The 275,634-nt window shown below is 40.3% G+C and overlaps 2 protein-coding genes and 1 long non-coding RNA gene across 13 annotated transcripts; 2 read left to right on the forward strand and 1 right to left on the reverse strand.

The window, feature by feature from the left end:
• Window positions 1-77,119: 77,119 nt before the first annotated feature.
• Window positions 77,120-78,721, forward strand: TPBGL (trophoblast glycoprotein like). The gene has a single exon (XM_074302236.1). It carries the CDS (start codon window positions 77,372-77,374, stop codon window positions 78,719-78,721), a length of 1,350 nt encoding a protein of 449 aa, XP_074158337.1. The 5' UTR covers window positions 77,120-77,371.
• A 32,913-nt stretch (window positions 78,722-111,634) lies between these two features.
• On the reverse strand, window positions 111,635-230,862 carry ARRB1 (arrestin beta 1). 11 transcript variants are annotated; one of them, XM_074304079.1, is made up of 17 exons: window positions 230,706-230,818; window positions 216,599-216,917; window positions 150,513-150,543; window positions 149,522-149,582; window positions 144,950-144,994; window positions 143,486-143,679; window positions 140,631-140,690; window positions 138,387-138,454; window positions 136,189-136,324; window positions 134,072-134,156; window positions 133,611-133,683; window positions 131,847-131,984; window positions 130,678-130,761; window positions 129,236-129,259; window positions 125,910-125,980; window positions 123,647-123,698; window positions 111,635-121,239 (listed from the first exon to the last, which is right to left on the reverse strand). In XM_074304079.1, exons 2-17 carry the CDS (start codon window positions 216,640-216,642, stop codon window positions 121,131-121,133), a joined length of 1,275 nt encoding a protein of 424 aa, XP_074160180.1. In that variant the 5' UTR covers window positions 216,643-216,917; window positions 230,706-230,818; the 3' UTR covers window positions 111,635-121,130. The 11 variants fall into 11 exon arrangements, with proteins under 11 accessions (XP_074160180.1, XP_074160185.1, XP_074160179.1 ...); XM_074304084.1 differs by lacking the exon at window positions 216,599-216,917 and having other exon boundaries at window positions 230,706-230,862; XM_074304078.1 differs by lacking the exons at window positions 216,599-216,917; window positions 230,706-230,818 and adding an exon at window positions 229,839-229,922.
• Window positions 171,790-214,642, forward strand: LOC141563261 (uncharacterized). The gene is made up of 6 exons (XR_012488380.1): window positions 171,790-171,874; window positions 180,675-180,754; window positions 200,386-200,515; window positions 211,587-211,738; window positions 213,378-213,523; window positions 214,350-214,642. It is a non-coding gene; the product is annotated as an uncharacterized LOC141563261 (long non-coding RNA).
• Window positions 230,863-275,634: the final 44,772 nt, after the last annotated feature.

The following is a 275,634-nucleotide window of genomic DNA, read 5'->3' on the forward strand; positions in this document are numbered from 1 at the left end:
AGATTCTGATAGTCACATCAGTTCTGGTGTGCTGTCCCAACTGGTTCTACTTGTTTTCTGACTGTTTTCACAGGGATAATAACCATTCCCATTCCCACCTCCACCTTCATGCTCTGCCAACACACCTGGAGAAACACAGGGGACTGGCACACCTGAAAGTCCACCTTCCCTTTCATGTCAACAACAGGGTTTTTCTATATCTTGATACATGAATCCTCAGCAAAAAGAAAATCCCTTCCAAGTCAAAAATCCCTATCAACTTGGAGTACTCTAAATAGACTGCGCATATCTCAGGAACGGACTCTTGTCCCTTCATGTCTCCCATTGGCCAAGGGAGAAAAGAGGAGAAGAGTTATATTCACAAATGACCAAATGGAAAAAAATATTATTTTTTTCTGTCCTTCATTGTCACTCGTTCCTATCTCCCACCCTTTTCTATGAAATGCCTGGTTTGTAGCATTGTCAGTTCTGCCTCATACCAAGTCCCTGTGTAGTACCTGGTATTGTTGGTCTTATCATGATCCTGAAAGAGCAGATGGAGAACTTCTCTACCAGAGATCTGCTGAGGAACGAACAGATTATTAAGCCAAAATTGGCCTTGAAATATCAGCCATCTGACTCATTAGCTTAGCATATATTGGGGAAAGAGAGTAGAAATGGTGATTTAGGAGACCATTAGGTCAAAGACACTGTGTTGTGGGAAGACAAGATTGAGGGAAAATGAAAAAATATATAGAATAGAACTGAATCTGGGCTCCCTATCCAGCACTCAATCCTGACCCTGAGCTTCTTTCCATTCTATGATGAGGAGTAACCAGTTTCTTTAAGTGGATAAAACCTGAGAAAACAAACAACACAGGACAGGCAGCTGCCTCATGTGATGGGAAGTGCCTTGGTCTGGGATTCAGACCTGTGTCCTTAGCAACTAGATCTCACCATTGACTGGTTTGTGACTACAAAGTCATTTCCCCTTCTGGGTGTTCCCTCTGTAAAATGCTGAGATTGAATCAGTACATGTTGTCAGTTCCAACATTCTTGGATTTTGAGTTGGTGACTTTTCTTGGCTCACTGCTGATTTCTGTTCAGCCACCTGATTTCCTTGAGAACCTGAGGGCAAGGCTTCTTTCCTGGCTGACTGACCCTATCTGTCTGTGTAATAAACCTAGGGCTGAGCCCACTAGAGAGAAAATATTCTTTCCTTCCTTCCTCCCTCTGAAGCTTGTACATCCCTGTCATTCGCTTGGGGGCAAAACTTGGCAGACGTCCTTCTGGATGATTGAGAGAAAAGGAAGAGAGAAAAGTGGGGGTACAAAGAAAAGGGAGGGAGAAGAGGTAGTTACAACAAATCAGCTGGAGCTCCTGGAGAGAGAGAGAGAGAGAGAGAGAGAGAGAGAGAGAGAGAGAGAGAGAGAGAGAGAGAGAGAGAGAGGAACATAATGAATGAGATAGAGTCCATTGACCCCTCTAATGTTTCCTCATGGCCTGAGATATTCCTAGTCTCTAAGACCTTGTTTTTATAGGGTTTCCAAATATTAAAACAAAGCATACTAAAATACAGCATCTCATAAGGTGATAGACTTTGCTTTTGAGAGCCAAAAATGACATATTACAAAGAAGTTCTAGGTTGGTCAAAGCATGCAACATCTCTACTGAGTCAGTAGTCATCCAGTGGTCCTATGATGGCCATCTGCTCATGTTGGGTACAAGAGAGTGGTCTGAAGATACAAAAATAAGTTGGGCAACTTTCCGAAGAATAAAGATATCCAACACATATTGTGGGGTTTGGACACAGAATGTAAGAAAAACATGATGGAGAGACCTTTGTCAGCATTCTTGTAGTTGCATAAATGAGCTTTATAACTTGGTAAACAAGTAGTGTATATTAAATTTTGAGGTCTATTATAAAGGCCTACTATAAGAATCTATCTTATCTAATTATCCCTTTGTGATTTTTATAAAATATCAAATTGATTAATACTAATTAGAATAGAACAGGTGTCCAAATGAGTTTTTTTCTCACATACTAAGCATCTGCTATATTGTAGGCTCTTATGCTACTTCCCCTTGGAAGGGATGAGGGTCTGGAAAACCCATACACAACATGTGTATCAAATAATCAATCTAATTTAAGGCATCTTTATCCACTGAAAGATGAAGCTTACAAGTGCTTACTTTTAGCAGTCAGAGAGCAAAGTTAATTTAAAGCAGTGAAGTGAATAAAGCATATTAAAGACATGAAATAATTTTAAAATACAAAAAAAAATTCTCCCATAAATCTGAATCACACGGTCCTACAAATATACACATGACCAGGAGGAAGATGTATGCACACATGGCTAGGGGAACATATACAGGGAACTTGTAGCATAAGGAAGCATGTGGAAAACATGGTAAAATGCAGCATCTCATAGGTTGATAGACCTTGCTTTTGAGGGCCAAAAATGACATTGAAGTGGAGTCCAGGTTGACAAAGCATGGGACATCCTTATTGATTAAGTGATCATAAGATGGTCATAAGATAGCCGCCTGCTCATGTTGGACCCCAAAAGGTTAGTCTTGTAAACATACCATCACACACTTCTACATTGCCAGTCCCAGATGTTCTTGTGTATCTCATTGTCTTTGGGAATACTGTTTTGTGCTGACCTTTCTTTCAGAGAGAATGATAGAGTAAGCTCTAGATATCATTTCTGGTCCTTGTCGCATAGGACAAGGTTTAAGCTAGAGTTGCTTCTATCTGCTTCCAGCTTCTGGCTTCAGAGTCATGGGCTGAAGTGTTACATCTTCTGCATTAGCAGCACACTGGACTCTCATCTCTCTTAGCTTAAAGTTCAAAGGCTTAAGAAATAGCTTTTAGCAAGACAGGACCCTCACTCAACCAGCCATTATGCTAGGAGGAACAAACCCTAAACTGTTTTTCTCTCTCATAAAGGGAGATTATCAGACCATAGGAAAAGCTGTGGTAGTTTTCCCCTCTCCTATCAATAAATAAGAACTTAATAAGCACCAAGAAGCATTTGGAATACAAAGACAAAAGCAAATAGTAATTGCCGGAAGTCTACAATTTATCCAGGGATGACAGCATCTACACAGGGAAGTACATAAAATATAGATGTAAAAGATTTCTTTCCCGAAGCCAAGTTCTTCTGAGCACAGAACTACCACAAAGTTGTCAGCTTTTAAAAATCTCATCTTCGAAAGGGCAGTGTCTCTGCCTGAAAGCTGTATCTGACATAGGGTTAGAAAGTTCTTATAGCTCTTCAGCTGGACAGCTGGGTGACACTGTGGATAGAGTCCTGGGCTTGGAGTCAGGAAGACTCAGACATTTACTGTGTGACTCTGGGCAACTCATTTAACTTTGGTTTGTCTCCATTTCCTCACCTGTCAAATAAAAAATGACAACCACACCTACCTAACGATTCCAGGCCATTGTGAGGATTAAATGAGATATTTATAAAGTGCTTGCGGGGGTACTTGGCAAATAGTAGGCATTTAATAGTAGGGCAGTTTGTTTCATTTCTTTCAACTTAATGTCCAATTGTCAAACTATCAGTAGAATTTTAGAAGCTACTCTTTCCAATAAATGGTTAAGAGTCTCCTAACAATTTCGAACCCAGTGATCTTTTTGATGTTATTTTCAAACTAATGGGAGAATGAAAAGGAGAGGATGAAAATCCCTAAATTAAATCACTTGCAAACATTTCTCTTTCCCTCAATCCATATTTTCAAATTCCTGGCTTTATGATGTGTATATTGGCTATCCAAATCACAGCATTGATCTAAATCCTACAAACAATTCCATGTATCTGTGCTCTCTTCAATATGGATCAACCTTAGCCTTCCATCTCTTCCTCCTCTGTGACGAGTCATCCATGTTCTTCCATAGGTTCTCTACATGTGCTAGAGACCTTCTGTATCTTTTTTTATTTAAAATTTTTTGAGATTATCAGGATTAAATGATTTGCCCAGCATCACACAATAATAAATTGACTGTGGTTGCATTTGAACTCAGGTTCTCCTAACTCCAGAATCTGTGCTCTATTCAGTATACCTCCTGGTTGCCCCCTTCTATGTCTTTTTAAAAATAATATTTCAAGAGAATCAGTGAAGTTCTCAAACTGTCAATCTAATTCCTCACTCAAGTCATGTTAACTACATTTTCTAATCATACATTTCCATAGAGATTTTCTCATGCCATTTATTGCACATAGGTCATTGGTGGAGATATGCTACAGCTACAACTTATTTGTATAAAACTTGTGTGTCCTTACTGCACTTTGGGCCACCTATTATGGTGCCTCAAGATCTGCAAACATTCCTATTTTCTTGGTAAAACACTTATGTTAAAATTTTAAAAAAATAAAGGAAGGGCAGCTAGTTAGTGTAGTGGATAGAGCACCGGCCCTGAAGTTAGGAAGACCTGAGTTCAAATCGCCATCAGACACTTACATTTCCTAGCTGTGTGACCCTGGGCACCCAATTGTTCAGCAAAAGAAAAAAGAAAAAGAAAGGAGCCTTTGCACAAGAAAGAAATGTTGGGGAGGTTTAAAACCATTCTACAATTCTATTGAAATCCAATCTACTCTCTCCTTTTTTTGGATTTGAGTTCAACTCCTTATCTAGTAGAAATTTTTATCCAGGATATATACACTGATAACTAAGTCAATATCTCGGCCATCCAGCCTTATAATAGATATTATTGTATAAGGTTTTTTTGTTCCTTATTAATTTCTTGGACTGATCTATTTCTTATACGCATTTATCTCATTGAGGAGTTCCTGTAATATGTGGAAGTTTGATTGAATCAACAAAATATTGTTCAGAAATTGAAGCATCTGGAGGACCTCATGTTGATGAGAATCTCTCTCCCATTTGACCTTGTACAAAACATCTTCCATGATAGTAACAAATGCCTTAGGTGAACATAACTATGTTTTATGCCTTGCTTGGTATGTATAGTCATCAAAGAAAGTTTTCTCTGTGGTTTGTTTGTTTTTTTTTTTTGTCAAGAGAGTTTTTATTGTTTTTAAACTATGTATGAGAATCAAATACCTTTTATAATCTACAAACAATAAACATCAATAAGAAAAATTTTCTGCACTTTTTGGGAGTTGTGTGACTAAAAATATGTGATATGCTGTAGAGAATCATTTGTTTAAAACAGGTTTTTTTTTCCTTTTCATAGAAGACTATCTCTATTTGTGTTCTCATAAAGATGAGATGAGAAATGGGCATATGATATCATGCAATGGGGATTCAGAAACAAAAATAAATGACTCTCCACTTGAAAAGCTTTCATTCTGCTTGGGAGAAGTGGTAGATACGAGATAATCACAGATAGGTAAATTGAGGAGAGGGCACCAATAATAAAGGGGATCATGGAATACATCAGATGGTCCCTGAACTGAATCTTAAAGGAAGATGAAAATTCTAAGAGACTGAAGTGGGGGAGGAATACCTTCCAGACATAAAAGGTGGAATGTATGAGTACAAGGAAAAATAAAAGAGAATGACAAATCCAATGTACTGATGGTAGTCCAATTTGGCTAGACTATAAAATGTGTGAAGGGGAATAATGTGAAAAAAAATTAGAAAGATTGTGTGAAGTCAGGCTATGGTGCATTTGTATTTTATCATATAGGCAATGAGGAGTCATTGGAGATTCTAGAGTAGAGGAGCGTCACGACTAGATCATAATGTGCTTTAGAAAGATTATTTTAGCAACTGTGTAGAGTATATTTCAGAGAAATGAAAAACTAGAAGCTGGGAAAAAAAACCTAGAAAACTGTTGCCACAGCCCAGACACAAGAAACTCAATTTAGGATGGTAACAATGAGGATAAAAAGTAGGGGCAAATGTGATAGATGCATCAGTAAGCTAATAAAACCTAGCATGTGATTTAGTGGCAAAGGAGGGTGAAGAGTACTAACAGTGAGTAAGAAGGAGAAGTCCCTAGTTCAAATCTGTCCTCAGACACTTAATATTTCCTAGCTGTGTGACTCTGGGCAAGTCACTTAACTTCAATTGCCTCAGAGAAAGAAAGAAAGAAAGAAAGAAAGAAAGAAAGAAAGAAAGAAAGAAAGAAAGAAAGAAAGAAAGAAAGAAAGAAAGAAAGAAAGAAAGAAAGAAAGAAAGAAAGAAAGAAAGAAAGAAAGAAAGAAAGAAAGAAAGAAAGAAAGAAAGAAAGAAAGAAAGAAAGAAAGGAAGAAAGGAAGGAAGAAAGGAAGGAAGGAAGGAAGGAAGGAAGGAAGGAAGGAAGGAAGGAAGGAAAAGGAAAAGAAAAGAAATTGGAGGAAGACCAAATTTCCTTGGAAATATGATTAGTGATGTTTTGGATGTGATAAGGTTGAGATATTGATGAGACAGTTAAGATATGTTCAGTATAAAGATAAGGATAAGAAATATTATTAGGACTCCAAATATAAATTAGAAAGACAGCAAGATTGAGATGGAGAAAGTGAAAAAGAGAGATAAAGAATAAGATAAAACAGGGAGAATCTTTGCTTTTCTTATATGAATCCCATCTTCCCAGTAAGATTAAGAGTTTGCTAAAGGAAGCAATCCAAATATCCTTCTTTTCTTGTACATTAACATGGCTGAACACACAGAGGAGACACAGGTAAGATTAGCTAATGGAATTATTGCCCTAAGCTTTTCAGGACCCATGTTCAATGCCCAATTATCACTTTTTTGACTTCCAAGGCCAAGCTCCCTTTTAGCCAATCAAGAACTTTCCTGGTTACTTGCCAGCTTCTGGTGCCCCAATTGCTTTATAACTTCAACCATTTAAGAGTGTGATTAATTGATTAACTCAAGTGAATCACTTTACTCCATTTAAAGTAAGAGACAGGATGTCCTGCTTCTAAAGGAGGTGAGAATAAATTTCAAACAATCAATAGACTTTAGACTAAGTGTGAAAAGTACATGGAATTGGGGTAAATTTACTCAGGAAGAATGTTCCCATAGGCTGATGAAACTTGCTCTAGAGGTCATGTTCCAGAGGTTGTCTATAAATACCATGAAGAAGTCTTTTCACTCCCTGTCCCCCACAAAGCATATAATTTAGCTGGAATGGTACACTTGACCAATTTTTAGAATAACTTCAATTTCCAAATGACTTGATATTTAGAGATTACTTTTAGGACCAACAAAGTTTCCTCAGCCTATGAGAATATTCTTCACATACTATTGAGGCAGCTATATAGTTCAGTGAATGGAGAGCTGGACTTGGAGTCAGGAAGACCTGTGTTCAAATCCAGCCAGAGAATCACTAGCAGAGTGATCTTGAATAACTCACTTACCCTCTATTTATCTAATCCATTGCAGAAGGAAATGGCAACCACTTCAGTAACCTGACCAAGAAAACTCCATATTAGGTCATGAAAAGTTGTACATGACTGAATGACAATCACATATTATTAAAGTGTTTCTCATTACTCAAAAAAAGATAATTCAGAAGAAGATGATGATGATGAAAAAGAATAATAGCAACCACAACAAATTTCATCTTGCTAAGCTTAATGACAGAATGTCATGATTATAAGTATTTACAGAGATTACTTGATCCAATCCCTGCTTGAAATTTGAATCACTTGTAAATAATATATATTTCATGCTTTTTTTCCAGCAAGAGATTGGAAAAACATTTTACATTTCTTCAGTTAGGCAGGAGAAAGGAGATAATCTTGTCCCTTGGGGCTTAATTTGTTGTGCCTTTTCCCCTTCTGCTCATTTTCATGGGAGAGGAAAAGAATTTGGAAGTTGAGAAACTGGAAACTTCAAATTTTAAAAGCCCTTGACAATTTTGGAAGAGAGGGTAGCATCTAATATGGATGCTAAATATAGTTTAGCCATCATAAATTAAACAGAATTACACGAACTTTGGGAGTCTGAATCCGAGAGAGAAACCTCAAACCCCTTCCAATCTTTTCCCTCATTGGTAAGCTCTTCAAGAGTCCTTTATTTTGAAGCAATGGCTGAGTCTTTTCAATCTTTAGTCATTTTCTGACTGTGTTTTTGGCTTCAAAACCATGGTTTTGCCCAGGTACTCTCATTCTTCCTTCCTTGACCCTTTCTTGAGCTCCCCTTTGTGTGATGTCTTCAATCATTCCAATGTAAGCCCTTTGAGGGCAAGTACTATCTTCCTTTCTTCTTATATTTCTACCTACATTGCTTAGCACAGGGACTGGCATATAGTAAATGCTTTCAAAATACTTTTTTCTTTGCATTTCCTGCTTTTGGTGAATAGGAAATAGAGATGATAAAATAAATTTAAGCCTGAAGACAGTAATTTGCAAAAGATAGTTCTGTTCTGGAGTCCAGTGAGTTTGCCATCTAGAGAAAGGACTCTTCTGGAAAAGAAGACCCAATCTAGTCAAGATTCTGAGACAGAAAGGGCCCTTCTTATGGGAAAAAGCTAGGAAGGAACTCTTCTATACTATCATAAGTGGATTATAAAGTCCTACTTTTCAATAACTCAAAACCCAAAATCCTTCATAAGAAAATCAATGTATTTTAATAAAAAGTGATGGCAGAGCCCACTCTGTCTTCTGAGAAAGAGAAAGAGATAATATTCTTACCTAATCTATAAGTAAAGAGTAGCTCTCCAGTTTTGTGTCCATGGGATCATGCATAGTAATGGTCATAATTAATGATGGGACTGTGAAAAAATGCTCAGTAGTAGCTAATGAAAGCATTAGTGAGCAATGCCTGACAAAAGCTGCCATTCTACACAAGATCCTCTTGGATGGGAGCAGTGCAATGATCTCACCAGAAAACACATCAGTCCTGCAACACCAGAGGCTTCCCTTCCAAACATTGGCCAACCATATGTTAACTATATGTGTGAACCCCTCCACGAAAATTCCTCAATTCTGTTCATTCTTCTCACTGATGAGATGTGTATTTGTGAGAGTTTGCATTAGGTTAATTGGAAAGATATTTGATTGCTATTTTTCTTCATTTTATTTATTTTTCCTTAAATATCTTTCATATGAATTTGTTGTGAAGGTTGACTAATAAAAGTAAACACACTAATGGAGGCTCAAAATTTATGGCTTTTGAGTAGATATATGCTCACAGCGTGCCTTGAAGTTAGGATAGCTTTATCTAGGGGACTATATGCAAGTGCCACATTATTCTTGTGGGCAAGATGGATAGATGTAGTCTAGACATATCTTTTCATGATTAAATACAAAGAGTAATTATTAATAGATGTCATTATCAGGAAGTCAATTTAGAGAATAATCATTAATGGAGTACTCCGGGAGTTTGACCTTGGCTCTGCACCATTCAATGTGTTTATCAGTAGTGTCGAAGAAGACATAGATTCGCATCTATTTAATTTGCAAATGAAGCAAAATTGAGTTGGATAGCTAAAAAGATGTATAACAGAGTGAGAGTCTCAAAAACTCAACAGAACAATGGGAGGGACAAATTTAGTAGGAAAAATTTTTGATTTTAGATATTTGAGTTTTGATATAGGCATATATCTATTTAGATATATAGATATGGCTACATAGATATTTGAATTTTAAAAGTTTACAAATATAAAATGAGGAAAACATAGTTTGTATTTTAAAAGATCTGGAAGATCTTAATGGACTATAAGTTCAACATGATTGATTGAACAATGTTAAATGGCAGATTAGATGTTTAATATCCAGAGAAGGGAAATGATAATTCTTTCCCTTGATCAGACTACCCAGACATTCTTAACTTTTTGTGGCATAGAGATACTACTGGTTGGTGCAGAAAATAGAATTGGATTCAGGAAGATCAGAGTTGAAATCTGACCTTGACATTGCCTATCTGTATGTCTTTGGGCAAGTCACTTAATCTCTGTCTGCCTCAGTTTCCTCAACTGTAAAATAATAATAGCCCCTAATGTCCCAGAAGTGTTGTGAGGTTCAAATGAGATAATATTTGTAAATCACTTAGCACAGTGTCTGGTATATAATAGGTGCTTGCTTCCTGCTTTCACAGACCCCTTTGGCAGTTGGTTGAAACCCCTCAGAAAAAAAGTTTTTAACAAATAAGAATACATATAATTACAAAGGAAATTAATTATAATCAAAATATTTTTAAAACAAGTTCACAAATCCTAAGAACCTATGAATAATCTTGTGTTCATTTCTGGTCACATTTTAGAAAGGACATTGATAAACTGAAACATTTTCAGAAGAAGGATACCAAAAATGGGGGAAGTCCTGAAGATCATGCTATAAATGAGGGGACCAGTCTAGCCTGTAGAAGAGAAGACTAAAGGGATATGATAGCTGCCTAGTATCTAAATAGCTATCATAAAAAGAGAGAGCAAAATTGTATTTGATTCCAGAAGTCAGCAACAAGAGCAATGGGAAGCAGATTCAGCTCAATGGAAGTATGAGCTTGAAAATATGAATTGCTAGGAATTAAAGGAGCTGCCTTGTACTCATTCCTGAAGATTTTCAAGCAGAGAGATACTGCCACTTGTTGGAGATGTTGAAGATAAAGATTATATTAGATGACTTTTAAAGTTCCTCCCAGTTCTAAGATTCTATAGTTCCCTATTCTCAGGGAATCCTACACACACACACACACACACACACACACACACACACACACACACACACACACACACACACTTGCATGATTGGGGAGAAATGGCCTCTTCTGTTGAGATTCTCGTTCTAGGAGAGGACATAGCATTCCCTTCAAGGAGTCCCTAATATAAAGGAAAAAAGACCCTGATGTTGAGAAACCTCCAGGGAACTCAAATCTTTCCATTTCTCTTCTCATCCTTTTCTCCATTGTTTTCCACTCCTTTCATGTTTCCTTAGTTTCAAGAATGTTTTTTTTTCCTCCCTCTCCCTCATCTTTACCAGCTTCAACTCTATTCCTTACTCTGTCTCAGCCCAGGCTAATCTGAGCCTCTCCTGTCCAGTACTGTCTTATCTTTCTCCACAGCCAGAGCTCATGCTGGGGAAGGATTTAACTGATAAGATTTATATTTTTATTGATTTTCCCTCATTTCCCATCCCCTTTGTCTGCCAGTAAGAAGACCCTGTTTCTCTGAGACAGGCTCAGTCTGTGAAGTTACATCTGGATATGCTATATTTCTTTCACCAGGGTTCACAGTCAGTGACAACTCGAGGACAATCCTCTGACTTAAAAGACAAAATAAATTTAATTTCTTTTGTGTCTGGATCTGTAAAATGGGGACAACAATTTTTGCCCTGTCAATTTTACTGGGATATTGGAAGGAGAAAAAGGAGAAAGCTTTTTATAAACTAAAAAATCCTTTTGTAGATTAAACAATCCACTTTCTGAAATCACAAAATGATAAGTTAGAAAGAAATCTTAGAAATCATTTAGTAAAACTCCTCCATTTAAAGAAAGAAATAAAAACTTAAGAATCAAAGAAAAGAAGTAACTCGCTCAAAATTACACAGATAGTAAATATAGCTAGTACTTGAACCCAGTACTTCTTTTTTTATGTTTATTATATTGACTCCTTTATTAATGAGCCCCTAATATTTTTTCTTTTTTCTTTTTTTTACTTTAATAGTTTTTATTTACCAGATATATGCATGGGTAATTTTACAGCATTGACAATTGCCAAACCTTTTGTTGTAACTTTTCCCCTCCTTTACCCCCCCCCCAGATGGCAGGTTGACCAATACATGTTAAATATGTTAGAGTATAAATTAAATACAATATATGTATACATGTCCAAACAGTTGTTTTGCTGTACAAAAAAAAACTGACTGAAATAGTGTACAATTAGCCTGTCAAGGAAATAAAAAATGCAGGGGGACAAAAATAGAGGGATTGGGAATTCTATGTAGTGAACCCAGTACTTCTAATCCAATGTCTGGAAAACAATCATGTGCTTGGTATATACCAAGCCTTGTGTCAAATGCTGGGGAAGTAGATACAAACATAAAGGAAAGGAAGATAGTGAGCTTGTGGTCAAGGTCATCCACTGTATCCTGGGCCACTGCCAATCATGTTGACTTTTGTCTTGCCACTGGATTTCAATGACTACTAGAAGAGAGCATGAGGCTGACAATTTTGTGTCTCATTTAATCCAATTCATGAGTAAGTCAAAACATCATCCCATTATGTCACTGGTCCTCTTCAAAAATGAAGGACAAACAACAACATACAAAGAAGACAATACATACAAAAAGAGCTGAAAATGGGATGAGGCAGAGGAGGGAAGAATCAGAAAAGCCCAGATATGGAGTTTAAGTCTAGAAAGTCAGAAGCCAAGATAAGAAGGAAATAAAGGCTGATCACCCTGTGCATCTCCCCAGAATGGAGGCTCCTTGAAGACCTCATAAATGAGAAAAGAGGGGTAACATAACAGAAAGAAATTCTGGAATGAGGAGGCCAGAAGTGCTAAACAAAGTCCCAGGATGAGCCAGCAATTGAGGCTTGGTATTAAACAGTCAGAACTGGAATGAAAACTAATAATCCAGGCTCCTTCCCATCACCACAATTCTTCTTGTAAACTACAAAATCCTTTAAAAACAATGAATACCTTTTTTAAATGACAAAATTCTTTATAAACCTAAATAAAATAATTTCATGTACTCTTGTCATAGTGCTGTCTGGAGATGGTCTGAGGTTGGGGGCTGATATGAGGTACATCTGGGGAATTCCCTGTAGTACAGAAAGACATTTTGAGAGCCAGGAAGCAGAAGGATGTGGCAAAGAGGAATTTGCTTGAGGAGGGTCTTGAAGGATCAGGTCAGTTGTACAGAATTACAGAACAATTACCAGAATTGTAGGGTAAGACAGGAGGCAGGGTTCAAGGGAGGAATATGAGTGGGCAGCAAGACCACCAGTACTCAGGTTCAAACATTAAACTATCCACTATAAATACACAAATTAAAAATAAAGTATATGTGATGAAAGATGCTATCTGCATCCAAAGAATAAACTGATGAATAGATGTATGGAATAACTTTATATATATATGTATATATGCCTATTTGTGTCTAATGATAGACATTTCCAGGGTAAAACTGGGGTGGGAAAAAGGAATCAAAAAGAGAAAAAAAGAAAGTTACAGGATAATTTTATTATATATTAATTATAATAATATATCATATATTATTAAATATATGATATATAGTATATAATATTATATATAACATTTATATATTTAAAAGGAAAAACAAGTTGTACACAACAGATTCACAATTCCATGTGCAATCATCTTTCTAATATGCATTATGAAAATGCTTGTTTTGTTCCATAAATTACAAATAAATTTTTAAAAATACCTGTCAACTCAACTACAATTCTTATCACCTTGTGCAACTGACTCATGTATTCACTAGATCACCTTTGAATTGACAGGTAACAAACTACTTAGTTCCATGGTAAAAAGTTATGAACTGGAAGGCAGCAAATCTGGGATTTGTTTTGACAAACCACTAGCATACTAAATGGCCCTCAGTAAGTCCCTTTTTTCTTCTTTGTTCCTCAGATTCTTCCTCTGCAACTGATGTAAGTGGATTAGGTGATGTGCCACCAAGCTCTCATATTCTTGATCCCATGTTTTCAAATTCCTTTCAGCTTTGGCCTACTCTTTATTTGTTGAATTATTCTAGCTCCAAGATGGATGTACCCACTTGCCTAGTGTAATTATGATAACTGTGATTATTATTGCTAGCATTTGTATAGTGCTTTTATGTTTGTGAAGCACTTCTTATACTCTTTTATGCTCTAACTAATCCTGAAAGTGTTATTTCCCCAATTTTACAATTAAGCAAACTGAAGCAGAGAAAAGTTATATGACTTGCCTAGAGTAGCGTAGCTAGCCCACATCTGAGACTGGATTTTAACTCAAGTCCTTATGACTTCAGGCCCAGAAATATATCCACACCTTACCAAGTATCTCCAAATATCAAAAGAACTCTCATGGTATAGGAGAGTTTATTCTTCTTGTTCTTGGAACACAAAACTAATAGCATGAGGAAAAGTCAACTGGAGGTCACTCTAAGTCAACAAAAGGAAGAAAATTTTTAACAATCGATGTGAATCATAAGACTAGATGCACCTCTGAGACCTCTTCCAGCTCAGATTCCAGCTGTGAATCTTTGATTGAAATGAAATCATTCTGTTCAGCTTCTCTCAGTACCCCAGCAGAAAGGAAAGAGAATTGCCTCTAAACCATTAGATTCAATAGCTTCTGGACATATGTCCCACCTTTTCTCCATCCCCTCTTTTTTCAATGTCTTTGTCTATCATTACAGCCCCAATTCTCACCATGTTCCCATTTTCTTCTCCTTCTAATTCTCTTTCACATACACACACATATACATACCTTTGTAAATCTCATGTTTCTTACTAGGGAACCACTCTACCAATTCATTAATTTAGTCAGACATACAAAACACCATTTCTGAGTGCCCACTATGTATTTGGTGGCAGAATTAGTGGAAGGGAGGGGAGTGCAGAAAGATAGCCAATTAGTAACAGAATAGGGACTCAGATAGCCAATAATGTCAGGCATAGGACAGAGATAAATAGGGGATAATTTTTGCTCTTAAGAAGCTCACAGTCTTGCAACACAATCCTCCATTTTATTCATACTACTGAATAAAAATCTCATTTTCTCAAAGAAAACTTGCATGAACAAACTGAATGAATGGAGGCAAAAGTGGGGTACTGTAGAATTTAGAGTCTGAACACCTGGGTTTAAACCCCAACATGTGACTACGGAAAAATTATTCAGTCTTTCTACTTATTCATTTCTTATTTTCCTCACCTTATTTTAAGTGTTGAGACCAGAAGACCTCTATGATACAATGTTACTATATTTCAAGCATTGTGCTAAGTATTGGAGACAGATTCAAAAAGCAATAAATTCTCTGCTCTCAAGGATTTTACATTTTACCAGGGGAACCTAGCACATACAGTAAAATTGTTATCAAAGAGGGGCATTTTGATATAGAAAGTCATACTATGGTGAATGTAGTCCAAGAATGTATTGTTGATTTGATTATTATTCCTGGAATAAAGAGGCAGAGGAGAGGAATGAGTGTATTCTCCAAAATAATAAGATAACCAGACTGCAGTGTGATGGATTTGGGTGCCACTAGATATGATGAGCTCTCACTAATAAGAAATAAAAGTTTCCAGAGTGAGGACTGGAGTGCCAGATCTGAAATCAAGGCTGGAACACAGCAGGAAAATAGCCTGAGTGTGATTTGGATTCATTTCTTAACTCTACCATGAATTACCTGTGTGACCCTCACCAAGTCACCTCTCTTCTCCTGGCTTCCAGTTACCTCATCTGTAGAATAAGGAGTCAGGAAGTAAGGATTGGGTTAGATGATCACTACTAAGATCCCTTACAGCTCTAATGGATTATGACAAGAGCAGGCTGTCAAGATGTTTATAAAGAGGCTATAAATAAATCAGGACCATGGACAGTGACCAAATGAGAGGTTTTTTGTTGTTGTTGTTGGGTTGGTTTTTTTTTTTTTTTGGTTGTTGTTGTTTTGTTTTGTTTTGTTTTTAAGACTCCCTTTACCTGTATAATGAATGCTTCCTTGTTTCCTTCTGATTAAAGCCCTAAACATAGGTTTTAGCCTTATTCCTTTTTCCCCTCTTTGTTGATGTATATCTTGATCTGGGAATGCTCCAAAATCCTTCATCTTAGAAATCTCAGAGATAGAAGGGTAAGAAAGAATAGGAGGCTTTTACTGTCCTGACTGAAGGATAGAGGAAAAGTTGTATACCTAAGAAATATGGAAAAATCAAAAGGTCAGGGAGTTTGTGGGATATGTTGGAACAAGGGGAGGGAATCAGAATCACAGAGATAGTAACATTAGTTCACAAATATTCATATTGTTAAAGTTTTGTCTTTCAAAAACCCTTTGAAGTAAACTGTGAAACATAATTATCCTCATTTCCCAGATGATGAAGATAAGGTTGAAAAAGTTTAAGTGATGTAACCATAGTCACCAGAAAGTATACAAGTATAAAAGCATGGCATGGAACTAGGTTATTGGATTATACATACTAGGACCCTAGATTTAGGAAGATCATCAAATCCAACCCTCTCATTTCAGATGAAAAATATAGAGTTATAGGAATGCTAAATAACCTGGTCAGAGACATCCAGCTAATGAGAATCAGAGGTAGGATTTCAACCCATATCTTCCTAATTTCATCTCCTGATTCTAAGTCTGAAACTATTTTCTACCATTCTACAAAAAGAAAGAGATATATATCATAGGCCACCTAATCTAAAATCTTGACCTGAAGCAAGAATCCTCAGTCATCCTCCAGATTCTGTTTAAACACCATTAGTGACTGGGAATTCACTACTCCAATAATATAATGATAGAATTGGAACCATTGGGCAGCATATTTTAATAACAAGAGACCTTAAATGGCACTTAGAAGGCTTAGATTTTAGTCCTGGTTCTATGTCTAACTCACCATGTGACCTTGGGTAAGTGACTTCCCCCTCTGAGCATAATGTTTGAAATTTGTAATCGACCTCTAAATCCTGTCCATTTGCAATACTCTATGGCTCTAAAGCTAAATGGGGAATTGAGTGGTTTGAGTCCACTATGCAGGTGGATTAAAGCCTGGGAATGCCCATGGGAATCATGGACAGAACAGACTTTTCAACTACATTTTAACAGAAACCTTAAGCCCCAGAGGCCATTAAAGAACTGACTCAGCATCCTACAGGTAAAGAAAAACAAAGTCATCATCATACCATCCATCTGGCTTAATTTCAGATCCCTTTTTACTGCTAGGTGCACCCTCTAGCTACAGAGGATTTAACCTTTTCATGCCTTAACAGAGAATCTTCCCAGTTTCTCTGACCAAATTCTCCTTTCCTTGTGTCCAACCTTCTGTGATAAAGTCTCTACATATTTGGAACAAAAATGGTCCTCAAAAGCAGACATATAGTTATTGTGGAACCCAAAGGCAACAATATTACAACTTGGTAAGACCTTCCAGAGCCTGTGTCCCCTTTGAAAAACCAAGGTCCCTTACTTACAGCCATGATGAATTATTGGTGGAGAATTTTGGGAAAAGAAAGACAGTCTAAACATAGCACAGCTATAGATGGATTGAAAAAAAGAAAAAAATCATGGAATACATGAGAAAGAATCTTAGTACATAGAAAATGGAACCTAATGGAGCTTTGGAGATGATTGATTGCAAACCCTTGGTTTTGCAAATAAATTAAAATTCAAAAGAAGAAAGAGATTTATACAGACTAGAACTCGTGCTCCTGACTGCCAATCCACTTCCCCTTTACCTCTCACCACCTGCCTCTGTGGCTGGGAGAAACAAACAGATGTTGTTATAACAATTATCTTATTAATATCTTTTCAGAAAAAAGTCCCCTTGAGCTGTAGTCATACAAATTGGCTCCTTGTTTCCCCTCATCTTTTGTTGAGAAGTTTTAATTATTGGATTGACTTGGTGTGTGACCTTGGGTGAGTGCCTTCTCTTTTATGGGCCTTGGTTGCCTACACTATAAAAATAAAGGAGTTAGAAATTTTTGTAAGGATGAATGTTGAAAATTATCTTTGCATGTATTTTGAAAAATAAAAAGCTATTGTTAAAAAATAAAGCAATTATTCTTGTATATTAGGTCTCTTCCAGCATAAATGTTAATGTTCTGTGCTCTAAAATCTCCAACTCTAAATAGCTCCCTAGCTCTAATATTCTATATGCTAGACTCTATTATTCTAAATCCTGAAATTCCATTCTATCTGGCCACACTTGAGATGGAGGAAATCAAAAGTTAAAATAGCTATATAGACTAAATATGATTAAGGCAGTAATGGGATTCCTACAGATCTCAGTCTTGATCTAAAATGTGGGAGACCTATTGGAGAAAGAAGAAACTAGCAGGAAGGAGGCTTTTGTAAGAAAATGGAAAACCAAGCAGAAAAGTAGATTTAACTATTTCAATAATAATGTAATTTTGTCTCAACTTTTTATAATTACCATAAGGTTTGCAAAGTACTTTATTTATAACTGCAACAGGAATAGGACAGGGATTAAATTCATTTTATAGATGAGAAGATTAAGGCTCTTGGAAGGGAAGCAATTTGCCTAAAGTCACATAACTAAGAAATGTCAAAATAAAGACCTAAACACAAGTCTTCTGAGTCCAAAAGCTAAGGTCTTTTTATTACACTGCATATGCCTCTCAAATTCTATCTGAGGTTTTCTTCCTTTTCTTTGCCTTTCAGGACTTTGATGCTTGGTCACTCCAAAGACACTAGGGGTAAACTGCATTTGTCTTGCACTCCTGATACCACTAGTCCATGTCTGGCCTCCAAGAATTTCCAGTCTCTAGATCTTCTGGCCTAAATTCAATGGACTTTTCTCATTTCATTTTCCTTTGTAGCTTTTGATACTTATCAAATCGTCTTCTTTTCACTCTTGGCCTCGTTAATATTGTTCTCCCTTAGCTCTCTTTCTTCCTGTAGAAGTGGATCTTTCCTTTGCCAGATTATTTTCTGTCTTCTCTCATCTTAAATTGGACACTTTCAAGACCTGTCCTAGACATTTTTTTTTGTTTTTTTTTTTTTTACTTCACATTCTTTATGTCCATAATATGATGTGTTTATCTTCCCTCAAACATGGCTCTGAATGTCTTGTTCTATTAAGGATGTTACCATCCTTCTAGTCACCCAAGTTCATATCCTCAGTGGCATATTTTACTCTTAATTATCCCTCCTCTTCCCACCCAATTCCATTCAATGGACAAATTTTGTCAAATACATCTTTACAACATTTCTAGGATCTATTTTCTTCTCTTCATTGCCATGACCACCTCCCAAGTTCAGGCCTCATTCCTGGACTATTGCAATTGCCTTCTATATAATTGGTCTTCCTGCTTCTAGTCTCTTCCCTCTTATCTTTGTACAATGGACAAATCAGTTTTTCTAAGGTACTGATCTATCAAATCCTTGCTCTGGTCCAATAGTACCAGATTGAACATTTCCATTGGGATGTCCAGTCAACATCTCAAATTCAATACATCTAATGTCCAATCAAATGTAACCAATTCCTTTCTCTTAAAATAGGTGTGATTCTTAAACTTTTGTATGATGGACCACTTTGACAGTCCAGTTTTTAGAACTTTTTTTCAGAATAAGGCTTATTTTTATAATTAAAGCTTTTTATTTTCAAAACATAGATGCATAGATAATTTTAAACATTCACCCTTGCAAAACTTTTATTCCAGAATTTTTTCCTTTCTTCCCTCCACTCCCTCCCCTAAATCGCAAGTAATTCAATGTGTTAAACATGTGCAGTTCTTCTATTCATATTTCCACAAGTATCATGCTGCACAAGAAAAATCAGATCAAAAAGGAGAAAAAAGTGAGAAAGAAAACAAAATGCAAGCAAACAAAAAAGAGTGAAAATACTATGTTATGATCCACACTCAGTTCCCACAGTCCTCTATCTGGGTGCAGATGGCTCTGTTCATCACAATACCATTGAAACTTGTTTAAATCACCTTGCTGTTGAAGAGAATCAAACTATCAGAATTAATTATTGTATAATCTTATTGTGGCATTGTACAATGATTTCCTGGTTCTACTCTCTTGAGTATCACTTCATGTAAGTCTCTCTAGGTCTTCTGAAACCATCCTGCTGACCATTTCTTATAGAACAATAATATTCCATAACATTCACATACCATAACTTATTCAGCCATTCTCCAATTGATGGGCTTCCACTAAGTTTCCAATTTCTTGCTACTACAAAAAGGGCTGCTGCAAATATTTTTGCATATGTGGATCCCTTTCCCTCCTTATCCCTTTGGGATACAGTAGAGACATTGCTGAATCAAAAGGTATGCACATTTTGATAGCCCTTTGGGCATAATTCCAAATTAGTCCCCAGAATGGTTGAATCAATTCCCAACTCCACCAACAATGTATTGGTGTCCCAGTTTTTCCACATCCCCTCCAATATTCATCATTATCTTTTCCTGTCATCTTAGCCAATCTGAGAAGTACATTGTGATACCTCAGAGTTTTCTTAATTTGTATTTTTCTGATCAATAGTGATTTAATACCTTTTCATATGACTGGAAATAGTTTCAATTTCTTCATCTAAAAATTGTCTGTTCATATCCTTTGACCATTTATCAATTGAAAATGAATCGAATTCTTATAAATTTCAGTCAGTTCTCTATGTATTTTAGAAGCAAAGCCTTTATCAAAATCCTTGAATGTAAACATTTTCCCCAGTTTATTGCTTCCTTTCTAATCTTGCCTACACTAATTTTATTTGTGCAAAAAAGTTTTACTTAATATAATCAAAATTATCCATTTTGCATTCCATAATGTATACCAGTTCCTCTTTGTCTACAACTTCCTTTCTTCTCCACAGATCTGAGAGATATGTTATCCTTTGTTCTTCTAATTTGTTTATAATATCATTCTTTATGTCTAAATCATGAAATCATGACATCTTGGTATAGGGTGTTAGGTGTGAGTCAGTGCCTAGTTTCTGCCATATTAATTACCAATTTTCCCAGCAATTTTTGTCAAATAGTGAGTTCTTATCCCAGAAGCTGGGGTCTTTGGGTTTATCAAACACTAGATTACACTAATCATTGACTATTGTGTCTTGTAAACCTAACATATTCCACTGATCTACTATTCTAGTTCTTAGCTAGTGCCAAATAGTTTTGATGACCACTGCTTTATAATATAGTTTTAGATCTGGTACAGCTAGACTACCTTCATTTGCATTTTTTCATTAATTCCCTTGAAATTCTTGATCTTTTGTTCTTCCAGAAGAACTTTGTTATTATTTTTTCTAGCTCTGTAAAATAATTTCTTGGGAGTTTGATTACTATCACGCTGAATAAGCAGATTAATTTAGGTAGTATTGTCATTTTTATGGTATTAACTCAATCTACCCATGAGTCTTTTTATTTTTCCAATTCATTAGTTTTGACTTTATTTGTGTGGAAAGTGTTTTGTAATTGTGTTCATATAATTCCTGACTTTGTCTTAGCAGGTAGACTCCCAAATATTTTATATTATTTACAGTTATTTTAAATAGAATTTCTTTTTGAATGTCTTGCTACTGGACTTTGTTGGTAATATACAAAAATGCTGATGATTTTTGTGGACTTACTTTGTGTCTTACAACTTTGCTAAAATTGTGAATTGTTTCTAGTAATTTTCAGTTGATTTTCTAGGATTCTGTAAGTATATCATCATATCTGCTATAAAGAATGATAATTTTGTTTCCTCATTACCTATTCTAATTCCTTTAATTTCCCTTTCTTCTCTTATTGCCAAAGCTAACATTTCTAATACAATATTGAATAATATGGTGATAGTGGGAAAACTTGTTTCACCCCTGATCTTATTGGTAATGGTTCTAATTTATTCCCATCACATATAATGCTTGCTGATGGTTTTAAATAGATGCTATTCATCAATTTAAGGAAAACTCCATTTATAGAATAAGGTTTTTAAGTGCACAAAAGAAAGCATAGGATTATAAAGGAAATCAATTACACTGGCAAATCATTATTACATTTTAAAACTATACAACATTCATGAATCTGAGTTCAGAACCTTTCCCCCAAACCCACCCCTTCTCCAATTCTAACCTCTACTATATCTATTGAGGGCACCATTATCCTCCTACTCCATCAGTGTCATAGTAGAGGAGTTATTTTTGATTCTTATATCTCATACTGCCCCCATATGCAATTAGTTATCACATTTTATTGATTCAATATCCATAATATCTCTTAAAGCCACGCTTTTCTCTCTATTCACATGGCCACCATCTTAGATCATGTTCTCACCACATATCATTGATACTACTGTAAGCATTTTATAATTAGTCTTCCTTCTTCCAGTCTCTCCTCTCTCTATTACACATGATCATAGTTTCCTATGACATAGCTCAGTCTGTGCACCTTCTCCGCTCTAAATTATCTACTAATGATGGCTCCCTATTGCCTCTAGAATAAAATGAAAATTCCTTCCTCTGGTATTTTAGAACCTCTAGTCACCTCCACCCATCTTTCCAGCTTTACTTTTCATTATACCACTCCATATGTTCTAAATCCAAGTCAACTTAAACTACTCAATATTTCCAGACTCAACATTTTGTCTTCCATATCTCTTTGAATTACTACAAGCTACACCCCTCCCTTTTCAACCTATCTGGAACTCAGTCCTTTATCATTTTGACTTCTTAGAATCTTTTGTCTTCCTTTAAAACTCAACTTGGTTTCCATCTCCTCCATAAAGACTTCCCTAAATTGAAAAGCTAGAGAATATTTGCTTACCCATGTAAGTGTTAAGAATCTATATCCAGAAGAATACTAGTTTCCTAATGGCAGAAATTATTTTATGCTTGTCCTTATATTTCTAGCATCTGGTACTATTTTACATATGACAGGAACTTGTTGAATGCTTAGGTGGACCTAAATTAGCATTGATGAGGATTCCCTTTCCTAAGAGTGAGACAGCAGACACTCAAACAGCATAATTTTAAAGTAACTACAAATATATGCAAAGTAATTCAATATGCTGTAATTTGGGGAAAAGAATGCCAATACCAGGGAGGGGAGGAAGTACTAGTTAGGAAAGGTTTCATGCAGAAAATACCTGAGCTGCATTTTAATAGAAGAGAGACTTTGTGATCCATGATCTTATCACTATGGACTTTTCTTTCACCAGTGCAGTTCAAACTACACTCTCCCAGGAAAAGCTAGGTGGCTCACTGAATAGAATACTGACCCTGGAGTTCAGCCTCAGACACTTATTAGCTATATAACTCTGGGCAAGACACTTTAACCCTGATGGTACACTCTTCCATAGTCCACTTTGGACAATTTTTCTCAATGTCTTTCTATATCTGCCCCAGTGGAGATTGACCTAATATACTGGTGGCCTTCTCTGCCCTTCTTTTAATATTTCAGGAGCAGCAATGAAGTAGCCCAGGCATCTAGCTATCTCTTTCCCAACTTCTCTTTTGACCATAGATGGACTCCAGAAATCTAGAGTTTCATCAGTCATGGTCATAGATCCCAGATCTTCCTAAGCTTCTGTGAAAAGCATCTAAATCAGACTTGGCAACCCTCTGCTGACAAGTTTTTCTACACTTGACCAGGCTGGTTCTCAGATAGCTAGGTGGACAGAGCTAGGTTAGACCAAGGAAAGGTATCAGAGTAAGATCTTAAAGAGACATTACAAGTGCCTAAAAGTTACTGATATGCAGAAATGGATGAATGAATGAACCAAATGAACCAAACAATATTTGTCAATATTGTGTCAATATTACTTTAAGGTTTACAATAAGGTTATTGTGTCAATATTACTTTAAGGTTTACAATAAGGTTATTGTGTCAATATTACTTTAAGGTTTACAAAGTAAACTTCTCACAACAATCCTATGAAATGGAAATAAGAATTATTAATCCCATTTTGCAAGTGTGTCACCAGGCAGAGGGATGGGAAATGCCTTGCCTTTGGCTATACAGTTAACGAATGTTGGAATTAAGATTAATCCCAGTTTTTCTTACTCCAAAGCCAGTGCTATTGCCAATACTGATTCTTCAGGTCCTTAATAGTAGATTAAGGTATTATTATAGTAGATAATACCAATCCACACTATAATTCAGGGCTTTATAGTGCGACCCATAAATCTCTTGTACTTGGGCAAATTAGAGTAGATAGAGATCTGGGCCTAGAATCAGGAATTCAGATCTGGCCTTTGACACTAGCTATGTGATTGGGCAGATCACTTATCCTCTGCCTCAGTTTCCTCATCTGTAAAATGGGTATTATAATAATAGCACAGTTGTTGTGAGTCTCAAACAAGATATTTGTGAGGCACTTGGCACATATTAAGTACTTAATAAATGCTGTTCTCTTTCTTTTTCCTGTAATCAAGGAAATAATGAATAGAGTGCTCAGCCTAGAATCAATCCTAAATTCAAATCTGAATTTACTAGCTATTTGAACTTGGTCAATACAATTAATGTGTGTTTATTTCACTTTCTTCATCAGTAAAATGGAATTTAAAGTAGTATTTACCTTTCAGGATTGTTATAAGGATCAAATGAGATAATTGTCAGAGTTCTTAGCACAGTACTTGGCACATAGTAAGTGCTATAGAAATGCTTATTCATTTTCCTTTCTTTTCAGTAACCATACACAAATTCAGTTCTGAGCTAGTCAGGAAAATCAGTTTTAACCAGGGTGATTTAGAGTTCAGTTGCAAATATGAAGGAGGGCAGCAGGGAAAAGATTTGGAACAAAGAAACAGCCCATCATCCAAGAATGCAAATCTGCCTGTTGTAATGCTGCTATTTGTAAAATAAAAAGAGTGTCCCTCAAAGCTCCCTTGTCATCCAGAGGCACAAGGAGGCATTTGAGAAGGAGTGGTGAGGAGGGGCCAGCCCCTAGGACTCAGAAGCACAAGCTGGATTTCTTATAATGAATGAGGAACTCAAGTCACCAATGAGCTGGGGCCTGCTCAGCCCTGTCTCCCCAGCTTGGACTTGACTCAGGAGGAGAAGATTAAATTAATTAAGTAGAGGAAAAGGAGGGGGCCTGTCTGACCAGAGCAAGGAGTTAGGGAATAATTCACTTATGTAACCAGGGATTGGGGTTTGTGCTTGGCAGACAAGGCCCTCTCAGGCAATGAAAGCTCCTAGGGAGAAAAGGGAGAAGATGTGCTTGGCTTTGGGAGCCTGTTGTTGATTCCTCCATGTGGGTGAGAAAGACTGGAGGGAGTGAAGGGGGAAATCAACTGGTCATTCAGAAACATTCCCAACAGATCTGTTGTATCACAAAATTCACTTGCACATTTATTAAGCTCCTGATGAATGAAAGAACTATGCTTGGTGCTAGGGATACAATGAACCCAAAAGCATCTCTACCTTCAAGGTGCCATACTATAGTGGATGGGGCACTAAATAGTGTCTCCAGAACTTAGCACAGTGCCTGAAATATAGCTGGTGCTTAATAAACATTGCTTGATTAGTCAAACATTGAGACAGAATGAGCTATGTTCATATTCTGCCCTTGGTCCTTTAAATGATTCTTTTATCATGTCATCTCCTTCCTCTCATCAAAGTCTTCATTGAAGTTTCTTAGAGTCCTCATTTCCAATCTCTGCATAGCAATTCCCATGTCTGAATATAATATAATAAAATGTAAGGTAATATAATATACATATAAGAATACCTAGGCTGAGTCTTGGACGTACTTCCAGATCAAGCCATAACCGTGGTCTCAGTATGAGTCATTACTTTTGTCTAAAATTGAGTGATGATTTTGCCTACACACTGAGACTCGTACCCCAAACTGGGTCTTGCTATGGTCCCAGATGGAGCTATGCAATCCCTTACTGAATTCTACCCTTCCTTGCAGACTGAGCCCTGATTCCATTCCCAGGTTGAGCTTTGAATTCATCCTACACCAACCTCTGATCTTGGTCCCAGAGTGGGCTGTGACCCTGGTCCACTTTTGATTATATAAGCATATCACTAGTTACAAAACTACAGCTCAGAGCATCTCTCTAGTATTTAAGAAGGGGGCTTAGATGGGATGGGAGAGGAAGAGGAAAGAAGAACAGATCAGATTTGCCTCCTGGTTCTCAGGATATGTCATTCTAATCATCCTTTCATCCAGATCAGCATCCAACTGAGGGCAAGAGACAAGCGCAGAGCCATGTGCTCCCTAGCATACCAGCAGACAAAAGGAATCCTAAGCTGCTCCCACCCAAAGTCAGGAGTGGCGAAGCTCTTCCTGGGAGCCTTGGGACAGTATCATTTGCTGCAAATCCTCTGCAATCTGGGGAACAGGCAAGGTGACATCATAATCAAGGCATGAGCCTGTTCTCTAGGGAAACCTTCTTCTGAGCTGACCAAATTCATCCTCAGAAAGGTGGGCTAAGAGGCTTTGGATCTGGTTGCTCCATTACTTCACTCTAATTTCACAAAATGGTGAATGAGCCAAAAATCACTTAAGGGTATTCCTCAAAAGTATCTAATCTTAAGGCTAGGATTTAGGTCACACTTGTGCATGTTAGCACAGGTAATAAAACTGAAAAAAATACCTGTGTATCTTAATAAGCTGAAAAGCAATCAACAGTGGATGTAGCAGTCAAAGTAGTTTCTACTCTCCTAGGCCACATTAAGGAAATTATAGTGTCCAGAATATGAGAGTTGACAGTCTCACTCTCCTCTGCCTGAATCTTTTTTTTCTTTTTTTTAATTTTTTCCTGAGGCTGGGGTTAAGTGACTTGCCCAGGGTCACACAGCTAGGAAGTATTAAGTGTCTGAGACCAGATTTGAACTCTGGAACTCCTGAATTCAGGGCTGGTGCTCTATCCACTGCTCCACCTAGCTGCCCCCTCCTCTGCCTGAATCTGACCTCATCTAGACTGTGGGATTCTGTTCTAGGACTATATTTTGGAAGGAACTTGGGAAAAGTGCATTCAGAAGAGAGAAATTTTGAAGATTATGTCATTTGAGGATTAGGCAAAGGGATCAGGAATGTGAGACTGGAGGAGAAAAGATTTTTTAAAATTAGGATTGGGGTGGGGGAAAGGCACTTAAAATAGTTACTTATAAATATTTAAATGATTGTGATAAAGAATAATAATGAATTATGTTTATTTGGTGAGTTAAGGTTAACTAAAAGCTTTCCTCATAACAGTGTCATGAGATAGACTGTACCCATTTTATAGCTATAGAAACTAAAGCTCAGAAAGAAAAGTATATAGCCACTAGTAAGAGCTGCAATTTCTGACTCTAAATCCAGTGTTATTTCCACTATACCTGACTGCTTCTCAAGGGAGAAGTAATGAATTTGTCCTCTTGGTCCTTGAGGGAGGAACCAAGGAACAATGAATGAATGCAGAGACAGATAACAGCTCCATAGAAGGAAAAATGTCTCACCAGATATGAATGAGTTCCATATTATTGAAAATATGCTGGGAGAGCCCTGATGACCATTTGTTAGGGGTAAGAGAGGAAATTTATGCTTAAATATGGGTTAGGCTTGATGCCCCCAATGTCCCTTCTAGCTTTTCAATTTTTATTCTCTGACTTATTGTAACTGATAATGTCAGCTACTTAGAAATCAATCATCCCCACTTCTGCCATCTCCCATCTACCTGGCCACCATCCTTCCTGATCTTGTTGCCTCTTGTCTTGAATAATTCCACAGTCTACAAACAGTCCTTCCTGTTTCCAATCTCTTCCTGTATCATTCATACTGTCAGTTACATTTTATATTATCTTTTTCTTCTGACCTTAAGGAACAATAAACGCAATAATTTACAAATACAAAGAACAGGAAAGAACTCTGAGAGTGTGTGTGTGTGTGTGTGTGTGTGTGTGTGTGTGTGTTTGTGTGTGTGAATGAGAGAGAGACAGAAACAGTTTTAAGTGTAGTGGCAACAAAATTGCTGTTTCTTTCCCTTTTTGTTTTATTTCTGTGCATTTTTAAAATGTCTTATTTTTGCTCTTTTTTTAATATCTATCACTATCCATTAACCTACCTTATCTCCATCCCAAATCCTATCCCATTTCCAGGAGAAAGCCCTCCCTTGCAACAAATATATATATATAGTCAAGTAAAACAAATCAACACATTGGGCATGTCTGTGAAGGCACATTTCATTCTGTTCCTCTAGTCTATCACCCCTCTGCAAGGAGGGAGAAGGTGTGTTTTTTTGTCAGTCTTCTGAAATTGCTGTTTTAATCAGAGAAATGACTTTCAAAGTCATCTGCGCCCTGTAAATATTATGGTCCTTACACAAATTCTCTTGGTTCTGTTCTATTCAGTCTGCATCAGTTTCTATAAATCTTTCAATATTTCTCTGGCACCTTTATATTTGTCATTTCTTAGGGTGCAATAAAATCTCATGATATATATATATATATATATATATTTATATAATATATGTGTCTATACATACTATAATTTGTTCAAACATTCACTGATTGATATTCTTTGCTTCTCATTATTTTTACTGCAACAAAAAAGTTCTTCTGTAAATAGGGGTCCTTTCCCTCAGTTCTTGAGCTCCTTGGGGTATGACTTATAGTAATATTGTTGGTTTAAAGGGTATATTCATTTTAGTAATTTTTGGCATAGAGTTCCAATTTTTTCTCCAGAATAGTTGAATTAATTCACACTTCTACCAATGGTGCTTCCTGTCTTTCTACAACCTCTCAATTCATTGCTATTATTCTTTTTTAAAATCTTTACTAAACTGATAGGTGTGAAATGGAACCTCCCAACTCTTTTAGCTGCATATTTCTTATTGTTAGAGATCTGGAGCATTTTTCCATAAGGTTGTTCATAGTTTGTATTTTTTCACCTGAGAACTGTCTGCTAGTATCCCTTAACCATTTGGGAAATCACACACATACATCATATTTGTGTGTATACATATAAATATAATATATATATACATATATAACATATTCATTTATATCTTCAATATCATAACTTTATTGGAAAATTTTGCAGTAATTATTCTCCTCCAATTAATTGTTGCCCTTCTGATTATAATTGATTTTTCTTTTGTGCAGACTCTTTTCAATTAGGTAAGAATTCTTTCCCAGTTGAAGCTGTGAAAGGTACTTGTTCATTTTTTAATGATGTTTTATTTTTAAGTGTTCTATTTATTTGAAGTTAATTGTAATACATGGCATAAGATATTGATTTAAACTTAGTTTTTTTGCCAGACTGCTTTCGACTTTTCCTAGCCAAGTAATGTCCCTCTTCTTACGCAGGGTATTCCAAAAGTCTTAGTGAAGTGCAGCAGAGTGTATTGAACAGAGCATTGAGTTATGTTCAAATATCATCTCTTCATCTCCTATACTTACTAATTATATGGTCAAAGGCAAGTCATTTACCCTCATAAATCTATGTTTCTTTTTCTATAAATAGAGGTGGCAATAATAGAACTTATTTCAGGAGATTTTAATAATGATCAGACATGGTAATATACACAAAGTGCTATATAAATGTCAATATGCATTGTTATTCCTAAATCCAAACATGACCACATTTCTTCTCTTTCTCATGGCTTCATATGGACCATAAAACAAAATTTTTATGGACAGAATTAGAACCAATAGAGAAAAGTTACATGGGAGTAGATTTTATAATAAAAAGAAAAGCCTTCTAGTATTCAGATATTGTGAAGGTCCTGAATTGTAAAGGTCCGGTCGTCTCTAAATTGTCTTTGGGGACTGCCGTCTCAACTCAATCCCAGACTCGACTTTTCTTCCTCCAGAGAGCCATCCCACCTCTGTCCTAGAGTAGACTAACTCCTTGCTCAATGTTGTCTTCTTTTATCTTCCCAGAGAATGGGTGTGTGAGAACTCAAGGGCTTGTGGGAAAATTACTTTAACCAATGAACTTGCTTCTTTTAAAGGTTGTGTAAACTCCTTTTCATATGTAAACTCCTCCTCAGAAGTTCAAAGGGGTAAATTCCTCTTAAAGGCCTGAACCAAAGGTTCGAACTAGAGAATTGTTAAGCACCAACTTAGCACTTAGTAAGAACCTAACATCTCCCCCTTTCTTTTGATTTAAAACATAGGGTAATCATGACCTTGAAACATAAATCCATCAATATGGGAGGTATTACACATAATTACATAAATTACATAAATACATAGTAACATAGTAACATAATACATGCTAGAATCATGTAACAAATAACATGATCAAATAATCATAAATTGAGAATTTATAAATCTCCATAAGTCCATTGTCCATTAGTCTCATCTTGTGTTAGGAAATCCAATGATTCCTGCTGGCTTTAAAGTTCTTTAACAGCCTTCTTATTAGCCATGCTCTTTCAGTGTTAGATGTTTCTTAGATTTTCTCCTTTGTTTTGAGGTCTTTCTCTTTTTCTGTCTCTCTCTAGGTGCTTGTTGCCACCCATCTGTTTCCTTCTTCATCTGAAGAAATACAAGCAAACCCTCTCTCCCAGGCAGTTAACCTAGGTTAACTAGCCTTGAGCTGCCTTGGGATGGAATGAGTTTCCTATCATTGGAGTTCTGCAGACAGACCACTTGCTATAAGTGTTAAAAATGAAATTCATATGTTGAATGGTGGTTGCATGCAATGTTTCTGAGATTTCTTCTAATTTGGGAATTCTATGATTCTGTAATATCCCTTGACTAGATTTTTTTTGATAACTTCTGGGTTTTTTTTATAGCTTTTTATTTACAAAATATGTGCATGCTATTGTCTTTCTACCAAGGTTACTTATGCCTTCAGAATCCAATTCTTACCATGCAACAAGAAATTTGGTTTTACACACATATATTGTATCTATGATATACTGTAACATATTTAATATATATGGGATTGCCTGTAATCTAAGGGGGGGAATATAGGGAGGAAGGGGAAATTTGGAAAAGTGAATACAAGGGATAATGTCATAAAAAAAATTACCCATTCATATGTACTATCAAAAAATATATATATATAATTATAAAATTAATAAAAAAAAAAAAAACAAGATATGTGCATGGACAATTTTTCAGCATTGACATTGCAAAACCTTTTGTTCCAACTTTTCCCTCCTTTCCCCCACCTCTTCTCCCACATGGCAGGGTTTCCAATACACATTAAATATGTTAAAGTATAAGTTAAATACAATATATGTATACATGACCAAACAGTTATTTTGCTGTACAAAAAAAATGGACTTTGAAATAGTATACAATTAGCCTGTGAAAGAAATCAAAAATGCAGGCAGACAAAAATAGAGGGATTGGGAATTCTATGTAGTGGTTCATAGTTATCTCCCAGAGTTCTTTCACTGGGTGTAGCTGGTTCAATTCATTACTATATTGGAGCTGATTTGGTTTATCTCATTATTGAAGATGGCCACATCCATCAGAATTGATCATCATATAGTATTGTTGTTGAAGCATATAATGATCTCCTGGTCCTGCTAATTTCACTCAGCATCAGTTCATGTAAGTCTCTCCAGGCCTTTCTGAAATCATCCTGCTGGTCATTTCTTACAGAGCAATAATATTCCATAATATTCATAAACCACAATTTATTCAGCCATTTTCCAATTGATGGGCATCCACTCAGTTTCCAGTTTCTGGCCACTACAAAGAGGGTTGCCACAACATTCTTGCACATACAGGTCCCTTTCCTTTCTTTAAGATCTCTTTGGGATATAAGCCCAGTAGTAACACTGTTGAATCAAAGGGTATGCACAGTTGGATAACTTTTTGAGCATAGTTCCAAATCATTCTTCAGAATGGCTGGATGTATTCACAATTCCACCAACAATGTATCAATGTCCCTGTTTTCCCACATCCCCTCCAACATTCCGCATCATCTTTCCCTGTCATTCTAGTTAATCTGACAGGTGTGTAGTAGTATCTCAGAGTTGTCTTAATTTGCATTTCTCTAATAGTGACTTGGAGCATCTTTTCATATGGATAGAAATAGTTTCAATTTCTTCATCTGAGAATTGAATTCATGTCCTTTGACCATTTATCAGTTGGAGAATGGCTTGATTTCTTATAAATTAGAATCAATTCTCTATATATTTTGGAAATGAGGCCTTTATCAAAATTTTGACTATAAAAATGTTTTCCCAGTTTATTGCTTCCCTTCTAATCTTGTCTGCATTAGTTTTGTTTGTACAAAAACTTTTCAATTTGATATAATCAAAATTTTCCATTTTGTGATAAATAATAATCTCTAGTTCTTCTTTGGTTATAAATTCCTTCTTCTTCCACAGATCTGAGAGGTAAAGTACCCTATGTTCTTGTAATTTATTTATAATCTCATTCTTTATGCCTAGGTCATGAACCCATTTTGACCTTATCTTGGTGTACAGTGTTAAGTGTAGGTCAATGCCTTACTAGATTCTTGCCCCATACTTCATTTACCTTGATTGCCACCTCTTCAGGACTGGTTTTTTTAACCAGCAGAGGAAAATTATAGGTATGCAGATTTCAATTTAATATAAACTTGGCAATTTTATTATTGGCAAGGTAATAAGTTGCTTTTCCTGAGAGACAGGAAGAATGCTACACTGGAGAGATTCTACTTATTCTTTAAAGCTCAATCTAATTGAGTAATTGAGAGAAGCAAATATATCTATACCTTTCATCTGTCCAGAGAACTATCCCTTTTAACCATTTTTAAAAAGAAACTAAAAAAGTAGTTCCTCAAAACTAAACACCAGAAGACTAACAAATTCTGATATTATAAGCAATTTTCCATATCTATTTCTGCAAAGTAGGGAAAAAGGTACTTTTTGTTTCATTTATTCTGTGAGATCAAGTATGATCTTTGTCATTCCACAGCTTTGATTTTCAAATTGTTGCTGTTCTTCCCATTGCCATTTTAGAGTCATTTTGTATATTCTTTTCCTATTTCTGTTTGTTTCACTCTGCATCAGTTCATATAAATCTTTCTATATTTCTCTTCATTATCCATATTCCTCATTTCTAATGGGGCAGCAATGTTCCATTACATTCAGGTACCACAATTTGTTTAGCTCATTATCCAATCAATGGGCACCTCTTTTTTTTTTTTCATTCTTTACTATCACAAAAGTGCTGCTATATGTATTTTGGTATACATTGGACCATTTTTTCTATCCTCAACTCCCTTGAAAGATAAACAAGTGGGATTTCTGGGTCAAATACTATTAATATTTAATTTATTATTAATTTAATATTTAGTTACCTTTTTAGCATTATTCCTACTGATTTTCAGAACTGGTAAATCAACTCACAGTTCTGCCAACAATGTTTTAATGTACTTTTCTTTCCATAATTGAGTATTTTCTTCTTTTTTTTCCATGTTTACCAAGTTGCTGGTTATGATATAAGATCACTAAATTATTCTTATTTGCATTTTTTATTGTTGTGTTGGAGCAATCTAAGGATATAAATGTACCAGCAAATGTTTAACAGATTTCAGGAAAATAATTTTTTTAAGTACATGCAATACACTTTTATATGTAATATGCCATTAGCATTTAGTTTATAGTTTTCTTAAATTTAGGCAATCAATAAAAGAATAAATCAAGTCTTGATTTATAGCATTTTCCAATTTCTTAAGTAAAAATGCTTGTGCTGAAAATTTAACAATCAGTACTTGGGAGGGAGCATGAGCTGGCTGCAGCAAACTTTTGGAACAAGTTTTCATTTTGTGAACAGCATGATATTCTTCTGCTGAGGTCTGTTAGTTCATATTCTTTTGTTAGTTCATCTCCATTGGACCATGCCTCTTAAACCTTAGATATTTTTGTTAGTTTTCTATATCTTTCGGGTATTAAATCCTTATAAAAATACCCAGCGTAAAGATTCTTTCCCAATTTATAATACTACCTTTAGCTCTTGAAGTCTTATTTAACATAGCTGAAAATTTCTTGCTACAACCATGTTCCTGTATCTTCCCCAATTTCATCTCGTCAGAATTTTCCAAAGTCTTCAATGGGATGGGAGTATCACTTGTAGGCCTGCTCTTTTGTGGCAAAGTGAGTACTCTAAAGGTTTTAAAGGAAATTGAGTTTTTCTTTCACATAGAAAACCTGGAAGTACCCAATTTGGGAATATCAGAAAATCACTCTCAGAATGGTAGCATGTCTAGGTGGAAATAGATCTCAAGCAGAAGCTAAATTGGATGGGCTATAGATTGGTAGGATCCTGGCTAAGAAAGGTAAAAATGTGGCTAGACAAGGGTAAGAATAGATAGTGGTACTAAAATGACATAAGCCACAGTTTTGGTGGACTGATAGTAAACTCTCTGATGACCCTGGAAAGTCACCTACCCCATTAAAGATTTAGTTTACACACCTATAAATTGGGTATGTTGTTTGAACTTAATAAGGCTGTTGTGAGGAAAGAGCTGATAAACCATAAAGTTCTGTATAAATAGAGCAGTACCATGCAACATAGGTGTGGTTGAAACTGATGAGGATTAGCAGGGAAGGCTTATCCAGAATTAAAGAAACTCATCTATGAGCTGGGTAAGGTCAGGAAAGCTAAACATACCACATCAGAATCTCAGAATATGAATAGTGGAAAAGAATCCCAAAACCATCTTGTCCAACAAGGACAAGGAATCCCTACCATCATATACCAGACAAGCAGTTATACAGCTTCGTTCCACTCTAAGACATCTCTAATTGTTAGGAAGTTTTCTTAGGCAAATTTTCTTAACATCAAGTCTAAATTTGTCTCCATGGAGCTTTCCAAATATTGCTTCTGGTGCTTTCCTCTGGGACTAGAAGGACAAGTCTAATCACTCTTTCAAATGATAGTCTTCCAAAAACTTGAATAGAATTTTCATTTCCAGCCTTAGTCTTCTCTTCTCCAAACTAAATATCCTAAATTATTTTAACCTCTCCTTTTTTGTTTTGTTTTGTTTTTGTTTTAATTGTATCAACATTTTATTATTTCTGTTAGTATTAAGCATTTAAGTCTTTTTTTTTAAAATTTATTATAGCTTTTTATTGATAGAACACATGGATGGGTAATTTTTCAACATTGTCCCTTGCACTCACTTCTGTTCCAACTTTTCCCTTCCTTCCCTCCACCTCCTCCCCTAGGTGGGCAGTCTCATACATGTTAAACATTTAACCTCTCCTCATGAAATATTTTAAATCAAGCCCCTTTACTATTCCAGTTACCCTCCTCTGGATGCTTTTCAACTAATCAATTTTTCTGGTACCCAGAACCAAACTTAATGCATCAGATTGGGTCTAATGAGGACAGAGAACTAAAGGACTCCCTCTTCTTAACTTCTGGAAGCTGTTCCTTCCCTCGTGCATCTGGAGATTACATTAGCCTTTTTGGCTACTGTATCACACTTCTGATTCATGTTGATTTCACACGCCTCTAAAAACCTTAAATTTTTTTTCAAGCAAAGTGCTGTATAACCATGCTTTTTGTATCTGTACATGCAAAAGTGGTATTTTCTGACCAAGATTTTACATTTATCCCTGTTGAATTTCTTCAGCCCAATTTTTTAGATTGTCAAAATCTGTTTTGGACCTGGTTTCTTATCCATTGAAAACTTAATGCCATCTACAAATCTTATGAATAGTTCATTCATACCTTCAAGCCACACATAGATCCCTGAATGACTCCACTATTGACCTCATCATTTTGACATTGAATTGTGACTACATTTTGAATCTAGCCATTCAACTAGTTCTGAAGCAATTCAATTGCTTTATTATCAAGTGCACATTTCTTCATCTTCTCCACAAGAAGAGTATCAGATATTTTATCAAAAGATTTCTTAAATTCAAAGTAGACTATGTCTTGCACTACACCCTTCTTCATCTGCCAAAGTCACAGAATTTGAGAGCTGGAATGGACTTTGATAGTCATCTAGTTCAATCCACATATGAATGGAATCCCTAGTAAAACTAACTGACAAGTGGTTGTCAAGCTTCTTCTTAAGGCCTCCAGGGTGGAATCGGACCCATAATCTCTCTTTTAAAAAAGCAATCTCCTATCTAACTATGCTGTCTAACCATTTTAGTAGCCCTATCAGAAAAGGAAATAAGGTTAATGTGGCAGTACTTGGTCTTGATGAAGCCATGTTGTCTCTATGATCTCCACTTCCTTTTCTAGAGATTTACCAATCATTTGTTTAAAAATACATCCTAGAATTTTGTCAGAAATTGTTTACACCCACTGGCCCATATTTTACAGACTTTGTTCTTGTCCCCCCCCCCTTTTTTTATTGACACATTTGCCGCTCTCTGATGTTGTAGCACTTCTCCCAATCTCTAAAGTCCAATGTAATCGATAATGACTGAACAATTTGCCAGTTCTTTCTATTCCCAAAGATTATGGGGAGGGTGTTTGAGGGGGGTTTATGTGATCTGATTTTAACAAGGTTAAGAAAGTGTTCTTTTTCACCACCTAAGTGCAGCAGCACCAGAATTCTGGGTGAAGCTAGTGTCTGAAATCATCATGGAGAGTTAGAGGGAGTCAAATTCATGATCAGCACCATGGAGAGCTTCCAGTGAGACTGGTTTGAGATCAGAGCTTTAAAGAACTCCCAAGGAAAACATGAATTGGGCCAGCATGGTGAAGAAAGAGCTCCCAGTGACAGGGCCAAAGGGCCAGAGCCATGGAAAGTTCCTACAGAAGCAAAGAACTGAGATCAGAACTATAGTTTTCAAGGAAGATAGGATGTGATTTAGGCAACAAGTAGTTTCCAGGGAAGACTGAAATAGGAAAAAAATTATTATGGGCAGACCTTAGGGACAGACTTCTGAAACAAATTGAAAAAAAAACTCCTGATATACAAGGCCAATTCTGTCTTAGTGAGATAGATACTACTCGCCATGATCAATTAATGCATATATTCATAAAGTAATAGTATATCAGAGTTGGAAGGGATTTTATATAACATCTAAACTACCATTCCCAACCCCTTTCATCATTAGTGATGACAACATCTGAGAGAAACAGAAAGGTGCAGTGGCTAGAAAACTGGCTTCATAACCCAAAAGAGTTGGGTTCAAGTCCTACCTCCAACAAATACTGACTAAGTAAATTACTTTGCCTCTCAGAGTCCCCATTCTACTCTCTAAGACTATAAATTGCAGAATAATTGCCAATATGTATTGGTGGGAAAAGATATCTCCTTATTAGCCCTGGGCATGATTATCTTCATTATACTGTTGATGAAACTAGATTCAGGCAGCTGTAATTTGTCCATGGTCACACAACTAATAAATATCAGAGGTAAGATTTATCATAGAATTTGGAACTAAAGTGATATTATTAATAATGATAACAGTGGTATTTCTTCAATAATTTAAGAATCTAAAATTTCATCAAGGAGTATTTTCCCTACACTGACACTAATTTCATCTTGGTAAATGGCTTAATGGATTGTGGTGGTCAGGAAAAGTCATACCTTATGGCTATCTGTCTCTGTACTTAATTGTACTTGTTTTTAAAATATAGATACACAATCCTTTAGTAGACCCATTCTCAGAGTCTTAACAGTTTTGGAAGCCCTGTCAGAGCTTGCATTTCATTGGAGCTACCTTTGAAAAATCAGGGTCACTTCCATACAGTGGAAGAAGATTTTAAGAGATGAATGAGGAAAAGAATGGGGGTGGTGATGATGATGATAATGACATCCCACATGTGTATAACACTCTATGGTCTTCAGAATCTCTGCATCTCAATTTGCTTATCTGTAAAATGAGGAGGTTAGACTAAATGATCTCTCATGTCTCTACTTACTCTAACCCTTTGATCTCATGACTCCAAGACTTCATTCCAAAAAACTATTTCCAACTCTTCCTCCTCTGAACCTCTATAACATTACAAACATTTTTCTTTTATAATTTCCTCCTATTCTCTATCCCTTTCTCCCCCATCAAAAGCATTGTTAACTAGCATACACAGATGGCATACAGCAGAGTTTCTTAATGTGGGGTCTAGATTCCAGGGAGTCCATGAAATTGGTTGGGAAAAATTAAATATTTCTTTTCACAAACCATTACCTGAAATTTAGCTTTTCTTTTAATTAAATTTTTTTAAAAGTCATTATCCTGAGAGGGGTCCATAGGCTTCACCAAACTGCCATAGTTGTCTATGACACATAAAAAGTTAAGAACTTCTGGTTTAGAGACACAAGTTACCTCTATGTGTGAGGGAACCTATACCTGAGGTAATTCTTACTCAAAGTCTCATATATCTCTGATGGTAAAACTTTAAAATATCAAGTTAACTGTCTTAACAAAAATAATAACATCTAGAATTCTTTACAAATCATTTACCCCCACAATAGCTTAGTTAAACGAGTACAGAGAGGTGAATGGCTTACCCAAAATCACAGAAAAATATGTATCAGAGCTGGAATTTCAAATAAAATTTCTTGTTTATGAATCCACCAGTCTGACCATTACATTAGAGGAAACAGTCCAAGAAAGAGGAAGTAACCTATCTAGAAGATATCAGTGTCTAGATATGTGGGTAACACCAAGTCTTCTGAGTATATTTGAGACTCTTCTTAGATGTCATGTACTCCTAGTTCTTTGGTGAGGATGATCACTAGAGTCCTTGAATTATTTCATTTAATCTTCACTTTCTAAGGTCCTGCCCCATCACAGGAAGTCTCTAGGGAATCAAAGGAGGGCCTTTGACAATAACTTTTAGGTAAAGAGTGTGGTGGTGATGGTGGTGGTGGTGATGGGTGGGTGATTTAGGTTAAATCAGGAACAAGACGGTGGAGAGTATATTAAATGTATATTAAAATAAGAACATTGTCTCCTTTCACAGAAACTAGTCTTGCCATGGCCCTCCTAGAAATTATGGAGCATTTTGGTGTCACTGCCTGTTGATATATCACTTTCATTTCTATAACATCTAAAGACTTACAAAGAGACTGCCTCATAATAACCCTATGAAAGTAAGTGGTAAAATTATTGCTGTAACACGATGATCCTAGGATCATATTGTTATGAACAATTTTCTTGTTATTGTTGTTCAGTCATATACAACTCTGTGTGACCCCCTCTGGGGTTTTCTTGGCAAAGATACTGGAGTGCTATGCTATTTCCTTCTCCAGGTCATTTTATAGATGAAGAAACTCAGGGCAAACAAAGTTAAGTGACTTGCTTAGGGTCACACAGTTAGTAAGTGTCAGATTGGAACTTATACAGATAAGTCTTCTTAACTCCAGGCCCAATACTTTATGCACTCTGCCATTTAGCTGGTCGAACTGATGTCCAAATTGAGGAAGTGACTTGCCCAAGATCACACAATGAAGCAATGGATTTATACTCATGAATTTTGACTCCAAAATCAGCACTTGCCTCCATACCATACTGTCTCTCAGTTTCCTGCCAAAGATAATATTCAAGGCCCCGGACTCTGAGAAGATCATGTATCTAGGGTTATAAGTGATCTCAGAAGTCATTTAGCTTAATTGTCTTATTGTATTAAGACCTAAGTAAGTTCAGTGCTTTGCCAGAAGCCTCATAGGTGATAGGTAACAGAAGTAGTATTTGAATCCACTTTCTCTAATCCCAAAACTTTTGTACTAGGCACTCCCTCTTTTAAAAGTCCTTCCAAGGGATGTTAACTTCATAATATTTGTCTGCCACATTAAACCAAGAACTCCTTGAGGACAGAAGCCATGCCTTTTCTCTCAGAGCAGGTACTCCCTGGAGGTAGGGGCTGTGTAACTTGCTCCCCACCCTATCAAAGATCCTCTTCCTTAAAGCAGGAGTCATTTCTTCTCTTCAGTCAGTAGGAGTAGGGACCTAACAAGGAACCATAACGATCCAGTACAGAGGTTATAAGAGTACTAACTATAAGACAAGTTACATGTCAACTCAAGTAAAAATTTCATGACAATGAAAAGAATCAGATCCAAGATCAAGCAATAGTCAGAATTACTATTTCCTAAATAACTCATATAAATAATAACTGATGTTTTCTTCACCCTACACCCTATGGAAAATTGGGGACCCAAGACAGGAAGTGACATGCCTAAGTTACATGGGTCGCAAGCAATAATGTCATAGCAACAAGGAATCAGACTTTGTGGCCTATTAGAGTTTAAAGAGCCTATTCATTCTATGGCATTATTACTCCCTAGAGTCCTTTCACATTCACGGATTCCATTCCTGGGAGACAGTACAGAAGTGATTTTTCCCATTTTAGAGGAGGAATTTTTTTTCTAGCAATAATCATGCCTATTAGACTTCATAGGCTATAATATCACTAAGGAATAAATTGGAATTCCAGGACTCATTACCACTTTGGCCTCAGGGTGACTTTTTTTTCAACCGTGGACATTGTTAGAATGACAAATTATAATTATATAACACACACACACACACACACACACACACACACACACACATATATATATATATATATATATATATAAAATTATGAATTACAAGAGAGTTGGGAACTAGATCAATGAAAAGGCACTAACAGTAACATAAGGTGTGAAATTTAATTTGTTTGTGGAGAAAATCTGGAAAACTTGAAATTTACTGACTCCACCATCTTCCCCAAAACCTCTCACAACAATCTCTGCCTTTGCCAAGCCAAACTGAATCTTTGGTTTAATAGTACTGGATCATAGAAAGAGTCTTATCTACACAAACTCTTCATTCCATAGATGAAAAATCTAAGACTTATCTTAGTGACTTGTCCAGGACCATATATTAGTGATAGAGTGAAGAGGAGATATGGGTCTTTTAGCTTCAGAGCTAGTACTTCTCCCTTGGTATGACTATTGGTAGAAACTCTGCAGATTCAAACTCTGGCCTCATTTCATTGATCAGAATGTACTTCCAGACTGTGGTTTGGAAGGGAAGTTACTTTAAGGACAGCCAAGAATCTTGCTTTCAGGGAGCTCCTAATCTGGCCCTTACATTTAGCAAGCCCCTAGAGTGATGAAGAAACCTGTACTCAAGGAGTCCCCAGTCAGAGATAGCAAGAAAGGAAAAAAGTGGGTATCATGGCCCTGGGGTGAGGGATGTCTCTGTTCCCCAAAGCCAGGTCTCTGGCCAGCTGTATTAAAACTCTGGTGATGTGGAGGCAGTACTGACCTCAGCAGAAAGATCCCCCTTGCCCATCCATTCATCCATTCCCTGAGCAGATGCTGACAGTGCTCCTCCTGAGCCAGGGTTCATAGTCCAGCCAAGCCAAGTCCTGCCACCCAAAGGGAGGATTGCTTGTGGTGGAAATTTGGATAGAACTTAGTCATTGGCCTGGCTAGAAGAATCATTGCATCTTTCTGTTTTGTCCTGGTTACCTCGCTCCTTCTGGCCCATTTTGGTCCAAGTCATCATATCTCTCATTGTCTTAAGGATCCTGGGTCAGAGGTCTACTTGGTTTGGGGAATCTGAGGTCAGAGGCAATAAGGGAAGAGCTGAAAAGAAGATGAGGGAGAAAAAGAGAAAGAGAGGGAGATAACCAAGAAGAGAGGAAAGAAGGGAAAGGGAAAGGGAAGAGGAGGATGGGAGATGGGGCCAGGGCTAAGGAGAAAAGGAATACAGATAAAAGGATTGAGGGTATGAAGAAGAGGAGAGGGAGATACAAGGTTGTGGATGAGGAAGAAGGAGGAAAAAGGGAAGGATTTGGAAAGGAGGAAAAAAGAGGAAACGATGAATAGAAAAAAGGAGGTGGGGCAGAGGGAGGCTCCAGGAGTCAGCCTGGAATGAAGCAAGGTGAGAAGAAGAAAGAATAAGGAGAGATGAAGAAGATTCCTACACTGGGAAGAAAAGGTTGGTTTTAAGCAAGAGACCTGAAATTTCACGTAAAATTCATTCTGTTCTACTATGTATGTGCAAATGTCCATTCTATTTGGTGTTTCTTAAATTCAGAATAAAAATTAAAATTAAGTAGAAGAAAGTGAAAATGTCTGACTTAGAGCTAAAAGGAACTTCAGAGACCTATCCCAATTTCCCACCCATTGGGATACTTCCTGACAACATATTCTCCAGCCTGTGCTTATACACCTCCAGAGACAGGTAGTCTCCTCCCTTCCCAGATCTCCCATTCTATTGTGAGACAGCTTTTTAACCATTAGAATTTTGTTCCTTATACTAAGTAGAAATTACTGCTCTGTAACTTTCTGCATCTTTCAAGCCCATTTATTCTACTTCTGCTCTCCAGGGTCACACAAAAGTCTGCCTCCTCTTCTCCAGGATAGCCATTCAGATATTTTATAGCAGTGATTATGTCCCCCCCACCCCTATAAATCTTTCTTCTGCAAGACAAATATTCCTAATTTCTCTAGCCAATACTTGAATGGCATGGTCTCTAACCCTTTCACCATTCTTGTGGCCCAAGCCAGATGTGCTTCTGTTTCTCAATATTCCTGCTTAAATGTGATGTGCAGCATGGGTTATAATACTCCTGGTGTGGCCTGAGCAGGGCAGAGAAACACAGGATTGATCCTTCTTTTGTAGACATTGTGCTTCACACAGCCTAAGATCATGTTTGCTTTATTGTCTTTGATATCACAATGCTGACCCACATAGAGTTTGTTGTCATTCAATTGTTGACCCATGTCCTACTTTTTGTGATCCCATTAGAGTTTTCTTGACAAAGATATTGGAGTGATTTGCCATTTCCTTCTCCAGCTCATTTTACAGATGAGGAAACTGAGGCAAACAGGGTTAAGTGACTTGCCCAGGATCACATAGTCTGACATCAGATTTGAAGCCAGGAAAAGGAGTCTTCCTGATTCCAGCCCTGCATTGTGCCACTTAGCTGCCCCACAGTTTTCAGTTCACTAAATTCTAAGATCTTACTCACATGAATTATTAAGTAGATTTGCCCCCATCCTGTACTTAGACAGTTGGTGGGTTTTTTTTTTTTAACCCAAATACAAGGTTTTAACTTTATCCCTATTTCTTTTCATTTATTTGATTTAGTCCATTGTACTAGCTTGTTAGTTTTTTGGATCTTGGCTCTTTCATCAAGTGTGTTAACTCTCTCTTTCAATTCCATATCATCATCCATAATTTGATGGATGCATCTATCTCCAATAGCCTGGGAATGATTTTCTGCCTTTTTTTGTATCTTCATGGCTTAACATATTGCCTGTCACATAGTAGGTACTAATAAATTGTTGTTTCCTTGCTGACTTGTTTGGTTTTGAGTCCAGTCTTTCAAGCAATTCAAATCCATTTAACTATAATACCATTTAGTTCTTCTTACACCATCTTATTCACCACTTTATCTCGAGAATCTTTTTTCGTATGCCTTCAGGTACACTGTCTGTGACAGCCCCGTAGGATTCTAGTAATCCTGTCAAAAAAAGGAAATTAGGTTAGTTTGGAATGACCTGGTTTTTGATGAACTCATTCTAGTTCCTAGTGATCACAAGGACTGATTTCCAAGAGCTAACAAAAACATGCCTTAAAAATTCATCCAAAAATTCTGCTTGGGACCAACACTCAACTGCTGGGGATAAACAGTCAATTATAAGGAGTTAAGTGGGATATGAGATCACAGAGAAAAGTGAAGAAAAGTAAAGTTAGCCTGTATGATAGGGGAGATATAAGATGAAAACCTGACAGATAATAGGTTTTTAAGGATGAAGAAAATTTGGGAAGGCAGTAGGGAAGGAAATAACTTTTAAGGAGGGGCTGTGACCAAAGAGGCAAGCTGCCTGAAGGAATAGAAGGGGCTGGATCAAGGACACAAGGGGTTGGCTTTGGCAAAGAACTCAAGCAGAAGAGCCACTTAGTTCTCCAAGACTGAATCAGTTGAAGAAAGAATGAGGAATTATGCTGTACTGATTTGAAATATGCAGTTGAGAAGGAAAGTAAATCCCCAACAGAAAGCCTCCAGGTGTTTTTTTTCTTTTCAGTAAGGTATGACACAAAATCCTCTCTTGAGGAGGGGAGAAAGGTGATGGAGGTAGCTTTAAAAGAGAAAAAAGATTAGCAACAGTTCCTGTATGAAATATGATAGTCATTTTTTATATAGCTAACAAGGAAATTTGTTTTGCTTGACTATGCATATAGTCAAGGAATTTGTTTTCTTTTTCTCATTTTTTTTTTCAAGGAGATGAGGAATAGGAAGGAAATAAATTTTTTTTTTTTTTTTAAACACTGAAAAGAGAGAGAGGTTGGGAGATGCTACAGGTATAGAAGGTGTACTTTCAGATGAAGCACTGTAATGTTAATTTTATCTAATTGTCCTTGTTACAAAAGAACTCTCCTGGGTAGAGGTAATCAGCAAATGTTGATAATGTAAAGATAAAGCATATGCATAAGAGAGGGACAGACTGAGAGACCAAGAGACAGAAACAGACAGAGGGGGAGGGGAGGGAGGAGAGAGGGGAGCAAGGAGGGAGAAAGGGAAAGAGGGAAGAAGAGAGAGAAGGAGGAGAGAGAGAGAGGGAGAGAAAGAGAAAGAGAGAGATGGAGAGAGAGAGGGAGAGAAAGAGAAAGAGAGAGATGGAGAGAGAGAGGGAGAGAAAGAGAAAGAGAGAGATGGAGAGAGAGAGGGAGAGAAAGAGAGAGAGATGAAGAGAGAGAGGGAGAGAAAGAGGAAGAGGAGAGACAGAGATGAGGGGAAGATGGAGAGAGGGAAGGAGAGACAGACAGACAAACAGAGAAACAGAGAGAGAGAAGGAGGGAGAGAAAGAGAGAGAAGAAGAAGAGAGAGAGAGAGAGAGAGAGAGAGAGAGAGAGAGAGAGAGAGAGAGAGAGAGAGAGAGAGAGAGAGAGAGAGAGAGAGAGAGAGAAAGGAAAGGAGAGAGAGAATCAGGAAAGAGTAACCGAATTAGTGTGGAACAGTGAGGATCCTGATAAGATTGCATAACATAAATGTGTACTGTCAACATGATTATATGACTTTCTGCAGGGGTATTCAGCCTTACCCAAGCCGGAGCAGAGAAGACAGGGTCAAGGTTTAAAAGGGATGAACAGCAGAAAGACACGAGACAAGGAATCCAAGGGTACAGAGCAGTGTGAGGTTAACTGATTAATGAATAGGTTGAAATTTTGAAAGGAGCAAAAGTGAAGTAAGGGCATAAGCAATAAGCTGCGTAAGTAGAGAGGGGTAAAATGTGAAGAGGTGGCAGTGAGGTAGAAAATTAGACTTTGGAGGGTGAGGCACAGGAAGTGATAGGAGGACAGGAAGCTCCAGAGAGGAATTTCCAAATCATGGATTGCAGAGGTGGAACACTTATGAGTAGTAATGGGGTCAGAAGTATAACTATCCTTATGTGGGGCTGAAATCATGGTGATAGGGGTGGAGGTCCCTTTAAGATTCCTTTCTAATTGCCCAACCCCCATGGCTGACCTTGATTCACAAATCCTGGTCAAATGCACCCTTTGAATATCTGGGCCCAGCCCCACCATCAGCTCAGCTTCCCCCCGCCCTCACCTGATCTGGGCTAACTGAAAAGCCCTCCAAGAACTTGGGGGTACCGCCCACAATCCCCTTCTAGGTATAAAAGAGCCAAGCTGGAACTCCCTCGTTGCAGGAGCCCTCCCCACCAACAAATGGTATCCTTCCAGCCATATAAGGGTTCCTGCCCACTCAGTGGCCACCTCTGGCCCTGGTGTCTTTCTAACTGAACTTTACATCCAAATTTCTACAATAAACCTTTTTATCAATCTAGGTTTTCGGGCCTGTAAATTCATTTACAGGGGACACTGCGCCTCATGGGATCTTTGCGCCAAGAAACAGGGTTCCCCCTTTCCTTTCCCTCATTAATGGGAGCTGAAGAGAATGATGATCTGGAAAGTCAGGGTATTTGAGGGGAGGAACATCCATATGTAAATTGAAATCTCTAAATATTATGATGGGGCAGTGAATAGAAGACCAGATGTGGAGTCAAAAGGACTCATCTTCCTGAGTTCAAATCTGGTCTCCAACACTTAACAGCTGTATGATCCTGGGCTTAACCACTTTAGTATGCTTGCCTCAGTTTCCTCATCTGGAAAATGAATTCGAGAAGGAAACGCAAACTGTTCTAGTATCTTTGCCAAGAAAACCCCAAATGGGGTTGTGAAGAATCCAACCTGACTGAAAACAATTGAACAAAAACTATTATGGCAGAAATTTAGATGGAAAAGATTTCTATAGCCAGGTATTGAATCCCTTGAGAGAAAAAAATTGACTTCCTGAGATAATAATGAACTAAAAATGCAGAATGAGACCCATTTTTTTGGAAATGCCCAAGATGAGAATTTGGTTTCTTGACGATTTAAATTTCTGATGTAATCTTTGTTTTCTTCACTATCACCCACAGTAAGAAGGAGATGGGAAGAGAAAATAAGTGCTTGTTAATTGAAGGATCCACTCATCCAATGTTCACTAACATCCTCAAAATGTCCAGAAAACAGGAAGATGTCCCTGTCCAATTGTGTGGGCCTTGCTGTTTAAAAACCCATGAGCAGACATGAATGAAAAGGTATTCATTAATTGAGACCTGCATTGTTGAAGGGAATACTCATGTTGATGAGTATTCCAGTATAAGCATAGGTGCATATTCAAAGACATGAAGTCTGTTCAGTTATGTACATGTATCAGTGGTGACAGTTAGGTAGAGCAATGGAAAGAATATTTTCTTGGAGCCAGGAGAACCTGCCTCAGACACTAGATGTGTGATCCTGAGCAAGCTCCTGAGCAAATAGGACTCTGGACTTCGGTATTCTCATCTTTAAAAGAAGGTATATCATAGGTCCTTTGTCCCGGGGTTGTTGTAACAATCACCCTTACAATGCTATATAAAATGTTCACTATTATTGTTATTATTGCATAACATTACAACTTCTTAATTTGCAGGTAGCTACTTTTATCTAATTTGCTCCTCTTAATATTCTTGTGAGAGCATTTTTCTTATACAAATAAAAGAAGTGAAACTTATAGATTCAGTCAGGGCCTCCCACCCAGGAAAGGACAGAACTGGGACATGAACCCAGCACAGTGATAGAGTGAAAAGAACACTTGACAATGAAGTCGGAGGATCTGGATTCAAATTTTAGCTCGAAAGCCTATTTAGCTTTGTGCTCTTAAGCAAGTCACTTAACCTAGCTAGGTCTCAGTTTCCTCATCTGTAAAATGAAAATACTAGACTAGATGGTCTCTGAAGTCCCTAATAGCTCTAAGTCTATGATATCATCTCTATGTAATGAAAACAATAATAATCACTAGCTTTCAGATAGCATTTAAAGGTTTGCTAAGTACATTATAAATAATACCCCAATCAATTTCAATTTTTTAAAAATCTCACTTGTGAAGCTAACTATCTATGCAGGTTTGAGTAAATCACCTGACTTGTCATGGTCATAACTTCCTCATCCGTAAGCAAAGGGGATTGGATTATATGGACTTTGAGGTCTCTTCATGGTCTAGTTCTGTGGTCCAATATCTGGAGTCCAGTGTTCTTTCCCTAATATAACTTAATAAAACAAAGCAAATTGGAGGAGGGCATGATCACATCTGGCTGTGGGGATAAGGAAGGCATCCATTCACCTCCTCAAAGGATGTTTGACCTATGCATTTACAAGCCGCAGAGAGGGCCTATTTCTGAGAATAATCCATTCCCCTTCCCTTGAAGTCACATCATCTTATCTCAACTTCCCTCTGCCCAATTTTTCTCATCAATAATGACTCCCCCCCCAACTGGGACCCAGATGGGTGTGGGTTCCCCCCTGCCTGACAGATGGGCTGATGGACACGAAGGCAGCTGGGCTTGCCCTTGATCTGTCCCTGGCTGGAGCAGCTTCATGGCATCTTTCCAGAGGAGGCTAAAGACCTTTGTGTATAATTTACAGCTTAACCATCTGGGGCTGGAGAAAGAAGTCCTGGGAAAGGCAAGGGAGAAGAACAGAACTGGGTAACTGGAACTGAAGCTGGAATTCAGGGAGGGAGTAGAAGGGGAACTGAGCAAATGCATGAGTTATGTGCCATCATTTACCTGACCCCTCCCCAAATATGACCATGAAGACTGATGGCCTTAGATTTAGAATCTAGATCTAAGGTGGAGTCCCAGCTCTAGCTGTGTGACTTTAGATAAATCATTCCTCTCCCACCAAGCTTCAGTTTCCTCCTCTTTAAAATGGGGATGGAAATCCTTGCCCTATTTCTCTTACAGAGTTTTTTAAAAAGTACTTGGTAGCTGTCCAAAGGGCTATGTAAATGTGAATTGTTATAATTATTATTGATAACAATTTAACAAACATTTGCTAAGCATTTATTTAAAGGTACATAGCCCAATGCTCAATGCTGGGGGACAGCCAAAGTCTGGCTAATATAGTCGGTTTTCATATAGCTTAGAAACTAGGTGATATGAATATGCTTAATAAAGTCATATTGGATCATACATACTATCTGTTATAAGGAAGGACTTCTCTGTGCAACTGTTGAGATGGAGGTCATGAAATAGAAATAATAAAATAGGAATAAAAATAATAAGGAAGAAAGAAAAGATCTTCACCGAAGCATTAAAAATTTAAAAATGAGAATTTCCTTAAATTCAGAAAAGGACACTGACAAGCAGGGAAATTTTGTCACTATCACGTTAAATTTAATACTTTAAAACAAACTAAAGTGATAGAATGTCAAAATTTCATATATCATCCTTTTTCTGTTCTTCTTTGTCAGTTGAAATATTCATGTTTACCAATGTTTGTAAAGTTCATAATATAAAAAGAGAATTTAAATTTTAAAATTTTTCCCCAAAGTCTTATAAATTATTGAGGCTTACAACTGCACAAGAAGTTTTGGGACAATTTGTATATACATATGAAGGTATTATTTATGTAGGAAAGCTGTGGGGCATGGTGAAAAGACTGCAAAACTGGAATCAGACATACCTGGGTTCAAATATGGGCTATGTAACAACATATTATTTCCCATTCTAAGTCTCCTTTTCCTCATTTGTTAAATGAGGAGCATAGCACTTGTATTCTTTACCTCATGAGGTTGTTAGAGAAAAAGTTGTAAGGTTTAAGGAGCTAAAGAAAAAGGGGCCATCACTATTGTTATATACACATATATAATTGATCTAGTGTCAGGAGACTTGGATTTAGACTCCAATGGGTCACTTATTAGCTACCATTTACATGCATTTTAAAGTTTGCAAAGCAATTACTTAGGCTCTCTCACTTAATCTACACAACCACCTATAGAGTTAGATAGTATTATTACTCCCATTTCATAGGTCAGAAAAAATGAGGCAAACAGAGGTTAAGTGTCTTGCCCAGGGTCACACTGATAGTAGGTAGGTATCTGACAGGATTTGAACTTGAGTTTTCCTGACTCTAGAGTCTGAGGCTCTATCCAGATACTTCTTAACTAACTAAAATGTCCATTTTTTTACAATGAGGAGATTAGATTGAATTTGTTTCTCACGTCTCTTCAGGTTCTAACAGTCCTATATAATATCCATACCATGTGTAAATACACACACACACACACACACACACACACACACACACACGGGCATCATACACCAAAAGTGTCGCTCATGCATTTGCTCAGTTTCCTCATCTGTAAAATGAGCATAATAACGTCCCTTTGTCTGTGTCCTCTCAGAGCTGCTGTGAGGTCTGGTGAGAGCCTCATTGCAAAGCCTTTTGCCATCACAAAGCTCTAAAGGAATATGAGCTGTAAATGCCAGGCTGCTCCAAGGATGTGCTGACCCCAGGTAGGGCAGCCAGAGCTAAAGACACCCAAGATAGGGTCTGGAAACTGAAGATGGGCATGAAGGCTCAAAGGTTCAGAAAGGGAAGATGTCTTAGATCATTGATTGTTAGAACTAAAAATCACCGTCTAGACCATCACCTTCATATTGACAGAGGAGGAAACTGAGGTCCCAAGAGAGGAAGGAACTTGCCCAAAGTATCAAGATGCTTGTGGTCTGGACCAGAAGAGAAATGGGTTCACTTGAGAACTGGAAGGAAATTAAGAGCAAAGAACACCTGGAAATAAATAGAACTGGTTACAAGGAACAACTTCCATAAAGGTGAACTTAGAAGGATGGGGAGAAAGGCAACAAAGAAAAGGGGGAAGAGTCCTGCATTTGGAGTGAGGAAGCCTGGGTTTCAGCTCCAATTCTGCTGCTCACCGACTGAGCATTTCTAAGTGACTTCATCTCTGTAATCCTCAAGTGCCTCTACTATAAAATGGGGAGAATAATACTTGTTTTCTTGATCTCACAGGACTACTGGGAGAGAGACAGACAGAGACAGACAGAAAGACAGACAGATAGAAAGAAGGGGGAGGGGGAGGAGAGAGAAAGAGAAAGTAAAAAAGAAAAAAGGAGAGTAAAAGGAAGAGGGAGATAAACAGACAAACAGCTTTTATTAACTACTGGTTCAGTTCCAGACACTGTGCTAAATGCTAGGGATAAAAATACAAAGGAGCAAGGCTCCCCTTGCCCTCAGGGAGCTTACTTTCTAAAAGGCAAGAGTACAACTAAAGGAATATTGAAAGGGGAGCTGGATTCACCCTTACCTTCTTGGGAATATTGTGGATTTGACTAGGAAATAGTGTGGAGATCTGAGTCTTGATAAGAGAAGACAAAAGTTCACCTACCAGTGACTGGGAACTTTCCACTGCTGTTGAGTTGTTTCAGTCTTATTCAATCCTTTTTGACCTCATTAGAGGTTTTCTTGGCAAAGATGATGGAATGATTTGCTATTTCCTTCTTAAGTTAATTTTACAGTTGAGGAAACTGAGACACACAGACAGGGTGAAGTGATTTGCCCACGGTCACACAGCTAATCTCAATGTAAAATTTTCACTGTGAGCATTTTACCTCAGAAAATAGTAATCACAACCAATCTAGACCTGGGTTTATTGTTTTGTGAATTGCCAGGACTTAAAAACATGCTGATAATTCAGATTAGACATAAAAGGGTGAGCATACATCCCCTCCTCTAGCCAACTCTTTTGTTAAACGTTTACCGGCACATCCCAGGAGAGAACCCAGAGGTGGAGTCCAGATTTCTGATGGAATGGATTAGATGGCCTAGTAGGGTCTTTCCAAACTCTAAGATTCTGAGGTTTTGTGACATTTCACCTGTGCCAAGTCATCGGAATAACTCTAGACTTTGAATAGGAGTTGCCTCGGTTGAAAATTTTGTTTCTTCTCCGGATGAGATAGCATAGATTTGCTCTTGAACTATCTCTTTATAGACATAATGACAATATATAGTATAATATAATATATTATAATGACAGTAGATAGGAAGGAGGGACTGGATTCCCTCCATGTAGGAGAATAGGAGAAAAGGTCTGGTCCATTAGGGGAAATCCCTCCTCCTTCTTGTTCCTATGGGTGGTAACCACAGAAAGCCTGGAAACCAGTAGGGGGCCCATATTGGGGAGCTTCCCCTTCACTCTTGACCCAGCCTTGAGGCAGCTAGGTAAGGCAGTGCATAGAGAATAGAGCCTGGAGTAAGGAAGACTTAATTTCAAAATCTGGTCTCAGACACTTATTAGCTGTGTGACCGGGGGCAAATCACTTAATCTTTGTCTTAGTTTCCTCATCTGTAAAATGCATATGATAATAGCACTCAGCTTCCCCAGGTTTTTGTAAGGATCAAATGAGATATGTACAAAGTACTTATCGCAATGTCTGGCACATAGGAAGTGCGATATAACTGCTAGCCACAACCACCATCATCATCATCATCTCCTTACCAAAAATTGCCCCTTGCTACAAGACTCAAGTGCAGTGTGTTCCATTTCCTAATGATCCTCTGCTCAGAATAATCATCAGCATTGATGAAAGACCTTATTTCCCTACAAGTTTCTTGCCTATGAGGTTTGACAGGCTCTCCTCTCTGTTGATCTCATAAACTGGGTTTTCCCTTGTCATATGGAGAAAATAAATAACAGCAGTCATGGGGCTGTTTATTTATTCTACTTTTCATGCATGATGTAAGTGTCCACATTAGTGAATCTGACCACAGCAGGTCATATCTCTTCTCTCAGACCAAGGACCTCTTAAGGTCAGGACCATATTTTCTCTCTATAGGACTTTGCTCATAGGACATAAAAAGGGACCGAATAATTCATTTCCCCAAAGGAATACTGGTTTCCTTGAGGTCAATATTGGAGAACTTCCAAGTCATTGATTCATCTGATGTCCTTCCAGTAAGCGGCCATTGCTGAGTTGGTGAGCTCAGTCATTAGAGTGCATTCCTAATGAGGATAAGTTTCCATTTTAGACAAGGTCAAGTAGCCTTAACTCCCAGACCCAGACTGAATCTGGACCCTGACCCTTCTTCCTGATCATAATGAGCACCTGATCCTCCTTTGAGCCCTGACACCAGCCCCAGTTCAGTCAGTCAACAAGTATTTATTAAGCACACCTACTATGTGCCAGGCACTATGCCCCAGAATGAACCCCTACTCTGCTTTCAGATTTAATCCTCAGTCCTACTCCAAGCTCTAACCAATTGGGAAGGTGGACTGGTGACTCCTAAGGTTCCTTTCTGTCTTCAGGTTCTATGATTCTTCAAAGATAATAACAGAGCAGGGAGCCTGGAGCCAGGAAGACTTGCTATGATTCTGGGCAAGTAACAACCCCATTTGTCTCAGTTCCTTATCTGTAAAATCATCTGGAGAAGGCAATAGCAAATCATTCCAGTATCTTTACCAAGAAGATCCCAAAACATTTCACAAAGAGTAGGACATGACTAAAAAATGACTAAGCAATAACACATTTGTAAAAATTTTACCATTTTAAATGTTCTTTATAGTAATCATCCCCTTTCACCCAAAAGTCAGAGAAGCATGTGGAACTAAAGCGGATGGGGTTGAGTTTCAGAGTCATGAAACAGAAATTATAGGACAGAAGAAACTTAACACATAAAACATCAGATCATCCAAAATTAGAATACAAAAGGTTAAATGGACTCTAGAATATGGAATTTTAGGGAAGGAAAGAACCATAGAGACCACCTCGTACATGCTCCATATTTGCTAAAGGAAGGAACTGAGGCCCAGGTGGGGTAAGTAACTTGCCTAAAGTCACACAAAAAGTTAAATCAGTAAAGGTTGGTGTCTTTGTCGCAGAATGATAAATAATAACCTAGCTGTGGCCCTGACTGTTCCCTGGCCTAAAGCCCGGGGTCCTCACTCGTCTTAGGGGCTGTCAGCTTTGTTTCTCGATTACATGAGAAGCAGGCATTTTGAATCCAAGGCTCCAGAACCTCAAGGTTGAAACAGACTCCAGAAGGGTCTTCCAGGCTCCTCTTGAAGACCTCCAGGATGAGAAACTCACCATCTCCCATTCCACTTAGCAGACAGTGTGGTTAGGAAGCTTTTGTCTTATATCAAGGAGAGATCTGAGCAACTTTTCCCTATGGTTTCTAGTTCTATCCTGTGGGACACGGTGGAATAAATAAGTTCTATCCCCATGACAGCCCTTCAGATATCTGGGAACGATGACCACAAGTACTGTACATGGGCTTATTATTGCAGGAATTTATCCTAAAGGATTTGTACTTCCTGCCGGACAGAATTTATCTTCAAATTGGCTTGGAAAATTGAAAAGGGAGGAGTGAAAGGTGTGGGTCTGTGTATCTGTGTCCCTATGTGTTTCTGTGATTGGATCGGGGTAGTCTCTGCTGTGTGTGTGTATCTAAACATGTGTATTTTTATTTATTTATTTTTGCTGAGGCAATTGGGGTTAAGTGACTTGCCCAGGGTCACACAGCTAGGAAGTGTTAAGGCCTGAGGCCAAATTTGAACTCAGGTCCTCCTGACTTCAAGGCAGGTGCTCTATCCACTGCCCCACCTAGCTGCCCCATATGTGTGCGTGTGTGTGTGTGTGTGTGTGTGTGAGAGAGAGAGACTATGACTTTTCTATGGATCTCTATGTCTGTTATGTCTATGGATAGCTGTGATGTGTTTAAACAAAACAAAAGCTAAAAGCAAGGATCCTGAGTCTCACCACAGCCTGATTCTGTGAATCAGAAAGAAAGGAGAAAAACTAACAATGTAGCAATTGAAGAGACCTGTATCCCTTTCCTGGGAGATGAAATATGTCAATCTTGAAAGGAGGCAGTAGAATACGGGAGGGAGAAGACTCCAGAGCAGTGAGGAAGCTGACACTGTAACACTAATTTCTCGTTCCCTTCCCAGAGCCCTTATTTTCTTACTGAATCCCTATTTTTTTCTCCTTACCTAAAGTATCTGCCCTTCCAATTCTCTTGCACACACTGCCAAAGTAATCTTTCCAAAGCCCAACTCTGAGCTCAACAGTCCTCTGCTCAAATATCTTCAAGGGTTCCCCATTACCTAAAAGAGAAAGTGCAAATTCCTTTTTCTGGCATTCAAAGTCATCCATAATCTATTGACTTTGCAATCCATTGCATGTAGAAAAAAGGAAAAAGTGCAGACACTTGGGGTTTTCGAAGATAGAAGGGCCATTAGAAATAGAGAAATTGGAAGGAGGGGAAGATTTAGGGAGGGAGATGATAAGTTCAGTTTTGGACATGTTGTGCTCAAATTAGTGAAATGTCATCCAGGTGGAAATATCCAGAAGATAACTGAACAGTCTGTGTTCTAAGACCCCTTCCAGCTGTGACATTATATGCTTTAAAGCCCCTTCTAGCTCTGACATTCTCTATTCAAAGGTCCCTTCCTCTCTGATATTCTATATTCTAAGGGTCCTTCCCTCTCCAGTATTCTGTTTTCTATTCATCAAATTGTTTTTGAAAGAGACCCAATTAAGATACAGTGAGGAGAGGTCACCTCAATTGGAAGCATAACTATTTTCAGGAAATTATAATGCAATCTCTCTCTCTCTCTCTCTCTCTCTCTCTCTCTCTCTCTCTCTCTCTCTCTCTCTCTCTCTCTCTCTCTCTTTCTCTGTCTCTCTCTCTCTCTGTCTCTCCCCCTCCCTTTTTTCCTCCTTCCTTCTCCCTTTCTTTCCTTTCTCCCACTTTATCCTTTAAGGCAGAAATTGGCCAATTCTAGGACCCAGTGTCATTTGATATAAATCCAGGGAATCCATTTAAGGGCCCCAATAATTCTGATAATATTGAATTTGTTCATGCTCCATTTCCTATAGGTCAGAAAAGACCCCCATCCCAGAGGATTCTTTGGTGGAAATGCCAACCATCAATTTGTTCATCAACCTATTTATGCTGAGTGCCAAGCATGTACCTAGCCTCTGGGCTTGACCACTTTGGTGGCTACATTGTCCTTCCTTGGGGAATTCTGGTTAAAGAGACAAGAATCATGCAATTAAGCAATTATAGGGCACAGTAAGATAGGTTTAAAACCTAAACTGTGTTTTGCATTCAAAAAGCTGCCACAACTTGAGAAGGGAAAAAAGAGCAATCTTTGAAGACCATGATGACTAGAAGGAGGGAGCCAATTATCGCAGTACAGAATTTTAGAGTTGGAAGGAACCTTGGAGGTCAATTACTCTACCACATATCTGAACAAATATCCAATCTAATAGCCCACTGTCCTATTTCTCCTCCGCCCCACTCAGATCACAATTGGAGAATTGGAACAAAGACATTCAAGCTACAAACAAGATGGGAAAAAGACTAGAGAATATGCCATTTGAAAATCTGTCAAAGCAGCTGGGACTGTTGAGCAACAAGAAGACTCAAGGGAATATGATGTCTATCTTCAAATATTTGTAAGCCTGTTATGTGAAAAAGAGATCTGATTTATTCCTCCTGACTGGACATGACAATACTGGGAGAAATGGGCAAAAATTACACTGAGGCAAGTTCCTTTTTATTTTATTTTATTATTATTATTGTTATTTTTTTATTATTATTATTATTTTTTTGCTGAGGCAATTGGGGCTAAGTGACTTATCCAGGGTCACATAGCTAGGAAGTGTTAAGTGTCTGAGACCAGATTCAAACTCAGACTTCTCCTGACTCCTAGTGAGGGGATGCAAATTTCAAACTTTTCCTAACAACCAAATGGACAAACTTAGAGGTAATAAATATTCTCACCCTCATCTTCAAGCAGAAGCTGGATGAGCACTTGTCAGGGATAATTCTTATGAGTTACAGGTTTGACTAAAGCAGGGATTCTTTTTGATTTTTGAGGAAATTTGGGGTTAAGTGACAGTAACTATCTGAGGCTGAATTTGGATTCAGATCCTCCTGATTCAAAGATTGGTACTCTATCCTGGTTGCCCCTAGAGCTTGGGTTATTAACCAGATGAAGGTGAACTTGGAATTTTTTACCTTTTATCATTGTATTACAATTTTTGGTTTTCTTTGTAATCCTGTATATTTTATTTTATACACTCAAAAATATGATTTGAGTCCCCTAAGTTTTATCTGATTCCTCAAGGATCGAAGACAGACACACACAAAAAGGTTAAGAATCCCTGATTTAGACAGCTTCCTTCCAACTTAGAGATTCTGTGGTTCTAAACAGTTAAGTGACTTGTCCAGGGTCCCACAGCTAGTAAGTGTCAGAGCTCAAATTCAAACCCAGATCTCCTGAGTCTTAAGTCCAGTTCCTGATACCTTCCTTTATAAAATTACCTTATAAAGTATATATTCTGTGAATATCTTATATGTATATATATATAATATATGTATGTTTGTACATGTCTCCCTATTAAAATAAGAGCTGCTTGAGAGTAGGGATTACTTTTTCTTTGTATTCCTAGTACTTAGCACAGTGTCAGTCATATAGTAGATGTTTAACAAAAGTTAATTGATTGATTGATTGTTCTGATCATGGAATAGTATAACCTTAAAATCAAGGAAGGGGAAAAAAGGAGAGAGTCCAGCACAAAAGTGTCCAAATGTCTTCCTTCTTCTAATCAAGTTAACAAACATTTATTAAATGTCTACAATGTGCCAGATCTTGTGCTAGGCCCTAGGGATACAAAGAAAGAACAAAAAATAGTACTTTTCTAATCTTCTTTCTGGCTATCCCAGGCCAAAAGAAGGAGCATCTCACTCCAGGAATTTCAGTTGAAAGAAGTGGGATGGTTATCATAGGAAAAAAGACTTTACTAGAGACTTGGTACTACCTCCCAATATCAGAAGGGCTGTCCCTAGGTAGAGAAAGCAAAGATGCCCTTTTCCCATCCCCTGCCCCAGAGTAGAGCTACAACCAATGATGGAGGGTAAGACAGATAGTAGGAAGGATAGGATATAGTGGCAAAAGTTCCAGATTTGAGTCCAGATTTTGTCATTTCTATATATGTGATATTGGAAAAATCACCTTCTATCTCTGGGCCTCAGTTTACTCATGTATTAAATGACAGGATTAAATGACTTATGAATGAATGAATTTATCTCTAAAGTGTTTTAAGGTTTAAATTCCATAAACATCAGAATACAGAGCCAAGAAGGACCTTAATATTCAGCTATGTTCAAAGTCTTTCATTTTACAGAAGAGGAAATTGAGATACACAATGATTAAAGAAATGTTCACTCTCATTCTAGTTGAGGCCCTATTTACCTTTTGTCTGGACTATTATAGTAGCTTGCTAAATGGTCTTTCCTTCATCAATTCTCTCTCCACTCCAATTCATTCTCTTATCAGCTGACAAAGTAGTTTTTCTAAAGCATTGATTTGACTATATTATCCTCCCTCCCCTTACACACAAAAATATATATCCCCCCATCTCACACACACATACACACACACACACTCAATAAATCCAAGAAGCTCCCAACTAACCCCAGGACCAAATGTTAACTTTCTTGTTTGACATTTAAAATTTCTTAAAACTTGGCCCTTATGGAAGCAATAAATTGGGGAAACATTTTTATATCCAAAGGTTCTGAAAAAGGCTTCATTTATAAAATATAGAGAGAATTGATTCAAATTTATAAGAATTCAAATCATTCTCCAATTGATAAATGATCAAAAGATATGAACAGACAATTTTCAGATAAAACTATTTCTAGTCATATGAAAAGGTGCTCTAAATCACTACTGATCAGAGAAATGCAAATTAAGACAATTCTGAGATATCTCTACATACCTCTCAGATTGGTGAAGATGACAGGAAAATATAATGATGAATGTTGGAGGGGATGCGGGGAAAACTGGTGCACTAATACATTGTTGGTGGAGTTGTGAAGGGATCTAAACATTCTGGAGACCAATTTGGAACTATGCTCAAAAAGTTATCAAACTGTGCATACCCTTTGACCCAGCAGTGTTACTACTGGGCTTATATCCCAAAGCGATCTTAAAGGAGGGAAAGGGACCTGTATGTGCAAGAATGTTTGTGGCAGACTTCTTTGTAGTGGCCAGAAACTGGAAAATGAATGGATGCCCATCAATTGGAGAATGGCTGAATAAATTGTGATATATGAATGCTATGGAATATTATTGTTCTGTAAGAAATGACCAGCAGGATGATTTCAGAGAGGCCTGGAGAGACTTACATGAACTGATGCTGAATGAAATGAGCAGAACCAAGAGATCATTATATACAGCAACAACAAGATTATATGATGATCAGTTCTGATGGACGTGGCCATCTTCAACCATGAGATGCTTCAAACCAATTCCAATTGTTCAGTGATGAAGACAGCTATCTGCCCGCATGGAAACTGAGTGTGGTTCACAACACAGCATTTTCGCTCTTTTTGTTGTTGTTTGCTAGCATTTTATTTTGCTTCTCTTTTCTTGTTGTGCACACAATAATTGTATAAATATGTATACATATATTGGATTTAACATGTATTCCTACCATGTTTAATATATATTGGACTACTTGCATCTAGGGGAGGGCGTGGGGGAAGGAGGGAAAAATTGAAACATAGGGTTTTTTGAGGACTAATGCTGAAGAATTGTCTATGCATGTTTTGAAAAATCAAAAGCTTTAATAAATTTTTTTTAAAAACTTGGCCTTTCTTAACTTTCTAGTCTTCACATCCTAATTAATTCCCTCTAAGAGCTCTTCCTTCAAGTCTTTGTGGACTATTTGCTATGTCATACACACAATACTCCATCTCCTGCCACTATGCTTTTGAATTTGCTGGTCCCCATACCTGGGATGCTTTCCCTTCTCATCTCCACCCCTCGAGGGTGAAGAATCAAAAAATCAGCTTGAATTTTGCCTTCTACAGGAGGCTATTCATAGTCTCTCCAGGGGTTACAGTCTTCACTCTAAGATTATTTCTATCCCTCTGCATGTTCCTTATATATTATTTTTTAACGATATGTCTCCTTCATTAGAATGCAAACTCCTTGAGGACAGAAATGACAGTTTATTAGGATTGCTTTAGATCACTGAACCACTGAGAAGAACCAAGTCTTTCATAGTTGATCATCACACATTCTTGCTGTTATTGTGTACAATGTATTACTGGTTCTGCTTGTTTCACTCATCATCAGTTCATGGAAATCTTTCCAGGCCTCTAAAAATCAGCTTGTTCATCATTTTTTATAGAACAATTATATTCTATTATCTTCATATGCCACAACTTGTTCAGCTATTTCCCAACTGATGGGCAGATCTACTCATTTTCCAATTCTTTGCTACCACAAAAAGAGCTGCTACAAATATTTTTTGCTATTTTGTGAGTTCTTTTGCCTCCTTTATGATTTCCTTGGGATACAGACCTAGTAATGGCACTGCTGGGTCAAAGGGTATGCACAGTTTTATAGCCCTCTGGGCAAAATTCTAAATTGCTCTCCAGAATGGTTATGAGGAAGCTGGTGAAGTTACAGTTCAATTTAATGCCCGAGTTCAGCATGGGAATGGGTTCAGGGCTCAGTCTCAGGCTAGATTCAGAGAGCAGACCAGATCCAGGATCAAGGCCAGTGTTGGTTCCAATCTGGAGGTGGTTTCACGGATCAGACAGGGGTCAAGATCAGGGCTCAGTCCAGGACTGGATTCAGGGATCAAACTGTGGCCAACATCAGAGAGTTCAGACTGAGTCTGGATTAAGAGGCCAATATGAGACTGGGGCTGAGGGCAGAACTCACTTCGATAAGGAACAGGAGTTCCCAGTGTGATGAATAATAGTTTTGTCTGGAATGGAGATTCAAATCAATTGAACAAACATTTTTAAACCCTGGGCCTGGTAGATGAGACACAGGGCCTACTTTCAAAGAACAGACAATCAAAAGAAATGGGTGGGGAAGATAACTACAAAAATAATTATAGTACAAGAGAAAGATAAAAATGAATGTGAGATCCATCAAAAGAGATATGAGAAATCTGGGGATGGAATAGCATCAATGATGTCTCATCTGGCACCTTAAAGGAAGAATTCCAACAGATGGAATGGAGAGGAAAGGAATTGTGCATTCGAAACTTAGGAGATGGCATAGGAATTAAAACCAGGAAAAGGACAACAGAGATCAGCTAGTCCTATTCTCTCATTTTACAGATATGCAAACTAAGGCTAGAAGAGATTAATTGACTCACCAATGGATTCACAAGTAGTAAGTGAGATTATAATCAAACTTTATTGATTCTGCCACACTTCCCACAATTGCTATTCCAAGCTTTTTATTATCTCATTAAGCCCTCAACTTCAGCCCCAACTCTTTCCAGATAGTGACCTTAACACCTACTTCACTGAACATATGGAGACCATCAATGTGTTCCTTCATCTCCCCTCCTCAAATCTTCTATCTCTGTCTGCCTGTATCTGTCTCTGACTCTTTCTCTCCCTACCTTTCTAACTTCCCCCTCTTTCCTTGTCTCCATTCCTCCTTGGCCCATTGGTCTCTCTAATCTAAAAAACCCTTCACTCAACTGCCACTCCTTTCTCAACCCATGTCCCCCCTCCTCTTCACAGTCAAATTCACTTCTTTTAAATTTACCTTTCCTCTTCGCTGCTACCTCCAGTATCTGTTCCTCTTGTTCTCCCATTCTATCACCCCTGTTTCTTCTCATCCCAGTTTTGACCCTAGAGTCAACCAGTAAATAAGCATTGTCCTTTTTTCCTTTAATCCTTGTTCTTCCATTGTTCTTATCCTACTAATCCTCAACTCTGGGTCACCCCCACTATCTATTTTCCTCATTCTCACTCTGAAACTGTTGGATGCTACCAGAGGGAGCCATAAAATTGTTTTGGATAAATCCACTACAAATTCATGGCATGTAATCTCAACTGGGCTTTCATTGCTACAGGCAATTTTCTGATTCATCTCTTCCATCATACTCCTCAAAGCAGCTATCCCAAATCTTGTCCTCTTTCTTCAAAACTATAATCTGCCCCATCCCTAACAAATGAACCTGACTCCAACTTTACTGAGAAAATCAAGCTATCCATCCAGAGCTCCCTCATTTCTTCCTCCATTCTTCAAAACCTCTCTACATCATCATCTTTCTGCTCCTTTAGACTCAGAGAGAAGACCTCTTGTCAAAACTAATACCTCTCCAACTTGTGTTCTGAATCACTTCTTATTTCCTTTGTGAATATTTCTCATCAATCATTCTTAGCTTGCCTTTTTCCAATCTACTGGTTTGTAACAAAAATTCTTAGCTCTTCCAACCTTTAAAAAGAAGTTTCTTCTTGATGCTATCACCTCCCCTCACATTATCATTTTCTTCTCTCTTTCCTGAAAAATTCCTGCAAAGAGTTTAATATTTGACCATAAGCTTGCAGTCTGGCTTCTGATCTCACCATTCTACTGAAACTGCTATCTTAGAAGTCATCAGTGGAATCTCTTAATTGCAAAATCCAATAGCTAATCTGGGGGAGAGAGTGGAGGGAAGGAGGGGAAAAGTTGGAACAGAAGTTTTTGCAAGGGTCAGTGTTGAAAAATTACCCATGCATATGTTTTGTATATAAAAAGCTATAATAAAAAAAAGAAAAAAATCCAATGGTTATTCCCTTTTGCTCAGCCCTCTTTGCTCTTCCTTGATACTTCTGCTGAATTTGACAGCAGGCACTTAATTAATGCTTATTTATTGGCCACATACTTTCCTCCCAGAGAGTCACTTGTCTTGGTTTTCCTGATACTGTTCGCTCAGTTCTCCTCCTATTAGACTACTAGACTGACTATTCCTTAAATGGTTCCATTATAATTGGCTCAACCTCTAGGCATGAAGCTCTCGTGTATTTGTCTCAGGGCTTTTTCTCTTTTCTCTCTCTATATAATAGGTGATTTTAAAGTATTTATTGAATTTGTTGAATGGAAAACCTGTCTATACTTGCAGCCTCAACTTCCACATTGTCTATTCTCTTTCTTTAAATTAAAAAGTAGACTGATCTTCCTCTGAAGATAATGAATCATATCCTTATGACACTTCCCCCTTTTCTGAAGATCATAGCATCATAGGGTCATAGGTCAAGAGCTGGAAAGGACCTCAAAAGCCATCTGATTTAACGTCCTCATTTCACAACTAGAGAAACTAAGGACCAAGAAAATAAAATTATTTCCCCCAAATCTTTGAATTTATAGAGAGCATTTGTTTCAAACACCATGGAGAAAATCCATGTTTCAGGCATATTTAGATTCAACATCCTCTAAAACCTATTCCAGCTCAGAAAGTCTTTAAGTTAAAAATCTGCAGAGACCTAAATACCCAGCATCCAGCTGTCGGGGCAATGGGGCATAAGCCATTGGAGTTGCCAAATGTTCCCATCACGGCTCTCACCTGGAGATTCACCAGAGTCTTTAAGTTAATGAGTTTTCCCAGGTGTGTTCTCCCAGGTTAGATGTCCTTAAAGATACTTCTCTAGTTTCCAACAACACAACACAACACAAACACAACATCTCTTTCCTCCTCTAAACTTTGCTGCATGATTGAGAAAATTGAACCTCATAATATCGGTCTTGTGGGGGAGTTCATTGGCTTCTGGAATTTATCCCAATATCTTGATGTGAAACAGAGACATCCACTGTATAATCTTAGTATGAAAAAGGAAAATATCCCCACATAAGCTGGTGTGAGGGGAAAAGATAACACCACTATTATACCAGCAGCAGGAGATAGAACTCAAGTATCAAAGGACAGAGATACTCTGAGTACCATCTTCGTGAGAGCAATGGAGATAGCCACAATATAATTCTGGTGTGGGGAGATAGCCCTACTACAACATTATAACATTATTGTCAGAGGCTATTGTGCAACACACACACACACACACACACACACACACACACACACACACAGTGTAACCTGGCGGCAGGGACAGAACTATTCCCAGAATGATGCTAGAGAAACAAAGATAACTCCATTATGTGCATGTAATACTACTGTTGAGGAGGATAGAGAGATAACCCAATTATGAGGATATTTTCCAAGGTCATTGTGGAAACTGCACTGAGATTGGAATTAAGGCATTAGGATTCCAACCCTACCTTGCTATTTGCTTTTTTGTGTCCTTAAGCAAATTTCTCCCCATCTCCAGATCTCAGTTTCCCTATCTGCAAAATGAGTGTATTGAAATATACCTCTAAGTCCCCTTTTAACTCTAAACCCTATGATCCTTTGATTTATCATAACTGTGGATCAGGGCAGAACTAACCCCATTATGGCATGTATGTAACATGGCAGTATCTACCTAGCATAAGGCTGGGTTAAAGCTGCTGTCAAGTGATGGGGATAATCTCTGGTCTCAGGAGGATGAGGCTAATGCTTACGATAGAGACTTTTCCAATGATCCAATCCACAAACGAGCCCAATCTGTTGGATTTAGTTGTGCTATATGGGAGAATTCCACTGTACTGGCCTTGATATCTATAGCAAACCTTCTTCATTTTAATTCTAAAATGCAGGGTCCCATTCAATTGTCCATCAAACTAAAGGATCCCCCCCTTTTGCAAAGCAGCTTATTTATGCAGCTTTGTGTCTGGATGTGTTTTTCAAACACAATAAGTTCCCACTCAGCTGCTGCAAAATAACCATCAGTATTTATTGACCAATAAGTATAAGTCAAATACACAGTTTCCTTTCCTTCATTTTAATTCAACAATCATTTCCACATCCTGGAAGCCCAGACATATTAGAGGATGGAGAGACTGACAGTAAGAGAAAATGAGAGGATGGGGAGGAAGGAGACAGTCCCTGGATGGGAAGAAGTGGTCCATTCTTCTCTGATCGGAAGAGGTTTCTGGAAGGCTTCCTATATCACTAAATGATGTAAAAGTCATTTGGCAGGAGGGAGGAGGCTTAGACCTTTATTCCTTTGGAATGTCACACCTGGAAAAAGCATTAGAGTATAGCATATCAGTGATGGAAATGGCCTTAGAACACAGTCTGTTTGAACATAGATGGAAAGGAAATTTAGGATGTCAGAGCTTGCAAAAATGAGGCCCAGGGAGAGAAAGGAAAGTGATTTGACTAAGGATGAACAGGGAGCCAGTGGTGAAGTTTAATGGAGCCCTGATTTGCTAACTCCCTATCCCCACTTCTTACAGCTGTACTATGGCTGAATCTTTAGCAAAGTCTGAATAGTATATAGCAATCTGGGGCCAAATCCAAGTCATCTTCAAGGCAGGGTTGTGGGGACTAAGCTAAAGGAGAAAATTAGTCTCTTGTTGTTGCTGTGAGTTATAAAGCTGGAGAAGGATGAGAGGGAGGAAAATTGGGAAGGGAGGAGGGGGGAGAAAGGGGAGGGTGAGTGATGACGCCAGGGAGAAAAGGCTCTGTTGGTGGCCCAGGAATGAGTTCGTGCAGCTGATTTACAGCCGGATTCTAATGCCAAGGAAGGGGAGGGAGGAAAGAAATATTAAACGGCCCAAGTGCTTGCCTTGCTATCTTGTCTGCTTTTGGGGGATAGGAAGGAGAAAGAGTACCAGCTCACTAAGGGGAGATCCGGCTGTCAGTGAGATGGGAATCCTAGGTGTAGTGATGAATTTAACTCAGGATTCCCTTTGGATTCTGGGCTCATCTGACATCTCACTCTACCCCCATCCAAATCAAGACTGGGGACACTCACAATAGGAACTAAATCCTGCTGAAATGCCCTTGGGCATCCAGGCTCCTGATGCACAGAGATTTCCCTGTGGTAACTACAGCCTCTGTTCAGTGATGATCCTGTTTAAAGCCCATCAGACTGAATACGCTGTTGGGGATGGAGGAGGGAAAGCAAGAGAGGAAATAAGGGGAGCCGGAGAAGGAGGAGGAGTATAATGGAAAGGAGAGGGAGGTAGAAGACAGACAGAAGACACACAGAGAAAATATAAGGAAAGAAGGAAGTAAGAACTAACTGGAAGGAGAGGAAGATGTATACAAAGGGAGAGAAGAGAGGATTGCCTTCCTCATACCTTCTCACTCCCTCTGGATAGCTGTTTTCAATATTTTGAAAGGTTGCCATGTGGGAAAAAGGAATGCAGGTTTTACTTGGTCCCAGAGGGTAGAATTAAGGAATTACAGAGAAACCAATTTAAGCTCAATGTAAGGAAAACTTTAATAATCAGAGTTGTCCAGAATCAGGATGGACTTGTTTCCCATAACTGGAGGTCTCTGAGCAGTAGCTGGAGTCCACTGATTAAAGACAGAGATTGAGACAGATGCAGCCGAAGTCCTCCCCAACTCTCAGTCTGATTCTTTGACTCAAATAAGGAGCATATAAAAAACCCCTCACTAAGGCAGTTCTGTCTCTGTCTGTCTGTCTCTTTATCTCTCTATGTCTTTATCTCCTTTTCTTTTTCACTATAAATCCAGTCAGTTGCTAGTTCCTGTCAGTTCCACCTCTCCACCATCTTTTCCATCCACACTTTCCTTTATTCCTGATACCACTACCCTAATGAAAGTTGTAATTATCATTCTCATAGACTACTGTGAGAGACTCTGGACAAGGCTTCCTGCCACCACTCTCTCCCTACTTCAACCATCCTTTATAGCTTTAGCAAGAATCATTCTTAAACCCAAATTTAATCACTCAAAAAATATTTTAGCAGTTATCATTCAGATGTCTAAACCTGGTATTCGAGCCTCTCCACAAGTAAATGTCAATTTTGTCAATCTTCTCTCATGGTTTGCTAAATTCCTACCTATTCTTTAAAGCTCTGACCCAATATCGCCTCTTCCATGAGGTCTCCCTCAGGGCTACCTATATATCCCATAATGGCCTTATCCCTAGGACCTTTCAGTGCCCTTTGCTTCATCTCTCCTCTCTCTCTCTCTCTCTCTCTCTCTCTCTCTCTCTCTCTCTCTCTCTCTCTCTCTCTCTCTCTCTCTCTGTCTCTGTTTCTCTCTGTCTCTCTCTGTCTCTCTCTCTCTCTGTCTCTCTCTCTCTCTGTCTCTCTCTCTCTCTCACTCTGTCTCTCTCTCTGTCTCTGTCTCTCTCTCTCTCTGTCTCTCTCTCTCTCTCACTCTGTCTCTCTCTCTGTCTCTCTCTCTCTCTGTCTCTGTCTCTCTCTGTCTCTGTCTCTCTCTCACTCTGTCTCTCTCTCTGTCTCTGTCTCTCTCTCTCTCTCTCTCTCTCTCTCACACACACACACACACATACACACACACACATACACACACACACAGAGTTATCTATGTCTGTGTTTCATCTCTTATTAAATTGCAAGCTGTGAGGAGAGGAATGATATCTTGTCTAAATATTGTCTCTCAAATTAAAATTAAAGAAGCTCTGTGGTTCTACCTCACATCACCAGACTGGCAAAGTTGACCCATATCCTGTCCCCCCCCCCAAAAAAAAAAGAAAATGGCAACTGCTAGAAGGGCTATAGGCAAACAGGCATATTAGTGCATTGTTGGGGGAGTTTGTTTGATCTAGCCATTCTGGGAAGCAATTTGGAACTATGACCCCAAAGTCATTATACTAAGCACAGTTTCTTGGGGGAAAGTCTATGTTGTATCAATACCATTCCTAGGACTATGTCTCCAAAGAAATCAAAAAAAAAGAGAAAAAAAACCTCTTATGTAACAAAATATTTAGAGTAGTTTTTTATGATGGACAATAACTGGAAATTGATTGAATTCCCATCTAGTGTTTAATGGCTGGGCAAATTATGATATAGAAATGTGATTTAATCATATGACCATCCATAATTCTATAGAACCAATGATAAAGCATATTTTCTATGTACTGGCAGAGAGTAGATGAACTCAGGATGCACAATGAGATATCCATTTTTGGATATAGTCATTGTGGAAATTTTGGTTTTTTCTTGTATATGCATAGACATATGCACATATATGTATATATACATATAAATATATATGTTATAAAGGTGGAAAGAGAAAAAAATTCTTATTAATTGAATTTTATTTTAAAAATATTTTTTTCCTCTTCAGCAGCTCAAGAACAGGGTGCTTCAAACTGTGTTGTCGTGATGTTTGTTCTGGTCAACAAAGTCCTTCCTGGTTATTGGTCACTCACAAGGCCCTGCTGTCCTAATGACTATATATCTGATTCTTGCCTGGATTATTGATCGACATCCTTGATCCATCCTCTGGTATGTGTGATCCCTGGGTTCATGCTGGTATAATTCACTTCTTAACCTGATAGTCCTTCTTTTTGGATTCCCTAATTCTGGCTTTCCTTCCCAGCTATGCTCCACAACCCCCAGACATTCAAGAATCACTCTATTAGTGATATCACTGCTGCTGTTAATAAATTTCTGCTCAGGTGACAATTAGACTAGATACTCTTCTTAAAGTTACTCTTTCTTGGCTCTAAAATTTCATGATTCTATGCCCTTAATATGGCTGCCCTGATGGTCCTTGAGGGTGGTGAGAGGGCCATCTCCTTTAATATTGATTTGAAGATGCGTTTGTAGTTTCAAGGATAAGGTGCAGCTTAGCATGCCCAGTTGTGCCCAATCTAATTTCCTTCTTCTTCCACATGACAAGCCTTCAGATATTTAAGCAAAGTTGTTGTATCTCTACCTCACCCATCCCCTACCCAAATCTTTCCTTCTAAACATTCCCAATTTCTTTCACCGATCTCTTTATAATATGGTCCCTGTCTCTTTACCACCCTAGTCTGCATGATCATCCTGATTAAATCCTCTATCTTTGCTCTTGTTTTTCAGTGTGACTGAAGAAATAAATGTGAAACATCTACCATCGTCTGATCAGGGCAAAGGATAATTGCTTTTGCAATTTAGACACTACTAACCCTGGAATTTTAGAGTTGTAAAGAACCCACTTAATTCAACTTGTATCTGTTCAATAATTTCCTCCATATCACTATGGGATCATAGATTGGAAGATGGAAGGGAATTTAATGGGCATTTCATCCAACTTCATTTCAAAGGAAAGGAAACCAAAGCCCCAAAAGATGAGGTGATATGCCTGTAGCACATAGTAGCACATAGATACAGGACTTGAAGTCAGATCCTCTGACTTCTAATTCACTCTTTCTATTATATCCCTGACTCCATCTCCCTGATTAGTAGTCATCCAGCTTCTGCTTTAAGAGTCTCTTTACATCTCCAGACTGTTTCCATTACACAAATGATAATGTTCTCAAAAGGATATTCTACCTTAGGGGCACTGGCTCCATCCTCCTCATTTCCCTAGAGGCAGCTGCAGATAAGAATCAATTCAACCAAATTTGTATTGAGCATTTATTGGATCACAGGATCCAGAGTTTGAAAGTTTCCTTGGATTCATCTAGGTCACTATCACCTCTGTCCCTTTTTATAGATTATGAAGCAGAGGTCCAAAGAAGTCAGTCAATAAGTGACTATTAAAGGCTTAATATGTGTCATCCCCTGACCTAAACGTAGAGGATACAGACAAAGGCAAAAACCCGGCCCCTGATCTCAAGTAGTTCATATTCTAGAGGGGAAGACAACATGCAAATAACTAGACATACAAGAGAGCAGACACAGTGACTAGGGAGAGTGAGGTGGTACAGTGAATAAAGCACTGGGTTTGATTCTCCAATTGTTAAATGGTCAAAGGATATGAACAGACAATTCTCAGATGATGATATTGAAATTATATCCACTCACATGAAAGAGTGTTCCAAATCACTACTGATCAGAGAAATGCAAATTAAGGCACCTCTGAGATACCACTACACACCTGTCAGATTGGCTAAGATGACAGGAACAAATAATGATGAATGTTGGAAGGGATGTGGGAAAACTGGGACACTAATACATTGTTGGTGGAGTTGTGAAAGAATCCAACAATCTGGAGAGCAATTTGGAACTATGCCCAAAAAGTTATCAAACTGTGCATACCCTTTGACCCAGCATTGCTGCTATTGGGCTTATATCCCAAAGAAATACTAAAGAGGGGAAAGGGACCTGTATGTGCCAAAATGTTTGTAGCAGCTTTTTTCATAGTGGCTAGAAGCTGGAAGATGAATGGATGTCCATCAACTGGAGAATGGTTGGGTAAATTATGGTATATGAAGGTAATGGAATATTATTGCTCTGTAAGAAATGACCAACAGGAGAAATACAGAGAGGTTTGGAAAGACTTAAATCAACTGATGCTGAGTGAAATGAGCAGAACCAGAAGATCGCTGTACACTTCAATGTTGTATGAGGATGTATTCTGATGGAAGTGGATATCTTCAACATAAAGAAGATCCAACTCACTTCCAGTTGATCAATGATGGACAGAAACAACTACACCCAGAGAAGGAACACTGGGAGGGGAATGTAAATTGTTAGCACTACTGTCTATCTACCCAGGTTACTTACACCTTCGGAATCTAATACTTAACGTGCAACAAGAAAATGGTATTTACACACATGTATTGTATCTAGGTTATATTGTAACACATGTAAAATGTATGGGATTGCCTGTCATCGGGGGGAGGGAGGGGGTGGAGGGAGGGAGGGGATAATTTGGAAAAATGAATACAAGTGATAATGTTATTTTAAAAAATTACTCATGCATATATAATGTCAAAAAATTTATAAATAAATAAAATTTAAACAAACAAACAAACCAAAAAAGCACTGGGTTTGGAATCAGGAAGACTCATCCTCCTGTGTTTAATTGAACACTTACTAACTCTGTGACCCTGGGCAAGTCACTTAATCCTGTCTGCCTCGGTTTCCTCATCTGTAAAATGGGCTGGGGAAAGAAATGGCAAAGCATTCCAGGATCTTTGACAATAAAGCCCAAGTGGAATCATGAAGAGTCAGACATGACTGAAATGAGTGAACAACAAAGAATGATCACACAGGAAGAAAGCATAAGTGTTGGGATTCCCTGGAACCTCTGGCTAGAATCCATGGCACCGGGCATTATGCTAATATCACTTGTCCAATGTCACCAAACCAAAAGGTATTAGTGGGAATTCAAACCTGGCTGGTTTTTTTTTTAGGATCTTTTAGAATCCCAACTCTGACTTTAGATCTAGAATTCTTTTAAGGGTCCTCATCCATGGTGGGCAAAGCTCTTCTAGAGATTTACTTATTCATACCTAAACAGTGACTTATCCTTTAATAACCATAACAATTCTTATTTCCAAATGGCTTTAATGGTTACAAAGCATATCCCCTACCCAAAACAGCCCTAGAAGTCATGTAGTACAAGGATTATTACCTGCATTTCATGGAGAAGTCTGGGGTTAGGGAGTCAGAGAAGAAGAAGAGGGGTGAATACCTAGGCACCAAAGATCAGATCTAAGTTGTGAAGCAAAGTTGGGAGGGCAAGCTAGAATCAGGGCACCCCAAAAGAGGGAAGGTCATGGCAAGGAATGAGTTATGTTGTTATTGTTTAGTTATGTCTAATTCTTCATGACCCCATTTGGTGTTTTCTTGGCAAAGACATCAGAGCTGTTTGCCATTTCCTTCTCCAGCTCATTTTGCAGATAAGAAAACTGAGGGAAAGAGAGTTAAGTGACTTTCCCAGTATCACATAGCTAGTAAGTATCCAAGGGCAGATCTGAAATTCTGCCTAAAGAAGTGAGTTATGTTAGCAAAAACCCAGGACATCCACATAGCTCCAGAGGATGAAGCAAGCATAGGGGGAATAAAATTTTTGCACAGATAATACTCCCATTTCTGTAGTACTTAGTGAGCTCTAGTATTGGCAGACAAAGGTCTCTAAGAGAGATTCAGTGGGGTAAGCCTGGAGTGATCTGCTCTGCTTAACTAAACAGATTAAACCTTCCCTCAGGTACTGATGACAGCTCCAAAAGACATATCACAGTTGGTGTAACCATGTTTATCGGGCAGCATATCTTGGGAAATGTTTTGGTTGAAGTATATGAAGAAAGGGCAGCTAGATAGCATAGTGGCTAGAGCACTAGGCCTAGAGTCAGGAACACTGGAATTAAACTCCAGCCTGATACTTACCAGCTTTGTGATCCTGGGCAGGTCACTTAACCCCATTTGTCTCAGTTTCCTCATGTGTAATATAAACTGGAGAAAGAAAGGCAAACTACCCAGTAGCTTCACCAAAAAAATGAGGTCACAGAGTCAGACATGATTAAAATGACTACACAACACTAACAACAACAAAAAGAGAATCTGGCCTCCTGAAGATATGTCGTTGAAAAAGATAGGAGCATTTTAATCAACAAACAATGTTTTAATTTTATGAAGATGGTTTTGACCTTGAGAATCCACTAGAAGATGATAATAACCATGACAGCAGGAAGTAAAGGAATTCTGAAAACAAAATGCATGAGAACCACTGCTATACCATGCCTCAAGTGGTAAGTGGCAGGAAGACCCAATAAAAGCAACTGTGGAAACTTTACCCCTTATTTTTCAACCTTTGGTTAGATTTCAAGCAAAATTTTCATCATGGTAAATCCCTGACCACTTCCAACCTCATTCTGTTCTCTTTTAGTCATTTTGGTGGTCTCAATGAGGAAAAATTCGAGTCTTAAGAAGCTTATAGAGGAGCCTTCTTCCTCCTCTGAGGAATCAAGAATCACAAGTCAAATCACTATAATACACTGAGGTTCAAATAGACTTTTATATGTTTATTTCTCTTTGGATAAAACATAAGCTCCTTAAAGGCAAAGACTATCGTTATTATCTGTATCCTAATACAGCACAGTGCTTGGCACATAACAGATGCTTAAACAATACTGTTTGATTGATTGCAAAGCACTTTCTTGACAATTATGTTAGGTAGATCATTTACTTATGGATGGGAAAACTGAGAACCAGAGAGATAAAAGGACACATGTCAAAACTATAGAGTTTATTTATGGAACATCACTAATAGAAGGTACCATCCTCTAGTGAGTGATACATTTATTTAACAGTCATTGAGCCTTTAAAAACATTCCAAGCTTATATTTCTCTAATGCTTTGAGATCTACTTGTCAATTTTTTTCACAATAAACCCATGACATAGATAATCCAAGTATCATTATTTCAATGTTTCAATGAAGAATAGCTCAACTTATAGAAGATAACTTGCCCATGATCTCACAGCTAGAATTGAATCCCAGAAGAGTAGTCTAATAGCCATGACTCGAGGAACAAACTAAGACCATGGACAGTTCCCTTTTTTGTTCATGGAAAAAAATAAATCCTAAATTCCCATAGGAACAATGCTATACTTAAGGAATTCATTCCTAACACAGGATTGACCTTAATCCAAATGTTCTTACAGTATGCTATAGGTACAAAGCTCCATCATTCATAAACCAAGATTCCATGAAAAGAATTTCTGATCTGAAATCAAATCTTGACTCTAACACTTTAGGAAAGCCATATCCCCTCTGTGGGCCTCAGTTTTCTTTTCTCTAAAATAAAGGAGCTATATTAGATGACAGTTAAAGTATCTTCCAGTTTTAAATGAGTGATTTTACAAATTTTCACTTCAAAAATAACTGTACTTTGTGCCATAAATATTAAAAGGCATCACAATACAATGAGAAAAGTGCCTCTGAAGTCAGAGAACAATAATTCAAATCCTACTGATGTATAACCTTAGGCAAATAATTTCTTTGGGACTCAGTTTTCTCATCTATGAAATTGGCAGGGGGAAGAGGGGAGAATGGAGGGGTAGGATTAAATAGCCTCTAAGGTCTTTTCCAGTTTTAGATTTAGGGTTCTGTTGCTATTCAATGGATTTCAATTCCCTCCTAAGTAAAGGTCAAACTTCTCTGCATGGCATTCAAGTTCCTCCGCAATCTGACAACACTCATCTCATCTTATATTACTCCCCTCCATGTACCCTACCCTGCAATCAAATGTACACCTCTATCTTCTCACGCTACACTTGCCAATCTCTATGACTTTATCTGGAACATCCTCCTTGTTATTGCTTTTTAAATTCATCCTCATTCCTTAATGCCCACTTCAAGTCCTTTAAAGAAACATTATCTGATCCACCCAGTAAGTAAAGAGCTTCTTCCCCCCCCCACAATCCCACCCACTGAATCACTCATATGGACCTTTGTTTGCCAACACATTAAAAAGATATGGAAATATTAGAGAAATAGGTCTTATTATGGCAGTCTATATATGTATTTTACCCCCTTGGACTATGAGAACCATAAAGATAGGATTATATCTTTTCTAAACTTCTAGATCTAGTACTGGGCTCTAAAATCATTCCACCAGCATATATTAAGGACATATTCTATGCCAGGCACTGTGCTAAGTACTAGAGGCACAAAGAAAGAATTTTTTTTCTGACTCTCCAATGGGAGAGGCAACTCATAAATGATATTTGTAGATAGTTATAAGGATATAATGGAATAATCAATAAAATTAAGCAAGTCTCCTTCAGGTACTATAGAATATATACACAGCAGCCCACCTTGCTTGGTTTATCTATAATTAATGCATTGCCTATAATATATAGTATCTATCATGTATATAGCATTCATTCAACCTCAGACACTTAATGGCTTATTGACCCTGAGCAAATCACTTCATCCTGTTTGCCTCAATTTCCTCACCTGTAAAATAAGCTGGAGAAGGAAACAGCAAACCCCTCTAGTATTTCTTCCAAGAAAACATCAAATATGGTCAGGAAGAGTTGAACATGACTGAAAATGATATATAGAACTCTATGTTTATACCTCACTTTAGTGGTAGGTGAGCATGTAGTAAGCATTTCACTTACCACTTTTATTCCTTTCTTAGAATTTGTAAATACTTTTAGAAAGATAATTTGTATAGCTCATATCTCTTTAAAAAGTTGTCCCTGGAAGTCTCAATTATCCCCCCCCCTTTAGATAAGTTTCCCTATAGCAAGGCGAGATATAGAAAATGACAACCAATCATTCTTTTCAAAAATAGCTATTAGAGCATATGAATATTTGAAGCTGCTAGCTAGAGTTCAGAGAACAGAAGTCTCTTAAATGTGGTCCTTATTCATTTTTTTTTCAATCTCATCATCTCCTTTGCAGCATTTTTCCTCCATCTCCCTCAGCCACCCAAAAGTCACCACCACCACTTCCTTAAGACTGGAGGAATTATAGGATATTGAACACTGAAGTTCAAAGACATACAATCAAATCCCAGCTCTGCTATCTATATAGATTGGGCTTCTTTTGGATCTTTAAAAAAAAAAATAAATATCATCAGGCAGTTTTGTAAAGGGATAAATATGTTTATCCCGGTTTTATCTAAAGGAACACAGGCTCAAAAACTTTGAATTATCCAAAGTCATCTAGAAAAAATGGCAAGCCCAGAACTCTGGTTTTTAAAATTGGGTTGGGTTAGGATTTTTTGTTTTCCTTTGTTAGCCTTTTTGTTTGCACATTCCTAGATGTTACTAAACATAGCACTATTTCCTCAAATTAATTTCTGAGCTGTCTTGGGTTAATGCCCAGGGTGGTTGCCATTCCCATGGCCAATGAGTTGAGAGAGAAGAGAGGAGATAAAGTAGTTGGAATTGGGGGTAGGTGGGAGTATTACTACTGTGGCAAGTAGTTGTCATGGAGGAAGCAGACCTGGGAGAATAGTTAGCCCAGGAGAAAGAAGGATCTAGCACGAGGAAGTAGCTGACCCTGTAGGTTAATTATTGTTGGGGACTTGCACAGAGGGAGGAAGGAGAAATAGCTGTCCCTAAAATTGGAACAAGGAGTTCTAATTCAGCATCTTCCACAAGATTCACCCTCTTGGAGTAAATGATGTGTTTCCCTCTATGTGAATTCCTCAGGCTAAGTGACCATTCCCCCCTCCCCCAGTAACTCTAGGAGGTGGATCGGAAAAATCCTCTCTCCCCCAGAGCAGAACAAAGTCTAGGCATCTAGCCTAGTTCTAAGACAGCATCACCAGGGCTTAATGCAGGCCATTTGGGGATGGGGGAGGGTGACCCTGGGCAACCACAGGGTCAGTCTCTCCTTCTTAAGTGTTATTGATCCATTAAATATAACCACAAGCAAAGAATCAAGGCCACTAAGCATCTCTATCCCTAGGAGGGCCGGAATTGAATGCCCCCGAGTGCTGCATGCTCTACTCCTGAGCTGCTAGGGGTGGGCATAGTGGAGGGGAAAGAAGAAAGAAAAGGTGGTGGGAGCCTCTGCCATCCCAGCCCCAGTTTCCAGTGTTGGAATCAGGTGTCTGCCGAAGCCTGAATAATTCATAGCTGAGTCAAGGAGAGACTGAAGTCCTAGGCTCCTTGGGGCCTGTTTTCTGTCTCCTTAAATCAATTGTTGAGGAGGATAGGGTGGTGGGCAGCCCTTCTGAGCTCTGCAAAAGAAAGAAACTTTCCCCCAACTTACCCCTGTCCACTGCTGCTTCGATCTGCTCTTCAGTCCTCTGCTGCTCCCCATTACAGAATCCTGTGAGAAATAGTCTTTTCTTTTTCCTGCTCCCCCACCTCTTCTTACCCATACCCAGGTGTCAGAAAGCTGGAAAGTCCAAAGTCTCTACCTGGAGCTGTCTATGCAAAGGACTCCCCATTCTCCCAAGATCTGTTGATTTCTTCACTGTGGTCCTCTCCTCTCTGTATTCACATAGACCCCAGCCCCTCTACAATGTGTAGATGGTTTCTTGAGTTTCTATGAATGGGGGGGGGGGGGAGTTAAGCCAACCAACACAGCATCCCTTTCCATGGAACTTGACAGTTTACATAAAACTTGCACATAGAATATAAATATGTGTATATAAATGACACAGAGTAAATGAACAGAGAGAGCCCTGACTGGGAGTTAGCAGACTTAGATCCTAATCTCAGTTCTGACACAGACTCATTGGATCACTTTGGACAAATCATTTCACTTCTCTGAGCCTCATTTCCTTCCTTTGTAAAAGCAGCAGCCCCTTGATTTCTAGGGTGTCTTCTAATCCTGGCGTTCTAGGATTCAAGTTCTATGAATTCCCTATGGGAATCTTCTGGGACTCAGCCAAACCTGTGCTGATCACTCCATCTTTGATATGCTTAGATATCTGTCTGCTCTGGCCTAGATACAAAAGAGTTCCTTAAAATTCATTCTCTAATTTTCCACATCTGTAAAATGAGAGGGTTGAACCAGATGGTCCCTTCCCATGCTTTATGTAATAAGGATCTTTCCGGATCTGACATTCTATGAGCCTACTTATTTTACTGGATCCTCAACATTCCTGAGAGGGAGGCAGGGCAAGCATTACGACACCCATTTTTTAGATTAAAAAAAATTTTTTTGAGAACCACAAATCAGAATTGATTTGTCCAAGATAACTGGGCAAGTTAGTTGCAGAGCTGGGACCAGAACCACTTCCCCTCCCTCCCCTTTATTCCTAGACTTACAGACTAGGACTTTTTCCTCTACAAAATAGAAACTTATTATTTACTGGTATTAGTATGTTATTAATCTAAAGGCAATGCAGCATCATTATGGGAAAACTCCCAGGCTCAGTGGAGTTATCAATCTAATAAACCCAGACCAAGAAACTGATTATGGAAGTTTTAAAACAGTTAAAGCTGAGTCACTGACTAGCCACCCAATCTTTCTTTGAGCTCCTCTGGTATGCCAATGTCTGTGCCAAGGAAAGGACAAGAGGAAGGCAAAACACAAGAACCACTGGAAAACATTACCACCTAAGCCGTAGTCTGGCTGGGGAAGGGAAAAAAGATATTGACAATAAAAAATGTAGGGAGGGACAGTAATGCTGTGAGAGATCGGTGTGGACTGGTGAAGTGGCGAAGAAATGCTTCCCAGAAGTGGGATCTGAACTGGACAGGGAGATACCTGAAAGACAGACCCAGACCATCGGAGCTAGAAGTTCCAAACTTTCCACCTTTTAGAGGGATTGAGAAAGGACTTGTTCAAGGTTATGCATAAGTTAGGGAGTAGAGGCAGGGCAAACACAAAGGCAGGGAGTAAAAGAAATGTCAGAACCCTCATTATCCCTATCCCAAATAGAAACACGAAAAAACAATCATGGCTGATACCAGGAAGGTAACTTTCCAAATTTGCCTTCCCTCTTTCCAGTTGGAAGTGCTGTGGTTTGGGGAGGTCAGTTCTTGGTTGGAGGAGAGTCTCTCAAATCCCTAACCCCTGGAAGAATCTTCTACCTTGAGGGCTCCCAGACTGCCTCCTGTCCCCCACAGTTGGAAGAGAGGAAAGATTTAAAGAAACAGGAAAAAATGGTTGAAGGGTGGAGGAAACCAATTCCACAGATGTGCTGAGGAGGGTACATGGGGGCTGGTGGGAAAGAAGGGAAGGAAAGAGAAGGGGGAAGAGGGGAGGGGAAATGGAGAACGCTAGAGATTCCTGAGTCCGGGTCACCTCCTCTATTTCCCCTCCCTACCGGGACCTCAGGAAGAAGGCGTGTCCTGGATTCCCAGGAGGGAGGGGAGGGAGGGCAGAGTGGTCCAGTAGTAAAGTCCTCCCCCCACTGGGGCTGTCCTGCCACGTTAAGGGGTAGGGAGGAAGCTCAGGCATGCTTCACAGCTTTCTGGGATAGCGATCTCCAGTCCACAGCCTAACCATCCCTCCCCACCCAATTCCCCAAAGGGGCAGTCGGGGCTTCCAACTGCAGAGAAACAAGCCAGCCCAGCCCTGCCGGCTCCTCCCTTCTTGATCCAACTCACTTTCTGAGAAGAACTGCGACCTTTATACTCTCCCCCACCCCACCTCATCCAAGCTTCCTTCCTGGGGGGGCCTGGATGTGGAGGCGGAAGCTATGGTCCTGCAGCCTCCGCCGCCTAGGGCTCTGGCCACCCCCCGGGGCTCGGGGCTGCCAGGAGTCCTGGGTCTTCCTCCACCACCACAGCCTACGCACGGACTCCCGCCTCTGCTTCTCGCACCTCCGCCACTGCTCCTGCTCCTGCTGCTTCTCCTCCTTCTGAGCACGCCGGGGGCTCCGTGCCCCTTCCAATGCTACTGTTTCGGAAGCCGGGAGACGGTAAGCTGCAGCCACGTTGTCCTCCAAGAACTGCCCCAGGACCTACCCACCAACGTGCACAACCTCAGCATCGTGGGCTCCAACCTGACCGTCCTGCACTCGGCTGCCTTCGCTGGAGAGGAGCTGCCCACAGCAGAGGGCAACAGCAGCCACAACAGCAGCGGGGGCTGGGCAGTGCGCCTGGCCAACCTCACATCCTTACGGCTCAACCAAGACAACATCCAAGTGGTGGAGGACGGAGCCTTCTGGGGTCTGCCCCACCTGGCCTCCCTGGACCTCAGTCACAACCCACTGGGCACCCTGGGTGCCTCCGCCTTCCGTCCGCTGCCGGCCCTGAGCGTCCTCAGGCTCAATGCCGCCGTGCAAGGGTTGGGCGATCAGCTGGACGCCGCCCTCCATGGCCTGGCCACCCTGCGCCGCCTCGAGCTGCAAGCCAATGAGCTGACCCACCTGCCACCCTCTGCCCTGGAGTTAGCTCAACTAGAGCTGCTGGACGTGCAAAGCAACGCGCTGACCCGACTGGCGCCGGCTGAACTACGCGCGTTGGGCGGGGAGACCCAGGGGACCCCGACGACCCCAGCAGCCCCGGGACCTAGGAGGCTGCGCGTGTGCCTGGCAAAAAACCCGCTGCTCTGCGACTGCGGGGCCCGGGCGCTTCTAACCCTGCTCTACAAGACCCCCTGGCAGGTGCCGGATGCGCGCAGTCTGCGCTGCGCCGCGCCCCAGGCGCTCCAAGGGGTCTCTTTACTGGCCTTGAACGAATCAACGCTAACCTGCGCCCAGGGTCCCCCAGAGAAGGACGAGGTGAACGAGGAAGGGAAAGGAAAGGGGAAAGAGGAGGCGGAGATGGAAGGGGACGAGGAGGAGGGAACAGAGGGAAGGGATGAGAAAGGGGAGACGGGCTCTGGGGAGGAACTGGAAGCGTCCTACGTCTTCTTCGGCATCGTTCTGGCTCTCATCGGAGTAGTCTTCCTTATGGTCCTCTACCTGAACCGGCGGGGCATCAAGCGCTGGACGCGCAACCTGCGCGAGGCGTGCCGGGACCAGATGGAGGGCTACCACTACCGCTATGAACAGGACGCGGATCCGCGGAGGTCCGGCACCGCCAGCTCGTCCGGCACCCTCTGAGGACGACGCTCTCCGTCAGGCAAACTGGACTGCCAGGGACAGGAGGGGAGCTTAGCCCCTCTCCGCACCAACCTTTGGCTCTTCGGCCCTTCCCATCTTGAGCATTTAGTCTCCAACCTTCCTCGATCCCTTTCCCTCGACCCCTTTCCCCCGGCAACTGATCCTTGGCTCTTAACCTTCCCGTTAAAATTTAGGCACTTTGCTCTACCTTGTAAACCTGTTATTTAATCCCCGCCTATTTCTAGACTCTTAGTTCCTCCCGCAGACGCTCGGGCCCTTTCTCAAGTTTTAGGCACTTAATATCCCCCCTTATTACTCCCCTCTACATTACTTCCCCTCCCCCCCACCAGGCCTGAGGAAATGAGGACTCGGCCTCTAATACATCAAGTTCTTCCTCCTCTTCTATACTCTCTCCCTTCCTTCTCTTTTTTCTCATCCTCCTCTTTGTATTCTTCCTCTCAACCCTTCTCCTTTCTTTCCCTTCGCCTTCCCTTTCCCTTTTTTTTCACCCTGCTCCTCCTCTTTCCCCTTTTCCCTGTTTTCTCCCCTTCTTTATTCAAATACCTTCATCTTCCACCCTACCCCCACTTCTCTCCTCCTTCGGTTTTGGGCTAGGGAAAAGTCATAATTTTAACTGGGAAAGAGGAAAAGATGAGGAGAAATCTTATTTTGAGGTTTTGCAGAAATAGAGGGGTTTGAATGCATTCCCTGAATAGACAGCCGGACTGCTCTCAGGGCCCATTGCTGCTAAAACTGGTGCCTCCACTCCATTCCACCTATTCCTCTCTCCCTTACCCACCCAGTTCTCTTTCCTTTTCTTTCTTCTCATCAAATGAGAGATTTGTGGAGCCCTTAGCACATTGTCTGGCACATAGTAGGCGCTATACAAATGTTTATTCCTTTCCCTCTCCCACTTATTCCTCTTCTTTCTGCACTCTCAATATGCCTCCTTCCAGCTTTTCTCCCTTTCCTCCTTTCCTTTTCTTTTCCTGTTTTCTTCTCACTTCTCCCTCATTTGAAATCTCTTTCCTCCCTTTCATGGAAAATAGAATATTAGTGCTAGAAAGGTCCTTAGAGGTTATCTAAGCCAAACTTTTCTTGACCCTTCTTTCCTCTTCTCTCTGATTCTCTCTCCTCTTTCTCCTTTTTCTACCTCCTCCTTGAACCTACCTACTAAGCAAACCCTTCTTTCTCACCCTTCCAAGGATTCTCCCCTCTTCAAATCCCTTCCTCCTCTAGGGGACCTTGGTCAACCTGACAAGTTTCCCTTTTCTCAGGCACAAATTCCCCTGCTCCCTCCTCACTGGCCCCAGTGAACCTGTTTAAAAATCTGGAGCCTGTCTGTCAGCCACATGCATGATCGATCTCAAAGCACACCCATTGTGGGGAGGGGTACTGCCTAATCCTGGAATCCCCTCTCCCTGGGATTTCCTCCTTCCATAGGTCAGGCTGTGATAACAGACTATGTCCACTCTATGGAAAAGGGAGCTGCCCCATCCTCACCCCTTGAGATTCAAACCCCCCCCTTTACTTGTTCAGTCTCTTGAGTGGTCAGTTTTCTATAAAGCTTGCAATAATTTCTGGACCCTCTAGTTTTCCCTTGGAAGTGCCTGTGTCATTCTTCATTCGATCTTGAAGGAACCCTGGGTTTGGCAGCTCACAGGCAAGGAATAGGAGTCTCACACACACACACACAGAGAGAGAGAGAGAGAGAGAGAGAGAGAGAGAGAGAGAGAGAGAGAGAGAGAGAGAGAGAGAGAGAGAGAGAATAAAAAAGTAGAAGGGTCCTCAAAGGTATAACTGAATCTCAATATTTTACAAATGAAAAACTGGTACCCTAAAAAAGAGAAAACACTTGCCCAAAGTCACACAGCTATGGAATCATAAGAAGGTACATTAGAGAAGGTGTGTTTGTACCCTTTATTTTAGAGACAATTGAAGCTCAGGGAGGGACAAAAAGAACTCAAATAAATGGCAGAGATGGGACTCATGGGATAAGAAAATGACTCTATGTGCCCTTTCTCCCTTCATTTCCTCAAACCCAAAGACACAGAGTATTAAATTAGAACCGTGGTGCTACAGGATTAAGTAAAGTTGGGTACAAGAAAAGACTTCATGAGAAATAAAAGTTGAGGGATGTTAAAATAAGGGAGGCAAGTTATGTATTCTCTTAATTAACTACATGGTAAAATGGATAGAGTACTGGGCCTAGAGTCAGAAAGACTTATCCTCTCGACTCAGAAATCAGACACTTAGTAGCTGTGTACTCTGGGTAAGTCACTTAACTCTATTTGCCTCAGTTTCCTGAGGTAAAGATAGCCCCAAATGGATTTACAAAGAATCAGACATAATTGAACAACAACAAAACAGACTGTGCTCCATTGGCTACTGCCATTAGTAGAGCATCAGATTTGGAAATCAAAGGATCAGAGTGGTGCTCCACTACGCATTAGCTATGTGATCTTAGCTGTCACTTCCCTTCAATGAGCCTCATTTTTCTTATCTTTGACAGTATTCACACATCACAAAATCACTTTTAAAATTCTAAAGTATCAGGATCTCTAAAGTGAAAGGATCTCTAGAGTCCTTTCTAGTTCTAACATTCTATTTTCCATGAAAAGGGGGAAAGAGATTTCAAGTTAGAGAGAAATAAGTGGATTATTAATGTTAAATCTCAGGATGGTTGCATCTGATCCTCCTCAGACTCTTCATTCTCCCATCAATATATTAGCCAGAGGAAAGCCAAAGACAGTACTTGCAAAATCAAGTTTACTCTGATAGTCAATAAGATTCTTGATTTCAAAGTTATAGAATTTGGTTATTCTAAGATATATAATTAAATTGATCAGGAGAATGTCACAGATATAAATTAAAGATAGTGTGCCGACTAAAGATGGGCTAATGTCCTACTTTGGAGAAAAAAAAAGAAAAGAAAAATGTGAGTTTTTCAAACTATAATAAGCCTGACAACTTGATTTCGATTCTTGGGGAAAATCTGGAATGAATACTTAAGAACATTCTGAAAGGGAAAGAGTGATCACTAAGACCAAAGGTAAATTCACTTAAGACTAGTAACTTCACTTAGAAATGCCCATGATGTTGTTTAATTGTATTTCAATAAAGCATTTAATTAAGCCTCATATAGACGTAATAGAAACATCAAATGTATGGGTAGGTGTGTAACTATTTGACTGAGTAGAGTGAAAATATATGTATGTGCCTCATGTCTCTTTGAGTTGTCTTCAATATTGCAATGATTGTTTCCTTTTGATGATTAGAGACATTGTTGTCTCTAACTAATGCAAATAATGAGGAGGTAACTAGCTATCCCCAAGTGGAACAGGATCCCTCAGGAAATGATGAGTTCTTTAGCGCTAAAGATTTTGAAGAGGAAGCTGTATGACCACCTATCAAGGATGTTGCGGAGTGGATTGCTGTTTGGGTTACAAACTGGATTCCTTGTCCTCTGAAATCCTTTCTAATTTTGAGATGGCATGATTCTATGACTGATTTATACTTGCTGCCCCAACGTGGAATAACCTTATTTAAAAAAAAAAAAAAAAAAAAAAAAAAAAAGATTTCTGCTTAAGTAGAAGTTGGAGCAGAGGCCATTTGACTTCTCTTCCAGTTCTAAGGTTCTATGATTGGAGGTAAAAAACATAGAGGTCCAAAGTAAATCAAAGACTCCAGGGTTTCAGGAAAATGGATTTTATAGTTCTATTGGGCAAGGTCAGTACTAGTTTTATAAGTCTGAAATTATGCATTCCCAAACCTCCTCAGAAATATTGTTCAATGCTAGTTATCCCCCTCTACTGATGGGAAATTTACCCCCTATCTTGGAAGCCAGTTTTATCATGGGGAAATCTCATTAAAATTTTCTTCCTTAAATTGAAATCATCTGTTCTTTTTTTTCCCCTTGGGCCAAGAAGAATTCTTTTTTTTTTTTTTTTTTTAGGACAAATATCCTTAGTTTCACAATTCAATTTCCTATGCTATAGCCTCTGTTCTTTCTCAAAACTGTCCACACTTCTCTGAATTCTTGTTGGATGTCAGTCTCTTTCTGAAAATATGATGTCCTTAAATGAACACAATACTGCAGACTTAGTTAGGGCTTTTTGGTTATCATTTCACATTGTTGATTTTCATATTTCCCATTTATGTTATTTATTTGTTGAACCCAAGCATAGGACTTTTCATTTATTCATTTCATCTTGTTAAACTCAACCTTATAAGCTGTTGAAATCTTTTTGGATTCTAAGTGCATCCTTCAACATATTAACTATTTCTCATCTTAGTATCACCTGGAAATTTGATGTATTTACAATCTGTGTTTTTATCCAAGTCTTTTTTTTTTACAAATGTAAAGTGTTGAAATCAGATCCCTGAGAAACTCCATTAAGGTTTCCCCTCCAAGCTGACATCAAACTATTAATGGCTATTCTTTGGATCCAGTCACTGAATTAGTTCCAAAGCGATCTATCATTCAGTTCCATTTCTATCTTATACATAAGGTTGCCATAATATATTAGAATACTTCACTGAAATCCAGTGAATTTCTATGTGACTATATCGTTTTTGATACCTAATTAGTTTTTTGTTCTAGAATCACATAACTGAGACATAAAGCACTGTGTAAACATCAGTGAAACAGCCTTGAAAACCTAAAGGCGTGTGTGTGTGTGTGTGTGTGTGTGTGTGTGTGTGTGTGTGTATGTAAACCTGGGGAAATCATTGAAAATCTTGGTTTCCAAGATTATTCTAAGTCTGTAGATATTGGAATAGGTGCATTTGCCCTAGATTGGCAATGCCCTAGATCAATGAGATTATGGTTGATCCCCAAAAAAGTTGTTATTCATCCAAATGATATCTCAAGGTATCCTTGACTCTCTTGCCTTTCTAAGTATCTACTGTTTGGGGCTTCTGAGATGCTAGGGTTGTTTTTTCATTCACTGAGACTCCTCAGAAAACAAAGCAGCCTCCTCTCATGCACCACACATTCCATACATATATACCCTCATAAGTAATGAGTATACATATGTTCTCATACTCATCAAACACCCAAACACATGTACCCACAGACAAACACCCATCCATAGACATAGGTTCTCAGATACCCTTCTACATACACATGCATATACACACACTAAATATATATACTCATATATACACACTCACACCCACATATACTTAAGCACATTCCAGCTGCTGAAAATTGGCCAGCAAGAGTTAAAGTCATTTACAGACCTTAGCTCTGCTACTTTTTCTCCCTAGCTTAGAAGCCCTAAACCTCATCAGTGTTTCTTCCTTCTCTGCTGAGGTCAGTGTTCAACATCTGTTACCATAGGAACACACCCTCCTCCCTCTCCTTCCCTATCCCCCTAGCCCTCACCTCTCCAAAATGAGGGTTTTCTGAGGGCTGGGCTTGCCCATTCTGACCAGGGGCTCTTGTCTCCTTAAGACACAGCTTGCTGAGACCAAGGACTAAATTCCCTCCCTCAAACATGGGACTGCCTGAAGTCAAATATCATGTTTCCTCAGATGATGAACATTAGAGAAACAGACAATAAGAGGAAGAGTCCAGATGTAGACACAGTGACATAAATATGGGAATTGTGGTTTTTTGACTGTGTGTGTATGATTTTGTTTTTTAAAAAACATTGAGTCTCCCTCCTTCTCCTTTCCTTTGGCTCATCAATCTCTCTTTAATTTCAATAAAGGCAGTTTCGTTTTATTGATCTATGAGGCATCACCCAGAGCAGCCTAGACTCCATTTTCTCTGAGCCCTGAAATCTCAGCCCACTGCTTCCCCATGATTCAGTCTTGGCAAGATTGTACGAAGTAATCTCTTAATTATGGCTCATCTCAGTTCAAAGAGCCAGAATTCACTGTGAATATAATGGCTAAATAGATGCTAACTGATGGAGGCCAACCAAGAAAGGGTCCTTGGAGGACACAAGTTTTGATCCATAATTTTAAAAACTGGAGGAATAGAGTGATTGGTGCCTATGGCATCTTGGAGCCTGGAGACAGAGTTCTATTTAATTATGCAATCAATAAATATTTATTAAGAACTTTTCTACGTGTGAGGCAGGTACTATTCTATGTATAGAATCTACATGTACAAAAAAAAATAACAATTCTTATCCACAAGAAATTTATATTCTAATGGGATATGGAAATATTTATATAATTACATATATTACATATAGGCATATATAGATAGATAGATAGATAATGAATTGATATAAAATATGCAAAGAAATGAAATACAAGGTAGTTCCAGAGGAATGATTCTAGCAGTTATTTTTTAAGTTGATTTTTACTCTAGTCTTTTGTGATTCTATTTGGGGTCTTCTTAGCAAAGATTTCTTTCTCCAGCTCACTTTATAGATGAGGCAAACAGGATTAAATGACTTGTCCAGAGTCACACAGCTAGTGTCTGAGGCTGGATTTGAACTCATGAATATGGGTCTTCTTGATTCCAAATCCAGAATGCTGTCCACTGGGACAATCAAACAGTTCAAGGAATCACAAAAGGCTTCATGCAGAAAATGAGCTTCATCTTAAAGGAAAAGAAAGACTCTGAAGAGTAAAGAAAGAAAGGGAATGCATCCCAGGCTAGTTCAAATACATGTAGAGGGGGGAAATGGTGTGTTATATAAAAGGAACAAAAAGGAAAGCCATTTTGTCTAGATCCCAAAGTGAAAGAGAAGTAATGTCCAATGAAGCTGGAGAGTAGGTTGGAGTCAACTTTTATAGGGCATCAAAAATCAAACAGAGGAGTTTATATTTTATATAGTAGGAAACTAATGGAGTTTACTCAGCAAAAGAGTCACATGGTCAGATTTACCATCAAGGAAAATTACTTTGGAACCTGTATGTAAGATATACTGGTACAGAGACAAACTTGAGGCAGGATATCAATTAGGAGGTTATTGCAATAATCTAGTTGATAAGTGATGAGGACCTCGACTATTGTGGGAGCCAAAGATCATTGCTTGCCTTCCTATATATTTATATATGGGGCTAGTTGCAAAGCTTAGATGCTCTCCTGACCTTTCTCATCTCATAAGGTTGGAATCTCCACTCCCTTCATTTAATGGAAACCAACACAGTACAAGTTTGTTTCCCACCCCCCACCAAAGGGCAACATGTCAAACTCAGGAAGGAGACTGTACAAAACACTTTCCCATGCCGTTAAGGAAGAAGCCAAACCAAGAATAAGAAGAAAATGGTTACTAAGCTTTTTTTAACAGCCAATTAAAGAGCATCCACCCAATATTTCTACACATAAACAAATTTCTCTGTAAGATAGTTTTATTTTATATTATCATGATGGCCCCAGAAATAGGATCCTTAGTCTTTTCCAAGAATTGAGTAATAGAGTAGTATCAAAAGTGTTTCATGCACATGTCAGACCTAAACACACACACACACACACACACAAACACACACCACATAACACATATATATCATCTATGTAGAGATGAGAACTCATGGGTTCTGATGAGAGGTAATAGAGGGATAATAGAAGTCTCCTCTGTTCTTACCTTGGGGATACAACCACAGTTAGGGGGCATGATGAAACAACAAAGGAAAGTGAGGAGAAGTGCTTAGAAAGGAAGGAAAAGAATCAGCACAGAGTAGGATCTTAAGAGTCCAGAGAGTATCCAGGAGAAAAGGGTAGTCAAATGAGGCACATAGGTCAAGGACAATTAGGTCCGAGGAGTGACCTTATGATTTGACAGATTTCTGGCAACTATGGAGAGAGCAATTTAAATTAGGTGATAAGATTGAAGACAGATTGCAAAGGGTTGAGGATCAAGGAAGAAAAGAGGAAGTGGAATCAGTGACCATAAACAGCTTTTTCAGTTTTAGTGAAAAAGAGAGGAAAGGTATCAGACAACAGCCTGAAGGAAAGGTTGGATCTAGTGAAGGCTTTTAGTTTAAGGCAATCAGTTTAAGGAACCAGTGGATAGAGGGACATTGAAGATATTGGAGGGTGTTTGAAGATTCACTCTTCTGGAGAAGACAAGAGAGGAGGAGCTCAAGGACATATATAGAAGGGTTGACTTTGACAAGAAGAAGAACCAACTCTTTGTCAAAGACTGAAGTAAGGAGAAGGGAGTAGGATATCAGAATTTTTATAGGAAGAGACAAGAAAAGAGAAGTCTCTATTTTCTCAGTTAAATAATAGAAAATTTCCCAGATTAGTTAGGGAGTGAGGAAAAAAGGGATGATAAACTTCCTGAGAGAAGAAATGGTATGTCATCATTTCTCTGAAGATTAAGAGAAGAAATCATTTAGAGAGGAATAAAAAATGCCTTATTGCACTGAAGGCCCAGTTAAAAGTGAAAAATGTAAATTTCTTTTTTTTTAATTTTTAAAAATTTTCATCTTTTTATTTTTATATTTTCTAACATTTTGTTATTTTAGTAGTATTTTATTTTTTCAAAATATATTAAAGATAGTTTTCAACATTCACCTTTCCACAAACTTGTGTTCTATATTTCTCTCTCTCTCTCTGCTTTCCTCTTCCTCCCAAGACAGTAAGCAATCCAATATAGGTTAAACATATACAATTCTTCTAAACTGATGAACAAGAAAAATAAGATCAAAAATGAAACATGAGAAAGAAAGAAAAAAGCAAAGAAATAAACAACAACAAAAGGTGAAAATACTATGCTTTGATCCACATTCAGTCTCATAGTTCTTTGGATGCAGATGGTTCTTTCCATCATGTTTATTGAAATTGCCCTGAATTAACACATTGTTGAAAAGAACCAAGTCTATGACAGTTGACCATCACACAATTTTGTTGTTACTGTGTACAATATTCTCTTGGTTTTGCTCACTTCACTCAGTATAAGTTCATGAAAGTCTTTCCAGGCTTTTCTGAAATCAGAATTTTTTTACAGAGCAATAATATTCCATTACATTCAAATACCATAATTTATTCAGCCATTCCCCAATTGATGAGCATCCACTCAATTTCTAGTTCCTTGCCACAACAAAAAGGGCTGCTACAAACATTTTTGCACATATGGGTCCTTTTTTCTTTTTTATGATATCTTTGGGTTACAGATCCAGTAGAAACACTGCTAGATTAAAGGGTAAGCACAGTTTGAAAGTCCTTTGGGTCTAGTTCCAAATTGCTCTCCAGAAGGGTTGTTTCAGTTCACAACTCCACCAACAATGCATGTGTCTCAGTTTTCCCCCATCTCTTCCATATTTGTCATTTTCTTTTCCTGTCATCTTAGCCAATCTGAAAGGTGTGAAGTGGTACCTCAGAGTTGTCTTAACTTGCATTTAGTGGTTTAGAGCATTTTTTATATGACTAGAAATGGCTTTAAATTCTTCATCTGCTAAGTGTCTGTTCATATCCTTTGACCATTTATCAATTGGGAAATGGCTTATATTCTTTTTTTGTAGCAAACATTGGCATTTATTAGACTATGTCATTGTAAGGAGAACAACAAAGAGTGAGAGGAAAGAAGGTGACATGGGACAAAGGGCTGGACTGATCATAGATATATTCTTTTCACAATAAGTTTTTGCATTCAACAAAAGCAATGGTCTTAAGGCAAGACAACTACCAGAAGATTAGTGTCAACAGATTACAGTTTGAGATGGAACAGTTTGTTGCTAACTTGGAGAGAAAACTGAGGCAGCCACAGCTGGCAACAGTGGAGCAGAAAAGGAGCGGGCATCTTTAAGAAATGTGGTGGATAAACCAACTAAAGAAGAGGTTTGAATGCCATTTGGCTTCTCTTGGATGGCAAAACACTTGGTCCTAATTGTGGCTCATATTCTTACAAGTTTAAATTAATTCTCTACATAATTTAGAAATGAGGTCTTTATCAGAAACACTGGTTATAATTACCCCAAACTTTCTGCTTTTCTTCTAATCTTGGTTTTTGTTTTAGTTTTGGAAAACATAAATTTCTAACAGTCAACATAATTGTGAAATCCTTCTAGATGAATTCATCAGTACATGATTAGGAGTAGAAGAGGTAGATGGTGGAAGTAATTCAGAGTTGAGGTTTGGCAATATGTGGGCCAGCTGGATAAGGGAATAAGGGACAGTATTGGGGTGAAATGTCTAATTATTGAGTTGCTATTAGAGAGGGAGAAAAGTGAAATTAGAGCAGGAATAAATGGCCTGAGAAAGTAATGTGAGATGGAGGAAATCAAGGTTAAATAGGATAAAGACCAGCCTTAGAAGGGTTGAGACATAAAAAGATGTGGAATGATAAGATATATGACAACATAGGAGAATTTCAGAGCATCCAATTAATAAAATGGAACACTTTGAGGGTAATGGTGCAATCTAGTACATGGGCATCTTTGTGTAGGGCTGAAGTGGAGAACTGGAAGAGGTCATGGGATTTAAGGAAACTGAGGAATAGGGAGGTTAGGCAGTTTGAGGAAGCATCCATATAATTAGTCAAGTCTTCTAATTACTAAGGACAGGACTTTTGGGAAAAGGAAAGATGGTATGCCAAGGACTGAACTCCTTGAAAAGGGAGAGAATGATCTGGAGTAAGTATAATAGTGTCATCATAATCTGTATTGACTAGAAATGTTCTATTAAGTGGAATTCAGAAAAGGAGGAAAGTTTGATGAGTCAAATAGGTAGAATGTGGAAGGGCCAATGTTGAGCAAGGATTATTCCAACTTCTCCTCCAGGACCAATTTGAGGAGATGGGGGAGAAGTGGAGCAAGAAAGAAGGTACGGTGCTGGATGGAATAGCCATGGATACATTGTCATCAGAGGCAAGTAAAGAGATTGAGGAATAATAGATGGAAGAGTATGAGGGGAAAAGATCCAAGATGAAGGGGGTTCCTTCACTATGGAACAGGACTTGGAGAGGGCACAATGGAAAGGGAGTGCAGGCTGAAAGTGGGACATGAGTGGGATTGGGTTAAGGGGGATGGAGATGGGAAAACAGGAGAAGGGGATGAGTATCGTTTTCTAGTATTGATTAGTAGAGCCACATGGAGAGAAATGGGAGAAATCATAGGGGTAATAAAGACAGATGAATAGTGAAATTCAGTCTCTAAGGGATGTTCCAGAGGAAGCTGGGCTGAACCTGGAACTTCTTAGCTTGGTATGGCTGATAGAGGGTGGAGGGAGAGAGTGGAGCTGGTATAGTGGTCCTTCCCTACCCATCAGCCAATTATAGGTTCAGCCTGGGATTTCCAGGTCTAACTGCTCCTGTTCCTTCTCTAATCTAATAGAGGGTACAGAGAACTGACCCACTGAGCTCAGAGAACAGATCCACTGGTCCTGGGTCTAGGTTTAATCCTCTTCTCTGGTGGCTTCCACAGAATTAGGAACCCAAGCCAACCATAAAGATCCAGTTCAAATCTCCTTTCTTCTAGGAAGACCTTTATGATGTAGCCAAACCTGGAAAACTTCCAGGTGAGACTAAAGTAAGCTTAGAAAGGAGACACAGTCTAGTAGAGTAGAAAGAACCCTGAGCTAGCCTTCTCTGAGTCTCACCCACATGTCTAATACCAACTCTTCATGTAAGGGAAGTCCCTCCCCTAATTCAGTTTTCTCACTTCTACAGGAAAGAAATGAGATAACATCTCTACATTTTCTTCCAACTCTATGTTCCAAGGCAGCTTCTATCTCTAATGCTCCTTGCTCTTGTTCTAGGAACCCTCTCAGCTCTGACATTTTGTGATTCTAATTCTATGTGTCTTCATGTCCTAGGAATCCTTCCAGGATCTGCAGGGAAAGACAACTATAGTCCAATGGCCAAGCATTTATCTCCCCTGCTGGGGTTAATTTAGCCTATTAGGATATAATCCTGCCAATGATCTATATGTGTGTGTATGTGTATTGTCTCTGCTCTCAGATCAGAGGCTCCCAGATGGCACAGGGTTGTGATTCCCAATAAAACTATCACCCAGGACCACTCTTGAAGTTGGACTGTCACCTTACTGGCCTGCCTCCTTTCTGGCCCGCCCCCATGTGCCAACATTCCTCCATTGTGAGGCTTCCTCACCCTAGCCTGTTGTTCTTTCATTGCTGTTCTGGTTTTTTAAAATATGTTTTGCTCCTGAGGAAAAAAATCCATAAATCAAAAAATCACAGGCCTTAGAAACTTCAGCTGCCATTTATTCTGACCTCCTTTGAGCTAGAAGGGATTACTCATGAAATTTTATGGAAGAAGTAAGTCTTGAACTTCCATTGGAAGGAAGGAATAAATCATCCGTGATATCTTCCCTGTGCCTGTCAATTTGTGAATGCTTTGGGGGAGCCCTCTTCTCTAGCATTTTATTTGTTTGTATTGATAGATGTCAGTCAACGAGTAATTGCTTAGTATGTTTTACATGCCAAGTACTGTATTAAGCCTTCAGGAAGTTTACATTTTTTTGGTAAATTTTTTATTTACTTTAAACTTAAATACAGGGGCAGCTAGGTGGCGCAGTGGATAGAGCACCAGCCCTGAATTCAGGAGGACCAGAGTTCAAATGTGATCTCAGACACTTGACACTGTCCTAGCTGTGTGACCCTGGGCAAGTCACTTAACCCCATCCTCAGGGAAAAAAAAAAAAAAAACTTAAATGGGGGAGGGGGAAGAACAGTGCCATGTACACAGCTGAACATTATAGAAGATTCAATATAAAATAATAAATATCCATTTTAAGAGATATATTGTTTTCAAAACCACTCAGCTTTTCTTTGCTTTCTTGTTGGTTTTCTTTTGCTCTTTACTGTACATTTTTCTCTATATTTTCCCCTCCCCCCAGAAGGCTACAATCATACACACATGTGCATCCTCATATACATATAAACATGCTTATAATAGATATCTATAAACATATATGCATATATACATTCATACACATATATGTATATAAAATATGTGCATATTTCCACTTGTCATCTCTTTCTCTGGAGGTGAACAACATATTCCTTCATAGGTCCCATTTTACACAATTTTCTAAATCAACCAGCTCATTATTTCTTACATCATAGCCTCATTTCAACACAATCACATTCTCTCTGAGAGATTGTCTATAAAAAAGATCCCCCCAATTTTCTTCATTCTTTCTATTCTTAGTTTTATTTATACAAGAACATTTTAATTAAAAATAATCAAATTTATCCATTTTACATTTCAACAAAGCTCTCACCTTATTGATACAATTTACTCTCCTTTCTTTTACATCTTTTCCCCCTGGTTTCTTTGAAATTCCTGACCTTTTGTTCTTCCAAATGAACTTTATTATTATTTTTTCTAACTCATTAAGATAATTTTTAATAATTCAATTGGGTTGGCATTGAATAAATAGTTTAGTTAAGGTCAAATTGCCATTTTTATTATATCTACCCAAGAATAGTAAATATTACTTTAATTATTTAGATCTGACTTTATTCATATATTCTGGTATTTGTTTTGACAAAGCTTACCTTCCAAAGGAAAAAGATATATATTGTCTTATAATATATTATAAAGGCTTGTGTTAGACCCAGAAAGGGAAACAAAAGAGGAAATCAAGAAGCAATTATACTGAATAGCTTAGAGGACAAGTCATTTCCACTTTTTGAATGAGGGCACTGGATTAAAAGATAACTAAAATCTCTCTTATTTCTTAACATGTTCTATGTACTTTCTGCAGCATGGCTCAGTGGAAAGAGCACAGTACTTTAAACCTGGAGTTCTGAGTTCAGATCCTGACAAGTCTTTCCCCCTTTCTGAAATTCAGTCTCTTCAATTAAATGAGAATAATAATAATGTTCTACTTATCTCTCAGGCCTGGGATAAGGACAATGATTTGTAAAACTTAAAACTATAACATATGTAGTTACAGATGTTTCACTCTTTAAGGTTTCTTTTAGCCCTATCATTCTATAAGCCTAAATCCTTTTTTTATTAACTTGTAGGGTGAGTAATGCTTTTGAAGTTGTAATTTATACACATGACCTTTCCCATCCTCTGGGAAGAATGACTGGTTCCATTAATTTTCCTATATAGCTAATGCTGAGTCCTTCATATCCCAGCAACTGGACCAACAAATCACTGATTCTAACTCACTTGAATGGAGGTAGGTCTTTGACCATCCACTTAGCAAAGGGGAAATTTCCTGGGAGGAACACTAGGGATGGAAAGGGATCTTGGGCATAGAAAACAGAACATGAGGGTCAGAAAAGTCTCCTGGACAAATAGAATGTCAGTGCTGAAAGAAATCTCAGAACAAAATGTTGGAGCTGTCAGAGATTTGGGGACGTCTAGAGTGGGGACTATACCAGTGACTGGCATAAGAAACCCCACCTGCTGATGCAATTCAGAGATAGTGAACTTCTCTGCAGGTTATATTCTTAGAGAGTTGCCTAGAGGACTTAAGAGGCTCAAAATCACATAACCAGGATGAATCAGAGATGGGACTCGAATTCAGGTCTTCCTATCCCAAAGAAAACACATCTACTATCTATGCTAACTTTCTAAGATTTCTAATGGAGAGACTTTGGATCATAGAATTTCAGACCTGAGAGGGCCCCTAGAACATAGAATGTTGGAGTAAGGAGGGCCCTTAGAACATAGAATGTTGGAGTAAGGAGGGCCCTTAGAACATAGAATGTTGGAGCTAAGGGGACCTTTAGAACATGGCAAGTCAAAGCCAGGAGGGGCCTTGGAAAATAGAATGTTAAAAATTTTAAATTTGGGGACTTTGAAACATAGAATGGCAGAGCCGGAAGGGACTTTAGAAATTAGGATATCAAAAGTGGTAAGGACCTCAGAAACCATCTAATCCAACTGATTCATTTCACAGAGGGGAGACTGGGACCCAGAGAAATATTTTTGTGACAGACAGTTGGTTTCCCCCCATTCTGTTCCTATCTAAAGATAATATGGGAAGTCATAGAAATATAGTTTCAGAACTGCAAGGCATTTCAGAAATAATCTAGTCCAATCTTATAATTCTGAAGATATCAATCAAATGTGTCTACTCGTTGCAATCATTGCACCTGAGATAGGAAGCACATAGCTGAACATTCAACAAATACTAAATGATTTTTCCAGCACTAGGCATGAATTTTCAATGTGCCACCCATTACTTCTGGCCCGGTCCACCTGGTAAACAATACAAAATTTGAGACAATTGCCTAGGGTCTGGTGTCAGATTGGGGTTGAGGTCAGAGTTCAGCCTATGACCGAGGCAAAACCTCCTAACCTGAGACTATGATTCTAATGACTTCACCTCAGCCCTCATTCAGACCTTAAGAAAGTTCACAACACAAAGTCCTGGGGACCTTGTCACCCAAAGCTGTTTTATGTAAAAGTTGGGGGAAGGGAATATGTCTTTGCTGCTTCCTTCAGCAAAAAAAAAAAAATAATTTCCTGCAGAAAGGTGAGGAAAGGAAATGTTATGAGAACTATGTCTGGGATCTGCAGATTTAGAATGACATGAGAGGGAGCAGAAGATGGAGAATCACTGTATAGGGAGTCCTATCATTGTTAAACTTCACTTTTTGACCTTCACAGGAAACTTTGCTTTTGATTAACCTTAGAGCTGCCTTCTTTCAAGAAGATAAGGAGTCAAATCCTGTAAGAAGCTAGAAAACAGGACCATAAAACATAAGTCCTAACGCCAGTTCCAGAATGAATTCTTAACCCTCAGTCTAGACAGTATAAACCTTGACCTTAGTTCCCGACAGATTCATGACTGATCCATGACATATTCTCAAACTCAAATGTCACCCTAGTTCCAGAATGAGCCCTACCCTGGAATCATATGTTGAGCCTTTGACTCACCTTATTCTGTGCTTTGAACACTAATCTAAGCTCTCTCCAGACCTGCCAACAAAGGAAACTTCAAATTTTCTATGTTTGAACTGCAAGGAGTAGATCAACCTGGCTAGAGGAGGATGAAGGCGTCTCTGGAGCATCTCACCACAGAGATGCAAACCTCAAGCTGAGTTGCTAGATTGGGCTGCCTTCCTATTAGACAGGGATCCAATCAGCCACCCAGCCACTCTCTCATATCTCCTGAAGTTATTAGCCCCAGGAACAAAACTCCACTAATTTTGATGAGACCCACACGTCTTCAGCTTGTTCCTTAGAGAGGAGGTTTGGACATCACAGAGTTGGAAAGGATTCCCAGAGGCCTCTTAGGCCAAACAAAATGATAATGCTTATCCAGCCTCTGCAGATAGACCGCCAGTGAAGAGGAACCCCCTATCTCCTGAGGCAGCCTCATTCCTCTTTCAAATAGCTCTAATATTAGAAAGTTTTTTTTTCTTGAATCAAGCCTAAAGCTGATATTTTACAACATTCCCACATTCTTCTTGGTTATTTTTTCTGGGGAAAAACAGAAAAAAATCAAATGAGATCATCTATGTACAGTTCTTGACAAACCTAAAAGCAACATACAAATCTTAGCAATTATTATGATTAACTTTTTTAAAAATATAATAGTACAATATAATGATCTAAAAATATAAATAGTATTCTCTTTACATTTTGCACATATTTACTTCTTTTGCACATGATACTTTGTCCACTGTGTACCTCCCAAATGGAGAAACCCTAAGTTTTCCACCTATCCTCCTATTTTCTCCAATCCTTTCATCATATTCACAATGCACTAGAATCTTGTGGGGTCCCTAGCCTTTTCTATACCATGGGACCCCCTTGCAGCCTAGGGAAGCCTAGAGAGACCCTTCTCAAGACCATGTTTGTTGCATACATTCAACAATTTCAAAGAAACACAAATTAAAGTGTGAAGTTAGTGAATATAATCTTTTTTTCTATCCAAATTCATGGACCCCCCCCCGAAATCTCTACAAGGATCCTTTGAAGGTGAGGTGGCCCCTCTTGGTATTTAGCCACCGACATAAGTTCCTATCCTCTTCCTGTAGTTCTCAATAACAGAAATCAGCAGGATAGATATAGTCTTTGTCTTTGCCTGACAGCACTAGCTTTAGGTGTTTAGCAAGCCAAATACTTAAAGTCGAATCTTAGCTCAAATGGTGCCTCCTGAAAGAAATCTTCCCTGATCATTGTGTTTGCAAACAATCATTTTTCCTGTTGGATCTCACATATGACTCTTTTTCATGCCCTTATTATAGTCTATTCTGCATTCAATTATTGCATTATTATGTCCCTAATAGACTGAATTCTATGAAGTCACAGAGTCACTTCAAAATCTGTAACACCCCCCCCAAATAAATAAATAAATATAGTCCCCTAAAGATTTGTTGAAATTTGGAAACATTCAGGAAAGATTCAATTTGAGAAACTAGGAATGCTTAATCAGGAGAAGAAAATACTTAGGAGTAATTCTGAAGAACTGGCATGGAACAAAGATTAAATTTATTCTGCTTGGCCCCAGAGAAAAGAAATAGAAGCAATTAAGGAAAATCTCAGAGTCAATTCTTGGCTTGATGTAGGGAGAAAAAACCTCCTAATAACTAGAGTTGTTCAAAAATGAAATGAGCTTCCTAAGTGGGGAGTGAGCTCCCCTGCAAAAGAGGTCTTCAAATGAAAGCTGGCCGGATGCTTCCCAGACCATCCTCTCCCATGACTCTGCTATTCTTTTTCAGCTAATACCTGAGATTTCACTGGTGTAGAGAACTTTCAGTAAGGAAACTTCTATCAGTACAGGCCCTCTTTAAAGTATTATTTGCCCATCCAAAGTGAAATCAGTGAGCTATTGGACAAGCATTTATTAATCACTCTATTACATGCCATTTAGTGGGCCAGTTATGTGACTTGCACTGGTGAAACAGCCAGTCTTTGTCAGAAACAGGCCTTAATCTCAGATATTCCTGACTCTATGGCCAGTTCCTCGTAGATAATTGTCTTGCTATTTTTCTATGATTCTAGTAGGCAAAAAAGAAATGGTGGCCAAATGGATAAATGAACTAATTTCAACAAATGAATATGGTGTGAACCATATGCAAAGTTCGGTCTTTAGGGTCTTGCATGTAGTAAGAAGGAAGGAAATGAGTATTAAAAAACTAGGATGTGTCAAACAGTGTGTTAAACACTTTACAAATATTATCTCTTTTGATCTTCACAATACTTTTTCAGGTAGGTGCTATTATTATCATTGTTTTACCGTGGAGGAAATTAAGACAGACTGAGGTTAAGTGTCTTGCACAGAGTCATACAGCCAGTAAAGTGTCTGCTGCTACATTGGAATTCAGGTTTTCCTGACTTTAGGCCTTAAATTAGCCTAATTAGCTGAAGAAATGAGATGGAAACAAATTTAAAATCAGTTTCAAGCCCTGCCCTCAAGGAGCTTATTATCTAATGAATCAATTATCTAGTCAATAAGACAATAAAACAATCAAATGACATATTTTTATTCATCTGCAATCACTCTGAGAACAAAGCTATGAAAAATAAAATGCACCTCAAAATAAGCTTAGAGTTTCTTCTTACAGCAGAAGTAGAAGCCTTCTTTTTGAACTGCAATCCTTCACTCAGAGGTTCCATTCAGTTATGCTCCCCTCATTACTTTTTGCCTCTTCCTGACCAGCCTTGTCAGCTTGCTATTTCTCTAATATCACATCCGTCCCTCTCCTTCCGATTCCTATTCCAGGTCACCTACCTGGACTGATTAAAGATTTAATTAGAGAATAACTTAAACTGGTCAGCTTGACTGATAGTCGTCCAGGACTCCACTTATTCAGATTTATACATTAGAGATCATCCAATCCAGGGATTTGCAACCTTTTTTGGCCATCATGAATGGCCCTGGAGAGCCCCTAGATGTCTTCTCAGAATGATGTTTTAAAAGTCATACAACAAAAATTAAAGAATTACAATGCAAACTAATTTTATGATATCAAGTTAAGGAAATAAAAATGTATAGAATCAAGTAAAACAACTCTTCCCCTACCCAACTTAATTATAAAAAAACACTTATAATAATGCTTTCAGGCTTATAAAGCAATTTCTTTCCAATGCTATAGCCTCTGAGAAAACTGAGGTTGAGAGAATAAATCAAGAGATCATGTTCAGTTCTCAGCCACAGCTTACCAAGTACAGTGACAAAACTGTCAAACATTTTTTGTGGGGGATAGGGGATGGTGAGAAGAATGGCTTTAAACAAAAGCTAAATGATTGCTTGTCAAGGATGTTTAAAGGCAATTACTAATCAGTTTGAGATTGAACTAGAGGACTTCTGGGGACTCCCCCTTTCAGCTCTTTGAAGTGACTTGTTAAAGGTCCTATGGGGAGTCAGAGTCAGGACGAAACCTGAGTCTCCTGATTCTTACGTTAGACTATTTGACTCACCACCATGACCCAACTCCCGTGGGTTTGCCAGAGCCAACAAAAACTAGCTAGAGAAAGTCAATTGTTCTGGTGTGAGCAGTTACACTTGGGAAATCAGCATGTCTACCAAATTAGAGCTTGATTTATTGTGTTGGTGATCATCTAGGTTTAATAAAATGAGGGAGAAAATGTTAATAACATAGTTTAAACTTAAAAGTATCCCATGTAAAGTTTATTTTTTTTTCTCCAGAAAGTCAGTTTGATACATTTACCAGCACATCTAGATGGGCCCAAATCTTTCCACCCATCACCATCACCACCATTTTTTACTGTCTCCTCCCTTGACCTGCCTTTTGAGGTAGGCTGATTAAAGAGACCTGGTCTGAAAATCTAAAGACTAGTTTTCTAGGTCTAATTCTACCTTTAATTTCTGCTATGAGTGGGCAAATTACTTTCCTTCTGTAACATGGACAGAATCATTCTGCTTCTTCATCCTTTCCTCCTACCAAGGGCTGTTGTGGTGATCCAATTACATAATGGAAATGAAAGGTCAAATAGGCAAATAGAAGGGCTCATCACCAGCAACATGGTGGATGGAATCCATCCCAGTGCTGAGAATGACTAAAGGACATGGAAAAAAAAGAAGTGATTTTAAAAGGACCTTACTGAATTAAGAATCAATTAAGTTAATTTTTTGAAAAATACAAGCATTGACTCAACAAAGAATCACAAACAATGAAATTAATTTAAAATTTCCTTTGAGTGAAAATACAGTGAAAATGGCACATTAACTTAAATGGTTTGGAACTGAAAAACCTGGCCCAAAGAGATTAAAGATAGAAAAAAAGACTCATAGGTACCAAAAATATTTATATTTATTTTACCAAAGAACTAGAATAAAGAATTGTCCATCAATTGGACAATGGCTGGAAATATGATGATATATGAATGTGATGTAATATTACTGTGCCCTAAGAAATGACAACAGCAATGTTTTTGGAGGAAATTGGAAAGATTTGTATAAACTGATCCAGAGTGAGGTTAGTATAACCAAGAGAACAATTTTCACAATAATCATCACAGTAAAGACAAACAACTTTGAAAGACCAACGGCGATTCCTGACAATGAATGGTGAAGCATGTAGAAGAAGTGCACCTTGATGGTATAGACTTCTTCTCAGAATATCTCCTGTCCTGTCTCTCAAAGCCAGAATGTAGGAGCCCAAGGATCATTCCTCTCACAAGCCCTCACCAGCTCTGCTCCTCCTGTGACATGTAATTGGGGAAAAAATTGGGGAAAAAATGTAGTATTCTACTACAGGAGGTGTTCACCTCTCTGTCAGAGAGGATGTATAAGGAATTCCTATACTACACCAGGAAAGGAATTGAATTAGATGATGACTGAAGTCTCTTCCAGTTTTGAGATAGTCTGTTCATCATATATTCATAAAGCTTTCTGTATATATGGGAATTTATGTGTATATAACTGTATACACATATATATAAATCTATGGTGTATATGTGTGATTTTGTAGATATATATATGGATCTACATGACAAATAGGCACACATACATGATTATATAAGTTTGTATAAATGTATGTCATACGAAGTAGCTAAGTGATGTCAGGCTGTTAGGAGACACCCAGTTTTCCAGAGTTAAGACCCAACAAGCAAGCTATGCCCTGGGCTTGGTATAACAATGCTTTGCACTCACCCTCTGTATGATCTCATCCTCTGGCAAAATCATCTAATTATTGTATTGCTCTGACCAGCACTAGGTGTTCTCTGAGCTTGGACAGGTCCTGGTCAAGAATCAATGAATCTAACTTGTCACATTGCTGCTCTTACCCTCCAGTCTCAAGGCTACCACTCACTACACAAGTGCTGGGATAAATATTGAGATCCCCCCTCACTACCTTGGGGTATCCCCCCAGGAGCAGGGCTCTGGCCATGTGTCATTGCTTGTGAGTTGTTTCCCTCACTTTGAAATTAAATTTCTGTATTTTTGTTCTGTAAGAAACGATCAGCAGGATGAATACAGAGAGGCCTGGAGAGACTTACATGAACTGATGCTGAGTGAAATGAGCAGGACCAGGAGATCATTATACATGGCAACAATAGGACTATATGATGGACGTGACTCTCTTCAACAATGAGAGGATTCAAACTAGTTCCGATTGTTCAGTAAAGAAGAGAATCAGCTACATCCAGAGAAAGGACTGTGGGAACTGAGTGTGGACCACAACATAGCATTTCCACTCTTTCTGTTATTGTTTCTTGCATTTTTGTTTTTCTTCTCAAGTTTTTTTCTTTTTTTCTAGATCTAATTTTCTTTATGCAGCAAGATAACTGTATAAATATGTATACATATATTGGATTTAACATATATTTTAACATATTTAGCATGTATTGGACTTCCTGCCATCTAGGGGAGGGGGTGGGAGTAAGGAGGGGAAAATTTGGAACAGAAAGCTTTGCAAAGGTCATTGTTTAAAAATTACCCATGCTTATGTTTTATAAATAAAAAGATTTAATAATAGTTAAAAAAAGAAAAAATAAATAAATTTCTGCTTGATTCCTGACTCCCATTTCTAGCCTGCTCTGTTCATCTCTGGCTACCCACAAGTTAAAGGCTGGTTTTGTCTAACATTACCACAGTAGATTCAGTGATGGGCCTGAAGTCAAGAAGATCCAATCCAGCCTCAGACATTTATGAGCTATGTGACCCTGAGCAAGTCATAATTAATCCTGTTTGCCTCAATTTCCATATCTGTAAAATGAGCTGGAGAAGAAAATAGCAAACCAGTCCAGTATCTTTGCTAAGAAAACCCCCCAAAATATAGGTCACTAAGAGTCATTCATGACTGAAAAACAACTGAACAACAACATATGCCATATGTACATACCTATTGTATACCTCATAGATTTTTTTCCTCCTATACTTGTATAGGATATATTTGTTTTACTCCTATACTTCCAGGGAACTCCTGGAGAGAAACTCCCTTCAGTGGCACCTGCTCAGCTATTTATAGTCTTAAAAAGTTGTCTGGGACACTGATAGGTTAAGATACTTGCTTAGGATAATACACCTGAGGAAGGACTTTTAATCCTGATCTTCCTAGCACCAAGGCCAACTTTTTCTGTTGCCAGTGAACTATGCTATTGACATATACATATATGTATGTATAATAATATATCTATGTGATATATAAGCACATATAGCAATGAAGATGATAATATTGATTATTTCGATTATGACAATGACAATCCTCTATATAGCCTCTCTGACAGACAAGTGATTCACTTCCTACTGAATATCTCCTATGATAAGGTGCTTGATCCCTATTAAGACAGCCCATTTTATGGCAGGATTGATCTGGTTCTTGAAGTATTTCCTCATACTGATTATTGTGATGGTTAAAATGTGGCGATGTCATGTACATAATCTTGAGAATGGTGATGGATCTTTGGATCATAGATATAGAGTTGGAAAGGAAGTTATAAGTCATCTACTGTAGTGTTGCCAAACTCAAATAAAAATTAATGTTATCTATATTGTAATGTATTTTCATTTATCTTGCAAAATATTTTCCAAATATATTTTAATCTGATTCCCATGCCTTCAAGAGGTTTTGCTTTTGTTTTTGTTTTGTTTTATTTTGGGGATTTTTTTTTTTTTTTTTTTTTTGCCAGTTGCTGGCCATGTAGCAGGAATTTAACACCTCTGATAGTCCAACCTCCTCATTTGATAAATTAGAAAACTAGGGCACAAGAAAGTGACTTCGCTAAAGTAATATGAGTAATAAGTGGTAGAACTAGGATTTAAACTCAGTTCTCTTGTTATGTCTGTGGACAATCTCGGTATCAGCCTGAGTCGTTGGTCTTAGAAGAGGAGTGAAGTCCAGTGAAGAGCTGGTCCAGACACAACATTCTCTGATTCTAAAACTAGGATTCCACTCTACCATGGTGACTTTCTACTGGTGATGATGCTGGTGGTGCTCTTGACAATATGGTACAATGGAAAGATAGCTATATTTGGAGCCAAATGACCCAGTTTTAAATACAAAGTTTATCATTTAGTACCAATGTAACCTTGGAAGTAAATTAATTTCTCTAGGTTTCAAGTTTTTCAGTCAATGAAGGTGTTGAATTTGATCATCTCTAAGGTCCCTTCAAAATCGAATTCTATAAATCTAATTCTATAATCCCACAACTGTATTGATGATTATCTGTTCCAAATAGGACTCTGAGATAATACATCTCCCCTCATTGGAGACTTTCCAGCAAAGGCTGAACGGCCAACCATCAGATACATCATAAAGATCTTTGTTCAGGTGCAGATTGGATGAGGTGACCTCTAAGGCAACTTCCAATTGTGAAAATCCATGAATCTATAATTCTGAGGGTAATGAAGATGATAAGTAGAATGGAGAATTTTATTCTCCCTCTTCGGATTTACTCTAAAGCCCTCTGTTTGACTTCTCCTTTACCCCTATTCTTCTCTATATTACATTTTTCTTGCTTATGTCGTATTCTACCCAGATAATAAAATGACTTATCCACATTGGGGGATTGTGTCATATTTTATCTTTGTATAAATCAATCAACCATCAAGAATTTATTAAATGCCATGAACTGTACTAAACATTGGAGATATAAAGATAAAAATTAAACAGTCCCTGTCATCAAGGAACTTGACATTACACCTTGAATTTAATAAGCACTTAGCAGACATTTATTGAATAGATGGATGAATGGAAAGAATATTAACTCTTATGATGATAAGCCGCCTTTGTTGGAAATGAATGAGATTGCATTACTTCAAAGTCCTGTTTGGAGCTCATAATTATCCCCGTTAAATATTATCTTTTTAGATTCAGCCCAACATGTTACCTCCTCAAAACCCTTTTTGAGGTCTGACTTTGTTCAAAAAGGAAATAATGTTATTCTGACACGACCTGGTCTTTTTTTTTCCCCTGAGCCAATTGGGATTAAGTGATTTGCCCAGGGTCACACAGCTAGGATGTGTTAAGTGTCTGAGACCAGATTTGAACTCAGATCCTCCTGAATTCAGGGCTGGTGCTCTATCCACTGCACCACCTAGCCGCCCCAACATGACCTGATCTTCATGAAGAACATACTGACTCTTTGTTACTACTATTACTTATTACTGTTACTGTTACTACTATTACTACTACTACTATTGCTACTACTACTACTACTATTACTACTACTACTATGGTAAAATGTTGGGCTGAATCTAAGAAAATAATATTTAAAGGGAATAAGTATAAAATTATATACTTTGCTTCAAAAAATGATCTCAATAGTATAAATTGTGGACAAGATGATCTTTAGCCTTATCTGGAAATTTTTTTTTTTTTTTTTTTTTTTTTTAGTGGACAAAAAGTTCAACATGAATGGTGATATCGAAAAGCTAATTTAATGGTGTACTACATTAATACAGAATCTTACTTTTTAGGAATGTGGTTGTGATAGTCCTGTAGCAAATGAAAAGAGGGGGATTAAAAAGGGAGAGGAAGGGGAAGAGGAAAAAGAAGAGGAAGAGGAAGGAGTCATATGCAACTGCAACCACACATTAAGACAGTTTTACTTTTGATTGTGCCATTACCCACATGTGTTTCTTTTCCATGGCCATGAACTCTGAAATTCCTTCATCTGATCACAACCTGTCATACTAGTTCTCCCTCTCCCTTGAGATGCTCAGTCTTATTTCTCCTTCTCACTGAGACTTCCGATCCCTTTACTATTTAGATACCATTTTCCCCCAGGTCATTATCCTTAGACTTGCTGCACTTTCCTGTCAAGATATTAGAAGACACCTTGTTTTCCAGAGCTAAGGTCTAAGCTAAGATTCTTTGTGCTCACCCTCTGGATGATCTCAGTCACAGCAAAATCCCAAAATTGTTTCACACCAGCATCAGGTAATCTCTGAACTTGGGCAAGCAATCGTAGTACCCGTGTCCAAACTTATCTCATTATTGCTGTTAGCCCTCATTGCCAGGGCCATTATTCACTGTGTCACCAGAGATATAAGTATTGAGATCTTCCACAACTGCCTTGTGCTCCCCCTCAGCTAAGAGTGGGGCTCTAGCACTTGCATGGAAGCCATTTTCCTCACTCTGAAATTAAACTTCTATTTGATTTCTCACTCTCTTGTCTCTAGCCTGCTCTTCCACCCACAATTCCAATTCAGTTGATATGTCCCTTTCTTCTCATGCTCCCTTGGTGAATCATTCTAACTCAACACTGTACATATTACATTAATTCTACTCTTTAGAGTTCCTGGCCCCTGTATCCTATCTATAATCTTTGGGCCATGATTAGCTCAGAGCAAATGTACATAGCAATCTGTTTTGGTCAGAAACCCTGAAGGTCCTCCCCTCTCAGATGATTTGTTGTGGTTTTTCTTAGATAGTGATAGAGATATTTTTAAATTTTATTTTTAAAGCTTTATATACATATATATATACATATATATATATATACACACACACAAAGATAATTTTCAATATTCATCCTTGCAAAACCTTGTGTTCCAAATTTTTTTCACACACCCTTCCTCCCACCCCTCCCCTAGACAGCAAGCAATCTAATGTATGCTAAACATGTGCAATTCTTCTCTATATATTCCCACAATTATAATGCTGCACAAAAAAAATTAGGTCAAAAAGGAAAAAAATGATAAAGAAAATAAAAAGCAAGCAAACAACAACAAAAAGAGTGAAAATACAATGTTGTGATCCACATTCAGTCCCCATAGTCCTCTCTCTGGGTGCAGATGGCTCTCGCCATCACAAATCCATTGCAACTGGCCTGAATCACCTCATTGTTGAAAAGAGATACCCATTAATTTTTTTTTACTCAATTCTTTGCTTCAATTTTTACCTAGCCATAATCACTGAATGGGCATTATCTCAGTCAAAGTAAAAGTTGTTGAAGAACCTTAGCTTAAGAAGGCCAAGGTCTCCCACTACATCCAGAGGCATCTCCAGCAATCCTGATTTATATCTGGCCACTGGACCCAGATGGTTCTGGAGGGGAAAGTGAGGCAGGTGACTTTGCAAAGTCCTTCCTTACTTAAATCCAATTCGCCTGCATGTCATAGCATCTCCTCCCGGATCTCCTGGCTCTCTTTAAGAACACAACAGTCTTGCCCTGCCAATCCTAGGCCTTAGATTACTCCTATTATCCACTTCTTTCACTCCTATTTATATGAATGAAACCAGAGAAAATTACAAACCATACTGACTCAATCTACTACAAATTTATTTTTTTAAACTTCCATCCCCCCAACCACACACCTTAAAATCTCACCTCACAGTTCACTAAAAAAAATTGGTTTCATTGGCTGAGAACTTCTATTTATCTCACATCCCTCAGATGCTTTTTGCAACTATATGTTCCTTCATTCCTCTCATAGGAAGAAGTAATTCTTATCTTGCTAAGATAAAATTCTTTAACTGAAAAAGTGATTCTTTTCCATCTGATATTCTCCTGCAGATTACCCCTTCTATTATCCCTACTATCTGATTGTCTGCAAACATGTCTCTACTCCCCCAAAATTTCTCACTTGATCCATCCATTTTAGCTAATCTCTTCTCATGGCTAAACTCCTCCATAAGGGCCAAACACAATGGATACTTCTTCTGTTCAACTTCCCATCTCCTTGTTTATGACCTGATTATTTAACCAAAATCTTTTTTTCTTAAATTGCCAATTATCTCTTAATTGACAAATCTAATTTCCTTTTCTTCAGTCTTCACACTTCTTGACTTCTCTGAAACCTTTGATAATTCATAATCCTATCTCCTTGATATTCTTTACTTTAAAATTTCATTATATTTTTCTCTATTTTTAATCTTCTTTGCTGGATCTTCATTTAGATCATACCTACTAACCATAAGTGTTCCCCCAAACTCTTTCCCGGACCTTTCCCCCTTCTTTGTCTATGTTACTTCGCTTAATCTCATCAACTCCCTTGGATTTAATTATCATCCTTATGTAAATAATTCCCTGATCTATTTATCCAGCCCCAACCTCTCTGTGACTTCTAGCCTGTGGCTCCCGGTTACTTTCAGTATCAAATAACAAATCTTTAGTTTGGTTTTTCAATCCTTTCATAATCTGCCCCTCCCTACACACACACCCCCTCCCAGTCTCTTTGCATCTCACTCCCCTCCATATATTCTAGAATCCAATGACACTGGTCTTTTTGCTGTTTTTCACACATACACAATTGACTCCAGACATTTTCACTGACATTGAAAATGTTTTTTTCTTCATCTCTACCTTCTAACTTCCCAGGCTTCCTTCAAATCTAAGCTAAAATTTAGCCTTCTACAAGGAAATCTTTTTTTGGTCTACCTTAATGCTAGTGTTATTTCTCTGTTGATTTATCTCCAAATTATTTTGTTTTTATCTTGTTTATTTATAATTGTTTGCATGTTTCCTCTCTTCCTATTAAACTGTGGGCTCCTGGAGAACAGGGACTATCTTTTGCCTTTCTTTATATCCCCAGGGCTTAGCTAGTATGCTGTCTGGCATTTGGTAGGTGCTTGATAAATATTTGTTGACTTAAATTGTCTTGATAATCACACATGCCAAAAACAGAGATCACACATATCCATGTTCACAGACTTAGAAGCGCACCCACATTTTTATTTAAGTGCTTGTTTATTCATTTATTTATTGACCCTGGGACATCCTCTCTCACCCAGGCTGGAAATGCAGCAAGCAGTCATGGTCTGTTTCCTTTATTGATGGGCTCAGGATTTTTAACCTGCTGGGTTTTTCTGTTCTGAGCAGGCTCCTCCCTCCTCAGGTAGCCGGAGATCACAGGGACTTCCCATCTCAGAACTCTCAAGCTTAAAGGAGCCCCCAGATTCAGCCACCCCAATAGTAGGGATCCCAGGTGGGATCCACCAGCCCAGCGATTACATGCACTTTAACACAGAGACATATATGAACACAACAGATTCATTCTATAGGACTGGCCCATTCTCAGAGAATCCCAGGATATGCAGATATACTGGGCCCTATCTCTAGACTTTAAAGTGGTGTGAGATTTGCCCTGAGATTCCCAGGCTCAATCCCCATCCCACTTCCAGCCCCAAAAGCCTAGCTGTGCATCCAAACGAAAGGTGGCAGGAGGACGCCTGGTGGCCACTCTAGGTGACTGCAGAGACTCTCTCCTGGCTTGGAATGGAACTCCACGTGGATTCAGTTCCAGTGTTACTGAAAGCTGAGTCTCCTAGTCGGGCTCCCCTGGCCACTGAACGGCCCACCCCTCTATGGCAATGAATGATGAGGTAGGAGAAGGGTGAAATAACAAAAACTTGGAAAGAGAGTAACAGGGAAGGAACTAAAGGTGTCCCAAACTGGAATTGGCTAAATGAGAAAGCAGTGAGTTTTCCATAGGGAAGGAAGTGAACACGTTTGGCATAAATTGGATGACTACTTTCCAGTAATATCGTGGAGGGGATTCCATTCAGGTAAAGGTGAAGTGACCTCTGAAATCCATTCTAGCTCTGAGATGTTGAATCTGTCCCTCACCTAATAGCAAAGGACTTTCAGATCCTTTCCTGAGAGCTTCCTAGATAAAGACAAGGAGGGCAAAAAAAAAGACCATTTGAGCCCTGAGGGCAGGGAAAGGGAATGAACACCATCGATGGGGGGAATTAATGAATGGAATTTATTATATGCATATTATGCACTGTTCTAATCAAAAAGCATGTTTATAGTATCTACTATACTCTAGGCATTGTGCTAAATACATTTTATTGGAATGAAATAATATCTCTTGAGGGCAATTCTTGCCCTCAAAGAGCCTACATTCTCTAATGGGGGGGGGGGTCAACACAAAAGAAAGACACTGAGAAGATAATCTCTTCTAACTTTATAAACTTGTCAAAGGTGGTGTGGGGGTATTTAATGAAATGGGTGTCTTTACTTATAACGTGCGGAAATAAGCTTTGGACTGTAATATAAAGAAGGAAGGGGGAACAACTGGGCCTCTTACAGAAGTTGAGAATCAGAAGGGCAAGGGAAAGGGCAATGTGTTGCTCTATTTTTTTTAAACCAGGCATTTTGAGTTGGCATGGACCTTGGAGGATAACTTGTCCAACTTTTACCTGAATAACTCAGCCAACAACTTCTTGAAGACCTTTATTAGCAGAGAATAATAACTCCTGAGACAATCTATCACTCTCAGTGAGGAAGTTTTTCCTTACATTGAGCCTAAATCTGCCTCTCTTTTCTCATTTTACTCCCGATCTGCCCTTTGGGTTCAAGAAATGTAATCATGAGTAGGACTGAACTGCATGACCAAGATGTGTGACTTAAGGGGAATCAGATGGAAGCATTCAAAGAGACCTTTCAGCTGATTGACCAAGCAGGGGATGGAAAGTTCTTATACAGCCAGGGTAGGGATTTGATACCAGCCCTGGGCCAGAACTTTACCAAAGCTGAGGTGCTCAAGGTCTTAAAAAATCCCGAGAGTGATGAGATGAATGTGAAGGTGCTGAACTTTGATCATTTTCTGCCAATGCTGCAGAACTGTAGCAAAGAATAATATTTTTTACATCTTTGTCAATCTAACAGGTAAAAAGTTGAACCTTGCAAATTTTTAGTTTATCTAATTACTAATATTTTGAAGCATTTTATATGGATTTTGTGGCTTGGATTTAGCTTTTAAGAATTATCTAAAATTTTGACTATTTGTCCACTGGAGAATAGTTATAATTATGACACATTTGAATCAGTTTCACATGTATCTTGGATATCAAACCTTTAACAGAAAACTTGCCACACAGATGTTTTTTCCTAGATAACTATTTCCCTTCTGATTTTAACTTCATTGATTTTATCTTTGCAGCAAAATGTTTCAATTTTATGCAATCAGAATTGTGCATTTCATCTTCTATGATTTTCTCTATCCCTTATCTAGTTATGAATTCTTCCCTGTCCAGAGCTCCAAGAGTTATTTTCTCCCTTGCTCCTCTAAATTTTTCATGATGTAAGCTTTTGTAGCTGAGTCATGTGTTCATGTGAAGACTATTACAGTACAGAGAAGCTGACTTAAAGCTAATTTCTGCCAGTGTTTTCCAATTTTCCCAGAAGTTTCTTATTTTAATTAACTATTCTTACCAGTTATGTACTAAACTAGGGTGTTTTCTGCTACTGAAGGGTTGTAAGTGTCACCCACAATCTCTAAAGTTTGGCACCTTGGGGCCCACCCACCAGCCCCTTAGTTATGAAGTAATGGCCATATGACCTTTCAGATTAGAAAGAGTGTTAGAGATCACCTTGTCTAAACCACTTATTTCACAAATGGGGAAGTTTACATTAAAGAATCCTAGGTTCCTGACTCCAAGTTTTATGATCTTTCTACAACACTACCTGGCCTGTAGATTTCCTTTTCATTTGGTAACTCATTATCTGGGTGACTTTCTAGGATTTAGTTTTCCCATAGTCAAAAAGGGGAAGGAGGGTTATACTAGATCAACTTCAAGGTCTTTTCCACTGTAGAGATTCTATAACTAGGGTTCTTAAAATCCCATAATTATAAATTCTTACTACATACTATATAAGAAATGAGTAAGAAATTTTTTACTCAGCTGAGACTGGACAGTGGTGTAGTTCTATGTCCACTGGTCTAGCCTGCAGGGACTTGGTCTTAGTTGTATTTGCTCTAAGTACCTAGGATAGCTCCTTTTACCGGCAGGCACTTTAATGTTTGTTGTTCGAAGCATCTGTTTTTTTTTTTTTTTTTTTTTTTTCAGATGTTTTGGATGGAATTAAAGGTGTTGTTATGCCTGAAGAGGGAAAAAATGAGGATGAAGACAATGAAAGGAAGATGTGGAAGATGGCATTGGGAGCAGTGATAGAATATTAGAACTAAGAACAATACCTCAGTGCTAAGAAAGACTTAGAACTTAGAATGGGATCAGAACTGGAAAGAGCTTTAAAGCACAGAATTTCAGAGTTAGAAAGGGAATGTTAGGGCAGGGGGAGGTTTTAGAATAGAATATCTGAACTGGGATGTCTTTTTTTTTATTATCCTTTTTCTGAGGTGAGGGTTAAATGACTTGCCCAGGGTCACACAGCTAGGAAGTGTCTGAGATCAAATTTGAACTCGGGTCCTCCTTTATTCACGGCTGATGCTCTATCCACTGCGCCACCTAGCTGTCCCCTGGGATAAATCTTAAAGTACAGACTATCAGAACTGGAAAGGGTCTTAAAACACAATGTCAAAATTGGGAAGGATCTTAAGGATCATTTAATCCATTCTCATTTTATAAATGAGAAAACTAAAAACCTATTGAAGTGGCAAAAGGATTAAGTTTTTAAAGATCATGGGGGATGGGAGGGAGGAGAGACACAACATGAACTCCAGGCAAATCATAAAGGGAACAGCTTACTTCACTGCATAAATGGGCCCTCTTTTGTTTCTAATTCAATGAAATGCCAAGGGTTTGGCCAAGGCAGAAATGGGAAAGACAGTCATTGTTCTTTAGGAACTCACAATACAAAGTAAAGTACAGAGATGGGGGACAGGAGAAGAAATGGATCACTTGTGGCTAGAAAAATTCCTGGAGGAGCTGGTCATTGCCTCAAGTTAGGGGTGGGGGATCTTTTACAAGGAATTAGAGCCATTAGAAAAGATTGGGAAATCAGGAAGAGTCCAGTGTGCCACAAGTTCATGTAATTTCACTGAAGCCGGGGTTATGTGAGGGGAGCAGAGGGAATGAAACAGAATTCCAGATAGGAGTCTGGTCTTTCTTCTATAAGTAACGAGTCATAGAGAGTGTTTAAGTGCAGGTTTGGTTGCGGAGTGAATACTAGTCTTGTTTAACTTACTGGAATTTTAGATTCCCCCAACACTTGCCACATGTCCCTCTTTAATGGTTTTATTCCATGTGTCCCTTCTTGATCAGCCAGAACCATTAAACTATCTGGCATGACCATCCTTTGAAAGAAAATGGAATTAAGAGCTCAGACCTCTGCATCAGGTCCTAGTTGGTCACTATTAATAGATCTGAAGGGAAAAGACCTAGCTGAACTAAGGAACTAGATAGGGAAGATGAGTTGGAAGGATAGGGAATTTCAACCAGGCCAGATTCCAGGAAAGCACAACAGGTACAGCCTAAGGGTTACATGTAAGAGAAGTTATTATTTCTTTTATATTAATTATCAATTATTGAATTAGAACTAGGGTTTTTCTCCTTTTTATTTCCTCATTCAGAAATCAGTTCCATGGGTCATTTGAAGCATATGCCTGATGACAAGGGGGGGAAACTCAGATCAGATTATTTTAATTAAGGTGAATTGATGGATTTTAGCCAATTGTATTTCACTCAGATCTGGGTAAAAGTGGATTCACCATTTTGTCTAGATTATCTTAAATGGGATGATATGGGTATAGATAATAAGACTCTTCAACCAAGACTGAATGATCAGTCACCACCACCTCCATTAGAATAAGTTCATTTCTTGTTATAATGTTCATTTTTTCATTACCTGTTCATTAATCAGAGTTGATTTCCACCTTCATTTTTGCCCCGGTCATCCACATTCTGCCAACAGGAAGAATTAATGCGACCAATCCCTCCATTCCCCCAAAGCAAAAATTTAACAGTCTCGATTTGTGCAGATTGTTTTGTTGTTTAATAAACTATAATAATTTATGTGACAGACACAGAAACAGTAAAACAAAGAATCTGAGCAGGCAGGGCCCATGATGGGTGCAAAGAGATCCTTTTTCAAGGCCCTGAAGATGACCATGGTCCTCAGGGGGTTATCTCTCTTCCCTCCTGTTTCTTTCTTCCATCTCTCGATCTCTTTACATGTATATACAGAGAATCTCTGGAACACTGATCTTCAAACACCAATCTCAAAAGTAGAAGCAAAGGATGGAGGAAGTCTGGGGTAAATAGAGAGCCACAGTTCATTGTGGAAGAGGGAGCAGGATGTGAAGGGCAGGGTGGTGGCCAGCCAGAGCCCTGCACCTGATGTGGCTTCCCAACTGAATATTACTCCCAATATGATTCATCTTCCAGACACTGCCCCCAATCCAAAAAGGAAAAAAAAAGCTCTTATTCATGCTTGACTTTTTAACTGATCTTTACAATAGCCTTTTGAAGGACTCTAAGTGGATAGAGAGTATTATCATTGTCAATATGGCCCAGAGAGGTAAAGGGCTGAGCCCAAGGTCACCTGTGAGCCAATGATGAGATGAAACTGGGAGCCAGGGTTCCCGATTCCCTATATGGAGCCCTTTCCATGGTATCACAAATCCCTTCCATCTAGGCCCAAGAAACTGCATAGCAGTGCTGCATTATTATAACAGTTTATGCTGGCTAGTTTCTTCCTTGTTTACCAGGGCCAGAGATTTCAACCAGTGCAGAAGCAAGGCTCTGGGGCCACTTCAGGAGGATGCTTCAGTCAGGCAACTCGGGCTAGAGTGATCTCCAAATCAGCCTCAAGCAGATCTTGAATGGTAAGGCCATTGGACTTTAGGTTTTGAACTGAAAGAGATCTCAGAGACCACTCTGAATCCAATCCCCCCCTTTTGCAGAGGAAGAAACTGAAGTCCATAAAAGGAAAGGGTTTTTCTCAAACCTTGCATATGGCTAAGTACCAGAGCCAGGATTTAGACCCACGCTGATTCCAAATTCACTACTCCTTCAGCCACAATTCATGTCCAAATCGAATCTTTGCTATTAAAGGAGTGGGGATGGAAACAGGTAAGGAAATCTTCTGTAAGGCAGTTATTCTGCTAAATGAAGATTCAATTTCTCTTGTGTGTAAATCTGGCATTTCATATATCCAATCTTGATTAAATTAATATCTACCTGTTTCTTCCTCCCTCAGACCATGAGTTTTTTGAAGATGGGAACATCACATATTTCTCATGAGACTACCTAACAGTAAGGACATCGTCTCCCCTATAGTTTAGTTAAGTCAGAAATTACTGAGAATGGCAGTAAACCTTCCTCAGCCCAGAGATTCTATAAGGACAGAGTTCAGTTACCCCTTTGGACAGCAATCAGATTTTTTTTTTGTCCAGAGAAATCTCCTGGACAGGGATTATTCACAATTCTGTCCCTGCAACCTAGCAGTGGGACCTCGTACATAATATGTTTCTTGGTTGTTAAATTGAGTTTTATGTTTCCCTAGTATTTTCTCTACCTTCAAAAGGGTACAAATGGGTACTAAGAGGAAAGATCTCCATCTTTTAGGTCAGATAAGTGTCATCTCCGAGGCCCAAGTCAGTCAGGAAGACTCAGCAGGAATGGTCAATTCAAGCCAAGAGCTTTCTCCCACTCCCTGCTTTGTTCCACACAATTCAAGACTTGCCAGGAGTTTCAGAGACCCAAGGAAAGCTGAGCTAAGCTTTACACCTAAGACAAATAACCTAAACTTCTGGTCAGGCTGGCCACAATCACCCAACAGAGATGTGTGCATGATTTTGTATGTATCTGTGCATGCGGCTTCATCTCATTTTGTAAGTATGGTGCATGAAAACACATTACAAATAGACCGATCTATGTTCCAAGATTACATGTGAACACGTGAGACTATGCATTTGGTTGCATTTGTGTGAACCACACAATTGGTATGTGATTGTAACCAGCTGGGATATACGTTCCGGTTAAGGACCATGTATGTTCATGCATGTATCTCTAAAGCCAATGACTAAGTCCTTCTTAAGCTCCGAGCCTTAAAGATGGAAAAGACTTTAGGGATCATCTAGTCCAACCCCTTCTTTTTTTGCTTTTGCTGAGGCAATTTGGGTTAAGTGACTTGCCCAGGGTCACCAACCCCTTCTTTTGGAGATAAGGAAACCAGCACAAAGAGGCTGTCCTTTGCCCAAGGTCACACAGGCATTAAGGGACTACATTGTTGAGTGCCATGTGCCTGCCCATCCTTGAGCATGACACAGAGGTGCAAAGACCTCTAAAGAACAACAGTCCCTGTCTTCCAACAAGCAAACCAGGAAATGAGAAAACTTTGCCTTGGATTTGGTTCCCCCTGGAAGGTCCAAAGCTAGAAAAGCCTCTTGGATTTGGGTTTAGAGAGACATAAATCATGAGTTATATTAACTGGTCTTTGAAGTGGAATGCAGAAAATGTCCCTCCAGCAGGGCCTCCTTCTAGTATCTATGAGCAGAGTCCCAATGTGGGTATCTTACAAAGTGTCAGGAAGATAGGGTCCTGTGGGAGCAGGAAAGCAGCTACTGCTACCAGTAGTCTGAGGAGAACATCACTTTTCATTCTAAGTTTGCTTTCAGCCAGCAGCCATGGTTTCAGCATTGCTTTGAAAGAAGGAAAAAAAAGAGGAAAGTTCTCTAGATGCTAGGGAGTCACGTAGGGGAGTTTTTGCCACATTCCCTTATTTTAACATGTCTTGTGCTGGGCTAGATAATGAGCTGCCTGAGGTTCTGTCCCTAGGGAATGTCAAAGAGCTGAATAATCTTGCTTCCTCTGTCTCCCTGTGTTATATGGGGGAAGTCTTGTATTCTAAGTCATATTGTGAAGTGCCTGGGGTTTTGAGCAAAAGAATGCCAAGGAATCTTAAGTCTGTCAAACCATCAGTGAGAACTGCATCCAGGACAACACCGGTAGACCAGTCTCCCAGCGAGGCTATGTCAGAGATCATGGATAATGGAAGCAGAGAACGTCTTTGGGTAGTGAAATAAACCATCCACTAGGTGGGATGTATAAAGCAACGGACAGTTGTTTATCTGAGTAAATTTAACAGAACACACACAAATATCAAAGCAGAATTATTGGAGGCATATTTCAGGACTCAAATCCAAATCTCTTCCTTTTAGAGGTGCTGGCAATTTTCAGTACCAAACTCCCTGATAGGAACAAAGCAGACTAGGAATACCAACATGACTTCTCTCTAGGGAAATGGGTAAACTTTCCATTGAGCTTCCCATTGTTCAGGAACACAAGATCTCATCCTTCTTGGCCATCAGCCTCTGCTATCCTGCCATTTAATAGCATGTTTCTTTGAAGTCCCAATTCTCCTCTAGGATAGGGGCCAGGATAAGAGAACAGAAAATAAAGCATGTCAAGATTCAGCTCAAATCCTACCTTCTGCAGATCTTCTCTTGTCCCTCTTGCCCCTAGTACCTTTCCTCTGAGATTACATTTCATTCACTGATTCACTGTGTTGTGCATGTATATAAAATCTTGTATGTACATGATTGTTTGCCTGTTGCCTCTTTTATATCCTTATCATTTATCACTGTGCCTGGCACATAGAAAGCACTTAATGATTGTTTGGTTGAATGGCTAGGAGACTTGTTGGTGCTGGAACTAATGAAAGACTGGAGGAAGCGGCTCATGCTCAAAGTAGATTGGAAATCAGTGGGAGAAAATAGGGCTTTTGGCAAAATCCTTCTTTCTCAACTGCTTCCGACAAATGGCAGAGACTGAAACCTTAAAAAGCTGTATTGTCTTTCTAATGATTTTACAATATAATATGCACAGTGGGAATAGAGTCTGCAAGGTGTCAGAGGTAATGTAAATTAGGCAGGATCAGCAAGTGAGATAGATACCCCTAGAAGAACACTGGGGGGCCATAGTATTCCATCTTATCATTCTCTCTGATATTTTCAAGTCCAAATTCCAGATGGGCCTCTGAGAGCAATTGATTACTGCCAATACAAACCACCTCTAGAACTACACATTAGCAGACAATAACAAAACTGAGTCTTATCCAGGACAGAATGAACAGTATCACAAAAGAACAAAAATAATTCCACAAAAGGATTAGAAAAAATTGGAAATGTTTAGAAGACTGAAGGAACACATGATGGTTGTCTTCAAGGATTTGAAGAGCTGTCATGGAGAAAAAGGATTTATTTGTCCTACTTTGACTTCGAAGATAGAATTAGGAGCAATAGGAGAAATCAGAGGGAGGAATATTTTTCCCATATAAGAGAAAAGCACCTAACAATTAGAATTGTCCAACAATGGAGTGGATTACTGTACAAGTAGTGAGATGGTCTAGTGGCTAGAACACTGAATCTGGAATCAGGAAGAACTTAGTTTGAATCCTGTCGTAGATAATTACTAGCTGATTGTAGACAAGTCACATCAATACTTAACTATAAAATGGGGATAATAGCACCTGCCTCACAGGGTTATTGTGAGCATCAACCAAGAGGTAAAACTCTTTGCAAACATGAATTAGGTAAATGTTAGCTATTGTTATTGAGTTACTCATCACTTGTGTTCTTCAAAATGATGAAAATTTGTCAGGAATGATGTTGATGGGATCTCAATAGGAATTTGACCAGAGGGCCCTTCAGATCCTTTTCAATCCTATCACTGTATATTTAGAAGCACTAGATTAACTCTTTCATGGCCTGTTTTTCTTCTATGAGGGTAAATCAAGTTGTGTTCATTTGATCTCTTAATGAATCTGACTCAGATGGATGAATGGTGTGGTCCAAGAGACAGAATGCTAAACCATGAGTAGGCCTTAGTTTCACGTCTTCTTAGATTTATTCTGTGACTAGGCCCAAAGTTTACCTCCTAAAACACAGGTTGGCAAAACCCTGCCTCCCTCTTTGTACATATGGAGGTAAAACAGGTCTAGTCATAGAGAAACATGTACCAGATTAAAACAATGAGAGGTGGTGATCAATGGATATAGTTATTCCCTCACATGGTGATAGGCTGGAAGCCAGATATCTTAGATCATGGAGGGCAACCTCATTTTAGAGAGTTATCTGCCTCCAAATCTGATGTTTTCTTAGGAGAATTGCCTCAAGAGAAATGCCTCTAACTGATCTCTATGCTTTCAGTCTTCTGATTCCATGCTCCAAAGCTGCCAAAAATCTAAGACATCACAGTCTTCAGCAGCCTTCTATTGTTCCTAAATAAAAATGAAAACTTCTCATCCTGGTATTTAAATTCTTTCAGTCATGCTCCAACCTACCTTTTTATGATTTCATGTAGACATCCTCCACATTTTGTTTCAACCAAGCTAAAGTCATAAGTTTTTAATATATAGGATCTCTCATTGCCATGTCTTTGCTCAAATGTATTCTACCAGCGGTAGAATACATAGCTGCCTTCAAAGTTCAGGTATCTGAAGTAGCCTTTTATTTATTCATGTGCAAGCTACATTTTCCTAGTAGAACCTAAGCTTCTTGAGGGCAGGGATGGTCTCAGCTTTTTCTTTGCATTTCCACAACCTGGTACAAGTTCTTACAAATAAAGTACTTAATAAGTACTCACTCATTCCCTTCTGCACAAAATGCAAATGACACTAGCTTATTCATGAGCTGCAGTGACTCTGGCACAATGATAGTGTGGTCCTTGTAGGCTGCTGGAAAAGTGAAGTAGGCCAAATGTCTATGGGGATCAGAACCATGTTTTCATGGATAACATCTCAGGCCTTATCAATGAACCAAAAGAAAAATCAATATGCTGAATATTCTGCAAAGAAGGGGTTTCAAGGCAAGAATCAAGACTTGACTGTTGTTCCTCAATGCAATGGTCTCTTCAGCCATCTAAAACAAAAGATCTCCCTCCTGGTATGTTTATTCTGCCTTCTCTGGTCTTGGAAGTTAAGGATACACAGTAGGATGACTGCCACACTGTCATCTTCAACAGTAAAAAATCAGTTGTTTACTAAGATCTATTTAGTTTCACATCCTAAAACTTAACTCATCTTCACAGGACTCAAGGATTGGAAAGGGAATGAAGAGCATGTCAAACACTAGCTAAGGACTCTGTTGATTATTTAACTTGGAGGAAAATATTTAAGATGGGGAATGACAGCTTTCTTCACTTTATTGGAAGGGCTATTGTGTAAAAGACATTGGTTCTGCTGGAACTCGGAGAGAAATCCAATTCTATGGGTAAAAGCCATACAGAGGCAAATTTCAGTTTGATAGGATTATTACTTCCTAACAATGAGAGCTGTCCAAAAGTGAAATGTATTTTTGGTGTTAGATTCCCATTTACTAGAGGCCTTCAAGTAGAAGTTAGCTGAGCAGCTTCTGCAAAACAGGGGAGAGAGTAAAAGATTCTTGCAGAGGTACAGGCCCGGGTAGTTGACATTTAATTACTTTCCAAATCTGATAGAATGTAAGCTTCTTGAGGGCAGTTTAATTTTCTTATTAAAAAAAACTATCTCCAGCACCCAGAATTGTGCCTAATGCATAATAACATGATAAATGTTGAGAGTCAGGAACTCTGAGAACTATTACTGTTTCTTATAATTTGAAGCTGGGGAAGAGATTTGGAAGCTGCCAGTGGACATCTAGTTTGTCTGCCCTTGCTTCCTCTGCTCAGTTCTTAGGCTGTAAACATGATGCCAATTTCCTGAAGAGGTCTAGAGTAGATAGCCAAGGATTTTCCTAAGGGTATGTTGGCACATGAAAATGTCAGGACTGGCAGGAACAAGGCAAGACCTCCAGGTTCTTTGCCATTCTGGCTGCTTCTGGAGGAATCTGTCTGGTGAATAGGTTGCTCCTTACTCTCTACTGAGGATGTCACAGGTGGGAGCAGAAGGGAATCAGAGTGGGGGAAACTCTTTGTCCCTTAACCTTGCTAACATTGATAATGAGGTGAAAAAACATGTCTACTATGTCACATGATGTACTGGTCCAGGAATCCAAAATACTTAGAAACAGAACTTTCTGTGGCAATCAATGCCTACTGCTAAGATCAGGGGTCTTATATTCCAATTCACTCCTTATATCAATCAACATGATGAGAGATAACTGGGTGACATAATTTAGGTACCAAAATTTATGGATGCTGACAATACCATTCAAGGTTGCATTTTTTATCCCTATCCCACTCCCTGGCAATTATATCCCTGGTGAGCTCTTATCCCTACTTTTTCCCCAATTCTTTTTTCCAGGTTATTGCTCCAAATATGGGATCCATTCCTTGTCCTGCATATTCAAACCCTTATGGGTTCAAATCTGAGCTCTTCTGTTTCCAGATTCAGGGCCATTTCCACCAGACGGTAACAGCCCATCCATATCAGATGACCTTATCATGAAGGTTGTGGGGGAAGAGTCTCAAACTGGGTGAGAGGTTGAACTAAATGATTCTTCCATTGGGAAGGACTCCATATATTGGAGTCAAAGGTTTTTCTCTACAATGTCTAGATCAACTGAGAGAAATCCCATCCTCTGCTTAAATGCTCCCTCTGTGGCTCTTCATACTTTCCAAGATCCAAGAGCACAAAAGATGGAGGATCTGCCAAGCTTGAATCTATAGGTATAGATGATTCCACAATAATCTGTTTCCTTCCTAATGAAATAACTTTCCTTTCAGAGAAGAAACCCAGAATAATACAACCAGTTTCTGACAAGATGATGACCTTAGGGAATCTCAAATAAGTTTTTGGTCTGGACCCAAGGGAGTCAAAGAGTAAGATTTTGGAAGGCAGATCCCTGTCCAGAATACTGTGGATTAGGAATCAGAGGTCCCGGTTTTGGATCCTGGTTCTATTTTATTACTTTGTGTGACTTTGGGCAAGCCACTTAACCACCTAGGCCCCCATTGCCCAATCTGTAAAATGAAGGGGCTCATTTAGACTACATGATCTTTGAGGTTGTTTTTACTCCCTCTGCATTTCCACATCTCTTTTTTCCATTTCTGAAGAGGTAAACTACTAGCTTTTCTTCTGAGAACCAGCTATGTTCTCTTCATTTGTGTGTCCCCACAAATGTCTGCCACAGCAGGAATCACAGACAGAGATTTCCCAGAACTTACCATATACCTGGACTTTCCTCAGCCCCCATGTATCGCCTGAGGGAATTCAGTAACTAGCACACCAAATGGAAGAATGTAAGTTCTACTCCCTTTCCCCAACTAGAATATAAGTTGTTTTTTTTTTAAAGGCAAGGGATGCTTCCCTTTATCTTTGTATCCTTTGTACACAGTAGCCATTTAATAATGCTTATTGAATTTAATTGCATTGCATTGCATTGCTGAATGGAATATTAAAACTCTGCCAATTCTAGGGTGTACAAACAGCTCACTCAGGAAAGAAGGGTCTCTCTGGGAAGTCTTCCCCAGAGACACTGAACATTTTGTTACCAAAGACTCAGGAGCAAAAGATGGCTCCTCTCCTCACCTCCATCAGAGGGTCTTTTTTTTCTTCAGGACCATGGACAATGCCCATTCTAATAGAAAAATTTTGCATCCAGCTCTCCCTTTCTTCCTCTGTCTCTAATACATAGAAGATACATATCATTTAAGAGACTAAGTTCTGACAATATTAAAATGCTTGTGCTAATTCTTGTGACCTGTATTCAATTTGATAACTGCTGGTAAGAACATCAATTTGACTGCTTTTGAACTGTTATAACACCATTACTGCCCAAAATACCAAAATATTGTGATGGAAAAAGAGAGAATTATTAGTAAGGGAGTGAAAGGACAAATTCCAACTGCTGGTTCTTTCCCACCCTCCCCACTGCTTGGCTCCCCACTTGTTACCGCAATCTCTCAGTCTCAAGGGAGTTCAGTCTATGAGCTGTTCTGAGCATGCTGCTGACTAGAACTATGGACAGCCCTCTCACCTGCCTCACCCCACCTTCCCACTACCGACAGGTGTGCCTAGGACCATCCCCTGCTCTCATCCCCAAACACACACATGTGGCAATCCTTTCCCCTGTCCCTTGCCAGACTCCATTTCATATACTCCATTGGATAGATTCCACCCAGTGTGTGCAGAAGAGATACAATACAAAGATTGTGGATTGGGAAGCTCCTAGAGACTGGCCATATGGAGAGGACTCAAGGCTGGCCGTCTAGAGGGAATAAAGGTAAGGGGTAAACAGAGGGCTTGGGATGGAATAAGGTAGGAAGAGTAGTAAGTCATCCGTTCATTCCCCAGGGTAGAAATAAGGGATCCACTGGGGAGGCTCAAGGATATGGTGACAAGTGGGTCAAAGCCAGATGGTGAGGATCCCTGATGATACCTACATAAGTCCTTTGGAGTCCCCTGGTAGAAGTAGAAAAACAGAAGGGGAAAGAAATACCAGAAAAAGAGGGAGGAGAAGGAAAAGAAGAAATGATAACAAGCAGCCTAATTCACAACAGTTAACCAGGAACCACCCGAGAAGAAGAGCCAAGAGGAGTCCAGTCTTATGTGTTGTTCAAGTGTGGCGAGTTTGGGACTTCCTCCTCTTCTTGGTCGTCCTTCATACCTTTCAGTCTCTGTCGAGCAAAGTCCTCAAAGACAATGTCGTCATCACTGACAGAAGAGAGAAGGGGAAAGAAGCCGTCAGTAGGAGAAGGAACATCCACACAGGGACAGAAGCGAGGGCCATTAAGGAAACAAGACATGAAATAGGCTCCCCAGCCAACCCGGCCTAAGCCAGCACACCTACAGCTCCAGGTTAGCTCCAGGTGGGTCAGACACAGACATTGCTTTCTCTAAGGAAAGCCAGGGAGGAGCTGGTGTCAAGGGAATTGGCATTCTGGGTCAATTCACAACCAGTTGCACATTGTTATGGAAAAAAAAGACAGAAGGAAAGAATCACAAAATCTTTGAGGTAGAAGGGACCCCAGAGGGCAAGTAATTCATATCCCACCTGAAATGACAATGTGTATTCCATGGGCTATAGCATGCATTGTAACTAGGAAGCATTTCACATGAAAAAGTTCTGGGGCTTTTCATAGACCATAAATTCCACAATGTAACCTGCCAGCCAAAAAGCTCCTTGTGAGCTTAGGCTTCATTAAGAGAGGTGCAGAGTCCAGAAATGGTAGTTCTGCTGCCCTCTGCCCTCGACAGATTCCTTTGAGGGATTGTGTTTGGTGCAGGGCATAGTATTTTAAGGATAATAGTGGCCAGCTGGAGCACATCCAGGAGAAGGGGACTATCCAGAGGATAAGAAGGGGCTGGATGCCTTGCCACATGTGGTTGAATTGAAGGGTACAGTTACAGCGATTTTGGGAATAAAAGGCCACAGATCCAGAAAAGGGATTAGACTCATTCTGTTTGGCCCTAGTGGACAAAACATAGCACAATGGGTGGAAGTTAAAGAGAAGTAGGTTTTATTGCAACATAAGGGGGAAACCTCCTCATAATAAAAGCTGTCAAGGGATAGACCCAAATATCTCATCAGTATGATCATCTTCCTCTCACCATGTGCTCTTCATCTATCCTAGAAGTTCAACCACTGACCAGTGAATTTTTCATCATTGCAGGTCTTCAGGTGAAGGTGAGACAGGAACATTAGCAGAGAGATTTCTCCTTGGATATGATTTGGATTACAGATACTGTGAAGTGCCTTATACCCCTTGAGATTCTGTGACTCCTGGGAAACAAGGGGCTGATTCTTGAGAGCCAGGGAAAAATGTAAAAACCCCAAACCATCCCAAAGCATGGCCTAAAAGGCACCAATACCAGCAAGAACCAAGCAGGACAGAGCAGGCAAGGCGCAGGGCTTCAGGGGTGGGAGCAGATGTCTCCTTGCAGCTTTCCTAGCTCAGGGACACCCCGTGGGGATGAAAGATGGAGTAGCAGGATAGGATGACATAAGGAGAGTTTGCATGCTAAGCGTTTCAAGCAGCCAAGTTTGTTCCTGGACATGCCAGGCCAGGCAGGATTCCTTGCTGATGAGTTAGGTCAAGCATTTCCCAAACCGTGTCCACTGGAACCCTGGGGTTTTGAAACAAGAAAATTTCAATCCTGAGATATATTCTCCCCGCCTTAAAATATGAAGTTTGAAACTACGGACTAAAAACACAAAACAGCCATCTGAAAATATGCGCTCAAATTTCCCCTGCCCTGATTCTCCCGCTCACCGTTTATAGGTTCCATCAACATATACAATATTGGTCTAAAGGTAGGCTGCATTTTCCCTTGACCTGACCTGTTAATACCTTAACAGGTATTATTCTTCACTGTTTATCTAGAACTTTTTTTATTTATTCATTTCCCCCTGGAACTTCATGTAAAAGTCACTATGGCAAAGAGCCCAAAGAGCTGATCTCAGAGTAAGAGAACACTAGGCTTAAGCATGCTTCTGCTGAGGGTTAAGTAACCAAAGTTCAGCAAGTCACTTAACTTTTCAGTGTCCCAAGATAACTCTTTAGGAATATATTATGGGATGACTTCTCCACTTAGAATAAAAGCTCCCTGAGGTAAGAATTTGTATTTTTCAGGGGCATATATTTGTATCCCCAAGCTATATCACAATGGCCGACACAAAAGGTACCTAATGAAGGCTTTATCTAGCATTGATGGAGAGAGCTTTGATACTAGACATTCACCTCTGCATGAAATCATTGACCAAAACCTCCTCCACTCCCCCACCCTACATTAAATTGCCATTCAATTTAATTTAATAAGCACTTATTAAAAACACTTACTATGTAAACTTAATATGAGGAAAGCACTTTGTAAAGTAAAGCACTGTGTAAATGAAAGTCATTATTTTAGGAGCAGCCTATATTTAGATCAATATGGTATCTCAGGGCCCAAAATCTCCTAGGGCCAAGTGGTTTGGGAAACACTGAATTGGCTGTGGATGAGCCTGACTCATTAAATACCAATGAGCCAGGTCAATATGCCAATGAGACACACACACAAACATACACATACACACACACTCCCCTCCCCACCAGATATCCAAAGTCAGGGTCCAGCTTACTTTGTATCAAGTTCTATGAGATTGGTATCTATGGGTGCTTCATTCTCTGGAACTAAACACAGGGAGTTAGAACATGGGGTTAGTGAGTTTACAATGAATGGCCAACTACCCAAGTCACAGCAACAATCACCACGCACAAAAAAGGTAACAGGAAGGGAAGGTAGTGGAACTAAGCATGAACTACTTCATAGCTTGTCTATTGAAGGCACAATTTAGTGAAAAGAACATTGCATTTGAAGTGAAAAGGTCTGGATTCTAGTTCTGATGCCACTACTTACTAGCTGTAGGACTCCATCCCCTCCCACAAAATGAAGGCATTACCCTAGCGCAGGGGCTCTTAACCAGGAGTCCCTGGACCCAAGAGGTCTATAAAGATAGATTTCAGGGAGTCTTAACTTGGATAGGGAAAAAAGTGCATCTTTATTTTCACTGATCTCTATCTGAAAATTAGTGTGTCCTTCAATTATTTTAAAAACAGATCTATCCAAGGCAACCCCAATAAACTTTGGATAGAAAGCACCATTTGCATCCAGAAAAAGAACTGTGGAGTTTGAATGTAAATCAACATATGCTATGTTCACTTCTTTTTTTCTGTTTTTTTCCCTCTCCTATGGGTTTTCCCTACAATGTAACGATTACATTGTAGATTTGATCATCGCCGATCAGTGTTCCGGGTTAACCAAGTTCTACCCGAATAAGGAGGCTCAGGGCAGTGCCAATCATGCCTGCTCAAGCATCAATAATAAATAAAGAGTGCCAATGTCTTTGTGATTAGTCTCTCCCAACATGATTCATAAAGAAATGTGTATTAAAAATAAAATAAAAATAATTTTAAAAAATATAGTCAAAAGTAAGTGAATGAATGAAATAAAAAGCAGCTCCATGGAGGTTCCATCACTATGTGGTGACAGTGCACCAAACATGGAGTCAGGAAGACCCGAGTTCAAATCCAGCCCCAGATACTAGTTGGGCAGACACCCTGGGCAGGTCATTTAATTTTAATTGCTTCTGAAGAAAGCCCATTCCTAGATTCCTTCATTGGACTTCCAAAGGAATCTATGATACCAAAAAATGGTAAGGAATTCTGGGCCTAATTTGTCTTTATAGTCTTTGCCTGTTCTAAATGTTTAGAAATGGCTTCCAGGGTTAGAAGAACTTTTCTTTTCTCTGGAGGTTGGAGATGCTTTGTTTCAGGGAGATTGGGGTTATGCATCCTCCCAAACAGCTCCTTTTCTGAGTCCCTCTTTGAATGGTACCATGTCAGAGTTCATTCCCATTTCCTAAGTCAACCCCCAAAGCTAACTCCAGCATGAGACTGGAGAATCCCAGCCTTAATGTGGTCCCTGAAAGCATTGGAATCCCAAGGGGTAGGTGTCTAGAGGTCATTGTATCCAACCCCTTATCTCCAAGTTGGCCTGTTCTAAACTCAGTTCAAGGAGCCCAGAACAAAATAGGGGAAAATTGCCTGAATTTGGAGGTAAGAGGAATTAGATTTAAATGTGACTATTTCCTTCATCAAATCACTTCAATGAAACTCAGTTTCCTCATCTTTAAAATGGGGTAGGAGATGCTAAAGTAGATGAATTTTAAGATTCCTCCCAGCTCAAATTCTATGATCCTGTGAAATTAGAAGGGAAAGGCAGGGAAGTAGCAGTCTGTGCTTAAAAATGCACCCAGAAGGAGAGACCAAGGACTCACTAAGGCCTTCTGGTGAGACGCCTGCCATTTCTGGGCCTCAGTTTATCCCTCTGGTCTCTAAGCTTCCTTCCCATACTAACATTCTGTTTTCTCAGTTCTAAGACCTATGTTCTAAAGTCCCTTCCAGTTCTTATGTTCTGTGATTCTTAGGTTCTAACATTCTGTAACAATCTAAACTCCCAGTTATAGCAGCTCACCCAGTGTCATTTTCTGTAACCTTCACCCCCAGCCCCATCCTATCTCAGGTCAGACATGTTTATGAAAAATGGAGCTGAAATAATTCCTAAGCTGACCCCCAAAGAGGAAGTAGAAGTCTCCATCTTGATGACCCTTCCCACTAATAAGTCAGAAGTGCTGGAGCAGTAGAGTATTGATTCTATTAGTTTTTAGCTGTGTGTCCATGGGAAAAACTCTTAACCCCTGTGAACTTTGTTTCCTTATCTATAAAATGGGGAAGCGTCTACCTTCTGCACTTCACAGGGTTACTGTCAGGAAAGAATTTTGGAAAACTTAAGGACTATAGAAAGGGAAGTGATTTCTCTGGGGCAGACACAAATGTACTCACCTTCTCGACGCACAGGTTCCTCCCTGGGCTTCGGGTGCATCAAGGTGAAGGGCAGTTCGACAGCCACGTCACTAAAACAGACACAGAAATGAGCTGAGCTCAGAGGCCCCAGACTCTCCTGGTCTAGCCCTCCTTCTGGCCTCCCTCTGAAATTGGGGGCTAGGCGATGGGAGGGAGTTCAACATTAATAAATCAGCTGGAAGGCAGACATTATGGGTCTGAATATCAGCTCTGCCTTGCTTTATGATCTTGGGGAAAGTCATTTTCTCCCCTCTCCCCCAATTTCTTCCTCTGTAAAATGGAAGGGAAAGACCCTTCCCCGTCTCCTTTCCAAGGCTGTTGTGAAAAATAAATGAGATCATAAGTGAGGGAAAAAGTCTATAACATGTGGAGGGATATATGTGTGTGTGTGTGTGTGTGTATGAGATGATTAGGACATAATCATCACTTAATCAATCAACATTTGTGAAGCCCCTTCTTTATACAAGGTCTTATAACTAGGGCTGGGCGTACAAAGGCAGATATGTCATGGATTCTGCTCTCAAGGGGTTTATAGTTAAGTGGGGGCAGGGCAGTTATGGGGGCACTAGGAATAGTATCAGACCTGGAAAAGGGGAAACTCATTTTCCTGAGTTCAAAATCTGGCCTCAGATACTTTCTAGCTAAGTCCCCTGTTTGCCTCAGTTTCCTCATCTGTAAAATGAGCTGGAGAAGGAAATGGCAAACCACCCAATATCTTTGCCAAGAAAACCCCAAGTGGGGTCTGGAAAGTAGGACATGACTGAACAACTAGACAATAGGGGCGGTGGAGCAAAGGGAGGAGATGGGAGACAACTACAAAAATAACAATGGAGAGGAGAAAATAAAAGTAAAGGTAAGGAACAGGAAGAATGTTATTATAAAGGATAAAGAAAGATTCCAATAATTGGAGATTCATTGTGCCAACATGATAAAAATAAAGTTACCACCTAAATTAATATGTAATTTAGTATCATACTAATCCAACTGCCAAGGGGTTACTTCAGATAATTAGATAAAATTAGACTTATAATAGAAATGAAGGAAAAAAAGTAAGAATGAAAGGAGGCTAGAATTACCAGATTTTAAACTATATTAAAAGCAGCAATAATCTGAACTATTTGGTACTGATTTTAAAAGTGTAAAAAAGTAGATCAATGAGGAAAAAGCTAAATAATCCATATTTATTAGTAATTAAACAGAGTATCCCAATGTTTGGTAAATGCAAGATTTGACACTACTGGGTAAAGGATTCTGTATTTAACAAACATGCTGAAAAAACTAGAAAGCATTTTGGCAGGAAACAGTCTTCTTACACCAAATACCACAATTAGGTTTCAAAATAGAAAATGAATTTAATATATGTGATTATATAATTTTTAAAAATTAAAGAAAAGAAAAAGGTGTTTTTCAACTCTAGGATAGGGGAGAGAATTCATAACCAAACAAGGAACAGAGTAGATTACAAAAGTCAACATTAGACAATTTTGATTATATAAACTCAAAATGGTCTTGCAAAACAAAATAAATGCAGTTGCAGTAACTGCACTTATTATATTTATTGCCATGTAATATATTGCTTATGTACTATAGTATATGATTATAGAAATAAATTATTTATTATTGTTATATAAATATAAGTAACAAAAAGAGGATAAAAGACTATCCATTTGACCAATTCTCAATCTGCTTCACTAAATCTTCATCTATATCACACCCGGCAGGCTGCATTTAGGACCTCCCTGACCCCTACAGCTCCCTCCAGAGCCCTTTTTGATTTCCTTTCAACATTCTACTTTTGACATCTCCACCAGTTCCATGGGTTCAAACACTGTATGTTATTCCCACATCCATATGCCTAGCCCCGGTCTGTCCTGAGCACTAATCCCACATCAACAACTGCCTCTTGGATGTGACATAAACACCTCAAACCCAACATGTCCAGTTCCCCCCTCCCCAAAACCCAACTCTCCTCTTCCAAATTCCCCTGCTATGGTCAAGGGCACTGCCACCTTCTCAGTCTCCCAACTCTGCAATTTGGTGATATCTCAGACTATCCCCTCACTGACCCCCACGTATCCAATCAATTGACAAAACTTGTCATTTTCTTCTCAACACCTACTCCCATAATCAACACTCTAGTTCAGGCTCTCACTCTCTACCACTGGCACCAATCCTTGTTCTATCTGGCTGCCAAGTGTTTCTTATAGACCAGCTCTGACCATGTCACCTTCCTACTCATAAATTCCAATAGCTCCCTGTGGTCCCATGTATGCATGGAATGCTCTCCCTCCTCCTGGGACTCCGACTCCCAGAATCCTTGGCTTCCTCCAATAATCAGCTCAGATATCGCCGCCACCATGTGTAGTTCTAGTTGCTATGCTAGCGCTTTCCCCTCTAACCTTGCTTTCCATCTATTCTGTAAGTGTCTTGTAAATACCAATTTGTTACTCTATTATCTCTTCATTAGGGTATAAGTTTCTTGAGGGCAATGGCTGTTTTCCATATTTGTAAAGTGCTATGTAAATGCTAGCTATTTATTTATGCAGCCAGCCTTTAGCACACAGTAAACATTTAATAAATGTTTGCAAACTGACTGACTTAACAGTAGCAATGAAATGAAAATAAAGCAGATGCCTTTAATTGGAAAATGGCCAAACAAATTGTGTTTTTGAATGTGATGGGATATTTTTACATCATAAAAAACAATACGAAGAATTCGGAGAAGCATGGAAAGATTTGCATGAACTGATACAGAATGAGGAAAACAGACCCAGGAAAATAATATACAGTCTACAATAATGAAATGAAAAGAAAACTAAACATTGGTCCCAGTAAATAGAAAAGCCTTAAGAGAAAAAAGCTTCAAAGATAAGGGGATGCTAGTATTCAAAATTATAAATAATGTCAGGTAATTAAAAAAAAAACTTTTTGTTAAAAGGATCAGTTTGAGAGTGGAAGGGAAGCATATTAGGACATGATTGTGATCTAAAAATTAAAGACGTCAATAGCCCACTTTTATCTAGGGAAAAACAGTATATATATATATAGCATTTAAGCTGGACCTCAATGGATAGATAAAAAATATAATCAAGTTGAAATCTATTTCATAATCACAGGGTAATGAAATGAGTCCCAACCTAAGGAGTCATGAGTTACAACTCTGTCTCTAACCTGGACCACAGACTGACCCCCTACCTTGACTAGCTCTGGACTTCTGAGAAATGTAAGGCACCCTTGGGTGTCCTGCCACTGAGGCAGAATGGACCAGAACTCAGAAACAACTGGGTCATAAGAAGTTAAGTTACCTGGATGCGAGGTCTCCCAACAGGCTGGCGCAGATCAGAGGAGGCAAAGAAGAAGGCAGAGTTCAGAGTGGGAGAGACCAACAAAGTCATCCATGCAATATCTGTGGTCCCCAGAAGGGATATATGAGGGAGTTGAGACCATCCTGGACTGCTAGCTCTCTATGTTAGAGATGGAATCATGATATTGATGATAAAATTGGGAGGACAAAGAGTCCTCAACTTTTTGGATTCCTGGCTCTGACAATGACTCCCAATAGATCCTTGGACAAGTCAATTTATCTCTACAGCTATAAAATTAGGTTAGACTAGATGATCTCTAAGATGCCTCCCAGCTCTGATATTCTAGGATCCTAGGTCTCTTCCAGTTCTGACATTCTGTGTTCTAAGGTCCCTCCCAGCTCTGACATTCTCTGATGTAAAGTCCTTTCCAAATTTTTTCTAACATTCAGAGTCCCAAGGCCCTCCCAGCTCTAACATTCTAAGGGAAGGAAAAATCCAGAGGGGGTGGACGGACCTGTCTCACACCTGGATGGAGGAGTACCCCTTGAAGAGCCTCTGCCTTGGGGTCCCTCCCACCTGGCACTGTCCTAGCCTCTGAGGGCAGGATTCGAGACCATATTACTCACTTGGTAAACTTCATGCCCTGAGCAGAGAAAGGCTCCATGAGGTCTGAGATGAAGGAAGAGAAACATGAAGAAGGAGGAGGAGGAGGAGGAAAAGGAAAAGGAGGAGACAGAAGAAGAAGAGGATGAGAAGGTAGGTAAGAAGAAAGGAAGGAAGGAAGGCTATGGAGAAGAAGGAAGGAAGGAGAAGACAGTGAGAGAAGAAATAAGGGAAGAGGAAGGAGACAAGGATAAAATAGAGCTACAAGGGAAGGAAAAGGAGGAAGAGAGAAGAGAAGAGAAACAATTTGAAAGTAGTAGCTGAGATAAATAGGGAAGAAGGGAGAAGAATTAAGAAAAGACAGAAAAGAAAGAGAGAAAGGAAGAAAAAGGACTGAAAGAAGGAGATGAGGAGTTCAGAGGAGCAGGAGGAATATGCATGAGGCAGGTGTACAGAGGAAGAAGAGATGAGATAATAGGAGGAAGAAGAGGAAAATGGAGGATAAAGGTAGAAAATGAAGGATCAGAGAAGAATAGAAAATGCTTGGAGAAGAAGAGGAGGAAGGAGGAAGAACAAGGGAAGAAAGAAAAGATGGAGGAGGAAGAGAAGATGGAAGTGAACCCAGCCCTGGGCCAGAGCTATATCCCAGATGATATCCAACCAAGGGGGTGGGTGGAGGGAGCATTTGTGGAATGGACCCAAGCTGAGGCTGACTCTTTCCTCCCTCCTCCCTCTTCAGCAAGCCTCCAGCTGGAGGAGGATGCCCCAGGGGTTTTGTGACAGGAGATGGAAAATGGAGGGAGAGGGGAATAGGGGAAAAGGACGTGGGACCCACTCACCCTCCTCGGGAAACGACCAGCTTCACTTTGACTTTGTAGGACACGATGATTCCCAAGATCTCTTTATTTGTGCCATCCCTCAACCTGCAGTGTTTGGGGAAAAAAACAAGTCATAAAGACAAGAGGTATGGGAAGGAAGACCATGGAGTAGGGAGCAACAGTGGCTAAGTGGAGAAGACTGAGGGAGGAAGTGCAAGCATCAGGACCCTGAGGAATGAGCCCTTCACCTGGGGACAAGGGTCTTTTCTGCCTCTATGGTTATACTCATTGTGCAACCTTGGCTAAGAATGGAGTAGCTCAGAGTCAAGAGACAGAAAGTCCATCAAGCCTAACCTGCCCCAACAAGATTGCCTTCTACAACCTCCTTCCTCCTCTTCCTCCTCCACATCTATAATTGGGCTTTGTTGTCTGGATCCTCTAAACAAGAGCTTGGTACTGATATTATTCTCATTTTACGGTCAAGGAAACGACACAGACAGAGAAGAAGTGACACATGATCACCTGGGCAGCTAAGTATCTGAGGTTAAGAATCCTGGGGAAGGTCATGAGCTCTATTTACTGTGCTGTCCAGCTGCCCCAAGAAGTGACCATCCAGCCTTTGCATGAAGACCACCAGGTAGAGAGGAAACCTTCTATTATTGAATGAAATAATCCTTTCCCCCTCCGGATAGCTCTAACTATGAGGAAGTTTCTCTTAGAGACATCATGATGTCAGGAAGCCCACACTAACATTCTAGGCTTGTCTCTCCCATCCCTCTTCTCCTCCTCCTACAGAAGAAGACAGTCTCTTTAGAAAGGGGTCTCTGGGATCTTTACCACCTTAACTAATTTCCTTGGTGACTGACATCAGTGACGTCTCCTCCTCAGACTCAGGCCCCCAGAGGGCAGAGCTTTGTCTCCTCCCCACTCAGATCAGGGTCCCCCAGGATCAATTGTCATGGCTACCCTTCCTCTGCCTCTTTTTTGACACCAGGTTTGGAGGGGAGTGTGAGAGAAGAGGTAAAGAGGAAGCATGGACCAAGGTCCTGACTGAAGGATGCTTAGCGGAAACCAGGCTGGCAAGCCTGGGAAGGGCAAAAAGCTAGCAGCCTGGGCCAGGGAGGAGATGCATCCAGAGAAAGTCTGGGGACTGGGCGGCTGTGGGGCAGGGCAATCCGGGGTATCCTCACAGGGTGCTAGAAGCCAAGTTGGTGTCTTCATGCTTCAGCTTGCCATCCAAAGCCAGGCCTCGTTTCTCTCGGTTGTTGGCCAGGAATGGGGTAAGGGTGTAGACTTTGCAGAATGTTGAACTTGGAGCCACCATGTCGCTGGAGAAAACAGAGGGCAAGACAAAAGATTCCCACAGTCCAAGCAGACAGGCAGAGAAAGTCTCAGTTTCTGTCTGTTTCTCCCTCTTCCTCCGTTTCCCTTCTTCCCTCCCTCTATCCCTCCCCCTCTCTCACTCTCTGTGTCTTTGTCTCTCTGTTTGTCTCTAACACATACACAATCACACTCTCCCTCTCTCAGACTAAGGGAAGGGGAGAGAGATTTTGAAAGAGGGGCCCGCTAGGACAGTGAAAAGGTTACTGAGTTCAGACTCTGCTAATTATTTTCTGTGTGACATTGGATAAATCCCTTCATTTCTGAGCCCTGATGTCATTTGTAAAGTGAAAAGGCTGGATCACACTCCCTTTAAATTCTAAGAGTATCCTAACTATTAAGTCATCCTGTGTGACCCCTGCCTGGGGGAATAGATGTGCTTAGCACAGTGCCTGGCACACTGTAGGTCTTTAATAAATGTTTTTAATTGAATTGAATAACTCTAAACAAATGACTGAGTCAGAGCTGGAAGATAACTCAGAAGCCATCCAATCCAACCACTTCCATTTTACAGACAAAGAAAGTGAAGCCCAGAGATATAAAGATTTCCTTCGAGCCCGGGTTCTCTTGAATCAGGACGTGCGTTTTTTCCCACAGAGCCAAGATGGCCTTTCCCAGCCTCCCCTAGCCCGAGGTCACTTCAGTGACGTTCAGGGAACCAACACACATGGTATAACCCTCCTGGGACCCACTGGGCGGGGAAGGGAAGCTTGCTGCCACAGGTGAATGAAACAAGCCTGAAGACAGGGCTTTAAGGCTATCGGCTCTTCCAAATTATATCCAGTTTTGTGTTATCTGCTTCTCAAATAAATTATCTGTTGCTTGCTGGGTTTTTAAAAATCCATTGTTTGGATCATGCTGATCTAATATGAGCCACACTTTTTATCATTTGCTCGTTAGTATTATCAGCTGGGGGTTTTAAGAAAATTATCCACACTTTAATCCAAAACAGCAAATGGTCAATGGAAAAGTCTTCCTGACTCTAGGTCCAACACTCTATCCACTGTTTTGCCTGGCTATCCTCACAATGACCCAAGCACCTCATCAAGACTATAAATAGTAGGTGAGTAACAAATCTGCACCCGAGGAGAGAATTTTCACACCAGGTGTACCTTATGCCTAGGACAAAGAAAACCAGTTTTTGCAACATTTATTTTTTTAATTACCCAAAACTTTGAATTGTTTATTATTAGGAGGTTAACCATTAAAAAAAAAAGTATTCACTCTGGGATTACCTGATTTTCAGAAATTATGCCCCGCATATCTTATTATCTATTATAATCCAATAGGTATTTAAGAGATTATCCACTGTTTGATTTTTTTTAAAATTATCTATGGCATGAGGATTATCTGCTGCTTTTATTACCTGATTTGTATGTGTGAATGGGGAGTTGGGAGAATTTGTGCTGATCCCCGGCTTTCTGGATTTCAGGACCACACACACACACATACACACACACACACACACACACACACACACACACACACACACACACCCCATGGCACTGAGGTCAAGGCTAGACACGAGAACCAAATGCTTCCTGCCCAGCCCAGATTCTACAGGGATAACTTACTCAGCCTCCTCCACAGCCACGGGACATTTGTACTGTGCCGTATTGAACAGGCAGATATCAGCATATTGGCGTACTGCAGGTAGAAAGATAACACACTGTATAAGGAGGAAATCCCAGCACTCCAGAGGGGGAATGCCCAGAAGCATCCCCAGCCCTTCTAGTTCTCCTGGACCTTAGAGGAAGCCACCCTCCATCCAGAACCTGGCCGAGATCCTCCCCTGACTCGGCCTGTGGAGTTCATAGCCCGTTGCAGAGAAGCAGGCCATGTTACCAGCCCTAACATTCCTTGCTCTGAATGCCTGGTGCCTCCCCTTGGACCATTAAACAAGACTCTGAAAGGCTGAGAGGGAGAACCCAGGAGCAACTCCAGGAAGAGGATGAAGAAGGCAGAGCTCTGCCTACCGACGTCACTAAAACTTGCTCCCCAAACCTCCCCCCATTGCCCCATTCCCCCCAGGTACCTGAAATTTTTATCTTCTTCACCGTCTTGTTGGTGTTGTTGGTGACATGGACATTAACACTGATAGGTTCCCCATGGTAGTAGATCTGGAAGAAGGAGTGCAGAGAGAAAGGTGGAGGTTTCCATTGTAGTCAGGTAGGGAACAAGCATGTATTGATTTTTATATGACTAACTTGACTAATTTATATTTGACAAATGTTATCTCATTGGATCTGCAGTGGGGTACATCAGACTATCTCCTAAAACTTGCTCTCCAAACCCTCATGAGCAAATACCTCTCCCCCCATTTTACAGATGGGGAAAGTGAGGCAGACTGCAGTTCAGTGACTTTCCCACAGTTGCACAGCTAATCATTGTCTGAAGCTAGATTTGAACTCAGGTTTTCCTGACTCCAAGCCCAGTGCTCCATTAAAGAGCATGTGGTCTAACCATTACATAAACACAAATCCCCTCTCTGAAGGGCTCCCTCTGATAGAATGTAAGATCCTTGAGGGCAGGAACTGATTCAGGTTTTTGTTTGTTTTGCTGCACATCCAGTGCCTTGCAGGGTGCCTGGTCTATAGTTCATACTCAACACATTTATGTGGTTTGATTCCCCAGACTAAACATTCCCCAAAAGCTGCAAGTGATTCTGGTAGGGGCTGGCATCCTGTCCCCTGCCCAGATGGGGCACACTTGGGGCTCACACACTGGACATAATGCTCTGAATGGATCTGGCCAGGCCGAGGCCAGGGAGAGAATCACCTCCTTGTTCTAGATATAGCCGGGGATGTAGGTAGCAGCCCGCAGGAGGCTGGGTCTGGAGGCTGATGGAATGGATGGTTGACCAGTATCTGCTAGAGCTGAATTGTCTGCAAGTTAAAATCTTCAAGGTCAGACTCAAACGCCATCTCCTGCAGGATGCATTCCCTCAGCCCACAGTCAGAAAGGAGTCTTCCACAGACCTCAGACAGGACTTGGATTCTCCTCTTAGATATCTCTCTTGTTCCACACTTTCATTATTATATATATATATATATATATATATATGCCATTGCTGCCCCTCTCCTCTATAAGCTTCAAGCAGGCAGAAATTATGGCTAATGTTCTTATCATCCTTCTCCCCACACACACATACATCCCAGTTTCTAGTATAGTGCTCTACACACAGTAAATGATTCCTTTTTTTGTTGAATGAATGAACAGTAGGCACATATAGACATACGCTGATTTGCACTGAATGAATTCAATGTTTTCTGACTTGAGGGATATCCCTGGCCATCCATTTGTTTGTATTAGTCCCAAAGTTAAAGGGAAATCAAAACCAAAATTGACAAGTTGGGGAGTGGGGATTGGTGCTACTAGTGACTCCCCGAAATCTCTAAACAACTATTTTCAATGGAATGTACTGCTCTGACTTAATCATAGAACTTTGGTGGGGAAAAGAAAACTTACAACCCTTCAGCATAGTTTGATGGCCTAATTAGCTCCTAGAACAAAGCTATGAGGAGAGATGCGGTCCCTCTTTCAGCAGTGGATTATTCTGAACTATCCAGTCTAAGGAGGAAATTCTCAATACCCTTTGTAGAGTTTGTTACATACAGGGAAATGAAGGGCAGAGAGGAAGGGAGCAAGGCTGTACACTCAGACAAAGCTGAGAATCTAAGATTTGGAAGAGAATTGAGAGGTCATCTAATCTAATCTACCTTCAGCCAGAATAGAGGACCCTTCTCTTCAACATCCTTAACAAATGGTCATCCCCCCTCCACTTAAAGACCTTCAGTGATGGAGAGTTCATTCCCCCAATGCAGCCATAGTACCATGGATAGCTCTCGCTGTTTCCAGGTTGGTTCCCTACATTGAACTGAACCAATCAACAAGTTTTTATTAAGCAGGTGCTAGAGTCTAGAGATACACATAACAAAATAATCTTTACCCTTACCCTTCCCATACCCTTCATCCCCAACTGGTCCTAGTTGGTTTCCTGGAGTCAAGCAAAACAAAACTAACCTTTCTTCTTTGTAACAAAGCTCCAGATATTTGAAGGCAAACATCCTACAAAAATCACCTTTTATTCTTAAGTTTAAAACCCTAGAGGATTATGGAAAAGTCCTAACTCTGCTAGGAGCACTCCCTTACCTCCTTATCCAAAGAGGCCTCCAAATGCAGGGGTTTGTCAGACATCAGGAAATGACGAGTTGTCTCAGCTGTGGGCTGGGGACCAGGTCTCTCCGGGGCATACTGGACCTTCCGGATAACTAGGCGCACAGAATTCCTGAATAAGTGAGAGGACGAGACAATGTCATTGGGGACAGACATCCCAGGCTCCTTCCCCAGTGCTTTTTTCTGCTCTAGGACACTTTCTAGCTCCCCCTTCCCCACAGGATCAAGACCAAACAGCTCAACCTAACTTCAAAGACCTTCCAGGATCTGAACCCTCCCTAACATTCCAACTTTAGCTCCTCTCCATGTACCCTTTTGCTCTGGGAACTTAAAGACTTCCCAGAACATACACCATTCCTCTCTCCTTCTGACCTTTTGATCATAACATTCCCACTTTGCAATTCTTCAAATCCCAGTAGTCTTTCTAGGCCCAACTCAAGGTCTACCTTCTCCAAAAAGTTCTCTCCTGGACCACCTAGCTCCCTGCTCCAGGCCTTTCCAGTCCGACAGTCCCTACCACAAAATATAGGACTCATTTCCCACATTTATTCCAGTGAGTTGGATCTCTGTGGTCTGCCCTGAAAATACTGTCTTCTTTCCTGCTGGAAGTCCCTCCACCACAGGGCTAAGAACGCACTGTAGTGATGGTAATGGTGATGATGGGGATGGGGATGATGGCTCAGTGAGGGAGTTGAAGGCTCCATGTGGAAGATGCAGGACTAGGGGCCGGGGGTGTAATCTTAGGGAGGGCATGGGGATTCAGCACTAGAGGCTGAGGCTCAGAAGGAGATGAGAGTTTCAGTGAGGGAGTGGAGGGCAGACTCAGCAAAGGGAGTGGAGAATTAGGAAGAGTATAGGGATTTAGTACTAGAGGCTGAGGGGATGAGTCTCAATAAGAGGGTGGAGTGAGAATTCAGTAAAGGGAAGGAGATGGGGGAAAGAGTGGCAATGGGGAATCACTGAAGGAAAATAGGGTGAGTGAAGAAGAATACTGTAAAGAATACTGATATCCTGGGTTGAAATCTCAGTTCTACTACTTCTTTCCAACATAAAACTTGCTCTGGACTGTTTCTTCATCCAAAAAATAAGGAGGTTGGGATAATTAATCCTCTAACACCCTTTCAGCTCTAAATCCGATTCTGTTTTAAGGGGATAGAGAGGTCAGGTAGGGGTGGGCTAGTTAAAGAGGAAGGGGGTTTAGGCTTGCAGAGTAGAGTGCTTAGTGAGGAGGTGAAAACCCAAGGAAAATATGAGTGACTTAGTGCCAAGTATGAGGGCTTAATGAGCGGGGATGAGGGATCGCTCCGTCACAGAGATGAGCGCTCAGGGAGGGGTCAGTTGTTCAATAAAAAGACAGGGTCAAAAGCTGGCTCTTTCCAACTAAAACTGTCAACATAATTGCCTGCAATATGGGAATTGTCCACCAGATGGCAAAGCCAGCCCATCTGGTCTCCAGCTTCCCTACTTATGTCACCCTCATCCACCCACCTGGGCTGCACAGGAGTGTGACCGATTGCTCCTATTTGGGGCTCAATCCTCAGAATACAAGGCCTCCCTCACTGCCCAAACCTTACTTTATTTGGTCTTCTGGGTCCCATTACTTAACCCTTTCCCTAGCAATGCAATTTCTAGCCTGGAGCTCACATCTAGCCCACTTCCTCTCTATCCATATTGTTATCGCGTTTGGGAGGTCTCATGGTAGGTGTTTCTTCCCAGATTACTCTCAGCACTGGCTTTTTTATTCCCTGAGGAAAAGGGCCTCGTCGCATTTCCTCAGATAAGCGGCTCCCTGGGGCAGACACTAAGTATTTTCCCTCAGATCAGAGGCCTCCAAAGTGTGGGGATGTATCTACCCCTCCCTAGATTTAGGTGGTGTCTGAAAGATACACTGAATAGCAAATCCACTCTAGAATCCACTAGAGAGCTTCCATCATGTATATTCTCATTTCCTCTTAGAGTCTCATGTTACAGATTGGGAAAACTGAGATTCTAATGTTCTCCTTAAAGCCACAACCATTTCAGGGATTGATAGATTAGAACCTATTGCTCTTATGTCCTTCCCAGGATTTTCACCACCACTATTACCTCCATGTTCTCAATGTTCTGAGCTCTGCTTGGTGTCCCATTCTCCCTCCCCCAGGCAGGGCTGACAAAGAGGACTGGGTTCTGGTTACCGTTTGTGTGTTTTCTCCTCCAGATTTTCTGCACAGAAGGCCTTGACTTCATAATCCACACCACAGGCCTGCAAGAAGATGGGGTACAGTGTCCCAGGGTATAGGTGCAAACCCCCCTCCCACACATGAAGAATTGGGAGGACAGGAAAAGAAAGCACCAAGAACTCAAAGTGGAAAATCAGGAGTCCCAGTCCTGAACTGAACTGGCTGGTTTCTAGTCCAACGTGTGTCCAATCACTCTCCGAGACTTAATGTCCTCATTGGAAAAGGTGAGCATCTCCAAGCTCCTTTCTGGTTTTGACATCCTATCTTCCATAAAAAGAATCCCTATTTTTTAACCAAGGTCCCTCACAGGGTTAACTCTGAGCAGGTAATCTCCATATGGACAATATCCATGCCAATTCTACCCCTCAGAGAACCCGGGTTCACCCAAGCTGAGACCATACTTACAGCCTAATTTCATTCCGCTGTATTAGACACAGAAATTTCCTGAAACACATTTCAGGCTACAAAAATCAGCTCTAATGTGCCGGAAAATATAGAAGCTGTTTCATCACCGCTAGGAGAAACGAGGGCTGGTAGTTATTTGACAGATGAAGAAAGTGACAGATCAGAAGGGGGGAAAAGACATTGCTCTCCTTTATTCCCAAGGACCCAGGAAACGTAAGGTCAAGTTACAGAAACAAAATGTCAGAGCCAGGAGGAACTCTAAAACACAAAACATCTGAGTTGGGAGAGACATTAGGGCATTGAATGTTGGAACAAAGAATATAGAATGTCAAAGTTAGACAGGACCATGAACCATAGAATATCATTACAGGGGACCCTTGGGTACAAAATGCTACACCTGGAAGAGACTTGAAACTATGCAAGTCAGAACTCGAAGCAAAGTCAGAATATGACACCTTCATTTCTCAGCTGAAAAAAACTGAGGTTGGGGAGAGGGAGGTCACCCAATTAAAAGCAGGCTCCTTTTCATCTACTCTTGCATACTACTCTTGGCTCTCCAAAGGCAGGGAAGGGAACAGTAGCCCAAATGATACAAACCACTTGATAAATCATAATGAAATCAGGTCTATTACTTTTAAATGGATTATAATAATTTTTGCCTACAGCACATCCTGACTTTGTCGGGCTTGGGCTCACATCAGAATGAATCTGCCTTCCCCATCATTTCTTGGAAGATAGAAATGGTGAAGATTTCCTCTCTTCCTTCCTTCTAAATACTCCAGCCTGCCAATCCTCAAGGTTCAGAAGTCTTCCTTGACCACCTCTTTTCTGTACTATAGTTGTAGAGCCACTCTGCCAAAACTTCAGCCACAGGCCCTCCATGTGGGAGGAGACAATCAAATGAATAGAAATTTCTCCTGCAACATCCTCAACAAACAATCCCCCATCCAGCCTGTACTTAACAACCCTCCTCTCCTCCCCCTTCCCAGTGGTGAGAAGCCCACCCTCTTCTCAAGCAGCCCAGTCTCCTCTGGGGGCAGCTCAGATCCCAAAGGTCTCTTCATAGATGCGTCTCCCTCCTTTCCCCAATGTTCCTGAGGCAGAGGGAGATAAATCCTCTTCTTCTTCCTGGGCCAGTCCCTCCAAGTCTCTGCCCACCCCTTAACTAAACATCCCCAACTCCGTGAATCCTGATCCCCGAGAAGTTGCTGCAGACTCTTCCCCATCCTGAGTGGCCAGCCCAGAAACACTCGGGTGTGTCAGCAGCCTTCCTCCTCGGGCCCAGAAGGCAATGGGGCCGTCACTGGCCTCGCTCTGGACACTGACTGTTTCTTTTCTCTGGCACCCGGTTCTCTGGGGTTCGTTTTGTTGGGAGGGGCATGGGGGGCGGTTTTGCTTCTGGCTTCACTTTGCTGACTCACATCCAGTCTGGGCTTCCATACCCCAAACAGCCAAATCTTTTACACATGGATGGCTGTCTACTCATGCCTCACTGATCTTTTCCTTGGGCAATTGATTTTAAGATAACAAATGTAATCAAGAGAGGATTTTATAAATGTTTCACGGAATCCTGGAGTGGTCAAGGCAGAAAATGCTTTCAAGATCATCTGCTTCCTAGAATCCTAGAATTTCTGTGCCTGAAAGGTTCAGTCTGATATGTGAACAGAAAACGTCTCCATCCCCCAACAAATGCTCGGGCAGCCTCCTCTTACAGCCCTCAGTGATGGGGAGGTCATCTCACTTCCCATCAGACCCCTGTGGGAGACGTGGGGCAACGAGCAAAGCTGGACTTACCTTCCCGGTGTCCTCGGGCCCCGGCTGCAGCGTCACTGAGCAGGGCAAGTTGGGAGGGATCTGCAGAGAAAGAGCTCAGGGTCAGCAAGGGCTAAAAAGGACAAGCTCTCTCCTCGGGCTGGGGCTCCGCCTGGGTCTGAGGATGAGGGGGGTGTCTCCCCTCCATCCAGGCGCCTTCTGAGAGAAGGAACAACCTACAGCATCTGTCCTCCAACGGACCGGGGCTCACTCCAGAATGCCCCCACCAGGGCCAGTCAGCATAGGGGAACAAACACTGCGGGAGGAGGATGGGGAGGCCGGCATCCCTCCCCAGCCTCTCATGCCCACAGTCCTGCCGGCGAACGGGGCTCATTCTCACAGCTGGGAGAAGTGGCTAATAGCTGGCCCCCGGAGGCAGCTGTTCCTCAGGAGGCGCCAGCTTCCACCCAGGGTAGCAGGAGGAAAGGTGTTGATGGCCCCGAGGCTAATTTTAGGCAGCAATTACTGAACTCTCACAGAGCTAAATTTCTTCCTCTTCCTTTCCCTTTGCTCCGCTCCCCTCACCGGCAGGACCCTGAAACCAGGCTGAGAATTAGGAAGGGGTCGGGTACCCATAAAACCTTTCTGGCCCCCCAAGATTCCATGTTGAACCTGGACCTGTCTTTTCCTTCTAATACCTGCTTCCTCATCTATGAAATGGGGTTTGTCTGCTTAGTCTCTATCTTTTTCTATTATGTATATAAATACTATATATAATAAGTATAGTACACACTCTCCCTATATAATAGGGGGTATATACTCCTGTGACTGAGACACGGTGGAGCAGCTCCTAAGATCCCTTCCAAGCCTCGCCTTCTATAGTCCATGTTTTAAAGTCCTTTCCAACTCTGAGCATCAGTGAGATGAAGGCACGGCCTAGCTGGCCTGATCCTTTCTCTAGCTCTAACTCTATGGTTCTAGAGACCCTAGGGGAGGAAGCTTCTCGCTCTTATTCTCTCTCCTGCAGAGAGGCGGAGTAGGACTGGATCTCTCGGATCTAGTCCCTTCTCTCTATCTATGACCCGAATCTGTACTTAAGCACACAGCACACCATCACTAGCTTTCAGAGCCATCACACGAGCCGCTCTGGTGACTCATCTCGAGTCTGTGGCCAACGGAGAAAAACCCCAGGGTTTTCTTGCATGAACTTCTAGCAGTCCAGACATGCTTCCTCCTCCCTGTACAGCTGACTTTCCCTTTGTGCCCGTTTCAGTTGGCTTGGGTTACTGATCCAGCTGATCAAGATCTTTCTAGATTACAATTCAGCGATCCAAATCAGCTGCTCCCTCTCAGTGATGCATCATCTGCAGATCTGCCCCGGGGGCCACTCTTATCTTCGGGCAAATCGCTGACCAAAAATGGTGAGCAGTCCTGCGCTGAGCTCGCCTTCCCAGCACCCTGGGGTTCAGAGCTAGAGGAGACCTCAGAGATCACCAGGCTTAACTTCTCAAACTTTGTTTTACAGATCAGATCAATGAGGACCAGAGAAAGCATCCGGCCCTCACATAGATACTAATGGAGTTGGTCATCTGCACTCAGATGTAGTGTTTCCTCAATGTGCTCCTTGCTGACGGAATCATCCAGCCAGGTCTGCAGCCTTCCTTCCTCTTGCTTCTCCTTCACCTTCACTTCCTGATCAGATTCATGGTTTTCTTTACACTTTAAAATCCTGTCCCTTCTACTGCTGCTTTCTCCTGGAGTCTTTGGGGCCTCCTTCCCCTGGAAAGGGCTCCCATCCCTGTGGCCGGCTCATCCTGGCAGCGCTCCCCACAAGGCCTGCCCCCTTCCTACCACCAGTGGGATTCACCTGTAGCCACCACTTTGTGAGAGTCAAACCGAGGGGCAGGTAGGAGGTTCAGGGGATAGTGTCAGACCTGGAGCAAGACATTTCCCAAGTTCAAATCCGGCCTCAAACACTCACTGGCTATGTAATCTCGGGCAAGTCACTTACCCTTGTTTGTCTCGGTTTCCTCGTCAGAAGGAATGATAAATCACTCCAGTATTTTCCCAAAACCCCAAGTGAAGTCACAAAGAGTCAGACAACAATTACCAGACCAACCTGCTTTCATCCCCTTCTCAACCCTGTCCTGACCTTCTCTGTGCTTTAAAACCATATCCCTGTACCATTTTTTAAAAATGTAAGCTCCTTGAGGACAAGTAATACTTTTCTTTTTTGCCTATGTTTTTGTCCTCAACTCTTAGCACAGCGCCCAATACATAGTTAGCATTTAATAAATGCCTGTTTTCTTTCTTCCTTTTTCTTTCCCTTATCCCCTCCCAATTACCATATTTCTCACCCACAACCCATCATCTCTCTCCCAAAGAGGACATGTGTATATAAATATTCAGCCCACAACCCTTCATCTTACCTAACCGATTAATAAACAAGCTTATATTAAGCACTTAATATGTGCCTGGAATTGTGCCAGGTGATAGAGATGAAATAGAATCAGGAACCCCGTGGAATATCTTGCTGCAACCTGGACATAAGACACCTGAGACACTTCTCTGATCTCTCAGTCTAGTACCCTATTTCAGAACAAAAAAATGTAGTTAGTCTGGCATAATCTGTTCTTGAGGAAACCAGGTTGTCCTTTCAAAATCACTGCTTTCTTTCCAAATATTCAAATGAAAGAGATAATCTTCCAAGTATTAGGTAACAGCAGCGGCTAAAGCTAGACAGCTCTTTGTTGGGGTGACCCTGTAATTGCTTATATCGCTTTGTTTAAAGGAGTCCAGATCTGAAAATTATCCTTCAATGGGCTGAGTAGGATTAATAATGGACAGTTCGTGGAGACAGTAAAGTGCAAAAAAGAGCGGGCCTGAGGATCCCTCACCTCAAAGGTGAAGGGGTAAGCATGCTCCCCCAGTTTCCTGATGAGCCGTTCTTGGAGCCGCGTGAGGGGCCTGTCTTCAGGGGCGGGCGGGAAGGACTGGATGTTGGCCACAAACAGGTCCTTGCGGAAGGTCAGGCCCAGCACGTCCAGGTCCTCCCGGCCATAGCGGAAGGCGCAGGTCAGAGTTACGTACACTGTGGGGGGAAAGGAAATGACAGGAGTCAAAGAGTGAGTGGATTCTCTCAAAAAGCAGCCATCACATTTCCATAAATGCCCTCAGCCCATCCCTGGCAGACCAGATATCCAGCAAAGGGTGCCCTCCTTCTCTGCAGGAAGGTTAAGAGAGAGAGAGGCAAGGGACCACAGACCAGTCCTTTCCCAAATGGAGAAAGCAGCCAAGGCCTGAGCCCTGGTGTATGATCTCATGTATCTAACTAGGAGGGGAGGGAAGGTCCTCATAATATCCTATACACAGGATCTTTTTTCCCCTATTAAACTAGAGATAACAGGGACAGGGGAGTTCAGGAGTCTCAGGAGTGGGAAGTAGCTGAGGAGTCTCAGGAGTGGGAAGTAGCTGAGCTCTTGCAGAGAATGGAGAAGACCAGAAATACTGGGAGACCCAGAGACTGAAAGAATCTGAGATAGCCGGACCAATCTAATGTGGAGAAGGCTTATGGAACTTTTCTGAGATCAGGCAGCTGAAAGAAGGTCTTATCACCCTTTTACAGATGAGGAAATTAAGTCTATTTATCCAGGGAGAAGTTGGGAAGAGTTCGAGTAAGGCGTTACAACCCCTCAGTAAGGGGTTTATAAGCTTAAAAAAAAAAAAAAAAGCTGGAGAATCCATAAGGTTTTAATGAGAATTAAGGAGAGAAGAGGTTTGAAGCTAGACAATGGGCCTGAGCTTGGGAAGGCTGAAGCTACAAGAAGCTGGAAGATTGTGGGGCAGTCCCTAGGAAATAAGGAGGTTAGGAAGGGCTAGTAGAATCAAGCGGGAAAAGACTAGTTCGCCTGAGGAATGGGAAGTGGGGTTTGTTCAGGAGATTTAATTGCATTTAAAGGAAGTTGGATGGTCCTGGGGAAGAATGGGGGATGGAAGGGCTAAAAGAATGGAGGAGAGGTGGGCTGGTTTGAGGGGCAGTTCTTGTTAAGCTTGAATGAGAGAGGCTGAAAAAGGATAAAGAAGAAAGAATGGGTGGGAGATAGGCTGATCGAAGCGAGGTGAGGCTAGAATGGGTAATAATAAAGATTGTTTTCTCCTTCATTTGTGGAGCTGGATGGGAGCAAGGAGCAGGGGAAAAAAAGAGGAGAAAAGAATTGGGACAGATTAATTGATACTAGGGTCTCCCTGAGACAGAAGGAAAGTGAGGAAGGCTAAGAGTGGAACCAGACCAAGGAATGAAGGAAGAAACAAACAAGAATCCACAACTGAGAGATTTGGGGAGAGCTGGGCAGGGGACTCACCTCTCCTCTCCTTGAGGTACTCAGGATCCACCAGAACCACACCATCTGAGAGAAAGAGCACAGTGAGAAAGAGGGAAGACTCTAGATCCAAGGGCTCCCCAACCCTCTAACTCTACTCTGTCATCCAAACCTACTACCAAGATTACACGCACAACGTTCCAAACCTGAATTCACCCTTCAAAATCCCCTCCCCATCCCCAATCGGAACTCACTCAAACTCCAATCCCATCTCTAACCCTAACCCTAACCCAGGCCACATTTGGGCCTCAATCCCACTAACTGAGCCCCAAATTCATATAATAAAAGCTCCTTGACATCAAAGACTTAAATCTTGTCTCTGTATTCCTAGAACATGGCTTGGTAAATGATTCATAAATATTCAATTACATTGAATGGAATATACCATCTACACCAAAACTAATCTGAGCCAACATTTGCCATTTCTACCAAAAACTTAACAATCCAACTCTGGGTCCAAAACCCATCAACCCAATGATGAACTCTCACCAATATGACTATCTACATCTTCACCAATTCTATCCTTAAATAATAATAATAATAAACTCCACCAATCTTTCTCCCCATCCCAAAGCCACCTCAACCCCATCTTGTGCCCCCCATCCCTGGTACAAATCCCAATCCCCCCAATCTTACCAATATCATCATAAACTCATCAACCCTTTCCTTTTTTCTGAGGCAATTAGGGTTAAGTGATTTGCCCAGGGACACAGCCAGGAAGCGTTAAACTCATCAATTCTCATCCATAAACCTATTCCATCACAAACACCTCATCCACCCCATCATGAGTCCAACCCCATAACAAACCCATCATCACTACTCTTAACTTCAACCCATTAATTTTTTGATCCATCCTCTAGCCTCAAACCTCTCATTTTACACTGACTTCTGCCCTCTGAACCTGCTAACTTTACCCTAAAGCCATCAGAATCCCAGTATGCTAGAGCTGGGAGGGCTCTAAAGAGATCATGTGGGGAAGCCCTACCCTGTGTTGGAGAAGAAGAAATTAACTGGGAAGACCAGAGACTCCAACCCAGGACTTGTGGTTGTTTTTTATACTTCGTTCCGATCCTACCCTAAAAACCGTACCCCTCCTAACCCTCCCCAATGCTGCATCAGTAAACCCTTCTCAGTCCTGCGGACATCCCTCAAGGCCCACTTTGGATGTCACCTCCTCCAGAAGTCTCCCAGGGTTTCTCTTCTCCAATAAGCAAGTAATCTTTCCCTTCAGTTTTCACAGGATTTCACAGCCCTCTTGAGGTGTCTGTTCTTTTCTAATTCACATTTTATTTCTCTGAATATGTATTATCTCCCCCTACCAGATGGTTTCTCATTTATCTCAGTACGTCCCCCGTCCGTGAGCAAGGGACCATGCACAGAGCAGATGTTTAGTGAATGTTTGTTGGATGAATGAATGAGTGAGCAAATGGACCGTAAACCTACCAGCCTGACTCCCATGCTCTCAGCCCAACCCTGGAGCTCACTACCGGGGCATCCTTAAAGCCCAGAGAGGTCCTTCATGTGTTGCCCTGCCTCTCCAAATGGACAGGACCCTTTCTCCTTAAAGGCAGAAAACCCTGTCTTGATGCTCAAGCCCTAAACCTCCGTTAGTGAGCTCCCCAGAAACCACAGTGCCACAGCCAAGAGAACCTACGGGGAAAGGGGAGTGGGAGTGTGGAAGGAAGGCTGCCATTCTCCAGTACTCCCAGTCTGCTTTCTCAGGCTCCCTGGGCTGAGCCAATCTCCCCAACCAGTGCCTCCCAGGGAGGCTCCAGCTTTAGAGCTTCCCAAAGGGGTGCACTTTAGAATCAAGACCATGACATGAGAGAACACCAGAATATTTGTAGGACATGGGAGCACCAGAGCTGGCATTCCGGGAGGGTTTGGAAGTTTACAAAGTGTGTGATTATCTCATTAGGCTCTCACAGTGCCTCCTACTGATAGTAACGTCCCCATTTTACATCTATGTGGCTCATAGAGATCGGCCCCATGTCCCCTAACAGAACGTGTCACAGGTGGGCTAAACTCAGGGCTTCCTAACTACCAGTTCTGCCACACTAAAAAATAGCAGCCGATCTACTAGGGCTGACCTCATAAAGTCAGGGCTGAGAGAAAGAGGGCCTTAGAACAAGACACTAAGTCTCAAGGCCAGAAGGAACCTTCGAGATCATCTCAATTTACAGATGGGGAAACTGGGCTCTAGAAAGGGGAAGAGGCTTGTCCGAGACCACAGGCAAGCTGGGACCTTGACTCGGGATCCCCGGGCCAGGGCTCCTTCCATGCCAGCAGCAGCCTCTCTTTCTCTTGCAAGGGAGAGAAATTAGAGAATGAAAAGCTTTTTGCAGAAGTATAATCAGCAGAATTTGTAATTAAATATGTTTCCAAAACATCCCCAGGGACAGAAGATAATACAGCAGCAAGGTCCCTCCCCTCCCCTTCTTTTCCCTTGGTATGTATCCTGTCTTTGTCTTCCTTTTCTCTGTATGTCACTGTATCTGTTCTCTCTTCTCTTCTCTCTCCTTCATAGATGTGTGTGTGTGTGTGTGTGTGTGTGTGTTTATGCAGGGAAGGAGAAAGGAAGAGAGAAAAAAGAGAAAGAAAGAATAGGAGAGAAAGAGACAGAGACGGAGAAACAGAGAGAGAAAGGGGATATGCAGAGGGAAAGAAAAAGAAGAGAGAAAAAAGAAAGAAATAGGGGGAAAGAGAGAGGAGAAAGAGACACACACAGACATACACACACTGAGACAGAGACAGAGAGAAAAGACAGAGAGAGACAAAGAGAGAGAAAAAAAGAGAGAGAGAAATAAGGAGAAATAGAAAGGAGACGGACATATAGCCAGAGGGAAAGAGAGAAAAGAGAGAGACAAAAAAAGAGAGCAAGGGAGAGACAGAGGGAGGAAAGGAGGGAGGGGAGAGGGAAGAAGAGAGGGGAAACAGAAAACCAGAGGCAGGTAGGAAAGGGGAAAGAGAGAGGGAAGAAAGAGGGGGAGAGGAGGGGAGAGAGAACCTATCTTCATAGTTCTTGTTTCTCTCTCCCTCTGTCCTCTCCTTGTCACCATCTCTTTTTCTGTAATGTGTTTTCTCTCTCCCCATCCACATCTCCCTCAGACTTTTTCTGTCTAAATTTGTAGTTAATGTTAATATTACTATATAAATATTATTACATATTAATAAAAATTAAATGCAAATCCTCTCCTGTCTAGACCTGTCTCTGCATGTGTGTGTGCACAATGCACATATTCCATCCCTTTATTCCTCACTATCTCTGACTGTCACAGACCCTCACAGAGGGACACAGAACCTTAGGGATGGAAGGAGCCTAGAGCTGGAAGAAGGCCATGTCTTTTGGACTCCTGATTCTACAGCTGAAGAAACTAAGTTTGAGGAGATAAGTGGTTTTCTCAAGGCTACACATGTAATAAGCATCAGGGGGAAAGCTCTGGTTTATTATATACTCCAATGACAAAATCACGTCTATATCTCCCTCCTTTGACTTTTAGTCACATATTCTCCACCATGCTCTCCCCAGTCTGATTCTAGATTTCATTATTTGAGCATGCCTTTCTTTTAAAATTAATTAATTTTATTTTTAATTTGTGGATAAAATAAGCATTTCCACAACACAATATAATTTTAAAAGATGACTACTTGAGTATGCCTTCCTAATATACTACTTTATCCTATACTCCCTGCCCCTCTCCCTTGTAATATACCCTATTTCTTTTCAATAAGGTACGTGTTCTGTGGCTTAGCCTCCCAAGCCTTAATGATACCTATGAAGTCAAATTTGCTTCAGGACCCCTTTGCTTGTTGCCTCAGCTTATTATGCTTTATTGTAGTAACAGGGGCGCTGTAGGAAGGTAAGAGATGGTGTGGAGATGGAAATATTGTGTAGCTCTGCAGATGAGGAGGTCTGGGAAAGGGAGATATCAGAAATCACCCCAAAGTGAGGAACGTGGGGGAGAGTTCATGTTCCCCCTCTGAAGCTTACTACCCCGGGCAGACCACAACCTTCCAGGATCTCAGTTCCTCTCTGGTAAAGTGAGAGGGTTACCACGATCATCTCCAAGGCCCTTTTTCCATAACCCTATGGATTCAATCCTGATTTTCTGACTCCAGAGCCAGTGTCCTCGCCATTGGACCTTACTGCTGCCCATCAAATTCAATCCTCATCCCGTTATAGTATGAGAATCAAACTCAGAGAAGGGGAGTGTTTTGCTCAAGTTTCTATGGCAGGTCAGGAGAGAACGTGGTCTCCTGACCTGCAGGTTGGAGACTCTTTCCACCATACTGCACTTGGGCTTAGGCAGCCGTCGGGAAGCCTTGTGCTCCCAGGGAGCCTTTTCTCTTGCTATCCTCGGCTGCTTGTGACCCTTCCTTTCCTCCTAAGTTGGTCTCAGCCTAGCTGGTGGCCAGCAGAGTCCCGGCCTGACATGGGCCTAAGAGAGCTCCGAGGATGACCACCTACTGTCTCTGGCCCTCACCTTTCTGACAGTGGCTCCTTCCTCCCTTCTCACGTCTCCATCCCCCCAACCCCAACCAACAGGGATTTACCGACGGGGTCGACGACATCGATGTGGTCGACAAAGTCTCTCTTTCCCAAGTAGACTGTGAGCTAGGAGAAGAGACAATGAGACGGTTAGAGGTGGGCCAAGAGGGGCAGCTTCCTGGGGGTCCTCGCCAAAATCCTGTGGCCGTGGAGTCCCTGTGGCTCTCGGAACTTAGAGCCGAAAGGCAGCTTGGAGATCCCCTATACAAGCCCCATGTTTTACAACTGAGAACAGTGACCCTCCCAAAGTCAGAGGGAGAACTAGGACTAAATTCCAGCCCTCCAATTCATGGCTCCTTCTGAATCTTCTAGCCTGTTCTTCCCTCTCCCCCAACCTTCCTGCCAAAGTCTGCCCTCACTGTCCCTCTCCCAAGCCTGGGGGTGGATAACTGCAGACTAGCCAGCAGTGTAGCTCCCCAGGAAACAGGGAAAGGAGCAGATGGAGATTCTGGGGATGGAGCTTCCTTGAGACCCTCGGGACAAGTGCTCGAACCTTCTTAACAGAGTTCTCTAGAAGTGCCTTCTCTCAGACTAAGGCAGTAGTGAGCTGTAGACAGGCTTGGGGATGGAGGAATACAGAGGGAAATGCTACATATTGGGAATAAGACTTATTTTACTGATTATCTTGACTTAAGAAAGTGGAGAAACTGTTAACAAAGCAGGTCACACTTAAAAGTATATCAGGGCTACATTTTTTTCCTCAGAAAACTAGTTGTTAAACATTTATCAGCATCCCCCTGGACTGGAGACTGTCCCCAGAACAGAGGATATAATTCCCTCTTCCAGCCCTAGTCTACCCTTTTTCTTAGATGGGTTACTATGTAGATTTGTTTCTAGTATATAGGAATCACTGCTAAGGGCAGTGAGGAGAGAGAGGGAGGGGAAATGTTGTTATTATTATTATTATTATTATTATTATTATTATTATTATTATTATTATTATTATTATTCAGTGAGGAAGAAGAGAGCAAAGGGTGATTAATTTACTGTACTCACCTTCCCATTTGGACTTGCCTTCTTGAACACTCTGTAAGAAAGGGGAAAAGAAGGATAACATGTTAGCAGGGCATGAAGGAAGTGAATGGCAGCCCTGCCTACCTGAAGGAAGGAGGACATAGGCAAATATAGTTCCTGGTCCAGGAGTCAGAAGGGCATGAAATAAATCTTGCTAGCCGTGCAACCCTGGGCAGATACCTAACCACTCTGAAACTCAGTTTCCTCATCTGAAAGATGCTTCCATATAGAAAACACTAGAGGCAATCTAAAAGGACTCAGAGTACCTATATCCCAGGATTGTTACGAAGGTAAAATAAGAGAACATGTGCCAAGTGTTCTAAAATTAAATCAACTTGCTTATAAATTTCGTTATATAAATATCATCATGTTTTTCTTTTGTTTCATTTCTTTTTTCATTGAACAAAAATCTCTTCTCTTTCTTACCTCCTCCACTACAGAAAAACAAAAAACTCTTGTAACAAATATGCATAGTCAAGCAAAACAGATTGTCCAAGAGTTAGAGAATTCTTGTTCCCCTTGTTAGAGAATTGCCTCCTCACTTGACAAGAGAAGTAAACTGAGGTCAGAAGAGGCGCAGTAATCACGCGGCGCGTCAGTGGCCGAGGCTTAGTAGGCCAGCCCTTAATTTTCTGTTTCCCGGGTCCAGGATGTTTCTACCCAGCAGCCCTGAAGGCCTTCCTTTCCCTCTCCACCCAAAAGGTCCTTTCTGCCTCCTGCTTCAGGCACAGGGCCCAGACCGTTTCATGAAATGAACAGATGTTTGTTGAATTGGGTTGAATGGAATGATGAAATGCAGATTAAAACAACTGAGGTTTCTCCTCACACCCAGCAAATTGGCAAAGATGATGAAAGGCAAAAATAGTCAATGCTGGAGGGGAATGTGAGAAGATGCAAACACTAATGTGCTGTGGGAAGAGCAGTAAACTGGTCAGACCATTTGGAAAACAACTTGCAATTATTTGAGAAGTCCCTCCAAGGTTTTATGCGCCTGGACCTCGCCATCCCACAACTGGGCACAAACCCAAGGCAGTCAAAGACAGAAAGGAAATTTCTAAATCTACCAGGATACACAGAGACACTTTTTGCAGTAGTAACAAAGTGGAAACACAGTTGACTGCCCATCGACCAAGAGATGGCTAAACAAAGCATAGTATGTAAATAGAATAGTGTTGAATGGTGAGAAGTCACAAATAGGAGCAACTCAGAAAAATATGAACGGGCATAGAGAGCAGAAAGAACAATAGAACAATATATGCTGTCTAATAATAATAATAGCAACTAGCATTTATGTAATGCTTTGAGATTTAAAGAGCACTTTTATATGTATTATCCAATTTGATTTTCAACAATAACACTTTGGCAGGAATTATTATTAGCCCCATTTTACAGATGAGGACATCAAGGCTGAGAGGGTCCTAGAGCTAAGGAAGTATTGGAGGCAGGATTTGAATCCAAATCTTCCTGGCTCTAAGATCAGCACTCAGTGATCTACTGGGCCCAGAGGCTGCTTCCATACCCGACAACATACATGAAAACACTAGAGGCAATCTGAGAGGACTCAACTTAAATACAAGGACCAATTATGGTCTTAGAAAACAGATGTTGAAACCTATTCCACTCCTCTCAGCAGAAGTGATGAGCTACAGCTGAACAAAGTTGCTTACACTATCAGTTTGTTTCCAGACGATATTGTTTAATTATCTTTCTTTGTCACAGGGAAGAGACGGGGGAGTAAAGGGGGGCAGTGCGCCAGGGGCAGCCCTGTTCCAGGAAATGGCTCCAGTAAAATAACAATAGCAACAACAATAATAATGACTAGTATTTATTTATATAGCACTTCGATATCTATTTGATCCTCACAACTCTAAAGAAGTGGGTGCCATTATTATCCTCTCTTTCCAAATGAGGAAAGTGGGGCTAGGAGTGGTAAGGGACATGTCCCCGGTCCCACAGCTAGTAAGTATCTGAGCCTAGATTTGAACTCAAAACTTCTTGACTCCAGGTCTAGGTCTCTATTCAGTGTACCAATAAAAATCAAAAAACTCTAAAAAGCCGTATTAAATGGCCAATAGCATGAAACAAACTGGAAGGAAGGTACAAAGAAAGTGAACAACAATAAAAGAGAAATACAGAAAAAGAAGAGAAAAAAAGCAGGAAAAAGGAGAGAGAAGAGAGAGAAGGAGCAAGAAAGAGAGAGCAGGAAAGAAAGTGAGAGTGAGAGAGAGCTGGAGGAAGAGGAGGGAAAGAGAGGGAGAGGGGGGAGACACACAGAGGGAAAGGGAGAGTGAAGAGGGAGCAAGGGAGAGAGCAGGAGAGAGAAATGGAGGGAAAGAGACAGAGAAAGTGAGAGAGAACAAAAGAGCAAGAGAGAAAGAGAGAGGAAAAGGGAGGGAAAGAGAGGGAGAAGGAGGAAACAGGGAAACAAAGAAAGGGAGAGAGCAGGAGAGAGAAATGGAGGGAAAGAGACAAAGAAAGTGAGAGAGAACAAAAGAGCAAGAGAGAAAGAGAAAGAGAGGAAAAGGGAGGGAAAGAGAGGGAGAGGGGGGAGACACACAGAGGAAAAGGGAGAGTGAAGAGGGAGCAAGGGAGAGAGCAGGAGAGAGAAATGGAGGGAAAGAGACAGAGAAAGTGAGAGAAAGAACAAAAGAGCAAGAGAGAAAGAGCGGAAAAGGGAGGGAAAGAGAGGGAGAAGGAGGAAACAGGGAAACAAAGAAAGGGAGAGAGCAGGAGAGAGAGGGAGGGAGGAAGAGGGGGACAGAAAGAGAGGAGAAGAGAGAGAAAGAAAAAGAGAGAGGGGGAAGGAGGGAGGGAAAGGGAAAGAGAGGGAGAGGAAGGAGGCAGAGGGAAAGAGAGGGATGGATGAGATAGAAGGAAAGAGAGAGGAGAGTGAGGCAGTGAGCATGAAAGAGAGGAAAGGAGGGAGAGAAGAAAGACAGAGACAGAGACAGAGACAGGAGCAGGGAGGGAGAGACAGACAGAGAGAGACAGGAGCAGGGAGGGAGAGACAGACAGAGAGAAACCTGCACTAGCTGTTTCTTGTCTTGGATTTCTCCTCCATATGATTCCAGAAAAGCCCTGATGTCACCAGAGAAACATCTGAGTGACACGAAACTCCAGAAGCCCACGCAATGCACAAGCCTCCAGTTCCTTGAGTTTCATGCCATGGCGGGTTCTGAGGATGCTCGGAGCACATGGGCTCACCTCCCACGCGGTGCAGGAATCCCCCAGCAGCCTGCTTGGACAAGTCCGACAAGGGGAGCCCCTCACTTCCTCCAGGCTGCTTGCCAGAAAGGCTCTGGGTCCTTCTGAGCAGAGTTTGGATTCCCTGGCTGCCCTCTCCCTCCCATTTCTGCTCCTGGGACCAAATGGAACAACCCTTCTTTTACAGGGCCCCTTTGAGCCACTCTCTCTCTGCCCTCTGTTAATTATTTCCAATCTATCCTGTTCATGTGCTTGTCTGCACACATGCTGCTTTCTCCCTCATGAGGTTCTGAGATGCTGGTACACAGTGGATGCTTAATAAATGTTATTACTTGATTGACTGGATGGTTGAAAACAGCTCTCATGCATGTATTTATTTGTCCTTCACCAAATCTCTTTTCAGACTAACTTCCCCAGCCCCGACTCAGACACGGGATAAGGGAACTGATGCCCCCCTTGTTTTGGACACTAGGACTTCATTCATTCAGCTGAGGATAAGACTGGCTTTTGTTCTGTCAGTGCCCCACTTAACCTGATGGCAAGTGCAGATGCAACCCCCTGGCGATCCTTGGGGAGTTTTCACACCAGCTTCTATCTAGCCAGCTCTCTCCCAGCATTAACTTTTCAAATGACTCAATTCAGTCAGTCAGCAAACATTTATTAAGACCTACTAAGTGCTAAGCACTGGGATACAAGGAAGTTTCTGTCCTCCAGGAGTTTACAAAGCAACTAGGGTTCAGCAAGCAAGCAAACATGTGCAAACAAGTTCTATTCAAGAGTGATGGGAAAGCGCTATCAGAGGGAAGGCCCTGGAATTAAAAGGGAGTGGGAAAGGCTTCCTGTAGAAGCATTCTCTTCCCCAGCAATTGAGAAAGTGAGCTTTTCCCACAGGAATGGGAGATCCTGGTCACTAGGGAGCTTCAAGCAGAGGGGGAAGGGAGGGAAGGAAATGGGCCCATGTATTAAGTGCCTACTGTATGCCAGGCACTCTGCTAAGTGCCCCCTAAATACTATCTTGTTCCATCCTCACAACCACCCTGGGAAGCAGTGGTATTATCATCCCCATTTCAGAGTTAGAAGAAACTGAGGCAGCCAGAGGTGCGGTGACATACACAGGCCTCCCACTTAGCTAGTAAGTGTCTGAGAAAGAATCTGAACTCAGTTCTCTGGATTCCTGGCCCAGAACTCTATCCCCCGGGCTCAGGGCTTGGGAGAATCCTACTTCAATGCTGAGGACATTGTTGGCGCTCAGTAAGCCCACGGACCCTGTGTGCATCTAGCAGCCTGTTTAAAAACGGGAGCCTCCTAGTTACCCGAAGATGCCCCCACAATCCCCCACTCTCATCCCTCATCCTGCCCTTCACCCGGCCCCGCCTCCAAGCCGAGGCGGGGAGTGTGCCCTGGCCGTGAGGGACGCCTGGGCAAAGGGACACGGAATGAGCAGCTCAAAGCCCGCCCGGGAGGAGACTGGGGCTCACCTACGAGAGCAGGGAGCACGGCACACTGACTCCCCGAGAGCCAGGAAGTCACGGGTCGAATCCCACCGCAGACCCGAGGCAGAGGCAAGTCACAGTAAGCCTCGGTTTCCTCCTCCATGAATAAGGGTCGAATCTGATGACCCTTCCAGTTCCAATCCGGGAAACATGTGAACAGGCTTGGAGAGGCAGCCTGCAGTCAGACATACTGGGAAGCTGAGGGGCTTATTCTTACCCGGAGGTAAGAGGGATCCTACAGGTTTCCGAGCTGGAGTACCATGCTAATTAATAACAGCAGCAACAAGGGCGCAGCGTATATAAAAACGCTTTAGAGTTTGCGAAGCACTTGATAAATATTATTTTATCTTTATAGTAACCCTGGGAAGCAGATGTTATTATCCCCATTTTATAGATAAGGAAACTGAGGACAGGATATTTGCCCCAGCTCACACAGCCCAAGGCCGTATGAGAACTTTGATCGTCCGACTCCAGGTCCAGCACCGCCTCCAGGTCCAGCACCCCCTCCTGTGATTTTGGCAGCTGTGGGAAAGGGACTTTAGGGAAAGGGAAGACAGGGAGGAGGAACCTGTTACAAAGCTGCTGTAATAATGAAAGCAAGAGGGGACAGGTAGGGCCTCGGGCCTGGAATCAGCCTCAGACACCGAACAGCTCATTTTACGCCTTTTGCCTCCAAAATAAAACAAAAAGATTTAAATTAATCCAAGCAGGAGGGCTGAAGGGCAGAACGAGTGAGAGGGTGAGGGGAGATACCGCAGAGTGAGAGGAGCCAGCCTGGCCCCCGAAGCCCCCCAGACACGGCTGAACCAGACGGGCAGACAGCGGCCCACGGGCAGCACGCCGAGGTGCACGCTGGCACACACCCACCCCTGCGCAGCGCACCCACCCCTGCGCAGCGCACCCTCCCAAGCGCACACGTGCGCAAACATGCGTGCACGATGTACCCGTACGGAGGCGGCATGCTGCCGGGGACATTGGCTCTGGAGTCAGGAGGCGTGGGTTCGAACCCCAGCCGTAGGAGCTGGGCAAGCCACTTTACCCCTCGGGGCCTCAGTTTCCTCTTCTGTAAAATGACAGGGTTGTGCTAGATGCTAAAGGACCCTCAATAAACAAGGCGACCACAAGAACGCTTGTTAAGCCGACCTGAATCTCCGGGGCCTTGAAGCAAAGAAGCCTCAGAGCTCACAAGGGAAGGGCGGCAGGCACTGGAAACTGCCCACTGGGATGCTTGGTACCCAGCACGGGCAAAGCTCGGCCAAAGTTCTGGGTTCGAGTCTCGGCCCTGCCACTTTGCTAGCCTTGGGGAAATTGCTTTCTCCCCCGGGCCACAGCCTCAGCCTTTGTAAACTGAGGGGCTTTGGAAGGCCTGTGGCTGAGGTTCATTTTTGGCTCTGAATCCTATGCACGCCGCCAGTGAATAAGCACACACTGCCTGTAGCGGAGAGCTGGCTTCTGAGAGGGAGATCTGGCTGGACAAGACCCTCCCCTTCTCTTAGTCCCAGGTTGTTTATTGTGGAACGGGAAGGCTGGACGACGTGATCCGAGTCCCAGAGCAGCAACAGAACAGATAGGTGACCATCTATTACCATAAAACGAGGTTTGTCTCCATCAGCCATAATGGTAAACGTTGCAGAGCCGTATTGATCTTCTCGTTAGAGCAGGCTTCCTCACCCGCACATCCTCCCGTCAGTGAAGCTGCAGGCCCGACACCCCCCAGAACCACACACATGCACACACTACACATGGGTACACAGAGGTACCAGGCAAGTGCCCAGGCACCACATACACAACACCGGAGGGAAAGGGGGGGCTCAGGAACTCTCCGTGTAAGGGACAAAACACGGCCTCTCCCCCCAGATTAATCTCGGCACTTCCCTCTCCACATAAATATTTATTAATATCCTGTTTGGGCCGTGAAGATGCCCTGGCAGGGTAAGCTGGCGAGATCGTCACTAAAAGTGAGAAACAAATAGAGGATGTGTGAATCCCTCAGGGGATGGCTGGCTCTGGGCCTGGGAGGGGCTTCTGCAGCCTGCCCTGCACACTACTGCTGCCTTCCGCCCAGGAGGAAGCCAGAGATCCCCCGACTAGCGTCTTCTCTATTAAAGAGCCATGGAAATGTCTGGAAAAGGAAGAGTCCAGGGCTGGGAACTAGAACTGGCTGAGAAGCCAGTTCCCCATGGCTGGGTCCAGCAGCTGGGACTTTAGCATTTCCAGAGTCCTTCCCAACTTTGATATTCTCAGGCTAAGAGTCAACATAGTCACCATAGAGAGGTTTCTTCTCCATCGTTATACCGACTTCCCCAGGGTGCCCCTCCCTTCCCGGCTGATGCTGGGAAATGCGGCTCAGGGTCCCCTCGTTATCTGACCCGACAGTGTTTGGGACAAATGTGGTACAGGAAGTAGGGAGATCACTGGCTCTGAAGCCAGGAAGGTTCCGCTGGCATTCAGTAACTGTGAGACTTTGGGCAGACCCGAGTCTGGACGATTTCCCCATCAAGGAAATTGTGGAGGAGACCCCGATGTCAGGACTTGGAGGTGGGAAGTAGACTTCAAGTCCTTTAGGATTCTGGAGTTCTAAGGTCCTTGGATCCAATCTTCTGGATTCTACGAATCTCTTGTGGTTACTTGGTTGTTTTACAGCCATGACCTAAAGATACTAAGAATAGCTTGCCATTTCCTTCCCCAGCTCGTTTTACAGATGAGGAAACTGAGGCAAACAGGGTTAAGCCACTTGACCAGAGCCATACGGCTAGTAAATGTCTGAGTCCAAATTTGATCTCAGGAGGATGGTCTTCTGATTCCAGGCTGACTTTCAGCATCCTACTGTTCCAAATTCCAGAGAATTCTATTGTTCATTTTCTACAACTCTAAGATAAACAGATTTTTCTAAGGAAACTTAGAAATAAATATGCTGGTCTAAAACACACACGCCCATTTTGTAGAGAGGAAATCATAGCTTCGAGGGGTCACCCAGAGAATCAGTGGCAGAGCCAGGCCTAGAAACTGGGAGTAAACCCTCCCATGAAAGCCGCCGTGTCGGATTCCAGGCCCACTAAGAAGCAGGGCGGCAGAGGGCCCCTGGGGAAGATGGTCACCCCGTTGCTACCCCAAGGCCCCCTGGTCATCTCAGACGTCGGCTGTGGGCTCCGACTCCCCTGGGCCTCCAGGTTCTTTCTCTATGGGGACTTGTTGCCCTAGATTCTGACCTAGTTCTCCAGGAGGAGAGAATAGTGAAGGCATCCGAAGGAGGTGGTAGCTTTGGAAACACTGCCTGGAACAAACAGGGATTGGTGTTAACCCCCTAGGGTGCCCCACTTAGGGAGAGGGGTGAGACTTGACCTGCTTTCTCTTTGTCAGAGAAAAGAACTGCGGAGGGAGGAGAAGGAACGAAGGAGGGAGTGGCGATTGCCTCCATCGCCGGGACCTCTGCTCAGGTGTGACAGTGACTCTGACAAGTCCCACCCCTTCTGAACCTCAACGCCTTCTTCTGTAAAATGAATTCAACTCCGTGAAACACATTATTTCAATACCAATTGTGTGCATGGTGCTGGGGAGAGAGAGCTGGAAAGTCAGTCACCTAATTCCTAGACCCAAGGAGGGGACCACTTCATGTTTGTATTCCAACAGGAAAGAAATGGCATGCACACAGTTAAGTATGACAGTCATAGACTTAGCAGGATGGAAGGGACCTCAGAGGTAATCTAGTCTAACTCCTCCATTTTACAGATGAGGAAACTGAGGCAGGCAGGGGTACAGTCAATGACCCAGAGTCACAGAGGAGGAAGTAGCTTTTGACTCCAGAGATATTTTTCACTGTAAAATTCTATAAAATCGGAGGAGAACAAGTAGAGATCCAGGGAAACTTGAATAGGAAGAGAAAAACTTTTCACTTAGAAAATCAATAAGGGAAAAATTCAATAATAACAATAATAATGAACATTCATATAATGCTTTATGGTGTGCAAAGTACTTTATATGTATTATCTCATTGATCTTCACACCACCCTGGAAGGTGAGGACTATTATTGTCCCCATTTCACAGATGTTGAAAGAAATTACACGACTTTCCCAGGATCCCACAGCCAGTAAATTCTGGGACAGGATTAGAACTCCAAGTCTGCCATTCGATGTTCTGGGCTAACAAGGCTCCAGTCCCCAAGCAACAAGAGAAGGGGCACATCAGAATTAAAGTCTGAAGGAAGAAAGGCATCTTCTAAGAAAAGTCCATCTCAGAGGACCAGAGACAGTAGATTGGACTAAAATGCTGAGCCTGAAGAGGAATGTTCTGAGATGAGCGTGAGGAGGTTGATGAAAGACCTTGAATGTCACAGTCAGGAGTTAAAACTTCAGTAGTTGGCAATGGGGAGTCCATTGACAGTTTCTGAGCTGGGAAATAGCCTAATAAGGTAATGGACGGCCCAGCACCGGAGGTCTTCAAGTCCAGGCTGGAGAGAGCCCCCACTGGGGAGATTCCAGGAGGAGAGTCCAAGAGATTCCTGCACTAGCTGGTCCCTTCCCGCTCTGAGATTCCCCGATTCTCTGCCCTGCATCCTTCACCAGCTAGTGTGATGATCACAGGACCAAATGAGGAAAAGTTTTAATAACCACTATAAAACTTTATAGGAATGTGAGCTAGTTCCTATACACTAGAAATGTTCAAGCAAAGATTATAGGCATTTTTTTTGCATATTTCCCCATGCACTTTTTACTACCACATTTCACTACTTGCAAGTGAAAAATCAGACTGGGGGATTATAGGTAGCTGGGTGGCACAGAGGACCTGGAGTCAAGAAGTGTTTGCTTAAATTCAGCTTCAGACACCTGCTAGCTAGTGTGACCCTGGGCACTGGATACACCTTGATCTGACTCAGTTTCCTCAACTGTAAAATGAAGATAATAATAGAATCTATCACCTTCCCAGGTTTGTTGTGAAGATCACCTGCGATAATATTTGTAAAGCACTTTATAAAACAAAGTAGTACATAAATGTCAGCAAATATACCTGCTCTCTCTCTATCTTATCTAGAAAGTTGCAAGGGGAATTCCTGAACTTTAAGATCCCTTTCAGTTCTGAGCTGCAAAATTCTCTATATATTCTACCCTGAGTGGAGCTTCTAAATTGTCTTCTATTTTCATCTCCAATATCCCATAATGCTCTTTCAGGAAAGGATTTCGAGAAATTAACTCCCCAGCCCCTCAAGGGCCTCCAAAATATGGCCCCACCACTATTTCAACGGACATCTTAGAGCCTCAGTTTCTCCCTCTGTGATAACCCAGAGAGAAGAAAAAGCTAAGTAGCAGCAAAGCCAAGATTTGCATCTAGGCCCTCCAATCCCAAAATTGTAAACTCCCTACCTATCTAGCCAGGCCTGGATTAGGGTTACCTCTCTTCCATGAAGCCTTCCTTGAAATCTCCAGCCAGTAAGATGACAGGAAAAGATAACGACAAATGTTGAAGAGGATGTGGGAAAACCGGGACACTGATACATAGTTGGTGGAACTGTGAACAGATCCAACCATTCTGGAGAATGATTTGGAACTATTTCCAAAGAGTTATCAAACTGTGCATACCCTTTAATCCAGCAGTGTTTCTACTGGGCTTATATCCCAAAGAGATCTTTTGCACATATGCAAAAACATTTATAGAAACCCTTTTTGTAATGGCAAAGAATTGGAAAATGAGTAGATGCTCATCAGTTGGAGAATGGCTGAATAAGTTATAGTATATGGAATATGAATGAACTATCAAATGTCTGTAAAAATGATGAGCAAGCTGGTTTTAGAAAGGCCTGGAAAGATTTACATGAATTGATGCTGAGTGGAACAAGCAGAACCAGGAATACAGTATACACAGTAACAGCAAAATTGTGCGATGGTCAAGTATGAAAGGTCTGGTTCTTCTCAGCAATTCAGTGATCCAAGGCAAAATAAACTTTGGATGGAAAACACCATCTACATCCAGAAAGAGAACTATAAAGACTTAATATAAATCAACACATTAGGTTCACTTTTTTTCCTTTTTCTTTGGTTTTGGTTTTTTCCCTCTCATAATTTTTCCCTTTTGTTCTGATTTTTCTCTCCCAATATGATTCTTAAGAAATGTATTTTTTAAAATGAATGTTCAATTGGAGAATGGTTGGGTAAATTATGGTATATGAATGTTATGGAATATTATTGTTCTGTAAGAAATGACCAGCAGGAGGAATACAGAGAGGCTTGGAGACTTATATCAACTGATACTGAGTGAAACGGGCAGAACTAGGAGATCATTATACACTTCAACAATGATACTGTATGAGGATGTATTCTGATGGAAGTGGATTTCTTCAACAATGAGAGGATCCAAATAAGTTCCAATTGGTCAATGATGGACAGAATCAGCTACACCCAGAAAAGGAACACTGGGAAATGAGTGTAAACTGTGAGCATTGTTTTTTGTTGTTGTTGTTGTTGTTGTTTTGTTTTGTTTCTCTTCCCAGATTATTTTTACCTTCTGAATACAATCCTTCCTTTGCAACAACAACAACAAAAAATTCGGTTCTGAACATATATATTGTACCTAGGTTATAAGATATTTAATATGTATGGGAATGCCCACCATCTAGGGGAGGGGGTGGAGGGAAGGAGGGGAAAATTCGGAACAGAAGGGGGTACAAGGGATAATGTTGTAAAAAAAAAATACTTATGCTTACGTACTGTCAAAGAAAATGTTATAATTATAAAAATAAAAAAAAATTAAAAAAAAAGAAAGATTGGAAGAATTTAAATTAAAAAAAAATGAATGTACATATGTAACCAGAAAAAAAAATAAATAAAAGAAAAGAATGTCATCTCTCCTTAAGAACTCAGCCAGTCCACAAACATTTATTTTATGCCTTCTGTATGCAAAGCACAATGCTAATCGATGAGGATACAAAGAAAGCTAAAGATGCCCCCTTGCTCTTAAGGAATTCACAGTCTAATGGGGTGAGACAAACTGCAAACAACCACATACAAAAAAAAGATAGAAACAGACTTAACTGGAGATAATCATCAGAGGGAAGAGACTAGCTTGAAAGTCCAAAAGGAAGAGGTTTCTAAGTTTTTAGTCAAGGTGAAGAAAGCCATATTTCTAGAGCATTTTAAAATTTTCAATTGCTTTTCTCACAACAGAAAGTGGGGAGCATGTATAAATTGTCTCCATTTCATAACTGCTTTAAAAACCTATAATTCCTAAAGTGTTTTAAAGATTTTAAGAGTATTTTGCATCTCTAGAGGGCGTGTATTTCAAAGAGGTTATAAAAGAGGGAAAAGGATCCTTGTGCAAAAATGTTTGTAGCAGCCCTTTTTTTAGTGGAAGGAATTGGAAAGTGAGGGGGTGCCTACCAGTTGAAGAATAGCTGAATAAATTGTGGTATATGAAGGTTATGGAATATTATTGTTCTGTAAGAAATGACCAGCAGGAGGAATACAGAGAGGCCTGGAGAGACTTACATGAGCTGATGCTGAGTGAAATGAGCAGGACCAGGAAACTATTGTACACAGCAACAAGACTACATGATGCTGTGATGAATGTGATTCTTTTCAAAAGCAAGGTGATTCAGGCCAATTCCAATAGAATGGTGGTGGGGAGAGCCATCTGTACCCACAGAGAGGACTATAGGGACTGAATGTGGATCAAAACATAATACTTTCACTTTTTTGTTATTTGTTTTTTTTTCTTTCCTCCCTTTTTTCCCTTTTTGATCTGATTTTTCTTAAGTAGCAGAATAAATGTGGAAATATATATGGAAGAATTGCATATGTTAAAAAAATAAATTAAAAAAGAAAGTACTTTGCAGATATTATCACATTTGATCCTCAACAACTCGAGGGGGTTGCTATTATTTATCCCCACTTTATAGATGTGGAAACTGAGGCAGACAGCAGTGAAGTGTGCCCAAGGTCACACAGCCAATAAATGGCTGAGGCTGAACTTCAATATAAATCTTCTTGATTCTAAGTCCAACATTCTCTTATCCTAGAGACCATACAGTTAAGCCCTAGCATAAGCCTGGGCCTGAAATCTTCTGAATTCAAGCCATTGCCCAGCCTCCCTTGTGCTAGTGTCTGCCACTGGAATGTAATTTTCTTGAGAGCAAAAGCCATGACTTTTTGGTACGTGTCTACCTCCCAAAACCTAGGGCCTGGCACAGAGTAGAAATTCAGTACACGTCGGTTGAGGGCATTTTTGCTCACATCTATTCTTCTCTCAGTATATGGCAATTTCAGAATTAAAGGAACTTCATCTTGACCAACCCCTGTGTGAGCAGGAATGCCCACCGTGACCTTCCCATCAAGTGGCTTCCTTGGCTCCCCTTCAGCAAACAGAACCTATGACCTCCTAAGGCAAAACATTCATTCCACATCTAGACAGCAGAAAGCTTTTCTTTACCTCAAGCCTACACAGGCACTCTGTGGCTCAGCCCACTGCTCTCAGCTGGCCCTCTGGGGCCAGGCTGGGCAGAAATAACTGTCCTGTGACAAGGGAAGACTTGAATACAACAATTATGCCCCACCCAAACACAAGCTTTTCCCTCTAACTGTCCCTCCTGTCTTTAACCAATCCTGTGCTTCTGAACAGGACCATGCGGTGTATATCTAGATGCAGATAACGCATGAGTTTGGGTATTTGTGGGGGAGGCAGCTGGGGACACAGTAGATAGAGCACCAAGCCTGAAATTAGGAAGACTAATCTTTCTAAACTGAAATCTGTCCTCAGATACTTACTCTATTTACCTCAGTTTCCTCATCTGTAAAATGAGCTGGAGAAAGAAAAGGCAAATCATTCCAGTATATTTGCTAAGAAAACCCCAAATGGGGTCACAAAGAATTAGTTAGACACAACTGAAAAATGACTGAACTAAAGAGTTAGAGTCACTAACTGATCAACTGCTTATTTTTGCAAATTAAAGAAGCGCTACATAAATGTGAGTGAGATTATTAATTTACACTAGACGGAAAGACACTTTTTTCTTTAAAGAAAAAAAATTCCTAATCCATACCCCCATCATAGCATCTAACCTATTTGGGCAAAAGTTCTTCTTTCTTCACATTGAATTGTTGCTCAAGTCTAGATGTTCTGAGGCTGTAAGACACGGCCAAAGGCCACCAATAAAAAAAAAAAAAAGTTCATTTTCAGCAAATCCCTGATGATTAAATAATGGAGATCAGAAGAATTCGTCAAGTAACTACAGTGAGAAAGGACTGATTCTGGTGCATGCTGGGGACCCAGTCAGCCCAGCCTGGCCAAAATGGAGCAAGCATTCAGGGGAAGAATCAGGCCATAAAAGGAAGCGCCTTGAATACCAGAATTTGGATGGGAGGCAATAAGGTTTTTTAAGGAGGGCAAAAACATCATTTCTTCCTAATCACACCATCATCATCATAATCAGTCACTTTTATACAGGGCTTTAGGGTTTACAGTAAGAGCTTTCCTCACAAAGTCCTATAGAATTGGTGCTGAATCAGAGAACCCAAAGGAGTCAGATCAAGCCAGAGCTGAGAGGGCCCTTGGGGAGGAACCTGAGAATATGGAATGTCAGGGGTGAATGGAGCCTTAGACCAGAGAACATCGGCGCTCGGAACGTCTTTGGAGCACAGAATGTCAGAGCTGGACTTTAGAGCCTAGAGAATCAATCCAAGGATAAGCATTTGTTAAGCTCCTACTGTATGGTAGGTGTCAGGATAAAATACAAAGAATGAAACGATAGAATGCCAGACCCAGAAGGGCCCTTAGTCCATACAATGTCTGTTCTCTAAAGGGGATCTTTGTGACAGCAACAGATAAGGGAAGTGATTCATGGTCACCCGGCTAGTTATTGGCAAATAGGAGTGGGTGATATTTTGGAGAAAGCATATCAGACAAAATCAGCAGAGATCTGGGTTTGAATAGAATCTGTGGCCATGAGCAAATAAATCACTTAGACTTCCCAGGGCAGCCTCAGGTCCTCATCTGTAAACAAAGGAGTGGATCTAAAATGATCTCTTTAGCTCCTTCTAGCTCAAAATCTATGGCTAGATGTTTTGTCACCTGAACCCAGTCCTTGCAATCATCCTCCAAGTGAGAGTTTCTTGAGATGGAGGATTATGGAGTAAGGAAGAAATTTGCTCATGAATAATAGTTCTTATTTCTTGATGTTTACATTCACAACAAAATAAAAAATATAAGTTTTGAATTATACGAAGCCTACCCAACAACCTCCATCCCTACATAAGTAAAAGATGATCCTAATGTATGACTCCCCTTTAAAGGGTCAAAACTTCCACAAAATCTTGCAAACTAAGGGAAAGGGGCTCCACTTCAGGGCCAGCTTCCTTGATTTAGATGGTCCCTAAGGCATCGAAGAGTAAGAACAATCCCTCCTTCTCAATCTCTCCCCATTCATTCATTCATTAAATTATTTCTTTGGCCAAACTTACCACAAGCCACGATCCATATTTCTGAAGATTTTCGGGGGCTAATAAGGAAAGAGAAAGCCTAGGGGGAGTAGAGGAAGTACACAGAAAGGGAAGAGTTGGATTTCTTATAGAAACCTTTTCTTTTTTCTGGCCAAGTACAAACCCTCGAGGCTCCTGGAGTCAAAAGGCCTTATGAAATTTTTACTTTGTGGGTTGGCGGCTGAGTCACAACTGCAACTTCATCTCACAGGCCAGGTCTGGATGATCCCCATCCCACAAAAGCAGAAAAGGAGGAATACTTCTTCCCAACCCATAGTCCTGAATCCAGTGTCTTGGGAGGTCATTGTGGCTCGCCCCCAACCACCAGGAAGAATGCCATACACTTAAAGCATCTTCTCAAGGGTCCTCTGGACCCTCCATTTCCAGATTTCTTGGACATTATTCTCTTCCTCCCATTCTACAGTCCAGCCATATTGGCCTCCTGCTAGCTGTTCTGACCACAGGACCCTGTCTCCCACCTCCCCCCATGCCAGGAATGCAAGCCCTCTTCATCCTCCTTGGAAACCCTGCTTCCCTTCCAGACTCAGCTGAAGGGCACCCTTCTCTGTGCAGCTGCTAGAACCCTCTCTTCACTAACCACCTCGCATTCATATTGTAGACATGCTATATATATACACACACTTATACATATACATATGTATGCAGTTATAAATATCTCTTCAACCTGAAACAGCTTACCAGGCCTATAGCCTGCTCAGCCTGAAACAGCCTTCTGCAAGCTCCACTCTCCCCATGGGCTGTGGAGGAGCCTCCAGTCTGTGGAGGAGTCTCCATTCTTGTGTCGACTGACTTTCTGACTTTCAAACCATGCCCCTGCACCAAGGCCTCTCCCCCGACCCCGACCCTGTCAGCTCCTCTGGGTTGTCGTTCCCCACTCGCATGTACACTCCTCGGGGGCAGGCAGGGCCTTTCTTTTTGCTTTTATCTGTATTCTTACTGCTTAGCATATGGCCTGGCACATAATAAATGCTTCTTGTCTCCATTCCATCCATGAACGTGTTGCTTGCCCCCATCAAAACTTAAGCTCTCTGGAGGCAGGAACTGCGTGTCCTTTTATATTCCCAGGGCTTAGTACAGAACCTAGCCTTTAACAAATACTTGGTTAATTGAATGAGGTCTTTTCTGACTCCCCTAGCTGTTAGGTCCTTCCCCACCAAAATCATCTCGTATCTACTTTGGATATATCCACATATGCGTGCTGTCCCCCCCTGCAGAATATAATCTTGAGGGAAAGAATTGTTTCATTTTTTTTCCTGAGGCTGGGGTTGAGTGACTTGCCCAGGGTCACACAGCCAGGAAGTGTTAAGTGTCTGAGACCAGATTTGAACTCAGAAACTCTTGATTTCGGGGCTGGTGCTCTATCCACTGCGCCCCCTAGCTGCCCGTTTCCCTTTTTTTGACCCTAGCATCAAGCATAAGGCTTGGTGCACACTAGGGGCTTATTAAAGGGTTACTGATTGCTTATCCGATTGACCATGCGGCACATTTCTATTCCTATCTCATCCCATCCCCACTCCTCACACTTACGGTCTCTGATGGCACTGTATGCATTTGCTCTGGAGAATTTGATATCTGGACTCAAAGCTTCAGAGTAGTATAACTTTCTATGGTTTATGAGACCAAGGTCTTCCATCAATTCAGTAACATTTATTAAATGCTTTCTATGTGCCGGGCACTGTGCTAAGAACTTGGGTACCCAGTTTCTCTCTGCTGCCAGGCCTCTCTCTACGCTACTGAAGCTGGCTTTTCTCCTCATACCCATTTTCCACCTCTGACGGTAGAGGGTACGTCTCCTCCTAGGATTCAGAAGAAAAGAAAACCCTCCGATTCTTCAGGTCCATGAGCATTTACATAGCGCTTACTCTGTGCATTGCACTTACAAATGTTACCTTATTTGATTCTCATAACAAGATAGTTGCTGTTATTATCCCCATTTTACAACTGAGGCTGTACCACCAACTACCTCTGGAGACATTTAGAATCTGGAGAGAATAAGATGAAGGACAGAAGATAGGAAAAGGACAAGGCAGACAGCTATCTTCACACACAATTATGGAACAGAGGGATTATATTTATCACATTTGGCCCAAGTGGGCAAAAACAGGAGCACTGGGGGAGAAGAAACCAGTTTAGGCCTGACAGCAGAAAAAATTTCCTATCAATTCCAGCCATCCCAAAGTGGAAAGGGATGGTAGAATGCCCTTTCTCAGAGGACAATTAGCAGAGGCTCCATGCTCATTTGTGAGCATCATGTAGTAGTGGGAATTCCCTTGAGGTACCAATGGGTCTGGGTGGCCACTGAGGTACCTTCTAGTTCTCAAATTCTGTGTGATTTGGTGCTTCTCAGCTTTATAATCTAAGTCTTCTAAGCCCCAAATAATGTTGTGAATTGGTTCCTCGATGCTTTGGACAAGAGATGGGAAACTAATCACATGTGCCTGAGTGACAGGCCATCTCCTTCCCTGGAGGACAACCCGAACTATCCCTGAGCTGCCCAGATGCCTGGAGTACCATTGAAAGAGAGAAAAGAGAGGTCAGTGGCTCAATGAGCTACATCAGGGGGAACTTCCTGAAGTACCATAATAGACTCTGTCCTCCCACAGATACCTGAAAATATCATTCCCACACATCATAAGGCTCCAATTCTATGTAGCCTGTGCTCTCCATATTCCAGTTATATCTTTCATCTTACTATGATCCAAATATATCCTGGCTCTTCTTCCTTGTGGAGCAGTTAGGGAGCAGAGTGAATAGAATACCTGGCCTGGCACATAGTAAGTGATTAATAAATGCTTCTTGTCTCTATTCCATTCATGTACATATTGTTTGCCATCAAAACATAAGCTCTCTGGGGGCAGGAATTGTGTGTCCTTTTCATCTTTGTATTCCCAGTGCTTAGTACAGTACAAATGCTTGTAAATGGATTAACTGATGGAGGAGTTTCCTGATCCCACAAGCTGGTATTGCCTTCCCCACCAAAATCATCTTGTATCTACTTTGTTTATATCTGCATAGACATATTGTTTCCCTCTATAAAATATAATCTTCTTGAGGGGAAGAACTATTTCATTTTTTAACCCTAGCACTTACTAGACATATGACTCTAGACAAGTCATTTAACTCTGTTTGCCTCAGTTTACTAATCTGGAAAATGAGCTGGAAAAGGAATGGCAAACCACTCCAGTATCTTTACCAAGAAAGCCCCAAAAGGGGTGACAAAGAGTTCATTAGACACACCTGAAAAATGATTGAAATAAATTCTTCCTTGTAAGTTTGCCCGTCTACAATTAAGCTATTAAGTATTTCCTTCAACACGCCAACCATTCAATAGCCCACACTTCGCCACATGGGCTGTCAATTCTTTTCTGAGGTCCCCTTTAAGTCCAGGAAGGTCCTAAGCATCCTACCTCCCCTCCAAAGGGGAGCTGCCCCCTTCCAGAGTCCCTCTCACTTTTCTCAGTCTGCCTCTGACCACCATGGCTTCGGGCCATCGAGGGGACAGAAGCAACGTGACTAAAAAAGCATCAGCCTTGGGGATAGGGTATCACTAGGGAGCCAGTCACACCGACCCTGACTCACATCTTCCTAAAGGATAGAGTTCCAGCCTCCCTCACCTGGCTATGACACCCCCCACCCTGACTCCATGGCTTACAAGAGCTAATTTTTAGGTGTCACAGCCGATATCCTTCCTAAGAGGAAGGGGAGAGGAGGCTCTGCTCCAGGGCAGGGTAAATTCCTTATTTTCCTAGGCATCTGTTAGGGGAGAAGGGAAGAGGACAAAGGATGAAGAGAGGCGTCTCTGGGGGACATGATAGCTGTCTTCAATTATTTGCAAAGCTGTCATGTGGAAGATTGGGGTCACAAAGAGTCAGATGTGACTGAACAACAACATGTGGAAGAGAGAGCCGACTTGTTCAATTTGGCCCAAGAGACCAGGGCCAGGAGCAGTGGGAGGAAGCCGTCATAAGGTTTCATAAAAGGAAAAATATCCTAATTGTTCCAAAGCAGACTGGGCTGCCCCAGGGGGCAGTGAGATCTCGTCCTCCTAATCTTCAAGAAAAGGCTGAATGACCACTTGCCAGGCTGACTGACCACTTAAGTTACAGAATGGGCTCTTTTTGGACCTGGCCAAAGTGGGAACTTGCTTTGCTTGATTATGCATACTTATTTCAAGATCTTTGTCTCTCTTTTTGTCATCCCACCCCCAATTTGGGGGAAGGGAGAGATCAGAGGGCCAAAAATATCTTTTCTTAAGAGAAAAAAAAATTACAATCTTTTTTTTAAAGAAGGAATTGGACTAAGTTGCTAACTTTAGAACTAGAAAAGACCCTCTATTCCCTGAGGCTTAGACCCTACATAGCCTGCCCTCTCCACAATCCAATTATCTCCTGGTCATACTCTTGAGGGTCTCTAGTAAAGCACACAACTTTCCAAGTAAATACTCTAACTTCCCTCATTTGAGCTGAAGAGGCTAAGGGCCAGAAGCCCAAGGTCTCCCTCATTTAGCTCCATTTCAGGGACCCTCCAAATGGCTCTCCCAAGGTCCTACCACATCTGAGGATCCAGAATGATGCTCAGAGCCCCCAGGATGATGATGGTCAGATGCCTTGGCTTAGACTTGATGATTCAGACTCTTCTGAGAAACTCAGGACCTACCCTAAGATGTTGGTAAACAGAGTCTGTGTTCGAGAGATCCAGGCCCACGTCCTGGGCCAGGCTCATCCTCATGGCTTTTTGCCCGGTCCCCATTCCAGGCAGCTACTGCTAAATGCATCTTCTGCTAAAGATGGTCCTGCTGACCCGCCATGACTTAGCATTGATCCACAAAGTACTTTGCCATCCTTTTTGTGAGTTCTGCCTCACCCTGCTGAGGAGTGGGGAGGGGAGAAGAGATCAAATCATAGAATTAGAGCCGTCAAGGACGTCGGAGGCCATCTCATCCAAACCTCTCATTGTGTAGATGAGACCAAGACAAGTAGCTTACAGTTAGTGAGACTCTGAGGCAGAATCTGAACTCAGGTAGAGTCAGCACTCTGTCCACCTAGTTGCCATGGTACAGACCAGGGTCTTACTTCTTGTAACACACAGCAAAATAACCTGTAGAAAGGAATTACTTCTTTTTATATCATGGACCCTTTTGGCAGTTTGATGAAATCTATGTAACTCTTCTCAGATCATGTTTTTAAATGAATAAAATTAAAAACACAGGATCATTTGCTGTCGTGTAATCAGTTAGTCGTGATCAGCTCTTCCTGACTCCATTTGGGATTTTCTTGGCAAAGATACTATAGGCATTTGCAATTTTCCTCTCTAGCTCATTTTACAGATGTCAAAACTGAGGCCAGTAGGATTAATGACTTGCTCAGAGTCACAGAGCTAGTGAATGTCTGAGGCTACAAGTCCCTCTGTCTCCTGGCCAGGCGCGCTATCCACTGAACCACCTAGCTGACCATATATTACATGGGGTTATAAAGGAAACCAATTATACTTACGTTTTTTGCTTTAAAAAAAAGTTCATGGTTTTTAGGATAAGAACCCTTCCTCAGAGTTGAATCTTCCAGTTAAGGTGGGGATCCAAGCAGTCACTGTAGCACAGGATGCAATGGGGCTTCCCCATAGCTATATTTACTACATAAGCATGAAGAAGTTTTGAGTTGCATTTTTCTGTCCATCTCTTAAAGCCCAACTCGTATATCACCTCCTCCAGGAAGCTTCGTCAGGCCCTCCAGCTCGGTAATGATCGTCCTCTCCTCAAACTTCATATAGCACTGTGATAGTCTAGCTTCATTATTTTATATGTTATATATTTCATATATATCTCATCTCTTAAATAACAATAAAATATTCACAGCTTTTTAAATCATGTCGAACACATAATCTTCATTTGGCCTCAACAATAATTTTGTGAAGTAGTTGCTATTATTACTTCTCTTTTACAAATAAGCAGAGGCAGATAAGAATTTAAGTGACCTATCCAGAGGCATAGAAATTCTAAACGTCCAGGTTGGGATTTGAATTCACATCTCCTTAATTCCAGAACCAGAACTCTATTATGCCATAATGGCCCCCTTAGACTATGAGCTGCTTATCTGCCTCCCAGCTTCTCCCTAAATGTTTCTTGAGATGAAATTTAACCAAGGGATTCCTACATCTACATCTCCAACGGTAAGCTCTTCCCACCTTAATTCCAGTTCTTCCAGGGACAACTGGTCAGATAAATTTCACCAAGGCATGCTACCCAAACGTCAGACTCCCCAGTCCAAAACTGAATTCATCTTCTCCTCCAAAATGGCCCCACCCCCTAGCTTCCCTGTTTCTATTGATGGTGTAAGCATCCACTTAGTCACCCAGAGCCTGATCCTCTTAGTCAACTTCGACTTTTCCCTCTGCTTCATCTCCCATATCTTGATCAAAGTTTATTGATTCTAAGAATCCAGACTCCACTCACAATATCTATCCTAGCTCAGAACTTTATTCTCTCCCACCAGAACAATCTCCTATCTTGACAATCTCCTCCATCCCTAATTTAGTTGCCATGAGTCAGATTCCGGTCAGATTCTGTCTACATTGACAGAGAAGCAAAAAGACCTACCAAGCAGGAATACTCAACTGCAAGCCCCATTCTGCCATGACCTCAGTACATCCTTTCCCATCTAGAAGCCTTAGTAATCTCTTCTGTTAAATGGGTCAGATTAGGTCAAGAATTTTTAACTTTAGGGTCTAGAAACTTTTTTATGTTTTTGATATAGTTTGATAAAATTATTTCAACAAAATTATTTTTCCTTTGTAATCCTATGTATTTTATTTGGTGATTCAGAAACATTTTTCCCAAGAGAGGATCCACAGGCTTCCTCAGACTGGCAAAGGAATCCATGACTCAAGAAAGGTTAAGAATCCCTAACTTGGATAATCTCTAAGGTCCCTCATAAATCAAAGGAGTTATTAGACTTTTGAGCTCTTTCTTGAGAGAAAAGTAACAAAAATAAATGACACCGATAAGATGTTCCTACAGTTTACAAAGGATATCCTATGTCTTGGTCCTAACAGCAACAATATGAGGGTGATAGCGCCTGTGAGGTTAGGAGTCCGGAGTCTGAGACCAGAGAGTGAATCAGACAACAATAACATCCTACAATAGCCCTTTCAGGTTTTACAAAGTACACTACCCATGATAAACCTGCGAAGGAGGCAGTACCAAGAGGATTATCAAACTCATTTCAAAGAAAAGGAAATTAAAACCCAAAGTTCAGCTTGCTGGGCTAATGCAGCCAAAACTCCACCCTGGACTCTAAACTCCAAGCTCAGGATACTTTGCACAGAACACTTTGGTCAGGTAATCTCTGGCAATGCTTTCCAGACAAAAGATGGCAGAACACTGAGTAGGGTGGAAAGAGAATTTGCCTTCGAGTCCAACAGTATGGGTTCAAATTCAGTCTCTTGTTACTTGTATGACATGGGCCCAGGAAAGTGAACCCAGTTCTCTGGGCTTCCCCATTTTTAGCATCTTGCAGATGAGGAAGCTAAACTCCAGTTTTCTCCTCTAAATCTCTAATAGAAGCTCTGTTTCTGACCCAGGAAGGAAAGCAGTTCTGCTACCTAGAAGATAGCCAGAAGGAAAACAAGCAGCATATCTCCTTCAAGGGATGACATCCCCCTAGGGAGCTACAGGATGGAGGCTATAAGATATGGAAGGATTCCCAGGAGGCCCTTACCCAGGCAGGGAAAGAAACAGCTAGAGCCTGAACCCATGCGGCTCAGCCCCACAGCCTGGCCTGCTAGAGACAGCCTCAGGCAGCCTAGGAGATGATGCTCCAGCTTTAGCAGAGGCATAAACAAACAACCAAGATTAATACTCAAGGGGCACTTGATTGAAAAGATTCAAATATGTTTTTAAAATCAATTCTCCTTGTTCTTAAGGGCAAAGACATTAGGTCCCAGTAGGTCCAGCTCCCCATCCTCCTCTGGACAAAAAGGACCAAGCCCTGTAATCAATCACTCTAGGCAAGAGTCAGGGACTCATATCTTAGGGCTGGAAATCAGGTACAGCGAGAATGGCTTGTGGAGGACGGGGATGTCTAGACTGATAGAGAGCTTGGCAGAGTGGAAAGGGTACTAATTGAGAATCAGAGGAGCTGAATGTGAAACACAGCTCTTCTACTTACTGTGTGATATTGATAAGTCATCAGTCCCAAGTGGATTTTATTTTTTTCACTCTAAGATGATGGTCTCCAAGGTCCCTTTGAGAACTGGGCCCTATGGTCCCAAAGTCTTGATGGAGAACATGATGGCTTCCTTCAAATATCTGAAGGGATATCAGGAGACAGAGGGCGAAGATTTGCTCCATATGGCTCCAAAGGGAAACTAGTGGAAAGAGTGGATTCAGAAGACCTAAACTCAAATCCCCTTTCTGATATTTCATACCTATATGACTTTACAGCAAATCATTTAACATTCCTGAATCTCAACTACCTCATCTATAAAGTGAAGAATTGGGACTAAATAGCCACTAAGGTCCTTCTAGCTCTAGATCTGTGGTTTCTGGATCTCAGTTTCTTCATCTGTGAAATAAGGGGAGAAGAATTCTCTAGCTCTAATATAACACAATTATATATCAGTGGGGTGGGGCAGGGAGAGTGGGGCTTTTTGGAAAACCTTCCTATCAATCAGAGCAATTCTAAGGAAATGAGCACCCAGGTAGGCTCCTGGATAGCTCCTTTCACCTCATTAAGTCAAGAATTGTCCAACTATGCAAGAGATCCTAGATTCAAAATTAGAAGGAAAACCATGTCCTTCCCCCTCCCTTTTACAAATAAGAAAATTGAGGAGTGGAAAGTGAATTCAACTGCTCAAAATTACACAAATAGTTTAGTAAATAGCAGAGAGAGAATCTGAATCCAGGTCCGATTCCAAAAGCAGTGCCCTTTTCTTTATTTCACACAATCTCCTAGAGAGATGTATGACTTATAAAGGAGGTGGAAGGGTCAAAGCAAGGACTAACCAACAAGCAGGCCTCTTTTCCCTGGTATCCATGGAAATCCATGCAATGCTAAGACATTGAGAGAATAACCCTTAGAATATTAATGGGACCCTTTTATGGGAGGATGAGCACAAGATCACCCTGGATAAGGAGACACAGGTGGACTATGGCCTGAAGACTTGGCTGGGGAGGGGGATTCACATCAGTAGGATCATAGACCCTTTAAAATATAAAATGCCTCCACTCCCACAGCACTGCCTCCCACAAAGTAGGCATTCAATATACAGCAGCTGAACTGAATTGAATTGAATTCTTCCCTAAGGAGAAAATGAGATAATGGATGGGAAAAGAGGTGGTTCTCAGAAAGAAATACATTTCCATTACTTCCAAGAACACACAGACACTCAGCCTTGGCTAATACGAGGCTGGCAAGTGGCCTTCCTGCCTCATCAGCTTTATGGAACAACAGAGAAGGATTGCTGGCAATTAGCACATCCTTCTTACCAAAATTGTACTCCTAAAGGCCTTGAAAACAATCGTTTCCCTTAGAAATTCTGGCACCCCATCCCAGTTTCTACCCCTTCCTGAATCTCTCTTTCCTAAAGGGTGGGGACCAAGATAAGGAAAGGCCTCGAAACCATGCACTGGAAAAGCACTGAAATCATGATTGTTTTGGGTTAGGGGAATTTCCAGTGAAGAATTTCTCTATATTAATTCAAGAAGGTACTTTCTCTTCAACTCAAAGTCTCAGAGAGTTGCCAAGAGGTAAAATAACTTGCCTTGGGCTGCAGAACAGGATGTATTAGATGCAAAACTTAAATTCAGACCTTCTTGGGTGCAAAGCCAGCTCTCCATCCACTATGCCAGGCTGCCTCCACTTCTTTGTTCAGGCCATAAAAACATCAGTTGAAAGCACTAGCAAGGAAAGCAAGGATGGCAATTTGGATTCAATATAAGGAAAAACTTACTAACAATTAGATCTGTCCCAAGGTAATAGGTGCAGAAAAGTCACTGATTATAAAATCTCAGAATGAAAAGTAATCCTCAGAGATTTATCTTGCCCAGATGAGTGGGAGTGATGGATCCCTTGAGGTCTTTAAGCAAAGGTAGAAATGCTACTTGTCCAATATGTCCCAGCAGGAACTCTTGTCAACAGTAATTCACATTCACATAAACACTACAAGGTTTACAAAGCACTTCATGACAACAACCCAGTGAGTTAGGTAAGAAACATATTTTGATTTCCATTTTATGTATGAGGAAATGGAAGAGATTTTGAAATTCTATGTCTCTGAAACAAAATTTCAATCCAAATCATCTTGGAATCAGGAAACCCAAGTTCAGATTTTATTTCCTAAAATCACTTAATCTGTCCCAGGTTCCATTTCTTCCCTCTGTCAAACAGAGTTATTAACTCTCTCACTTTTTACCCTTCCAGGTCACAAGGAAAAAAAGTATTTGGCAGAAACCTCCAAGTAGCATAAAAATGGAAGTTACTATTACTCACTATTATTCTTGCACAGAAACACATTCACAGACATACCCAGGTACAGATACTTCCACAGTCACACAGCCTTACATGGTCACAAACATACACACTGGTACCCACATTTTCAAATATAGTTATGGTCACACCCAGATACATACTCAGCACAGTACTGTCTCTCTCTCTGGGTGTGTCAGTGTCTGTCTCTCTCTCTCTCTCTCACACACACACACACACACACACACACACACACACACACACACACACACACACACTCCTACAAATCTCTAAACTAAAACACTGATCATATGAAGATCATTCAGCAGACAAATATCAGTTTCTCTCATCTCTGCTCCCCTCTTCACCTCTTTCTTAGCTTCCAGCAATTTCCCCACCTCCTGCCCTCCTAACTCATCAGCATACATAATGATGCCCCCTGAAATGCTCTCATTTTGCTCCTCAATCATTTCAATTCCCATGACTTTCTCTATGCCAGCTCAGCTATACACAAGAATGATCAGTCATACCCTCAATCTTGTTATCATTCATAGGGGTTGCCTTCCCATGATCAAGAACTCTAAAATTCCTTTATCTAAATGTAATCTCGTTATTTTAGCTCTTCCTATGAATATGGACTCTCTATGGCACCTTCTTTTTCAGTTTAATAAACTTTTCTATAATAACATGTTTTTATTTTTCAAAATACATGCAAAGATAGTTTTCAACATTCTACCCTTGCAAAACCTTGTGTTCCAAATTCTTCTCCCTCCCTCTCTCCCTTCCCCCTTCCCCTAGAGGGCAAGTAATTATGGTACCTTCTAAACCTATTCTTCTTCTACCTTTCATCCATCAATTCTTTACTAAGCTATCACCTTCATAGTGGTTACACTCTCACCCCTTCCCAATCTCTATCTCTTATAATGCAATTATACACTATCCTCTACTTTCATATCTCTTGTCCTTTTGTCTTCCTGCTGCTTGCACCAAATTCTCAATCCTGGATTACTCCCTCCAGCCTCTTCTCATGCTACTAATTGGAACAGGAGAAAGTCACACATTCAATATGATCAGTCACCACAAATGTGTGATATCTAATCTCAACTGGGCCCTCACTGCAACAAGGCGAGCCTTCCATGCCTCTCTAATTGCACTTCTATCCCACTTACCACAAGAGTTGTTCCAAACCTTCCTTTAAAGAGAAAATGGGGGCCTCTTCTCCCCTCCTCCTTACCTTAAAAAGTCTTGACATTATACTCCATAATATCTTCCAATCTCTAAAAAACTGACAATTCTCCTCTCCAAGGCCATATGACTCTTCGTTCCATCCTACTCTGCCATCTTTTTTGGAAGATTGCACCCTGCTTTTCTAATCCTTGACCTCTCCATATCTACTGGTTCCTTTCCTTCTGCCTAAAAACACACCAAAATCTCCCCCATCCTTAAAAGTCCCATGATCCCCTGATAGCTATTATCTTATACATTTCTTCTTCTTTTTTTTTCCCTCAAACTCCTTGAAAAATCTGTCTACTCACATTGCCTCTATTTCCTCTCCTCTCTCTCTCTTCTAAACATTCTGCCATCTGGATTCCAAACTCATCACTCAACTGAATCTGCTCTTTTAATAGTCACTAACACTCTTTTCCTAACTAAATTTAATTCCTCAAATCCCATCTTTCTTGACTTTTCTCTGACACTTCAACCTCGCTGTACCCCTAACAAGATTTTTTCTTCTCTCAGCTTTCATGACATGCTTTGTTTTGGCTCTCCTCCTACCTGCCTAAAGGGTCCTTCTCCATCTCCTTTGCTGGATCATGGGCCATTTGATGCCTTCTAACCGTGGATGTAGCTCAAGCTCTGTCCTGGGCCCTCTTCTCTTTCCTCCCTATACTCTCTTACTTAGTGACCTCAGAAGTTCCCCAGGGTTCAATTATCATCTCTAAGCATATTAGTTCAAGATCTATGGATGTCTCCAGCCCTAATCTAGATCTCAAGCTCCAGTCCTACATTACCGGCTATATATTGGACATTTTAAATGGGATGGTCAGGAAGCATTTCAAGCTCAAATTCCAAAACAGAGCTCATTATCTTTTCCTAAAACCCAGCCCTCTCTCAAACTTCCCTGTTGCTGCCTGGAGCACGACCATCCTTCCATTCACTTGGCTTCATAGTCTCAATGAAATTCTTGATTCATTGCTCTCATTCCTGAAGTCTTTCCTGATCCTCCCACAGCCAAAAGGGTTATTTACAAATATTCCTGATATTCATTTTTATGTATTTTGCATATATATACTAAGCAGGATGTCTGATACATAGTCAGCCTAAATAAATGCTTGATTGATTGAATTGATTGATTGATTCAGAAACCTTCAATAGTTTTAATCAAACACCTTTATAAACAGCATTTTCTCTCTTCATCCCGAGTTCATATTACTGCCCCATTTACTGAGACATTATACTGCCTCATCCAGTTGGCAACAAAGCTGGTCTTGAACCCAGCTTCCTGACTGCTGGTACCACCTGATTCTCCCTGTTGCAGTTGTCTATCTCACTGAGTTGTCACAGCCTTTAGAGTGCTAACTCCAAGAATTAGAAACCTAGTAAGAGAGGTTTTCTGAGCATTCAAAAGAGAGACTGCAAATTCTATGCACCTAAATTCATGCAGATTATTCATTCACAAGCCAACATTGAGCACCGGTTGACTCATTAACTGCAAATCTAAAAAACTATGATCCCTGACACCCCAGATCATAACCACCTAGAAAAGGGGAAGAGGCCTGAAAGGTCTGAATACTGACAACAGGGGAAAGATACAGGTGGTATAGTAGATAGTAATATTTAATTTGGAGTCAAGAAGATTTGAGTTCCAATCCTGCCTCAGTTACTTATTAGGTATGTCCTGAATGAAATACTAAATCTCAATCTGCCTCAGTTTCTCTTCTGTAAAATGGGGGATGGTTAATAGCACCTGAATGAGATAAACTATGTAAAATATTTTGTGAACCTTTAAAGTATTAAATGAATGTTAGTTATTCTTGTCATTTTTTATTAGCAAAAGGGAAAAATCTGGAGGAGGGGAGGCACACAAAAGAACTTAGTCTTGGGCCATGAAATATAAAAGCAGAAAACAGTAGTATGTATCTTAGGTCTCCTAGAGGGCACCGCTGTATTCTATTCATAACAATTCCTCTGAATCATCACAAAAAGGATGTGTATGTTCTAAATTTGGCACTTAAAAAGGCAGAGATGTATATAATACATCTTAGAAAGATCCCACAGAATCAACTGAATTTCAGCATTAAAAAGGATTTCAGAGGCTATTTAATCTGCTACAGACTTGAAATCCCCTTGGGTTGGAATACCTCCAATGAGGGCAAACCCACTCTCCTCCCATGATACTATATTCTACTTTTAGATGACTCTCATAGTAAAGAGAATCAATTCTAAATTTGGCTCTCCAAATGGTTGACATATTTTTAAATGTTTAAATTACAAAGTTATTCTAAGTCTTCAGTCTAAAGGAATTCTTTATACAGTCCTTTTCTCAGTTTATCCTTTCCTTGTCCTAGAGCTAGCAGAGTCCCATAATCTGTTCTTGAAAGACTATTCACAAGGATTTAAAGGGGCAGAGATTTTTCTCCCCTTGGTGCTATTGGAATTTAGTAACTGATTAGTACTTGTTGATATAACCCTAAGCCAGAGGAAGGATAGTTTCAGAAAAAAGAAAATATAAGGTAAAATAAAGTCACAGAGAGATAAAATAAGATCACAGAGCTAGAAAGATGAAGACTTGGGATTCAAACTCAGTTCTGAAATTTGACTTCAGATGTCAAACTCTAGCATGGTTACAGAGAAGGAAACTCAAACCCAGACTCCAGTTCCAGTGAAGCTTCCCAGCTTCTCTCATTCTCTTCTCTTCCCTCTATTTCAAGCATCCTGGGCCCAGGGTAGCTGGAAATGGTTGTGCTATAAACTGGATCCATAAAATAGCATTCTCTTCTCTTTACCACCTCTCTTTGCTCTTTCTCCCCATCTACCTCCATCAGCAAAGCCTAGAGTGAATAGTGGGAAGTACATGCATCATATAGAGTTCATCAGTGCCACAGAAGAATTGATGGACAGGGATATCAGAGAATTTTAGAATAACCAACACCAAAATCACAGGACTCCCCATTTGGAAGCAGCCTCAGAAGTCATCAAGTCTAAAGCAAACAGGAATATCCTCTACAACATCTCTGACAAGTGTTCACCAGTTTTCACTTAAACTCTTCTAGGGATGCAGAACTTACTACCTTTCAAGGTAACCCTTTCATAAGTTCAAAGATTTAGAACTGGAAGCAGATAAATTATTGGAGATCATTTATTGTAAAAATCCTCATTTAACAAATAAGAAAACTGAAGCCCTGAGAGAGGGTAGTGAATTCCTTGAGGTTACACAAATATTTCACACTGAAATTTGTAATTAGACCTCAAACGTCAGTTGTTTCAACTCCTTCATCTTACAGGTATAGAAACTGAGACCTAGACATTTGTGGAAGTGACTTACCCAAGATATCACAGTAGCACATCTAAGATCTGAACCAAGGTAATGTGATGCTAAATGTTAAACAGCTCTCCAGGGGGGGAATGTATAGACAATAAACTTGCAAGTTTAATCTGAACTATTAATATTTTCTTAATTCTAGACAGTCTGCCAAACAGTCAAGCAAGACCTGATTTATATCTTTTGCCAATTTCTGAGGTTAGGATTTTTCATCCTAAAAATTTAATTATGGGCTTGGAATCTAGATGATCTGGTTCCAGCACACCCTTGATTTGAATCCAGTTCCTTTGGTAGGAACATAGGCACTTTCAAATGAAGAAACTGAGCTAAAAAAACCTTGCTAAAGCAAGGTTAAGTGATATGCGCCAGTCAGTATCTGAAGAATGACTCAAATCCAAATTTACCTTCAAACTTAGCATTCTATCCACTACCAATAACTGTCTCTTAATGACTGCTGATACAAGCAAACATTTTAAAGTTTTCCAAAGCTCTTTATGTCTATTATTCCATTTGATCCTCACATCAAAGCTGTGCTGGAAATGATACAGATGCCATTCTCTTCGTTTTACAGATGATAAATCTAAAACAGGCATAAGAACAAAGGAAGAAAGCAAGGACTGGATATGAGAGGGATAGTGTTCCCTCTTTGTCATCTTTAGGGGTTCCTACCTAACCCTTTCTTCTCTTTCAGTCTCACACTTCTTCCTCACTATAGACCCTGTTAAAAAAAAAACCCATACCAATAAGCAGAAAAATCTGACTCCAGTGATCTTCCACCCCCATTAAATCTGCCCTTCCCACAAGGGGATTAGCTTTGTGGTCTGAGCCTAAGCGCCCATTATTGTTTATCTTATTTATTATTTAAATAGTTTCTTCACCTTCCCTCCAGAGAGCTCAAAGAACAGTCCACGGAAGAAATTCTCAGCACTCAACAGGGCTACAGGAAAAATGGGGGGGAGGGGGAAAGGTAGAAGAGAGAGATGTCACTTACATAATAGATGCTTAATAAATGTGGAATGGGATTGAATGGGAATGGAAACAGGAAAAGGAAAAATAAGGAGAACCATAGTGATGAAGGATCAATAAATGTTAATTGATTGATTGATTGAGGACGAGAGATTTAGTTCTGGAAAAGAATTTAGACATCACTCACTAAGCCCAAGCTCGCCTTTCATAAACAAGGAAACTTAGAGATCCAGAGGAGAAAGGACCTGTCCAAGGTACTAAGCAATATAGTCACCATTGGAAGTCAAGCTCTCTAACTATAAAACTCTGTTTTCTATCTATGAACTCATACGTGCAAAGGGATAGGAATGGAAAGGAAGAAGAAAGGTAAGAAGATGAGACAACTGGATGGCACAATGAATGGCTAGAGTGCTGGACCTGGACTCAGAAGACAAAAGTTCAAATCCCACCACAGACATCTAGATAATCTTAGGAAGGTCCCAACTCTTTCAAATACAGTTTTCCCATCTGTAAAATGAGGATAATAGCTGTTATTTTGTTGTAAATATCAAAAGATAACACATAAAAGTGTTTTTTAAATCTAAGAGAACTTTACTATCTGTGTCAGATATTATTATCAAAGTGAAAAGAATTAAAAGCAAAGTATATAAGAGAGTTGGTCACAAAATTAAGAAAACCTGGGTTCAAGTACTACTTCTCATATATACTAGTTGTGGTACTCTGGGCAAGTGATCTCACTTCTCACTCGGCTAGGCAATTGTCTAAGATTAAGTTAAGGAAAAGTGATAACCTGCATTGTTAAGGGGGTTTTCCTTACTGAGAGATCCCTGCATCAGTGGTATAATAGGTCCAGTCCCTATCCCTAGTCTAGTGTTGAAATCCCAGTCTTCTGTCCTCAAATCCAGATCTCTTTTTACCAATCCACCCTTCCCAGGAGCCCAAATATCTAAATCTCACAAGTAGAAACAATGCTAAGTCAAAATACAGTTAGAGAGGGGCCCAAGGAAGAAAACCCCAAAGAGATTCACCTGCTTCAAATGAATTCTTGAAAAGCCAGGGTTTGGTCTACTCTAAATGACCCCAAAAGATTAAAAACACACACAGATAAAATCTTTGATTCTACTACAACCAAGTTAACTGAGGAATTCTGTGTGAAAAGAGCCCCAGGCTAAGAATCAGAAACACCTGAGCCTCAGCTCTACTCTCGACTCAGTGACTGTAGGCAAGTCTTTGATATGCAGGGAGGTAAGATGAGATTCACTTGAGCAATCCTGGCACCTGAGACTCTGAACAAATAGTCGGATATCGTGTCCAGCTTGCCTAACAGCTCAAACACACAAGTAGGCTTGTGTGGGCACTGTGGGGGCACAGTTTGCTCCTTTGTGTCCTCCTGTGTGTGGTGTGTATACATGCATGTGTATGTGCATGCATGCATGTGTGTGTGTGTGTGTGTTGGAAGAAGGGAGGGAAGTCCTGTATGCAAAAAAAAACAAGAGATGAAGAATGACTAGAAATTTCAAGGAACCCAAACTCATTTCCACAAAGATAGAAAGATGGAATGGAAGCATAAAGGCGGGTGTGGGCAGCATCAGGAAGAGTGTTAGAATGACCTTTGACTAGTAAGAGATCCTAGAATCCTAGAATTAAAGAACCAAAGAATCTTAGAAAATCCTAGAAGCTTAAAGGGACTATCAGAATAAAGGGCTCATGATCATAAACTTAGAATCTGAGGGAATTTAATGGTCATCTAATCCACTTCCTTCATTTTACAGAATAGGAAATCGAGGCCAACAGAGAAGTCACAAGGTCCCACAAGGTAGTAAAAAAAGCCAACATGTAGAAGCAGGTCACCCAGTTCTAAATCCAGCATTCTTTCCATAGTCCCACAATAAAACTGAAATTTGAATTTTAGAGTCTCAGGACCATGAAATTTGAGAATCTTAGATTTCAAAACTATAGAATCCTTGAGCTAGAAGGGACCTTGAAGATTATCTAGTCCAATTCCTTTATATAATGGGTAATGAAAATAAGGGACAGAAAGAAACCTGGCCAAAGTTCAAACTTGAACAAATTTATGACAGAGCACAGACTAGAAAGCAGATCTCCCTCCTTCTCCCCACCCTTTTCTATAACGTTTCCAGGAAAGGTACTTACAACCAAGTCAATTTGATTCAATTCAAATCAAATCAAATCAAATCAGTTCAGACTATACCAAGTTCTATGTTCAGCTCTGCTGTGCTCTGCTCTGCTTTGGGTGAAAGGGGAGAAGAGCCAGACCTGCCCCCAAAGCTTTTTCTATTTGCCCCAGGACTGTTGCTCACTGCCATAGGGGCACTTCCTAGGCTGTTCTCCCTGACTCCCCTTTCAATCAGCCAGCCCTAGCTGGATCTAATGACACCATCTGCAGATGCGGACCAGGGAAATGTTAACACAGCTGGAAAGAGAGGGCTGGCCAGAATCCAGGCTCCCACCTGCCTCCTCAGTCCCTTGCCCAAGACCCAGCCCCAGGTCAGAGAACACCTGGAACCTCAGCAGATGGAGCAGACTAAGACAGAACTAAACTAAAAAGAGTGATTAGGGGAAGGCAAAGAACACAGTTCTTTGTCATAGAGAATTCATTATCTGAATTCAATTCAAGTGAACGTTCATTAAGACCTGGTGCTAAGCAATGGAAATAGGAAGGTAAAACAGAAATCGGAATTCCTGGCCTCTAGAAAATTCTGTTCTACAAGAGGATGCAATAGTATACAGAAAAGTGAATACAAGTTAATCTAAGAAAATAGAGAATCCTAACAAAAAGAGAGAATCGGGAAAAGACTTTTGGGAAAAGTTGGGATCTAAACTGAGCCTTAATTATAAAGTTAAAGATTCAAAGAAGGAGACACAGTAGCTTACAGAAAGTCAAGCACTTACCAAATGAATAAATGAACGAATGAGAATGAATGAAATATGTTATACGGAACCATAAAATAAGAAAATGGAAATAGATGGCCTCTGAAGGTTCTTTTGAGTTCTAAATCCATGATCCTAAGATCCTAAGTCTATAATAGCTTATATATCTCTTATTATCTCCCCACAACCTCAGTCTTGGAACTAGATACCCAATAAATTCCCATTCAAAACCTGTAAACATGTGATCAGTGGAGATTATCAGTGGAGATTAGCTAAGAGAAGACAATGGTGTTTTCAGTGGGATCCATCTTTCATTGAATTCACCAAAAAGAGAAAGTTCTCCAAATAGATGATGGCTAGTTTATAGAAACTATCCTTCTGAAAGTCATCCCACAGCCTCTGTGTGATACAGGAACACATTACAGCATAATCAGATTTAGAGCTGGAAAATCTTAGAACCTGAATGTTAGAGCTAGAAAGGACTTAAAACAGAGAACAAAGAAAGTCAGAGCTGGAAAGACCATTTACTTCTAGTCCTTGTACTTGCTTTACAGAAGGGGAAACTGAGGGCCTGCAAGGTTGAGTAAGATGCCCAAAGTTACACAAGTAGTAGCAGATGATCTAATTTCAAACCCAAGGCCTTTTCTACTTTCTATCTTTTATTAATAGAGGTATGCCTGTTATAACAATAAGAGCTAGCACTGATGCAAAATGAAATGTACTATGTACAAAGTTCCAACAAAAGGATAAGATAATAGGCTGTGAATGACGACTATTCTCAGCAGTGCAATAATCCAAGACAATTCTGAGGGACTTAGGATGAAAAATGCTATCCATGCCCAGAGAAAGAACTAATGGTATCTGAATACATATTGAAGCATACTTTTTTTTAACTTTGTTTTTCATAAGGATTTTTTTTGGTCTGTTTTCTTTTTTCTTTTTTTTTTCTTTTTTTTGAACTGTTTTCTTTTGCAACATGACTACTATGGAAATGTTTTGCATGACTACACATAGATAACTTATATAAAATGACTTGCCTTCTCAATAAGAGGGGGGTAGGGTAGGAAGAAGAGAGAGAATTCAGAATTCAAAGTTTTACAAACAAATAGTAAAATTATTTTTATGTGTAAGTGAGAAGAAATAAAATGCTAAATGAAATTTTAAATAATAGCATTTTGTGGCAATTTAAGATTTACAAAGCACTTTGCAAATATCTGATTCTCACAATAATTTTGAGAGGCTGATACATTAACCCTATTTTTACAGATATAGAAACTAAGACAGATGGGTTAAGTAACTTGGCCATGTTCACTCAACTAGTATATGTGTGAGACCAATTTTAAACTCAATTTTCCTGACTGCAGGTCAGCATTCTGTCCACTGTGCTACACACCTGGTTGCTTCAGATATGTGACACATACCTACATACATATGTATTTTAAAATATGTATTATATATACAACATATGTGTGATACATATTATATACATAAGATATATTTTATGTATTTAAAATATGTATTATGTATGCTACATATTGTGATACATGTTATATATTTTATGTATTATATGTATTTGATACATGTTGTATATCTAATATGATATACACACACTAGATCACCATCCTCAGACTGATTCCCAGCCGGTCCCTCTTGTTATGGACTCCAGGCACATCTACACTCAGGACAACAACAATCTTAGATCATCTTAGTTCAAAGGTCAAATCCCTATTCTACAGAAGAGAAAACTGAGACCCACAGAAAAAATAGGCCATGCCTAAAATGGAAGCTGGAACCTAAGTCTCCTGACTGCCAGTCTAGTGCTATTACACAAAGCTTCTGATGACCAAGAAGTTCAATTCAGTCAATAATCAGAGAACCATATATTAAAAGTCAGCTGAAGGGAACCTTAGAACATAGGAATATCAGAGTAGAGAGGAACCTTAAGTCTCTAATTTGAGAATGGGGCTCAGACGGGTTAAAATTATTTTCCCCAAAGTCAATGGCAAGATTGATGGAAGGGTGGAACTGGAGCTCTGGGAGTTCCCTCTCCCAGAAGCCTGAGGAAGCCTAAAGGATGGAAGATGGAAGTCAGCAAGTTCTTCTGACCCTAAAGTGGAACAGAAGGTCGTGGAAGGATTTACAAGGAAAACAGGGAACCACAAGGCTGGCAAACAGTAAGGGTTCTGCAAACTTACATCCCACAGGTGCCCTGTGAAGCTGGCCGAGCAGATTGGACTGGATGGGAGCCAGAATGGCAAGAGGAAGCATCTCAAGAGGGAAGGAAAGGGGGAGGAGGGCTAAGGGGAGAGAACCAGACACAGAAACACCTCAGCCTTCTCCTTCCAATCAAAACAAAGTCCCCCAAGGGAACAGTAGCAAAGAGCAGCAGGAAGAGGCAGTGGGGAGGAGAGGCTGGGGTCAGTGGGAGAGTTGGCAACAGTATGGAGCACTATCTGCCAGTGTGGGTCCAGTCATGTTCAATAATACAGACTCAGCACTGCTGATTCTATGGGTAGGAAAAAAAACCAAACATTTATGCTGCAAAGATAGGGGGAGAGACAGCTCTATTTTCATGAAGCCCCAAGGCTGAAGGGCAGATATAGTCCTGTACTATAGTTCCTAATCTGGGGAGCACATATGGACCCTCTCCAGAGAGCTTCTAGTCTGAGAGACAACTTTGAACTTTAGGAACCTCCATCCTAAGATACCTTACCTTCAAGGAGTCCCAGATCTAACAAAAAGGTGCCTACCTGAGGGAAACAGCTTCTTCCCTGAAGGAGCTCCACAACTGTGGTTCCCTCAACTCCTCCCTTCCCTCTTGTTCCTCATGGCCTCTAATCAATGCCCCTGGCTCTAAGCTATGAAGAGAGATCGTTAAAATCTCTGGCAATAGGACAAATCTTTCAAAAACTTCACTAACTCAATTCATCCATCTATTCAGCAAACATTAAGAATATCCCAAGTGCAGAACAGATTGAAAGTAGATACAAAGCAGCCACAAGAGTCTGAGGACTTCAGACGGAAGGCTGGCTTCAAACACCAGGGTGTCTCTGAATAGGTGCCCATCTCCCTCAGACTTGGGGAAAGGCAGTAAGATGCCACCTGGGAGCCAGGGAGACGCAGCCTGAAGGGCTCATAACCTTAGGTGACTTGGGCACCTCACTTAATCTCTCGATATCAGGCGACTCCAAGACTAGAAGTTCCCCACCAGCATGGGCTAGGGATACTGTTCACACCCAGAATTTCCCCTCACAAATTTGGGTGCTCTCCAAAAATGGAATGATAATATATATACTACCTACCTCTCAAGATTTTAGTGAGAAATGAATGTACTTTGCAAACCATAGAAACATAGTTTAGTATGTTTTAATATAAAAAATGTAGCATAGTGTAGTATAGAAACATAAAATATTACTGTTGGTCCTATCTCCCATTCAATTTACAGCGACATAGACAGAGTTGACCCCAACATGGAGATTGAAGGGATCCAGACAGACTTATCAGAGGAGGTGGCATTTGATTTGGGCTTCAAAGGATAGGGGGAATGAGAGTGGGCAAAAAGGAAAGTCATTGCAGACAGAGAGAAAAATGGGATCAAAGGCAAGGAAGTGGGAAAACACAAGGCTTGTACAGAGGAAGGTTTGGTTTGTGTCAAGGACTAGTATGAACGAAGCAGGAAGGCCAGTGATGGAAAGGGTGTTGAAAATTCCAAACTGAAGAATCTGAACTTCAACCTGTTGACTGTGGGAAAGCCCTAGTGATTTCTGAGCAAGGAAGGGAGGCGACCAGGAAAAGACAAAGATAATATTTCTCTTCTTTATTGTCAAAATAACCACTGGGTAAAGAAGGATACAGGTAATCTCAAACCTCTTCTTGTAGATGATTTCACCTTCTCTTGAGCCTTGTGAAGGAGTGCTTCCTCCAGTCGAATTCAAGTCCCTGCTACTGTAATTGAAAACCATTTCCACTGGGTCTCTCCACTGACATGGAGTACTGAGCAAGGATCACTGGCCTGCTTCCAGGGAACAGATAGGGAAAGAAGCCTTGCTTGGGTGTCATGTGACCTGGGATTATTAACACAATAAGTGACCTTATCTCTTCCTCTCTCTAAATCACAGTTAGAAGTACCTCAAGATATCCAGTCCAACCATAAATGGCACGGGATTCCCCACAATTCCCCAAGAAGTGGGAGCCTCTGTATTTGTTGCAAAAGCTTGGGTTGTATTTTTCCTTTAATTGGGAGAGAATAAAGGAAAGGAGTCTGGTGGTAGGATTGCCTTCCCCCCCAAAAAAAGAATGTGACTGAAGCATTTTTAGATGCCCAGAAGAGAACAAAAAGACCAAAAGGCATCAGACCAGCAGAACAGCTCTGAAAGTTATAGGTTAAACGCATTAAATACTTAAAAAGAAAAGCTCTTTGTAATAGAGTCACAGCTTCCTGTACAATTTTCCCTTTCTGTTCTACTTCTGATGTGATGCCAAATCCTGTCATTTCTATTGTGATCTCTCTTGAAAACAGCCCCTTCTCTCCTCTGACACTGTCACCACCTTCGTGGGGGTCCTCATCACCATATGCCTGGACTAATGCAATAAGCAGCCTGCTGGTTGGTCTTTCTGCCTCAAGTCTCTCCCCATCCTCGGACCATCCTCCACTCAGCTGTCAAAGTGGTCTCCCTAAATCCAGCTCTACCCATGTCACTGCCTTCCCCCCATTCCCCCCATCATATCCCCGAAACTACAGCGGCTCCCTATTACCTCCAGGACCAAATATAAGATCTTCTGTTTGGCTTTTTAAAAGATCTTCATCCCTGGCCCCTTCCTATGCTTACAGCCTTCTTAGATTTTACTTTCCCCCAACTCTTTATAATCCAGTGACAATGGTCTTTGTGCTGTTCCTCCCACACTAAATACTCCATCCTCTGACTGAGTGAGCATTTTCTATGGCTGCCCCAAGCCTAAAATATCACCCCTCCTCATCTCTCCTAGCTTCCTTGGCTTCCTTTCAAGAAGAAAATATATATTAATCTCTGCTTCAATTCCTCCAATGATGGGGACTTCATTACTTCTCAGATCTTGTTTTCTTCTTGCCTCCCTAAGAGTGGTGTGAGGGCACAGTTGAAATAGTGAAACCAAGCATCAAATAACTTTGCACAGCTATAAAAGCCAACATCAGCATCAACATCCCACACTTTAGAGCTTATGAAGCACTTTCCCATCTATTGCCTCCAGGAATAAGAATAATAGCAAACATTTATATTGTGTTTCCTGGCTTCCAAAGTGCTTTACATAAATCATCTCATTTGAAGCCTTCTCTAGTCCTTCCTTAGAGTCAGCCCCACTTACCCACTCCTATCTTCTCATACACCCATAGCCTCATGGCAGTTCCTCTTCTATGTCTTCAACGGAATTGTGGAAAAGTGACCCAGTGAATAGAGGGCCACCCCCAAACTCAGAAGGACTCTGATTAGAGTGTTGCTTCTGACCCATGCTGACTGGATGACAGTAGATAAGTCACTTTCCTCTTTCAGTGCAAGTCTCTAAGATTAACTGGCAGAAAAAGATGCCAACCTGAATGGGTAAAAAGAGTTCCCTATAGCAATAAATCATGGGTCCTGTGCCTATCCCAAATGTTTTATTCACTCTGTCTTATCCCTTGGGGCAGGAAATTGATTTTTTTTAAAGATTAAAAATATTTTATTTACAGTTTTCTTCATTCACACTTTTTACATTTTTTTTCAATTTAAAAACAGAATGGATGATATATACATATATGTCTGAACAAACAATTTGGGGAAATTACCTGACAAAAATGTAAAGGTTTTTCAAAACATCTTAAAATATTTCAAAAAATCTTAAATTATTCTAAGAATTTTATAATAATCCAGGTAGGGAATTGATTATAAACCTATCATGAATCTCCATCTTGTTGTTGTTTTTTTTTTAATTTTATAGATGAGGAAACTTGAGTCCAGGGGTTGAGTGACCCAAAGTCATTTACTTTCTCTAACTAAAACTTGGGTTGTCATATAAAAGATGAGGGTCCTTTATTGTTAAGAGGAACCTGAATGATTTTAGAAAAACATAAAATAATGCAAACCCCATATGAATTGAGAGTGTCTGAAGTAGCTGTCCACTACCAGCAAAACCTATGGAAAATTACTGAAAGGGAAGATACAAGGATGCCTTAGAAGAATAGAAATATCTCCAGCCTAGGGATGGTCAGGAGAATGGGGCTAATGGCCTGTCCTTGTCACTCAAGTGACAGAAACAACATTTGAATGCAAATCATCTGAGTCCAAATGCAAGATTCTTTCCACTGCATCAGTAACTTTCGAAATGTGACTCTGGGGATCCCAAAGATCAACACTACTTTTATCATAATACATTGACTGTTATTATACAATTTGGGGCAAGTTACTTAATCGCTATCTGCCTCAGTTTCCTCATCTGTAAAATGGGGTAGCAATAGCACCTAACTCCCAGAGTTATCATGAGAATAAAATTAGCTAATATTGGCAAAGTGCTTTGGAATCCTTAAAGTATTATATAAATGCTAGTTATTGTTATTAACTGGTGTTCAGTTATTGTCCCTAGGATGTACCAAATAAATCTTGGCTCAACTGAACTAAAGGGCAGTAAGATGGCACAGTAGATAAGTGGGCCTAAAGTAAGGAAAACTCATCTTCCCGAGTTCAAATTCAACCTCAGACATTTCCTAACTGTGACACGGGGCTGGTCACTTAATCATGTTTGTCTCAGTTGCCTCATTTGTAAAATGAGTTGGGAGAAGGAAATAGCAAACCATTCCAGTATTTCTGAAAAAAAAAAATGGAATAAAAAATTGAATTGAATTCCCAATTCCTAGCCCCATTTTCCACCTGCTGACATAATTTCCTTTGTTCAAGGCCTAGTATTTTATATTGCCTTTCTCAATAATCTTCCCTGGAACATCTTCCCCAACCCCCCAGTCAACAGCAGGTAATCCTTCCCTGTTCAAATGGTCATTATGGGTCCTCATGCAAGAACAATTCAGCAAGTACTTCTCAAGCACCTATTATGCATAAAATACTTAGTATGTTCAAGCATATAATCTTTCCAATTAGAGTGTGAGGTCCTTGAGGGAAGGTACTAAATTGTTTTCATCTTTGTATCTCCAAACATAAAACCTTGTACTTGGAGTTTAATAAATGTTTACTTAAATATATCTTCTTCATATCCTCTTGGTCTCAAAGCCAATGACCAAGTCATCTCAATGGTCCATTCTACTTCTCTGCTTCTCCTCTCCCAGCCTTCTCTTCTCACAAACTAGCTCTCCAAATATGTAAAGTCTGGCCTTGCCAGTCCTATTATTACCTCTTAGGGAGAATGGTTCAGTTCTCTAATCAATTTTGCTGATGGTGGTATAGCTTCCACACATTTATCTCTCCTTCCCAATTCTCCCAGGTCCAGCTAACCAAGGACCAAGAGGGATTCTGCCCTGACTCTTCTCAAAGAGCTTTTAAAAAACACAGAATTAGAGACTTGAGAATCACAGCCCCAGGAAATCTTTGAACCCTCAATTTTAGATTCACTGAAATCCTAGACTCAGAGCATTTTAGTATCACAGAGCTTAGGTTCCTAGAACTATGGAATTTCAGATTGGAAGAAAAATCCAGTTTAGAACACAGCACTGGAGAATCCTCAAATCAAGTAGTTACTTAATGTAGACTCTTAAAACCAGGGAACCATAGTATCAGAATCCCTAAATCAAGAGTTTAGGGTGAAAGAACCACAATTTTAGAATAACAGAGTTTAGACATGGAAGCACAGGATCTTCAGTTGAAGATCAGACTGTGTCTTTGCTCATGTATGAGATGAACCTGCCTTCTGTTCCAGACTAGTTTTCTCAAAGTCCCTAGGTGCCTGAGAGTGATACAACCCAGTGGGACCCAGAGATCACCATATTTGGGCAGCTACACTCACTACCATCCTCCCTATTTACAGGACCTTAGGCCATAGAAAATTCTATTGGCAGAAAATGTGGAGGAAATGGCATACCCTAAATTGGATGACAAAGCCAGGTTCTAGTTCTGATGCTCCTCCCATCCCCATACCCAAGATCCTCATCCTCCAACATCTTCATCTTCAGTCCTCTCATTCTCCCCATCCTCTTATCCCCCAACACTCTCAACCTCCCAGAGCTCCCATCTTCCACTTTCTTAGTTCTTCTCTCTGTTTCTTTATCAAAGCATCTGCTAATGGGGGAGAGAGAAAGAAGGGAGGAAGAAGAGATCGGGATATGAGCCCAGGAAGGAACTTGTTCTCTCTTCTTTTTTAATTAAAAATTCAACATAAGCAAAAACGCAGACCTAGGAGCAAGGCAGGCTAGAACTAACTGAGGCAGTTTTACTTCTTTCCCTTGCTCTCTCTCCAGTTTTACTTCTTTCCCCTGTTCTCTCTCTACTTCCTCCCTTGCTCCAAATCCTTCAACCCCCTTTTGCTTCCCCTGTATAAATATAGCAATAACAAAAACCTCCCAGGTTTAAGATAGAAATAGGAAAGATGACTTGCCCTTATCCTTGGTCTGAGGGTGGAGACACATTCCTTAAAACCTAAGAAGGCAGTGATTTGAGGGGTACACAGCCCTGTGCCATGAGGCAGCCTGGCCTTCAGGAGCCTCCACTCTGAATCTCAGGTCCTGCTTAGGGGTTTAAAAAGCAATTCCATATTCCAAGGGCCATGGAGATCAGAAGAAGAAACCAAGAAGGGCCCAGCCCCATGTCAGGAAAGCAGCAGGGGCAGAGACCCAGCCAAGTCCCAGCTTCCTCCCTGGAAGCCAGTTTATCTGCTCAGGACAAATGGGAAGTGATGAATGATTTTCATTAGTAGCCAGAGCTACAGAGGCACCAGGGGAACTGTGGGGTTCAGAAGAGCTGCTGCTCTGAAGAACTCAGTGAAGGACTTAGCCCCAGGTCTGAGAAGGTCCTCCTCAGTCCTCGATGGACAGTCTTCAAGACATTCCAATCCTTCTAGGCCCTCCTTCTGAGGGAAGCTGGCTACCCCAGCCCACAGGGGTCCCTCCCTCCACCTGCGTTCCCCTTCCTTACTATCTACACCTCTCTTTGTGACAATTAATCACAGAGACCTACAATAAGGCCTTTTCTAGCCCAGAGAGTCAGTGTTCTAAAGTCCCTCTATAAGTCTGACATGCTATGTTATAATTCCCTATGACCTCCAATATCAAATATAAAATCCTCTGATGTTCAAAGCCCTTCATCACTTAGGATCCCCAACCCATATGTCCAGGCTGCGTACATCTTAAGCTCTTTTCTCTGCCCCAAACACATACTCTTTGATATAGCAACACTGGTCTCCTTGCTATCCCACAAACATTTTTCCTGGGTGTCCCCCATGTCTACAATGCTCTGCTTCCTCTTCTTACCTCTTAACTTCCTTAAAGTCCCACTTAAAATCTCTTCTTTTACAAGAAGCCCTTCCTGATATCTCAATTCTAATGCCTCACCTGATTATTTCCAAAGTAGCTTGTTTAAAGCTTTTTTGCACAAAATTGTCCAGGTGTTGTCTATCATACTGGACTGTGAGCTCCTCAAGTGTCCTTTGCCTTTCTTTGTACCCCCAGCCCTTAGCAAAGTGTCTGGCATGTAGCAGGCACTTAATAAATGACTTGCCTAAGATCCTTTCTACCTCTAATATTCTACATTCTATATTCTCAGATTAATTTCAATTCTGACATTTTATGTTCGAAGGTACTTTCTAGCTCTGGCATTCTCTGTTCTAAGGCAATTGTCAAATTCAAATAGATTGACTCAGAAAACCACAAATTAACCATATATTTTTATTTATTTTGTTATACATTTCCAAATTGCCCTGCAATCTGGTGCAAACTGCATTCAGGAGTTTTGCAGGCAGTGAGTTGGGCACTCTACTCTAAGTATTAACCTCTGGTATTAACATTATGTGTTTTAAGGTCTCTTCTAGTCATGACATTCTACATTCTATGTTTTAGGGTTCCTTTTAGTTATAATTTTCTGTAAATCTTTGAGAGAACTGAACCCAAAGTGCTCTTAGCTGAATACATGAAGCTACTGCCTGGATCTGAAGGAAGGAGATCATCAGCTAAATTTACCATGGGCCCAAGTCCAACTGCAAATCAATTCAATTCAAGAAATATTTATTATTGTGCCTACAGAGTATATAACACTGTACTAGACTATGGAACATAAAAGTTTATATAACAATGCCCATGCCCTTATAAGGCTTATAGTCCAATAAGATGCATTGTTGTTGTCTTGTCATTTTTCAATTGTGTCCAACTCTCTGTGAACCCATTTGGTATTTTCTTGGCAGAAATAGGGAGCCATTTCCTTCTCCAGTTCATTTTACAGATAAAGAAACTGAGTCAAATAGGGTAAAGTGAGTTGCCCAGCATGCATGTCTACAGCCAGATTTGAACTCGGATCCTCCTGACTCCAGGGCTGCCCAGTAATTCCTACACAAGCTTGAATATATAGTAACGGAGGATATATTTCTTCACATGGCTTCTAAGCCTAGGGAAGCACTGTCCCTTATGTGGGTGGAATGAAGGAACTAAGGATTTCCTCTTTGGCAGTGAATCCAACTGGAAGAAGTCCAAGTACCCATTAACCTTACAAAGGTCTGTCCAATCCAGTTCCAGGGCAGAAACCAGGGACGGATGACATTCCAGACTTTCTGCCAAAGTCTAACCTCCAATAACACTACATCTCTCCTATGAGAAGGAAGGGCCATTAGCTATACAGTCATGGAAAGGAACAAGATAATCTGCCCCGTATTCCACTGATCCATGCTTTTGAGGGGTTACTAGCCATAAATCTCCACCCAATGTCTAACTTGACATCATCAAAAGAGAATTTTCTCTTTAAAGACACCTAGAATTAATTTCTATCTTCATAGATATTACATCAACTACAAGAGGAGTAAAAATCCCTCCTCCCTACCTGAAAATTATTCCTCACATCCTCATCTATAAAACTAGAAGATGACGACAACCCAAAATGGTTTCTTAAGTTTTTCTACTCTAATACTATATTCTATGTTCAAAGTAAGGTCACTTCCAGATTTAATATACTATATTCTATGTTCTCTTTCAGCTTTAAATCCTATGATTATCCCGTGATCTCAGTAAGAGACAGCTACTGAAGTTTTAGTCACAGGCCAAGTTGAAATCAAGGATAGGGGGATGCTAGTCACTGGCAGAGTCTGGAATCCAGGGTCCTTTTCTCAACTGTTAAATGAACAGATCTCCATCCACTTTAGTGCAGTGGTTGTTTGTGTGACATGTCCACTAGAAAACCAGAAACAGTCATGACATAGGCCTCTTCCAGTTTAAAGTCTGTTTTTCTTGCTCTAATGGATTTGTTTTTTGGGGAGGAGATGGTTAAGTGACTCGCCCAGGATCACACAGCTCGTCTAACTGACTAAGATCCTTTCTACCTCTAATATTCTATATTTTGTGGTCTCGGATTAATTTCAACTCTGACATTCTATGTCTTAAGGTGCTTTCTAGCTCTTTTGAGATCAGGTTCTCCTGGCTCCAGGGCAGATGCTCTATCCACTGAACCATCTAGCTGAATCTATGCTTAAAGTCTCTGATGTTATGACCTTTGTGTTCAGTGCCTCAACATTTTGTTCAACTTCTCTAGTCTAGAAGGCTTCAACATCCCTCTCTATCTTAACTTCATTTCCCATCATTCTTTTATACATCCCCTCTACTCTACCTGAAGTGGACATTCCTACTTTACATACCTGCTTTGGCTCCCTTGGCAAAGGATCTTAAAGAGTCAGGCCTGAGTTCAAGACCCAGGTGGAGCCAGAGCGAGTCAACTCAATTTACTTCAACGACTAAGATGTACGAGGCTCTGCCCTGAATATTAGAAATACAAAGTCAAAAATAAAAAGCCATTTTTGCCCTCAAAGAACTTACATTCTTTTGGGAGGATACAATAAGGCCATATGCTAAATGCTCTGGAAAATATAGAATACCATCAGCCCCTCCCACTGAACTTTTGAAAGGTCACTTACCAGGAATCTTACTACCACTTCTCACCTAGCTTCAGGCTTATGAAATAATCAAGATTTGCAGGTGTCCTCCAGGAGAGCAATAGGAGTGCCTATAGATGGACCGACTTCCAACACTGTCTGCCCCTTCCTAGAACTCTCTATTTACTAAACAGAAAAGTAAATACAAGATCTTTTGAGCAGGAAAGAGCACTCATCACTGGGTTGATCTGGGAAGGTTTTCTGAAGGAGGTAAACCTTGAAGGAAGTTAGGGAATTTAAGAAACAAAGTGATAAGAGAGAGTGTTCAGATCACTTTCTCTCTCTAAGCCTCAATTTCTCCATTTGTAAAATGGGATGATCACATTACAAGATGTTCTTAGTAATGAGATAATATATGTAAAACAAGCCTTAAAGTACCACTGAAACAGGAGGTATACCAGTCCTCTCTGTCCCTCACCCATGTCTCACCCCCCCCACAGACTTCATGCCCACCTTTTCCAGCCTGGCACATCAGGCTGTTCGCCATATCTAAGTGACCTTCTCCCTCCAGAAGCCTGTCCTGTCCACCCTAGATCACAACAGATGGAGCTCCCCCTCCTCGGAGCTCCTAAAGCCGCACAGTTTAGCCAATAATTGGTCTGTAATTGTTTCCTGTGGGTGAATCTGGTCTCCTGGACCACACGGTGAGTTCCCCTGGGGATGGAGGGCAGGCAGGGCTGTTCCTGCTGCTTCCTTCACTGCCTAGCAAAGGGCTTTCAGGCTCAGGAAATAAAGCACAGATTCTCATCTAGCCCTGGCCATCCCTGAGCAAGGATCCAACAAGACAACAACCATTTCCAACAAGTGATCCTTCTGCCCTCCTCTGAAGGCCTCCAGAGATGAAAAAGACATTAGTCCCTGGAGGCAGCCTGGCTGACAGCAAACCAGCCAGTGCTTGGGGATGACTAGAGACAATGTGATTCCGATGGTCAGAATCAACCATGGGAATGTGGGGCCTCAGGGAAGTAGCCAGTGAAGGGCAAGAGAGGTGGCTGGAGGGGAGGGGACACTGGTTGTCCCAGATTCACTAATCAGTCCATAAAATCCCGTTTCCCCTCCAGCCCTGCAAAGCCCAACTCCTCCCCTCCTCCTCTCTCCTACTCAAGATGTCCCCACAGTCAGCATAAATGCAATTGAAGGCAAGAAGCTACTCCCCTTCCAAGAAGGGGAAGGAAGGATGATGGAAATAATCATAGCTCATCTTCACACAGTCCTTTAAGCTTAGCAGTGTTGGATGTACATTAGCTCACTGGATCTTCTCAATGACCAGGAGTAATGGGTGCTGTTATTATCCCCCTTATTTTTCAGAAAAGAAATGGAAACTTAGTGCTTTGCTTAGGATCCTACACCTACTAAGAGTGTAAAAGGTATTCAAATCCAAATCTTCCGGACCAGATAAAGTGCATTATTTTATCCAAGCACAGTCCTAAGGATACCCTAGCTCCTCCCATTACCATTAGGGAATGTTGTAACCCCTCACCTCCCAAATCACCTGCATCCTTCAAATTCCCCATGCTACCCGGTGCTTTCACGCCTTCTGGAGATGACCCAAGCCCCTGAATAATTCCTAAAGCAACTTTTTTCTTTTTCAAGGAGACAACCTTGGCTCCACTCCCTCCAAATTAGATTGCCAGCGCTAAGGGGGTTAATCCCTCATTCCCAAAGTCCCCAGCTTCAAGTGAAATGTCTTCTGCCCTTCCCCTCTCCCTCCCCCCTTGGAAATAAATGTTTATAGGGAGTTGAGCCTCCCGGGGAGAAGTTATTTGCTTTGGTTGTAATTAATTGCAGGAGCAGCAGGCAGGCCATAAACTGAGTGCTATGGAAAGTATAAACAGTACATGGGCCTCCAAATGGGCAGGCGTCCCATGGGGGAGTAGTAGGGGTCCCTGAAGAATGGAATGTCCTCCCCTTCCTAGAGCCCCGGCTTCCATCTGGTCTAGCCTGGAGGTCTTGGAGAGAGGCTATTGAAGTAGGGAAAGAAGATCAGGGTTCAAGTGTCCTCCTGGCCACCACTAGCCACATGATCATGGACAAAAAAAAAAAAACAAACTTTCCCTCTCTGGGCCTCGGTTTCCTCCTCTGTAAAATAGAATGAGAAGCCTAGAAGATCTCTAAGCTCTGAACTTCTTTGCCTGTGATTCAGGAAGGGGCAGGCCCTCCCTCCAAAGAGGAAGCAGGATCTGCTCCGAGCACAACCCTACTCCCATCCCAGAAACTCCAAGCTGAGAGCCATTTTAGAAACTATAAATGCTAACCTTTTACCCAAAACATGTAATCTCCAGTAATAGAGTTCAGTAGTCAAAGAAAAATGTATGGCCTTGTGGAATAGCCCTGGTCATCATTATTGATGGATTTCCATTGCTACATATTTTGTAACTTATCTTTTTTTTTTTTTTTTTTTTTTTTTTTTTGCAATATACCCATTTTTACAGAGAAGGAAACTGAGGCCCAGAAAGATTAAGGGGTTTACCTAAGACACATGTCACTGATGGTGCTCTGACTCCAAGCTCAAGACTATTTCCATTGTCAAACAATGAAGACTCTCACTTTAGAACTAAATCCCATGATCCAATCATTCTTTTTGATGGATCTAGCTCAGATTTCTCCCTACCCTGATCTTAACAGATGCTTACTTCTACTGGGTCCCTGTGTCCCTCTCTCCTTTCTGATCCTTAGCACACCCTGTTTTGTAATTCAATAATCAGCCTACAGGGCTTAGCTCCCCTGTGTCTCCTTCCTGTGGTCAGGATGAGTTTTTATGTGGCAACCCATCAGCTCTAAGCCAGAAGCTGGTGTTTGTTGAATGAATACATAAAATAAACACACATTTGATGCTCAGTACGTGAGGCTCTGAATACTTTCTCCAGGAATGGAGACAACTATCCCAAGACACCCCCACTCTACCAAGTCATGTAGCACACACCTCTGCCTTAGGGAGAGATCCTGAACTCAATCACATGGACATATATATTCAGGGGGCTATTTAAGAGTCCTGGGTTCTCTGGTGGCTAGGCTACTTAACCGGGAGGTCCTTAGGCAAAGAATAACCCTTCACAAAGTTGTTAAAATCAAACTATAAGACATATAAGAAGTGCTTTGCAAACCTTAATTGCCATGCTGTGAACAATGATTATTATTACACACAACAGTTCTCCCAGGAAAGCCTAACCACATGGTAAAAGAAAAATTTTCCAATACCATTATCACTGGCCCACAGAATCACAATCACTGGCAAATTGAAATTTCCAAAATATGTGCCCCATATCACAAACCCCCCACCTCCCACTTTAAAACCTTCAATGGCTCTCTATTGCCTCTAGGACAAAATAAAAAAAACCACAATCTGGCATTTAAAACTCTCCTCGATCTGCTCATATTATTCCCTTTTATACACTGTTCCAGACACACTGGGTTGCTACTAATTATCTTCCCTTGTACATGACACCCCAAAGACCCATTTGTGTCTGCCCAAGTGTCCCTCATTTCCAGAATAATGATCAAGGCTGTCTTCTAGAACCCCTAGCTTTCTAGGGTCCAAAGCAGCCTACATCTTGGCAATTTATGTTCCAAACAGCTTTTGGCACTCTCTCTTGGGAAATTATTTTGTATCAAGATTTTGTATTTCCTTGCTTGGATACAGTTTGCATCCCTTCCCTCCTGCCTGTGTTCTCTTTACCAGCAGAATGTAAGTTCCTTAAGGATCTGGCTTGGGTTCATTTCTCTTTTCTCTCTATAAGCTCTCATGGAGTGACTTCATCAGCTCCTGTGGATTTAACTATCAGCTATATCCAGACCCAGTCTCTCTCCAGAGCTCCAAAATCCAGATCACCAACTGCCTACGAACATTCCAAAATGGATGTCCCTCAGGTATCTTTACCTCAACATGTCCAGAAGCAGAACCCATTATCTATCCCTCTCCTCTCACCCCCCAAACCACCCCTCCTCTGAACTTCTCTACTAGTACCTGGGGCCCCATAATCCTTTCAGTCATCAAGCTTTTGCCAGCTCTGTGGCTTCCTCCTCCCCATCACTCTCCCCACAGATGCAATCCATTGTCACATCTTGTCATTTTAAAATCTGTTATATTTCCCCTTCTCTCATTCTAATAGTCACCACATTCTGTTTCAGCCACATCTCCTCCTCCTAGTTCTCCCTCCTTTTGGGCTGGTCTATATACATTTTGGAGTTAAAGGTCAAGGGTCTGAGGTTGCTACTATGTGACCTTAGCTAGATCACTTAACTTCTGTAGAACTCAGTTTACCCATATGTAAAAAGGGAGAGTTGATCGAGATGTATTCCAAGGTTCCTTCAAGTCTTAAATCCATAATCAGGAAGTAGGGAGCTTTGCATCATTAAAGATGCTTCAGCAGAGGCTGAATGACTTCCTGACAGAGAGGCTGTAGCAGATCAGGAGGGGCTGAATTCAAATCTTGCCTCATTTGCTTAGTAGCTGTGTGACTGTTAGGCAAATTACTTAGCTTCTCTTAGGCTTGGCTGAACAATCTGTGCAAAAATGGGGAATAATAACATGGAAAGTGCTTTTGTAAGCTTTAAAGCACTATACAAATGCCAGCTATTAGAAGAGGTTTTTGCCGAGATTCTGACATCGATGGGCTCTTCTCGCTAAGATCCCATAAATTGGTGCTTCTAAAAGCAGGCTCCCACCTTTAAGAGGAGGAAGGGAGAGACACGTCTAGCTACCAGCTAATGAGTGACTCAAATGAAAATAAGTGATGGCCTGCTTTCCCAGATCACCGCAGGAGGATAAGAGGAGGAGGGGCCTTTGAAGCCTGAAACGCAAGCTCAAAGCTGTGGCCTCATTATTATGGACTCCCTGGGGTGGCCCAACTGGGCTCTGAGATCCTTCAGCAGGACTCCCTCAGCCCTGAGCTGAGGCTCAGAAGGCTTACTGGAGAGATGTAGAGAGAGTTGGGGCCACAATACCTAGTAATTATTATTAACAATCATCATAACTCTAGGGATGCACAGTGAAATCTAGGCACTATAAAAACCAAGCTAAGTCAGTAAGCATTGGTTTAGTACCTACTATGTGCACAAGAATGACAAAAGATGGGCCCTTCCCTCAGAGAGATCACAACCTAGTGGGGAAGCAGCTATGTACATACAAGATATACACAAGATAAATTGGAGGTAATTGGAGAGAAAAGAGGTTCACAAAAGATTTCTTTTGTGAGGCGGGATTTTTAACTGGAACTTGAAAAAAGTCAGGGAGCAAAGATGAGGAAGGAAAGAGACATGGGAAACAGCCAATGGAAATGCTCAGTCAGGAGATATGTCTTTTTCAAGGAACAGCAAGGAATCCATTTTCATAGGATCATAACATTAATTGTAAAAGATTAGTAATGTAGGAAAGGGCCAGGAAAAATAACAATAATCATAACCATAATTCACATTAGGGCTTAATCTAAGCTGGCAAAGAACATCTTTGCAAGGCTACAGGCTTCACTGTACAAGCTATAATCATTATTCCCATTTTACTGAAAGAAAAACAGATTCAGACAAATCACTCAAAGCCACTCAGCTGGTAAGCAGCAGAACTGGATAGAATTCAGATCTAGGTCTCTTCTTAAGCCTGGATTGTTTGCTACATAGGGAAGGGGTAAACCCCAAACTAACCATCACCCAGAGATCCAAGGATAGAAGAGTCACCAATCCCACTCAGAGTCTATTTCCAGCTCTAGATAGAAGGGAGGGAAAGAGGAAATTCCAAAGATTACCTGGAAGGAAAAGGGCAATGGGCTTTCCTTGCAGGAAATCAACATGTTACATTGATAAACATTTACTGAGACCTTCTATTTGAATTTGAATGATGGTGATAGTTGAGGAAGAGAATAGATTTGGGTTTATTCCCAACCTCTTTCTTTTTCCCCAAGTCCAGGCTGCCCCTTCCTCAAGAACTAAGAGATCTCTCCTTATACCTTCACCTTTCTAGGTCTCATTTTTTTGGTCTCACATTTGACTTCAAAGTCTTCCCCAGGTAGCCCCACAGTGACCTCACTGCACTAATTTCTTCTCCTCTCCCATCTGTACCCTCTACTCCTGACAAAACTTATCTATTTCAGAGATACATTTATAATGGCAGCCTCGAAGGACAAAGCCGATAGGGACCATAACAGCAGATCTACAACTTAGATGAGAGAATGTCAGAGTTGGGCAGGACCTTTGAACACAGAATACAGGATGATGAAACTGGAAAGGACCTTGGAGATTACCTAGGCAAATATTTTCATTTTAAAAATTGTTGACTAACAATAATCATATCATCATCACAACTCACATCACTACAATGCTTAATTTGAAGCTCACAAAGTATCTCAGTAAATGTTTGTTGATTTAATATGTTGATTTCCTGCAAGGAAAGCCTACTGCCCCCTTCGTTACAGGCAGTTTTTGGAATCCCCTCTTTCCCTCTCTCTGTAACCTTACAATGCTTCTCCTCCAACTTTCAAGGGAAAAATTTAGTGGAAAAATATAGTGGATTCTAACCTCCACAACTTCCACTCAGTCCTTCCCTGGCCATATCTGAGTTCAAGTCTTTACCACCTCTCACCTGGGCCATTGTAATGGGTTCCTAACAGGTCTTTCTGCATTCCAGGCCTTCCCCTCTCCAATCTGTCCAACAACAAGCTTCAGTCATTAATCAATCAACAAGTCTTTATTGAGAATCTTGATTGTGCCAGCCACAGTGCTAGGCATCAGGTTGCCAAGACAAAATGTGAAACAGGATCTGCCCTTGAGGACAGCTTTATAATCTAGCCAGAGGGAGAACAAATATGAACATCTAAAATCACAGAAAATAAATTCAAGATCACAAGGAGGAGAGGATGATCAGGAAAAGCTCCCATTAGAGTTTTTAAATAAACAAGAGATTTCAGGGGAAAAGAGATGAGAAACAGCTGGTACAAAGATGCTCAGTCAATAAATATTTACTTAAACCACCTACTATGTGCCAGGCACTGTGCTAAGTTCTGGGGGATATAAAGAGAGGCAAAAATCAATCCCTGCTCACAAGTTGCTAAATGTGGGTGACAACCTGCAAACAATGTAGAAACAAGATATAGATTGGTATAAATATAGATGTAGGAGATTTGATACTATAAATTAAGAAGTCCAGTCTGACCAGCTGAAGTCTTTGATCCTGATGACAAACTTTAATAGCCCCTTTTGGTTTGCACAGGCTTTCCCTTTTCCTCTTTTTATTATCACCATCAATTCAGTGAGGTGAGTGCTATTAATATCCCCACTTTACAGATGGGGCTGTAACCAAAGCTATGTGTCATGCCCAGGGGGCCACATAACAAGTAAGTTCTGAGTCAGAATTTGAGTCTTCCCGACTCAAAGTTGAGCATGATACTATCTATCATCTACCTCCTAGCTGCCATCTTCCTCATGCACCATTATGACATCACTCCCCTACTCAAAAACTGGCTCCCCACTGCCCAAAGGAATGACCATACTCCTGATCCTGGCCTTCCAGACCCTCCACAATCTGGACTCTATCTTTCCAGCCTTATTTCTCACTATGTTCCAAATGAACATCATTCCCCGAATGCATCCTCTCATTTGCTACCTTTCTTAAGATCCTTATATAGTTCATAGGACATTCAAGCTGGAAGGGACCATCATGGTCAATTAAACCATCTCCCTCTTTTTTTATTTTCTTTTTAACAGATAAGAAAACTGTTGCTCAGAGACATTAAGTGACTTGTTGAAGGACACACAACTAAGAGCAGAACAGAGTCTCTTAAATCCTAGCCCAAGGCTCCTTCCTAAATATTCTTTTCTCCTCTCCTCTGAAGGCCCCACAAGGAGCTGGACAAAAGTACACTGAATTAAATTAGAGGATCATTGAGTCATCTCTGACGGGACTCTGACGGGACTATCACAGGGCATCCCAACTTGGGGTCGTATCAGAGCAGGAGGGCCTGCCAGCCAGGCCAATGTTAAACCACTAATTACTTTCCTTTCCAAAGACTATTTCAACAGCTTCCTGTCATCCCTAGGGCCAGGAAGGAAATCCAAGTTCTGAGACTCCAGCAGTGCTCTTTGGGGATCAACTGCTCAAGACTCACTTCCTCCAGGAAGCCTTCCCGGTCAGACCACACCCAGTGTTTATTATGTTATTTACCCAGGGAGTCACTCTCAGAATTTGTTTCCCTTGTCTCTATTTCTGTCTGTTATGATCTTTGATTCTGACTAGTTAGCATGAGACTTTCCAAGGGCAAAGGCTGGTCTGTTCCCATCAGAGGCAGCCTGGTATGCTCCACTGGACTTGGGAATAAGATTGGCCAGACTCAAATCCTTCCTAGTTGTGGCAAGTCATTGCCTCAGTTTACTAATCTGTAAAGTGAGAGGAGCTGGATGAGTTCAATCAAACTCTAAATTTATGATTCTACAAAGCCAGGGCTGTGTCTCCCCACCTCAGACTGGAGCAAGTCCCAGATCCCACCCCTTGCCCCCAAAGCCAACCCCAGCTCAGTTTGGAGTAAATCTGCCTCTCCCCTTCACTGTCTGACTGAGCCAGGATTAGCCGAGGTGGGTGGATTAAGTCAGGCGGGATCCCCAAGGGGAAACTCTAAACTAAAACCGGCAAATCCACTTTAGAACAGGGTGGATGCAGAGACAAATTGTCGTTGTTTAGTCCCAGCTCCCCCTCCTTCCCCACTGGGCAAAGTGGAATCAAACAGAGAAACGCCCAAGACTCGGAGATGGGGAGGCTGGATCACACCCCGGGAGCCCAAAGCTGCTGGCCCCGGTGCCAGGTAACCTGATAATGTGTCTTTTTAGCACACACAAAAACTCAGACCCAGAGAACGACAGAGTTGGGAGGGGTCCTAAAATACTGAATGTTCAGAACACAGAGTATTGAAATACAAAATCATAGAGCTGGAGGAAATCTTAGAACACAGAACACAGAATGCCAGAGCTGGAAGGGCTCTTAGAAGATAAATTATTGGAACACAAAGAAAAAAATATTAGGACCAGAAGGGACTTGAAAATAGAAGAAAAAAGAATAGTTAATATTTATATAGTAGTTTAAAGTTTGCAATAAGCTTTACACGTGTCTTTTGATATAATAATACTACATAAGGCAGGCAACTGAAGCTAAGTGCTCAAGAGCATACAACTATAAAATTTCGGAGGCAAAATTTGAGTTCAGTTCTTCTGGAGTAGCAAAGTGGTACAGTGACTAGAATGCCCAACATGGAGTCAGAAAGACTCTCTTCCTGGATTCAAATCTGGCCTCAGACATTAGCTGTGACCCTGGCCAAGTCACTTAACCCCCCTCAGCCTCAGTTTCCCATCATCTGTCGAATGAACTAGAAAAGGAAATGGCAAACCATCCCCAACATTTTTTAATTTCAAGACGAATATTCTATCTACTGCTCCCCCAGTTGCTTTTAACCTAGGATGTTAGAACCAGAAGGGCCCTTAGCACATAAAATATTAGGCTATAAATGAAAGTGTTAGCCAGTACTAGAACCGACAACACAGAATAGCAGTGCTACTTTAGATCAGAGAATGTTCTGGCACAAAGTCTGGACAGATTGTTAAAGTTAGAAGGAAGCTTAGAATACAGAATATTAAGGCCAGATTTCCTTAACATAGACTGTCACCTCTAGTAGGACCCCTTTTGGTTTTTAGTCAGTCATATCTAACTCTCTGTGACCCCATTTGGCGTTTTCTTAGGAAAGACACTGGAATAGTTTGCCATTTCCTTCTCCAGCTTACTTTACTGATGAGGAAACTGAGGCAAGCTGGGCTAGTGACTTGCCCATGGGTCATACAGCTAGTGAGTGTCTGACTTTGGGTCTGAATTCAGGTCCTCCTGATACTATGGCCAGCATTCTGTCCACTGCACCACTGCACTGGGCTTTTAGCCCATAGAACCTGGATTGGACTTTAAAGACCATGAAGGGTCTAATCTAATCATTTTACAGAAGAGGAAATAGGTAAAAAAAAAGGAACATGATTAGACACCAGGTTTTTCTACGTCAGTGTCATTATTTGTTTTACCTAGAATGGTCAGGAGAGGCTTCATGATGGAGACAAGCTCTATTTTATACTCTGCTTGCTCCTGTGTCTCAGGCCTAAGAGTTATTAATGCTGCTGATGCACATGTCAGAAGGGGTCCGCCTACCTATGATGGTGGGTACCCAAGGCCAGCCCCCAGGAAATGCCTCCAAAATAGAAAAACCCCAAAGCAGGGACAATTCAGTCACAGAATATTCCTCGGAAAAAGGGGGAAGTAGGACAAGGAACAAGCATTTACTAAATGTTTTACAAAGTTTATCTCATTTGATCTTCACAATAACTGTGTGAGGTTGGTTCTGTTGTTATCTTGATTTTACAGCTGAGGAAACTGAGAGAGTTAAGTGATTACCTGGGGATTACACTGCTAGTAAATCTGGATTTGAATTCTAGTCTTCTTTACTCCAGGTCCAAAGCTTGATCTGCTGAGCCTCTGACGCTTCTATTCAGCCCTTAAGCAGGAGTCAGTGTTGGTGGTACAGGCTCTTTCTGGTCCACTGAAATGCTGGGCAAAGGCATGACTAGGAATTTTTTAATGTAAGACAAAGTTGTTCAACTTTGCAAGGGCATTTCTGAGGACAGTAGGATAATCAGGACAGAGAAAGGAGTGGCCTGGCTTTTACTCCTGCAAGAGCTTGAGAGAAAGGCATGGAAGCTGAGGAGAAACATGAGGCAAGGTGCAGGGATGCCCTCTAGGTATGGGCACCTGAGAGGAAAAGCCTGTTCACCTCAAGCTGGCTCTCCAACCAGGACTTTGCCTCGGAAACAGTTAAATTTAGGGGGACATTTTGTCCAGATCCCTTCACCTAAACTACCCCAGATTTATTGGAAGATAGGAAGGAGGTGACAACAATGATTCTTAAAACCTTTCTAGGGTAATGAAGACAGCATCATGTAGCGGAAAGCGTGAGAATCTGGGTTCCTGGCTTCCATCTAGTGCTGTATGACCTTAACCAAGTGATTTCCCTCTCTGGGCCTCAGTAAAATGAGGGAGTTGGAAAAGATGGTCCCTAAGATCCCTCCTAACTCTTAGGTCCTTTCTGGCGCAGACATTCTCTGCTATCAGATTCCCTTCCACCTCTGACAGTCTTTAATTTTATGATTCCCCTCCAAGAGATTCTGGTAACTAAGAAAAGCACTGGGAGCCTGCAGACAATTTAATGCAGGCCATGGTCTGTTTCCTCTAATGAGAATTCTCATTTTTACAGCCACACAAAGACTTGTTCTTAAGGCGCTTGGGGGCCCAGCAAAACACAGATGCTGCTGGATAGAAACGAACCTTCCCTCCCCCTCAGCCTGGCAGGGGTGAGGGAACTGAGAGGGTAGACAATGTTGTCTGCCTGGAACATTTTCAGGATTGGGGGAAGACACCCCCCAACTCCACTAAGGGCCCCTGAGACCCATGCAAGCTAAGAAACCTATCCAACAGATTATGGAGGAAAGAGAGAGAGTAAGACTCTCTCAGACTGAAAATTGTTGGGGATAGAGAGGGCGGGGAGGGAGAAGGAATCAGAAGTCTTGGCTTGTCCAAGTTGAGTTATTCCTCCCTTTTTCTCAGCTAGAGGGGAGAGACTACAGGAGGCAGAGAAGAAGGGCTCCCTTCTCCCCCCTCTTTCTCCAGGGCTACTAAGAAGCCAACAATGTGCCTACAACTCCTACCCACCACCACTCTCCCAGACTTGAGTGCTCCTGAATATGGGGCTGCCATCTCCCTGGGCAGCTCTCTCCCTGGGCTTGGGAATGGGGAACTGGCTGTTGTTTTCCAACTGTGTGAACCAGCAGCCGGTCAGCTTCCCTGGCAGAGCCCCAAGGTTCTGAGATCCACACCCTGTGGGCCAGAGCTGAACCTTGGGGATAAGGGGGGGGGTTAGTGATCCATGTCCCTAGTTTCCCTTAAAGAAACAGTTCAACCCCAAGCTAACAAATGAATCACCATTTCCACCTCCATTCTCCACTCCCCATACTTCCATTTCCTTCCTGGCTACTGCTTTTCTGGCTTCCTTCTCTACCAATAATCCAATTTAGAGATAATCTGGTCCAATCTCTTAACTTTATAGATGAAAAGACTTAAGACTAGAGGGAATTGTCCAAGGTGGGAAGAAGCAATGCTAAAATTTGAACTCAAGTTCCAATTAGAAATGTAATGCTTTTTCGCTATTCAATAAGGAGAATGAATTATTTCCAATAAGTTACTTCTAGCCAGTTGGGTTTTTTTTAAAATCGCTTTACAGACCATCTTTGACAGATTACAGAATAATCTTCCTAATGCATGGCTCTGTCTGGAGTCTTTAGACTGCCATTCAATGCCCTCCCTCCACAATCTGGCCCCAATCCAAAGGCTGCCAGGGGACACAGTGGATAGAGCACTGCACTAGAATTAAGAATTTTGCTCAGTCATGTCTGACTCATTTTACAAATGAGGAAACTGAGACAAATAGGGTTAAGTGACTCACCTAGGGTCACACAACTATTTGAGTGTCTGAAGTTAGATTTGAAGTCATGAAAATGAGTCTTGCTGATTCCAAGCCCAGTGCTCTATCCGAACCACTGAACTCTCCATGTGAGGTTTTCTTAGCAAAGATGCTAGAGTAGTTTCCTCATTTTATAGAAAACAGTCAAGGAAGGTTAAGTGACTAACCCAGGATCAAACAATAAGTGTATAAGACCAAATTTTAACTCAAGATGAGACTTCCTGATTCCAAGCCAGGCTCTCTATTCACTGCACCACCAAGTTAGTCAGGAATCAAATTGATCCTTTGATCAAATTCAAATCCAACCTCAGACTTTTACCAACTATGTGATCCAGAACAAGAAACGTTAACTTCTGCCTGCCTTAGTTTCCCCATCTTTAAAATGAGAATAATAATAGACCTCCCTCCCTAGGGTTGATATGAGGATTAAAAGAAATAACATAGTATGGTGTTTTACAAACTGTAAAAATGCTAACTACATTATTATTACAATCTTTATATAATTATTATACAATCTTTATTTCAATGAAATTGGGCTCCTAGCTGTTCCACAGTCTCACCTTGTTACCTCCCATTTTGGTAACATTAGCACAGGTAGACTGCCTGGCCTGAAACACTTTATGCTGGACCCCACCCATTTCTCTACCTGTTGAAAACCATCCCTTCCCTTAAGGTGCTACTTTGCTCAGGTAACCTTCCATGGTCACACTATCCAGAAGTGATTCTTCCCTCCTGAAATCTCTCATCCCTCTCTAACACTTCTCATATTCTGCTTCATACCATTGTTTTTGTTTTTTTCTGTATGCTGCATCTCCCCATTAGACTATAAATTCCCTAAGGAGTTAGTTCCTCCTTTTTTAATCTCCAGTGCCAATTGTTTGTTTAATTGAATAGACTTTCTAAGCTGGCCCTGCTTCTGCTAACTCACCATGTGAGGGGAAGAAAATAGGGAGCAATGCATGTAGAGATAAGGGACAAGCTAGGCCAGAAAACTGGAGGAGTGCACTGCAGAAATAAGACTAAACCTGGTATGTTCATCTCAACTCTCAAAAGTCCAGTTGAGGGAGCATGGGTTAATTGCTTTACCTCCCTGGGGGCTCCAGCAACATTTAGTTCTGTAAAATGAAGGATTTGTGGGGAGCAGACTCTGGGAGCTGGAGTCAAAAGAGGTTTCATACACTGGGCTGAGTTTGAGCTGTACATTGAGGAAAATTGTGGCTGTGCAGTTGTTTCAATCGCTTTCCACTCTCTGGGACGTCATTCGGGGTTTTCTTAGCAAAAATTATGGATTGTTTGTCATTTCTTTCTCTAGCTTATTTTACAAATGAGGAAATTGAGGAAAATAGGGTTAAGTGACTTACCTAGGGGCACACAGCTATTTAAGTGTCTGAGGTCAGATTTGAATTCCTGAATTTGAATCTTCCTGATTCAAAGCCCAGTATTTTATCCACTGCACCACTGTACTGTCCATTTGAAGGAAATCGAGGATTCTAGGAATCTTCTTTGCTAGCTCTAATGTTCTCTGTTCAATGTTCTAAAGTCCTTTCTAGCTTTGGCATTCTTTGTTCCGAGGTTCCTCTCAGCTTTTGTAAGGGCCCTTCCAGTGCTGCCATTCTGTAACAGCCACATAAACACGGACGGGGATGAAAGATGGAGCATTGTTCCTTCTCTAGTTCAAGGAGCCCTCAGTCTGAAGTCTTGGATATTTGGGAAATCCAGTGGGATATTCATGCCTGTTATCTTCACCTCAGAATAACCTTTGGATTTAGGAATGCAAGACTCCAGCCAGATTAGCTTTAACTGAAACCCAGCCCTCCCACACCTTCCTCAGGCCAGCAATGTTGGGAGCCTGGCTAGCCCTGCCCAGCCCCCCTGCAGCCTCTCTTCCTCCAAACCATTTGACCCCACCCCTGTCCCCCCAACCTCTCCCTCATTTCCTCATTCCTTCAGTCCAAGTACGTCAGATCTGGGAGAGACCTTACCATCCATCTAACTTGATTTCCTCGCATTAGAGAGAAGGAAACTGGAATTCAGAGAAAATGAGAACACTGCTGGCACTAGAACCCAGATCTGACTTCAAGCTCATTGATTTTTCCCTCTACCACATTTCCTTGTCTGGCCCACTCTATGGCTGCCCCTCCATGCTCTCTGTCCCTTGTCTTCTCTCCTGGTCCTGCTTCCATCTGTCTCTAATTCCCATTCCTTGTTCCTTCTTTTATGCTCCTTCATCTCCATGTCTCCTTCTCATGCCCACTGGGTGGTCTAATTATTGGGTGGTCTAATTAGCTGATTATGCCCAGGGTTAGCTAGTTCTTGCTTTTTTGAGCCTCTCATTTGAGGGCCCTAGGGGTCACAGAAACTTAGAACTAAAAAGGGAAATTGGAAGGCATAGACCCTGCCCCTTGGTTTTACAGGGAAGGAAACTGAAGCCCATACAAGGGAGTGATTTGCCAACATCCCTCAGCCAGTAAGTAGAAGACCTGGGATTCAAACAAGAGCAAGTGTCCAGAATTCTTTCAACTATTGGCTTTGGACTGGCTTGCTGGTAAAAATTTCAACATTCTGGGTAAGAAAGACAGAAACTTTAGCCTACAGAAAGGAATGACAGAGAATAAAATTAAAGAGATGATCATAGAATTAGAAAATGATAGTATCTTGGAGGCCACCTTATTCAAACACTGCCCAAAGCCTGTTCTCTTCTATAATATTCCCAACAAGTCACAGAGAAGGTCATTTCACCTCTGTCTTGAGACTTTGCACAAAAGATTTACTATTGGCCAAAATGCAATCTCTTCTCTGCTTCATGGATGCCCTAAATCCCTTCAAAGGATAGCCCAGGAGCTACCTCCTATGCCAGACTAATTATTAGTACTGGATCCCCATCCTCTATCTTTCTGTCTCTGAATCTGTCTGTTTCTGTCTCTATCTCTGTCTCTCCTCCCTCTTGTATGTCTCTCTTCCCCCCTTCCATTTCCTCACCTCTCTTTGTTTCTGTCTCAGTCTCTCTCTTTCTTCTCTCTGTCTCCCTTCCTTTCTCCCTCCCCTCTCCCTTTCTCTCTGTCTTTTTTCTTCTCTCTTTGTTTTTAATCACTTATCTAACTTTCTTGACTTTTTGTCACTGAATGCTCAGCATCTAGCTCAGTGCCTTGTAGATAGTAATTGATAAATAAAAGATTGGTAAATGAATGAACTCATTATTCCCATCTCCCTATTTCCATTGTAGGCAGCTCTAATTATTACAAGTTTTGCTATAAATGGAATTCCAATCTCTTTCCATGGAACTTCCACCCACAGCTACTTTTGCCCTTTAGACTCACACAGCACAAAATTAATAATGTCTCTTCCACAAAAACAATCCATCACATACTAGAAGACAGAAATCACATTCCCCTAAATCTTCAGATTAAAAATTCCCAGATCCTTCAACCAATCTTCTTATGACATTGAGCTACAGTTCCTTCACCATCTTCACTTCCCTCCTTGGAATATACTAGTTTGCTAATGTCCTTGTTAAAATGAGGCATCCAGAATTGAACAAACTAGCCTAAAAGTGGTCTGCTGGGGCCAGAGGACAACAGGATGATAACATTTCATGTGTTTGTTTGGCAACCATGCAACACTATTGGTTCATATTGATCTTTCAATGTACTAAAACCTCTGGTCTTTTCCACAGACTACTGTCCCAAGACACACCCAACCCCACTTCCCAGTTGATATTTTTATACCAAAATACTGAACTTTATGTTAATCCCTATTAAATGTCATAAAGATATTGTCCACCATAGACTATATGTACCTTGACTCTTATTTATCATATTAGTTATCTCCCAGCTTAGTGTAATCTATAAATTTAATCATTATATCAATCTATGCTTTCATTCAAGTTGCTGATAAAAATGGAAGAACATAAACTCAAAGAGCTTCTTCCTCCAGGATGATATAGTTCTATAAATAATATTCTTTGTGTCTTCATCTAGTTCCTGAACCCTCCACCTCTTAAGCAGCCTACATATGATCCAAGAAATACCATGAGAAAATTGAAATGCAGATATTCTATGGACATAGCATTCTCCCTATTTAGTAATCTGGTAAATGTGGCAAAAACAAAAACAAAAACAAAAAAACTGGAAATTAAGCAAGCCTTATAGTATGTCTTGTTCTTGATGAACCAATGATAACTATTAATGATCATTCTTTCCTCATAGGATGGAATAAAGAAGAAGAAAGAGGAAGAGGAGGAGAAAAAAAGAAGAAAAGGGAAATGATGAAGGAAGAGGAGGAAGAATAGGAAGAGGAAGAAAAGAAGAAAGAAGGAAAAGAAGGAAGGAAGGACAGAAAAAGAAGCAATCAAGTAGTATCTATATATGCTAGGCACTGTGTTAAGCTCTTTACAAATATTATCTCATTTGAGGCTCACAACCACCCAATAATGGTGGGGACCGTTACTTTACAGCTGAAGTAGCTGAGACAGGTTACCCAGGGTTTTGTCCAGTCTATCTCAGGGTCACATAGCTGACAAATATGAGAGACTATATTTGACCTCAGCTCATCCCAACTATAGATCCAGAAGGATTCTTAATATTGAGTCTAGGGAGAGATTTCAGAAGATCCAAAGACTTAAATAGGGGACAAAATTGCATCATCATTTTCACTAAACTGTAAATAAAATTTCGCATTTCTTTCAATGATGAATTAAAACACACACACACATACTATTATTTGAGGAGTTTAGAAAGCCACAAGGGGCTAAAAGAAAACTGAAGTGTTTCACGAACCACCCCAAAAGACAGATAAGAAACTAAGGAAGCAGTTTAGTGACTGCTAAATAGGAAATAAGAAGTTCAGGGTACAGATGATGGGGGTGGGGGGAATTACATGCACATACACACAACACATTTCAGCTTTCATTTAGCCCTGGATTCTTAATATTCTTTGTGGCAGTCTAGCAAAGCCTATGGACCCGTCTTCAAAATAATGTTGTTTTTAAAAATTTATCATTGAAAGAAATGCAGTTGAGCTCACTCTCTCATATACACATGTATGTACATGTATACACACACATGCAGTGTCCAATAATCTGTCACAAGAAACTAGCTCTCTCTTCCTCCTCTTTCCAGATCCCCCCCTTTCTCCAAAGAAAGCCAAACACTAACCTCTCTCCCCTTCTTCCCCTTAAGCTAATCCATCTTGTTTCGTTGCATAACCTTGAGAATGAAGTCCAAGATGCAATCTTTGTGTAAATGAGTCTCTGGGGCCATGGCAAGCTTGTTGGAGGAGAAGAGGAAGCATGGCGATACAGAGAGAGAACACTGAGCTTAGGATCTTGTGCCCTGAGTTCAGGCCACTTCCAAAGGACAAGCACTGTGGTATATTAGAAAGGGAGCTGAATTTGGAGGCAGACCATCTGGTACCTGATCCCTAGCCTTCCTCTGCTTGGGTGGCCTTCAATAAATCACAACATTTCTCCCTAGACTTCAGTTTTTTCCTCTGAATGACAAAGAGTTGGACTAGACAGATAATCTCTAAGGTCATTTTCATTAGACCTTCTGGTGATTCTGACACCTGATGCCCAGATGATGGGCTCTTGGCTAATCTAGTGTCATGGTCCCGGCCCTGACTCAGAAAAGTACCAATGGGAACCCAGGGATTCATCTGATCTGGTCCCCCTCCTCAAACCCAGTCACATGAGGCCATCTGTCTGGCACCCAGTGTTCTCTGGAAAAGAACAAAAAGTTTCTCTGGAGTAGGACAGAGGGTAAGAAAAACCCAGGAGGACAGAAGGCAGCTGTTCCCTGGGAGATGACCCCAAGGCAGAGCTTTCTGGGGAGGAGGGAGTAGAAATAACAGAATCCAACTGTTCTCATCTTGAAAGTGTTTAAGTCCAGTAACCTCTAACCAGAGCAACATGGGCAAAGATCTGTCTTGAGAAAAGGAGGAGGAAGAGGACTGGAAGCTGGCCCTTGTCCTCAGGGAGCCCCTAGCTGATGGGAGGTGGGGGGAGGGGATCACAGCCCCTGCCTTCAGGAAATCTCTAAGTGGGGAGACATACATGGTTCTTGTCTTCAGGAAGATCCTGGTCTGAGGACGAGATAGGACCCTGCCTCCCTACCCCAAAGAAAGGTCAAAGACAGAGAAAGGGTTACAAATATGAGAGCCAGGCAAACAGCAAGCCCAGAAGCCCTACAGCAGTCCAATTAATTAGAAAAAGGTCTCAAAACTGCCAAACTGAGAAAAGAAATCAAGGGTCCCCACATGGCTCTTCTCTCAGAAAAATGCAGCTGGGATATGAGGCCCAAGAACTGAAGAGATTCCTTGGTCCCAAGGCCCAGAAGCCTCCTGGAAGGTCACTCCAAGCCCTCCCCTCTTTCCCTAAACACATAACCTTCAAGCTGTTATCAGAGAACTCCTTTTTCATACAGGTTTCCAGGGAAGGAAACTCATCAGCCCCACTCCCAGCTAACTCACTCCAAGGGAGACAGTGAGCCAGAGTGGAGACAGACTCAACCTGGAAGCAGAGATCTGGATTCTCTTCTAAGGGCTTTGGGCTCCTCATCTAAACAGAATTGCCCTCCGAACTCTAACTGAGGAAGTCCTGACTTCTCACTCCTCCCTGGGGGTCAGAAGGCCTGGGTTCAAAGTCAAAGCCTGGCTCTGACACTGACCCATTCCTCTCTCTAGGTCTTACTTTCCACAACTGTAAAATTAACACTTTGAACTAGATGATTACTAAGGTACTTTTTAACCTCTAAAACCTATGATCTCATAAATCCTATCTCTTCTACAAAGAGAGAGAATGGGGGAAGAGAAGGAAGGCTAAAAGAAGGAAGAGGGGAGGGAAAAGGAGACAGAAGAGAATGGGGAAATAGTGATAGAAAGACAAAAAAGGGGAAGGAGAAAAGAAAAGAGGGAGAGGGAAAAGGAGAGAGAAGAGACAGGGAAAAGAGGGAGAGATAAGGAAAAAGGGGGAGAGAGGAAAGGAAATGTAAGAGAAGGGAAGAGAGTAGGACAGAAGGAAAGAAGGAGAAAACGGGGAAGCAAGGGATAGTAATAGAAAGAAGAAATAGACCAAGGTAGAAAGGCAGAAAAATATTTATAGTCAGAGAAATGAAGAAGTGGAGATGAAGATAAAAATGTAGAGAAAAAAACAGTGACAGAGAGCCTACAGTATGACATGGCTGCCATCAAGCCAATATGATTTGAGCCCAAATTCCAGGAATAAAAAAGTCAGAGACCTGCTATCTTCTGCCCTGGTCAGACCACATCTGGAGTACTGTGTGAGGGACCACTTTTTCGGAGAGATACTGATAAGCTGGACAGCATCCAAAGGAGGATGACCAAGATGGTGATAGGATCTTAAGATTATACCGTAAGGATCATCAGTTGAAGGAGCTGGACATTAAGCCTAGAGGAAAAAAAACAGACTTACAAGGAAGCTGCAGAGCTGTTTTCAAGAACTTGAAAAGCTGCCATGTAGGATTAGATTTGTTCTGCTTGGACCCAGAAGACAGATTTAGGAGCAATGGGCAAGAATTATGAAGTAACGGGTTTGAGCTGCTAGGAGAAAGAGCTTCCTAACAATTAAAGCCTCCCAGAGTGGAACGGGCTTCCCTCAGAGGCGGGGGCTCCTCTCTCATTAAAGGTCTTCAAGGAAAGCTTGGGTGACTCGGCAGGGACATCGTGGAGGATTCTTGTTCAAGTACGGCTTGGACAGGATGGTCGCCGAGGTCCCTTCCAACTCTGAGATTCTGTGAGAGAAAGGAGGCAGGAAGATGGAGACTGAAACAAACGTACAGCAAGGGAGAAAAAAGAAAGAATAAAAAATGGAAATACACAGAGAGGAAAATGAAGAGCTAGAAACAGGGTAAAATAATGTAGCACCTGAACTTCTGTGCTCTAGAGGAGAGAGATAAGCCTCCCTGCCCTTTCCTGTTTCCTAAATATGGTAGGAACCACCCCCACAAGGTCAATTCTTGTTTGTTTGAGTACTGGTTGCTGAGTTGGAGTGACCTGTTGTGTTGCCTTGGCGCTGATGGGAAGCCTAGGTAGGCAGCTGGGATGTGAGGGTGAAATCAGAGAACCTGAGTTGCAATTCTCTCTCTGACACCCAATACCTGGATTTTGGACCAGTCCCTTTGCCTTTCTGCAATATCAGTAAAATTACCCCTACACCTCTTATATGCTCCTTATTCCCTCTACTCATCCGGCCTCTAGACAAGTTTACTTCTTGTCTAAGGTATTAAAATAGTCTCCTAATTGCCCTCCTTGCCTCATCTCAACACTCTCCAATTCAATCAATGAGTCAGTCAACAAGCATGTATGAAGTACTTTCTATATGTCAGGTAGAGCACTAAGCCCTAGGAATTCAAAGAAATGAGGGATGAATTTGGCACCTTTAAGGAGCTTATATTGAGGGGAGACAATGTGTAATTATCCAGTTATGTATAAGATAAAGTGTATATGGAGGTAATCTCAGTGGAGACTGAGCACCAGGAAAGGACTAGTGAAGGAGGTAGAATGGGAATTAGTTCTTAAAGGAAGCCAGAAAACGAAGGTGAGGAGCTAAGGAGAGAAATCTAGCCAGGGACTGATTTCAGAAAAGCCTGGAAAGATTTACATGAGCTGATACTGAGTGAAGTGAGAAGAACCAGGAAAACATTATACAGCTCTTCTCAGCAATGTAGTGATCCAAGATAATTCCAATAAAATTGGGGTGGAAAATGCCATCCACATTTAGAGAAAGAACTATGGAGACTGAATGCAGAACAAAGCATACTGTTTTCACCTTTGTTTGCTTATTCTCTCATAGTTTTTCCCCTTTTATTCAGACTTTTCTCTCACAACATGATTAATACAGATATATGTTTAAAATGAATATACATATATAACCAATATCAGTTTGTCTGTATCTTGGGAAGGGGGGGAAGGGAAAGAGAAAAAAATTAGAACTCAAAAATCTCACAAAAATTAATGTTTAAATTAATGCACTATCCTTCAAAGGTCAGCAAAAACTTTTCCCTTTCTTTGTAGCTGTCAATGCTCCCCCTCAAAAATCACCTTGTATCTATTTTGTAGATGTGCCTGTTGCTTCTCCTAACAGAATGTAAACTCCTCAAAGAAAGGGGACTGCTCTAGTTTGTCTTTTTTTTTTTTAATCCTTTTTTTATCCTCAGCACCTGGCACATAGTAAGTACTTAATAAATACCAGATGATAAACTGATTGATTGATTGCAAGGCCCTGTGCTGGGTAAGAAAATAATATAGTTTCTGCCCTCAGGAACTCCCAGTCTAGAAGGGGGAGTCAGAAATAGGCCCAAACACCTGAAAACAAAATACACAGAACTCTGAGCCCTAAGAGTACCCTCAGCTGTGGGAACTCCAAGGGGAGAAAGGAAGGTCATTTCCAGCTTCCAGAAATCAGGAAAGGCTTCCTAGAGGAGGGAGCATTGTGTACAAGATTTTAATAAAGAGAAAGGGCATCCAAGGCAAGAAGAAAATTTCAGAGGGCCAGGGTAGTTCAGAGACAATAAGCCATCCAGTTTGCTTAGACGGAAGGGTATGAGAAAAAACAGTGAAAAATAAGTCTGGAGAAAGCGAATGGAGCCAAAGTAATTCCAGCTGAAGAACTGGCCAATGGGGGATAGAGAGATGTTACCAGGGCAGGCTCCTGAAAGAAGGCAACACAAGATAGAGGAAATATAGAGTCCTCTATCCCTCTGATTGGGGCAAATCAGATACTTCATCTAAAAGTAGATATTAAAATGCTTGTATCCCCTACCTCACAGGATTTTTGTGAGGAAAATGCTTTGAAATCAATATAGAACTGAGAAGTTACTATGATTGTTGTTTTCATCATTGGCTTATTGTCTATGATCAGAGATGACTTGCTTACGCAATATGGGTTGTGGGAGTGTGTGGTGATGTGTGTGAAAGAGGAGGGGAGAAAAAGACAAACAGAGGGAGAAGGAAAAGGAAGGAAGAGGAGGGGGGAAGAAGAAAGGATGGGAGGGAGGAGAGAGAGGGAAGAAGGGAGGGAGAGGGGGAATGAAAGAAAGAGGGAAAAAGAAAAAACAGAGAGAAAAAAGGAGGAAAGGGAAGAGAGGAGGAAGGGGAAAAGGCAGAAAGCAGGGGGGAGAGAGAGAGATGGGGGCCAAGGAGAGAAGGAAAATGGAGGAAAGGGAAGGGGAGAGGGGGAAAGAAAAAAAGAGGGAGAGAGAAAAAGATAGACAGATCTTACCTCTACCTAAATGGCAAGTTCCCCAGGGCAGAAACGATGTATTGTTCCTCTTCCTTTTGTCTCTCCATTCACTGATAGAGTGATCTTAATTCATTAGGAGCAAGTTAGGATAGAGGAAAGAACACTGGATTTGAAGAGGATTCCACTCTAGACTATATGACTTACTATCTACTCTAACTCCAGTGCCTCCCTATCCAGAACCAAATACAAAATTCTTTTTTGTTTTTTAAATCCTTCATAGCCTACCCCACTCCACATCCTTCCAATCTTTTTACAATTGACTCTCCTATATATACACTGTGATTCAATAACACTGGTCTCCTCAATGTTCCTTCAACAGCACATCATATCTCCTAAGTCTGGGGGTCTTCACAGAGGGCTGCCCCTCTCTCCTTCTCAGCTGTGACTAACTTCCTTAAATCTCAAATCCTGCCTTCTGCTAAAAGCCTTTCTAATCCTCCTTAACCTTTGTGCTTTCCTTCTCTCAGGGATCACCTCCAATTATCCTGTCTATAGCTAGTTTCTACATAGTTGTTTTCTTTCCTTTTTTTTTTTTTTTTTTTTTTTTGGCAAAGCAATGGGTTAAATGACTTCACATAGATGTTTTCATGTTGCTTGCCCATTAAGTTGTAAGCTCCTGGAGAATGGGAACATTATTTGTTTTTTTTACCTTTTTTAGTATCTCCAGCACCTAACACTGCCTAGCACATAGTAGGTGCTTAATTAAAGCCTGCTGGTTTGACTAAACCTTTGACCATGTCATTTAAAACTCTGTAGCTCTTTATGTAAGATGTGATGGATGGACTTAATAACTTCTAAGACCTTTTCCAACTCTAAAACATAGGATCAGGGATTTATTTGAGATTGGAAAGGACCTCAGAGACCATCCAGTCCAAGCCTCTCATTTTATAGATAAAGAACTGAAGCCAAAAAAAATGTTACGTGACTGGTTTTAAGGTCAAGCAAAGAAGTGGTGCAACTAGAACTGAAATCCACATTCTCTGATTCCACATCCAGGGCATCTTCCACTCTACCAGATCTACTCTCAAATGTTATGACCCTAGCCTGATATCCAGGACAAGATAAAAGAATAGCTCCTTGATATATTCACCTAGCAAGTCTTATGCACTTACTGCCTGCCTAATTCATGATTCTAATGAGTTGGAGAAACAGTCCCATCCTCAAGAGGTTTTATATCCAGGTCACTACCAAACCATTCTTCTATTTTCTAACACTTAAAATTTGGAAGTTCTTTCTTATGTCTAATCTTTATGCTTCTTGCTTTGATCTTTTTAATAGTGTTTTTTTTCCAATTTAAAAAATTGGAATAGTAAAAGGAAAAGGAAAAGAAAAATTGGAATGTAAAGATAATTTTAAACATTCATTTTTTTAGTTTTCAATGATTTTTCCCAAGTACATATAGTTTCCAACATTCATTTTTGTAGGTTTTTATGTTCCAAATTTCTCTCTCCTCCTCCCCAAGACAGCGAGTAATCTGATATGTGTTAAATATGTGCAATTCTTTTAAACATATTTACATATTTGTCATGTTATGCAAGAAAAATCAGACCCAAAGAGGAAAAAATGTGAAAAAGAAAAAATAAACAAACAAGTGAAAATACTATGCTTCAATCCATATTCAGTCTTCACAGTTCTCTCTCTGGTTGCAGATGGCATTTTTCATCCCAAGTCTATTGAAATTGCCTTGCCTCACTGACTTATTTAACATTCATTACAATTTTTTTGAGTTCCAATTTTTCTCCCTCCCTCTGCCCCTCCCTAATCTCTTCCCTAATAAAATATCTTGCTTTAATCCTGAAGGAAGTTAAAGGGGGACTGGGATTGGCCAACTCTCCATGATCTGACCATCACAGACCTCTTCAATCCTTATTTCCCATAGCCCCCACTCACACTCAGATTCTTCTTCTAAAATTCACTTACTGATACATACTATATTAGCTGTAGTATAAAAAAAATTGGCACTTACTAGTCTAATGAAAACTCAGTCTTACAAGTTAACTTAATCAATCTGAGACTCAGTTTCTTCATCTGTAAAGTGAGAACTTTGGACTAAATGATCAGTACGGTCCCTTCCAATACCCAAATTGAATTATTGTATTTTTTTATCTCATTCCCCACTAAAGTTTCCCACGAAGCCCATCCCAATCTCAAGAACTTATTCCATGTTGTTTTCCCTACTGATGCAAATCCTGCCTATCCTTTAAACCCTAGTCAGGGATTCCTCCAGAAGGCCTGACTATTGACTTTCATCCCTCACCAATTTGAGCTCCTCCTCTGGGCTCCTAAAGAACTTAGACAATTGAGACAGCTAAGTAGCACCAGCCCTGAAGTCAGGAGCACCTAAGTTCAAATCTGACCTCAGACACTTAACACGTCCTAGCTGTGTGACCCTTGGCAAGTCACTTAATCCTAATTGCCTCAGTCAAAAAAAAAAAGCTTTAGACAATTAGCCCCTCATTAATAGCTGATATTTTGAAAGAGTTTCTATATATTTCTACATATTAGTTCCTTTGGGTCTCACTACAACCCTCAGAAGTAGACACTGCAGTCATTATTTTCCCTGAATTAAAAAACTCAGGTTCAGAGGGGTTGAAATGATTTGACCTAAGAGTTGTCATGCAGCCTCTCCTATTAGATATTAATTTATTCCGTATTTAGCATAGTGTCTAGAACATAGTAAGCACTCAATAAATGTTTATTAACTGACAGGTGTTCATTATTTATTTTATTTATTCTTCAGGTGCCTGCACTCATCAATTTAATACTTCATCTTACTGGTATCTAAAGTTGCTAATGTATATAAGCTGTGTCTCATTTTCTGATTGTTTAAGATGTGTGTGGATGTGTCTTATATACCTAATTAGATTACTGTTGCTATTCAGTCATTTTCAATCATGTCTGACTCTTTATAACCCTATTTGGGTTTTTTTTTTTTTTTTGGCAAAGTTAAGTGACTTGCCCAGGATCACACAGCTTGTAAGTGTCTGAGACCAAATTTGAACTGGGGAAAATGAGTCTCCCTGGCTCCAAACCTGATGCTCTCTCCACTGCACCACCTAGACAATCTAATTAGATAATAGAACTATAGACCCTGCCATCTCCAGGCTTCCACCCCAGAAGACAAAGGCCAAGAGAAAGAAAATGATGGAGAAGTTTGATAAGTAGTAGAGAAAATATGGTGCAGTGGGAACAGCACTTACCTAGGAATCTTGCCATTGTCATACTGTGTGATCTTGATGCAATCACTTTCCTTTTATGAACATTCTAGGCTCCAATAAGTTAAAAAATCTAATTTGCAAGATTCTTTCCAGCTCTGACATTTTATGTTCTATGATCTCTTTCAGTTCTAGGTTCTAAGGCCCCTCCTAGGTCTAGCATTTTATGTTCTAAGGTCCCTCCCACTTGACATTCAGTGTTATAAGTTCCCTTCCAACTCTGACATTGTATCCTAAAGTCTCTCCTAGCTCTGACATTCTCTGATCTAGGTTCTCTTCCAACTCCAATATTCTGTATTCCAAAGCCACTTCCAGTATAACATTCTCCATGGAAGATCCTTTCCAGCTCTGACACTCTAAAGAGAATTCAACAAAGAAGAGGTAGGGAGTCATGCACCAAAGTTGGTTGGCCCAAGATGGAGGCAGACAAAATTAGTTTTGCTTCTGAGCTTCAACACTGTCCATCCCTGGGATGTGCTCCAGCCAAAACCACAGGACTTCCCCATGATCCTGGCCAAGCCAGGTCACACAGGACTCTAGTGCCAAGGGAGAGAGCAGCAGCCAAGGTTCCTGGAGCATTGCATCCTGGGCTAGTAACTTTTAGCAATGAAGATCCTCCAGAAAATGTCAGCAAAATCAGCAGCAGAAGAAACCCCCACCCTCCCCACTCCTTACTGATCCATTCTCCAGCTGGGGCTACTGGCGCACAGATGTCTTTCCTATTCTATAAGAAATTCCCCAACATTTACTTAGGTCACTTTACTCTAAAAGCCACAGAAGTTCCTCCTATAGCCTAAATTTAATTCAATACATCATAGAACAAAGCCATTTTTCCTTCCCAAGATTGGGGAAACCATGGGTCAAAGGCAACACATATACTATAGGCAGTCCCAGGACATAAGTTTTGAGAAAAGTGTGAGCAATCCTAGGAACTTAGGGTGTAATGGAAAGAGTTGCTGGCTCCAGGGGTCAAGAGATCTAGGCCCTAGTACTGAATCTGCCACTAACAAAGTATGTGACCTGGACAAGTCACTCTCTCATTGGGTTCTCTCTCAGCTTCATCTTCTATAAAATAAGGAGATTAATCACTGTCCTGCCTCAAGATCTCCATGGGTTGACTTGAGGTTCACTGCCAATGAATTTGAAAGTGCTCCATAAAATGGCCCTCTCCAATAAAAGTAGCTTATATTCCCACAACACCTGAGATTTGCAAAGAACTCATAACAACTAAGCAAGGTAGGGGGTCCAGTCACCCGCTTTTTAGAGAGAAAGAAACTGAGTCTCCTACATGAACTGATGCTGAGCAAAGTAGCAGCACCAGGAGAACATTGTACACAGTAATAGCAACATTATGCAACGATTATGACAGAGTCGCCCTCCTCAGCAACACAATGATCCAAGACAATTCCAGAAGACTCATGATGAAAAATGCTGACAACATCTAGAGGGAGAACTATAGCTTCCAAATGCAGATCACAGCATGCTATTTTCTTTTTGGTTTTTGTTGTTATTTTTTCTCTCTCACAATTTCTCTTTTTGTCCCGATTCTTCTTTCACAACATAACTAATGTGTAAATGCATTTAACATGATTATACATGTAAAACATATCAGATTGCTTGCTGTCTTGGGAAATGGGGAAAGAAAAGATGGAGGGAGAAAAACATAGAACTCAATCTTACAAAAATGAATGTTGAAAACTATCCTTACTTGTAATTGGAAAAATAAAATAATATTAAATGAGGGGGAGGAAAAGAAACCGAGTATCAAGATCACAAACCCTTCTGATTCTAAGGCTATGGCTTTTTTTTTTTACCAAGCCTTGATGTGATGGAGTATAGTCACCGTCTCTGTCCTCTCTCTAGCACCCAAAACAAGGTTGGGCAAAAAGCAACTGGAAAATATCAAATCTGCACCCCCTTGCCAATGATATGCACCCTTTATAAGCCTCAGTTGTCTCCCTCTATAAAATGAGGAGATGGGTTTAGATTATCTTTAAGTATGAAGGAGGGAAAGAAGGGAGGGAAGGGAGAGAGGGAAGGAAGGGAGGGAAGAGAAGGGAAGGAAGAGAGGAAAGGGAGAGAAGGGAGGGAAAGGAGGGAAGAAAGGGAGGGAAGAGAAGGGAAGGAAGGGAGGAAAGGGAGGGAAGGGAGGAGAGGGAGGGAAGGAAGGAGAGGGAGGGAAGGGAGGAGAGGGAGGGAAGGGAGGAGAGGGAGGGAAGGGAGGAGAGGGAGGGAAGGGAGGAGAGGGAGGGAAGGGAGGAGAGGGAGGGAAGGGAGGAGAGGGAGGAGAGGGAGGGAAGAAAGGGAAGAAAGGGAAGAAAGGGAAGAAAGGGAAGAAAGGGAAGAAAGGGAAGAAAGGGAAGAAAGGGAAGAAAGAGAAGGAAGGGAAGGAAGGGAAGGAAGGGAAGGAAGGGAAGGAAGGGAAGGAAGGGAAGGAAGGGAAGGAAGGGAAGGAAGGGAAGGAAGGGAAGGAAGGGAAGGAAGGGAAGGAAGGGAAGGAAGGGAAGGAAGGGAAGGAAGGGAAGGAAGGGAAGGAAGGGAAGGAAGGGAAGGAAGGGAGGAAAGGGAGGGGAAAGTAAAAGAATAGAGGATTTCAATAGAATATAAGCTCCTTAGGACCAAGGACTATTTCATATTCTGACTTGGTCTCTAACATCTAGCACAGTACCTTGCATACAGTAAGTACTTAATACATGTTAGTTGAATTGAATAATCTAAAAATGATTCCAACACAATAAAGCAATAGAGGATTTTTGTTTGCTGGAATTTCACAAATATGGCCCAGATATATGTGTTGAGTTCTCCTTAGTCAACAAGTCTTAGTTCACCCTATCTTTCTCTAGTAACTGAACCCCTCAGACCTCTTGGTAGTTAAGAGGGACTCAACTAGGTGCCCGAGTTAGAAAGCACCTCCTCTCTACATGAGCTATCTCTGTGTTCACAACTCTCTTCTTAGACTTAGTCAGAATAACAATCCCCTCTTAGAGGCATAACTTTTCTGTCCCAAGGCCTCTTCTCTAGATATATATCCTCTATTTCCTAGTGACCTCAAGGATCCCTGGGTTCAGTGATCATCCCAATACAACTGACCTGTCCAGAACCACAGTTCTGATCCTCATTTTACTCCTGAACATCAATCCCACCTCACCCACTGCTTTCTGTATATCTTCCACCTGGATGTCTCATTGCTATGTCCCACCTCAATATGTCCAAAACAGAACTGATCATTTTTCTCCCAAAACTCTCCCCAACCCCAACTTCCCCACTTCTACCTAGGGCACTCTCCCTCTCTTTCTGCCAAATCACATCCTCTCAATATCTTCCCCATGTGTCCTGTTCTCTGGACTCACACAGCTGCCACTCTATTTCAGGCCCTCATCACCTCCTCCCTGGACTACAGAAAGTCATTCAACAGGTGTTCCTATTGACTGTCTATTCCCTTTTCTATATCACTTCCTGACTGCTGCCAAATCAACATTCCAAAAGCAAAAATTTAAACATATACTCCCTCAAGTGTCTCCCATGGCTTCTTGCCTCTGGGATAAAATACAAAACCATTACTTGACATTTCAGATCCTTCACAATCTGACTCCAACCTTTCTTTCTAGATTGAGTGCTTATTATTTCTAAGTGATCCTGTCTATATCTTGTTTGTACATCGTTATTTGTATGTTGTTTTTTCCCCCATTAGCTCTTAGAAAGCAAGATTTGTCCTATGCTTTTTTGTATCTCCAGTGCCTTGGACAGTATCTATCACAAAGAAGGCACTTAATAAATGCTTGTTAACATTAATTGTTGTTGATATGACCACATAGTGTACATTTCTGCTGAAAGGGATTATTTGCTTCCCATACATGGCATTCTCCCACCTCTGGGCTGTCCACATTATTCCCCTTGCCTAAAATATTTTCATTCCTCACTTCTGCCTCTTGTGGTCCCTGTTTATTGCCATTCAGATGTCTCAATCATGTGACTTCAAGAACAAGGGGTTCCTTTTTGAAGGAAGCTAGAGGGAGGCAATCTGAATTGAGCTACTACCCAGGATCACACAGCTAGTAAGGATCTGAGATCAGATATGCAGTCAGGTCCTCCTGACTCTAGAGCTGGTGGTTTGCTACTTCCCTTTCCAGCTCATTTTAAGAGATGAGGAAACTAAGAGAAACAGGGTAAAGTGACTTGTTCAAGGTTACACAGATTTGAAGGCCAGATTTGGACTCTGGAAGATGAGTATTCCTGACTCCAGGCTTGGCATTTGAGCTATTGGGCTAGCCACAGTCCCTAACTCCCTTCAAAGCCCAGTCCAGAGGCCCCTTCCTACATAAGGCCCACTTCTTAGTGCTAGGCCTAGCCTCTCCCTTCCCGAGATTATTGCACATATATTTTATATTTATTTGTGTACATATTGTCTTCTCCTAGCAGAGATTATTTCATTTTTGTCTTTTTCCTTGTTATCTCCACCACCTAGCCCATTGCCTGGTACAAGATTAGTGAATTTAAAAAAAACTGTACTAAATTGAGTTGAATAGTGGCAAACACCAAGGTCTCTGGCCTTTCCCTTGGCAGAAAGAGCATCAGGCTTATAACAGATTGGTATCTATCTAGGACACTTTAACATAGTCTCATTTGAGTAGGGAAACAGAGGCTGAAAGGTTGACCAGGCCTGTCACTCTCTCCTTGCTCAGCTTCCTTCAAGGTACAGCTAACTTCTCATCTTCTACAAGAAATCTTCCCCAGGCCTCCTTCATCTTAGTCTCTTCCCTCAGATGATTATGTCTAATTTAATCTTAATATATCTTGCTTGTATGTGGTTGTTTGTATGTTGTCTCCATCATTGAGCTGTGAGTTCCTTAAGAGCAAGAATTGGGTTGAGTTTTTTCACCCCTTTATTTTGGGCATCCTCAGAATTCATCACAATGCTGGGAACATAGTGGGCCTTTAATAAATTGCTATCTGACTGATTGAGTGACTGAGGAGAGGAAATATCTTGTTGAAAGCCAGGACTAAAACCCAGATAACTTTGCTCCTAATACAGGCACTTTCTACTAGACCACATTTTTAAAAATCTAGTTCCTCAATTCCAAAGACCATGAATTCAGAAATGGTGAGTACTAGGGTCTGAGATAGCACAATGCAGAGGGAGGAGCCTGGGCAAGGGAATCAGGAAACCTCACTTCTAGTCTTTGCCTAGCTGAGAAACATTGGGCTAATCATGTCTCCTCTTCAAGTCTCAGTTTCTTCATTTTTAAAATGGAAGACTAGAACAGATTTGACAAAATGGGAAGCATGGAAAATCCTGGCTTTGGGGTCAAAGGACCTGAATTCAAATCCTAGTCTTGCTAAAAGGACATAAGGTCCTGTTACTCAATTTGACTGTTACTCAAAGGTCATATTACTCAATTTTTCCAGATCTCAATTTATTCCTCTGTAAATGAAGTTGGAAATGATCACTTGTGGTTCTAAATCTATTACCCTACCAGACTACAGCCAGCAAAATACAAAAAGGATAGGGCTTCTCAGAACTATAGCAAGCTTACATTATGCAATGCCATACCAACTTGCCTGCTGCCAAGAAATACCAGAAAAATGTGAGCACTAATGGATGAAGGGATGTTTGTCAACTGCAAAGCCCTTTGGGTTACAGTTCAACAGTGGTAAAAAGAGCTCAGGATTTGAAATCAGAAGACAGGGATCCTCCTGCTCTCTTATCTGTTATCCTGAGCAACTTATTTCTCCTGCTCAGAGCTTTATTTGCCCCATCTGTAAAATAGGAATAATAATTTTTCCTTACCTGCTTCCAAAATGGTTAAGAAAATCCTCCAATAAGAGTTAAAGTGCTTGAAAAAATGCCAGCCCTAAGCATCACAGTTCACATATCTATAGATATTATCTCCCTTTTACAGATTAAAATTCAGACATTTCAGAGATAGAAACTTGCCCATGGTCACACAATTAATAAGTATTAGAACTGGAATTTGAATTCAGATCTACCTGACTCCAAAACCAGCACTCTTTCCCCAATGCCAGAACAATCCAAACTAATTAACTATTAATAATCAACAAATAAGTATTAGTAACAATTAGTAACAAAAACACAAGATACTCACAAAGGAGCTTTATATCCGAAGTTCTCAAATTTTTTGGTCTCAAGACCCCTTTAATACTCATAAAGATTGTTGAAGACCCTTCTCACAAAGCTTTCATAGGAGTCATATCTATCAATATTTATGGTATTTAAAATTAAAATGTTTTATTGTGATAAGGAAAATCATTTTGTCCTCAAGGAGCTCCTGATAGGGAATTAGGGACCCTGGAATTTTAGAGTTTACTGCAGCTGTTGCTACAAGTCATCATTTAGATATCAGGCCCCCACCACTGTCACTGTGAGTTCAGTGAAGAGCAGGAATCTGATCTCCTCTATCTTTGGCCCCTAGACAATCCCTTCTCTCTATGCAACCTCTAATTTCCATTACAAGGCCCTGAAAAGTCTAGAACTCAGGCAATGTTTTGTTGAAGGAACTGAAAAGAAGAAAAAAAGGGAGAATAAGAAGAGAAAGACCAATGAGATCTTATGAGGATGAGGGGGTTAAGAGACTGAGGTCAAGAAAAAGGCCTTTGAAAGACCATGGAGAGAGGTAGGTGTCAGGTGTATAAAGGGGAACAGAGAAATACAATATACTTAGAAAGGTCCCTCTGCTTGCAGGCAAAACTTGGGTGCAAATCGACTCTAAACTCTAAACTCAGACTTTAAACAAAGTCATTTTTACCCTTTCGGCCTCAGGTTCTCCACCTTAAAATATGGATGGTAAGAGAGTGGACCTTGGTTTGTCTGTTTATTTGCTCTTAATAAGATGGAAGATAAATCACTTGACCCCCATTCTGGTCTATAAAATGACGGGGTTGAACTAGATAATTTCCAAGGCAGCTCTAAATCCTACAATACTACTGCTACCTTAAAGGTGTGTTTTCAAGAAAATACTTTAGAAATATTAAAGCGCTATTAAAATGTGACTATTGTTCCTATTAAAAAGGAGAGAAGGCAGTACAGAACGGGAAAGCTCAGAGCCCAGCCTCGTTCCAGACTTTCTAGCCCGTTCCCATCAATAATGTCCCCCCCCCCCCCACTGTCTCCGTGGAGGGGAAAGGGGGTGGGTAATAGAACCATTATGTTTTGAACTGGAAGAGACCTTGGAGATTACCTGGAACGAAGCCTCTCGTTTAACGTAAGAGGACACTGAAGACCGACCATATGTCAGGCGTCTTGTCCAAGGTCAAACAGGTAGTTCCTGGTAGGCCAGTTCCAATTCCACTGACAGCAAGTCCAGTCCCGAAAGCCTGACCCCCCCCTACATCGAGTTACCCCGCTGAGCCCCAAGCCCTGCCCTTTTCCGGGCCTCCAGAGGGAAAGGGCACCCCGGCGACATCGAGGAAGAAGGGGGACTGGGAGGCTGCAGTGGAAGCGGCCAGCCCCGCACACACTGGCAGTCTCGGCGGGGGAAGGGGGTGCATCGGGGACTGTCACTCTGCGACACCCACTTGCTTGGGGCTTCCCTCCTAGGGAGTGGGGGGAGAAGACGAAATTGAGTCAGAATGGGACCTTTCCACCCAATTAGTCATCTAGCCAACAATCCACGGCCCCGAAAGGGCTACATATGCGGGAGGAGGTCTGGGGGAGGGGGAGAACCTGGGCAGATGCGAGCCGCGGAGAAGTCGGAGAGCCGCGCGGGGGAGCAGGGTGGGATACAGTGAATGCGGTGTGCACGTCAGTGAGTGATGAGGGGCGAGCGTTAATCAATGCGCGGCTCGGGAGGTGTAAGGAGGAATGTGTGCCCCCTCCCCCAATTCCATTCCACCAGTAACGGAGCTGATCCGACGGCCCGGAGCCCGAGCCGCAGCCCGCGGCGATCTCCGGGCTCCTCCGGCAGCATCCAGAAATCCCCAGGAAGGGCCGGGCGCCTCCTCCCCGTCCGCTGCCCAGCTGCCCCCGCCCGGCCCGACGCCCCCGCGCCCCCCGCAGTGCCACTCTGGGCTAGCGCAGGCCCCCGCGTCAGCCGCGGCACACTCACCGCGTCCCTCGGTCGCCCATGATCCCGGCAGCGGCGGCGTCAGAGCCACGGCTGGAAAATCCCCGCGCGGGCACCGGGAGGAGCCACTGGCTGTTCTCGCTCTCCTCCTCCTACTTCTTCTTCTCCTCCTCCTCCTCCTCCGCTTCCTCCTCCGCCCCCGCCTCCGTCCCTGCCCCGCCCCCGCCTGCTCCCCTCCCTCGCCCAGCACCCGGGGCCCTGCCCCGCCACAGACCCAGCTTCGGCTCGGGCTCGGAGCCGCCCGGGGCCGGCAGGCAGGAAGCGTGCATGCGTGGGTGCGTGGGTGTGCGTGTCTGGGTCTGGGTGTGTGTGTGTGCGCGCGCGCGCCGTGTCCGCGTGTCTGTGTGTGCGTGAGTCTGTGCACGGGGGCGGTGTGCACCTGGGGGGCGGACTGTGTACACAGGTGTACATGAGTGTGCACAAGGATGTCCGTACTTGTGTGCGCGGGCTGTGACTCGGGCGGACAGGCGGCTGCACGCTGCGCCCGCGGAGAGGTCTGTTGTGTGTACACCTGGGATTTCGGGAGGAAGGTGTGATCAAGCTCTTCCGTCCCTCGCTCGCCAGCCAGGACAACCGGAGGCAGGGGTCGCGACTGGGCGCTGGAGAATCTGAGACCCGACCGTCCTGGCCGGTGCCCAAACTCGCCGGCCCTGCCCTCCCCTCGGCCAATTGCAGGCCTGGCCGGCGGAGGAGGGCGGAGGCCGGGCCGGGGGCGGGGACCGAGCGCGGAGTTTCTTCCCGCCCTGGCCACCTCCCTCCCCGCCCTCCTTTGGCCCCACCGAGCCGGGAGCGCCCTAGGTAATTCTCCCACTTCTCTGAGCACGCTTTCCGGTCTGCACCCCAAAGCTCGATAACGTCCCAGGCAGGACTGGTGTGCGGGACACAACCTGGAAGAAGAGGGGGCCTGGCAGACGAAAAGAGTGGAAAGGGGGTGAGAGAAGTGGGAGTAAGGTCCTCCCTTTCTGGGATAAGATTGGGGAGGAATTGTGAGGGAAAAAGGTGAGTGAGACACTGGACTAGGTAGGGGTCCAAGAATTTGAGTTCTAATAAGACTTTGCAAGATTTGCCATTTGACCTTAGGGAATTGGCTTCACCACTGTAGGCCTCACATAGTACTGAGAAATCATGGACCCTCGAGGGGATGGGACTGTAAGAAAATTACATTTTATTCAAAGGAACAACAGAAAAAAAAAGAATTCAAATGTATGTGTGGAAAGGGATGTAATAGTAACAATCTAATCACATTGAAAAAGAATGTATAAAGCAATTAAAAAAACTAAAGGCAAAACCATGACAAATTTTGAATTATTCTGTTGGGGGGGGTTGGGGTAACTGGCCTCTCCTTGCTTGGGGCCCCTTGGTATTACTTCAAAGTACTTCACAGGTCTGGTTTGGTTATGACAATCAAGGGTATCCTGAAACTAAAGCCATGCCTTTGGTTCCCAGCTAGGGATCGAGCTTATCTGGGGAACATACAGCCTCATTTCCCAAAATAAGGGGAGGCTGCACTCAGGATAGGGCTGACTGTCCCCTGAGCTCCTCCTCCAAATCTATACACACACACTGAACTTGCCATGGAGGGACTAATTACTGCACTGATCAGAAGAGACAAGACAGAGATGATTACAGGGTCTGCCAGGTGGGAATCGTTGAGGTAACTCATTGTTGAGTTCAACAGAAGTGATCTAGGCCTTTGCTAAAAACCACCTGGGCAGAAGGAGGAAATAGATGTTCAGTGAGAAATTAAATCGGATGCTGTATATCCTATCCTCAACCCAGAGTGTGCAAAAGGGAATAGGGAAGAAAGACAAAAAGGGTCAAAATTTGGGGCATACATCGTATAGATAAGGAATGAATTCTTCCCTCAAGGAACTCCTAATACAGTAGTTGGGATAAGACAACTTGGAAAAGGATAATACACATCACTTGAAAAATGTTTCAGAGAAATGTAAAATGCAGCCCAAGGTCCACGGAGGGAGGGTGTTGCCATCTAGAATAATGAGAGGATGTTTCATGAATAAAAAGTTAAAGATGAAAAGATAGGCAGGAATTAAGTAGATGAAGTTAGAAACCAAAGAATAGAAGATATTTTGAAAAAAGAGAGCAATGTGAGTTATCATTTAGTCAACAGACATCAAGCATTTACTATGTGCCAGATACTGTGCTTAAGCAAATAGGAATATATAAAAAAGGGACAAAAATCCTTCCTTCAGGGAGCTCCCAATCCAATATCTGTATGGTATTGGAAGCAACAAGGATTAAACTGTCTAATGTGGTTGGAGTAGTTTGTGGGAAAGTTCTATAAAATGAATCGGGAAAGGTAGGGTAGAGGGCTTAGAATGCCCAGAATAATTTGAACTTCAAGTGGCTCAGTGGACAGAGTGCTAAGCCTCAAGTCAGAAAGATTCATCTGTCTTTTCTTTGAACCTTTCTAAGGTTCAAATCTTGCCTTGGATACTTAATAGCTATTTGACTCTAGCTGATGAATCACTTTACCCTGTTTTGCCTCAGTCTCTTCATCTGTAAAAATGAGCTGAAGAAGGAAATGGCAAACCATTTCAGTATCTCTGCCAAGAAAACTCCAAATGAGATCACAAAGAATCAGCCATGCCTGAACAAGAAAAAGCCACAGTGAGCTCCTGAATGTTTTTGAAGCTGATTGGTGAGAGCCATATGGGACAGGGATGACTGTGGATCCAAATAAAGGGGAAAGCAAGGGTAGAAGGGTAAGTCTTTCACTTTTTAAAAATTATTATTATTTTTTTTTTACCTCATTGCCCATAAGAAGCATCTGCTCAGGAGCTCAATGTAACAGACAGAAGTATCTGACCGGGAATTGTGATAACTTAGGTCTTAGTCTTTACTCTCACCTTTCTTTATCACAAAATTATGTGTTTCAAGTTATGACACTTAAAAAAAAATAAATTGAATCAGATCAGAGATCTCTGGGCCAGGAGCCAGGAAGATCTGAATTCAAATCCTACTTTAATCACTAACTGTGTGACTCTGAGTAAGTCAGTTAATAATTCTCTGCCTCAGTTTCATAATCTGTAAAATAGGGATAATGATAGCACACACACACCTCTCACGATTATTGTGAACTTAAAATCAGACAGTATTGGTAAAGCACTTTGCAAACCTTAAACTGTGCTACATAAATGCTGGTAATTTTCTGGCACCTGACTCACAGGATTGGTGTAAAGATGGAATGAATATACCTAATATGAAATCATTTTGAGAACCTGAAAGAGCTATAGAAATGCTGAGTATTATATCTCTGTGGGGCTCTTTCAGCTCTGACATTCTATGAATTCCTAAGCTTTAGAGTAAGAGAAATAAGTGGGAAGGGAGAGTGGGCGAGAAAGAAGAAAGGGGGAAAGAAAGAGGGATGAGGAGGGGAAGAGTGGGAGAAGAGTAAGAGTGGGAGGTGAGGAGAAAGGAGGGGAAGGATGGGGGGAAGGGAAAAAGAAAGGAGGAAGGAGAGAAGAGGAAGAAAGGAAAGGAGAAGGCAGCTCTAGGGAGGATAGAGCCCTGGACTTAGAGTCAGGAAATCCTGAGTTCAAATCCAACCTCGAATACATACTAGCTGTGTGACCCTGAGTAAGTTACTTCAACCAAGTCTACCTGAGTTTCCTCAGTTGTAAATAACAATAGCACCCACTTCCTAGAGTTGTAGTAAAGTGAAGTAATGTGAAGTAAAGTGAAACAAAGTTGCAAATCAAGAGAAGTAATATTTTTAAAGTCCTCAGCATAGCACGAAGAACATAGTAAACATTTAATAAATGCTTAATTTTAAAAAGAAATAAAAGGAAGGAAAAGATAGATGGAAGAGAAGAGTAAAGACATAGAAGGAGTTGGGAAGAGAGGAGATGGGAGAGGAGAAGAAATTAGAGAAGAGGAAAGAAGGAAGGAAAGGAGAAGAGAGGAAAATAGGGAAAGGAAGGGAAGGGAAAGAAGAAAAGAAGGAAGGGAGAAGAAGGGGGATGAAATTGCTTCCTGGAAGCACTTGATCTTTAATGAGAAAGTACTCCCTGAATGGGAAGAAAGCCCAGGGCTCAGCTCCAATGCTGGCCCTGGGCAGATGTCCCACTGGGCCTTCCCACCAAAGGTATTTGGCTAATTGGCCCTGATTAGTGCCTAATATCTGATTATTATCTGGAGGAAGAGAAGCCATCATTTAGACTGATATGATTAAGGCTTGGTAATAAACATCATTTGTAATTACATTCACATACAGTTACCTCTGCTGCTTGTCTATAGAGCCAGTTAATTCAATCGGGGATGTGATCACTGTAAGATGGGAGGAGAAACAAGAGGGAGTTGAAAACTTGACCTGTGTCCCAGTAGTCAGTCCAAAATGCTGAGCTCTAAGCATGAAATCTAAATGACCTTTCTTTGGCAGTAGCTGTCCTACATGGTGGCCTTCTTTTTATCCTTGTAAGGCCATTAAGTTAAATAGGAAAGGCTACAACTTAAATAGGAATACCAAGATGGGAGTTCAAGAATTAAGGCTCCACCACTAATTTGTATCGTAAGCAAGTTCCTCATCTCCCCTTAGTCTCAGTTGCTAGCTCTAAAGATCATCAAATTCAGTCTCCCCATTTTACAGATAAGGAAACTGAGACCCAGACAATAGATGGCAAATGATCAATACAGGGCTTGTGTCTAAGTTCTCAGATTGAACACTTTCCATCCAATCCTTTCAGTCTACGTTTTAATGCCCCTTCTGACATTCCATGTCCCAGGGCAGCGATGGGGAACATCTGGCCCACAGTCTATATAAAGCCCTCAAAATTTGCTAAAGCAAACAAAGGTAGGGATGAATTGAAAGCCAGGTAAGTTGATCATTTTACATGGCCCATGAATGCTATTATAAATATCCCAACGGCCCTTAGTAGAAAAAGGTTCTCCACATCTGCCCCCAGGTCACTCTAACTCTGGCATTCTTTGTTCCAGCATCCAGATTCCAAGGTACTACAAGCAGCTCTGCCTAATTTTGGGGGCCTTCATTAGTTGGATTGAGGTAGCATGGAGACAGGGGTAAGGAGGGGAGAAGAAGAAACCAATTGCCTCATAATCATGGCAATAGTAGGGTAGAGCAGAAGAGCATGGACACATACTTACTTGGAGACCTTGGCCAGAGAACCAGGAATTTGGGGAGAGGAAGGAGTCCTCCTGGCTAGCAAAGAGTTTTGTAACTGGGTGGCTAGCTGCCCAGGTTAGAACTGCCTTCTGCCCCCAGATCCTAACTAGGCCTAGACTAATGAAACGTAGGTAGGTAGGTACAATGTAACTAAGTGAACGGACCCACTAGTTCTTCAAGAAAAGGAAGGGACCATATCCTATCTGAACATCATGAAGGAGAAAAGGGGGTGTCAAGGATTGGCTCAGCAGCTGCCCTACCCTCATGTTCACATCCATTAGTGTTCTTGGTCTCCTTAGTTATTTATAGGATCATAGGGAGAGCCAGAAAGACCTCAGGAGCCATCTAGTCCAATACCCTCATTTTCTACATAAGGCAAATGAGGTCCGAGGAGGTTATTGGATTTGTTGTTGTTCAGTCATTTCAATAAGTGACCCCATTTGGGGTTTTCTTGGCAGATATACTGAAGTGATTTGCCATTTCCTTCTCCAACTACTTTTTTAGATAAGGAAACTGAGACAGTTAAGTGACTTCTCCAGGAACACACAGCTAGTGTCTGAGGATAGATTTCATGTCTGCCTGGCTCTCTATCCACTGGGCCACCAAGCAACCCCTAATAGACTTATCCAAGATCCTCTAAGTGGCTTTAAATAGCAGATCAGGGATTTAAAATATGGTCCTCTGAATCTTTCCATTGAAACTGTGCTGCCTCTTTAAGACTTTTTTGATCTTTTTCCCCTTCCCAATCTACCCTATATCATACTTGTCCTATCTCCCTAATAAAGTGGAATTTCTTTTTGGGGAATGATTCTGGTGAACTGAATTGAATTGGCTAGAAAGCACAAACCAAACACTGAAAGTGTAATGCCAGAGAAACTGAAGCAAAGACAGAGACTGGTTTATAATCCTTTAAAGTGGAGAGTTTTGTTTATTTGTTTGTTTGTTTTTTAGACTAACTGACCAAATGGAAGTCATGTTCAAAAATCATTCGGCCCTGAGGAACTGAGGCCGGAAACTTGCATAGCAAACTCGGGTTTGCAAACTGAATACATGATCTGAGCATACAATCTTACAGGAGACACAAAGATAGAGGAGGGGGGTGAGGATACTGGGTGAGTGGACAAGCCATAATTCCAGGATAAGATAGGATAGGATAGGATAAGAGTCAAGATAAGGAGGTCGAGGGAAGAAGACAGTGAGATGAGGGGCCATACTCAAATGGAGGGGCAATTATCCTAGCAAGGATCCAGATAATGCACCTGGATTTTATGATCAATAGTATGTAAAGTGGCCAGAGCTTCAAGGTTTTTTCCTGACTCAATTCTCCCAGTCCTTATGGCAAGGAAGAAGGGGGAGGGTACTAATAATTTTATTCAGGATATAGCAATTCAGGGCATGACAAGAAAGGGGTATCTAGGTCTATGTTCTTGGGTAATCACATAATCTAGCTCTTGTGGCCATCAGTCAGTCAACAAGCATTTATCAAGCAATTACTAGGTACCATGTTTTGTGCTAAACCCCAGGAACAAAAAGATAAGCAAAAACAATTTGTGGCCTCAAGGATCTTACAGTCTAATATGGGGAGAGGGAGGGAGTGGAAAGAAACATAAATTATTTAGATATGCACAAGGTACAGAGTAGATGGAAAGTGATCTCAGAAGAAACAACCCTAATAGATGACTAGGGCAAGAGGTGGGAAGGAACCAGGAAAGCCCCTGCACCCCCAATCCAAACTCCTACCTAAAGAAGATCTGGAAGGAAGATAAGAAGCACAAGTAAGAACTGGAAATGAAGTAGGGTGCCCATCCAATGGGAAATAACTAAACAAATTATGATATACAAATGTAATGAAATATCACTATTCTCTAAGAAATGGCAAATGAGCTAAATATGGAGAAATATGAAAACACTTTTACACGTATGCTGATACAAAATGAAATAAGCACAACCAGGAAAGCAATACACAAAATGATTACAACTAAGGAAATGGAAACAAAAAGGATAGAAACAATGCTACAAAATTAAAATGATGGAATATAGCCCCCAAAAAATAAATTTGAGAGAGCTCCTCCCCCATTTCTTTACACAGGTGGAGGGGGTGCCATGCCCCACTGCATATAACTTTTTCAATATGTTAGTTGGTTTTAATTTTTTCTTCCTCCTTTTCAGTCTTTATTTTAAAAGATGGATGTCCAGGAAGGAGTAGGAAGAAGGATTAGTGGGAAATCTAGGTAATAATACATACATACATATATATACACACACACAATTAAAATGTATTATTTTCAATGTAAGCAGAAGTCCTTGGGCTCAGTTTCTCCAATTTTAAAACAAAAAAAAAATGTTTAACTAAATGGCTTCTGAGATCCCTTCTACCCATTAATCCATGATCCTATGAGTCAATGATGTAAGATAAACTGGGGCAGCAACACAGCTCGGTGAATCCTGGAATCAGTAAGACTTGCCTCTGACACAAATGAACTGTACATCATTGGCAAATTAATCCCAGCACTTAGCACTGTACCTGGAACATAGGCTTAATAAGTGTTTGCTGAGTTGAATTGAACTTACATTTACATCAAACACAAAAAGTATTTCACTTAATGTAGAGAGAAAATGGTTCCCTTTATTTGCCACTTTGGGGGAAAAAAACAGATAGTGCTACTGCTTATAATTTGGATTTTAACTGACCTTGAATTTGATGTGAGTAAAAATCCCTTGTTTTGTGGAAGAGCTCCTGAATAATCTTTTCATAGGCATTTTAGCCTCTAATGGTGTTTGCCACTACAACAGAAGGAAAAGAAGGGAAGAAGGATTTATTAAACATTTCATATGTGCCATGGGCTTTTCAAATATTATCTCAATCTTCACATCAATCCTAGGAGGTAGATGATATCTCCATTTTATAGCCTAGGAAATTAAGACAGATTGTGTGACTGGCCCAGGATTATACACCTAATAAGTTTTTGAGATAAGATTTGTTTTTAAAGATTCCAGATCAAAGTGCTAGCCACCTTACTACCTGACTGCTCCTGGAGTTTAAATGGAAAAATTCTCTATAGATCAATAAGCATTTATTAAGTACCTATTATATGTTGGAATTAGACTAAACATTGGAATAAAAATTACAACTAAAGACAATCCTAAAAGAACCCATAATATAAATGTAGATCATATATAAGCAAGCTAAATATAGGATAAATGAGAAAAAATCAATAGAGGGAAGTTTCAGAATTTAGCCAGATTGGGAAAGGCTTCCTGGAGAAAGTGGGATTTTAGCTGGGACTAAACAGAAAACAGGAACCAGGAAAGAGAACATCACAAGCATGGAGGAGAGCTAATGAGAGTGCCCTGAGTCAAGAGATGGAGTGACTTGTGTGAAGAACAGACTGGGGTCACTGAGGAGGAGCAGGGAGGATGGGAGATGGAAGAAAACTAGAAAGGAAGGGAAGGGGCAGGTTATGAAGGGTTCTAAATACCAAACAGGATTTTGTCTTCATCCTAGAGATGATAGGGAGCCAATTGAATAAGGGATGTCCTGTAATTTAGGAAAATCACTGAATGCAAGATGGGCTGGAGCAGGTAGAGAGACTTGTGTCAAGCAGAGAAACCAGCAGGCTCTGCAGTAGTCCAGGAAGGAGGTAATGAGCCTTGCACCAGAGTGGTGGCAATGTCAGATGAAAAAAGAGGGCATACTCAAGAGATGTTGCAAAGGTATACTCAACAGGCTTTAGCAACAGATTGAATATGGGGATGAGACAGTGAGAAGTACACACACACACACACACATTTAATGTCAACCTTTCCCCCCCCCCCAGAGTTCCTTCTGAGAAAGACAAAGCAGGTTATATCCATGGCTTTATTCCTCCTAAGTAAGAGGATGTGTATACATGGAAGCACAGTTAGAACTGAGCCCAAGGTGGGCATGTGCAATAGGAGTCATAAAGGAAAAAATCACCAGGTGGGTGGGTACTATTACATAGTGGTCTTTATCAGATCATCTCTGCACTAAATTGTTTTTCAGAACTGGGATTGCTATGAATCAGTCTGAATTGTTATCTGGTATATCAGGGAAAGTTCTGGGTTCAATATGTCAATACTACAAGGAACTTCCAATACACAAAAACTACAAGAAACTTCTGATGTGCCCAGCAAGGAATGTTCACTTTTATTTGATTCCCTGGTCAGTCTGGCCTCTTCTGGACAATAAAGAAGTTTGAACAAATCAATGTGATTAGTAAAGTCATTAACCATTCTATTTTCACAATATATATGTATGCACACCCATACGTGTGTGTGTGTGTGTATTATAATGTGTGTATGAATCCTGGAATCAGTAACTCTTGCCTCTGACACAAATGAATTCTATGCTACTGGCAAATTAATCCCAGCACTTAGCACTGTGCCTGGAACATAGTGCCTGCTTAATAAGTGTTTACTGAGTTGAATTGAACTTACATTTACATCAAACACAAAAAGCATTTTACTTAATGTAGAGAGAAAATGGTTCTCTTTATTTGCACTTTTGGGGAGAAAAAAACAGATAGTGCTATCAAGATCTTTTTCAAATAATCTAACCACACGTGCCCCAATTTGTATATGTAGCACTCATTCTTTTAAGCTCAAGATTAAAACTCTATGGTCCCACTAAATTTCACCTCAATATTAATATTAACTTCAATATTCTGACTGATGAGATATTTGGGGATTCTGTTTCTGTCTTCCAATGTATTCATTATATCTAGCTTTGTATCATTCAAAAATCCAATAAGCATGCCATTTATTCAAGTCATTGACAAAATTGTTACATAGTGAAGGGGAAAAGACAGCTCCCTGGAGCACTCCACTAAAAACCTTCCTCCATGTTGACATTGAGTTGGGCCTGGCAGTTCAACCAATTTCAAACCAACAATACTGTTTGATTCATTTTCTCTATCTCCTTATCCTTCCTGCAAAAACAACTTAGGACATTGTCAAATGCTTTGCTAAAGTCTAGGCAAGCTATGTCAACAGCTATCCTTTGATGTTCTAATCAAGTAACCCTATTAAAAAAGGAAGTGAGCTTTGGTCTACCATAAACTTGCTGAAGTCATGTTGGCTTGTTGTGTTTACCACTTCCTTCTCTATATCCTCACTAATCACCCATTTAGTAACACATTTTATAGTTTGGGTTGTTTTTTTTTTTTTTTCAGGAGAGAGTCAAGTATATATACTATACTTTTTCGATTCTAGTCTCTTCCTGCGTTGCAAGATTGGGATATCTGACCTCCAGTTTTCAGAAACTCAGTTTAATAACTCAATATGCATCTATTAAGCACATTATGTACCAAGCATTGTGCTAGGTACTGAGGATTTAGAGGACCCCTAAAAAACATTTCCCGTTCTTAAGAATTTGTCTTATGATCAACTGCCCTGTTAACATAATCATTTAGAACATTACTTCCTGTAGAGGAGCACAGGATGTGATAGAGAATATCTCAAGACTTGTCAAACACTGTTATCCATTTCTAATGTTTTATGATAGTTTTATATGATACTGCCCAAACATTATTGTGGAATTAGGGCTAAGATGGAGGAAATGAAGAAATACAACACATACAGATAAATGACTATAAAAAAATATGAAGTCATTTCTTATAGAAACTTCTTCATCCTGGAAAATCACTTTGATTTATACTTCATGAGTACTTTGTGCCTTTGGGACCCTTCCCTTTAATTGGAGAGTGAGGGGATCCTCTCAGAACTTCCATTTAAGAAGACTACCCTTCTCTTTATTTTCTAACCCACTGCCTATTTTTGCACTTCTCCATTATGCCTCCCCACCATCTATTTTCTCTTCCTGCTTCTCTCCTTTCCCAGAACTCCCCGCTTTTCAGCTCCCTTTTTTGTGTTATCTTTCTGCATTAGATTGTAAGCTCTTCGAGAGGAAAGGAAGGACTGTCTTTTTCCTATTTGTATTCCTAGTGCTTGGCACATAGTAGATGCTTATGTTTATTGACTAATGAATGTGTACCGAACCACTTTGTCAGAAAACATATACAATAACCCAAATTCATAGTTCCCCATCTCTTTACTGAGAGAACCAGACACCATTTTCTTAAACAACTGTTTATTTCCCAAATCTGCCTCATTCTTTTGAAGGCTTTGCCTTTAGAAGGAAACTACAAAAAATACTACGTGGACTCCCAAGGTCTAAAGGGTTTTGCCCAAGTCTCCAACATCTTTAGAAATGTTTTCTAGACCCTTTAAGAAATATCATTCATAATCCCATAAAACATCAGAAATAGATAATAGTATTTGCAAGTCTTGTGACTTTCTCTGTCACATCCTGTACTTCCCCAAAGGAAGCAAGCTCCTAAGTGATTAGGCTAAGAAGGCCACAGACCAGAGCTTCCTCTACTATCTCTGACTGCCTGGATTGCCCAAAATACCCTTTTGAAAAGACTATCTTGCTACTGTCAGTGTTCTTTCAGTTTTCCTTCCTCAGAAACTCACTAATACCCATGCAGCTCATCTGAGGGCTATGAGGAGGTACAAATCTCTGAGGAGGTTTTGGAGTCTCTGAAATGAGCTTTCATACTGGATTTTCCCCTGGATTGAATTTTTTTTATGATTTCAGAGAGGAAAGGGGAACCTGAGAGATAATATAGACTCAAATTAGAGCTTAATAGGAAAAAAAAAGGCAAACAGGGGAGAAAACAGATAGAATAGAGAGATGGAAAGATAAAGAAATGGGAAGAAAGAGTAGTACAGAGAGAGAAAAAAATCATGCCATCATAGAATTCAGAGCTGAAATGCAATCTTGGAGATCATCTAGTCCAAGATGCTGGTTTTATAGATGAGAAAACATTCAGGTCTATCAAGAGGCAATCACTTCCCTAGGGCAATAAAAGAGAGAGTCCTATGAAAAACAGAAGGATAAGATAAGTAATGCAGAAATCAGGAACAACAAAAACAAAAGAAGGAAGACAAAGACAGGGAAACAAGCGAGGCAAGAAGAGAGAATATGAAAGGAAAAATTGAAAGAGGAATTTAAGAAATGTAACAAGAGAAAGTAAAGGAGAGAGACAGGAACTGAGAAAGAAAAGAGAAAATAAGAGTTTATCTGACATGAAAGACAGAAAAACCTGTTCAATAAAAGTCACTTTGGTGGCGTCCAGGAAATTATTATTATTTCCCTCCATTCTTTTCCCTGTCATCCAAGGAGGTCTGGCATCCATAGCCTGAGGGTGAAAGGATAAAGAGGAGAGACTGGGTGGAAGGAAAGAGTACATGGAACCCAATGAGAGGATAGTGGGAAGAGTCCTCAACGAGAAGGATTAAGATTTAGGCTCTGTTATTTATGAACCCTAGGATATTGGCAAAGTCTCTTCCCTCCTCTAGTTCTCAGTATTCTGTAAAATAAAGGATCTGAGGATTAGATAGGACCTCTTGAAGCCTCCTAGTCCAACTTGCACCTGACTAAAAATCCCTTTGATAGCTTCTCCAACATATGCCTTTATCCTCTACTTGGAAGCTCCAGTGAAGAAGCCCAGCAAGGAACTAGAAACTGAGTGGATGCTCATCAGTTGAAGAATGGCTGATAAGTAGTAGAATATTATTGTTCAATAAGAAATGATCAGCAGGCTGATTTCAGAAAGGCCTTGAGAGACTTACATGAACTGATATTAAGTACAATGTGTAGAACCAAAAGAACATTGTATACGGCAACAAGAAGATTATATGATGATCAATTCTGATGGACGTGACTCTTTTCAACAACGAGATGATTCAGGGAAATTTCAATAATTTTGCAATGGAGAGAACCATCTGTATCCAGAGAGAGTACTGTGGGGAATGAATGTGGATCACAACCTAGGTATTTTCACTTTTTTTGTTATTGTTTGCTTACTTGGGTTTTTTTTTTTTTTTGTGGGTTTTTTTTTGCATTTTTTCTCCTTTTGGTCTGATTTTTCTTGTGCAGCATGATAAATGTGGAAATGTTTAGAAGAATTGCACATGTTTAACCTATATTGGATTACTTGCTGTTTTTTGGGGGGGGGATGTGGGGAAGGAGGGACAAAAATTTGGCACATAAGGTTTTGCAAAGGTGAATGTTGAAAACTCTCTTTGCATATATTTTGAAAAATAAAAAGTTATTGTTATTTTAAAAAGGAGAAGGATAAGGAGGAAGAGGAAGAAGAGGAGGAGGAAGAGATGAAGTAGAAGCAGAAGAAGCCACCACTAGGACTTCCACTCCTATACAACATTAAATTGGTATTTTCCTATTCTAAATTGCTGTTGTTGTCAGGGAAATAATGCCATCCCTGCAAATGAATTGCATTGAAGTGAAAGAGGGCTGTACAAGGTCACCTGCCTCACTTTTCCCTTCAGAGCTATCAGGGTCCAGTGGCCAGATATAGATCAGGATGACTGGAGAAGACTCTGGATGCTAAGATTTTTAACAGATCTCAGTTTGACTGAGACCAGTAGTGCTTTACCCATATATTCTTCAGCCCAGTGACAACAGTCCCTTGCTGTTCTTCACATGAAACTCTTCATCTTTTCAGTGTTTTCATTGGCTGATCCCACCAAGGCTGGATGCTCTTCCTCTCCATCTCCACTTCCTGGCTTTATTGAAGTTCTAGCTAAAATCCCACCTTCTGCAGGAATTCCTTCTTGCTCTCCCTTAGTGTTCATACCTTTTCTCTTTTGATTATCTTCATTTTATTCTATCTATAGCTAATTAGAATGCACTTGTTTTCATATTGAGTTCTTCATTAGACTGAGTTCCATGAGATCATGAGCTATTCCCCCCCTTTCTTTGTATTTTCAGTATTCTCAGCTGGCACACAGTAGATGCTTAATAAATATTTGTTGACTAATATAATAGCCACTGAAAAGTATCTATCTTTGCTTTATCTGGAACCCCTGCCTTCCTCCCCCCCCCCCAACTCTTAGAATTTCTAGCTTCTTTCAAAGCTCAGATCAAGGGCCACCTTTTCTACAGAGGCTCTCCCCATTGCCATTGTTGTTGTTGAGTTATTTTAATCATGATCAACTCTTCCTGCCCCCATTTGGGGTTTTCTTGGCAAAGATACTGGAGCGGTTTCCCATTTCCTTCATTTTACAGATGAGGAAACTGAGGCAAACAGGGTTAAGGACTTGCCCCAGGTCATACAACTAGTAAGTGTCTGTGGTCAGATTTCAACTCCAGGCTCAGTGCTCTGTATACTATGGTGCTATTTAGCTGCCCTACTTCATCTTAATAATGCCCTAATCCCAAATTATTTTCTATCTACTTTGCATATATTTTGTGTGTGTGTGTGTGTATATATATATATGGTGATACATGTGAATATGTATGTATATGTAACTACACATACACATATTCATACTTTGTGTGTATCTGTACATATATTTTGTGTGCACATGTAAATATGTGTGTGTAAATATACATATACATACACACACATAGATAGTTTCCTCTCAATGGAATGTAAACTTCTTGAAGTTGGAGACAATTTTATCATTTATTTATTTTATTTTTCTTTCTATTTGTAGACCCAAGGTCTGACACATAGAAGCTGCTTTATATATGCTTGTTGAACAATATGCCCCCTTCCTCTCTGACATTCTGTGATTCTGTGATCCTTCTCAATTTAGAATAGAACCCACTGCACTGCACCCTCTGGTGGCCAAAATGGACTTCATCATCTTCTGCAGGCAGGTCAGCCTCCATCCTGAGCAACAATTCTTTCTGGAACTAGGAGCTAAGTTTGAATAACTAGTGTTCTCCTGGAGTCAGATTGGGACCCCAGAGGGGGAGGAATGATTCTTTCCCTCTAGAGGGTTGAGTCAGGTTTTACCCCCAGGGAAGTAATTTTTTATCTTACAACTCTGATCACACACTGCTTTGCATGATCTATTTTTGCTGCCAGACTATGTGACGTTAGTCATCTATCAACCCTCAAATTTCAAGATATGGCTCTGTTTATAGGCACTTGATGAATCCTGGATGGATAGATCCAGGATGGATGAATGAATGAATATGTAGATGGCTAGATGGACCTATGGATGGATTGAGGCAACGAGAGGGTATAGTGGATCGAGCATGGGATGTAGAGTCAGGAAGATTGAGTTCCAATATTTTCCCAGACTCCAGCTATGCAACTCTGGACAAGTCACTTAATGTCTCAGTTTTCTCAGCTGCAAAATGGGAATAATAATAGTTCTTACTTTACAGGGTTGTGAGGATCAAATGAGCTGATTCATGTAAGGCACTTTGCAAATGTTAAATGCTATATAAACGTGAACTGTTATTGTAATTATAGGTAGATTAGTGAAGGGTTAGTGAAGGGTGAATATGCCCCTCCTAATTTGGGGCTGAGGTTGGGAAAGGTACACAAGTGCTTTTACTTAGATAAAGAGAGAATGCAATGGTATGAAATGCTTTTTACATCCAAAAGAATCCAGCTCATGTCTCCATACAATGGCTTTCTCCTGTACCTGAAATGTTCCTCCTCCTTTTCATTTCTGCTTCTAAGAATCCTTGATTCTCTTTGAGATTAATTGAGGTGTTGGTCAAAGGATATGAAAGGCAAATTTCAAAGGAAGAAATCCAAATCACTAATAATTAGAGAAATGTAAATTAAAGCAATTTAGTTCTACTGTATACCCATCAGATTGACAAAGATGATCATAAAGAAAATCACAATTGATGGCCAGGAACTGGAAACTGAGTGGATGCCTATCAGTTGGGGAATAACTGAATAAATTATGGCAAATAAATGTAATGGAATATTATTTTTCTATAATAAACCATCCGCAGGATGGTTTCAGAGAGACTTATATGAACTGATGCTAGTGAAGTGAGTAGAACCAAGAGAATATTGTACACAGCAACAAGATTAAGTGATGATCAATTGTGAAGGATTTGGCTCTTTTCAACAATGAGATGATCGGGCCAATTCCCTATAGATTTGTGAGGAGAGAACCATCTGCATCCAGAGAGAGGACTATGGAGAATGAATGTAGATCACAACATAGTATTTTAAGCTTTTGTTTACTTGCTTTTTTCTTTTTTTTCCTTTTTGATCTGATTTTTCTTCTGCACCATGGTAAATGTGGAAATATGTTTAGAAGAATTGTTCATGCTTAATCTATATTGGATTATTTGTTGTCCAAGGGAAGGGAGAGGTGAGGAGGAAAGAAGAAAAATTTGGAACACCCTTTGCAAGGGTGAATGTTGAAAACTATCTTTGCATGTATTTTGAAAATAAAAAGCTATTATTAAAAACTTTTAAAAGAAAATCACAATTATTGGAATCTGAAGTCTGGCTTCTAACCTCATCATTCAATTGAAGTTACTCTTTCCAAAGTGGCCTTTTCCTCACCCTTGACTTTTCTACATCCTTTGACACTATCAAACATCCTCTTCTTAATTCCCTTCTCTCTTCCATTGCATTGGGGCCATCTCCAGTCATCCTAATCTGTAATCTGGCCACTGGACCCATATGACTCTGGAGGAGAGAGTGAGGCAGGTTACCTTGCACAGCCCTCCCTCACTTAAATCCAATTTATTTACATGTCATGGCACCATGTACCTGATGTCATGGTGTTCTTCAAGAACAAAGAACAAACAACAACAAGTTTTCATGACACTGCTCTCCCCTGCCTCTCTTCTCACCTGTCTAATAACTTCTCTTCAGTCTCTTTTACTGGATTTTCATGCAGGTCATTCCCACTAACCATATATGTCCCCCCAAAGTTCAATCCTGGGTCCCCTCCCATTGATTCAATCATATTCTCTATAGGGATGATTCTCAGATCTATTTATCAAGCCCTAACCTCTCAGATGACCTCCAGTCTTGCATTGACTATTGGAATTTTGAGTACGACAAACATCTTTAAACTCAACAACTCCATAACTAAGCTCATTATCTTTACCCTAAACCCTCACTTCCCCCAACTTCCTTATTATTATCAAGAATACCAGCATCTTGCCAATCACCCCATCTCACAATCTAAGTCTGATTTTCAACTGCCTTTTTTTTCAGCCTGCCCCCATCCTATCTGTAACCAACTCTTACTTAGATTATATTTCCACAGGTAAACACCTCCTTCTCTCCTCTAATACTAGTGGGTCTGCCTTTTCAAGCCTCTCACTCCAGTCCATCCTACTCTTAGCTACTAATGTGATATTTCTAAAGTGCAGATCTGACTATTTACCTTCTCCCCAGTCCCACTTCCCTCCTCACAGAGCCACTTCAGTAGCTACCTATCACCTCCATTTCCCTGTTTGGCTTTTAAGCCTTTCATAACTTGGTCCCTTTTCAATTTTTTAAATATTTTATTCCATTCCTGGATGTCCACCAAATGGAGAATGGTTGGGTAAATTGTGGTATATGAAGGTTATGGAATATTATTGCTCTGTAAGAAATGACCAGCAGGAGGAATACAGAGAGGCTTGGAGAGACTTACATGAACTGATGCTGAGTGAAATGAGCAGAACCAGAAGATCGCTATACACTTCAACAACAATACTATATGAAGAGGTATTCTGGTGGAAGTGGAAATCTTCAACATAGAGAAGATCCAACTCACTTCCAGTTGATCAATGATGGACAGAAATAACTGCACCCAGAGAAGGAACACTGGGAAGTGAATGTAAATTGTTAGCACTACTGTCTATCTACCCAGGTTACTTATACCTTCGGAAGCTAATAATTAATGTGCAACAAGAAAATGGTATTTACACACATATATTGTATCTAGGTTATATTGTAACACATGTAAAATGTATGGGATTACCTGTCATCGGGGGGTAGGAGTGGAGGGAGGGAGGGGATAATTTGGAAAAATGAATAAAAAAAATATTTTATTCCATTCCTTATACATTGTCATCCAGTAATACTGACGTCGTGCTATTCCTCACTCAAGACACTATCTTCTAACTTTGAGCTTTCATTCGCTATCACCCATGTATGATATGCTCTCCAATCTTATTCCTGTAATCTTGCTTCTCTGTCTTTCTTTATTTCGCAACTAAAATCCCACCATCCATAAGTTTTTTCCCATACCTTTTACTGCTAATAACTTCCTTCTAAGATTACCTCTAATTTTTCCTGTATATATCTTTCTTGCACAAAGTCCTTTGCATGTTGTCTTCCTATCCAATTTTGAATTCCTTCAAGATCAGGAGAGTTTTTGCTTTTCATTGTAGTTCTAGGGCTTAGCACTGTGCCTGGCACATACTACAATCCTAATAATTGTTTGATGATTTCAATTTTCTGGAGGGGCCATGGAAAATAGGAAATGAATTGTTGGACCAGCCATTCTGGAAAGTGATTTGGAACAATTTACTGTTGGTAAAGTATGCATGATCCACCAATACCACTATCACACATATGCCCCCAAAGAGATCAAAAAGGAAAAAAAAAACATTCTCCAATTGATGATACATGCATTTTCCAGTTCTTTGCCCCCAGAAAGAGAGCTAAAATGGTTTTCAACATTTTGGAACACTTATAGAGCAGTGTTTGTTTTTTTTTCTTTTTTCCCTAATCATCTTTGGAAATAAATTAGTAGTGGTATCACTGAGTTAAAGTATAAAAATATTTCTAGTATCTCTTTTAGTAGTAACAAAAAAACAGAAACTAAAAGGGTATCCACCTAATATGAAGCTAAACAAATTATGGTATATTAATGTAATAGCCTATTATTATGTCAAAAGAAATTATGAAAAAATTTCAGAGGCAACTGTGAACATCTGTATGAAGTGATACAGATTGAAGTGAATACAAATAAGAGAATTAATATAATGACAACATGATAAAGAATAACAATTTTCAAAAACTTTGGAATTTAATTGATGTGATGATAAGCTACAAGTCCAGAGGCATGAAAGTGAAGCAAGTTATTTATTTCCTGCCAGAAAGGTACTGGATTCAACATTTAATATGAGACATTTTTGGACCTAGCCATTAAAGGAGCTCACTTTGCTTAACCATGCATATTGTTTCAAGGATTTTGTTTATCCTTTATTGTTGTGATTCAATTAAGAAAGGGATGATGAGAAAAAAAATAAATATTGTTAATTTAAAAAATATTTCAGAGAAGGAAATAAGACATTCAAGTATCATCTGGTGCCTGAAGCCATCCCCAGTTTTTCCTTGTTATGAGAATTTTTTATTTTTTTATTTCTTTTTATGTCTGTATTACTTAGATTAGGGTCATTTTTCCTAGTTAAGAGGTTATTGAACTGGCTAAAACCTATCCTATGGGACCTTAAGGCCTCAAATTTTCCTCAGATAAAGAAAAAAGGAAGCCAAGATTTCACAAAGTAATTTGACTTGCTTTATCCCAATGAGCATCAACTCTGTAGTTATCTTTGAATGTTGTAAATCTTCCTTCTCAATTATCCCATTGTGAATCCTCTAAATATAGTTTAATCTGGAGCTTGACTTAGTTTACCTATACAGTCTATTTAAGTAGGTTTTTTTTTTTCCTTAAGACACATATGATGTTTTGGTTCTATTTAATTAAATTTGTTCAACTTTTATGGCCTAAAAGGACATAAAAGATTGCTGGATATCAAAAACTATTTCTCTGTTTCTCTGCCATAATTTTGTCTATTAAAAAATCTTGTTAGGATCTTAATCTTTATTCAGGGTTACCTCTTGGTTTATGTAGAAGTATGATAAAACTAGTTTTTTTCTTTACTTCTATGATTTTTGCTTTGTGGTAGATTAATTTAGCAACAGAAACCTACCACATGAATTTGGTAGGAGATATTTCTCACATAAAAATACCACCAGGGCAGCTAGTTGGGTCAGTGGAGAAAGCACTAGCCCTGGTCGGGAAAAGCTGAGTTCAAATCTCAAAAATCTGGTCTCAGAAACTTAACACTTCCCAGCTGTATGACCCTGGATAAGTCACTTAACCCCAATTGCCTCAGCAAAAAATAAAAAATACAAAAATTTTCACCACCCTCAAGCTACCATCACCTCTAAAGTTACTTTGTATCTACTCTATATCAGGTTTCTATCAGTTTTATATAGCTATATAGATTGTTACTTTTATAGAGGGCAGGGACTGTTTTCAGAGTTTCTTTGTATCCAAAATATCTAGCACAAACAGTCCCTGACCTCAAGGAGCTTATACTCTAGTGAGGGAGAAAACACACAAAAGGGAGCTGAAAAAGTAGAGGAAGAAGGGAGAGATAAGGAAAGATAGTGTTGAAGTCTAGCAAATAAAGGATGGCTGGCTTGAATTATGCCTCCCAAAGGGAGGCTCCTCTAAAAACTCACAAGAGGGAAAAGTGTCCACAAAAGAAGTTGATAGTTTTATTATTAAATGGGTGAAAGGTTAACAGCTTTTGTCAACATATTCATTACTTTTGTAAATATGTTCTGAATATGCTATTATTATTAATAGAGGAGAGTGGAGAAGACCTATCTGTAGATAATGTGCATGATTACAATGTAAACTCTCTGAGAGTAGAAATTGTTTCACTTTCATTCTTGTCTTCTAAACCCAAATTTGGTTTAGTCCAGCAGGTTCAAGGGTTTTGTTTTTGTTTTCTTTTGGTAGTTTCAACATGCACTGGTGAACCATAAAATCTAATTTAAAACTGCTTTAATAAACAGTAAAAGCACATAATCAAAATATATTAAATCCAATTTTCCTTGTTCATTCATTCAAGAAAGCAACCATTTTTCGGTCAAAAATTTTTTTTTTTTTTACTTCCTCATGTCAAAGTGAATTCTTCAAGTTCTCAGGTATTTAAAGCAGTAGGCAAGTATGAGATTGGGCAGGGGGCACAATTCATAACCCACAACTAACCCCAGGGCCCAGTCTTCCCCGCCCAATTCAACTCAAACACAGTTAGACATAGCCTTTAGCAGTAAATAACACAGTATGCACTTAATAAATGCATAAGGGCAGCTAGGTAGTGCAGTGGAATAAAGTATAGAATCTAGAATTGGGAAGATTTATCTTCCTAAATTCAAATCTGGCTTTAGACATGTATTAGCTTTGTGACCCTGGACAAGCACTTAACCTTATTTGCCTCAGTTTCCTCATGTCTAAAATGAGCTGGAGAAGGAAATGGCAAACCACTTCAGTATCTCTGCCCAAAAAAAAACCCAAATAGCAACACAAAGATTTGGATTCAAGACTGAAATGACTGAACAATAGCCAACAATAAATTCATATTGGTTCATTGCTATAGTTGGTAGTCTATTTATTTTTAAAGCACTATGTTCTGAAAGAACTTTTAGTGTGGATCTGGAAAAACTCAATAGGGAACAGATAGATAACTTGTCTTCAAATAATTCCTCTTTACCCCAGAGGAAACTAGTAGAACACAGGTGTTCACGCCTTCCTTGACTTCTTAGGAAAAGGTGTGAATACCAAGGGAAATGGGGAGCCAAACCAGATATTGTCATCAGATTTCCTCTGGGCTAAAGGATCTTATACCTTACCCAGAGTTCCCCCACGATCTGCAGCCCTTTAGAGAATATCCTATGGAAAGAGATTAGACTTGTTCCATTTGGTCCCAGAAGCAAAACCAGGACGTATAGGTGGAAATGACAAAGGAAAACTTCTTAACAATATGAACTGTCTAAACATGTAATGGGCTTCCTGGAGAAGTGTATAATAATAATAATAACTAGGATTAGTATACTTAAAGGTTTAGTAATCAGTATTTATAGAGTACACTTCGAAATTTGCAAAGTGCAGTATCTCTTTTGACACTCACAACTCTGTCAGATAGGTGCTATTATTATCCCCATTTTACAGATGGGGAAGCTGAGGCTGAGAGAGGGTAAGTGACTTACTCAGGGTCACAAGTCTGAAAAAGGCTTTTTTTTTTTAACAATTTCTTTTTAAATTTTGAGTCCCAGATTTTCCTTTTCCTTTCCATCCCTCCCCCATCTACTAAGAAGGCAAGCAAGATGATATCAATTATACATGTGAAATCTGGAAAAACATATGTCCAGATTAGTCATATGGGGGGAGCAAGAAAATTTAAATGAGAAAATTATACTTCAATTTGCATTTCTTTCTCGAGGTGGATAGCATTTTTTTTTCATCATGAGTCCTTTGGAATTGTAATGCATCATTTTATTGATCAGAATAGCCAAGTCTTTAAGAGTTGATTATCTTTATAACTTTGCTGTTACTGTATACAATGATTTTTCTCACTTCACTTTGTATCTTGTATCAGTTCATGTAGGTCTTGTCATGTTTTCCTAAAACTACCTCCTTCATCATTTCCTATAATACAAAAGTACATCACAATCATATGCCACAACTTGTTCATTTCCCCATTGATGGGCATCCCCTCAATTTCTAATTCTTTGCTACTTTTTGCTATAAATATATTTTTTTTTTCTTTCTGAGGCTGGGGTCAAGTGACTTGCCCAGGGTCACACAGCTAGGAAGTGTTAAGTGTCTGAGATCACATTTGAACTCGGGTCCTCCTGAATTCAAGGCTGGTGCTCTATCCACTGCGCCACCTAGCTGCCCCCTAAATATTTTTATACAATTGAGTCCTTTTCCCTTTTTTTAACCACTTTGATATATAGACCTAGTAGTGGTATAGCTGAGTCAAAAAGCATGGATGGTTTTATAGCTCTTTTTGACATAGTTCCAAATTGCTCTACAAAATACACAATTCATTAGCCTCAGTGTTTTTCCTTCAAGCCTCTCCAACATTTACCATTTCTATAGGTGTGAAGTGGTTCTCCAGAGTGATTTTAATTTGCATTTCTCTAATCAATAGTGATTTAGAGTATTTTATAAAACTATAATAGCTTTGTTTTCTTCTTCTAAAAACTGTTTGTTTATATCCTTTACCATTTCTCAATTGGAAAATTTTTGTAAATTTAACTCAGTTCTATATTCAATATATATTTGAGATGAAACTTTTATCAGAAAAACTTGCTGTAAAATTTCTTGATATTACTTTATTGTCTATGATACTTTTCAGCAAAAGTTTTCCTGATTGTCTCTTTTAATTAGGTCTATTTTTGTTTTTGCTTTGTTTGAGATCATGATTGCTACTCTTCCCCTTTTTACTTCAAATGAAGCATTTTAGATTCTATTCCATTCCTTTATTTTTTAATATTTTATTTTTCCTCACTTGTATGACATTCAGTTTTTTAAAGTTTTGAGTTCCAAATTCCAAATTCCAAAGCAAAAAAATAAAGTAAAAATAGTATGCTAGGTCTGTATTCATATGACATCAATTCTTTAGAGGAGGATAGCATTTTTCATCATGAGTCGTTTGGGATTGTCTTGGAACAGCTGAGAATTGCAGTCATTCACAGTTGTTCATTATATAATATTATTTTTACTGTGTATAATGTCTTCCTGGTTCTGCTCACTCCACTTTCATGTAGGTCTTTCTGTGTTTTTTCTGAAATCATCCTACTTTTCATTTCTTATAGTACAATAATATTCCATTGTAATCATATATCACAATTTGTTCAGCCATTTCTCAATTGGTGTTTTCCTAGTTCTACATGCTTCACTCAGCATCAGTTCACGTAAGTCTTTTCAGTTTTTCTGAAATTTGCCTGCTCATCATTTCTTATATAACAATATTCCATTACAATCGTACACTACAACTTATTCAACCATTCCCAAACTGATGAGCATCCCCTTGATTTGCAATTCTTTGTCACCACAAAGAGAGTTGTAATAAACATTTTTGTACATGTGGGCCCTTTTTCCTTTTTTATGATCTCTTTGGGATATAGACTCAGTAGTGACACTTCTGGATCAAAGAGTATACACTATTTTATAGTCCTCTGGCATAGTTCGAAATCTATTTTCCCATTGGTTGGGGAGTGACTAAGTAGTTGCAAATTGACATAACAGAACATTGACTACATAGTCAGGAGAAATGAAAATATAATTACAAAGAAATGTGGCAAGTATGATGAGAAATGACCCAGAGGAAAGAAGACAGAACTATGGCTTTGCCTACTTAGTCTCCCATACCTGAAATGCATTCCATTTTTGCCTCAGACTTGGTACCCAACTTAGAGATTACCTTCTACATAAAGTCTTTCCTGACCCCTCAGATGTTAGTGCCCTTCCTAACAAGCTACTTTGTATTGAAATATTTTGTATGCATCTGAATTTGTTCTAAGACATACATACATATATGTGTCCACTCATATACATACATATAAATAATAGAGATTAACCTACACATAGATATAGAAAGGCATATGGATATAAACATAGAAATGGATATAGATACAGACATTGACATAGTATATATACTTGCTTTCTCCTTGACAGTACTATGGCATTTGAATCCCCAACTCCTAGCATAGTGCCTGGTAAGCCCTTAGAAATATTTACTGATTGTTTCACTAAAAAGAACACTCACTGCAAGGGAAATAATAGTAGCAGCAGCAAAAGCAACAAAACAAAAACAAAAACAGATAAATACATGGGGAAAAGGGAGGAGTTCAGAAATGGACATGTGAACATGACAATTTTATTACTTGCTTATTAAAATTAAAGCATGCATACACAAATCAAAGTTTGCTCTTTTTTTTACAAATATATTATAAATAAAAAACTTTTATGGTTTCACTTACAAGTGTTTATGGCCTTTTAAAAAATTATATTTTTAGTTTTATTGTGAAGTTACAAGGAAAAGAATGAGCATTTCCATAAACACTGTGGAACATAAAAAGAGGATTTCACATGAAACAGTGAATCTACATTTCATAGCTTTAAATAGTATGTAGTTTATTTCAAAAGTCTTAGTACAACTGTAACCTTTAATATCTTAAAAACTAAAACTTTTAGGACACCTTTTATAACAAGTCAACATGTTAATTTCAAATTTGTTTCTCCATGATTATCTTTTTTTAGAAATTCCATTCTCTTTTATGCATATAAAAATTTCCAATAGATCTCTTTTTTGCCATCACATTTGCTGCATTCCTCCAACCTGGCACAAAGCAAGCACTTGATTAATGATTATTATTTAAGGTGTGGGTAAGAGGGAGCTTAATGGTATTAAAGAGAACTCAAGCTGGGAGGATGGAAGAGAAGGACATTGAAGAGGGAAACTTAGCTCTAACAGCATTTGAGTCACTGACCCCCCCCCAATTTTGTCCCACTATGTGCCTAGGAATGGCATCAGTGGGCCAGGACCATTTTCCTAACACTGTTTTCTTCCACTTCTCCCCATCCCTATCTGACCCTTCCTATGATCCTGGGGGTCATTATCATCCATGTTCAGCCACCTCTCCAGAAGTATAAACCAGTCTTAGTCCTTGACTCCCTTCTCTTCTTACTCTCTCTCCAAAATTTCATCAGTTCTCATAGGTCTAATTACCATCTCTGTACAGATGATTCTCATATCTAGCCCTTATATTTCTCTAGAAATCCTGTCCATGAATCAGCAATTGCCTATTTTTACCCTACCTGTTCTTCTTTAGACATCCCACAAAAATCTCAAACTCAATACATACCAATTATTAGCTCTTTTTTTTAATTTTATTTTTTTATTAATTTTTATAATTATAAAATTTTCTTTGACAGTACATATGCATAGGTAATTTTTTTTAACAACATTATCCCTTGTACTCCCTTCTGTTCCGAGTTTTTCCCCTCCTTCCCTCTACCCCCTCCCCTAGATGGCAGGCATTCCCATACATATGAAATATCTTATAATATATCCTAGATTAGCTCTTATTAAGTGTTTACTATAGGCCTGGCATTGTGCCAAGTAAGTTCTGAGAATATAAAGAAAGGCAAAATTAATCCCTGCCCTCAAGAAGCTCACATTATAATAGGAAAGAAAGCTTGCAAATATCTAGGAAAATACAAGCTATATATTGGGTAATAGGAGGTAATCTTAGATGAAAGATACTAGTAAGTGTCCCCTTCTGAAAGAGGGAGGAGTAAGACAGGAAGGAAAGGGCCAGGAAAGGCCTAAATGTCTAAAACTGAATTAATTAGGTCTCTGACCCCAAAGCCTAACTTCCATATTTCCAGTAAAGGACACTAACCATCATTCTGGTCAGCTAGAATTTCAGCCTCACAGTAATACACAGTTCTTCATCCTCACTTACCCATATTCCATCTCATCAGGCACAGTCTTGCCTAATTCCATGACATCTCTTGCATCGGTTCCCTGCTGTTCACTCTGATGACCACTGTACTATTTTTGTTTCTTGACATCACTCAGTCCCTTACAAATTGGACTTCATCCTTTCTCTTAACCAAATCTTTGCTCATAAAGATGCCAAATTGATATTCCAAAAGCACCACATCATCCTCCCCACTTGAAAGTTTTCATGGATTGCTACAGCTACCAGTATACATCAAAAAGTATTTATTAAACGCCTTCTATATGCTAGATACTAAGTGTCAAAGAAACGCAGAAAGGCAAAAGATAGTCCCTGCTCTCAAGAAGCTCAAGTCTAATGGGGAAATGATATGTAAACAACTAGATGCAAACAAGCTACCTATAGGAAAAATGGAAGATAATTAACAGAGGGAAGGTGCTAGCATTAAGGGAAGTTAGTAATGGTTTCTCAAAAAAGAAAGGATTTTGTCTTAAAAGAAGCTATGAAAGCCACGAGGTAGAAATGAGGAAGGAGAACCTTCTAGGCCAGGGCCATAGCCAAGTGAGGAATAACAAAGTAGGACATGGAGGAGGTATAAAGTACAAGAAGAAAGGAAGGAAAGGTAGGAGGGTACCAGGAATAAAATGCAAAGTCCTCCCTCTCTTGGGCTCTTTAACCTCGTCACAAGCATTGACCTTACAGGTTCCAATTTATCTCTCCAGACTGATTTCATATTCCTTCTTTGCATTTCAGTCAAATTGGCCTATTTGCTGTTTCCTGTAGTCAGCATTCCTTACTCCATGTCTTTGCATGAGCTTTTTCTCATACCTGAAATGCTTTCCTTCCTCTACTGCCTCTTCGAATCATTCTCAAGCTCCCTTCAAAATCAATCCCGGAGTTATCAAGTTCTTTTTGTACTTCCCTTGTCATCCCTATTATATAAGATTACATTATATTTATTTCTCTATTTACATATTTATACCCCCAGTAGGATGGAAATAGATACAATTTCCATTTTTCCTTTGTATTCCCAACCCTCAGCAGTGTCTGGCAATAGTAATATCAACCCCTTAACACCCCTTAACAATAGGCATTCAATAAATGTTAGTTGAATTGAATTATTAACTAGAAAGTTCAAGGAATTGAAATGGGGTGAGATGGGCAGGTAGGTGCCACTGTGGATAGAGTACAAGATCTAAACTCAGGAAGACCCATCTTTCTTTTTTTTTATTTTATAATTATAAAATTTTTTTCACAGTATATATGCATGAGTAATTTTTTTTATAACATTATCCCTTGTATCCATTTTTCCAAATTATCCCTTCCCTCCCTCCCTCTACTCCCTCCCCCCGATGACAGGCAATCCCATACATTTTACATGTGTTACAGTATAACCTAGATACAATATATGTGTGTAAATCCCATTTTCTTGTTGCACGTTAAGTATTAGATTCCGAAGGTGTAAGTAACCTGGGTAGATAGACAGTAGTGCTAACAATTTACATTCACTTCCCAGTGTTCCTTCTCTGGGTGTAGTTGTTTCTGTCCATCATTGATCAACTGGAAGTGAGTTGGATCTTCTTTATGTTGAAGATTTCCACTTCCATAAGAATACATCCTCATACAACATTGAAGTGTACAGCGATCTTCTGGTTCTGCTCATTTCACTCAGCATCAGTTGATGTAAGTCTCTCCAAACCTCTCTGTATTCCTCCTGCTGGTCATTTCTTACAGAGCAATAATATTCTATAACCTTCATATACCATAATTTACCCAACCATTCTCCAGTTGATGGACATCCATTCATCTTCCAGTTTCTAGCCACTGCGAAAAGAGCTACCACAAACATTTTAAGACCCATCTTTTTTTTATATATATATATATATATATATATTTTATAATATTATCCCTTGTATTCATTTTTCCAAATTACCCCCCTCCCTCTATTCCCTCCCCCCGACGACAGGCAATACCATACATTTTACATGTGTTACAATATAATCTAGGTACAATACATGTGTGCGAATATCATTTTCTTGTTGCACAATAAACATTAGAATCCGAAGGTACATGCAACCTGGGCAGACAGATATTAGTGCTAACAATTTTCATTCCCCTCCCAGTGTTTCTTCTCTGGGTGTAGCTACCTCTGTCCATCATTGATCAACTGGAAGTGAGTTGGATCTTCTTTATGTTGAAGATTTCCACTTCCATCAGAATACATCCTCATACAGTATTGTTGTTGAAGTGTACAGTGATCTTCTGGTTCTGCTCATTTCACTCAGCATCAGTTGATTTAAGTCTCTCCAGGCCTCTCTATATTCCTCCTGCTGGTCATTTCTTACCAAGCAATAATATTCCATAACATTCATATGCCATAATTTACCCAACCATTCTCCAACTGATGGACATCCATTCATCTTCCAGTTTCTAGCCACTACAAAAAGAGCTGCCACAAACATTTTGGCACATATATGTCTCTTTCCGCTCTTTAGTATTTCTTTGGGATATAATCCCAGTAGTAGCGCTGCTGGGTCAAAGGGTATGCACAGTTTGATAACTTTTTGGGCATAATTCCAGATTGCTCTCCAGAATGGCTGGATTCTTTCACAACTCCACCAGCAATGTATTAGTGTCCCAATTTCCCCACATCCCCTCCAACATTTGTCATTATTTGTTCCTGTCATCTTAGCCAATCTGACAGGTGTGTAGTGGTATCTCAGAGTGGTCTTAATTTGCATTTCTCTGATCAGTAGTGATTTGGAACACTCTTTCATGTGAGTGGATATAGTTTCAATTTCTTCCTCTGAGAATTGTCTGTTCATATCCTTTGACCATTTATCAATTGGAGAATGGTTCGGTTTCTTATAAATTATGGTCAGTTCTCTATATATTTTGGAAATGAGACCTTTGTCAGAACCTTTGTTTTTAAAAATATTTTCCCAATTTGTTACTTCCCTTCTAATCTTGTTTGCATTAGTATTATTTGTACAGAAACTTTTTAGTTTGATGTAATCAAAATCTTCTATTTTGTGATCAATAATGATCTCTAGTTCTCCTCTGGTCATAAATTCCTTCCTCCTCCACAAGTCTGAGAGGTAGATTATCCTCTGTTCCTCTAATCTATTTATTATCTCCCTCTTTATGCCTAAATCATGGACCCATTTTGATCTTATCTTGGTATATGGTGTTAAGTGTGGATCCATATCTAATTTCTGCCATACTAATTTCCAGTTTTCCCAACAGTTTTTTCCGAATAATGAATTTTTATCCCTAAAGTTGGAATCTTTGGGTTTGTCAAAGATTAGATTGCTATAGATGTACCCTTTTTTAAGACCCATCTTTCTTGAACTGAAATCTGAATTCAGACATTTACTAGATTGTGATCCTGGGCAAACTACTTAACCTTGTTTGCCTCATTTTCATTATCTGTAAAATAAGCTGGAGAAGGAGAAAACCATTCCAATACCTTTCCAAGACAAACCCCAAGTGGCCAGAAGAGTCAGACACAATTGAAATAATTAAACAATAAAATAGATTCCAGAGATATCTGCCTAGATATTGAAGAAGAAACTCCAAAACTGGAAATCCTTAAAGGAGAAAACCTCCTTTGACTCCTGAAACCTATTGAATTCAATTCAAATTCTAGTCTTAACTAAAACCCAGAGAAGGGCCAATATGGGACTCCACCCATGAGCCCCTTTAGCTTGTAGCCAAAGCCCCCTATTATAAAAGAGCCAAACTAAAACCCTCTCTTCGAAAACATAGAAGCCCTACACTTGGCACACCAAGGATCTCTGCCCACTGTTTCCAGTGCCCTCCTCTCCTTATCCTCACCTATTTCCTTAATTAGACTTTAACATTACTTCTAATCCTCATAATAAACCTCTTTTATCAATCTAGGTTTTTGGGTCTGTAAATTCCTTTACAGAGAACTGCTTGCGCTGCCATTAGACCTCATTTAACTCCCTACTCTTGCGCCGAATTCCGAGGGGTTGCAGGGGGCTCCATTTGACTCTCTGCCCACCAGAAACCCTAATTTCATTTGGGTACCCCAAATCTAAACCTCTTCAATATGATCATTGAAACTTTGAAAACTGAGTTTACCAAGAGATAATGTGAGGAGAGAGAAAAGGGAATCCAGGATAAAGTCTTAAGGATATTCTTAGATGATGAGGAATAAATCAGAAAAAAGGAGTAAGAAGGAGCCATTAGGACAAACTGAAAGAAAATGAGAGAGAATGGAGGCCAAAGAAGGAAAGAAAGCCCAGGAGAGATGGGATGATAATAACTCTTGAAGAACAGGAAAAGAAGATGAGGATTGAGAAAAGGCCACTGGATTTACTTTGCTGCTTTTTGCTTGTTGTTGTTTTTAGGTAAACTACTAAACTTTGTTACAAAGGAAATTTCTGTAATATAAAAACAAATGTAGTGAAGAGAGGTGATCAGAAGATCTCCCCACTTTCAGCATAGTGGACAATGAGTGGAATGGATATAAAAGGGATAGACAGAGAATGAACAGAGCTAGGAACACCAGGTTTCAAGCCCTGCTTCTGTATGATCCAGACACTAGATAAAGTATAACAAAATGAGGGATATAGTTGTCTCTTTAATATCATGGAGGTTAGGAGCATGATGCCCTTGTGGTCTAGAAAATCTGTGGAAAATTTTTTGGCTTCCCTTCATATCAAACAAGAAGTCTGAATTTTTCCTTTGTCTTTTATGGAGTGTTTAATTGTAAACTGTAGTTTGCTATTAAAGAATAATATATACATTTTAATAAATAGTCTCAATAAATCACCCCTTCACCTCTAAACTGGAGGGTATTTATCCCACTAACTCTTAGTTAACAGCTAAACACCTAGACATTTGGCTTCAGTTTACGTATTTTATATACATATGTATGAAATGTATTTGTGAGTTTCTAAACTTTTTTCCTGTATTGGCTGGTGGTCTTCCTTTTGTAAAACTCCAAAAGATTCCCATTTAATTTTTTATGTAGACCAGCACTATACTGAAACTTCAGTGGGGAAAATCATGATGTGGAGTGATAACTATATAATCTCTCCCTAGGTACTCATCTAAGTAACTGTCTAAGACTCTTAAGCTGACCTACATTGGTAGAAGGATTTGTCTTATCAAAGAGTTCCCTATGTTAATGAAGTCTTCCCATGTTTCTTTGAATTCTTCATTTTTCCTTACATTATATTATATTCATATCCTTTAATTTTTAGCTATCCTCCAGAGAAATAAAAACAAAGTAGATTCTAATCAACTGAAGAATGGCTAAACAATTTATGATATAGGAGCACAATGCAATTGTAAAAAAATTATAGATATGATACATTCAGAGAAACCTAGATATGTTGTGCTGTGTGTGGCTCTTGTAGATTATATGTATTCACACAGATCTGTCTAGAATGTGTTTTCCAGGAAGTATGAATACAGATATCTCTAAAATCACCTCCTTTCATTTTTCTTCAAAGGAAAACTTTGATTCATTCCAGGAGGGAAAGTAGAAAATTGAGACCAGAGTCTGGCCACCCTACTTTCCTAAGAAGGGATGTGAATTCCAGACTAGAATCATATCTCTCTGCTCTCTTAAGTTGTTAGAGTAGGAGAAATAATGTTTTTCTTCCACTTTATTTATTTTTAACACACATTGCTTTATAAATCATGTTGGGAGAAAAAATCAGAGCAAAAGGGAAAAAACATGAGAGAGGAAAAAAAGAACAGAAAAAAGAAGTGAACATAGCATTGTGTTGATTTACATTTAATCTCCATAGTTCTTTTTCTGGATGAAGATGGCATTTTCTGAACAAAGTCTATTGGGACTGTTTTGGATCTTTGAACCACAGGGAAGAACCAAGTCTTTCATAGTTGATCATCACACATTCTTGCTGTTATTGTGTACAAAGTATTCCTGGTTCTGCTTATTTCACTCAACATCAGTTCATGGAAATCTTTCCAGGCCTTTCTAAAATCTAAAGTTTGCTTATCATTTTTTATAGAACAATACTATTCTATTATCTTCATATATCACAACTTATTCAGCCATTCCCCAGTTAATGGGCATCTACTCATTTTCCTATTTAGGAGAAATAATTTTAAGTTTCAAGCTGACTTCCAGTCACCATCTCTAAATAAGGAAAGTGTTCCACAAGTTGTATATGCAAGGCTTAACACCCTTTAAGTTCCACAGTAAATGCCTATAGTGGATAATCAATCCATTTATCCTAATCAATAGAGAAACAGAAATCAGAGAAGGCATACATATGAAAATATGCCAGACAATGTAGAGTGAATGAGCTCTTCCACTGGAAATATGATAACTCAGCTCAACCAAAAGAATATCTCAGATCTTACTCAAAGATAAATGCCCCAAATTTTCTGATTTAGAGGTATCAAACTCATTCTTTAATATAGAATCAAATGAAAATACCATTGGGATAAGAATATAATTATAAAATATAAAATAGAGCAAAATATAATTGGGAAATGTTTAACAAAAAAATCAATAAAATGACATTATAACATAGATGATGTTATTATGTGGTTTTCTAATAGGAATAGGTCCTAGTTGTCCTTTGACATCATTGCTGTATTGGGTTCTTAGCTAAAGATAGGGACATGATTAAAATAGAATAAAAGGAAGGAAGGAATTTGATAGGGAATGAGGATCAGGAAAGATATCATTTAAAACAAAGATTCTCCAACTGTGGATCACAACCCCATCTGGAGTCTCATAAATGAATGTGGGCATGAGAAAATTATGATTTATTATCAGTAAATGTTTGATTTGTATACCAATTTTATATACTTATATACCTGGAGTCACACAAAAAAATTTCTTGAATGAAAAGAGGTCATGAGTGGTGAAAGTTTAAGAAGCTCTGATTCAGAATTAATGTGGAAGTTGTCTTGAAGCAGGCAAGGAATTCTATCAGGCAGAGATATCAGGAGAGGAAGACCTATCTTTTTTTTTTTTTTTTTTTTTTTTTTTTGTGTGTGTGAATATCATTTTCTTGTTGCACAATAAACATTAGAATCCGAAGGTACATGCAACCTGGGCAGACAGATATTAGTGCTAACAAATTTTCATTCCCCTCCCAGTGTTTCTTCTCTGGGTGCAGCTACCTCTGTCCATCATTGATCAACTGGAAGTGAGTTGGATCTTCTTTATGTTGAAGATTTCCACTTCCATCAGAATACATCCTCATACAGTATTGTTGTTGAAGTGTACAGTGATCTTCTGGTTCTGCTCATTTCACTCAGCATCAGTTGGTTTAAGTCTCTCCAGGCCTCTCTATATTCCTCCTGCTGGTCATTTCTTACCGAGCAATAATATTCCATAACCTTCATATACCACAATTTACCCAACCATTCTCCAACTGATGGACATCCATTCATCCTCCAGTTTCTAGCTACAACAAAAAGAGCTGCCACAAACATTTTGGCACATATATGTCTCTTTCCGCTCTTTAGTATTTCTTTGGGATATAATCCCAGTAGTAGCGCTGCTGGGTCAAAGGGTATGCACAGTTTGATAACTTTTTGGGCATAATTCCAGATTGCTCTCCAGAATGGCTGGATTCTTTCACAACTCCACCAGCAATGTATTAGTGTCCCAGTTTCCCCACATCCCCTCCAACATTTGTCATTATTTGTTCCTGTCATCTTAGCCAATCTGACAGGTGTGTAGTGGTATCTCAGAGTGGTCTTAATTTGCATTTCTCTGATCAGTAGTGATTTGGAACACTCTTTCATGTGAGTGGATATAGTTTCAATTTCTGAGGAAGACCTATCTTAAGCAGATTATAGGATTCAGTATGATGACAAGAGAAATGGAAGCTGAAAAAAACGGAGGTAGCTTTTGTTGGCTGTCTGTCTATCTATGTGTGTTTACTGTAAAAGCCTTTAGTGATAATTGAAATTTTAGCCTTTTTCTCTGAAGGGAAAAAGTTATAGTAAAAAATACAATTCGTTAAATGGCTTTAGGTACCAGTAGAAAACTCAAAGAAGATGCAGAGCCACCAAGAAAGAGGAGAGGACAGAGGACAGCTTAGTGGAAACAGAGAAGAGAAAAGTGTGGCAAAGAGATCAGAGTAACAGAGAACCACATCTCTGTGTGACTCACCTGATATCACCAGAGGGCAGTGATGATGACAGCATTGGACAAGTGAATTGTCTCAATTCTGCATCTGTTCCTTGACCTCACAGATTCCCTTTTTCCGCCAAAATAAATAAATAAATAAGAAAAATGAGAAATATGAGAGCAAAGTTTATGGCCTACACAACAGAAATGATTGGAGAAATGAAAACTTAAATCCATGGTGGTAAGTCTCACCAAAGAAACAAAAGAAAAAATAACTGGTTGGAAATGCAAATATACAGATGAAAGATCACCTGAAAAAAGAGAAACAAATGTTATTCTGCCTCAACTCTACCCTCTGGCAATCCTGACTTCCTTAAAATCCCAGCTAAAATTTCACCTTCTATATAGAAACCTTACTGAAACTCTCTTGATTCTAATGTCTTCCCTCCATAGATAATTTCCTATTTATCCTTTATATAGCTTGTTCATAGAGACTTGTTGACCTATTGCTTCCCCCATTAATTTGTGAGTTCCTTGAGGGCAATAATTGTCTTTTAGCTTTCTTTGTACTCCCAAGGCTTAACCTGGTACCTGGTACACAGTAGGCACTTAATCAGTGCTTATTAATTGACTGATTGATATGCTTTGAAATGTTTTGAACTAATTTCTGGCTCTTTCCTGGACTTATGCTACTGTGTCCAAATCTGATTTTGCCTATGATAATTTTTCATTAGAATTTTTCTTGTTTTTAAATAATAATGAGTGACTGTAATAAACAATGAATCATTTTCTGTGACTGTTAGACTAAAATTTTGGAGGTTTTCTGTAGAAAAGATAACAAATGCATGATATTATTATCATGAATCAATATGTTATGACAAAACTGTAGATATTTGATAATATAAAACATTTAAAAAGGGAACATTATGCAAAATAAATGCCAAATAAAGATAATTTTAAATTTAAAGACATCACAAATATTTAATATTCAAAATTTATCATTCTTAAAATGAAATTTTAAAATACACAAAGCCTTCAGTGTCCTATCTGGTAATCTTGAGCTTTGTTTTATGACAGATATACCACAAGAAAAAAGAAAAAAAAATCTTCCATTTGGTGTTAATGCTAGTCAAATTTTTAAATGTGCACCCAAAAGCAACTTCAAATTGGATATTAGAGTATATGATACTTCATCCATAAAAATTTGTTTCTTTTAATGATGAATATATTTTGTCTGCTTGGTTCAATTTTGGTTTTGCTTTTTTTGTTTTGGTTTTTATTAAAACTTTTTATTTTCAAAACATATGCATGGATAATTTTTCAACATGACCTTGCAAAACCTTATGTTCCAAATTTTCCTTCCCTTCCTCCCATCCCTTCCCCTAGACAGCAAGTAATTCGATATATATTAAACATATTAACTATATATATATATACGTTAAATTCAATATATGCACAGGTATTTATATAATTATCTTGCTGCACAGAAAAAAATCAGATCAAAAGGGAAAAAATGAGAAATAAAATAAAATGCAAGCAAACAATAACATAAGAAGTAAAAATGCTATGTTATGATCCACACTCAGTTCCCATGGTCCTCTTTCTGGGTATAGCTGGCTCTTTTCATCACAAGATCATTGGGACTGGCCTGAATCATTTTATTGTTGAAGAGAGCTACAACCATCAGAATTGATCATCATATAATCTTGTTGCGTGAATAATGATCTCCTGGTCCTGCTCATTTCACTCAGCATCAATTCATGTAAGTCTCTCCAGACCTTTCTGAAATCATCCTGCTGATTATTTCTTAAAGAACAATAATATTCCATGACATTCATATATAACTTATTCAGTCCATTCTCCAACTGATGGACATTTACTCAGTTTCCAGTTTCTTGACACTACAAAAAGGGCTACCACAAGCATTTTTATACATGTGGTCCTTTTCCCTTTTTTATGATCTCTTTGGGATACAGACCCAGTAGAGACACTGCTGGATCAAAGGTTATGCACAGTTTGATAGCCCTTTGGTCATAGTTCCAAATTGCTCTCCAGAATGGCTGGATGTATTCACAATTCTACCAACAATGTATTAGTGTCCCAGTTTTCCCACATCCCCTCCAACATTTATCATTATCTTTTCCTGTCATCTTAGCCAATCCGAGAGGTATGTAGTGGTACTTCAGAGTTGTCTTAATTTGCATTTCTCTGATCAGTAGTAATTTATTTTTTTATTTTATAATTATAAAATTTTTTGACAGTATATATGCATGAGTAATTTTTTTATAACATTATCCCTTGTATTCATTTTTCCAAATTTTCCCCTCACTCCCCCATTCCCTCCTCTAGATGACAGGCAATCCCATACATTTTACATGTGTTACAGTATAACCTAGATACAATACAATATATGTGTGTAAATCCAATTTTCTGTTGCATGTTAAGAATTGGGTTCCAAAGGTATAAGTAACCTGGGTAGATAGACAATAGTGCTAATAATTTACATTCACTTCCCAGTGTTCCTTCTCTGGGTGTAGTTGTTTCTGTCCATCATTTGATCAGTAGTAATTTAGAGCATTTTTTCATGGGATCAGAAATGGTTTCAATTTCTTCATCTAAAAAAAATTGTTCATATCCTTTGTCCATTTATCAATCAGAGAATGACTTGAATTCTTATAAATTTGAGTTAATTCTCTATATATTTTAGAAATGAGGCCTTTATCAGAACCCTTGAATATAAAAATGTTTTTCCCAATTTATTGTGTCCCTTGTAATCTTATCTGCATTATTTTTGTTTGTATAAAAACTTTTTAACTTAATATCATCAAAATTATCTATTTTGTATTCAGCAATGAACTCTAGTTCTTCTTTAGCCATAAATTCCTTCCTTCTTCACAGATCTGAGAGGTAAAACTATTCTTTGTTCTTCTAATTTGCTTATAATATCAATCTTTATGTCTAAATCATGAACCCATTTCAAAACATTTCAAAGCATGTCAATCAATTAATAAGCACTGATTAAGTGCCTACTGTGGGAGTACAAAGAAAGCTAAAAGACAATTATTGCCCTCAAGGAACTCACAAATTAATGGGGGAAGCAATAGGTCAACAAGTCTCTATGAACAAGCTATATAAATGATAAATAGGAAATTATCTATGGAGGGAAGACATTAGAATCAAGAGAGTTTCAGTAAGGTTTCTATGCCATAGGGAAGAAAGAAAAGCCACCTTTCCTACCAGAGGAACCATCCTCTTCATCAGAAGAGGATGGTTCCTCTGGTAGGAAAGGTGGCTTTTCTTTAAATTTTAGCTGGGATTTTAAGGAAGTCAGGATTGCCAGAGGGTAGAGTTGAGGCAGAATAACATTTGTTTCTCTTTTTTCAGGTGATCTGCAGTCTTTTATTGTAGCTGCTGATAAGTCTTAGACAATTCTAATTTTAGCTCCAGTATATTTGAATTGTTTTTTGCTTGTTTCTTGCAAAATTTTCTCTTTAATCTGAGGGTTTCAAAATTTGGCAATAATATTGTGCTTTCCACATAGGATCTATTTGAGGTGATGATTGGTGGATTTTTTTCTATTTCTACTTTCCCCTCATGTTCTAGTACTTCAGGATAATGTTCTTAGATTATTTTCTGCATTATTATGTCAAGGCTCTCTTTTTGGTTAAAACTTTCTGGCAATCTACTTATTTTTCTCTTCTTGATCTGTTCTCCATTTTTCTTATGTTTCATAGTCTGTTCTATTTTCTCATTCTTTTTTTTTTTTTTTAATAAGAGGAATTAGTGTAAGCACCTCTAAACATGGCGTGGGGGAAATGGTTCCTCAAGTTTCCCTTCAATCTCCACTCTGACCAGGAATCTCAAACTAAGAGCTCCACCCTACTGCAAGTGTCCACAGCCAGCAGGCCTCTGCCCTGCTGCTTCTGCACTCAATGGATGCTAGTTTCTTTTCAGCCAGGGCTGAGTCTCAAAAGCACAGTTGGACCTGGTGTTCACAATCAGTCTAGGTTTGCTCAGAATTCCCAGGCTCAAACCCCAACTCCATAAACAATTTGGGAAGTGAGAGTCACTGTGGTTCCTGCTGAGACTCCAGCCACACCCAGATAGACAGAGAGGTCAGCTCTGGATGTTTCTGCAGTTAGCCGAGGGGTGTTGTACCTTGGACATATTAATCCCCAGCTCTAGGCCTTTCTTCAGATCTTCTGGGGTTGTATCAGAACAACCCCTGTTCTGCCCCAAGTCTTCCTGATTTTTCACTAGTCTATATTTGCCCTGAGGTGCAAATTTATTCTATTTGTAGGGGAAATAGGGAGGGCTTGAAATTTACCAACCTACTCCACCATCTTCCCAGAATCCTTCTCCAGGGTGATACATCTTTTTCCTACATTTAATCAGTTCATTTTTAATATCATTTTTAAAAATTTTTCTTTAAAAAAAATCAAAATTGTTTTTTTTAAACTAATGTAGTAGGATAGCAATGCTTACTTCATAATAAACATGTGACAAATTCACAGTTTCTGCCTACAATAATTAAGGATTATTGGATATACTACAGATAGCCTTTATTTTTGTTTTATTGTCCCTATTCTACTACAGTCATGTTATTCCTAGAAAAGCTGTCTGAATCAAGTGATCTATTCAACCTTCATCAGTCTTTTATTTTTATTCTTTTGCCATTTTCCTTAACTCCCTCTCCCCTTTCATTAATCAGTGTTATAATTTACTTTCCTCTGTATTTCTTTGCAGAGTCTTGCCATCAAAACCAGGTTTTCTGACAAGCTTCTTTTGTGCCTGTCTTTCTTTATATTTCCCAGGTGAAGAACTGATTTACTCTTTCCTTTTCCAAAGCATCACCTGTTGGCCGTTTTATCAGCAGAAGTTAACATGCAGAGGATTCATCATAATCAGTGTCAATTTCCATCTTCTGTTGCAAGATGATTGTGACCAATTCGTTATCTGAAAAGATAGTTTTATTGAATAGATGCTTGGGGGCTAGTCTTTGATGTCCTATGTTGGATTTCCCATGGCAATTCTTTACTACTGCTGTGGGTTCACAGGCACCTAAGTTGTTTTTCTGGAAGGAAGACCATAAAACTTTGGCCTGGGTTCACAATAGCTAGAGGTGTGCCAGGAAAAGTCATGGGCTGCCAGTTCCATATATCTTTATTGCCATCTTGTTCCAGGACATGCCCTAAAATTGGGCTATTATGAAAGGTTACCCTATCCATTGAGAATATATTATTCACTCTATTTCTCATTCCTTCTCTACTTTGTGTCAGCCTTTGAAAGATTGCTCTTTTGTGTTTAGTCAAGTCTAGCCTCCATTATTTGGACCAGAGAGAAGTGCTCATTGACTGAAACTTGAGACATTAGCCCTATGTCAGATATACCACAGAAAATAATTTTCATGTAATCTCTGGTGAAGAATTCTGTCATAATTCTATTTTGTTGGATCTAAGAGTTTATGATAATAATTAATTACAAGGATATAGTCAGGTATATATGACTTAATCACCTTTTTTCCATACTACACAATATAATAAATCACTTTCATTACTTTTTCTCTATTAGGTTATAGTCTTCTCATTCAATGATATAGATTAGCATCTTCTGCCAATTTAAGATCTACACAAAATTGTCTTATTTCTTCTATTAGTTGTATTGAAATTTATCTTGTCTTTGAACAATCAAAATCATGTGACCATGAAAAATGATTATTGTTTAACCTTTCTATAATTAATGTTTTTTTTATCTTGAAAAAATGAAATACTTATTTGTTGTAACAATCTCCTTAAAATGTTATCCTCATAGTTTAATGATGCTTCCCTTTAGCATCTTGGATCTGTGAATTTAGGTACCAGTGATCATATCCCAGGACAGTATTCTGTATTTCGGCTTGCCAGATAGAATGAGTTCTTTCTTTGAATTCTGCAGTAATTTGGGGATTTCCAGGTGTTGATCTAATTACTTGAGGAATCATAGAATCTCAGCATTGGAAAGACCATCTTGTCCAACCTATATCTGAACAAAAATCATCTCTACAACATACCTAGATTATCCAGCCTTTGCTTAAAGACCTCTGAGGAAGAGAAATCTACCATTTCCTCTAAGCCCCTTCCTCTTAGATAGCTCCCATTAGCAGAAAGTTTCTCCTTATATGAAGTTTAAGTCTGCCTTTCTTGAACATTGACGATTATTTCTAGTTCTGCTCCCTAGGACAGAAATATAAGACTAAACCTGCTTCCACTAAGTCTAAATACAAATTTAGGGGCAGATTTTATTGCAGTTCATTTAAAAGTTGTGAATGATTTTTCATTACCCTATTTGGGTTTGGTTTTGTTTTGTTTTGTTTTTGGCAAAGATATTGGAGTGTTTGCCATTTCCTTCTCCAGTGGATTGCTTTTTTGGGAGGAGGGAGGGTCAGATCTCTTTATTATGACTTGTCCATCTTGGACAACCTTGTATAACACAGTAATTCAAGCTCCTTTGCTAAGAGAAAATGGTGATCTAGGAGGAGTTTATCAGCTAAGATAGAGAGATCTATGTCTCATTTAAAGGGAATTTCCTTGAGGTGTCCAGTGTAGCAAACTGGTGTTACAAACACGATCAAGGTGTCAGCTCATCTGTATGTGGGCTTTCCCCAAGAGTTGTTCTCTTCCTTCATGAACCTTAAAAAAATCTGGAAGTGTGTCTTCTCTCTTGAAGCTAGTAATCTGAAGACCAGGATCTCTCACCTTTCTCAAGCTTTTGCCAATTCCATGTCCTAGATAGATGTGGAACATTGAATAATCAATCTCCACCAAAGAAAAGTCTTTTTTTTGGAGGATTACACTAAAAAGATTTATAAGAACTGATTCTGAGTGAAGTAAGCAGACCCAAAAGAACAATTTATACAATAGCTATAAAAACATAAACGAAAATAAGTACTCTGATCATTTCTATGACCAATGATAACTTTAGAATCCTGATGACAAAGCATATCTTCTACTTCTACAGAGAGAAAATGGACTAAAGGTTAAAAAAAAAAAAAGAGAGAGAGAGAGATATTTTTAGACAAAGACAATGGGTTAAATTGTTTTGTTTAACTATATTCATTTATCAAAAGGGGAAAGTCTTATGTCTTGGTGGAGAGGGATAGAGGAGGACACAGATTTTTAAAAGTAAGAAAAGAACATTAACAATGTTTTAAAAAAAATACAGAGTTGAAAAATTACTTAAAGGAAGAAAGGAGCTCTATGAGACAGAGGAAGTGTATTTCAAAGATGAGAAGGACTGGCAATTAAAAAGCATAGGCACTGTAGTTGTTCTGCTTCTCAGTGTTCCCTTCTGAACTTCCTTCTGCTCTCTTCTGTGTATTTTATTTACTATTTGTTTATATATTTTAAAGATTTTATTGATATCTTTTCTTTATATAATCTAAATTTCCCTTATATTCCTTCCCATCTTCTCTCAAAGAGCAATTTATTATAGCAAATTTTAATAAAGAAAAACCACAGAAAAAAATTCAGCAAATGAATCAATACAGTGAAAAAAATAGTAAACATATGCTGTTCTAAATTTGAGGACACCCCCTCCAACAAAGTAGATGAGAGAGGTATCTTTTCATATCTTCTTTGGGACCAAACTTATCCTCTGTAATTTTTCAATGCTGTATTTTTTAAAAATGTATTTCCCATGCAGATGGAAGGTGGTTAATTAACATTAATCCACATTTTCTGCAGTTCTTAAGATTGCCTTAGATGACTTGGATTTCTTTGTGACAGCCTAAAAAGGAAGGGTGGGGTAGTATAAGTATCTTTATACCCATTTTACAGAGAAAGAAACTGAGACTCAGAAGTTCAATCTACCACAAATATCGGTATCATGATATGAATCTGCCTCTGATTCCAAAGTCAGCATTCTTTCCATTTGAGCATGATGCCTTTCAATAGTCAGTGGTGTCAAATGCTGTAGAGGCTTAGGAGAAAAGATGACTGAAAATGGGTCATTGAAAGTTCCATTCAGTCCAATGACAGGAGTAAAAGACATATTCTTCATAAGGAGAAGGAAGAAACAAAGGGAGCTTGTTTTGATGAATGGAGAAGAAATGGTTGCCAATATATGAAAAACAATAAGAGTTTTGCAAGAGATATAACCATTCCATTTTAGAATTGATCATAAAGGAATAAAAATAACTAGCTTTAAGGTTTGCAAAGTGTTTTACAACAATCTCATTTACTCCTCACAAAAGCCTGATTTCACAGATGTTGAAATTGAGGCAAAGAAAAGTCAAGTCATTACCCAGAGTCATACAGCTAGTATATGTCTAAGACAGGAGTTAAACTCAGATCTTCCTGATTCCAAGTACAACTCTATTCACTAAGCTGGGCATAGTCTCATGTGTAGCCTACCTTTAGAGAAAGCAGAGTTCAGAATTAAGAGAGAATATTGATTATGTTACATTAAAAAGATTTTGCACAAACAAAACCAATGCAGCCAAAATCAGAAGGAAACCAGGAAACCAAGGGAAAATTTTATAGCAAATTTTTCTGACAGAGGTATCACTTCTCAAATATATAGAGAACTGAGTCAAATTTATAAGAATATGTTACCTTCCCCCATAGATATATGGTGAAAGAATACAAACAAGCAATTTTTAGAAGTAGAAATCAAAACTATCAATAATTATATGGGAAAGTGCTGAAAATTACTAATAATTAGAGAAATGCAAATTAAAACATCTTTGAGGTGTCACCTTACACCAAAACGATTAGCTAACATGACAGAAATGAGAATGCCAAATGCTGGAGGGGATATGGAAAAATAAGCATGCTACTGAAGTTTGGGGCAGCTAGATGGTGCAGTGGGTAGCACACCAGGTCTGGAGCCAAATATGGCTTCAGAAACTTACTAGCTGGGCAAGTCACTTAACCCTTTTTGCCTCAGTTTCTCATCTGGAAAATAACCTAGAGAAGGAAAAAAATATCTCTGCTAAGAAAACCCCAAATAGGATCATAGAAAACACTAAAACAATAGAACAACAAGAAAATACTGCTGGTAAAGTTGTGAACTATTCTAACCTTACTATAAAACAATTTAGAACTATTTCCCAAATACTATGAAATTGTGCATACCCTTTGGCCCAACAGGGCCATTATTAGTTCTACCAAAAAGATTCAAGAAAAAGAACCTATATGTACAAAAATATTTGTAGCAGCTTTTTTATGGTGGCAAAGAACTAAAAAATGAGAAAATACTCATCAATTGAGAAATGCCTGAACAAGTGATGGTATGTGATTGTGATATACCATTGTATTATGAGAAACTCTTAAGGAGATGGTTTCAGAAAAACCAGGGAAGACATATATGGGCTCTGGCAAAGTGAAAAGAGCAAAACCAGAACATTGTAATAGCAATATTGTATTGATGATCAGTTGTGAAAAACTTGTTTACTCTGATGAACACAATGATTCAAGGCAATTCCAAAGGATTCATGATGAAAAATTCCTCAAAGAGAGAGCTTATGAACTCTGAGTGCAGACTGATGCATTTTTCACATTCTATTTTTCTTGCCTTCCTTTTTTTTGTTTGCTTGTTTGTTTGCAATATGGCTAAGGAGGAAAATTTTTTGCATGACTTCATTTGTATAATGGGTTATATTGCTTGCCTTATCAAGGATTGGGAGGATTCAAGGGAGGAAAAGAATTTAGAGTTGAAATTAAAGTAGACAAAAAAAAAAAAATAAATAAGAGAAGATAGGTAAGACCTAGATCCTAAAATGCTACAGGTCAAGTCCATCAAGGAAGGGTAAAACATACTGTCCACCTCCTGATGGAAAGGTGATGGATTCAGAGTGAAGACCAAGACATAGGTTTTTGTTTGTTTGTTTTTTCCTGGCTAGAAAAGAAACTGAGGTCTGAGGAAAACCTGAACTTAGAAACCCACTTCATTCTGGGCCATCATCAGTTATCTTGACTTTTATTCTGCCATTAGACTTTGATGACTAGAGAAGAAAGTGAGATGACGATTTTGTCTTGCTTGAATCCAATCCACACACAAATTAAAACATCACCCTGTGATATAATTGGTCGTCTTTGGAAACAAAAGACCAACAACAACAACAACAACAACAACAACATATTTTCTGGGTATGACCAAAGTCAGAATTGTTTCACTTGACCATACATATAAAGAGGGAAAAAATTCTGAAGAATGGAACTCAAGAAAACACCAAAAGAACAAATTCCAATGAGAAGGAGGAAAAGATTATTATCTAAAAGACTGTTCATGACGCCCACGGATCTGTTGAAAGGAAAATTCTTCATTTGGCTTTTCACCCTGATTAACGAGGCAAACACAGAACAAAGAATTAAAGGAGGTCATTATAAGTCCATCAGCAGCAAGTTCACTTTTTAATTCTCTCTGTCCTGTGTTTTGCCTCATTTAACAGCATTTTCCCTTCAACCATCAGCCAACTTAAAAATTTAAACAATCATAGATGACGGAAGCAAATCAGGAAATGTAGCGTGAATAGAAACAAGGCTAGTCCTGTAAACATTCCTGAGGAACTCACACTCCTAAGGAGCTGAGGCCAGTCAGAAATTG

The sequence above is a fragment of the Sminthopsis crassicaudata genome, chromosome 3 (genome assembly GCF_048593235.1).
Source record: "Sminthopsis crassicaudata isolate SCR6 chromosome 3, ASM4859323v1, whole genome shotgun sequence".
Taxonomy (NCBI): Eukaryota; Metazoa; Chordata; class Mammalia; order Dasyuromorphia; family Dasyuridae; genus Sminthopsis; species Sminthopsis crassicaudata.

What these genes read in the sequence shown, in the direction of transcription:
- TPBGL (XM_074302236.1), top strand. Translation starts at nt 77,372, where the DNA reads ATGGTCCTGCAGCCTCCGCCGCCTAGGGCTCTGGCCACCCCCCGGGGC.
- ARRB1 (XM_074304078.1), bottom strand. Translation starts at nt 229,888, where the DNA reads ATGGTCGGTCTTCAGTGTCCTCTTACGTTAAACGAGAGGCTTCGTTCC. An exon ending in TTGGGAGACCTCGCATCCAG is followed by an intron (nt 125,981 to 129,235) that starts GTAACTTAACTT and finishes TGTCTGTTTTAG; the next exon opens with TGACGTGGCTGTCGAACTGC. An exon ending in GGAACCTGTGCGTCGAGAAG is followed by an intron (nt 123,699 to 125,909) that starts GTGAGTACATTT and finishes CCCTGTGTTTAG; the next exon opens with TTCCAGAGAATGAAGCACCC.